Source organism: Odocoileus virginianus, chromosome 20, assembly GCF_023699985.2.
Source record: "Odocoileus virginianus isolate 20LAN1187 ecotype Illinois chromosome 20, Ovbor_1.2, whole genome shotgun sequence".
Classification (NCBI taxonomy): domain Eukaryota; kingdom Metazoa; phylum Chordata; class Mammalia; order Artiodactyla; family Cervidae; genus Odocoileus; species Odocoileus virginianus.
Window position 1 is genome coordinate 17,091,361 of NC_069693.1, and position 288,358 is coordinate 17,379,718.

A 288,358-nucleotide genomic window follows, 5' to 3' on the forward strand; every position below is an offset into this window, starting at 1 on the left:
GCCAGAGGCAAAGGAACCCATTAATGTGGACCACCTGGGCCAGCCCCGAGGGTGGAGAGCTGGATAAAGAGGATGTGGAAGGGCAAAAGAAGCAGGCTCGGCTCTCCAGGGAAGGGGAAGTGGGTCTCGTTTCTCAGCAGTGTTCTCTGATGGGTACAAAAAAGGGCCTTCATCTGCTTTGCCCATTCTGTTGCTTTTTATATTCCCCACAGAAGACAAAGACTCAGGTAGGGTCCTGCTCAGAGACAAACCGTGGTCACCCCCACACCCCAACTCCTTACACCCCAGCCTCAGAAGGGGGATCAGAAGTCACATGTTTAAAATCACAACCAGGCTCCATCCCCAAACTAGTTTGGGATTATCAAGGTCAGAGTGCATGGGAAGGAAAAACAGCAGATTTCTCTTTGAGTTAAAAGTTTTCAAAATACAAGCTACTCTTCTATGCATGTCGTTTTTGGAGACAAAGGGCAGTTGGAAAATTAGGAAGTAGCTTTTTATTTTTCCTTTTTCTTCTTTTTTTTCTTATTTGATGCTAGTGTCTTAAGAATCTGAATTTATATTAAAAATGTGAAAGTGCCAAACCTCAAAGCAAGTCCGTGGAGCCAAAATAAGTGGAATGGGAGTGGAGAAGAAACACAGAGGCGAGGCTGTGATGTGGCATGGCGCAGGAGGCCCTGTGGGCCTGCTCATCTGGAATTCTGCAGCGCGGGTTGTGTGGGATCACAACGCTTTCCGGCGCATGTTCATATCTTATTGCCACGGGTGAGATGGGAGGCCAGCAGCAGCATCCCACACATTCAAAAGACCTGCATTGCTGGTGGACGGCTTGGACCAGGTCTCTGTTGAGAAGTCCCAGTCTGAGGGAATGCTTTATTGCCCAGCAGTCCCCCTTTTATCTCCATAAAGTGGGGACCCCCCTCTTAGGGTCCTGCTAAGCACCTCCCTTTCTGGGGCAGTTTTTGTAGCTTGTTTTTCCACCATCTCTCTCCCTCTCTATATATAAATGTGTATCATGGTGATGTGTCCAGATCTAGGTTATTCATTTTAATTACTGAATATATTTCATCATATGACTATACTGCATTTTTTATTGGAATATAATTGCTTTATAATGTGTTAGTTTCTGCTGTACAATAACGTGGATCAGCCATGTGTATACATACATGTACTACATTTTATTTATCCATTGCTCAATTAATGAAAGTTTAGGATAGTCCTAGTTTGGAGCTAATAGACAATGCTGCAGGTAACACATTTTAGAATTTCCTTGTGCACCCAGCCTTGGGCACTCTGGGGAATGTAGCTAAAAGCAGAACTTGAAGCAGATGGGTTAGTGCATCTTCAACTTGCTGAGTTCTTGCCCAATTCACCTCGAAATTCTGCTGTGAAGGTACAGTCCCACAGGGAACACAGAACTGGTCACATTTCCAACATCCGTGCCAACAGCTGATATCATCAGATGACTGTTACATTTTGCCATTCTTATTTATGTTGCCCTATTTAATAGTAAGCTTGAATATCTTTTCACATATTTATGGACTTTCTTCTTTTTTTCTCACCTATGATTTGCCTGATGATATCCTGACTTGTTTCTATTAGATTATTCATATTTTTCTTATTTATAACAGCTTGCGAAATACTCTGGATATAATTTTCGTTGTTGCTGTTATAGGGGTTGTAAATATCTCCTCCAAGCTTGTGGACTGTGGGTTTTCTTTTGACTGGACTGTGGCTTTTTTTTGTTTATTTTGGTTTGGTTTTTAACATTGCTCGTGGTGTCTTTTGATGTGCAGAACTTTAAAATTTTAATGTGGTAAAAGTCTCTCTTTCTTTCGTGGTTTGTAATTTTTCTATTCTATTCAAAAAATCCTTGTCTAACCTCAATGACATAAAAATATTTTCCTATACTTTTTCTTAATTCAAATGGATTGAAGCCTAATTTACACACAATAAAATGCACCCATTTGAAGTGTAGTACCTGCCACATTTTGACAAATGTATACAACCATGTAACCCTGCCCCCCAAAGAAAATATAGAATGTTTACCTCATATGTGCCCAGACAAACTCCCTTCCTACTCTCCAACCCTAGGCAGTGACTCATCAACTTTCTGTCACTATAAATGAGCTTAACGTTTCCAGATCTCATATCAATAAAATATATGGCACATAGATAGACTTCTGGCTTCTCTTTGTGCAGCATCATGGTTTTGACTTTCATCCATGCTGTCACATGTACATCCTTTTCATTGCTGAGTAGTATTCCATTGTGTGGATATAATACAATTTATTTTTCCAGTAAATCTGTTATACATTTATTTCCAATAGGGCTATTATGAATAAAGCTGCTATGAACAGTTGTGTGCTAATATTTGTTATGCATATACATTTTACTGTTTCTTAGGTAAATATCTAGGTGTGGAATCACTGATTCACATATAAGTATATGTTTAACATTATGAAAACTGCTAGGCTATTTGCAAACAAACTGAACCATTTTACACTTCTGGAATATAAGAGAGTTCTAGTTGCTCCACCAAAACTTGGTGTGGTCAGTCTTTTTAATTGTACCGCATTTTAGTGGGTGTTTAGTGGTATCTTATTGTGGTCTTAATTGATATTTCCCTAATGATTAATAATGTTGAACATCTGTCCATATGTTTCTTGGCCTGTGAAATGTCTATTCATATCTTTTTCCCATTTTCATTTTGGGTTGTTTGTCTTATTGAATCATTTGTAGATATTATGAAGTCCTTTGTAAGACATGTGTTAAGAACATTTACTCTCCACTTATGTCTTGAATTTTTATTTTTTGACAGCGTCTTTCAGAAAGCAGAAGGTTTTTTTCATTTTGATAAAATCCAGTTTGTCAGAACTGTCTTTTATGAAAAGCAAATATGTCTTAGTCAACACATCTTTGCTTACCCCAAGCTCACAAAGATTTTCTCCTACATTTCCTACTGTAGATTTTATAATTTTATATTTTACATTTAGGTCTATTAATCTATTTCAAGTTAATTTTTATGTATGTTGTGAGATAAGGGTTGAGCTGACTTTTTTTCCCTACACATGTCCAATTGTTCTGGCACCATTTGCTGTAAAAACTGTCATTTTCCCAATCAAATGACTTTAGAACTTGTGTCCAAAATCAAAAAACTAAAAAAAAAAAAAAAAAAAAAAATCAAGTAAACCTTTAAGTGTGGGTCTATTTGTGGACCTCTGTTCTGATCTGTTTTTCAGAATCTATATCCAGTTATCTATACGTCTATCCTGACACCAACTGTCCTTTTTTAAAACATTATTTACTTGTTTATTTTTGGCTGTGCTGGGTCTTTGTAGCTACACAGGCTTTTATCTAGTTGGGGCAAGTGGGGGGATACTCTCCGGTTTGGTGCTTGGGCTTCTCATTGCAGTGGCTTCTCCTGTTGTGGTGCGTGGACTCTCGGTGCGTGAGCGCGGTAGTTGTAACACATGGGCTCAGTAGTTGTGGCTCTGGGCCTGGTTGCTCCACAGCACGTGGGATCCTCCCAGATGAGGGGTTGAACCCGTGTCTCTTGCACTGGCAGTCAGATTCTTCACCACTGAGTCACCAAGGAAACCCCGTGCTGTCTTGGTTACTATTGTTTTACCAAAAGTCTTGAAGTCAGTTAGCACAAGTCCTCCAAATTTTCTCTTCTTTTTTCACAATTGTTGTGGATGTTCTAGACCTTTACATTTCCATATAAATTTTAGAGTAAGCTTGTCCCATTCAACCCAAACATAAAAGCCCACTGACATTTTTAATTGGGATTATTTTGAATCTGTAGATCCACTTGGAAAGAACTGACATTTTTAACTATATTGAGTCTTCAATCAATGAATGTGGAATATTTCTCCACTTATTTAGGTCTTCTTTATCTCAAAAGTGTTTTGTAGGTTTAAATATAAAAGTCTTGAAAATCTATTGTTAAATTTGTTGTTCTTTAGGCTTCCCAGTGATTCAGTGGGTAAAGAATCCACCTGCAATGCAGGAGACACAGGAGATACGGGTTCAGTTCCTGGGTTGGGAAGATCCTCTGGAGAAGGGCATCACAACCTACTCCAGTATTCTTGGCTGGAGAATCCCGCAGTCAAAGCATCTCAAAGAGTCAGACACAACTGAGTGACTAAACACACAGGCACACACACACATACAGTCACTAAATTGTGTCCAACTCTTTGCAGCTTCATGAACTGTAGCCCACCAGGCTCCTCCGTCCCTGGGACTTCCCAGGCAAGAATACTGGAGTGGGTTGCCATTTCCTTCTGCCGGGGATCTTCCTGACTCAGGGATCGAACCTGAGTCCCTTGTAATGGCAAGTGGATTCTTTACCACTGAGTCACCAGAGAAGCCCCCATTGTTAAAATTAGTCCTATCTAATCTCATGGTTTTAGGTGCTATTGTAAATTTTTAAAAACTTAACTTTTCCATTGTTTGTTGCTAATATGCAAAAAAGCTGGGTCTTTAATACTGAACTGAACTCTGAGGCTTTACTAAATTCACTTATTATTTCTAGTAGGCTTTGGAACATTTCTTAGGATTTTTGTGTATGATATTATGTCATCTTTGAAGAAAAAAATTCTTCCTAAACAAGATGTCTGTGTTAAAATTTTCTTACCTTATTGCATAGACTAGGATACATTCAATACATTGTTAAATAGAAGTGGGGTGAGAGTGGAAATCTTGTTATTTCTGACCTCAGAGTGAAAACTTTCAGTGTGATGTTAGGTGTAGCCCAATAAAGAGATGCCCTTCATTGGGCTCAAGGTGTTCCCTTTCTAGTCCTTGTTTGCTGAGCTTTTTCTTTTTCATAAATGAATGATGAATTTTGTCAAAAGCTTCTTTTTGCATCTATTGAGATGGTCATATGAATTTTTCTCCTTTATTCCATTAATAAAATGAATTGCATTGATTTTTGAAATGTTAAACCAATCTAACATTCCTCAGGAAAACCACATTTGGTCATCTATTGTTGGAATTAATTTGCTTGTATTTTGTTGAAGACTTATACACCAGTGTTAATGAAGTATATCAGCCTGGAGTATTCTTGTCTTGTAATGTATGTGTTTGGTTTCATTCCTTTCAGTTCAGTTCAGTCGCTCAGTCATGTCCAACTCTTCATGGTCCCATGGACCACAGCACGCCAGGTCTCCCTGTCCATCACCAACTCCCAGAGTCTACTCAAACTCATCTCCATTGAGTCGGTGATACCATCCAACCATCTCATCTTCTGCCGTCCCCTTCTCATTCCACCTTCAATCTTTCCCATTATCAGGCTCTTTTCAAATGAGTCAGCTCTTCGCATCAGGTGACCAAAGTATTGGAGTTTCAGCTTCAACATCAGTCCTTCCAATGAACACTCAGGACTGATCTCCTTTAGGATGGGCTGGTTGGATCTCCTTGCAGTCCAAGGGACTCAAGAGTCTTCTCCAACACCACAGTTCAAAAGCATCAATTCTTCGGTAATCAACTTTCTTTATAGTCCAACTCTCACATCCATACATGACCACTGGAAAAACCATAGCTTTGACTAGACAGACCTTTGTTGTTAAAGTGATGTCTCTGCTTTTTAGTATGCTGTCTAGGTTGGTCATAACTTTCCTTCCAAGGAGTAAGCGTCTTTTAATTTCATGGCTGCATTATCAGGTTAATATTGGCTTCACAAAATGAGTTGGGAAGTGGTTCTTTTCTTCTGTATTTTCTGAAAAAAATTTATGTATCCTTATGAATGATTTCTTAAGTGTTTCACAGAAATCATCAGTGAAGCCACCTAGGCCCAGTAATTTTGTTCGTTTTAAAAGTTGTTGTTCTGTTGCTAATCATATCAGACTACAACTCCATGGACTGAAGAACACCAGGTTTCTCTGTTCTTCACTATCTCCTAAAATCTGCTCAAATTCATGTCCACTTAGTAGGTGACGCTATCAAACAATCTCATCCTCTGCTGCCTCCTTGTCCTTTTGCCTTCAATCTTTCCCAGCTTCAGGGTCTTTTCCAAAGAGTTGGCTTTTGCATAATATAGCCAAAGTATTGGAGCTTCAGCTTTAGCATCAGCCCTTCCAATGAATATTCAAAGTTGATTACCTTTAGGATTGACTGGTTTGATTTCTTTGCAGTCCAAGGGACTCTCAAGAGTCTTCTCCAGCACCAGAATTCACAAGCATCAGTTCTTCAGCGCTCAGCCTTCTTTATGCTTCGGCTCTCACATCCGTACATAACTATTGGAAAAACCATGAAAGTGAAAGTTTCTCAGTCATGTCTGACTCTTTGCGAGTCCATGGACTGGAGCCTGTCAGGCTCTTCTGTCCATGGAATTCTCCAGGCCAGAATACTGGAGTGCATAGCCATTCTCTTCTCCAGGGGATCTTCCCAACTCAGGAATTGAAACCAGGCTTCCCACATTGCAGGCAGATTTTTTACCACCCAAGCCACCATGGAGGCCCAAGAATACTGGAGTGAGTAGCCTATCCCTTCTCCAGGGGATCTTCCCGACCCAGGAATGGAACCGGGGTCTCCTGAATTGCAGGCAGATTCTTTACCAGCCGAGCTACCAGGGAAACCCCCATAGTTTTGACTCTATGGACCTTTGTCAGCAAAGTGACATCTCTGCTTTTTAGTATGCTATATAGATTTGGAGGACTATTTAGAATCTCTCTTTCTTACTGAGTCAGTTTTGTTTCTTTGTATCTTTTAAGGAGCTTGTCCAGTTATCTGCATCACCAAATTTATTGACATAAAGAAGTTTGTAATATTCCTCATTATTCTTTTAATGTTTGTATATTCTTTAGCATAACTTTTCTTTTGCATATGGTGTTGGTAATTATCTTCACTTGTTTTGTGATCAATTTAACCAGAAATTTTTAGGTCTTATTGATGTTTTAAAAACTCATGTTTTAATGTCATTGATTTTTCTCTATTGTTTTTCATCTTCAATTTGTTTATGTTTTATCTTATTTATATTATTTCCTATATTCTGGTTTCTTTTGGTTTGATTTGGTCTTCTTTTTCTAGTTTCTTAATATGGTATCATAGATCATTAACTTTAGACTTTTATTTTCTAAATACATGCATTGAAGGACCTTAGTTTTCAGCTAAGCACTATTTAACTACACTCAAGTCCACGGTAGCTGTGTACCAATAATTTAGTTTGTTTCATATAATTAGCTGTAATTTCTTCTTCTGTTGTTGTTCAGTTGCTAAGTTGTATGTGACTCTTTGCAACCCCATGAACAGCATGCCAGGCTTCCCTGTTCTTCACTGTCTCCCTGAGGTTGCTCAAACTCATGTCCATTGACTCAGTGATGTCATCCAACCATCTCATCCTCTGTCGTCCCCTTCTCCTCTTGCCCTGAATTCTTCCCAGCATCAGGGACTTTTCAAATGAGTCAGCTCATCAGGTGGCCAAAGTATTGGAGGCTCAGCTTCAGCACCAGTCCTTCCAATGAATATTCAGGGTTGATTTCCTTTACGATTGACTGGTTTTATCTCCTCGCTGTCCAAGGCTCCAACACCATAATTCAAAAGCATCAATTTTTTGACACTCAGCTTTCTTTCTGGTCCAACTCTCACATCTACACATGACTACTGAGAAAGTCATAGCTTGGCTATATGGACATTTGTAGGCAAAGTGATATCTCTATTTTTGAATATGCTGTCTTGGTTTGTCATAGCTATTAAAAGGAGCAAGCGTCTTTTAATTTTGTGATTGTAGTCACCGTCTGTGTTGATTTTGGAGTCCAAGAAAATGAACTCTGACACTGTTTCCACATATTCCCTGTCTGTTTGCCATGAAGTGATAGGACCAAATGCCATGATCTTCGGTTTTTGAATGTTAGTTTTCAGCCAGCTTTTTCACTCTCATCTTCATCAAGAGGCTCTTTAGTTCCTCTTCACGTTCTGCCATTAGGGTGGTGTCATCTGCATATCTGAGATTGTTGATATTTCTCCCCGCAATCTCGATTCCAGCTTGGGATTCATCCAGCCTAGCATTTCATATGATGTACTCTGCATATAAGTTAAATAAGCAGGGTGATTTCTTCTTTACTCATTGAGTATTTAAAACTGTATTATTTAATTTACAAATATTCAGGTATTTAATAGATATCTTATTGTTACTGATTTTTAATTTATTATTTCAATCCTTTTCAATTTATTTAGGCTTGTGTTATATATAACAGCCAATAGTCTGTTTTGGTGACTGATTAAAGTACACTTGAAATGAATATGTATTCTTCCCTTTTTAAGGGTAGTGTTCTATAAATGTTAGTTATAGCAAGATGGTTGATAATGTTCAATTTTCTATACTGCTTGATATTGTTCTACAGATCACTGAAACCATTTATTTTAAAAAGTTTTTTTCTTTCTGCTTAAATTTATTTCTATGCTTTCAAATTCTGTCTTCATGTTTGCTGGTTTTTATCTTCTTCAATGTCTATTCCGATATTAATCCCACCCAGTGAAATTTTCATTTTAGATGTTAATTTCTCATCTCTAGAAGTTCAATTTGGCTTTTCTCTTTATACATTCCATTAGTCACATTATAGTCCCTTTAAATCCTTCAACTTAAAAAATAGCTGATTAAATTTTTGCCTGATAATATTATCATCTCTATTATTTCTGGTATATTGTATTGCCTCATTTTTTTCATGGTTATAGGTCACATTTTCATATACCTAATAATTTTTATTGGATGCTAGACATTGTTTAGTGACTGGATTTTGTTGTCTTCCTTTTAAGAAAGTGAACTTTTATTTTGACAGCCAACCAAGTTACCTGTGGATCATTTGAAGCATTTTTTTTTTTTTTTAACATTTGTTATGTTGGGTCTAGAGTTGTCTTTCTGCTAGGCCTAGTTTGGCTCTAATACTGCACTGTGTTCCTTCTAGGGTATTTACTGAATGGCCTCTGTGTTCAATGAATTCTCTCCACTCTGCCTGTTAGAATTCTAACATCTTCCAGCTCTGCGTGAGCTCTGGGAATTTTCCCACTTATTCCTTCTTGATAACTGTTCTTTTCAGGCAGTTGCTCCTTATCCAGCCTCTTTGAGTCTCGTGTTATACATATAGTTTAATTGTAACTAAAGAATCAAGGGAATGCCTATACATATTTCTAGAGATTGTACTATACATAGCTCCTTTTTCTCTATTACGTCCTGTAAATTCCAGTCTCCTCCACTTCTCTTAACTCGGTCTCTGTATTCTCAATTGAATAGGAGTGCCTTGTTCTGTTTGAATAATTCCTTCCCCTGTGGCACAGTCCAGAAGGTGCCTCTAAGCAGAAAGCCAAAGTGATGATCAGAGCCACTTCATCTGTTTCCTTTCTCTCAGACATCACAGTCCTGCACTGCCTGTTGTTTGGTGTTAGATTTGGGGGATTCCCAAGTTGCTCAGGGGTAAAGAATCCGCCTGTTGACATGGGTCGGGAAGATTCCCTGGAGAAGGAAATGAAAACCCACTCTAGTTTCTTGCTGGGAAATCCCATGGACAGAAGAACTTGGCAGGCTCTGTCCATGGGGTCACAAGAGCCAGACGTGGCTTAGTGATGAAATAGCAGCAGCATATCAACTGTATCTCAATAAAACTGGATGAGAAAAAAATAGAAAAAAAGGTTGCTTTAAAAACAAAAAAGAAAATGGTGGATTTGTATATTTTGTCCAGTTTTCTAATTGTGGTATATGATGACCAGATGCAGAAATTTACCTATGTTATTTAAGTGTTTACATCTTGCTTTTCATATTTAGGACTTTATTTTCATATATACTGTGAAATGGTAGGGGGAGATGATTTTATTTTTTTCTTTGCGTAGTCAGTAGTCCCAACAATACTTATTGAGTAATTCCTTTGTCCACTCATTTTAAAGTCACCTCTCTCATATGTCAAGCTTCTATATTTGCATTCATCACTTCATTCTGTTTTGTTTCTTTGGTTCTCGCTGTATACTTTTTCAAATTGTTTTGGTCAAGCTAGGGCCTATGTCTTCCCATATAAATTTTAGAATAAGTTTGACTTCATCTACAAAAAATCTTGCTGAGAATTTGACAGAAGTTGCCTTAAACCTGTAGATCATTTTAGGGAGACTTCACATTTTTACTATGTTGTGTCTTCCAGTTAATGAACATAGTATGTCTCTTCAGGTATTTAGGTTTTTGATTTCTTTCATCAGCATTTTGTAATTTTCATCAAATAGACCTTTTACATATCTTGTTGGATTTATACCTAAGTATTTTATTTTATTTGGTACAATTTTAAATGCTATTGCATTCTTTATTTTAGTTTAACTTGTTCATGTGAGTATATAGAAATGCAACTGATTTTTGTGTGTTGATAGTGTCTGCTGCAACTGTACTGAACTCATTTATAAGCTCTAGGAGGTGTTTTTGTTTTTGTTGTTTTTCTGTAAATTTCTTGTGATTTTACTCATCAACAATATGTCATATGCAAATAAGAGAATGTTTTATTTGTTCCATTCCAATCTGTATGCTTTTAATTTCTTTCTCTGGGCTTCTGGTGACTCAGACAGTAAAGAATCTGCTTGCGATGCAGGAGACCTGGTTCGATCGCTAGGTCAGGAAGATCCTCTGGAGAAGGGAATGGCTACCCACTCCAGTGTTCTTGCCTGGAGAATTCCATGGAGAGAGGTGGGCTTTTAATTTTTTTTTTTTTTTTTTGTGCTTTTAATTTCTTTTTCTAGATTCTTGAGATGGGAGTGTAGATTTATTTGAGACTTTTACTTTTTTTCTAATGTAAGCATTTAATTCTATAAATTTCATTCTCATCACTTCTTTAGCTGCATCTCACAAATTTTGATATGTTGTATCTTCATTGTTTTCATTTTCACAAAGTGATATATTTTAAAAATTTCTTTTGAGGTTTCTTCTGTGATCCATGGACTGTTTAAAAATGAGTTGTTTAGTTTCAAAGCATCCTGAGATTTTCTTGTTGTCTTTCTGTTGTTGATTTCTAGTTTGATTCCCTTACGGTCAGAGAACACACTCTGTATGATTTCAGTTCTTTTACATCTGTTAAGATTTGTTTTATAACCCAGGATATGATCTATGTTGGCTGAGCCCACGTGCTCCAGAAAAATCCCATGGGCTACAAGTAAGACCTGACACAGCCAAAATTAATTGATTAATTAATTTTTAAAAAAAGATCTACTCTCTTAGCAATTTTAAAATATATAATACAATATTATTAATTGTAGTCACCATACTTTATATTACCTCTCCCAGGACTTATTTTTTTATAACTAGAAGCTTATATCTTTTGACTGCCTTCACCCATTTTCTCCACCCCCAAATTCCTGCCTCTGGCAACAACCAGTCTATTCTCTGTATCTGTGAGTTTAGTTTGCTTTTGTTTGTTTATAGCGGTTTTGGTTTTTAGATTCCACATATAAGTGAAACAGTATTTGTCTTTCTCTGACTTATTTCACTTAGCATAGTGCCCTCAAGTTTCATCCATATTGTTCCACAGGGCAAGATTTCATTCTTCTTATGGTTGGATAATATCCCATTGTATAAATATACCAAATATTCTGTATCCACTATCCATCAATGAACACTTATGTTGTTTCCATGTCTTGGCTAGTATATGAACATGGGTGCAATAAACATTTTTGGGACATATTTGAGTTAGTGCTTTCATTTTATGCAGATAAATATCCAGAGGTAGAATTGTTGGTTCATATGTTAGTTCTATTTTTAATGTTTTGAGGAGCCTCCATACTGTTTTCCATAGTGGCTGTACCACTTTACATCCAACCACCCACACACAACGGTTCCCTTTCTCCACATCCTTGTCAATATTTATTATCTCTCGTCTTTTTGATAATAGTCATTCTAACAGATATGAGGTGATATCTCATTATGGTTTTGATTTGCATTTCCCTGGTGATTAGTGATGTTAAGTACCTGTTGGCCATCTGTATGTCTTCTTTGGAAAAGCATCTGTTTAGATCCTCTGCCCATTTTTAAATTTTAAATATATATTGAATTTGCTATATATTTTGCATATTAACCCTTTATCAGATATATGATTTGCAAGTATTTTCTCCCATTTTGTAGGCTGCCTTTTCATTTTGTTGATGTTTTCTTTTGCCATGCAGAAGCTTTTTAGTTTGATATAGTCCCACTTGTTTATTTTTGCATTTGTTGCCTTTGCTTTTGGTGTCAAATCTGAAAATTCATTGCCAATTTTTAAAAAAATTAATGTTTGCATGATGTCTTTTCCATCCTTTTATTTTTAACCTCTCTCTGTTGTTATGTTTGAAGTGAGTTTTTCCTAGGCAGCATATCCTTGGGTTGTGCTTTTTTACATGCTCTGTCAATCTCTGTCTTTTAATTTGTGAATTTAGAGCATTCATTTTTAAAACACTTATTGATATGTTAGAGTTTAAGTCTGCCATTTTATTATTTGTTTTCTGTTTGTTGTCTCTGAGTCTCATTGCTCTTTTTTTTTCTTACCTTCCCATGGGCTATTTGAACATTTTTAGAGCTTCGTTTTGAACTCTTTATGATATGTTTGAGTATATCGCTTTGTATAGTTTTCTAAGCATTGCTCTAGGTATTACCGTATACATATATAACATCACAGTCTATTGGTGTCAGTATTTGACCTCTTCAAGTGAAGGGTAGAAGCCATACTTCTATTTAGATCCTTTTACCATCTCCACATTTTAAACATAATGGACTTGAGTTTCTTCTCTATATACTAGTTGGTGTTATAACCTTTTCTTCAACCACAAAATATGATCAAAGAGATTCATGAGGTGAAGGATAGTCTATTGTATTGACTTTTGTTTTTTACCCATTCCATTGTTTTTGTTTCTTTTCTGAATGATTCAGTCTTCTACTTTTATCATTTTCTTTCTGTTTGAAGAGCTTCCCGTAAGGATGGATCTGCAAGCAACACATTATCTTAGTTTTCCTTTATCTGAGAAGGACTTTCTTTTCTCTTATTCCTGAAAGAATAGTTTCACTGGTTAGAAGATTCATAGTTAATGGTTCTTCAGCACTTGAAAAGTGCTGTGCCACTTCCTCTGACCTCCGTGGTTCCAGAAGAGAAATTCATTGTTATTTAAATTGATCTTTCTTTACAGGTAATGTGTTGTTCCTCTCTGACTATTTTTATGATATTTTTTTCATCATTTTTAGTTTTCAGAGGTTTGATGAAGCTATATCTTGGTATAGATTTCTTCTAGAATTTCTTCTCATATTTTTCAGTTCCACATTCTTTTCTCTCCTTCTTGAACTTGAATCATGTGAATGTTACATCTTTTGTTATTGTCTCACAGAATTCTGAAGCTCTGTAAATTTTTAATCTGCTTTCTGTCTGTTTAGATTGAGTAAATTCTATTGATCTGTCTTCAAGTTCATAATTTCTATCCTCTGTCATCTCCATTTTACTATTGATTCCATCTAGCAAGTTTTTTTTCCCCAGTTGTATTTTTTAGTTTTATAATGTCCATTTGGTTGTCTTTTATTACAGTTAATTTTTGCTAAGATTTTTAAATTTGAAATTGATTCCTAGAGAGTTTGTGTTTATTGAAGAATTTTTATGACATGGCTTTAAAATTGTCAGGTGGTTCTGATATCTAATTCATCTAGTTATTGGAGTCAGTTTTCTCACTTAAACTGTTCTTTGGAGTAATGAGTGATTTTTCAGCTGTATCCTAGATACGTTTGTCTTTATGTTATGATGCTCTTGACTTCTGTATGCAGGTCAAGAAGCAACAGTTAGAACTGGACATGGAAAAACAGACTGGTTCCAAATAGGGAAAGGAGTACATCAAGGCTGTACATTGTCACCCTGCTTGTTTAACTTATATTCAGTGGGTGTGTGTGTGTGTGTGTGTGTGTGTGTGTGTACGTGTGCTTAGTTGCTTAGCTGTGTCTGACTCTTTGCAACCCCATGGACTGTAACCCACCAGGCTTCTCTGTCTATGGGGATTCTCCAGGCAAAAATAATGGAGTGGGTTGCCATGCCCTCCTCCAGGGGATCTTCCCAACCCAGGGATCAAACCCAGGTTTCCTGCATTGCAGGCAGATTCTTTACCATCCGAGCCAACCAGAGAAGCCCTATATACAGAGTATATCATGTGAAATGCCGGCTGGATGAAGCACAAACTGGAATCAAGATTGCTAGGAGAAATATCAATAACCTCAGATAGACAGATGACACCACCCTTATGGCAGAAGCTAAGAGGAACAAAAGATCCTCTTGATAAAAGTGAAAGGGGAGAGTGAAAAAGCTGGGTTAAAACTCAACATTCAAAAAACCAAGATCATGGCATCCTGTCCCATCACTTCATGGCAAATAGATGGGGAAACAATGGCAACAGTAATAGACTTTATTTTCTTGGGCTCCAAAATCACTGCAGATGGTGACTGCAGCCATGAAATTAAAAGACATTTGCGCCTTGGAAGAAAAGCTATGACCAACCTAGACAGCATTTTTAAAAAGCAGAGACATTACTTTGCCAGCAAAGGTCCGTCTAGTCAAAGCTATGGTTTTTCCAGTAGTCGTGTATGGATGTGAGAGTTGGACCATAAAGAAAGCTGAGTGCTGAAGGAGTGATGCTTTTGAACTATGGAGAAGACTCTTCAGAGTTCCTTGGACTGCAAGGAGATCCAACCAGTCAATCCTAAAGGAGATCAGTCCTGAATATTCATTGGAAGGACTGATGCTGAAGCTGAAGCTCCAATACTTTGGCCACCTGATAGGAAGAACTGACTGACTGGAAAAGACTCTGATGCTGGGAAAGATTGAAGGCAGGCAGAGAAGGGGACGACAGAGGATGAGATGGTTAGATGGCATTACTGACTCGATGGACATGAGTTTGAGTAAGCTCCAGGAGTTGGTGATGGACAGGGAAGCCTGGTGTACGGCAGTCCATGGAGTTGCAAAGAGTCAGACACGACTGAGTGACTGAACTGAACTGAACTCTTGACTTATTTAAATCTGTTTTAGCATATGGGTGCTGGTACATACATCATATGTAGATGTATATGTATACCAGAACCTACATGTATTAGTTACAGTGATGGTTTGCTTATAGAATCCGTTCAGTGTGATTCTGGTCTTCTAGCTTCATTCTTCTAGCACTGCTGGTATAACTGCTCAGTCTCTATTGATGTCATCTGTTGGTGCCATTCCCAAGGCTGCCTGGTATTGCTGCAACATCTTCTTCAGCTGGAGGGTTAGGGATGGGGGACAAAAGCTGCTGGGCCTGGATCTTTTTATGCCTCTAGCTGCTGCTGCCCCTGCAAGTTGACCAATTCACCAACCTCCAGTCTGGTTGTTCAACTTTTGCAGGTAGACCAGATCACCTGCCAGTGTCTCCATCACAGAGCAGGCACTGGGGCTCCCTGCTATGTCTGTTTGGGCCTTTTCTTTGTCCTTTGTCCAGAAAGAGCAGACTTTCCTTGTCTTTTTTTTTTTTTTTTTTTTAACATATATCAGTGGTTCTGAGTTGTAGTAATCTTTGACACCCACTCCTTGGTATATGTGAGATAAAAAAGAAAACTGGGGAAATTCACTGTGTTGTTCCTCAAGTCCTGAAGCCCCTAGCTAGTCCACCTTCTGCTTTCTGACTTTAAGAGTCTTTTAACCGTTGTCTGTTAAATAATTTCCAAGATATTTAGTTATCATTAGAGGGCAGTGTTTTAACACCTTTTCTTTACTCCACTGGTGAGGGAGGTCTTCTGGCCCTAGGTTTGTGGGGATGGTTGAATATACAACTGCTGAGATGGGCAAGTGAGATCCCCAGGTTTTTAATAGTCACATATAGTCATAGCCTGAGGGAGGACACCACATGCCATGTAGGGTCACATGGGGGTTGCACTTGGGAACAGAATGAACAAACAGGGGCTGTAGGAGGCAGGCCACATAGTGTCAAGAAGATGGGGTGCCCCCTGATTCCCACAGGAGAATGTGATTAACTTGTTTGAATAATTCCATGGACTGATAGAGTACTGAAACCTGATACTCAGCATACAAAGGGAACTGGGTCCCTTTGATAAAGAGGTTGTTTGGCTAGGGGATCTTATCTGTGGGAGCAGAGTGAGGAGGGAACATGTAGTTATGCCATTTGAGGGCCTCCTGATTTTAGCAGATGTCAAGACAGCACACCATATTGAGTCTTACTACATAGAAGCAGAAAAAAGTATCTTTTGCCAGAACTGGTACTCGAGTATTATTTTTAAACTTCCTAAGAATTGAAGTTTTATCAAATTGTATTCTGATCCAGGTTTGTTTTGATATTAAACCTGCTTTTCTCCAGACCTTCTATTAAAATTGTGGGTATCTTCTTGGCCATCAGCATGAATCCTGAGCACACCGAATACAGCTTGCAATGATTTGGGAAGTGTTATTTGGAACTTCCCTTCTGGTCCAGTGGTCAAGACTCTGTTCTCCCAATGTAGAGGGACCAGGTTCAGTCCCTGGTCAGGGAACTAGATCCCACATGCTGCAACTAGGAGTTTGCATGCTACAACTAAAGATCCCATGTGCCACAACTAACAGTCCTGTGTACCAGCACAGCCAAATAAATAAGTAAATAAATATATATATATATTTTAAGTGCTATTTTAGTTATGCTTTTAATTGAAAAGTAGCATAAACATATTATAAATACTTTGGGAAATATGGAAAAGGAAAAAACCTCTACAATCATATTGATTATCATTTTAGTGTAATTTCTAGTCTTTTTTTCCACCCCAAATTTAAAACTGTAAATATAGACCGCATAGAGTTTGTTCATCTGCTTTTTATGCCTGGAATTTTATCAGAGTTCTTCTATCTCTTTTTCTTTCCTTAACAATTCAAGAAAACCTTTATTAGGTGGGGCTGAACAAGGGAGGAAGCTGAGGTCATCCAAGGTACACTTGCATCCTGAGAGTTGAGCAGGACGTCTGCAGAGGAGAATGTTTCAGTGCACGATGAGGGTGTCAGAACCCATGCTGGATGAGGACATCTGTGCAAGGATGTGACCTAACACAGGTGGCAGAGCTGAAGGGGGATCTTCAGAAAGGCATCTGAGGATTTGGGAAGAGGGCAGTGACTGGACACTTGAAGCCTCTGGGATCTGTGTTTCTCATAGTTGGAAAAGGGAGAATACTAGATTGGAATTATTGGTAAGCACTCATAATTCTCTATATATATATAGAAGTATATGAAAGTGAAAGTGTTAGCCATTCAGTAGTGTCTGACTCTTTGCAACCCCATGGCCTGTAGCCTGCCAGGCTTCTCTATTCATGGAATTCTCCAGGCAAGAATACTGGAGTGGGTAGCCATTCCCTTCACCAGTGGATCTTCCTGAGCCAGGAATCGAACCCAGGTCTCCTGCATTGCAGGTGGATTCTTTACCATTTGAGCCCCCAGAGAAGCCCATGGAAATATAGAAATACGTAAAAAAGCATGGGATGTACACACACACTTACGTTCCCTGGTATTGTCCACTGAGAATGTCTGGGAGAAATGATACCCCAGTAGCAAAGAGTATGCTTAGCCCTATATCTTGGTTTCTAAATACTAGTCTCCATTGTAAAGAACTAGAGTTCCTTGCAGAAAGGGCACTCTAGGATCAGAGCAGGAAAAATACAAGATGACCTTGTTATGCCAGGAAGCATATTAAAAATAATGAGGACATGTCAAAAGAATATGAAAACATAAAGAATTTCCTACTGGACAAATTGGGGGTAATTGAAGCACCAAAGTAAATAAGGTAACAGATTATAACCCAATGAACAGAATAGAAGTGGATGACTATGAAGTCACTGATATAAGCAGATAAACAAATAGATGGAAAATTCCACAAAGAACCCAGTATTACATAATTTCAAAGTACTATTCATTACAAAGAGGAAAGGAGTAACTTAAAGGAGGAGAAACCTGGTAGACACCACCTTAATCTGATGATCAAAGCGATCATCTTCAGTAATGGGACAAATAGAAATCATGTACAACCTGATAGACGGCAATGAGCAAAACAAGAATACCCATCTGGGATAGTCTGGTCAAAAATGCATAACCTGAATCTTTTCTTTTTAAATTAAGGTAAAATTCAAGTAACATAAACATCACCACTTTAAAGCAAATGATCTGTGAAATTTAGTTCATTCGCAATGTTATGGAACTGCCACCTCCGTCTAGTTCAAAAATATGTTCATTAGTCAAAAACACACCCACAAAACAGCCTACTCATTAAGCAGTAACTCCCTATTACTACCTACCTCCAGCCCCTGGAAACCACTAACCTGCTTTCTGCCTCTATGAATTTACCTATTCTGGATATTGCATATAAATGGACTCATATAATATGTGACCTTCTGTGTCTGCCTTCTTTCACCTTAGATAATACTTTTGAAATTCATCCATGTAGCATATATCAACACCTTTTCGTGGCTGAATAGTATTCCATTGTATAGATATACCACCCTTTTATAAAAATTAACTTTTATTGAAATATGGGCTTCCCTGATAGCTAAGTTGGTAAAGAATCTGCCTGTAATGCAGGAGACCCTGGTTTGATTCCTGGGTCAGGAAGATCCCCTGGAGAAGGGATAGGCTACCCACTCCAGTATTCTTGGGCTTCCCTGTGGTTCAGCTGGTAAGGAATCCACCTGCAACACAGGAGACCTGGGTTTGATCCCTGGGTTGGGAAGATCTCCTGGAGAACGGAAAGGCTACCCACTTTAGTATTCTGGTCTGGAGAACTCCATGGCCTTTATAGTCCACGGGATTGCAAAGAGTCGGACATGACTGAGCCACTTTCACTTCACTTTATTAAAGTATAGTTGATTTACAATATTGTGTTAGTTTCTGCTTTACAGATAAGTAAATCTGTTATACATACACATACCCACTCTTTTAAGAATTCCTTTTGCATATAGATCATTACAGAATATTTAGTAGAATTCCCCGTGCTATACAGTAGGTTGTTACTAGTTATCTATTTTATATATAGTAGTATATATAGGTCAATCCCAATCTCCCAATTTATCCTTCTCCCTTTTCCCTGTTGGTAACCATAAGGTTCTTTTCTGTTTTGTGAATAGGTTCATTTACACCATTTTTCTTCACTTTCACTTTCACCTTCTGTTTCACACCACGTTTTTAAGATTCCACATATATATACCAGGGCTTTTCAAGTGATGGTAGTTGTAAAGAACCCACGTGCCAATGAAGGAGGTGTAAAGAGATGTGGGCTCAATCCCTGGGTCAGGAAGATCCCCTGGAGGAGGGCATGGCAACCCACTCCAGTATTCTTGCCTGGAGAATCCCTTGGACAGAGGAGCCTGGCAGGTTACAGTCCATAGGGTCGCAAAGAGTCAGACATGAGTGAAGCCACTTAGCACTGCACACATATATACCATCTTTTGTTTGTCTATTCAACCACTGCTGGACATTTGGGTTGTTTCTACTTGTCAGCTATTCTGAATGGTGCTGTGCAAGTATTTATTTGGCCATCTGTTTGTAATTCTTTTGAAGATGTACCTAAGAGCAGAATTGCTGGATCATATATCCTGCTCTTGTCATGAGAAAATATCAGTGAGCCAAAATTGAGGGACATTCTGTAAAATAACTGGCTTGTAATCAACAAAAATGTTAAAAATATGAAAGTTAGGGAAAGACAGGGGAAATTTCCCAGATGGAGGAACTAAAAACACATGGCCATGGCTGCTAAATGCAACACATGATTCTGGACTGGTTACCTTGCTATTAAGAAAGCTGTCAGAAGAGGTGGTGACCCAGTGGGGTCAGAGGGGTAGATGTTGGTAACGTATCAGTGTACTTGCCTGATATTTGAGATTGTTTGGTGGCTATATGAGAGGATGTCCCTGTTTGTGAAAAACACACATCAATGTTTGGGGGTGATGGAACATCATGTCAATGAGTTACTATGAAATGGCTCATCAAAAAAAAAAAATTAATAATAATTGTTTTACGTGGTGCTTGCAACTTCTCTGTGAACTTGGGATTGTTTCAAAATGAAAAACAATTTAAAATATCTGATACATTTTCCTTCAAGATTGTCCATATTTGTTTCCAATTTTCTCCTGTTCTGTCTAGAATATTCTCCATTTAGACTCTTGCCTCCTCATTCCACTTGATGGGGTGAGTACTGAAGTCATTGATGAGCTCCATGCTCCTGAATCTAGCAGCAAGCCCCAGGCTGGACCTCATACCTGCCTCACCAGTGGCATCTGGCAGGTTGATCTCATCTTCCTCATTCAGCCTCCTGGCCTTCCTCCCGCTTTGCCAGCTGCTCCTTCTCAGACTCCTCTGCTAATCCATTCTTATCTCTCCTAATGTTTAGACCTTGGGTGCCAAGTCTCAGTCCTGGGGCCTCTTCCCTATCCTTTCTCCCCTCACTCCCTTGGAGACCTCATCCAGTCTTTATCTACTACCTCTCAACTGATGATCCTCCAACTTCTGCCTGCAGCTTGTCCTCCTCCCGAGTTCCCCACTTGTGTGCCTGACCATCTGCCTGCTCACCATCTCCACTCATATGTCTAACAGGCATCTCAACTCAGCATGTCCGAACCTGAGCGCCCAACCTTCTGTATTTTACTCTCCCCCCAATAGTCTTCCTCATCTCAGTAAAATGCAACTCCATCCTTGCTTTGCTCAGGGCAGAAACTTGAAATCGCCCTAGACAGTTTAGTGTCTTTTATATCTCATATCCAAACAGATAGCAAATCACCTTGACTCTTCAAAGTGTATTCCAAAATCTTACCACCTCCACTGCTTCTACCCTGCTCCAAGCCACCTTCTCCACTCCTCCAGACTGTTACTGTAGCATCTAACTGGTCTCTCTTCCTCTCCCTTTGCCCGCTTCAGTCCATGTCATTCCTCTAATGACCATTCTGCAGTGAATGCTCATCTCAGTCTCTTAAAAGTCCAACTCCTAGTAATGGCCCACAGGCTACCTTAGGTTAGGATGCTCTAGAGGCTGGTGCTGAAACAAGAGCTTGAGTATAAGAGGTTCATTTGGAAGGTTCCCAGGAACAGAGAGAGAGAGAGAGAAATGGGAAAGTGAGACAGGAAAAGGAAGGATGCCAATACAAGGTGTGTTAATAAGTGAGTTATCGTTGTTGGCACCAGAGCTCCATGCTTCCGGGGACCTCTGGGAGGCTGCCTAGGGCATGCCTCACAAGTGTTAAGGCATTTGGATATTTTTTCACCAACTCCACATTGTCTGAGAGCTACTTCCAAGGATAATAATTCCCTGACATGCCTTGTTGTATTCCTGTGGCCAGAAAAGGCCCTCAGATAGAGAGCTGCGGGGCAGTAGGATGCCAGAGGGTCTGCATGCATCAGTGGGCAGTGCTGAGGGGATACAGGTGGGGCACTGGCAGCGCTTTCTTCAAAGGCCCTACATGATCTGACTTCTGTCCTATACCAAGTACCTCTGTGACCTCACCTCCTATCACTCCTTTACTTACTCCAGCCACACAAGCTTCCTTCTGGCTGTGTCTCAAACACATCATGCGTGATTTTACCAACCACAGGACCTTTGCACTTGCAGCCACCATGCCAAAGTGCTCTTCCACCAGATATCTGCATGTCTCCCACCTTACCTTCTTTAGGGGTTTTATCTAAATATTATCAGCTCAGCAAGGCTTCCTGGGAAAACAGATGGCACCCTCCAGTTAGAACAAGCTGAAGAGAGTTTAATAAAATACTATTACAAAAAGTGGACAGGGTTTGGAGAAACCAGAAATGGTAGTGAGTCACCCTGGGACTAATAAAGGCATCCATAGTTACCATCCCTAGGCTTGAAAGGGCAAGAAAAGGAAGATGTTCTTGGAGCTGGGTGGGCTGCATGAAAAGACTTCTAATAGGGGGTGAGGCCTTTGGATGAGGGATGCTGACCTCAGTTGTATTCTGCCCTCCAGTCTCCTGAAGGTGTTTCTCATCAGCCATGACCAAAAGAAAGGCAGAGGGTAAGAGAACCATGCTGTTCACAGATGTTAGCCCACCAGGAGCAGGGCGGGAATAGAGAGACAAATGGTAGATGTCCAGAACATTGGCTGAAATAGCAATACACACATAACTTCCTATACCTTTCTCTGCTTAAAATTTTCCCCTAAACTTAGCACCATCTAATCTATGATATGTTTTGCTTATTTATTTGTTTATTTTTATTGTGCATCTCCCTCTACTGGAGCATAAACTCCACAAGGTCAGGGATTTGCCTTCTTCGTTCACTGTTGAATGTCAGCAGCACCTGCACTGGGCTTCCCAAGTGGTGCTGGTGGTAAAGAACCTGCCTGCAATACAGGAGACACAAGAGATGCAGGTTTGGTCCCTGGGTTGGGAAGATCCCCTGGAGGAGGGCATGGCAACCCACTCTAGTATTCTTGCCTGGAGAATTCCATGGACAGAGGAGGCTGGCGGGCTACAGTCCATAGGGTTGCACAGAGTTGGACATGACTAAAGCAACTTAGCACACATATGCACAGCACCTACACTAGTGCTAGGCATATCGTTGAAAGAAAGTGAAAATGTTAGTCGCTCGGTCATGTCTGACTCTTTGTGACCCCATGGACTAAGCCCTGGAGGCTCCTCTGTCCATGGGATTCTCTAGGCAAGAATACTGGAGTGGGTAGTCATTCCCTTCTGCAGGGGGATCTTCCTGACCTAGGGATCAAACCTGGGTCTCCTGCATTGCAGTCAGATTCTTTACCATCTGAGCCACCAGGGAAGCCCATAGACATATAGTTGGTGCTCAATAAAAAGTTTCTGATTGGTTAAGGTTGCTACTTAGCTCTGGCAGACAGAGTAATGCCCCCAAATATGTCCACATCCTAAACCTAGGAATCTGTGAATGTATTAGGGTGTTGTGGCAAAGAACAAGTAAGGTTGCAAATAGAATTAAGGTTAATCAGTTGATCTTGAAATAGTGAGATTATCCTGGATTATCTGGGTGAAAGTGAAAGTCACTCAGTTGTGTCTGGCACTTTGCTACCCCATGGACTATACAGTCCGTGGAATTCTCCAGGCCAGAATACTGGAGTGGGTAGCCATTCCCTTCTCCAGGGGATCTTTCCAACCCAGGGACTGAACCCAGGTCTCGCACATTGCAGGCAGATTCTTTACCAGCTGAGCCATAAAGGAAGCCCATATTATCTGGGTGGGCCCAATGTAATCATGAGTCCATAAGAGTCAGAGTCAGAGATATTTAAAGATATTACACTGCTGGCTTTGAAGATGGAGGGGACCACGAGCTAAAGAATGTGGGCAGCCTCTAGAAACTGGAAAAGTCAAGGAAACATATTCTCCTCTAGAGCCACCAGTCAGCTCCACGGACACCTTGATTGTAGCCTGGCAAACCCATGTCAAAATTCTGATCTCTAGAACTGCATCACGATAAATTTATGTTTTAAAACACTAAGTTTGTGGTAATATGTAACAGCAGCAATATGAAGCTAACACAATAGCTGCTGCTTTCAGTGGCAGGAGTGTAGGTAGGCTCCAGGGCTGCTCCTCTGGCCCTCGTTAGTTGTAGGATCTCACACCTTTCCTTTTCTCTATAAATGAGACTTGATGGGTCCTTCATCCCAGGTGTGGTTGAAGGATTTGGTGAGTTAATGCGTGAAACACTCACGGCTCAGAGCCTGGCCTCTAGAAGCCCCTCTGCGTGAACCCAGGCCCTACAAGGGCCTGGCAGACTGGAGACAATAAGTATTTACAGGATAAATACATTTCATCAAATGATGTTCTATAATAGATGTCATCTTCTCTCTGTTTTTAGGACACAGTCCCCCATTTAAACACGTTTTTTATTGGAGTGTAATTGCTTTACAAAGTTGTGTTCATTTCTGCTGTATAGCAAAGTGAATCAGCCACACATACACATATGTCGCCTCCTTTGGGGATTTCCTCCCCATTTACATGACCATAGAGCATTGAGTAGAGTGCTCTGTGCTATATGGTAGGTTCTTATTAGTTATCTATTTTGTACATAGCATCAAGAGTATATATATGCCAGTCCCAATCTCCCAATTCATCCCACCACCCCTCTTTCCCCCTTGGTATCCATACATTTGTCCTCTATATCTGTGTCTCTATTTCTGCTTTGTAAATAAGATTGTCTATGGCCATACTACCCTGAATGTGCCCTGTCTTGTCTGATCTCTGAACCCCTATTTTCATTTTTACTATTGTAAATAAAATTTGAGAATCTTCGTACACAGCCCCCCCCCCCCCCACCCCTCCCGCCGAAATTTTAGCTTTCTACTTCTTCCAAACAAGAGTTCTAGTTGGCTGCAAGGCTGGTGCTCATCACACCAAGTGGGTGACTGCCTTCAGCGCAGAGTGGGCAGGTGACCACCCCCCAGGGACAGTGAGCCCGACGTGGTCAGCCCAGCTGGAGATGGCAGGTGGGGAGGGGAGAGAAGGCAGACAAGAGGCTGGGTCTGAAGGCACTTTGACAAATTCCATCCCTGGGCTGGGCTTCCGCTGGGCTCCTCCACTGGGGCATGGGAAGTCTGGGAGGCCAAGGGACTGGAGAGCCCCGAGAGTGAGTGATGGTACCACAGTCATCTGAGCCAAGGGAGCCTCTCCGTGATGCAAGAGAAGAGTCAGGGACCAACTCAGCAGCTCTAGGCGTTGCCGGCCAGGGTGAGCACATTCAAGCCAGCCTCCCTCCTGGTGCTCGTCCAGGACTGAGCTCTGAAGGCTGCACACCCACTGCCTGTGAGGAGGTGGGAGTTCCCCCAGATGTCTGGGGTGATGAGAGAGCCTGAGCTCTGAGAGCAGGGGACAGAGGGAGGGAAGGGCCAGCCTTCTGCAACGCCAGACCACTTCCACCCGCCACCTCTGTGCGGCTGACAGTGCCCCCCCAAAACCCCCAGAACCTGCGTCTGCAACCCAGAGAGGAGGAAAGGGGTGTGAAGTGAAGCCAGCAGGAGAACAAAGGAGGCTTTGCTGCAGAGGGAGGCACCTTCAACTGAGGCCTCCAGGGCCTGGGGAAGTGACTCACAGGGCCCCCGGGAGGGACCCACCCATGGGGGCTCTGTGGGCCTGAGAATGCAGCCCAGCTGCCCTCGGGCTGGGAAAGGGGGTGTCAGTCTCCTGCTTTGGTTGGGTGGGGCCTTCCCCAGAGTTCCCCCTACTGCCCTCCCTCAGGATCTGGTATGCATCCAGCCTAGGGGCTTTGGGGGCGGCCCTGTGCTCATTGGACACTGCCAGGCCCGGCTGTCGCCACTGCTTCAGCTCCTGCTACCTTGGCTGCAGGCACGGGCCCCTCTGCCCAAGCTTCACTCCCATTGGCCCAGCAGGGACCTGGGCTCCCCAGCTCTCGCCAGGGCCACACTGCTCCCCTGACGGAGCGAGGCCATCAGTGCCACGGCAATGCTGGCGTCTGACTCTGTCCCAGGCTCTCTGGATCCCTGCGATGAGAACTTGGACAGGCCTGGCAGCGCACTCCGGCTCCTCGGGCAGTTGCACAACCTCCACCGCCGCCCCCCGCCCCCCAATTATGCTCCTTATATTGTGTGGCAACCGGGCGAGAATTCCAGGGCCTTGTGCGTACTCGTACAAATCTGCTTGGTGTTGTTTGGCTGCAGGGAGAGGCGTGTCCCGTGAGCCCCGGGAAATGGGGGTGTGTTCGCGTCCAAGGGGGCGTGGCCCGCGTCCGGAGTGGGAGCAGCCGCCCCGCCCTGCTGGTGCAGACTGTTGGGCCCAGACCGCAGCTTCCGCGGGAGCCCTGGCCGGAGTCCAGGACACAGAGGGGGAAGCTCCGGTGACATTCTAGACATGGGCTTCGGGCAGCAAGCTTGGCTCCGAGCCGCTCAAGCCCGTGGCGGGTGGCACGCCTCCCACCCCGTCCAGCCAGGGTTGTGGGGACCCGTGTGTTCTCCTGGGGGCTGGGCGGGCATCCTTCCAGGCGCTTGGCTTGGGCGTCCTAGCGCTTCCCGGGCTCCGCCCCTGCTCTTTTAAGAATTTGTCGTGGTTTGTGATGGCTGTGTGAGAAGGTCCTGGGAGTCAGGGCCGGGGTGACCCAGCTGTTGTCATCCTAGAGCCACGACTCTGGGTCAAGGAGGAGGATTGTCCGGCTTGCTGTCAGGCCCGGAGACGGCTGTCAGGACTGGCTGTTGAGTGTAACGGAAACAAAGACGAAAATCCAAACGCAGCTGACCTCCGGCCCTCTCTTTTGTGTTCCTCCTGAGGGGTGTGCTGGCTTCAGTCCCTGATGTCTCATTAGAATTTCAAGGGCGCCTCCTTCACTACGGAGGTACCAGTCACTGGGGCTGGAGAGGTGCTTGACTCTACTTGCAAACCAAGGAATTTGGGGGTAATCTATGTTAGATGCTGTGACCAACTTGAAAACTGTCATATAGAAAGTTCTCTTCCAGATAAGCTTACAGATCCTCTAACAATTCTTGTGGATAAATAGATGTCTTCTCTTAGCCTTGTGGGCTGTCTTGTCCTCCAAGCACCTGCAGTGACTGGTACATGCTGACCTTCAGTCAGTGGCACTCATCGGGTGACCAGGAAGATAAAGATCTTTGCAGTGAGGACCCATTTGCTGACTGAGGTCCAAAGCTGCTGCAGCCACCTTAGTCCACTGTTCAAGTCAAAGTCACATGATCCCCAAATAGAACAAATACTGTCCCAGGACAACCTTCTACTGGGGGTGGGAGGGAGAGATTGGAAACATAGAGGGCTTCTTCCCTGTGAATAAACAACTACTTACAGGTAGCAGTGCCTGGATACATATCCCAGAAGTGGCTCCCACTCTCCCTGAGACTCTGAGGTTTGAAGAGCTCCCTGCGGATCACTCAGGTGCCTTGTTTTTCCAACTCTGGGGCTTGGGAGCAGAGAGCTGTCATCTGGCGTTCCCAAACAAGTTCAGCCAGGGAGCAGGGGGTACGGTTGGGGGGTTTTCCCAGAGGCTGGGCTCTCCTTGCATTAAAAGCTCTCAGAGCGGTGCCCCTGGACTTACGGAGGACGTGTGGCAGGGACAGGGGCAGGGGCTGTGAGATCCTATTCTGACCCTCAAACCTCACTGGGGTTGGGTTCCATCTGGGTCAATCTGTGGCTCCTGAGAGAATTTATTGCTAGCCTGACCCCTGGCAGGAAGCTACCCCTAGCTGCCACCCGTTCCTTTTTCTTTACCTCGGTCCACAAAGGGTTACCCCGTGAGCCTTTGTCTCCAGGTGGGGCAAGGTTTCTCTCTATATGGAGTCACCCACTTTGGGTGGAGAGAGGGTGAACAGAAAGGGGGCCAGCCAGGTCCTTATCACATCTGAGACAAGACCAGCATTATGTGCCTGTCTTAAGTTTGTGGCTGAAAACATCTGCCCACCCACCTTGAAGTCAACCGAAGTCAAACTACGGTTTGATGACCATCAATCTGTGACATCACAGTTCTTACAACATCCCTTGTCAACCCAGATGTCAGGCTCAAGCCCAGCACCTGTACTCTCTGACCAACAGCTGGCCCTCGAGCTTGGTCTAGAACTGCCCAGTGGCTTACGTCAAGTGATCTGCCTCAAACTGAAGATTCTCTGGCAGCGCCTGCATCTGTATGTCCCACCTTGTCATCCCCTTAGGGGAAACTCCGATCTTATGGGATCTACAGTGCCTTCCACTGCAGCTGACCTCTTGTGTCTGGGGAGTCAGGAGGGTAGGTAGGGCCCAGTGGGATGGGGCCATCTTAACAGACAGCGTTCTCCAGAGATCACAGGACTGCCTCCTGGATGGGGAGCAGGATAGCCCCCAATCCTGTGCTCTAATTTAGGCTCAGCTAAATTGGTCTTCCCTTGGTCAGGAGCCGTTTCTCACATCCTTGCTTCTCTCCCCGTTTGTCAGCTGGTTTGGTTTGATTTGGTTTATATACGTGAGTGCATGCCTGCTCCTTGTGTCCGACTCTTTGCAACCCCATGGACTGCAGCCTGCAAGGCTCCTCTGTCCATGGGATTTTCCAGGCAAGAATACTGGAGTGGGTTGTCCTTTCCTCCTCCAAGGGATCTTCCTAACCCAGTGATCTAATCTGAGTCTCCTCCATTGGCAAGCGAATTCTTTACCACTGAGGCACCTGGGAAGCCCCTGGTTAACACATGCTTGCTAAGTCACTTCAGTTGTGTCCGACTCTCTGCAACCCTATGGACTATTGCCCGTCAAACTCCTCTGTCTATGGGATTTTCCAGGCAAGAACACTGGGGCGGGTTGCCATTTCCTGCCCCCAGGGGATCTTCCCATCGAACCTGTGTCTCCTGCATTGGCAGGTGGATTCTTTACCACTGGCTACCTGGGAAACCCCTGGTTGACATATATACTCATGAGCAAGATGAATACAGTGTAAAAGGGCCCAACCCTCCACAGCAACTCTTTACCTAGACCAGGAAGGCTCAGTATGTGGGATCAGGGCTACTCAAGGTCCTTATTCAGTGGTCAAACCAAGTCCCAAGTGTGGGGGTAGTGGCTCCAGAGTAATCCATGCCAGAGTACCTTTTTATGGCTGCCTCGGTGGATCAGAAACAAAGCGCTAGAGCTGGGTGTATAATTTATAAAATATCCTTTATTTATTCTGTGGAACACAGTCAAGTGGGAGCTTTGAAAAAAAAAAAAAAAACTTAAAGATAATAGTGTTGTGACCTGGTTTTGAGCCCTATTGATCAGGACAGTGGCCAACATCTCCTGCTGTGGCTTTGACAAATTCTCTCCTGCACAAGCAGAGAGGTCTGGTGGGAAACGGGGAAGTGTTGGCACAGTCAGCTGTCCAGTTGCTTATAATCAAGAATAATTTATGAAGAGCAGAAGTAACATTTATACTGCTGGCCTGTAATCAAGAGACTACTTACAATATAGTGTATTCATTCCAGGAAGTATACAAATGTTTTTACTTATTGTTCATGGGGACCATCTTAGAATTTTAGCATGACTTTGAGAACACAGTATTTCTCTACAAATTTAGAAATTCCCTAGATTATATAAAATCAAACTTCCTGGTTTGACTTAATTAGTAAGGAAATAATTAAGAGTAATATCCAGTAAGGTAGTTACTTTTTTATGTGTTTTTTTTTTTTTTCTTTTAGCACAATGGTTTAATCAAAGATTGTTTGCTCGAAAATGTTAGGGGATCTCCATCAACGGGCAACTATGCTGGCTATCATACCAGAAAAATCCATAAACGCACGCGCCACTGAGCTGTTTTCACCAGACTTCCTTTTTAATAAACACAACACTTTCTCCTCCTCTCAGATGTGAACCTCAGAAGCCAAAATGCCCATGTGCCAACCGTAGGCATGTTGCTGAGCAAAGGATGGCAAGTCTGTCCAGCAAATTCACTGTATGGGGGGGATGGCAGCAGCTTTGTGGCCTCGGAGCAGCGGCTGTGCATGCCCTCCAGGCAGGGTGAGGTTGGTGGCCCCTACCAGCAGGGGAAAAGGCCCTCCATGCTCAGAACAGCAGGACTTGGAGGGAAAATACAAACAGGCTCGTTAAAAGTGGACGTCTTGTGAAGGCGTTCCAACTCCTCCCCGCCCCTCCCCCGCAACCCCGATCTAGGGGGACCTGCAGTCCCCCCTGCTGTCGCCAGCTGCATGTCCCCAGGCTGACCTGGGCCAGGGACTGCCACCTTCTCCTACTGCTCTGTGGCGCTCTAAAGAGGACGTCAACCCTCAACCAAAAAAACCAGAGGGAAAAATCACAAACACCGAAAACCGGGCTCAAAAACTCCCCCGGACGCCTCTGGTCTGCCTTCCCCCAGCTTGTACCTGGTTAGGGGCTGTGAATCAGAATTCAGAAACTGTGCTGCCCAGAGGGGACAGGTACAGCCGCGAGGAAACACCCCAAAGCAATCAATCACGCCAGCTCGGGACCCTTGTCCCTGCCCCTCCCCCAACTACCGCCGCCGGTTTTTCCTCCCTGGAACCCAAGGAATCTCATCCCCAAACCTCCCTGCTGGGGACGGAATGCTGGAATCTGGCTGCCCTCTTCGGCACAGGACGGAGCCTCAGTCTTTCGCTTTATAGCATCATTTATGGCATGAACTAGAAACATAATGTGTTTACACAAACACACGACAATTGTACATTAGCATCTTTACAATATTAAAGGAGTCATATACAAGTCTACGGGCATCGTACCAGGGGCGGGGCCGGCCGGGACGCCCCACCCGCCCAGCAGTTCTCTGCACTCTCCACCCCCTGGGGAAGAGTCATCTTGGGGAGGGGAGGGGAGGGGAAGTGTGACAAGACAGGGGGTATCCATCTTTGGGCCTGTCGTCTGGGAGGCAGCAGGTCTGCGAGGACTCTAGCGGGCAGTCCTCATTGGAATCTGGGGCCAAGAACCCAACGTCTGACTGTGTCTGGGCCTTACTGGCAGACTAGTGTAACCACAGTTTAATTAAAAATTCAGTATGCAGGTGAGTGTGGGAAAATCATAGTGGGGGACGGCTTCCTGAGCTGGGGACCCAGAGGATGCTGCTGACAGATGGGCTGCTTCACCGTGGGGCCCATTCCTGAGGTAAGGATGCAGTGTGGCCCCGGTGCTGATCCCGACGGGGAGTGACTTCTCTCGGAGCCCGTGTAGGCGCACACAGATGGAAACCAAAGCCCCCGGGCATGAGTAGGTCAAGTGACACTCAAGTGTGGCCTGTGCCCCAAGTGGCAGCAAAGACAGGGTCTCGAAAGGTCCCAGAGTGGTCCCTCCCCCATGCCCGTACCACCCTCCTCCCAGGGCCCCCCCCCCCGCCCGTGGGGGCCGTGTTTCAGCCCGGAGAGCACTGCCTTGGCTGCCCTCCATCCCTAGAGCAGGGACCAGGGGTCTCCAAGCCCCCTTCTGCAGGAACCCGGGCAGAGGGTCCCGCAGCTCTGCCACTGCCCCCCACGCGGACGTGCTGCCGCATCCCACTGATCTGAGCACCAGAAGAAGAAGCAAGGGTCCTTGTAGGCCTCTCTGACTTGTGCACTGACAGTTACTTCCGTCTTAAATACTGTAGAAAAATAAGCCATCTCTGACACAAGGAGACCCACTGGAGTCTGCCGCGTGGAGAAAGACCGCTCCTCTGGAGTGGACCGGGGCGGCCTCTGCTGACCCCGCCTCGGCACGTGCAGAGCCTCCAGGGTGCTGTACCAGGCTGGGAGCCGAGGGGCGCAGACGACTGGCGGCGGAGTTCCCACCTCGGCATCTTTGGGTCACATCCACGGTCCTCTGGTGGGCATGCCTCCAGCATCCCACGTTCTGATGTCATGACGCCCCGGGCCTTGGGGCTCCCCAGGCGGGCTCTGGACCCTCCGGCCCCACCCTCAGTCTCATGCCCACTGCTAAGCAGGCTTAGGCAGAACTCCCCAGTGCTGTTCCCAGGTCCCTGGGGGTGTCCCTAGGGCCAAGGGGCCTCAGGTAGACACTGAGGCAGGGCCTAGTCCAGGGGCTCCTGCTTTATTCGGACAGCAGTGGGGGTGGGCTGTGGTCGCCGCTCCTCACGGCAAAGCACATACTCGCTGAACTGGGAGGAGTCCACGCCCCCCCCGCAGGACGCAGCCACGCTGAAACCCCTCTGGAAGAGCCTCTCCAGGACCTGCCGGGGAAGAAACAGGGGTCAGCAAAGCCCAGTCGCAAGAGTCTGCTGGGCAGGTGGGCACTTGTCAGGGTGAGTTACCTTCTCCTGTTAAGATCTCGCTGACAGGGGTCTGGGCACAACCACCAGCGGGGCAGCCACAGAAGGGCCAGGGCCCCTTAAGAGACAAAACCTGGATGGGTGCCATCCTGCTACCCTCGGGGGTCCACAACCTTGACTGGGCCCCTCTCTCCCAGACACACGGTCCTGGGTCCCCCTCCCTCACTGAGGCCCCAGCAACAGAGACCCCGCCCCTGGCCTCGGGGCAGCCACCTGCTTCCCTGAGCTGGGAATCCCAGATGGTTTGAGGCCTGGGGCCTGATCAGCTCAAGGGAGCTCACGATGGAGAGGAGTTCTCTCCCATCTCTGCAGGTCTCCGTGTCCACGTGGGCCTATGCCTCTGTGAGAGGGAGGCCCAGTCACTGTGTCTGACACCTGTGTCCTGCAGCTAACTAGCAAGTTCTGAAGGACAGCCTACAGAGTTTTCCCTATCAAGTGCGCTCTGCCCCAACCAAGCCTGAAGCAGGAGTATGCTCTTGGGTCTGGAAGAACGGGTGGAAAATAGGCCCCAACTCCATCTGGGGCTTCCAGTCTCTTAGACCCATGTGGGGAAAACCAGTCTAGACACGCTCTGGGAAGCTGTGCCATGGGTGCTGGTGGCCCTAGGTCAGCCTGATGAGGAAGGGGGCTGGGGCTCCAAACCGCCCCCACTCTCAGCCTCTGACCTGCTGCTCCTACTGCCTGGGTTTAATTTGAATCCAAAGTCAGACTCTGGGTGTCAAATGAAGCACACTTTGTTGAAAATACTCTAGGCCATTTTTATAGAACATCCTTTTGGAAAAAAAAAAAAGCACAGATCAATTTTTTTAAGTCCATCCCCCAGGCGCCATCATTTAATTATGAGCGGGACATAAATTATGCATCGACACATTGTTGCCTTTTCTGTAAGATGGCACGGGAGGGCCGCGCCATCCCAGGGACCCGGCCTTCCCCCCCCCACCCCAATCTCCCTCTGCCGCCCGCCCCAGGGCTTCGGGGAGGCAGGCGGGGAAGAGACAGGGGCGGGCCGGCCCTCACCTGCACCGAGTTGAGCCGGCAGTAGCCGTTGAGCGGGAAGCGGATAACGTGCGTGGGGTCCTGGTTCCAACCAGCGTTGACTGAGTTGCACATGACGTCCCCGGTCTCGGGGAAGACCTCCTCGATGAGGGCCTTCTCGCCGCTGAGCGCGATCCGCTCGCCCAGGTCCGGCGTGACGCGCACCACCAGGCAGTCGCAGGCCCGGCTGCGGCGCCGCTGCTCCTGCTCCTGCTGCCAGCGCTCCAGCTCGCGCACCATGGGCTGCAGCTGGTAGTAGCGCGCCTCCTCGTACAGCAGGCTGAAGTCCTGCAGGCATGCGCATACGGTGGGGTGGGTGGGGGTCCGCCCTTCTTGCTCCAGAGCTCCGCGCCCCCGCCCGGGGGGATTGTGCCCCCACCCCCACTCCCAGCACAATGTGGTCTGGGATGGCTGTCCCCATTGTACAGATGGGGAAAGTGAGGCTTCAGTGACAGGGTTCCCCGCAAAACGTCTGGCCTCTGTCCAAGGGCAGTGGCTGGTATACACCTGACCCAGATCCCAGTAAGCCCTTCCATCCAGCCCCAAGCCACGAGAGCTGCTTCATGGGAAGCAGAGAGAAGTTTCTAGAAAAACCTAGAGGCTACACTAGAGGAGCCTGAGGCTGTGCGGATGGTTGGGGATCTGCTGCCTTCTCTGAGAGGACAGGCTGGGGTGGGCAAAGGGCAGCCCCGTCCTCCCTCCCTGGAGATGCTCACTCTCCTGCAGGGAGGTGACATGGACCTGCCTGGGTTGGATTTTCAGCAGCAGCATCATCTACAAGACCTTTTCTGAGCCTCAGTTTCTTCGTCTATAAAATGGATGTTATTATGCAGCTCAAAGAGTGGGTGAAGCTTAAAGGACATCAAGGTTGGTCCCTGCCTTCGCCAGCAGTGTGAGGAGGTGTCTGGGGGGTGCCCACCTCTCACGAGCAGCTCAACCCCAGGCTGGCAGGCTCACACCGACCTCCCCTCAAGGCCCTGACATTGGTCCCCTGCCCCCATCAAACACATGTCCACCCACACCCACTCCAGCCCTGAGTAGCTGAAGACCCATGACCAGACTACTCAGCTCAAGTCCCGCTGGTGAGCCTGAGGACTCCTGGGGGCAGACAAGGAAGCCCAATCCCAAAAGCTGAGCGCACACCGCTGGCCCTAAGTCCTTCCGCCTGCTGACTGACCCTAGCCTTCGGAGTCACCCCAGGCCTTCCATCAGTCAAGAACCTATCCTGTTGAGAACCACAAGAGTTCATCACAGCTTCATGCCGGGCCCCTGTTCTCATCCACTAGAGGTTTTAAATGATACCTGCAAACCAGCAACCCCCACATCCTTCCTCAAATCCCAGAATACCTCCCCCAGATGCCCCACCAGTTCTTCTACACAGGTGTGGGGTGCTTCAGCCTGTTCTACCCTGGGCCTCCACACATCCACTCAGGACTCAAGCTGCAGGTCAGGGGAACCCTCAAGAGCCCCCTGACCCCCACCGCCCACACCGTGGCTTTTTCTTCTTTTCCCCAAACGTGAATCTAATCTACCACTTTGTTCCACCTTCGCTGCCTCCACCTTCCTGCTCCTTCCACATCCTTCACACAATAGATCTGAGGGTCCTGCCCCTACACACCCTCCCTCTGCATTCAGGGTAAAAGGCAGAGAGTGCGAGGACTGGACACAATCTGCACCCTCTTCCTGCTCTTCCCCTCCCGGTTCATACAGCCCCAGACTGCCACTGTCTAGCTCCTTACCCTCGCCCCTCCTCACCCCCAAGGCCCTCACACCCTTCTGCCTCGGTTCCTCCATCATCACCCGGAGAAACACCCTTCCCTCCAAACCCACCCAGGCCAGATTCTCCGTGGTTCCCTCTCACAGTACTTCCTGCTTCCCTGCCCCTGTGGAATTTAAGTGGTTTTCTGTTCAACATCTATCATCCCATAAACTATAACCACTGTGAGGACAGGACCTATGTCTGCCTTGTCCCACTGCATTTTTAGCCTGAGTTCAGTTGCTGGCACCCAGAAACTGAATTAAATGAAGGATAAAACAGCCCTAGGACCATTGGGTCCTCTGGGTGCCGGAAGGAAGGAGGGACATTTGCTGGTTGGAGCTGGGGTAGCCCCAGCCTGGATTTTTCCTGCCTCTGGGATACCTGAGCCACTGAGGAGCCCAACCCTGGAGGCAGGACTCTCAGAACCAGGTCGGCTACTGCAGACAAGCTCATTCCAGGACGGGCGAGGTGGGGGGGACTTTTGTTTAAAGTTCTGCTTGGTTTGGATCAGGGTGTTCCCTCTGCCAAGTGCCAATAAGGACCAGCTTTGGGAACCTCTAACTCCTGTTAACTCCAGAACATGACGGTCCTTCAGCATACAACTGGGGTAAGCGCTTGCTGTCGCTGCTTAATTGTTGTTACACCCTGATAAATAAGCTAAAAATGTGAGAAAACAAAATTAGTTTAGAAAAACTGATTTAGCCCTCGGCTTCATCGTTTAAGTTTTTATGGTTGCCATGACAACCACGGGTCCGCTTCTTAAGTCACAGCGTCCCCTGTGTAATGCCACCGCACAGGCTGTGGCGGGGAGCCGCCGGCTGCGGACTTACCTTGAAGTCATCAGGAAGCAGCAGTTTGGACGTCCGCAGGAAGCTCAGGACGTAGCGGAAAATCTCCCCATCCCGGTCGATGAAATAGTGTTGCTTCAAACTGTCCAGGACAATGGGCTCAGTGCCATTGAAGAGGCGGCTTATTCTGGGAGAGATGGAAAGTGGGATGCGGGATGGAAGGGCTGGTCTGCTGCCCTGCCCCCAGCCCCCCCTTAGAGGCCACCCTGCTGGATGGGTGAGCGTCACTACGTGAGTGATTCTGGGACTACACCAGGCCTGAAAAGGACGTGTGCACACACCAGTGGCAGCCAGGACACCAGCATGGCAACCAGCGCACGCAAATGCCCCACCTACACTCACAAGCCATGGCCAGAGAGAGTCACACCCAGCTCCACACCCCTGCCCACTGACACAGGTGACAGGCCTGGAAAACTACAAGGAGACACAGACACTTCGTCGCATGCACACGAACCCTTGCCAGACAGACCCGCCCAGAAAACCCCCACCAACCATCAGATACCCCAGCCCGCAGTCACACGCCTGGTGAACACATGTAAACCAGCCAAGACACTCCTGGGTCACACGCCTCACCCAACCTGCATGAACAAGCATTGGACACAACACACCCAGCAACAGACACAGGGTCACACGGTCTCCTCCCTCGAAGCACACGGACCATAGGCAGAACCAGACACATCCTGGGGAGGGAGATATCGACAACACAGGTCCACCAGAGGGACAGCTACGGACACTCAACAAACTTACAAACGAACCACCCAAGGCTTCGGCTCAGGGAACCCTAGGGGATAACAGCGGCAGACCACACGGACAGCACATGTGGGTGCGGTCACAGGGCACAGACACCCACCGTCCAGTGTGGATGCACACAGAACACACACATGCACGGAAGTGTGCACACCTGCTACAGCCGTGTGCACACCAGTGAGGGGGGGACTGGGAGGGAGGCAGCTCCCAGCACCCCACCCTCTGAAGGGTGGTGGTTCTGATAGAAGCATAGGACCTGAAGGACACATGGGGAGCCCCATGCCTGGCTCCCTCCACTTCCGAGCGGAGGACCAGGCCTCCCCACTGCCCAGGGCGGCAGGCTCTGGTTTGGCTCACGTCCCCTGCAGACCCCAGGCCCCAGTGGGGAGGGTTAGGATCCCCTGAAGAGGGGTTAAGAGCTTGACTCGGGAATAGGAGGGAGGTCGGCAGGGTCTCCTCAGGGACACGACCTCGGCAGGCAGGCCGCACACACGTCCCCAGCTGGACTCAGCACAGCCTGGGAGAAGGGTGGCTGGATCCCAGCCCCAGGCCTTCCAGCTTAGTCTGTACAAGTCGAGGCTCAGCCCCCTCCCTCTCTACCTGCAGCAGCAAGGACCTCCAGCAAGGCTCCCGTCTCCCTCGGCAGCCCATCCCACCCTCCACTCCAAGTCACCGCTCCCAGGCTCTGTCCCACCGCCGCCACTGTGCGCCAGGGCAACGAGCTGGGTGGAAGCTGCGGGGTCACAGCACTCACAGCCTCTCTAGGGGCCTCCCACCACCACCGTCTGCTCTGCTGGCCTGGCACATCCATCGGCCAGGAGGGGGAGTGACTAACCCCTTTTCACTCTGGGGACATGGCCCAGTAGGGCCGTATGCAAGTCAAGGCTGCCTCATGGATGAGTGTGAGCGGGTCGGAACCCATGGGGAGGTGTGGAGCAGTCTGAGTCTGTGAAACCAGTGCTGTGGTCACCCAGATACAACTCATCTCAGACTTCCGAAAGCCATGGAGCCCTCTTGACCTGCCCAGGCCTGGTGACGACGACACTGGGGAACACTGCCCTGCCGGCAAGCTCTGCGGGCTCCCTGCCTATTCTAAGCATTAAACACCCCCAGACCTAACCTCAGCAGAGCATGGGCAGCCAGATATCAGAATGAAGGCCACCCAGCATGCCTGGAGACAGACGGGACGGAGTGAGGCTGTCAGGTGCCATGGGCAGTCATCAGTAGACGGCAGAGGGCCCCCACGTGGCAGTGGCAGGAAGACGAGAGAGCCACGCCTGCAGGTCAGCCTCCCCATGGAACGTTCTCCAGCCTTCCTGGTTGAGCTCAAGCATTCTGTGCAGCAAGCAACATTTCCAGGCCCTCAGTATTGCAAACCCCTCAGACCATCCTGGTGATCTAGGGGACTCCCAGTCCACCACATTCCAGGGCTGCCTGGGTTCTAGGTCATCTTAAGGGTCTGAGGCTAGAAGGCTCTCAGTCTGTCTTATCTTGGGACTGGCCGGTTCCAGCTCTTTCCATGGTTCAGCGTCTCTTCCCAGCCTAAGGCCTCTCACACCCTCAGGGTCTGAAGCTATCAAAGAGGCGTGCAGCTTGAGGGAAGGTTAGGACAGTCACCTCAAAGGCACCCACTGACACTTGTGAGGTCTTAAAGAGTCTGTTCCTACCCCGGGCCACCCTCCTAGGGAGGCTATAAGTTTGGGATACTGACTTCAGAAGGTGTATAAGGAATAAGCTGGCCAGTTCTGACCCCAGCTGATAGGGGTCACCTTCTTATTCTTCTTTTGTTTTTTTTTACATTTTGGCTCTATTTCCTGGATGTTTTGGGGGTTTTATTACTTCCTAGGTTCCTGGATATCTTCATTGGTGGCCTCCCACTGCCAGGATGGATGCCAGCATGGGGCTGTGATGCAGGAGCTAAGTGATGTCCAGCAAGCATGGAGGCAGACTCAGGAGTCCACTCCCAGTCCCAAGCAGCTGGGCTGGGCGGGTTCTGGGCAAGGGCCATCCTGGGCTGACCAGCACCCATGGGGGCTCCCTGCTATGCAGCTGCCCTGACCAACCAAGAACGAGAACCCAGGCCTAGCTCTGTGGGCACAGGGTCCGAAGGGGTGAAGGCACAAGCCCCCTTATCTCACAGCATTGCCCAGGGTGAGACTTGATGTCCAGAACGAGCCCCCTCCCCTGGTGACCTTAACATAATCCTCTATTTCCAGGTGACTTATACCTCAGTGACCCTGGGTGAGCCATTGATCATTATTTCCAGAATTAGTGAAAAACTGTTTTGTTTTGTTTAAATTTTAATATTCACTCAAAGAAGGAAGAGAGAGATCTGAAGGGCTCCGGCCAGCACAGCTGCCCAATGCACATGTCAGGCCTGGCTTGACCCACTGTCCTGACTGTCCTACAAGTCATACCACCTCCATGGCCTCTAGGCCAGAGCTTCCGTCTCAGGAGCAGCTCTCCTGCGAGCCTGGCCAGGCAGAGCCATCCAGGCAGAGCAGCAGATTTATCCTGAGGTCCAGCCCCGGGGGAAGAATGCAGACCACCACCCCCTCTGGGCCCATCCTGATGGCCCGAGGGTCCCACAGGTCATGGGGCCACTGAGGCAGCCTGGCCAGGGGCCCTGCCCCAAAGCAGGATGCTGGGGGTGGGGGGGGGGGGGGGGGAGGAGGGCTGGGAGGGGAGGACCACCCCCGCCTGCCAAGCTCCAGGCAGCAGCCAGGAGGCAGAATGAGGAGGCTGGTCCTGCCAGGCCGTGATTACTCCAGAAAGGCAAGTGTCTGATTTCAAGAAACACTCTTCAGAGAGGTGGTGGGCAAGGGTTTTATGCATGTCACTTGCAAATGTCGTCAGCTGATTAAGGGATGATCTATCTCAACGCGTGGATGCCGCAGAAGGCAAAATTGAAATGAAATAAGCAGAATCCATCTCCCATCCTAGACAGGGCCCTGCCGGTGAGCGCCAGGCCAACACAGCCGACGTGGCCTCCTGGCTGCTGCCCCCCATGGTCCCCAGGTTCACAAGTGCCCCAGGCCTAGCCTCTGTCTGTGGAGGGAGAGAGCTCCAACCACACCTGCACCCCACACCCCAAATTCTGAACCAGACGCTGCATCGGCCTCCAGCCGTCCCGCCTCCAGGGCGCCCCCCTGGCCTCCAGTGTGCTCTATGCAGCCACCTCCACACGCTGTGAATCCTTCCTCCATAAGCAACCACACCAGCGACAAGGCGGCTAGATCAGAAAGCTTCCCAGAGACATCCCTCGGCGTCTGGGGGATTAATTAACTCCTCTTTTTATTTTAAATGTCTAAAACAGAGGTGATGCCCACAGGCATGGCCCTCCTGCTGCCATCCCTTGGCAGTACCACCTTGCGGTACCCGGAGCAGGCGGTCCCGGGCTCAGCCAGCAGCACACAGCATCATCTCCCGGAGCTGCTCAGAGACCCATCCCACCTCTGGTCAGCCCTGCTGTTACATGCCAACGGGGAAACCTAGGAGAGAAATGCCCAACAGGCAAGAGCAGTGCCCGAGTCAGGAGTCAGGGGCGCCTGACTGGGCAGAGGGTAAAGCTCCCTGGTCAGAGATTCATCTGCTGATGGCGGTATGTGGCTCATGTTTGTCCATAGCTGTGGATATCCCCCGACACCCTGGAATTCTTAGCCAGTCACTGCCACCCACCCCCTCCCAACTCCAAAGGAGCCTGCTGCTAGCCCTAAGGGTCCAGCAGTGGCCACTCAAACAAAGATGACAAATCGCAGCCGCCCCCCACCCCATCCTTGCACTTATGCACTATCCCAGTCATTAAGACTTGGAAAGAGGATGAACTCCTCCCCCAAATGACTCCAAGAAGTATGCAGCATGGCTCACAACCAGTCTCCTGCAAAGGCCAGGCGTGAGTCGCACACAAGAGGAACCTGAAGGAACATAAGGTTCTCCAGCCAGCTGCTGGCCAGCTTCGGGTGGGGCTGGCTCTGAAAAGTGGCCTCTGCCAGTGGGTCAGGAGCTCCACCAGTGCCACCAGCTCAGGGTCACAAGTCCCTGTGCTGAGCAGCCGTGGGCAGGCGGGTCTGAGGGCGGGGGGACCCTGGGGAGCCCTGTGTGTCGGCTGGCAGCAGGCTTCACATGCTGCCTATGGCCACCGCAAGCCCCGGTGCCGTGAGGGGCTCGGCTCTTACCTGGAGTCTGGGTACTTGGTGAGTGTGGCCAGGCTGCTGGTGTACATGTGGCCGCCCACGTCGATGTGCACAGGCGCATTGGACTTCGTGAGCTGGGCTGGCAGCGGGATCCCCTGGGCGGCCAGGGGAGACACAGGCGACCGGGTAAGAGACAACCGAGACATGCTTCCTCCCTCCTGGAGATGGAAAAAAGGCACACGACAAGGGTTTCTCCACGACAGAGCTAGGCACTCCCTTGATTGCCAATGTGATCACAGATCTAATCAGATCACTTCTGCTTGTGCCTGATCACATATTCGCCTGACAAATTATGGCCACCACTGTAATTAAGTGTATTTGCATCATTTTCTTCAAAGTACCAGAGGGGAAAAAAAAGAAAGATGCTTATTAGCAATAAGAAATCAAGAAAAAAAAATTTTTTTCAAGGTGTCAGCCTCCAGGGGCATAAAACAAACTGCAAAATTCTAATTAAAGGTCGCAGGCTTATGTGTTAGATGTGAAATATCCCCTGACAAACGAATCACCAATTTGTGAATTGGGATTCAGGGGTTTTTGCAAGTTTGTCTCAGTAACGAGACACCTCTAAATTAGTGACTTCCTCAGCACCTAAGGCGTTGAGTTTTATACATGTAGTAAATTTCACATCAAATTAAGAGCATTTTTGTTTCGAGAAAATACATAATCGTACAGGCAGTCAACAGCCATCTCTTGAGCACCATGGCTGTGGCTGCGAGGAAGGGCAGCCAGTGAGCAGGTGCTCAGGAAGAGGGCATAAAGGGGGCGACCAGCCCCTGACCCAGCCCACCCTGCCAGCTCTCACCGCCGTGCCGGTGCTGCCGTGGGCGTGAAGCGAGGACCCGCTCGGCCGCTCCTTGCGGTGAGGCATCTAGGCTTCCATCGCTGCCCAGAACATCTGTGGGGAGCACCGACACGACCAAACACGACTTACTCCTCAGTGGTCCTGGGTGCCGCGTCTCCCAGTCAAAGATGCTTATGATCATCCTCTCTGAACATGCTTCCAAAGACCCCATGCCCTACCACACAGACGGCAACTAGCCTGTCCCCACACCCCAAGGCAAGCCTCTGGGCCATAGGAGATTACTTATACACACATGCACACACACACATTCACTCACACACGTGTTCTCAGGGCAGCTCCATGTCTGCTAATTCAGCTAATGACAGTACTGAAACATATGCTCACCATTATTGCCCCCAAAATGTTTCAGGACAAATCCGATTTGCTTGGTATTTTGGTTTCGAGCCACGTTACCAAGCGTGTCTCCTCTTGCTTCAGAGAGCACCCCTGGAACCACAGTTCAGAGAGGATCCCCCACCCTCCAGAGGCTGGGGAGCCCCCCCACCTCTTTAAATACAGTCTCTGCAGTGTTAAGATGCAGTCTGAGACTGGCTGGACCCAGAGAAGCCTCTTCCAGCAGAAGCCAGGGAAGAGCAAAAGTCAGAGAGGAAGCCACCGCTCCCCTGTGGCTCCTTAGAGAGGAAAACTTGTCTTTGTTTGCCCAGCCTGCACCTCTGCAGCTTCTCCCCAGCCCCCAGAAAGGTCTTGTCTGTGCCTAATATATTCCAGATCCCCTCGGGATCAAGCCCCCAGGCATTACAGAGATGGCCAGAAGGAGACAGCAGCTCAGCTAATGAACCCTCCTGCCTCTCCCCATAGTCACTCAGCCTGTGCCCCGGCCACCTGAAATGAGATTGTCCCACAGTCTCCAGAAGCTCCCTGAAGACACTCTGCAGACCCTACGCAGGAGGGCTGCAGAAGAGAGGTTTTAAGCAGACCTTCCACTGACCTGGGCCTGGGGAAGGTGGACACAGGGAATATCATCCCCTCCCTCCCCCACTGGCTTCCCCACACCTAAAGCTGTACTTGTCTCTTGCAGGTTTAACCCCATCCTCCCTCAAGGATTGACTTTGTGCCTTGAAATTCAACATCCAGTTTTCATACAAGGTCGAATGAGAATCAAAGCCTGCAAATTTCAGTCAGGTCACTCTCCTAGGATTTGTTCTACCCTCCTGTCCTGGCAAGTTCTCTGACAGGAAACGGGGGTGGGGGTTGCCATTAGCAGACAGCGATGTTTAATTTACAGCCGTCCAGGGTCGGCTGCTTTTGGCATTCCTGAGTTCCCTCAAGTTTCAAAAAAGAAAACCAGGTCACTTATCTCAAGTTCTGAGAAACCAAAACACATCTCAGGAATGGGTTCTCCTGCCCTGGGAGGCTCTGCTGGGGGGAGGAGTCAGAAGGAAAGCCTCACGGAGGATAAACTGTGCTGGAAGGAATTCCAATGGAAATGCTATCAAAGCGGCCAGCACAACGTTTGCCCTACTACCAGGACACTGCTCGGAAGTGACATTTAACACCAAGTACCCATCAAAAAGCTGCTCCATCCTGTTCTCACCCGGCCTCTTCTCCATCGCAAGCACAACCTGATGTTCACAGCAAACCAGACACTCACCATTGGAAGCCCCAGGCTGTACGCCTTGACGCGAACCTCCACTGCTCCCTCCGACAAACACATCTGTGCTGGACAAGGACCCTTTCCCCGACACCACTGCTGAGGTCAGAAGCACAAAGTGGGTGCAGGAAGAGACACAAGTTCATTCCGCCAGCACCCGCATCAAACCCACGACCCAGCCCCAGCGCTCCACGGCCCTCCCGAGGTCAGTCAAGACCGCCTGTTGCAGGGGCCTCGGCGGCACCGGGCTCCACGGCCCGGCCGGTTTCCAAACTGGCGGGGTAGGGACCCGCTTCTCCGAGCTGAGGCGGGAGCCCCGGTCCCACGCCCGCCCGCTGCCAAGCCCCGCCCGCCAGAGCAGAGGGAAGCGAGCAGAATGCCACGCTCATTTACACACAAAATGATTTTGTGCCCCATTGTGCTCGCAGTTGTTCAGCTCTCTGGGGGTGATTAAACTGGCTGAGCTGCGGCAGCTTGAGACGATTTCACTAAATCGCTTCTTCTTGAAGTCGCTTCTTTGCTAAGCTGTTATTTTAACCATAAAAGGTAAACAGAAGGCGCCTGCAGAACTCCCTTCAGCTCTGCGCCCAGGGCGCCAGCCCCGGGGCCAGAGAGCCGGGGGCCTGCCGACTTGTCCAGGAGGTGGGCCAGAAGGGAGGCAGGCGGGCCACCTGGCGTGCGCCTGCCCCGCCGCGGAGCCCGCCGGCCGGTGTGAACTTCGGGGCGGCCGGAGCCGGCTGGGCCCAGGCCGGCGGCGCCGCGGGGCTGGGGTGGCCGCGGAACCCAAACCGCCTGGCAGGACCGGGAGGGTGTGCGGCAGGGGCGGGGCGGAAGACGAAGTTAAATCAAGAGGCAGACACTTAGAGACCACAGATGGGAAGCTCGCCTAATTAAGGACGTAAAAGCGCTTTTGTTCTCAAAGTTTATTGTTGCCGGGATTTTAAAAAAAATTAATTGAAACTAATGCTGTTATTCACTCGTGCAGTTGAATTCCTCCATGCACATTTGAGACACGGAATGAAAACTTGAAGCTTATCTTTTTGCAGTCGGGGGTGGGGGGCAACAGGAGGACGGAAACGCGCTCCAGCTACGAGGGAGGGGGGAGGCATTTGCGAGTGTGAGCGGTGCCCGCGTCCAGGTCAGGGGCTACCGCCTGGCAGTCGGAATCCCGACACGGCGATCGCGTCTACGCGCGGCCCGCCTGGGGGCTCCAGACCCCCGCGCGCTTGGAACGACCACCAGCGCGCCAGCCCCTCCCGCTCCGTTTCGGACTCGCGGGTGGGCGTCAGAGGACGCACGTCCGTCCCGTTGGAGACTTTTCCTCGCTCTGATATGGACACCAAGCCGGGCCCAGTCAGCCCGAAGCCCCGGCTGCGTGAGCCGGGATCTGACCCCGGAAACTCGCCAGCCCTGCAGGGCGGTCGGCCCTGCACCGAGGCCCGAGTGCCGGGACCTGAGGAAACCCCCACCCCGCACCACCCCACCCCGCGCAGCAGGAAGCTCGCTGACCGCCCGCGAGGGGAGGGTCCACCCGGGGCGAGGGCCGGCCCACGTGGGCAATCCCCCCCTCCCGCGCCAGGCCTTTGTGCTGGGTGCCCCCTCGCCGTCGGCCCCCGCCGCCCTGCACCCGGACAAAGCAGCCGTCCCCGCCCAGGTCCGAATCCCGGCCCGGCGACTTTCCGGGTATCGCAACCACTTCGGGGACAGGGGTGCGCGTCGCTGAGCGGCGGCCGCCCGCGCGGTGCTTACCTCGGAGCCGGAGCGGCGGATCGGGCTCGGGCGCAGCCCCCGCCCCCCGCAGCCGCCGGTCTTGGGAGCCGGGCTCAGCCTCGCAGCCTGTGCTCGCTGCGCGGGTCGCTCCGGTCTCGTCCTGGAGTTACTTTCTCTCTCGCCCCCAACCCTCCCCCCACCCACCCCTCCCGTCCCGGCCCCCGCTTCGCGCGGCCCCTCGCGGCGCGGCGCGCCGGGGCCTCCCCTCCCCGCCCTCCCCTCGCCTCCTCCCCTTCTCGCGGCCGCCGCCGCCGCCTCCTCTTCGCGCCGCTCTCCGGCTGCCCTCCCGCCGCTCCCACCTCGTTTCCTCCCTCCTCTCTTCTCCAGCGGCCTTCTCCGATTGCTGGCGAGAAAACCAGCCCCCCACTTTAGCCCGTAGCCCGCGCCCCGTCTCGGCTGAGCCCGGACGCAAAGGGCAGCGTTCCGGCTCAAAATTAACCCAGCGCGGCGAGCGCGAGCGGGAGCGCGCGGCGACTCCTGGCTCGGGGCTCGGCTGTGCCGCGGGGCAGAGGATTAGAGTCGCAATTAGCTCCGCGCGCCCGCGCCTGCCGCGCTCGGCGACAAAAATGCGCCGTTTCCCTTCTTTTAGCCGGGCGAGCACCACCCGCCTCCCCCGGAGCCCGCGCCTTCCCGCCGGGGCCTCCGCCAGGACCCTCCCGGGAGCGGTGCGCCCAGGCCCCCGCGCCCTCCGCCGCCCAGCCCCCCGCCCCCCGCCGGCCAGCCACGCGGCGCCCAGGCCTCCTCCGGGCTCGGGAGGGGGCGGGGGAGAAGCTGATTTTAATCATTGTCATTTCATCTGATGTAATATTTCCCCGGGCGCTTTCAGCTGGGCATAAATTTTCGGCTCCCAAATAAGTAACACAGGGCACGTTTCTCACATTTCTTGACTCCTCGGTTACAAAGAGGAGAGCAGCCGCCGCCGCGGCGCCCGGGGGTAGGGGCGGGACTTGGGAAGAAAGTAGGCTGCGAGTCGGCCGGGGCAGGAGAGGAGCGGGGGGCCAGGGCCACCCCTCCCCCTCCCCGGCCGTCCTCCCTGGGTCCCGGCCCCGACTGCCCCTCTACCGGGGCGCCGCGCCACGCGTGACGTCTGCGGACGCGCGGTCTGCCACCGCCGGGGAGGGGAGCACGGGGGGCGCCCGGCCGGCCGCCCGCGGCCAGACGCGCCATTTCCTTTCCGCGCGCGGCGCGATGGAGACGTCTACCGCCAATACTCCTCGCGGCACCGAGGCCTGCGCTCCGGGAGTCCCCTCGGTCCCCGGGTCGGCTGCCCCTTCCTCCTTCTCTCCTACCTTCTCCTCCTCCCCTTCCTCTTTCTCCTGTTTCTCTTGCGCCCCGTCCGTACCCCCCCGCACCCCCACCTCCTCCTCCTCCTCCTGGACCATTTCCCGGCTCCTAGGAAACGGAGCGCGGAGCCTCCGGTGCAGTGCGCCCCGCCTGCACTGCGCCCCCGTCCGGCTCTCCCGGGACGCCCGGGCCAGAGCCAGGCTCGAGCTGGAGGACCGGTGCGCTTCGGCCCGGAGCGGCGCTGAGGCCCCCACCCCGAGCTCCAGCCGGATCTGGACGCCCTCTAGCGGCCTCACTCACTGGGGGAGCTCGGGGCGTCTCGGAACCCGGGCGGGGCCTGCCTGCGTTGACCAGGGGACCTCGCGCGTGGAAAGAGCCCTTGTAACTTCTCCACGCGGGAATATGCAGAAACTTCCCTCCAAGGGAAGGTTTTATTTATTTATTTTAGAGCTCGAACTACAGGAGAAGGGGGAAATTTTCTCATTAAAGTTACATCCCTGCAGTTAGTTCAATTACTTGATATATGCAGAAGATGTTGTAAATTTATAGATTTAAATAGCTTACAAAGATGCCGGAGGCCCCATCAGTTAATTTCCTTAATTTATGGATTTTTAGCTGCTCCTAGAACAGAAAGGGGCCGTGGAAGTAGGTCAGGGATCTGTGCAGCGGCTGCAGCGCGGCCCAGGGGCTGCCCACCCTGCTCCCCACGCCCTGGCGCCCCCCAGACTTTTGGCTCCCAGCTCGGGCCTGACAGTACCACTCTCGGCTCTCTATATCCGGGCCAGGCCCTGCAGGTCTGCTTTGCTCCCTGGTGACTGCCCTAGTCTCCAGGGCTGCTTAAGGCTAAGGAGCAGCAAAGCCCCCATCTACACCCTTCCCTACCGGCACTGAGGGTTGGACCCAAATAAGAAGTGAAGCAAGTATACAAATACTTGGACATCCAGGGTCCTCACTTCAGTGCTGGCTCGCATCACAAATGGAGAAGGGCATGTGTAGATAAAACAAACCTTTTCAGTCTTTGAGTGCTTAGGGGGATGGAGGAGGCATGAGGAAGAATGTTTCAGGCTCCCTTTTCAGGAACACCTGGGTGCAGGCTCAGTCATGCCCCACTCATCGCAACCCTGTGGACTGTAGACCGCCAGGCTCCTCTGTCCATGGGACTCTCCAGGCAAGAATACTGGAGTGAGTTGCCATTTCCTCCTCCAAGGGATGTTCCCCACCCAGGGGTCAAACCCCAGCCTCCTGCATCTCCTGCGTTGCTGGAGGATTCTTTACCGCTGAGCCATCCCAGAAGGCCCGTTGAAGAACACAGACCCACTGAAAAACCTGCTTGTCATGGGGCTGTCCCTGTGGCTCCCATCACCCCTCACCACTCTCCCCTCACCCCCAGGTGCCTGCTGGAGCCTCTTTGTTTTGTGTTCAATATGGATGAATATATACATATAAATTAATACTTAGAAGATGGGTATAAACTAAACTGTTTTAGGAAGCCACATGGCGGTGTGATTAGTATTGGTATTCATGATTTAACATTTCTTTTCCCACTAGATGAAGTTTCTAAGATTTGCAAGGTACATGTCAAGGACGGGTGTATAAATGGATTTTTATTTATTCACAACTCCAAGACTAATTGCTTCTCTTTGCCTCAAGGCCACAAGATTGGTTTTAATATGACACTTCAAAAGTATTCATGGAACTACAGAGATAGTAAGTGTCATTGTTTAAGAGACAAATCTCACTGTGGTACTGGTGACCCTGCAAAGAGGAGGTTCCATTTCATTTTAAATTCCTCGATGTTTTTTTAAGAGTTTCACTTTATACCAACTATATTAAAAATGCACAATTTAATCGAAATAAGAACTGACCATTTTGGAAGACCTTTCTTTCCTTAATATTGCTGGGAACTTTGTTTTCATATTCCTGAATCCTTTTATTAAAGAGCTGAACTTTATACGTGTCATTAAGAAGAGTAAGTTTGGGCCATAATTTATTCTCAAGTGTTTTAAAAGTTCCCGGCTAAATGTCAACCATCTTTTACATTGAGAGACTTGGACATGGGCTGTGATAGGCATTTAATGATCTGTGGTGTATAATGTAATGGTAAGGTTTTTTTTTTTAATTGAAGATGTATAATTAGAACTGAAAACATACTGAAACATCTTGTGAAATACATCTCGTTTCATTACTATAGTCCAAGAAATTGGATGTGAGTGATTGGATGAAATTGGATGTGAGTCTAATCAGAATGGAACTTGCTTTATCAGTAGATTTGACTAGCCCTTGAGCTCTTATGGTTTACATATTTTAAAAAGTGGGTTCAAACCTGAGCTTGCTTTGAGGTTGCTGTCCATGAGTTCACACAAAGCTGATGCAGGTCGGGCCCTGCATCTAGGTGCTGTGGATAAGACGGTCTCTGGACATTTCAAAGTGGTTTCCAGTGTAAGTTTGTATTTTGTTGCTGCTGTTTGCAGACTATATTCTAAGATGAAGACCTAAATAAGAAAACGAGGTCCCAGAGTCTGCTGAGCTCAACCTTTTCAGAAAATCCGTGACCAGATAGCAGATGAACAGGCTGTATGTAACACAGCTGCTGCTGTCTGAGAGGGGCAAGTGTGGGGTGAGGGGTATGGGGAGAAGCTGGGGTGTTGAGGCAAGGCTGTCTGCTTCCCCACCCCAGGCTCGCTGGGGTGAAAGCCAGACCCCTGTAGGTCTGTGCCCACCTCCAGGCTAGAATGGAGCCAGCCTGTCCCAGAGATCCCAGTGTGACATCTACTTGACCTCTGCCTCCACACCAGGAATCCCCCAGTCTTCTCTCTAGGACCCCAGTGAACCTGGAGAATAAAGGGGGTAGTGAAATGGGGGGTGGTTAGTGCTGCCCCCTGCAAACGGAGCTCCTGACCGTCAGCCAGTTGACCTGGTCCCTGGAGAGTTGCAGTTCGAACATGACTGAGAGATGGGAGGAATAAAACAGGACCACCCAGCTCTCGGGGTTCTGCCCAGTCCCCAACATCATGCTCTGAGGGACTTCTGCTGCTGATGGAGCGAAAGTAGAGCCTATCTGCAGGGGCTATCGACCATCTCCTCCTTCTTGCCTTCTGCCTGCAGCCTAGGTATGCTGCTCAAAGCCAAGCAAGCACCTGCCCTCCCCAGGAGCCAGCATCAGGGTGACAGTGAGACAAGACCAGGAATCCTACAACGGTGGCAGCTTGTGGATGACCTCTGGGGGATCAAAACCCCCCATTGATCAATATTCAGCGTCTGAACCTTCTTCCCAAGAGAAGTTTCACCATGTTTACCAGATTCTCAGAGTCTCTGTGAATTTGTGTGCAAGTAACAAAACCCTCTTGGAAGAAAAGTTATGACAAACCTAGACAGCAGATTAAAAAGCAGAGACATCACTTAGCTGACAAAGGTCCATCTAGTCAAAGCTATGGTTTTTCCAGTAGTCCATGTACTGGTGTGACAGTTGGACCATAAAGAAGACTGAGTGATGAAAAATTGATGCTTTCCAACTGTGGTGCTGGAGAAGACTCTTGAGAGTCCCTTGGACTGCAAGGAGGTCAATCAGTCCTAAAGGAAATCAACCCTGAATACTCATTGAAGGACTGATGCCGAAGCTGAAGCTCCAGTATTTTGGCCACCTGATGCGAAGAGCCAACTCACTGGAAAAGACCCTGATGCTGGGAAAGATTGAGGGCAGGAGGAAAAGGGGGTGACAGAGGATGACATAGTTGGATGGCATCACTGACTCAGTGAACATGAGTTTAAGCAAACTCTAGGAGATGGTGAAGGACAGGGAAGCATGGCATGCTGCAGTCCATGAGATCGCAAAGAGCTGGACATGACTTAGTGGCTGAACAACAAAACCCTCACAATGGCTTCGTGATAAGGAAAGTAGATTTTTTTGTGTGTGTAATGGCCAGTGGAGGCAGAGTGGCCCTGGAGTCCATTCGGAGGCTCAGCAGTGTCCAAGGACCCAGGCTCCCTGCTCTGCACACTTTCCCCTGCCATCCTCTGCACACTCTCCTATTCTTATGCCGTGTCCTCCCTGGTTTCAGAATAATGTAGTTCAATAATGTAGACCCTGAGCACAGTCAGGATCTGCCTGGGGAAAGGAGGCAAGGATGGGTTTTGTGTTGGGGACCCCAAAGGTGAAGAGCTGTTGACCAGAACCCTGAACCCAGAACCCTGTAGTTCAAAGCTTCCTGCACAGGGAACAGGGAAGTGCTCCTGAAACCGTTTGGTGGTGTTTCAGGGGCTCCGAAGAGCTCTAGTACCATAGTCCTTTATGTCACACCCTGGGAGCTTACTGAGCTACAGTTTTATAATCAAAGGAAAAGTGGGGAGGGAGAGAAGAATTTCTTTCCCCTTGAGTAGATATCATGCCTCCATCATCAGCTCCTCCTCCAGGTTGAGCAGAGGAGTTTTCTTGTCCCTGTATGTACAAGGTAAAAAAAGTGAAGTCGCTCAGTCATGTCCGACTCTGTGATCCCTTGGACTGTAGCCTACCAGGCTCCTCTGTCCATGGAATTTTCCAGGCAAGAGTACTGGAGTGGGTTGCCATTTCCTTCTCCAGGGAATCTTCCCAACCCAGGGATCGAACCCGGGTCTCCCACATTGCAGGCAGACGCTCTACCATCTGAGTCACCAGGGAAGCCTAGTGTACAAGCTAGGTCCACAACTTATCCTTTTAAGAGAGCATGTCCTAGGGATCATTAACTTACTGAGCTCGCTGGGCAGGATGTGGGTCTCATGCCAACATTGTTGTATTGTTTTGGGGGCACGTCTCATGCTTCTGTTGCCAGGTTTTGTTAAGCAAGCCTGGTTGGTTTTGTGGTTAAGTAAACCTGCTCTCCCGAGTAATCATTAACTTACAGGGGTCTCCGATATTTTTTCTGCTTAAAATCCCCTAATAGGATTAACTAATCTATTAATTAATCACCTATTTTGCCCCTTTACCCTGTCCCTATCAATCCAGTGGCCCTCATAGCTCTCTCTGGCACACCCCATTGGCCAATTTGCAAGCCAGTTCCAGGGAAAACATGAACCAATCAGGCTTAGCCCTGGCCTGCGGGGGAGCTGGGGGTGCTGCGTGGGGAGGAAGGTAGACCTTGAGCACAGCCAGGATCTGCCTGGGGAAAGGAGGCGAGGATGGGTTTTGTGTTGGGGACCCCAAAGGTGAAGAGCTGTTGACCAGAACCCTGAGCTGGAAGGAAGGGACAAGTATTAGTCTCTCAGTTGTGTCCGACTCTTTATAACCCCATGGACTGTAACCCGCCAGACTCCTTTGTCCATGGAATTCTCCAGGCAAGAATACTGGAGTTGGTAGCCTTTCCCTTGCCTAGGCATCAAACCCAGGTCGCCAGCATTACAGGCAGATTCTTTTACCATCTGAGCCGCCAGGGCAGACCCACCTGGAAGGAAGGCAGAGCCCCAAAGGGCATCTGCAGAGGCTGCCACACAGATGATGCTCCAGATCCTTTTAGAGTCCCAGGAGACAGCTGACCTGCCAAAATATGGCTGCCCCCAGGCCACTGGCCCCAGGCCCTCTGCCCTCCTCACCTCTGGCTTCGTCTCAGGTCTCTTTCTCTGGAGCTACATCAGTGAAGTCACGAGGTCCTCCCAGCAACCCCTCAAGGTTTGAAGACGGGGCTGTTCCTGTCAACAGCACCTGGTGTTCATCAGGGCACTTGACATGTGTGGCTCTCCCCATGACACACACAGAAAAGAATTCCAGAAATATGAGGCTATTGCAGGCATTGGGGGCCGGCGAGGCCCTCTCTAGGGTTCTGCAGGCCTCAGTCAGTATCAGGCTGGCCTGGACGCCTGGGAAACACCAAGTCCTGCCCGTAAATGACTCTATGTGGTGCCACACAGGCTCCAGGTGACCACCGGAGTGGCCCTGGGTCACAGGACCCCGGGGCCCTGCCCAGAAATTGACACGGGCCTCAGGGAAAAGTAGAGTTGAGACAGGGACACAGCCTTTGATCAGTCAGCAACCTGCCCAGGGCTCCTTCCTCCGGCCAAAGCTCGGTACACCGACCGTCTTCCTTGTCCCAGGCAATTCATTCTCCCGGGGCCTATTCTGTAGCAGCAGTCCCCAACCTTTTTGACACCAGGAACTGGTTTTGTGGAAGATCATTTTACCCTGGACGGGGAGCGGGGGGATGGTTTCAGGATGATTCAAGCACGTTCCGTTAATTGTGTACTTTAGTTCTATTATTACTACATCAGCCCTGCCTGGATCATCTAGCATCAGATCCCGAGGCTGGGGACTCCTGCTGCAGCGAGACAGTCTGTATATGGCAGGAACTTGGACTTCTGAGTGCAACTGGGTGACCTTCGGTCTCATCTCACGAAGTCCTGCAGCCACCCATGTAATGTGAGAACAGTAACGGTGCAAAGCTGCTGCCCTTGTTGGGAGATTTCAGCGTGACAGCTGACACAGAGAACTGGGCTCAGCCCAGTGTAAGCACCCTTGGAAGGATCGTGGTTGCTTGCTCTTCCAACTGACCTTCCAGAACCTCTGGTGGGGCTGTAGTTACACCCCCGGCTCCTACTCCAAGCACTGTTGGCCCAACACCTACCTACAGGAGACACATGATCTGGGGAAGGTGAGGGAGAGGGAGGCCCCTTGACTGCAAGATTTAGGGGTTAAAACCTCGTGATTGTATAATTAAGATAAGCGTGTATACATTAAAGGGGAGAATGTTAAGGTTGCCTAACATTTCAAGATAAAACTCCAGAGAAATTTCATGCTTGCTTTGGGCCATGCCCTCGGGGTGTGGGTAGGAAGTGTCCTTAGGCTCCTCGGAGCTTAGGGCGCTTGGGGGTGGGTTGGAATCCCAGGTTAGGACCCAGGGGGCAAAGAGGAGCCCCGGAGGGCATCGAGGGTCTGCTGATAAATTCTTCCCATTTTTCAAACTGTGAAACTCTTTACTGTCTTTTTAAAAGTATTTTTAAATTTGAAGAAAGACTACATGATCATTGTAAAACAAAACAAAATCAAAAACCATACACACAGTGAAATGTACAAAGGAGAAACAAAAATTGGTTTCTTCTTCCCAGGGAGCAATGAGTCAGTGATCTGGTGTTTGTTCAGCCAGCGGCCTTCCTCTTCTTGTTCACACAGCGCATATACACACACGCGCGCACACAGTCAAAGACACATGAGCGCAACCGTGGACACATATAGTTGCACAGACACATGCACATGGAAGTGGCAGACACAAAGGGAGATGCAACACACACACACACATGCACACACAGTGTTCACAAGTGCACAGAATCAGAGACATGTGTGCATGTGCTTCTGAGCACCTAGGCACACGTGCACACTGGTATGTGGTGTTTAAGCTGTGGCATCAAGCTCTTCATGCTAGCCTGCAGTCTGTCTTCCCCCCACTGTGCATTTCAGAATACAGAAAACCACCTAACAAATATCTACGTACCCACCACCTAGACATGACAAATAGTCACAGCTCCAATATTTGCTTCAGATCCCTTTTAAAAAATCAAATGAAAAGATACAGCCCAGTTTAGACCCCCTCCCTTCTTCCCCCCACCCTGTAATTGCACCCCCAAAGTTGCTACATCCCTGAGCACATTTTTATACTTTTTGCAACACATGAATGTATTCATAAACAATGATGAATTTTGTGTGTGTTTTGAACTTTCACGCAGGTGCCCCCTCTTGCACTGTGTTTTGGCCACTTACCTCTTCTCACATTCCCAGTAGGCCACCTCCCTTCTCACTTCTTTGATCTGTGGGGGGGCTGGGGGGCTCTGCCTCCTGCCCTGGTCCCTCCCTCAGCCAGCGCATCTGTGTGTTATGTGCCAGGGGTCCCCAAAGGCCTTTCCTGGTGGAACTGGGTCTTTGATGCTTTTGCTGAAAACTGTGGTTTCTGGCCACTGTGGTATCAGAGGGAAGGAACGGCCCCACCTCCCACTCCATCTCCCACCTCCCACCTCCACCTCCCAGCAGGCTGCTTTTGGAAGAGCTGTATGGGTGGGTGTGGTCCCCTCCTCCCCTGCTCCCTCCCTCCCTCTCCCTTCTTTCTGCCCTCTCCCTCCCCCATCCCTCATTCCCTTCCTTTCTGCCTCCTCTCCACCTTTCCCCCATCCTCCTCCTCCTTCTTTAGTCCCCCTCCCTTCTCCTCCCTCCGTCTCTCTCTCCACCTCTAGGCAATGCAAGCCTCTGGCTGGAAAGCTGGAAGGTCACCCAAGGAAGTGCAAAAAGAAAAGGCATCTTGCTATATCTCAAAATATTATCTCCCGACAAATTGTTACAGCTCTGTTTTTGCATTTAGGTCTCTTATCCTCTTAGAATTAACTTTTGTTTGTGGTTTGAGGTCAGGATCTAAAAAAGAATTTGTTTTTCAAAATGACTAGCCAGTCTTCCTGGTGAATCAACTAGTAAAAATTTTGTGTTAGGATTTTGACTGGGACTTGGGAGAATGAAGTTCTGATTTTTGCTTTCTTACAGAGGAATGTGGGATTACAGGTAAATTGTAAAAAGAAGAAAAAAATTGTTATTTTAGTAATTAAAGTTCCAAATTACGCCCCCCTTCAACACACATACCCACCACCACCACCACCATACCCACCCTTACAGTCTCATATTCCTCTTCCTAGAGAACCTCAGTTTGGTACATGATAGACTAAATTATTGATACTAGTTTTTCCCTGCCTTGCAGTGGCTTTCGACATCTATACCCTTGCCAGGGCATCATGCTTGGCAGAATGTACTCCTCCAATCCCCTGTCCTTCACTGAAGGGAAGTTAGCAGATGCTGCTTAGGCAGCAGAGGCTTGAAGTGTGTGAACTTGCCTCCTGATCGAGCTTCTGCCTTTGCAGGAGGAAGAAAATGCCCCAGGCTGCTGCCAACCTTCCAGGCTGAGCCCCAGAATGAAACACGTGGGGTGGGGCTGCACTAGCAACCACCAACTCATGGGCAATAAATGCTTATTGTTGTATGCCACTGAAATTGTGTTTCTTTGTCACACAGCAAAATCTGACTGATACAGACTATATCTGTGTGTGTGTGTGCACAATCCCAATCCAATCGGATTGGGAATGTATATATTATATATATACATGTGATACCTTTTATTCTATGATTTAGAATTGTGTAATATATATTTACTGTAGATATATATGCAGTATAAATAATATATAAAGTAATATATATTTATATGTAATTGTCTGTTTATTTATTACACATCTTGGCCCACCCTTAACATTGGCAGGGTTCAGAACAAGAGGATAAGAGGAGATCTACATAGTTTATGTCTCAATACTTGAAAGTGAAGGTCACTCAGTCATATCTGACTCTTTGCAATCCCATGGACTATACAGTCCATGGAATTCTCCAGGCCAGAATACTGGAGTGGGTAGCCTTTCCCTTCTCTAGGGGATCTTCCCAATCCAGCGATCAAATCCAGGTCTCCCGCATTGCAGGATTCTTTACCAGCTGAGCTACCAGGGAAGCCCAAGAATACTGGAGTGGGTAGCCAATCCCTTCTCCAGCGGATCTTCCCGACCCAGGAATCAAACTGGGGTTTCCTGCATTGCAGGCAGATTCTTTACCAACTGAGCTATAAAAGAAGCTCACAGTTGTTACATCAAAATACATTACATCCTCCAGTCTCAACAAATACACCTTTATAGTGATCTAGAAGGTGGGATTCTGTTTGGAATTCTCAGATTTCTTGGCGTGGTATGCTGGAATGTGGGGATGGGGGGTGAAGAGAACTGGTCCAGGCCAATCCTGTCCTCTCACTGCCCTGTTTCTACCCCCCACAGTGGGGGGACTTCATGTACATTGTATTCATACCCACCCTTCACATCCACGCTGTCCACAAGGCCCACAGATGACTGCCACTTGCTCACCTCTCAGACCTTGGGGTGCGCACATTTGTGGGTGCTGTTCACGCTCAGGACAGTGGACCTGAGGAAGAGGCCCTCTCAGGTCCTGGAGTGAGCTGAGGGCTGTTGGGGCAGGAAATTCCAGGGTTCCAGTTGCATCAGTACATACAGACCTTCTTCCCTGTTGACTATCCCATCTTTCTCTTGCACAGTTAATCTCTTCCTTTCAAAGGATGCTTTCCATTGGCCTTCACACACATTCATTATCTCCCACTAAGAAAAAGGAAACAAAACTGAACTCTTCCTCCCAGCCTCTTCCCTGCCTTGCTCTGCCTTCCTAGCTGATGGAATGGGAAGAGTGGTCTATACTTCCTGTCCCCTTCTCACCTTCCAGTCCCTCCCCGGTCAATTCCAGTCACCTTCTGGCGTTGATTTATTTCTTTTTATTGGAGTATACTTGATTTACCATGCTGTGTTAATTTCAGGTGTACACCAAAGAGAATCAGTTATATGTATACATATATCCACTCTTTTGGGCTTCCCTGGTAGCTCAACTGGTAAAGAATCCACCTACAATGCAAGAGACCCCACTTTGATTCCGGGGTTGGGAAGATCCCCTGGAGAAAGGATAGGCTACCCACTCCAGTATTCTTGGGCTTTCCTGGTGGCTCAGATGGTAAAGAATCTGCCTGCAATGTGGGAGACCAGGGTTCCATCCCTGGGTTTGGAAAATCCCCTGGAGGAGGGCATGACTACCCACTCCTGTATTCTTGCCTAGAGAATCCCCATGGACAGAGGAGCCTGGTGGGTCACAAAGAGTCAGTCATGATTGAGAACCTAACACTTTCACTTTTACTTTTTTTCATTATGTGTATGCCAATCCTAAATCTTCCAATTTATTCTTCTCCTGCTTTCCCTCTTGGTAACCATACATTTGTTTTCTACATCTGTGACTCTATTTCTGTTTTGTAAATAAGTTTATTTGTGCTATTTTTTTAAGATTCCACATATAAGTGATGTCACATGATGTTTGTCTTTCTCTGTCTGACTTCAATTAGTATGATCATCTCTAGGTTCATCCACGTCGCTGCAAATGGTGTTATTTCGTCCTTTTTTTTTATTGAGTAGTATTCCACTGTATATTTGTACCACATCTTCTTTATCCATTCCTCTGTTGAAGGACATTTAGGCTGCTTCCATGTCTTGGCTATTGTAAACAGTGCTTCAGTGAACACTGGGGTGCATGGATCCTTTTGGATTCTGCTTTTCTCTGGATGTAGGCCCAGGAGTGGGATCCTTTGGGCCTTTAATCCTTTAAGGCCACCACAGAGCCCTTTGTCAGGTCTTCCAGGACCCGCATCACCTCCATTTTTCAGTCCTCATGTCACTCTATCTCTCAGCAGTCTTCGGCTTGGCCAGCCACTTCTCTCCTGCTGAGCTAGGCTTTCAATAGCTCCCAGCTCGCTTCCTCTGTGAACACCCTCCCTGCCTCCTCTGAAGTTAGGTGAGGTCTGAACCTGTCAGGGGAAAATAAGTCAGACCAAATAGGAAACAAGAATACCAAAGAAAACCAAAAAAAGAACACCAAAGAATACCAAAAAAGAAAAAACCAAAGAAGTGGCGAAAGAAAGAGCCGCTGGGCCAGAAGCAGGACAAGAGGTGGAATCCCGGGGGACCAGGGTAAATGGGGCAGGACCCAGGGCCGGGAGGTGACTCCTGGGTGTGGGAGGAAGGCAGCCACGCTGTCTCCCTCTTCCCGCCTCCACCCCAGCTCCAACCCCGGCCTTTTCTTTTCATCCCTCTCCCCCAACACAGCAGCTGCGGCTCTGGTCACAAGATCGTGTTCCTGTGTCCCCTGAAAGTTCCCCATGCTTCCCCCTCTCCTTTTGGGTGGACCCTATTACAATAAATAAAAACAAAAACAGAAGAAAAAAACCCCACACACCCCTTCATGTGTGTTCCGCGTGGGCCACACGACGCCCCTTCCCTGCCCGGGCAGTTGTGGAGGCTGGTTTTGAGTTGGAGCTTCTATCATTCCCAGTTCCCAAGTGACCTTGGTGAGCAGAGTCCCTGCTGATTCACACTGGCCCCACAAAGTGAGGGAGAAATCAACGTTAGTCTTTTTTGGCCTTTGATTTTGTTAGGGAATGTTAGTTTCTGCAGCATAACCATCCCTGGACAGGCTGCTGCATTGACATCCCCAGAGCAAATTCTACACGTGTTTCTTTCCCCTCTTCCTCAGCCCACTGCTTTTCAGCTTTGTTTGCTGGCTCATCCACCCTATCTGGCCATTTCCCAGCCTCCTTCTCCTCTCCTCTTACACTTTCTCCCTCTCGAATCTCACTCACAGCAGTTCTGCCTGACAGTGACTCAGGCATTATACTTCCTTCCACCTACAGGTCCTGTTGCCCACCTGACGCCTCCCCAGGGATGTCTCAGAGGTTCCTCAGGCTCAACATGTCCTATCTCAGACTCATCTCCTTCGAACCTGGCCTCCTCCCACTGTCCCCATCTCACCCTGCCACTTATTCGTGCAAGATAGAACCTGGGAGTCATCCAGGAATTTCCTTCTCCATGATCCTCTTCTCCATTTCTTTCTTTCTTTTGTAACTAGTAGACCAGGTCAGCTTAAAAAAATTTTTTTTAATGAATTTATTTTTATTTTTGGATGTGTGGGGTTTTCAATGCTGAGCTCAGGCTTTCTCTAGTTGCGGTGATCGGGGGCTACTTTCTAGCTGTGGTGCTTGGACTCCTCATTGCCACGGGTTCTCTCCTGGAGCATCGGTGCTAGACGCGAGCTCTGTAGTTCCGGTATCCCCGGCATTGCAAGGCCGATTCTTGACCCCTGGACCACCAGGGAAGCCCTCTTGTCCACTTCTCATCTCCAGCCATCTCCAGGGTCTGTCAAACTACTCTTCGTACCCACCCACGTTTCTTCCCTCTGCACCCCCCACCACTCTGGTCCAGCCACCTTCTCATCTCATCTGGATCTCTCATCTGGATGCTCGCAGGACCATCCTTCTGGTCTCACAGCGTCAATTTCACCCTCACAATTTATTTTCCTCGTGGTAGCCAGAAGGATCTTTTCAAAAAGATTCTGCAACTAACTTCTGGCTTAAACCTTGCCAAGTTCCCCTCACACCACATCACTCTGATGATTTCTTGCTTCCCTCTTTTACTTAGAAGGACACTGTCCCCACCCAGATAATTCAGGAAAATCTCCCCATCTCAAAATCATTAATCACACCTTCAAAGTCCCTTTGGCTTAGTAAGGGAACATATTTAGGTTCTTGGAATTAGGACAAGGATGTCTTTGTGGGGAATGGTTGTTATTCGGCCAATCACACACGGGTAGACTCATGTTGACCTGCTGATTTTTTAAAATTAATTTTTATTGGAATATAGTTGCTTTACAGTGTTGTTAATTTCTGCTGTATGGCAAAGTGGGTCAGGTATCCATTTACATACCCCTCTTTGTTGGATTTCCTTCCCAGTTAAGTCACCACAGAGCATTGGGTAGAGTTCCCTGTGCTATAGAGCAGGTTCTCATTAGTTACCTACCTTATACATAGTATCAATAATGTATACATGTCAATCCCAATCTCCCAGTTCATCCCACCCCCCCTTCCACCTTGGGATCCTTACATTTGTTCTTTACATCTGTGTCTTTTCCTGCTTTGCAGATAAGATCATCTATACCATTTTTCTACATTGCACTTATATGCATTAATATACCATATTTATTTTTCTCTTTCTAACTTAACTCCCCTGTACAATAGTCCCTAGGTTCATTTAGGTCTCTGCAAATGGCATACTTTTGTACCTTTTTATGGCTGAGAAATATTCCATTGTGGGGGGTCCCCGGTGGCTCAGCGGTAAAGAATCTGCCTGCAATGCAGGAGACATGGGAGACGCTGATTTGATCCTTGGGTCAGGAAATCCCCTGGAGGAGGGCATGGCAACCTATGCCAGTATCCTTGCCTGGAGAATCCCATGGACAGAGGAACCTGGGAGTCTACAGTCCATGGGGTCGTAAAGAGTCAGACACGGCTGAAGCAACTGAACACACACACACAATATTCCCTTGTATATGTGTACCACATCTTCTTTATCCAGTCCTCTGTTGATAGACATTTGATCTATTATATCTACTCCTGATAAAATGAATCACTGCTCCTTTCAGGATGAAAGAGATCTAATGTGGTCAACTTGGATTTCTAGTGTCTTCAAGAAAGGACACAGTGTCTAGGACTTAGCTTTGGGCTCTGTTGCTGGAAGAGTGAACATTAGCAGCAGCAGCAGCTGGAGCAGCCCTTCTGAGTGAGAGCCCATCCTCTTGACCTCTTCAGAGCTCCATCTCTGCCCCTGGTGCCAGTAGGGGAGAGGTCAGGAGCTGGTTGATGTCACTTGGCCAAGTCATTCTGTCGACTTGGTTTTGGTTGTCTAGTGCCTCCTCCTTGAAGGATGCTCTCCAGTGATACAGATACACTGTATCTGTGTATCTGTGATACACTTTCTGCCAGATTTCATCCATGCGACAGCCCCGGACAGCGTAGCTTCTGTCTAATCATTCTCCTTCTCGTCCCCCCAATTTTTTTTTTTAATATTTATGGTGAGGTACGCTGTCTATTGGAGAAGGCCATGGCACCCCACTCCAGTCCTCTTGCCTGGAAAATCCCATGGACAGAGGAGCCTGGTAGGCTGCAGTCCATGGGGTCGCTATGAGTCAGACACGAGTGAGCGACTTCACTTTCATTTTTCACTTTTCACTTTCACTTTTCACTTTCAAGTATTGGAGAAGGAAATGGCAACCCACTCCAGTGTCCTTGCCTGGAGAATCCCAGGGACAGGGGAGCCTGGTGGGCTGCAGTCCATGGGGTTGCACAGAGTCGGACACGACTGAAGCGACTTAGCACGCTGTCTATACCAGGGCCCACAGTATGCCAGGAACTGCTTTTCAAACGATTTATAATTTTCCATATGACATGGCTTTGTGGCAGAACCTGAACAGTCTTCATCACAATTCTCTCCATGGGGCTTGCCAAAAACTGTACATGGTCTCATTCCCAGTGCTGATGCCTCCAACACCACTTTAACTGTGCTTGTACAGGCTCTTCCATTGCTTTATCAGATTGGCAGATTTAGGGAGATACAGGAAGTGATTTGACCATTGCATCTTAAGATCACGTGTGGACCCTCACCCTTCCATTTGCTGACACCGAGAGGGACCCTCTTGGTGGTACAGCCCGAGTCTGCACTTCTTGTGTCAGAGCCTGGACCTGCTGCAAAGTCCTTCCCATCTCTGGGCTGAATCAAAGCTGGCAGCTTTTCAGGTCTCCCAGTACGTGGTTTGGAGTAGTCCTACATGTGGACAGCACCTTCAGAACCCAAGGAATCCCACCAAGCATTACGCTTCCTTCTCTGGGGTGGAAGGTGCAAGGCACCACTATTTGTCCTTCACTTTTAAAAAAAAATTATTTATTTGGTTTTGCTAGGTCTCAGTCGCGGCACTCGGGATCTTTGATCCTCATTGCAGCGTGTGAACTCTTAGTTGTGGCATGAAGTGAAAGTGAAACCAAGTCTCTCAGTCATGTCCCACTCTTTGTGACTCCATGGACTATACAGTCCATGGAATTCTCCAGGCCAGAATACAGGCATGGATAGCCGTTCCCTTCTCCAGGGGATCTTCCCAACCCAGGGATCCAACCCAGGTCTCCCACATTGCAGGCAGATTCTTTACCAGCTGAGCCACCAGTGAAGCCCAAGAATACTGGAGCGGGTAGCCTATCCCTTCTCCAGGGGATCGTCTCGATCCAGGAATCAAACCTCCTGCATTGCAGGCGAATTCTTTACCTGCTGAGCTACCAGGGAAGCCCAGGCAAACTCTTACTTGCAGTATGTGGGATCTAGTTCCTTGACCAGGAATCGAACTCAGGCCCCCTGCATTGAGAGTGCAGAGTCTTAGCCACTGGACCACCAGGGAAGTCCTATTTGTCCTTTGCTTTGGTTGCCCCAGCATGTTGCAGATCACTACAGCTCCTGAAAGCTGTACTGGTGTGGCAGGTCCCTGAAACTTCACTGGGCTTACCCTCTCACCCTTTGGAGTGGGTGGATCCACAACATACTAGCTACTTCTTGTTCATTCATTCTGATGAGCACGAGGTTATTGATACAGCAGATCAATGCAATATTTTGCAAGGTAGGAGACCAGTTCAGATCTTTGGGGCCTATAATTGGACAGGGGCCTGAAGAGTGAATATAGTTCTGGGGTGAGATGGTGAAGGTATACTGCTAGCCATTCCAACTGAACACAAACTATTTTTTAAAGATTTATTTTGGCTGCACCAGGTCTTAGCTGCAGCATGTGGGATCTAGTTCCCTGACCAGAGATAGAACCCAGGCCTCCTGCATTGGGAACATGGAGTCTTAGGCTCTGGACCAGTAGAGAAGTGCCTGCAAACTGTTTGTGATCTTATTTTCTGTTAAGGATGGAACATAATACATTTGCCAGATCAATGGCCCAGTGCTACGGACTGAGGCCGTGATAATTTGCACTGGCGAGACTATCACATTTGTCACAGCAGCTGTGATTCTGACTAGAACTTGACTGAATTTGCACTGTCATCCTTCGAGATCTGTCTTGTTTATTCAGGGGCCAAACTGGTCAGTTCAACGGAACTGTAATGAGAACCATTACCCTTTGATCCTTGAGCTTTTAAAAGGGAGCTCCAATATCCAGTGCCAACCTCCCCCTCCCCCATTTGGGATGAGATATTGTGTGCTTTTCAAAATATTTTTTTAAGTTTTTATTTATTTGTTCTTGGCTGTGCTGGGTCTTTGTTCCTGCATGCAGGCTACTCTCTAGTTGAGGCGGGCGGACTTCTCCTTGCAGCGGCTTCTCTGGTTGCAGAGCATGGGCTGTGGGGCACACAGCCTTCAGGAGTTGTGTTCAGGGGCTCAGTTGCCCCATGGCATCTGGGATCTTAGTTCCCGGACCAGGAATTGAACCCACGTACCCTGCCTTTAAGGTAGAGTCTTAACCACTGGACCAGCAGAGAAGTCCTAGAGATAGTGTTGTGTTTTTTTTTTTTTTTAATTTACTGTCTTGGAAGGGAAAAGAAGACAGTTTCAGAGGCTTCCTCTTTGCCTACCCCACCACAAAAGCACTCACCCTGCAGGCCAAGGAATCAAAATGGGGGTTGTGACAATTACTGCCTCTAATTACACTTTGGGGAGTGGGGAAATGACCACTGCATGAATCTGTGGGCCCACTGGATCCACTGTAAGCCAGGCCTGGCCCAGTATTCCATCCATCACCTGGGCTGTATGGCCCCACCACGATACACCAGAGCTCCGTGTATCCTTATGAAGTCGGACTCTGTCTTATGTCCTGGGTTTATTCAGGTGGCCTCTTTCTGCGGGACACATTTGGAGGAGGACTGAGGTATGACCACTAGATTCACTTGCTTTGTGTTACCGGCTCATCCCACAGGCTCGATGTCTCCTTTAGTCAGTGGGTTCCGGATCTGAAAATTGACCTCCAGAAACTCGATGAGGAATCCTGACATTTTTGTTTCACTGGGAGGATTGCCCTTGGCCTCCTGACTGTCCATTCTTGATTTCTCTGATTGTACAGCTCGAGTAGGACATTTGTTGGCTGCCCATCTATTTTGCCTCCAGGGAATACCTTGTTCTCGAGGACTTGATATAGACCTGGTCCCCTGGGGCCACTCTGACCTGACCACTCATTAGAGTGATTGCATCTACCTCTCTGCGGATGGGTCGGTATCACCACCAGACCTCGATTGTTTGGGGCTCCCTTGCCCTCACTGCTGTTAGTGATCCTTGTGCCATGAGAACTGATCCCACCAGCAGCCGGGCCCACAGAGGCAAGCCGTCATCCACCGTCTCAGTGATGCTGGGCTCCTCGTAAGCACACATTCCCTCTGCAAGGGGAAGCGGTGTGTCCACCAGGCCCTCCAGACAAGTGTACTCCTCCACTGGTTTTCCCCGCCTTAGGGCTTTAGCATATCCACTCCAGCCCACCCACTTCGCAGAGCCCTTTAATTCCCCCTTCTACCACCTAACACAAAAATCCCGGCTGCCTCAACATACAGGCCCTGCCATTTTCTGCGCTGCTTCTTTCAACTTTTTAAAGAATATTTATTTATTTATTTGGCTGCACTGGGTCTTAGTTGTGGCATGTGAACTCTTAATTGTGGCATGTGGGGTCTAAGTTCCCTGACCAGGGACTGAACCCAGGTCCCCTGCATTGGGAGCTTGGAGTCTTAGCCACTGGCCCACCAGGGAAGTACCTTTCTGTGCTTCTAGCAGCATCTCTGCACCACCTCCATGGTCCTTGCTAGGGAATCTCGCATCCCAGGAAAGTGCGGTCACATCGGTAAGATTCCCCATCAGTCCAGCCTTCTGTGTCTCTCCCACATCTGACTTTGGATGCTACACCTTCAAAATCCAGACTCACCTGTGTTCCCTGGCTCCTGCCAGTGCCCATGGGCCATAGTTCCTTTCCTTCCTTATCAAGTCCAGCACCGCCTTGGCCCGGTCATCATGTGACTTGACACCCAATTACAGGTCTAGTGACCGGAAGGGGAGATAGAGGCAGATCCTGGAGGGGCTTCATAAAGTCACACAGAGCAGAGACCTCTGCATTTTTCCTCAAGGAATAGGGAAGTATTAACCCTTAATAGGGGCTTCCCAGGTGGTGCTACTGATAAAGAACCTGCCTGCCAATGCAGGAGACATAAGAGACAAGACTTCGATCCCTGGGTCAGAAAGACCCCCTGAAGGAGGGTTTGGCAACCCACTCCAGTATTCTTGCTTGAAGAATCCCAAGGACAGAGTAGCCAGGTGGGCTACAGTCCACGGGGTTGCTAAGAATTGGACACGACTCAAATGATTTAGCAGCAGCAGTGGTAGCCTTAATAGGAAAGAATGGGTTACTTCTGCAAGGCTCAAAGGGTTCAAGGCAATCGAGGGATTTCAGATTTGGGGTGCATCAGCTCAGACATCCCGTCTGAAATGTCAAGGGCCCATCCTCTCCCCATCAGAGCATGGTCTTGACACAGAGCTAAGTTCAGTTCAGTTCAGTTCAGTTCAGTCGCTGAGTCGTGTCTGACTCTTTGCGACCCCATGAATCACAGTGCGCCAGGCCTCCCTGTCCATCACTAACTCAAAGAGTTTACTCAAACTCAAGTCTGTCAAGTCGGTGATGCCATCCAGCCATCTCATCCTCTGTCGTCCCCTTCTCCTCCTGCTCGCAATCCCTCCCAGCATTAGGGTCTTTTCCAATGAGTCAACTCTTTGCATGAGGTGGCCAAAGTATTGGAGTTTCAGTTTCAGCATCCGTCCTTCCAATGAACACCCAGGACTGATCTCCTTTAGGATGGACTGGTTGGATCTCCTTGCAGTCCAAGGGACTTTCAAGAGTCTTCTCCAACACCACAGTTCAAAAGCATCAATTTTTCAGCGCTCAGCTTTCTTCACAGTCCAACTCTCACATCCATACATGACTACTGGAAAAACCATAGCCTTGACTAGACGGACCTTTGTTGGCAAAGTAATGTCTCTGCTTTTTAATATGCTGTCTAGATTGGTCATAACTTTCCTTCCAAGGAGTAAGCGTCTTTTAATTTCATGGCTGCAATCACCATCTGCAGTGATTTGGGAGCCCAAAAAAATAAAGTCTGGCACTGTTTCCACTGTTTCCCCATCTATTTCCCAGGAAGTGATGGGACCAGGTGCCATGGTCTTAGTTTTCAGAATGTTGAGCTTTAAGCCAACTTTTTCACTCTTCTCTTTCACTTTCATCAAGAGGCTTTTTAGTTCCTCTTCACTTTCTGCCATAAGGGTGGTGTTATCTGCATATCTGAGGTTATTGATATTTCTCCCGGCAATCTTGATTCCAGCTTGTGCTTCCTCCAGTCCAGCGTTTCTCATGATGTACTCTGCATATAAGTTAAATAAGCAGGGTAACAATATACAGCCTTGACGTACTCCTTTTCCTATTTGGAACATGTTGTTCCATGTCCAGTTCTAACTGTTGCTTCCTGACCTGAGCTAAGTTAGGTTGAGTTTAATCTTCTTTGGAAGTTGGTTGCTCTGAGATCCTCCTCTGTCCGCTCTCCCACCACAGGACTTGAGGACCTCCTTTCACACTTAGCTCTTAATTACTCTCAGCTTTTGGTTATCTTTTTTTTTTTTTTTAAGTGCTAGTCAGGTTGAGCCATAGCCACCTAATTCCACTTATTTTGCTATTTCTCAGGTATCCATCCAGATAGCTGCCCTCAGCATGGCATTTCACAGGTAAACTATCTCAATTCATCAAAGATGAATGTTCTAACAGTTGCATTGTCACCTTGTTGTAATCCACCTACTACTATCGCCAGGCAGGAGATGGGTGAATCTGCTTCCAAATCCCACCCCAGCACCTGCTTTCTCAGACTCCTCAGCCCTCGCTGCTGTAGGAAGGGTTCCCCAGCAAGTGGAACTTATTAGCACGCAAGAGGTTGATAAAGGAGAGTTCCCAGGATCCAGAAGTTGGGCTCCAATGCTGTGTCAGTTTCCTGTTGCTGTTATAACAAATTGCCACAGAGAGGCTTAGAGCAGCACAAGTTTATTACCTTACAGTTCCGGAGTTCAGAAGTTGAGAATGGGTCCGCAGGGCTGTGTTCCTTCTGTAGACTCCAGGAAGGAGGTGTTTCCTTGCCTTTTCCAGTGTCTGGAGGCTTTCTGCCTTCCTTGGTTCATGGCGTCTTCCTTCCATCATTCTGACCTCAGCTTCCATTGTTTCCCCTTCCTCCCTGACTCTGACCCTTCTGCTTCCTTTAAATTCTTCTTTAATTAAAAAAAAAACTATTTCTTTACTTATTTATTTGGCTGCAGTGGGTCTTAGTTGTGGCATGCCGGATCTTTAGTTGTGGCCTCTGAAGTCTTAGTGGCAGCATGTGGAATCTAGTTTTCAGATGAAGGATCGAACCTGGATTTCCTGCATTGGGAACTTGGAATCTTAGCCACTGGACCACCAGGGAAGCCCCTGCCTCCCTTCATAAGGGCACTTGTGATTACACTGTGCCCACCAGGATGAGCCAGGATCACCACCCCACCTCTTAATCCTTAATAATAGTGGAGAAAATCCTTTGGCCCTGTAAACTAGTGTATTCACAAGTTCTGGGGGTTAGGATGTGGACATCTTTGCGGGCTGTTGTTCAGACCAGGTAGGTGGAGCTTTGAGGCTGGATGGCCCTTCAGAATTGTATGAGGCCCAGAATTGTGCTGGGCCTTTCTATTTCCATGTCGATTAGACACTGGGTGTGCTGTGACCTTAAGCAAGCACCTGTCTTTAGCCTATGTGTGTGCCCGCTAAGTCCCTTCAGTTGTGTCTGACTCTTTTTGACCCCTGGGACTGTAGCCCACCAGGCTCCTCTGTCCATGGGGTTCTCCAGGCAAGAACACTGGAGTGGGTTGCCATTTCCTCCTCCAGGGGATCTTCCTGACTCAGGAATCAAACCCATTTCTCTTGTGTCTCCTGCAGCGGCAGGTGGGGGGGGTCTTCACCACTAGCGCTACCTGGGAAGCCCCTGTCTTTAGTCTAGACAATCCCATAAGAGCATTGTCTGCCAGCAGCACTGCTGACACGGGAGGCTCTGCCCTCCAGAAGGGCATCTGGGTGGCTCACCATGGCATCCACCACCGTGCCTTTTCCTCCTTCCCTCATTGGCCATGCAATCTTTTACCCCTGGACATTTGCACATGCTCTTTTCCTTCCTCTCCCTCTTGTCCCAATCTGGGTGCAATCACCACTTCCTCCAGGAAGCCTTCCCTGACTTCTCTACCCAGGTCGTCTGCACCACAGGCCTCTGGAGCGCAGGAAGAACACCTGCAGTGTTAACACTTCGCTAGCATCAGACTCCCCAGGTAGAGCGAGCTCTGTGAGTCAAGGACGGAGTTTGATTTTGTTCACTACAGTGTCCCCTTCACTGAGCACCGTGTGCCTCCCACAAGTGCTCAGAAGGCATTTGTTGAATGAGTGAATGAGGGGGAACTACTGCTTTCTTAATCAGGTGGATACATCAAAGTTGGCAGCAAGAGTGGATAGCACTTGTCTATTTCTCTACTGATGACTATTTAAGGCGTTTCCAGTGTTTTAATAGCTAGTTCACATCATGCTGCAGTGACCATTTCCTGCATATTCTTGTCTTCCTGCCTGGAGCTTCTGCAGGACAGATTTCTAGAGATGGAACTGCAGGGCCCATGAGAGTGTCCCTAGGACGGGGACTGGGTTTGGTCCCTCCCTGGGCAGCGGGCTCCCTGGCAAGTCCCCTGCCTGAGTTCCTACCGCAGCATAGAAGAAGCAGGGGAAGTGGATGCACGATGGGACGGGGATGCAGGAAACAGCCCCCAGGGGAGCAGAGGTGAGCACGCTAGAGAGCCTCGGTGGCACTCCGGGTCCCAGCTGCTGTGTGTGTGTGTGTGTGTGTGTGTGTGTGTGTGTGTGTGTGTGTGTCCATCGTCCTGGACCTCTCATCAGGTCCTCCTTCAACTGAAACTGCTGCCAATACATTTCTTATACTTGTTACCAAAAGGTCCCAGCTGTTGTAAGCTCTAATCACATCACTGTTGTCTGAATATGTAACTTTTATATTTTACATGCCTTCCTTGGGAACTGAGGGGTGTGCAAGTGTGTGTGTGTGAGACAGAGAGACAGACAGAGACTCAGAGGGATCTGTGAAACCTTTTATAAAAAATTTATTTATTTATATTATTTTTGGCTGTGCTGGGTCTTGGCTGTCGCACGGGCTTTTCTCTAGTTGTGACAAGCAGGGGCTACTCTAGCTGTGGCGTGCTGGCTTCTCATTGCGGAGGCTTTCCTTGTTGCAGAGCTCGGGTTCCAGGGCACGCGGGCTTCAGCAGTTGCAGCTCCCGGGCTCTAGGGCACTGGCTTAGTTCCTCTGTCATGTGGGGTCTTCCTAGATTAGGGATCGAACCAGTGGCTCTTGCATTGGTAGGCAGATTCTTTACCACTGAGCCACCAGGGAAGCCCTATGATAAACTTGTGTATATATCCCAGAGGCCTCTGAAAAGATGATGTATTCTCTGGGGTAAGTGGTGCAAAGTGACATTTATGCTATAAGCTTATCAGCGTTTCCTGAGGTTTGTGACAGGAGCTGGAGGCAGGCTGTTCCGGGAGAGTCTTTTGTGCACCTGCCCCACTGGCTCAGACAGTAAAGAATCCACCCACAGTGCAGGAGCCCTGGGTTCAATCCCTGTGGTGGGAAGATCCCCTTGAGGAGGAAATGGCAACCCACTCCAGTATTCTTGCCTGGAGAATCCCCATGGACAGAGGAGCCTGGCGGGCTACAGTTCATGGGGTGGCAAAGAGTCGGACACGACTGAGCGACCGCGTGCATACGTGCACACACCCACGCTCCCCATTGTGTTCCTATAAGGGCAGCAGAAGCTCTCTGACCCGACTGAGTGACTGAGGATCGATCCTTGTGGGGGATCCACAGCCCCGGTGTCATCCCACATGCTGGGCCCTGGTTTTTAGCAGGAGCACACGGGAGCCACCACCATGTGTCCCCAGCGCCTAGTACAGTGCCTGGCACATGTGACCGTTCGGGAAACCTGGTGTGGATGAGTGCCCATGGCCTCTCCTCTTGTGGACCCTTCTTTTACTTTTTTTTCTTTTTGGCCTCACTGTGAGGCACGTGGGATCCTAGTTCCCTGACCAGGGATTGAACCTGAGCCCCCTGAAGTGGAAGCACAAAGTCTTAACCACTGGGCAACCAGGTAAGTCCTTTTGTTAAAAAAAAAAAAAAGAAAAACTTAATTATTATTTTATTTTTTGGCCATGCCCTGCAGAAAGTGGGATCTTAGTTCCCCAATCAGGGATCAAAACTGCAACCCCTGAATTGGAAGATCAGAATCTTAATCACAGGGCCGCCAGGGAAGTCCCTTATGCATGGTTTTTTTTTTTAATTCATTTTTTTGACATAGAAAAGCTGTCGCATCTCCAGGTCTCAAAGCCCTTCTGTGGCTTCCCGTTGTTTCTAGCACAAAATCCAACCTCCTTATCATCACAAAGAGGCACTGCCCTCCCCACCCCGCACACAGGAGGCAAGCGCCCTGCGGGAACTCAAGTCCACTCTGCCTGGGGATGGGGGTGGGGGTGGGGATTCCTTGGAGGGATGTCCTTTGAGGCAGCCCTATGGGATGACACGCCTCTCAGCCCTTGGGCTCCAGAGGCCAGTCACTCCCCGCCCCAGGTCAGGGTCCTCAGCCCCACCCTGGGCCCTGCGACCTCACAGACCCCATTAGGCTGGCAGCCCTGGCTGCAAACCCACGGAAAGCCTGAGCCCTGAAAAATGATGGCGAACCTGGCCCTTGTGCCATTCATTCTCCTGTAACCCAGGCCTCCCCCAGGGTGGGTACGGGGCTGGGGGCCAAGGGCACCTGCTTGGTGGGAGTTGCAGATGGTGTCTCCAAGTGAAGTGCAAAGTGGAGATGAATGACTCCTGAGTTGTGGGCACTGGGTGTGTGAGGCCTGGGTTGAGCCAGGCAGGGCCTGGGGGCTTGGACCCCCAGCCATTCCCCCCACCCCTTCAAGGGGCAGGGCTGCGGGTTCTTCACCTTCACCCAGGTGCCCAGGATTTCCCAGAAACAGTTGCCTCAGCTTCATGCCTGAAACCTCAAACACAAATAATTTTCAATTTGCCTGGGAGTTTCAATAGCACAATCCAATGTTAAATAATAGATTAGATGCCTCAGGGAGAGAAACAGGATTTAAGCAGAAGAAATAAATAAAAGGAAAAGTAAAATTCAGCACATGGGCTTGGAGAGTAAGAATCCAGCTTTCCTTCCTGACCTACCTGCCTTCACTGCCCTGGTCCATCCTGCCTGGCTGGGTCATCTTTCCCGAGTCGGCCCAAACTGCCCTTCACCCACCTGGGTCTCCCCACCAGCAGGTCCCAGCCCCACTCCCAGGCTTTGTATCCCAAAGAGAGGCCCGACTCGCAGCCCAGGTGACACCACGTAGCCCGCAGTCAGGCTGACCCACACACAGCGGTTCCAGACACTCAGGCAGACACAGAGCGTCCCAGGTGACAGCAGGTGACAGGAATGACGTGATGGGGTTGGGTGCAGACACAGGCGTGGGATGAGGGTGTCATTGGACCAGGAGGAGGCTGAAGAAGGTCTGTCTATGAAACATGACTTGCTACAAGCTCTGTGCTCCCGGCCGCCTGCTTCCCTCCCCAGCCAGCTACACTCAGTCCTTGTCATCACAAGAAATCACACCATCTCCAAGGTCACAGATTCCCAGCACCCACCTTACTTCCTCTACAGACCCTCCCACCTTCCTCCTGCTGTCAGCCCTTCCTGCCCTCACAGTCCTCCTTGTCGAGCCCAGATCACTTGGGCCACTGTGTCTCTCTTCCTTCCCTTCTTTCCACCCCATGTGCCCAGCAGGAGTCTAGTTCTAACCTTTTTCTGCAGAAGCATGAGAACACGCTGGGGGATACCAGGGCCAGAATGCCAGGGTCTGCATCTTGGAACATCCTCCTCATAGCTGTGTGAGCTTGGGCAAATTACATAACCTCTCTGTATGTCAGTTTCCTCTTCTGTAAAAACTGGGAGGATAAATGACTATACCTACCTTTCAGGGTTGTGGTAACGATTACATAAGGCAATATATACGAAATGCTTAGAGCAGTCTCCAGTATAGCAGTAAAGCCAGAATTCTTAACATTGCTTCAGGGGCCGGGGAGGGAACGAAGCGGAATCCTGGTGGTCCAGTGGTTAAGATTCTATGCTTCCACTGCAGGGGGCATGGAGTCAGTCCCTAAGTGAGGAATTAAGATCCCACACGGAAAAAAAGATGAAGGCGCTCGACAAGAAGAGAAGTGCACGGATTCAGGATACACTTAGGGGACAGAGAGAATGACCTCCAGGGCCGATTGGGGATGGAAGGCTGATGAGAGGCCTGGGGAGGAAAGCTGGGAGAGATGGAGGTGCCCTGAGACAGCTGGCAGGGGTGCGGTCTGAGGTCTGAGGTCAGGGCTGGAGGTGCTGGTTTGGGAGTCCACCGGACAGTGGAGTGTGGCTGGCGAGTTGGTCCAGCAAACATGTAGATCGAGGGGTGTCTGTCGAATTCAGAACATGGGATAGCTGGAGACTCAGAAATGAGCCGTTTCTGTGGGTGGGGGGACTGGCAGGCAGACCACAGTGGGTTCAAGAGCAAAAGGCTTGAGGGGGTGTGAGGTGGCGGGACAAGTTTTGCAGAGAAGGAGCATGCAGAAATGGGGCCAGGGCTGGAGGGCTTCTTTGGTTTGGGGGCTAAGGCTTCTTTGATTTTGAAGACGGGGCCCTGCTGAAGCCTAACGAGCCAGCAGAGAGAGGGTGATGCCTCTGAGGAAGAGACAAGGGGCTGGGCTCCAAGAGGGATTGGAGGGTGGACCCTGGGCTCAATGCACTTGGAGCATCAATTTGACAGGAGACGTGAGGACATATCTGGTCCTACCCTTTCCTTTCACTGCAGTAAGAGGCACACTGTCAGTTCTGCACATTTCTGTGTGCGTGTGTGTGCACGTGCGCATGTGTGCCCATGTAGGCATGTGTGTATGTGTGCGCGCGCCCACGTGAACATGTGTGTGTGGTGTGGCTGAGGTCGCAGAAGGCTCGGGTCACCCTCACGCACAGTGGAGGACGAATGCTTGCAGGCCGTTGGTGGCCCTGAGAGGCTTGTGATGCTGAATGTACAGAGAGCCCAGTGAGTCCTCTCCTCTTGCCGCTGAGGGGGCAGGCTGCAGGGTTGGCCGCTTTGGGGTTTGCCAGGGGCAGGAGACAGAAGGAACAATGACCAAGGTGGGTCAGGGTGTGCCCCCAGTCTAAGCTTGCCAAAGAGGGGAGTGAAGCCAGCAGGACTGAAGGCAGCACCCCAGCTGACCCCTGACCCCTCTGTCCATGTGGACCCGTCTGCGCTCTTCAGGGCTTCCTGAAAGCTTACCGCCCCATAAACCCATGAGGGGCGCTGGGGATGTTTGGGGTCCTCTGGAGCTGGTGGGTTTGAGACTGACCTCCACGGTCTGCCTGGAGAGAGAGTTGGGGAAGCAGGGTCCCCGTGACCTCAAGGCTGGGAGGGGCAGCGGGCAGAAGACCAACACCGTCTCCGCTGCATCTGGGGCATGCTCTGGCCCGCAAGAGCTACACACAACCGGGGCTTTGCTGCCACCTCGTGGACCGGCCGGGGATGCGCAGGCCGCGGCTCAGGAGTGATGATTTAGCGCCCTCTGGTGGCCAAGTGCTGCCTCTGCCTGAGAAGGCGTGCGCCCTGCCGCGCCCCCTTCCCCGCCCGCTCCTTGAACTGCGCTGACGCAGAGCGGGGCGGGGCGGTGAGCGTGCACAAAAGCGGGGGCGCCCAGTCCTCTGGGTGGGGTTCCAGCACCAGGTGCGGCTGCTGTGCAGCTCTGGGCGGGGCTCCCTGCGCCTCAGTCTTTGCATCTATAAGGTAGAGGCGTGGTCAGGGCTGCCAGGAAGGGTGTAGCAAGCAGCGCGTGGGAGAGGCCAGCATCGCACCTGCCCATCAAGAGCGCTTCACTGATGCTGGCGCATCCTCGGGCCCCGCAGTTTGGAATTACTCACTGTGACCTCTGACCCCGTACCCTTGTTCTGGGCTTCAGGCGCTCTCAGGAGCAGCCCTCCAGCCTACTCTCTCCCCTCCCCTCTCCCCCCCCCTCTTCCGGAGGCCGACCCAGAGGTGAGTGAGGGGACCGAAGTTCCCACGTGGCCCCAGCTCCTGCAGACCCCTGGGCACTGTCTGCTGTCAGTTCACAGCTGAGTCTCCTGTGCAAAGGCAGCGTGAGAAGGCAGGGAGCAGCGCCGGCCTCACCGTCAGGCCCGACCATCCGGAGGAACCAAAGCTCAGGGCTCACAGGCCCTCTCCCTCGCCTGGGCCCCTGTAGACCTTGGAGGCCGCCCTCTCCAGCAAGAGGAGCTAAGGTTGACACACGCCGCCAGCTTCATCCAGGGTCATTGTACCCACCAGCAGGGGGGCCCAGAGATGGGGCAGGATGATTTCAGCCTTGCTCAGCCCCAGACCGTCCACCCCCAGGTCCTGGAGACCACCCTGGTCCATTCCTGGGGCCCTGTGCTAAGTGCTTAGTCGCTCAGCGGTGTCCGACTCTTTGCGACCCCAGGGACTATAGCCCACTAGGCACCTCTGTCCATGGGGATTCTCCAGGCAAGAATATTGCAGTGGGTTGCCATGCCTTCCTCCAGGGGATCTTCCCAACCCAGGGATTGAACCCAGGTCTCCTGCATTGCAGGCTGATTCTTTACCGTCTGAGCCACCAGGGGTCCTGGGGCCATGGGTCAACACTAATCATCCTGTCCCAGCTCTGGTCCCCCAGCACTGTGTGAGGTGGGGGACATACCAGGAGGAAATTCCCTTGGTTAGCCGTGGGTGCTCCCAGAGAGGAGAGGGCTGAGAGGATGGTGGGAGAGAGAGGAGACCACTTCCTGCCCTCAGGTCTCTCCTGGGGCTCCCATCCCCCACCAAGGGGACTCAGTCTGGGGATGAAATTGACAAGCCTTGCCTGGAAGGGGAGGGGATGCTGGACAACTGTCCCTCCATCCACTGCCTGCCCACCACTATCTGGATGGCCAGGGCCCATGGTGGCAGCAGACAGGAGGGTTTTGTCATGTCTGAGAGCCAGAGATGCCGCCTGGCTTGACCTGGCATCTCATCTCCCCAGGGATTGTGGGGCTCACGGGTCTCATGGGGACCCTAGGTTTGGGGGACATCTATTCTCTTTAGCCAGCTTCCCAGGTGGCACTAGTGATAAAGAACCGGCTTGCCAGTGCAGGAGATAGAAGAGATGTGGGTGCAATCCTTGGGTCAGGAAGATCCCCTGGAAGAGGGCATGACAACCCACTCCAGTATTCTGTCTTGCCTGGAGAATTCCACAGACAGAGGAGACTGGTGGGCTATAGCCATGGGGTCACAAAGAGTCAGACATGACTGAAGTGACTTAGCATACATGCATGCTCTTTAACACTCAGAGAGCTGGGCTCGCATCTGGGGAGGTCTTAGCCACTATCAGGACAAAGGCCTGGTAGGGGCTTCACTGTGGGCTGCCCCAGAAAGGGCCCATTTGGAGGACCAAGCCCGCAAGGGCACTGGGAGTTCAGTGGTTATTTTTCTAACTTGATGGACCTGCATGACCCCTGGGGGCAGCCTGTGGCCCTTTCTTGGGTCCCTGACCCAAACAGCCCCTTTCAGATTATACCCCACAAAGTGGTGAACAAAGGAGGACTGTCCACAGTACCCCCAACCCCTCAACACATATACAGGCTCACACGCGTGTACACACACTCTCACCCCAGACACAGATGCCCCTAAGACAGATCCCTGCCACATCACTCACAAATATACACATACACAGACTCGCATGCTACCCTCCTCCCCCAGGAACACACACACACACACACACACTTTCCTGTGTCAGCAGTTAAGTCCACTGTCTCCAAGCCCTAGGGCTAGATGAGGCTGGGCTTGGGGGCTGGAGCTGGGTCCAGGACCACCTCAGTGGATCCAGGGTGAGATCTCGGGGCTGGGCTTCTGGAGCTCGTGCTGGAGGCCATCAAATGGTGATCATGATCATCGCCTGGACTGTGCCCCCTGCCACTGCTGCCAGAGGAAAGACCCTCTTTGATGGACGGTTTGTGTGTGTGCGCGCATGCTCAGTCACTTGGGTCGTGTCCGACTCTTCAGTCATGTCCATGGACTGTAGCCCCCCCCAGGCTCCTCTGTCCATGGGGATTCTCCAGGCAAGAATACTGGAGTGGGTTTCCATGCCCTCCTCCAGGGGATTTTCTCAACCCAGGGATGGAACCCCAGTCTCCTGCATCTCCTGCATTGGCAGGCAGGTTCTTTACCACTAGTGCACCTGGGAAGCCTGTGTTGTGTGTGTACATCTGCCCAACCCAGGACTGGTTGTCTCTGTGAGATGACACAAGGTATCTTTTCCTACTTTCCAACACACACACACACAAACACACACACACACACACACACACACACACGCTCACACCATGGAAGGATGGCTCCCGGGGCAATCCTGATCGTCTCCAAGCGGCAGCACTGGGTGAAGACGCCCTGCAGGCTGCCCCAGCCTGGCTGCTGGGTCTCTCTTTGTTGAGCAGACCAGTGACTTTGTCACGTGCGTATGTACTAAGTCGCTTCAGTAGTGTCTGACTCTGTGCGACCCTATGGACTATAGCCTGTCAGGCTCCTCTGTCCATGGGATTCTCCAGGCAAGAATACTGGAGACACATTTGCCAAATGTGTCCTCGACCTGAGACACTGTTTCTACATGGTGAATTCTGCCTCACTTTGTGGGCACCACAGCCCAGAAGAGGCAGTTTCTGGGTCATGGTGAGCCAGGCCCTCCCTGCTTCCTCTCACATTGACCTGGCCCTGGCCTGGGTGTGGGTCAGCCTCTCAGCCTCTTCCTGCCTTCCACACCTTCGAGTCCCCCGGACCCTGACCCCAGCCTCCTCCCTGCCCCTGTGAATTCCTTCTGTCCCATGGCCCAGGTCGCTATCAGCTGCAACCCAAGGGGAGGTCTTGTGCTACTCAGCATTCTTGGATGCCTGTGGCCTGGAGCAGGCGGGGGCAGCCTCAACCCCTTTGTTCTACTACTTTTAAACTTTCTAGAGCCCCAAAAGAAAGATGGAGTAGCTCATGCCAGTGTGAGCCTGGCTGGGATCCAGTAGCTTGTTTCACCCTGAGGACCAACAGCATCCTGTCAGGGTTTGGGAGCTTCCCCCTTAGTACATGGGAACAGACAGAGCAATCTCCCGGGAGGGGTCCGCAGACAGGCTACAGAAAGACCCAGGAGGGCATGCGGCAGGCTGCTGGGGGACAGGCTGACAGAAAGATGAGACCCAAAGTGGCAAACAGACAGACAGACAGGGCCCTAGAAACTGCCAGGTGGTTCAGACGGTACAGCATCTGCCAGGCAGCACTTCCCATTAAAACAAGACCCCAAAACTGCCACGGTCGTGCCCACACTCAGCGCTCCAACACTTTCTCTGAGACATTTCAAGAGTCACCCTGGTTTTTGACAATTTCAGAACCATTTCTGCATGTGACAGTGTGAGTTTCTGGAGGAGGTGGTTCTTCCGCAGCTTCTCCCCTCCCTCCACCAGTACTGGTTCAAATAGAAGCAGGCAACCCTGGAGGCTTTGAGGTGGTTCTGTCAGGCGAATGAAGTCAGGGATCAAGGCCAGTGTTAGGGGGTCTGCAGATGACATCATTGGGCCAAAGCCCTGCTTATCCCAAGGTTCAGAAAGACAGAGACAGGACTTCCCTGGTTGTCCAGTGGTTAATTATCAGCTGGCCAATGCAGGGAACATGGACTCAATCCACAGTCTAGGAAGATTCCACGTGCCTCAGCGCATAACTTCTGAACCTGTGTCCTCTAGAGCCCAAGCTCCACAACAAGAAAGGTCACTGCAATGAGAAACCCTCCTACTGCAACTAGAGAAAGCTCGTGTGCAATAACAACGACCCAGCACAGCCAAAATAAAATAAAATAAAATAGAAAAGAGAGCCAGGGATGGCATCATTCTCACCTGGAAATGCCACACCCCCTGAGGCCCATGTGCAGTGTAGTATTGATCGCAGGGGCAACCCCAAAGGCCAGCTGGTCTACAGAGCTTGTCAGTGCTCTGGCAGTCCCCAGAAAGCCCCCACAAAGTGTACTGATAGGAGGACCTCCACGGGGACAGGTCTGTCTTCTTTCAGGAAGAAGTGTGCCGGTACTGAGATCTCAGGACCTCGTTGGTGGCGTCCTGGCCTTGGGAGCCCGGGTGGAGACGCAACTGCGGGCCCTGAACCGACACTGCTGGGGCCTCTGCTTCTTCTGCGCATGCCCTGGGCGGGGCCTGCAGGCGCCTGGCTCCCATCATCCTTCCGAGGGAGAAAGAGCCCCAGAAAGCCCCGGGGAAGGGTCCCTATGCTCCCACACCAACACATAAAGTATAGATGCCCCTGCTCTGGAAACCATGTGCTTTATTTCAAACCTCATTCCAAGGGAAACTCCCCCCTGGGTCGTAGAAAAGCTGCAAACCATGCGGTTTGGTTCAAGGCAATGCTAATAAGGGAAATCCCTTACCGCTGGGGCCCTCGTCCGCTGGGCCTCAGACTTCCCTGGTCATCCCTGGTCATCCTGACTCTTGGCGGAGCTGGGTGTGGGCAGCCGGGACTCTGGAGTGTCCAGCTCACCGCCCCCACCCCCCAGGATCTTCCTTATTTGAGGAGTATGGAAGGGGGTTATGGGACAAGGGCCAGGGTCTGGTCCAAGGCCTGGGCCTCTGTCCCCCCCGAAGGGCCTGCGCCACTCTCAGAGCCTCCTCAGAGCCCTGTTGCTCTGGGTACATCTCAGCTCCCAGGTGAGGACCCAAGGGGGAGTGGGATGCCCCTGCGGACCCGTGAGTGGGTGGGCTGGCCCCGCCCCTCAGTACAGGTCTGCAAAGGGCTTGGAGTAGTTGAACATCAGGTAGTCCATGTAGTAGAAGTCGTAGGTGCGCTGCCGCTGCAGGGTAGAAAGCTGGGCGAAGTACTGGTGGGTGATGCGGGCTGTCGTCCGCGCCTCCTCCGAGTGCCGGTCCTTGAACCTGGGGAAGGTCAGGTTCCGCGGCGCGCGGATGAGGCTCAGGAAGAAGTTGGCATCGTCCTCCATGCTCTCAAACTTGCCCACAAAGTCATAATCGATGAGGCAGGGGCTGCACAGTCGGCTGACATGGTCCCAGTGGATGTCCATGCCCACCGGCCGGTGCACGTCCAGCAGGTACTGCACGAACTCGGGGAACCGCACGCCGGAGCCCGTCCGCAGGGCCTCCCGAGAGGCGTTGGCCCGGTACCGGGCCAGGATGGCCTTGCCGAAGACGGGGTGATAGTAGCTGTTGGGGTGCTCGAACTTGTCGCGGAAGGCGGAGACCAGCCTCTCGAAGGGCTCCCGCACGAACAGCATCTTGGTGTAGGTGCTGAGGCGGTGGAGGATGCCCTGGCGGTCGAAGGTGTCCAGCCGCTTGAGGGCGCTGCCGTAGTGCACCGTGTTGTGCTGGATGTCGGTGGTGGACGAGGCCAGCCCGGCCAGCACCATGAGCACGCGCTTCCAGTTGGAGCAGCCTGCCTTGGGCACCTCGCAGTACAGCACGCGGTGGCGGTCCTCCACGAAGATGCGGGACACGTGGCGGGGCGTGACCGCCCTGCGGCTGCTGCTCGCGCGGTACTTGGCGCACGCCTCCCGCATCACCCGCTTGCGCTCCCGCTGGGTCTCGCGCAGGCTGGCCCAGCGGCCGTCCAGGGCCCCGGGGGCCGGCCGGACCAGCGTGCCGGCCGAGCTGTTGGCGCGGAGGGCCGCCGCAGCCGGCATTTTCTTGATGAGCAGCCGTCGGCGGCGCTGCCGGGGTCGCAGACGGGCCCCCACGTTTAGCTGAGCTTGAGGGTCCTGGGACACCCGCAGGCTCAGGCCCCGCGGGGCGCGGCTGGACAAGTCTCGGGCGACCCTCTCCGTGGCTGCCTTAAAGGGACCATCCTGAGAACTGCCTGGCGGGAGGTCCTGGGGCAAGAAGAGAGGTGGTTAGCAGCGTGGACAGATCGGCTGGGCACCAAGGCTCCCACGGCACCAGGCACTCGCCAAGGCCGGGGTCCCTGCCTCCTCTGTGGGCTGAGGTTTTTCTCAGATGAGGGCGAAGGGGACAGCCTGGCCCTGCAGGATGCGAGCCCATTGGTCTGAGCCCGCATCCCGCTCCCAGAGCGCCCTCTCCCCTCAAGGGCCGTGGTGTGTGTGCGGGGTCGGGGGAGTGGGGGTGTTATTTTGGCCACTAGATGGCGCAGGTCTCCCAGGAACAACCTCCTGGCGAGGAGGCGAAGGAGGAGCTGGTGGCCTGAAGGAACCAGGCTCAGATTTAACGCTTCTATTAGCACAGTCGGGAGCCGCCATCCACGGGAAAGGGAAATTCATGGGTCCAAGTTCCCCGGCTTTGTTCCCAAGGCTCCTGGGAAAGGCAGGACACATTTTTCTTTCCAAGAATGGATTTAATGTGGGCTCTGAATTTCTTCCCTGGCCTCCCCAACCTTCCCCAAGCTGTCCATGCTGAGATTTATCAAACTCTCAGAACTCACGTTGTGCGGCTGCTGTGGTCTGATGCTGAACTTTATTCCTAAAAAGCAAACAGAGAGGATAATATTGGCAATGGAAGTACCACGTGGACTCCTGTAAGCAGTGGGACCTGCCTATAGGTTCCTGACTGTGGGTGCCTGGGCTGGAGGGCACTTGGTGTGAGCGCTGTGAAAAAACAGTTCAGGGGGCCAGGAGGAGAGGCAAGGCAGGGTGCAAGTCCCCTCCACTTCCCTGACCCGCGTGGACAGTGGGGGTGCAGCAAACACGGTCCCACCGGCTCCCACCTGATGCATCTACGTCTGAGCATCCTACGTCCTAGTGTGACCTGGAGAGTCCAGAAGGTGCCCCACCCACTCATCTGCTCAATGGAGCAGCTGGGAACCTCACAGGCTGCCCCCACCTCACACTGTCATTAAGACACACTGAAGGCCCTTCGGGAAGATCTGTCCATCTTCTCTCTATGCCTCGGCTCTATGAATGTGGCACACTTGTGTCTGTACTTGGCACACAGGTCTGGGAGTGGAACACACTCATCCCCCTTGGACTGGGGCCTCCCCACTGGCTTTGGAAAGTTTCTTCACCTCAGCATCTGCTTTGCAATTTGGGCCACTAGTTGGTCCTGGAGCTCTAGGGTGAGCTGATCTCATTCTGCCCACCCTGGTTTCCTCCAAAGGGCTGAGGAGAACCCCACACAGTGACTGATTGCCCAGCAAGCCCTTGCTGGGGACTAGGGGGAGATGGAGAGAGATCGGCGCATCACTGGCCACACCCTGGATCATCCCCTATGCCCCCACCAAGGAGGGGCTTTGTCTGCACTGGGGCTGGGATCACTCAGGACGAGTAAGTTCTGGAGAGGCAAATCTTTGGCCAAGAAGAGAGGATTTGGCCCATTTGAAGGGAGGTCTTGGGAGGATGAGAGGATTTCCTTCAAGAAGGCAGTGCTATTTAGGAGTCTTGGCCTCTTTCGCCATCCCTACCAGGCCATGGAGGCATTGGGCTCTTCCTGCCCTTGTGCCATGTGAGTGGACGTGGCTTCACTGAGGCTTTGCCACAGGCACAGTCACAGTCAGAGCCAATGATCCTTTAAACAAGCGGAGAGCTCTGACTCCCAGCTGGCACAATGGGGCACTGTGTCCACCACACCTGGCTGAGTTCTGGGTGCTGCTGAGGGGGGGAGGGGAGGGGTTGTTCTGGAGACCCTTTCCCTGCTGTTTCTGGGAACTCTGCACAGGTCCAGTGTCTGGAGTCTAGCTGGCTCTCCGTCCCTGACTCAGGGACTCTGCCGATTCCTTGTGAGGTCCAGTTTTACAGGTTCAGCCCCTGCTATGACCCTGGCCTTATACTGCTCAGTCTGAGGATGGGCCCAGAATTCTTCATTCATCAGCAAGTGAAGGTGAAAGGATGTGAGGTTACCTCTGGGTTGGGAAACTTAAATTCCCTGAGCCTACCAGGACCTTTCCCAAGACCCCAAAGAGGTGGAAGTGAAGGCACAGCTTGTCACACTGCATCTTTCTTCTGCTGCAGCACTCTTCTTTGACCTCTTTGTCCAGGGGCTGACCCTTCCCTGGGAAAAGGGCAAAGGGTCTACACCTTTATGGGCATCCCCCAGCTTATGAGCATTGTGTGTGTGTGTGTGTGTGTGCATGGGTCAGCTCTGAAACAGGCCTTCTCGACTCTTCCATGGAGAGGGGAAAGCTCCATGTAGAACTGACTGCACCCCTCAGGAGGGTGGGGTGTGAGCAGTGGGTGTTTGACCTTTAGGCAGAAGCTTCTACAATTAAGCCCCTCACCAGGATCCCGCTGTCAGCCCACAGTCTCCTTCCCTTAGCTAGCCACCTCCCACCCCCGCTGCACTCTTTCTCATCTCTTCATGAGGCCTGTCCCCAGCATGAGCTTCCTAAGCTCATTTCCAGCTGATACGTGCGGGTTTCCTCCTGCAGCCGATGATCACAGATCCCTCCACCAGAAAGGCCCCTCTGCATACTCGGTTTGCCTCCACACTGCCGGGTTTCCTTAATTATTTTCTTCTGGTGACGGCAGCTGGCTCTGTGAAATCACCTCTCCTCCTCAGAGTCTCAGATATGGGAATTTACTCTGCTTGTCAATCCTGTCAGCTTGTCAAGGTGTGATGGTGCTTATTTATATTCCTTTTCTGGAGCAAATGAGTCATGCCAGATTTGGCCCAGAGTGGGGCTGAGAAGCCACTTACAGAAGGCATCTTGCCAGCAGGCAAAGTGAGACAAGGATGTGCTTACAGAGGTCACAGCCTCTACAGCTGTGACCTCCCACTGGCAGCATTCCCTCCACCTGGAGGGTGGTGGACTGTGAAACCTGACCCATTTTTACCTGTGCAGACTTCACAAGAGGGCCCCGAGCCTAAGGACTTTCCAAGGCTGGTCAGGCCAGAGTTCTGAGCGTAGACTGGCGATAAAGTCCTTGCTGACAGAGCCCAGGGCTGGGTGACCCTCCTGACTTCTTGGGCACTTTTCCCCAACAAAGCCAACCTGGCCGCAATTGCCCCCTTTGAAAAAAAGGATTATCTTGTGGAAAACCCAATAACAGATTTTATATGGAGCTTGAGTTTGCCACAAGCTGAATGGTCATGACCCTTAAACTTATGGCAGCTTGTCTGCAAAGACTGTGAGCCCATCCCATTTGGCCACTTTGGAATAAAGAAATTTAACAATGGAATGTAACAGAAATGGCCCCACTGGCCAGAGGCTAAGTGTCCCTACTTTCTCCATCAAGGAAGTAGCTTTATATGCACTGCTCAGATAAAGGTTGAAGCAAAGACCACCTGCAGCTCTGAGATGTGACAGCTGGGAGATGTCTTGGGCATCTTGAGGCTTGGGGAGGGCGGGGCGGTGCTCTGCGCATTCCCCAGAGGGCTGTATTTCAGGACCCTGGACAGCTCTGGGGCGCAAGCCCCAGAGCTGCCTCTACTGCACAACCAGGAAAGTATTGCCACCAGGGGCCCTGGAAGCCAGGCCATGGGGAATCTGGAGTGGGGTTTGGCCTCACTCTAAGACCACTTACCCCTGCCAAGCCTCCAAATAGGTGTACAACATAGATAAAAGCCACGGCCCCACCCTCTCTTCCGTCCACTGTCACCAGGCTGCCTCTCATCTCCTGTCCCCCACCCTCACTCTGGGACAGGAACCCCCAGGGCCAGTCATGTATGTGCTCTCCTTTCAGCGTCTGAGTTTCCCATCCTCTTCCTTCAGCATAATATTAACAACCTTTAAGGGAGCCCTATCCCCGCATACAGTAAGAAATAAACAGCCACTTTCTCTCTCTGGACAGAGGACATTCGCAGAGTGGTTGAAACACATGCAGTACGGTAAGAGTGAGCATCCGTGAGAATAAACAAGGCGTGAGTTATTGAGGCTGCCAACTGTGCTCCACACTGTGAGCTCTTCATTGGCTGGAGGTTTTCTTCTGAGCGTCTGGCTGAAAAAGCTTTCTGGTTACCTGCCAAGAGGAGGCAGAGGCTGATGTGACAGTGTGTGAGGCCAGTTTCCTATAATTAGGCCAGGCAGCCTGGACCTGAGGCAGAGCTGGGGAGGGGAGGTTTCAAGCATGTGGGGTGTTGGGGGGAGGGTCCCTTGCCCACCACTCTTCTCTGAATCACAAGAGGGAGACCTGCTGGGTTGCATTCAGAAGACTCAATCCTGGATGCCCAGGACCCAGTGGGGTAGGGGTTGGAAACCAGTCTTTCAGTCAGGTTGTGTAGACAGGTGACACTGATGTGGGTCCAAACAGAACCCAAGTACTTAGAAAGGGCTGCCTCATGAGCCCCAGGCAGGTCATTTGAGGAGAGTGATTGCTATTCTGGCTGCTCAAATTCTAGCCCTAGGCCCTGATGGGCAGTGGGGAGAGGGTCCTGCCACTCTAAAAACACTGCAACCTTGGGGAAAGCATGGCCATCCCAAAGGAGTCAGACCCACAAAGTGGAGGCAGAGATGGGAGAGAACTGGAGAGGCCACAGGGTATGAGTGGAAGTTTAAAGACCCTGCCCTGTCGGGAGTTTCAGACTCGTGGTCCTTGGATTCCCCAGAGGTTCTGCATTGAGCTGGGGTTCCCTGGCTCCTTTTCCACAGCCTGGCTCTTCTGATGGCTGAGCCTGCATGGTGGACATCCCCATGCCCACACGTCCACTTACGCTGCCCATCAGGCCAGAAAACTCTAGGGGTTTCAGGCTGGAGGGAGCCAGAAGGGACATTGAAGGCAAACCCCCCACTGCAGTTTGGTTCCCTCATGTGCGAGGCACAGCCTCCAGGCATCGGTCCCACCCCAGGTTCCCTGGCAGTTGCCTCTGGGGGGATGAGTGCTGTCACCTGCTCTGCTGTTTCCACATCCCACATAGAAAGAAGTAGACACCCACCATGTGTGCCAGGAGAAAGGCCTCCCTGCCCTGGGGCAGCTGCATAGCCGGCCAGTGTGCAGGACCTCACACAAGCAGTGATGAGCTACGAGGTGTGAAACTGGGATGCTGGGAGGAGAAAAACACAGCCAGGGCGCATGTACTACCTTCCCACTGGGGTCAGAGAAGAAACCCCGAGGGAGCTGCCAGGCTCTACTCCACAGGAAATCTGAAAGGTTTCTGAATCAGGGTTTCTCCTCCAGAGAAGCAACCAATAGGATATATATATATGTAAAATTTGTATATCATATAGCAGGGGGATTATTTTAAGGAATTGGCTCTTGTAATTGTGGGAGCTGGGTGAAATCTTCAGGGCAGGCCAACAGGCTAGAGATCCACGGAAGAGCTGATGGTGCAGCTCAGGTCTGAGGGCCGTCTGGAGGCAGAATTCCTGCCTTCTTTCCTCCTAAGGCCTTCAACTGATTAGATGAGGCCCACCCACACATGGAGGGTAATCTGCTTTACTTGAAGTCTATTTTTTTTTTAATTAATGAGAAGGATTGGGGGTGCTGTGCTAGGTCTCCGTTGCTGCACTCAGGCTTTCTCTAGTTGTAGTGAGCAGGCGTTATTCTTTGTACGGGCTTCTCATTGCAGTGGCTTCTCGTTGCAGAGCGTGGGCTGTAGGTGCATGGGCTTCAGTATTTGCAGCAAGCAGGCTCAGCAGTTGCTGCACGCCGGTCCTGGAGCACACGGACTTTAGTAATTGCAGTGTGTGGGCTCAGGAGTTACACTGCAGGGACTTGGTCACTCCATGGCATGTGGGATCTTCCCAGGTCAGGGATCAAATCTGTATCCCCTGCATTGGCAAGCAGACTCCTAACCCCTGGACCACTAGGGAAGTCCACTCGAAGTCCACTGATCTAAAGGTAATCACTTCTAAAAAATGCCCTCCCAGTAACATCTAGACTGGTGTCTGACCAACTATCTGGGCACCATAGCCTAGTCAAGTTGACAAATAAACTTAACCCTCCCAGGAGGTGTATTAATTTCCTAGGGCTGCTCTAACAGAGTATCACAAGGCTAGCTGGTTTAAAAATAACAAAAATTTATTCTCTCACAGTTCTGGAGGCCAGATGTCTGAAATGAAGGTGTCAGCAGGGCCCTGCTTCCTCTGAATGCTCAAGGGGAGCGTCATTCCTTGCCTTGTCTAGCTATCTGGCTGCCCCAGACATTCCTTGGCTGTGGCAATTTACATCCAATCTCTGCCTCCATCTTTTAAAGTCTTTATTGAATTTGTTACAATATTGCTTCTATGTTGTGGTCTTTTGGCCAGGAGGCATGTTGGATCTTATCTCTCCAACCAGGGACTGAACTCACATCCTCTGCATTGGAAGGCAAAGTCTTGACAATGGTACCACCAGGAATGGTAACCGTCTCCATCCTCACATGATTATTTTATGTACCTGTCTACTTGTCTCTTCTCCCTTGGTCATCCTGAATTTTTTGGTTGTTCAGTCATCATGTCTGACTCTGCGAGGCCTCCCTGTCCCTCACCATCTCCCAGTTTGCCCAAGTTCATGTCCATTGAATCAGTGATGCCATCCAACCATCTCATCCTCTGTTGCCCTCTTCTCCTTTTGCCTTCAGTTTTTCCCAGCATCAGGGTCTTTTCCAATCAAGTCAGCTGTTCACATCAGGTGGCCAAAGTACTGGACATTCTGAATTAGAGCCCACCCTAATGACGTCACCTTGATGATATCAGCAAAGACCCTATATATAATATGGTCACCTTCACAGGTGCTAGAGGTTGAGACTTCAACCTATTTGGCAGGAAGAGGGGCATTCAAATTCATAATTTGAATGGGGGAGGGGGGAGTGACTGCAGGGGGCTTTAAGAGCACTGGGCCAGAACAGCCTAGAGGAGGTGAGGAAACACTTTTGCTGCAGGATTGGGTGGTCCAATCAGTGACAAAGGATTGTGTTAGTTCTCTGTGTTCTTGGGACAAGGACTGTGTCAATGTCTGGCACCAGGCCTGGCACACAGCAGGAGCTTAATAAATGCTTGTGGAAAAGCTGATGTTGCCTGAACTGAGAGCTGGCCTTGGAGTGGGGGATGGGTTTTGGGCTTCTCCAGGGTTCTGGCTGGAGTCCACCAACCCCCAGCCGGGCTTCTCCAGCTCACCCCAGCAGCCTGGGAAGGGTCTGTGCATCTGGTGGCAGCTGCCAGCCAAGTGGCTGGATGTAGACACATGCTGTCCTGGCTGAGGGTCTGTCCACCCACCCAGGCTATGAGGGGTTTGGGGGTCTGGGTGGTCGGAGCAAGGACACACTCAGCTGGCTGCCTCCCACTGCCACCTGGGAGGCCCCTGGCTGGGCCTGCCTCTGGGCTCCCATGGTGGCTATTCCTCCTCTGACTCTTCCTACCAGCTCAGGCTCTGCCCTTTTGAGGGGCAAGCCCTCTCAAACCCCCACTGGCCTCTGCCTGCCTACTTATGAGCTGCTCTGTTCCTCTGGGCAGGTTGTTAATATATGCAGATTTGATGCAAAACGGAAGTTTAAACACTCTCAGCAATTAGAGGGCAGCTTGGACTCAGGGCACAGCATTCAGATGGAAGAAGCCTCACCAAAGGCCTTAAATTCTCACTTGTGTTCACTGGAACATTCAACTCATTAAATTCTCTGCTAGGGCCTCAGCACACAGCCCTGCCTCCTCTTCCACCCCCAGGGCCCAGGGCATGAAAATGGGGCTCCAGGAGGCAGGGGGTCCCAGACAAAGGTGCCGGCTGCTGCTGAAACTCAGACAGATGGCTCTGGGGTCAGAGCCTGAACCTTGGAGAAAGGTAGGAGTCAGGCCAAACATGCTCCCAGACAAGACACTGGGTGGCCCTGCAGGAAGCCAATGGGTGGGGGAGCTTCTTCAAGTTGTTCTGAGACAACCAAACTCACAGTGGGGTCCCACAGTGACCCCTGACCCTTGGCCCAGACTTGAGCAAGGGTTTCCTCTCCCTTAACTGAGAGACTGCACCCTGAGTCACAGCTTTTAACAAGGGGTCGGTATATTGGGCTTCCCTTGTGGCTCAGCTGGTAGAGAATCCACCTGCAATGCGGGAGACCTGGTTCAATCCCTGGGTTGAGAAGTTCCCCTGGAGAAGGGAAAGGCTACCCACTCCAGTATTCTGGCCTGGAGAATTCCATGGACTACAGTCCATGGGGTTGCAAGAGTTGGACATGGTTGAGCGACTTTCACTTTCAGTATATTTAAAGGGCTTCCCAGGTGGCTCAGTGGTAAAGAAACCTCCTGCCAATGCAGGAGACATCGATTTGATCCCTGGAGGAGGAAATGGCAACCCACTCCAGTATTCTTGCCTGGAAAATCCCTTGGACAGAGGAGCCTAGCGGGCTGCACTCCACAGGGTCGCAGAGTCTGACATGACTGAGCATGCACACATGAGTCAGTGTATGTAAAAAGAGGAAAAAAAGAAAATGAGAACACTGCTTGTGACCTTAACCTCCCTGAGCTTTAGTGTCCTCCTCTGGAAAACGGGATGAGAATACCCATCCTAGGGGTCTGCAAATGTGAAAATGAAGTGATGCTCGGTGCTGGCACAGAGACAGCTCCGAGGACGGAGGCCCCCAGCTCATGTTTTCCCATCACCCGGGCACCTTGGCAGTGCCTGGGTTTCCCTGAGCCCAGATCCTGCACCAGCGCAGGGGCTCTGGGACCTGCCTGCGCAGGAAGGAAGCGGAAATCTTCCCATCCTGGGCAGACGGGCACCTGACGGCTCTGACTGCACCTTGTCTTGTTGAGTGATTCCATCCCCTCGCCTCTGTGATGAGGATCCACGATTCAGCTGAGTCGTTCCCTGCCAGCTCAGCCTTGGCTGTGAATTCCCTTGGAGCTGTCAGTGTGGCACATCGGAGCTGCCTGTCCGTCAACCAGCCAGCCGGTTAGCTGGTCTGCAAAGCCCACAGCTGTGCCGCCGCTCCACTCCCACACATCTGCCCATCACTTGGTTGGGGGAAGGGGTGTCCCTGGGCATCCTCTGTGTGCCTGCCTATTCTCAGGGGAGGGGTCCTCAGCTCCCACTCTGAGGCTCTCCTCTGCCAGAGCCTGGGGTGACTCTATCGTGTTTGGGGTGTGCGTGTGGCCCCAGCACACACGCCACTGCACCACCAAGTGTGCACGTTGCATAGAGCAGGACTTGGTAGGTCTTGCGCTGTGTTACATGAGTGCCCCTGTGTGCTTCCTGCTGTGTGTTGTGGCCCATGCTGGGTGGGGAGGGTGTGTTCACACCCATGCACAGTTTCTGAGAGCATGTGGCACATGCTTTAGAGCAAGTCCTGCTTTTTTCTTCTTTTTACGTATTCAACACCCATGGGTTTGGAAGGATAAGCAAGAGTGAGTGAATGCTGCTGCAGATGAGAAAGAACCCAGTTCATGACACTCGCCAGCAAAGCCACAGCGGCCCCTGGCGGCCCCCGTCTCTGCCTCCCCCGCAGTACATGGCCTGGTGGCAGAACGCAGTCACACAGGCGGCCGCTATCTGTCCATTCGCTCCGCACCGAGCACTCATGTGCCAGGCAGTGTCTTAGGCACCGGTGGCAGTGTCTTGGTTGTGAACGATATCGTCATGGCTCTGCCCTCATGGAGTCTAGCGAGGAGGTGAGGCGTTGGACAGCAGCTTTCCATGTGTGATGGGGCAATTTAGGATGTGGCAGGTAGCACGTGGTGGGGGATGCCAGTAATCCCACGGCATCAGGTGAGGTCTCCCTCAGGTAGTGACAATTAATTGGCACCTGGCCTTCCTCAATGGCCCAGTGGGTAAAGAATCTGCCTGCAGTGTAGGAGACACAGGGAATGCAGGTTCGATCCCTGGGTCAGGACGATCCCCCTGAAGTAGGAAATGGCAACCCACTCCAGTATTCTTTCCTGGAGAATTCCATGGACAGAGGAGCCTGGTGGACTACAGTCCGTGGGGTTGCAAAGAATTGGATGTGACTGAGTGACTAAGTCCAAACGTGGGTAATGAGGGCATCCCTGGCAGACTCTGGTGACCTTGCACCATGACATCAGGGTTCATGGGAGGGTGTCAAGAAATGGCAGGTCCAAAGCTACAGAGGCCTTATGGTCCTGGCAAAGGCAAAGGTCCTTCTTTTCTCTCCTAAGGCCTGAGGGGAAGCCTAGAAGGGGTTTAAGCTGAGAGTTATTAATTTAAGGGTCATTCTGAGGTGAAGAGTTGAAGACAGGGCAGAAAGTCTGGTCAGCGAATGTTGCCATTGTCTGGGCGGAGATGTCTGAGGCCTGGACCCAGGTGAGGATGGCAGAGTGTGGAGGAAAAGGGCTCTTACCCACTGCTGGTCCAGTGGGTAAGATCTCACCCTCAAATGCAAGGGGTGCAGATTCGATTCCTGGCTGGGGAGCTAAGATCCCATATGCCTCATATCCAAAACCCCCCAAACCCCAAAAGACATAAAACAGAAGCAACATTGTGACATTCAATAAAGATGGTCCTTTAAAAAAAATCTTAAAGAAAGTGGAGAAAGATGTGAAGACTATTTCAGGAGGAAGAGGCAGCAGTGGACGTGCTGGTTAAGGTTTAATGGCTGGCTCCGGGGGTGGTGGAGTAGGGGTGGGGAGGAGCCTAATTGGTAGCGTTTGCTGATTTCCGTGGTGTAAACACCCCTACCATGGCAGATTCCAAGCTACAGGTGTGAATGTGGAGCTGGGACCTCATGGGCTGGTACCAGCTGGCTCCCTGCATCAGCAGGACCCAGTGACTGACCGGGGGCAGAGTCAGGGATGCTGGCTTCTGACTCAAGCAGTGGTGGATGCTGATGCCCCTTCCCGAGAAGGGAGGCAGATCCTCGCTGAGTCTGAGATGCCGATGGGTCTCCCAAGGGCAGACGTCCCTATCAGCATGACTGCCAGTGCACAGCCATCTGGGGTGCCCTGCTAAGGACCAGCGCAGCCACCACTGAGCCCCTGGGCAGCCCTTTGTAGGAACCTGACTCCCCCAGGGGGCCTGAGGTGCCTCCCTCACCGAGTGGCCCCTGTAGCAGGTGGGGGGACCACATCAAGGAAGCATCAGCTAGATGGATTTACAGCTGAAGGAGGGGGAAAAGGGGGGAGACAGGGCTAGCAGGTGTATGAGTGGGGGCGCATTTGTGGCTCTCGGGGTGTCAGTGTGGGACCAGCACTTTCCAAGGACAGAGAGCAGGGCTGAGGCAGCCAGTTACCTAAAGCCCTGGCAGTGAGCCTGGCCTGAGTCCTGTCTTTGTCCTGAGCCTGCGGGAAGCCACGGCTTCAGCTCTGAGTGGCCATGGCCAGGTTAAATGCATGGATGTTACGTTCTTTCTGTTTGGCTGTCAGGGCCCCTGGTGACTGCTCTCCAGGAAAGGGCCTAATTTGGCTTAAATATTGGTGAGTTTCCATTGGGGGTGACCAGAAAATAAACGTGAGGGAGTCATTCTGGAGCCTGAGGCTGCAGTAGCGCCACCGAGGGGCTGCCTGTTTGCAGGAAGAATGCCAACCACACCGACTGGCCCAGGCCTGTGACAGACGCTTCTTCACTGGAGCCAAGTCAGGTCATTGGAGGCCGCCAACGGGGCAGCCTCATTACCGCGGTGGCCCGACCGCAAGATAATGATCGGTCTGGCTCTGGCCAGCTTCTGGATGTGACGATCCGGCCGCCGCGTCAATTACTGAGCTGGTCTGTGACTGTCAGACCCGTCACAGCTGTTGCCTGCGATACCCTGAAAAGCCACAAAGCAAATCCTTCTAGCTGATGCTTCCTTGAAGTGTCCCCCACCCCCAATGCTGCAGGGGCTGCTCGGTGAGGGAGGCGCCCCAGGCCTCCCGGGGGAGTCCGGTTCCTACAAAGGGCTGCCCAGGGGCTCAGGGATGGAAGCACTGGTCCCCAGCAGGGCACCCCAGGTGGCCGTGCATGGCCACTGATCATGCCCAGAGGGGTCCCTGGCCTTGATCCCAGCACCACCCAGGCCCATCCTCTCTCCAGGGCCTCCTCCAGCCCAACCGAGACCCTAAAGGGGCAGCAGCATTTCAGAGGTCATCCTCTGTGTCCCCGAGCAGAATGGAGTTCCTGGTGGTTCACAGATGGCAAGGGCAGGCAGGGGGCCCTGGCAGTCAACCCAGGTGTTCTCTGCCATCGGTCTGGAGAGAGGCAGTTCACAGCTAACCCAAACGCCAAGGCAGGTCCTTGGAAGTGGAGTCGGTCCAGTCAAGGATTGGGCCACCAGCAGCTCAGGAAGTCTCTGACCCGAGAATTTGGTCAGCTCTTCTTCCCCGGCGGCTCAGATGGTAAAGAATCCACCTGCAATGCAGGAGACCCAGGTTTGATCCCTGGATTGGGAAGATCTCCTAGAGAAGGGAATGGATACCCACTCCAGTATCCTTGCCTAGAGAATCCCATGGACAGCTACAGCCCATGGGGTTGCAATGAGTCGGATATGAGTGAGTGACTAACACTTTCACTTTTAGGGATCCCCTGGTGGCTCAGACAGTAAAGTATCTGCCTGTAATGCAGGAGACCCAGGTTCGATCCCTGGGTCGGGAAGATCCCCTGGAGAAGAAAATGGCAACCACTCCAGTATTCTTGCCTGGAGAATTCCATGGACAGAGGAGACTGGTGGGCTACCGTCCATGGGGTTGCAGAGTCGGACACGACAGAGTGACTATCACTTTTCGAAGAGGTAAGGCATTAATACTGACCTTGGCAATGCCTGGCTGTGGAGATGCCCCTGGACATCTGGAGATGTCCAGATACCCCTGGACACCTGGCTAAAACCTACTTCCTCTCCCTTCTGGCTGGCCAGCCCTCGGCTCCTCCCAGCTCAGCGCCCAGAGGTCCAACCAGCAATGGACCACACTGGACTGACAAGGGGCTGATCACAGCAGCCCCAGGCCAACCTGGGGAGCACAGACATCTGATCCTTCTAGCATTTGGAGGGTGTCACCTTAACTCTAAGAGGCACCCTTTGCAGGGAACTCATGTCTGTGTTTGCCTGGGTGGGGCAGGGGCTGCCGGATTCCTGGCAGGCACTGTCTGAGATCCTTGAACATTCCCTTCAAGGCTCAGTTCTCTTAGCCTTGGCCTGCGAATCAGCAGCAAAGCCCTGGAAATTAGACCTGCCCACTTTGCAAAGAGAACACGGTCCCCATGTAATAGCCGCTCGAAGGGTGGCAAGGGTCACTGTGAACAGAGAGCTGAAGAAGATGTTCTGAGCTGTTTTTCTGCTTCCTTTGAAGTCCAACCAGCAGCTGCTCTCGGGACGACGAGCACAGATCACAAGCACAGACTCAGCCCCTCCTGGCTGTGTGCATTTCTTTCTGAATTAAGACTCCTGTCTGGATTGCCGGGCATGTGTTTTGGGCACCACTTTGCAGTCGAGAATGTGCAATTCCACAAAACAAAAGCAGCCCAACTCAGGCCTCCGTCCTTCCACATCTGTGTGCGGCAGCGAAGAGGGCCCACCCGTGTTAGCGTGTTTGCAGCCATCCTCTCTAGAATGAATGATTCGCTGGCTGAGTGAGAACGGCTCAGCCCACTGAGGCTTTTTCTGCAGGATTAAACGTCATTCCTTCTAATGACTTGATTTATGTCTGGAGGTTTACAGCTCCAAACAAAATATTGTGATGATGGCAATAAATCACACCAGGGATGTTTACAACGGTGACGAGCATGTTTTCTGTTTGTTAGGGAGGTGATAACAGAACGAGGGGCTGCTGTGTAACAGCATATGTGGGGCAGGGAGTGCCCGGAACACACAGGGCATCAGGCAGAGGGGCTCATGGATAGACGGGTATAAGGCTTTGAATGCCCAAGGCTTGTGTGGGAATCTGTGGCTGGAGTTGGCAGGGATTTTGGAAGAGCTGGAAACTCACAGCTGGAAACTCACCACCATGCTGGGTACTGGGGGAGGCTCATGGTTGGTGGGCAGCCTGAGAATATCATCTCCAGCTTTCAGCCACTGTCTGCCCTGCTGCACCCAGACTGAGACCAAGAGCCAGCTGAGGTCGGGGCCCAGGAATCCACCCTCTCCGATCGAGAAGATGAGCCAGCTGAGGTCAGGGCCCAGGAATCCATGCGCACTTCTGGAGGCTACAGTGTTCCCCTGTGCACCAAACAGCATCCGGAACACACTGGGGCCATTTTCCAGTCTGTGGCCCTGTCTTGGGTAAAAAGAGGACCTGGCTGGGCCAGGCTAGGATCACTTTGCAGGGCAGGGCTCCTGGGTGGAATGAGGGCTGATTCTACTGCAGACAGGTGCCTGGCTGGCATCTCTCACTCACAATCTGCAGACAGGGGATCTCCACACACCCTCTCCCACCCCCGCCCAACACACACTCTGGAGACCTGACCCTGCAGAACAGAGCTCAGAGAGACTGAAGTCAACCTCAAAGCTTAGATAGGACCCCAGCCTGGGCTCAGGAAGAATTCCACAGCCCTGCTTCCCCAGCTCCCATCCTCAGCTGAAGTCTTCTGTCAGAGACGCCATCCCCCATGCCTCCAGTGTCTGGGAATGGGGGCAGGGCAGAGGCTGGAGATGGCACAAAGGAGGGGAACACTCGGGCAGCCACAGAGCAACCTGGACCACTTCCAGCAGCCCAGCTGAGGCTCCCTTCTGGCCAGGAATCAGTGAGAGCACAAGCCTTTACGTTGGTAAAATGGATCCTGTCCCTGGCGTCAAACTGGGGGAAAGGTGATGGGAGGAGGCTGGACTGGGGTCAAGTTTCGGGGAGAGGTCTGCTCATCTCTCAGGCTTCCCTGGTGGTTCAGTGGTAAAGAATCCACCTGCCAATGCAAGAGATGCGGGTTCAATCCCTAGGTCAGGAAGATATCCTGGAAAAGGAAACGGCAACCCACTAATGGTATTCTTGCCTGGGAAATCCCATGGACAGAGAAGCCTGGAGGGCTACAATCCATGGGGTTGCAAAAGAATCAGATATGACTTAGCAACTAAACAACAACTGCTCCTCATTGCAAGGGAACACAGCAGCTCTTCTGGTCTATGCGCTCTCTTTCTAGGCAAAGAGACTGTTCTCAGAAGAGCCCAATGGCCTACAGTGCCACATCAAAGACTGTGTGCCATGGGAGGTCATGACAAGCAGTAACTCAGGGATGCTGAGTACTGGGGGAAAGTGATGTATGAGTGGGTATTGGCTCCAGCCGCTGCTCATGGCACATTTAACTGGGAGGTGTGGGTGGGGAAATCAGGGTGGGGGGAGGCTCATGTGGTACACACAGGATGTCTTCCACGTCAGATGTGATGCAGCACAGGTGACAGACAGGAGATGGCATGTGAGTGGCGCAGAGGATAGTGGCGGGATGAGCAGGGGATGGCATGTGGGTGGTGGTGGTGGATGGTGGGGAGATGGTTGGTGGATGGGGGACACGGATGGAACGTGGATAGTGGGTGAGTGGGTTGAGGTCCAGGGAAGGGATTTTTTTTAGAGAATTTATGAACTGGAGTATAGTTAATCCCCTGGAGAAGGGAATGGCTACCCACTTCAGTATTCTTGCCTGGAGAATTCCATGGACAGAGGAGCTCTATGGGCTACAATCCACGGGGTCGCAAAGAGCTGGACATGATTGAGTGACGAACACACACACAGCTGATTTACAATGTTGTGCTAGTTTCAGGTGTATAGCAAAGTGAGTCAGCTAAACACTACGTGTACTTGACGTTGAACCTCCAATGCTTTGGCCACCTGATGCGAAGAGACAGTTTATTGGAAAAGACCCTGATGCTGGGAAAGGTTGAAGGCAAAAGGAGAAGGGGCGGCAGAGAATGAGATGGTTGGATGGCCAGGCTGACTCAGTGGACATGAGTCTGAACAAGCTCTGGGAGATAGGGAAGGACAGGGTGTGCTGCAGTCCCTGGGTCACAAGGAGTCAGACACGATTTAGCATCTGAACAACAAATACACATACCCACTCTTTTTTAGATTCCTCTCCCATGCAGGTCACTACGGAGTGTTGAGCAGAGTTCCCTGTGCTGCACGGAAGGCCCTCATTACTTACCTATCGGATGTATAGCAGGGTGCACATGTCACTGAGGGAAAGGACTTGAGACGGAGGTGGGCGAGGACTGGATGGGCGGGAAGCTGGAGGCAGGACGGAGGGATGAGGAAGCTACAGAGACACAGGCAGGCGCCAGTCCAGCCCCACTGGCCAACGGCGCAGCCTGTGGCTGTGCCCTCCCCGTGGGCAAGATGGACAGAAAGCCCAGCCCCTGACCAATTTTGGCCTTCCTGATGCTCAGGAGGGGGCCAGGGTACAGCCGCATGGTAACCCAGGACCCCCTCTGACCCCCTTGGGTGCTGAGTGTACATCCTGGCTGCTTCAAAAGATGGCACGACCCTTTCCACCAAACGCCGAGAGCAATCTCCAGGATGTCGGGAGACAAAGCTTCTGTCCATCTTTGATGAAAACAAAGGCAAAAAAAAAAGTGTTGTCTGTTTTATAAAGTGTGGCAAATTTTGATAATGAAAACTTCAGAACATAGAAAACCGAAACCTTTCTAATTCCGGGCAACTAAGGGATAATGGTAACGTATTTCAACTTCAGAAGCAAGAAATAACCTTTTATCACCTAATTTAACAATGTTACTGGGAAAATATGTTAAGAGAATGTGAAAATGCTATTTAAATGATAAAATATGCTGTCTTGGATGGCAAGGATTCTAATTGCCATGCTCAGAGTCCAAACACACTTCCATGCCAGCTCCGACAGACACCGCTAATGACATGGTGTCCCTAACAAGGCACGGCAGAGGGGGGTCAGCGTCTCTCCTGGGATCCGCCAAAACCCGACAGCTGTCTCGAATCCGCGGCGCTCATCAAGAGCCCTGCCTTGTGAAGTATGAACCGGTTTTGTATTAATATTAATCGGCCAACACATTAATATTAATCAGTTAATATATACTTCCCATGACAACAAGAGATAAAGGAATCTTATTATGTGGGGGATCAGGGAACATGGAATTTATAAGTGGATTTCTTTGGGATGCATGGCATGAAGGAGCCTAAGCCTCTTAGGCATGTCGTCTCCGCAGAGAAAGGAACTGGGGCGCGCATGTGGAAATACATGAGCAGGAAGCACCCGGGGTGGGATGAATCCTCTCGGGGGCAGGGAGACGTCTCCTCTAGTTGGCGAGCAGGTTGGTGGGAACATGGTTGGGGGGAGGTGTGGGTGGCTCCCACATCCCTTCTTCTCCGAGGAAGAACCGTTCTTGGGGGGAGCAGCCTGCATAGCCCACAAGGAGAGAATACAGTGACAGCCCTCGACCCCCAGTCCTCCTGGTCCTGATGAAAGGGGACCGGCGTGCTTTTGGAATGACTTACCTGGGACCTGGCAGGTGCTGAGGACACAAGGGTGTCTAATGCACTTCTGCAGGGGAGGTTGTGCTGTTTTGCTTGAGGGTATGAGTCTCAGGTCACCTGTGTTGTTGGCATCCACACTGCTGTCCCTGTCTGTGGCAGAGCCAGGGGCCAGGCCAGCCCTGTCCGACTCCATGCCTTTGTTCTAACCATGAGGCAACACTGCCTGTCAGTGTCTGGGGACAGTGGGCTGGCCAGGCAGGGGCTCCCGGCAGGTCTCAGAGTCATCACTACTGGCCTCTCATGGATAGGATGAGTACTCGGGTTGCCCACTCTGGGGTTCCTGGGAAGCCCAGGCTGTTGGATGGTGGCATAGCCCTCTCCCACCAAGGACCGCCTTCCTGCACACTCGCCTGCAGACAGCTTCCAGAGGCAAAGGCACATCTGAGCACAATTAACATTTTAAGCACTAATTATTTTCCTTGGGTGTCTAAGTCTGAGGACCCTTCAATCTCAGTTTAATTGGAGAAAAATGGTCATCAGTTATTGAACAGCAGGAGGGCGGCTCCACGCTTCCCCAATACCGAGCCAAGCTGAGAATCATCCAAACATATGAGTCCCTGTGGGCGGGCCACAGGCGAGGGTGCGGTGGGCGGGCCTCGGGCACCCTGCCCTGCCCTCCCAGACATCTGCCAGGAAGGCTTTGGGGCCGAGTCAATCACTCGCCTTTTTGTCTTTTCCATTTTGCTCCACTTTCTGCAACAGCATCTGTTGCAAGAAAACCAACTGCAAGAGGAAATGGGATTCATTATTAAAAGGAGAGCTTATACTGTTCCCTTCACTCCCCCTAGCACTTGATGATAATCTGAGCTCATAATGAAATCCTCAGGCCCTCCCTGGTGAGGCTGGGAGGGCTGGGGGGTCGGCAGAGGATGCCCTGGCCTGCAGCTGAGTGACACAGTGACACTGGCCCGAACAGACACTGGCTGTTCAGTCTAGTGCCCACAGCTGCCTCTCCCCTCCCCTGGGGGTGGGCACCTGGTGTCCAGGGTCTCATGGGAGAACCATGAGGTTTTCGCGCACACACTTGTGGAAAACTGAAAGGAACGTTTTATTTTGCTTTGCCTATTTTTCCCCCTTTGATTCTCTCTGAGCAACCAATTAAAAGACTCATTAGTTCAGGAGCCCTGACAGGGAGCTGACAAGGTGGCCCCCAGAAGCCTGGCAGCTGGTGAATCGGGAGTGAAAGCACTCTTCTAGCAGAACCTCTGTAGACTGGATGGCCTGGCCCAAGGCTGTGCGGGGCGGGGGGCGGGTCCGGGACACAGTGGGGTGCTAAATCTGTGGCTTCTCGGAGGACAGGTCCTCAGGTTCAAGTAGCCCTGGGGGGAAATGCACAAGAGACTCTAAGGAGAAAGGGTCTGACTCAGTGCATGTCCTTGCTGGGGACCAGAGCCCCGGGTGAGGGCATCTAATTGTGTGTGCAGCTGGGAGAGCTGAGTTCAGCTGTGGCCATCCGTGGTCATGTGACAGGCCCCTGACCAAGAGCACATACTCCTACCCGCCCCCCCACTCCACTGGGTAACCTCCCCTAGTCACGCCCTGTGACCCCACTCAGTAATGACCCCACGCTGACACCTTCCTGCTCAGAATACCCTTCTCCGGCCCCATAGCACTCTCAGCTTCCATATCCCTGGCCTCTCCTCCTTGGGAAGGGATCTGACACAGAGCATCTGATGCACTGATGCAGGGTCTGGGTCTTTCCTGGCCTGACCCTGCTGGCCTGTCTCTGGGTGCCATGGCCCCTCAATCATGTCAGCTGCCTGGGATCACCCTTGACCCAGGCTCCGGCTTCACCGAGGCCCTCGGGCCTGCAGGACTCAGGCGATACAGCCTGTGGACAGCCTGTGGACAGACACACAGCAGGAGCCATCCGGAGATCTGAGTGCCTGATATGGCCCCTCCTCATCCGAGGTGGGGGCCTGCTGCTGTGCCCACTCTCTGCAGGGGGCCCCTGCCTCCCTTCCCTGGAGCTCTGATCCTAGAGGGGTGGGTCTCCCATCTCAGCAACATACCCACAGCACCCAGAGACCACCCTGGGGGCCACCCAGGGAAGACCTTGCTCTGCTCCCACACTGACCCTGCTGTCCTGGTCAGTGAAGATATTTGGCGATTCCAGGTACCCTTGTAGAAGCTCTGGACCCTTACAGAAGCCCACTAGGTTGGTGTCATTTTGACCCAACTGGACTGACGAAGAGACAGAGATGCACACACATGAAGCCACCCAAGGATGCACAGCTGGTCAGTGGCTGAGCCAGGATTTGAACCGAGTGGTCCTGGGCCCCCGGGTCAGCTCTCCTCCCCACCACTGCTTTCTCACGGAGTCGTTCCTGCCTGCAGTCAGGGTCCTGCTCAGTGCAGGACACAGGTTGCCTCGCTCCCTCTCCTCTGCACCTGGCCTCTCACCCGCACCAAACAGGGCCTCTCTCAGGGTCGACCCTGCGGCAGGGGAATTTTCCTTGCTAACCCCAGCCCTGGCCTCATCCAAAACAGCGTCTGGAACATCTCTGACGCCCGCAGGCATCTGTGTGCACCTGTGGGAAGTGAGCTTCCCAATCTGACGTCTTTCTTTAGACTCGCCTTGGCTCTCTGCCTGCCGTCCTGGCTCCCTCCACCTGGGCTGTGGTCCCTCTCTTCCTGCGGCACCAGCTTCCTGATGAATGAAGGTGGCCTGGCCCCGAAGGTCTGAGCTGTGAGAGTCCCCATCGAGCCTGGGAGCAGCAGTTCACTGGCCTGCAGACTCAGTTTCTCCATCTCTATAATGGGAAATCAGTGGCTTTGTGCGCACAGACAACTGTGTCTCCCAGAGGAAAGGGTGATGTGAACAATCTGGTGAGGGAGTGTGCAGACCGCTCCCCTCCCACCCCCCAGCTGTGTTCTGATGGTAGGAGCCCCTGGGTGCCCAGGTCTGGATCACAGCCCCCATCTTCCCCTCCCCAGCGGGGAGCACTGCCCAGGCTGCAAGCAGAAGTGGACCCCCGGGAAGGAGGGCTCTGGTGAAGGGAACCTGGGCTGCTGGAGGGGACAGTGCCCTAAGCTGCTCAGAGGTGCTGGCACCGGAATGCAGTGGGCACCGTGTGACTCGGGGAGCAAGCCCTCCTGCTGGAGGCTGTGGCTCCATCTTCTGCCTTGGCAGCTCCAGTATTCCATCTCCTCTCTCGGAAAATGGCTTGATAACGGTTACTGCAGGGAGGGTGGCAGGAGCTCATCCATGGGAGATGAAAAGCAGAGTGCCCAAGCCTATGAAGTGCCTGGGGCAAATTTAGATCCGAATGCTCAGTATCACAGGCTTCCCAGGTGGCGCTAGTGGTAAAGAACCCGTGTGCCAATGCAGGAGACGTAATAGACGCAGGTTCGATCTCTGGGTTGGGAAGATCCCCTGGAGGGGGGCATGGCAACCCACTCTAGTATTCTTGCCTGGAGAATCCCATGGACAGAGGAACCTGGTGGGCTACAGTGCACAGTGTTGCAGAGTTGGACATGACTGAAGTGACTTAGCACGCACGCTCAGTATCACACCGAGGGATGGCCTGGCTCTCACGGCCCCTCCAGGTCAAAAGAAGAACTGTTTTGGGTGAGGTGGGGGCAGATCCAGTCTCAGGCCTGAGGGCAGCCTTCCCCTTGGCTCCTGATGAGAGGTGGGTGCTGCACAGGGCAGTTCTGTCCCTTACTCATCTCCTCCTGCTGCCCATTCTGAGAGAAACGGGAATCTCCAGCCCCCGGACCACACTCAGAGCTTGTTAGGAGTGTAAAGTGTGCAACCACACCCAGGGGGTGGCTGCAGGGGGAGTCAAGAGCAGCCTTCAAGCTGCTTCTACTGGTCTTCACCAAAAAGCCATGCCCCGCAAGTGCAGGCGAAGACAAGTTCAAAGCTCAGAAGACGTCTTTAGAATTGCTTTTGTCGTGAAACATTTCATTTACTCAAAAGAAAATGTGTAGCATATAATGTACATGGTGTAAAGAAAAAGAACACAAACATCCAGGCATTCACCACCCAGCTTAAGAAACACAGCTTTATTAAACAGTATCACTATCACCCAGATTTCCTTGGCCCCTCTCCAACATCCCCATCCTGCCCAGCCAGGATGCCCACTGCACTGAACTTTGTGTTTATCATTCCCTTGCCTTTTAAAGGTCATTTTTCTTTTGCACGTGCTTATACTCCTAAGCGACTTGTTTATTTTTGCAAGGTAGCTTGGAACTGGCCATGGTGGGAGCAGTTACTCCATAGACATTGGACAATGTGACAGTGCTACACATCAGGGCTTGGTTAGTTTGTTCCCTGCCCCCAAAGCCCATTTACCAGTGTGTGCCTGGTTGTAGCCCACCTCCAGGAGGGAGACATCACCTTCTGGAAGAGGCTCCTGTCAGCTGAGGTCAAATCTCTGAATTAAGTGTGCAGCTGTGAGCCATTAGCAGTCCACACTCACGATGGCAGGTGACGAGTGCGTCACCGGGAAAGCAGAGTTGGGCGGGACAGCCACAGCATCAACCGCAAAGAGTTATAGCAAGATCCAGATGAGATGTGACCTCACAAATCTGTCCCCCTCGTTTTTTATTCTGTGGCTCACAGTATTTACAGGCCACTCCCTGGAGTCAAGCACATGCTTACCAGAGCTCTTCCCAACCTGAAATTATTTATGACTTGGCATTCAGGGAGGAAAAGCAATTTTCTCGAAATGTCTGATGTCATGATATATAGTCCATTTGACACGCATGTGGCCCAAGCCCATTGCTCTGCGGGTCTGCCCCTCAATTACTATTACCCTGAATTAGTAAGGAAAATTAATATTGCTTGGCAGGATACTAACTCAAATAGCATCCAAAAAAAATGCCTAGAGAATCTTCTAGAAAAATACATACCTTGGAAGAAATTACCAAATGCACTGGTTATTTGGCCAGAGCACCATTTCCCAGGGCTCTTTGGTTAAGTGATGCTGGAGTGAGGTCTGGGGACACACTCCTTTACTGTAAACACTAAGAACCATGTGCATACATGCTAAGTCGTGTTAATCATGTCTGACTCTGTGCAACCCCACGGACTGTAGCCCTCCAGGTTCCTCTAGCCATGGGATTCTCCAGGCAAGAATACTGGAGTGGGTTGCCAATGCCCTCCTCCAGGGGATCTTCCTGACCCAGGGATCGAACCCGAGTCTCTTGTTTCCTGCATTGGCAGGTGGTTTCTTTACCACTAGCACCACCTGCATTAATGGAGAAATAAATTGTGGCATATCCATACAATGGAATTTTACTGTCTGTAAAAAGAAACAAACTACACTATGGATGACGCTCACAGACCTCACGCTGAGCAAAGGAAGCCTTTCTGTATGTACTGCAGGATCTCAGATGAAATTCTACAATAGGCAAAACTAATCTCTAGTGTCAGAATAAGATGGGTGGCTACCCGAGGGATGGGGTGGAGGGAGTTGAGTGAGCAGGCATATAAAAGAATGTTCTGGAGGTGAAGGAAATGCTGTATATCTTGATTGGGAAGATGGTATACATTTGTCAGAACTAACTTACACAGTGTTTTCCTGTGTATAAATTATACTCCAATTAAACTGATAAAAAATTGTGTGAACACGTTTTAGAACTCTAAAGTGCCGTGTTAAATAACACTGCTATTTCCGCTTTACAGATATCATGCTCATATCTCAGAAACCAAATGGCAATTCCTGGAAGGAAAAGGCTTTTATAAAACTGAAAAAAAGAAGTGAATTCAATGACATTAGCAGGGACTTCCCTGGTAGTCCAGCGGCTAAGACTCCACGCTCCCAAAGCACAGGGCCCAGGTTTGCTCCCACAGACTGCAACTAAAGATCCCACGTGCTACAACTAAGACCGAATGCAGCCAAATAAATAAACAAAAGTAAGTATTAAAGTGTTTTTTTTTTTTTTAAATAACATTAGCCACAGTCACTTGTCAGTGATCCTTGGGTAAGCAAAGCAATTTGGAAAAAACTGCTCTCATAAAGGAAGCCTTTAGGCACATACAGGAGGGAGGAGCCAGGAGAGTGGGGGCTGGAAGTGTAAGAAGGCTGGGATCAGACAAGATCTGGGGGATGACTGGGTGCAGTGGCCACCATGGAAGCCCAGTGACACAGCTCACAGCCCAGTTACCCTCCAGAGACTGCCCTCGGCTGGGCTGCAGAAAGTCACCTCACCCAAGGTCACATCTCCCCTGGGGCTGTCTGCATCCAGTGACTGGCTGATGCAGACTGTGAAGGCTGCAGCCCCTTGCATGAATTCCAGGCCATCCCAGCTCCAAAGCTCCATGTGGGGATGGCTGACTACATCACAGTCTGACTTCTCCCCCTGCCCACTCTTGCTTCCCTCCCTTCCTCCACAGGTGTTGATCCAAGAGAACACCCTCCCCACATACTTCCTGCACTTCCTCAGAGTCTGCTCTGCAGGAATCTGACCGTTGGTGCCAGAGATCTCAGAAAGTAGATGCTAAGGTGAGGGGCAATGGAGTTGGTTGGCTCTTGCCTCTGTGGCAGGGTATCGACAGACTCTCACCTTCTGCAGTAAGAGGACCAGTCCTAGGACTTCACAGTAGGAGGAGCAGAGCTGCAGAGTAGGTTAATTCTCAGCAATGTCAAGCACCCGATGCAGAAGGAATGGGAATGGGAGAAATGGGGTGGGGATATCTAGATGGATGAATGTAAAGAGGAAAGGGACTATACTCCTGAGAGAGGTGAAGGACCCAGAAATATACATAGAACTTCATTATGAGGGTGTTAGGCGGGAAAGCAGAACATCAGGGTGAATAAGGAGGAACACTTTATACGGGAGCACTCTCCTGGGATACAGGATTGAGGAGTATGGCAACGACCCCAGATGCTGCTGCTAACACACTGCTAAGACGGCTCTTAGAAACACAGGGAAGGCTATGGTCCACACAAATGAAGCAGACAAGATAAAACTGCTGTGGCAGACAGTGCAAGAAGAGATCAAGAGGCTCACAAAGGTGATCATGCCGGGGTGATGAATGAAAGGCTGGAGAACTCACCACATGACTGTGCTTTGTAGGAGGATCTGGAGGGTGCTCCCCTGTCTAAAGCAATAAGAATGCACTGGTGAGAGGGACACCAGTATCAATGAGAAGCTCAGTAGTGGCTCTCCTATGTAGGACAGGACTGAATAAAGAGCTGTCATTAGAGATCAGGAGTCCCTGTTATCAAGGGGAGATGATAGGCTCATGAAATAATATTACAAAACCCACATGGCAGTGCTCAGCCATCATAAACAAATTCTAATGAGCAGCAATGTCAGGGCATCAACCAAGAGGAGCTGACCTGCAGAAAGCTATGAAGGTTAATAGAACATGGCGTCACAAGGGCAAGAAAGATGGGCAGCCATCAAGGGTATTGATGGACAACCAGGAGACTGAGGGTAGCTGTTTCAATAAAATGGCATGATCTCTGGACCAGTTTTCAAGTCCAGAACTCAATGACTGAAGAGAGGTTGGGTCCCCAAGAGGAAGAACCTCATATCATCATGGCAACTGTGCATAGCAGTCCTTTCTCAAAGTGACTGGCAACCATTTATTTGGATAAGTGCATGCTGCAGAGGTTGGGGGGGAAAACACCTAAATATGTCTAGATTTTCGTCTGAGTTGACATTTGTATCTAGGGACTTGGCTCTTGGGAACCGGACCTGTCATGTAGCCTTCCTGGCAGAGTGAGAGAATATAGGGACCAGGTAATAAATTTGTCAGCAAAGGTCCATATATTCAAAGCCATGGTTTTTCCAGTAGTCATGCATGGATGTGAGAGTTGGACCATAAAGAAGGCTGGGCACTGAAGAATTGATGCTTTCAAACTGTGGTGCTGGAGAAGACTCTTGAGAGCCCCTTGGACTGCAAGGAGATCAAACCAGTCAGTCTTAAAGGAAATCAACCTTGAATATTCATTGGAAAGACTGATGCTAAGGCTGAAGCTCCAATACTTTGGCCACCTAATGTGAAGAGCTAACTCACTGGAAAAGACCCTGATGCTGGGAAAGATTGAAGGCAAGAGGAGAAGGGAATGAAAGAGGATGAGATGGCTGGATGGCATCATTAACTCAATGGACATGAGTTTGAGAAACTCCAGGAGATAGTGAAGGACAGGGAAGCCTGGAGTGCTGCCATTCATGGGATCAAAAAAAAGTCAGACATGACTGAACAACTAAAGAACAACAATAAATGGCCCATATCTGCCTCGTTAGGTTCACAGACTCCCCCACTCCAATGGTCATTTTCCCCACCTCTGAATTTACAACTGAAATGAACACATGTGATAGTTGGCAGAGCCCCTATGTCCTGACCCATGGGATAAAAGCTACCATAGTAAGGAATGCCTAGGAAGCCTCTGTAATTTACTGTACCCCCTGAGCCAAGATATTAAGTCAAAGGTAATATTTAATTTTCCATTTTGCCATTTCTGGGGAAATGGCAGAGATTAGTGCTAACTTTAAAGACGTAAAAGATGCAGGAGTAGTCAAACCATCAAATTGCCATGTGATTCACTAGTCTAGTCCCTACAAATGACAAATGGATACTGGAGGATGACAGTAGATTGCTGCAGACTCTCAAGCTGTAGCCCCAATTGTAACCACTGTGTCAGGTGTGGTATCTTTGCTAGATTTACGTGGCCTCGGATACATGGTATATGACCATGGTTTGACAAATTGATTCTTTTCCATCCCTGTCAAAAAAGAGTATCAGAAACAGTTCACATTGACTTGGAATGGACAACAGTAGATGTTTAGTTTGCTCCAAAACTACTTTAACTCTCCTGTCCTCTGTCATAATATAGTCCCAATAAACTTCCTGCACATAAATCTCTGTCTCAGAGTCTGCTTTCCCAAGGAAGCAAGCATGCAAAAGCCAGAAATAGAAATACAGCTTTGCAATCAGAGGCCAAGCCCTGATTCAGGGCCTGGCAAGACTGAAGCCCTGGCAGAAGCCCCTGAGCAGAGTTGATTCAGACAGGATTATGTCCATAGCTGCAAGGACTAGTAACGTGACTAAAGCAAAAGGCCAGATTCTTTCTGGAATCTAAGCTGCACTAAGAAGCATAGCAACTAGCAATTAGGTGATTGAAACCAGGCTGAGACCAGGCACTAAGACATACCTGAAATGGGAACCTGTGGGGGCAACTCAGCCAACTGGAAGAAAGGAGGCTGTTTTCAGGACCACAGACAGCTCCCAATAGCTTTCCCACCCCCACCCCCACCCCCCGCAACAAGACAAAAACCAACACTCCAGGTTTTGACCCCAGGTTGTGTTCTGATCTCCCATTCCAGGAGTCCTTGGAAATGCACAGTGTGAAGTCTATCAAAAGACATCACTGTGGATAACCAGGTGAAGTCCTGGCCATTAGCACTATCAAGTGAAACGACTGCAACCGAGTCTCAACATCATGAACTTTTCAGAAAGCTCAGAAGCCAAGATGTACACATGATACCAGTGCTGGGGGATGATACAAAAATAAAGCATTTATCTCTAGAAGGGTTCAATGTCCAATGGGGAAGACAGGCAGGTGAACATGTAATGGCCTTTAGGGGTCCTTGAACCTCCGGAGATGGTAAGCTGGTAAACAGTATGTGTGAGTGTGTTGTGTGGGGTGTGTGTGTGTGGGTGGGGGTGGGTGGGTGAGAGAGACAGAGAGAACGGGAGAAGAGAGGAAAGGAGAGGAAGAGGAAGGCCCCCAAATGTTAGGATCCACTCCTCCAGTTGAAACTCCATGTTGTGCTTTAATCTCGAGAGTCTAAAAGTATGTCTTAGGCTGCTGGCCTCGGCCTGTTTCACAGTGACTCTCCTCTCCCTGGAAAGAGTGCTTCCACTAATTTTCTGAACTGACCTCATCCAGCAATGTCTCTGACCCAGACTCACTTTCAAACGGCCACACAGCCCACAGGCCACAGGGAAACCCCAAGTCTTCTTGCCTGATAGGTACTCAGATGTTGAACTTTAGTGTGGCACTTGGTTTTCATGACACAACTCTGCAAACATACCTGCAGCCTTGGGGGTCACTGGGGCTGTCCCCTTGCCTTCAGGGACTGGGAATTTCTGCTAAAGAACCCCTCAACCCATAGTGAGACTCTTGTAGAAAGCTGCGTGAGGTCTGCTTGATGACCTGGTTTGACTTTCTCTACTTAGGACTAGCTGCACAGGTCCAGCACAGCCTCATATTTGCATTTAATTCCAGGACAAATTGTAGGCATTTATTACAAATTGATTTAGAAAATATTTTAAAGCACAGATTTCTTTTAAAAGTTAGTATGGAAGGATTGATAAGGAATGTGACAAGGTCCCATTCTACTTCTGCTTCTTTCTGAGAGTTAACCTCCTCTAACTAGGCTGCACCTGACCCAAGCCGTGAGTGTGTGGCACCACTTGCCTGGCTTTTAGGCTTGTCTGGTTCTCTATGTGTGTGTGTTAGTCACTCAGTTGTGTCTGATCCTTTGAGACTCTAGGGACTCTAGTAGCCCTCCAGGCTCCTCTGTCCATGGGATTCTGCAAGCAAGAATACTGGAGTGCATAGCCATTGCTTTCTCCAGGGGATCTTCCCAGCCCAGGGATTGAACCTTCATCTCCTGTACTGCGGGCAGATTCTTTACCATCTGAGCTGCCAGGGAATGTTTATCAGCCCAAACCCCATAAGATCCCTTGATCTTCTCTTTCTGAGAGATGCCCAGAGCCTGGATGTCAGAGAAGAGAGCTGTCATTTTCAAACTATTACCTGAGCATTCAGGGAATATTAGAAGAGACAAATGTGTTTTGGTAAAAAAAAAAACAAAAACATAATGCCTGTGAATTCTTGGGAGTAGTGTTTTTGGGGCTGGTGGAATAAGCCTTGAATTGCATTTAACATACAAGCAGACACACAATTTCACGCCCATGCATTCATAAATGTAAGTACTCCTCGAGTTTCATGCTGTGATTTGCAGCAAAAAGTAAATGAATGACTTAATTCCTATTTATTAACTAGCCCTGAGCACACAGGATAAAACAACAGTGTTATCTGGGATGAATAAGTCCAGACACTGTGTGAAGTGTCTGAGGATAATCAGAGCCTCAGGGAAGGAAGACAACTGGTCAGCCAGTTCTGAGGAAGGGGAGGAAGGAAGGAGGGAAGGTTTTCTGCTTCTGTGGCTTCTGGGGGGATGGGTGAAGTTGGGGTGAGGGCAACCTTTCTCTGCTTGTTATCATTCTGTCTCGTGGGAATGGGAGAAGTGTCAGCTTGGGCTGGTAACAGCCATGACTGAGAGTGGGTTGAGGAACAGATTAGATGTTTGGAACACCTAAACGGAGACTCCTTCTAAAATCTCTATGAACTTACATTTCACTTTCTCCTTCTCTCTGCAGGTGGAAATGGAAAAAGGAAGGTCAAGACATGCCCCGTGACTTTAAGCGATAAATGAATTTCTGAAGGGGGCAGGCCTGGGTAGGGAGCTGTGTCTTGAATTTGGACACAGCCCACAGCAGGGAGTTCAGCTGGAAGGGCGGGAAGGCAAGAGTCTCACAGCCTTAATTAATCCTGGCAATTTCCTCTCCTCCCACTGTCCCCATCTCTGGCCAGGCAAGCATGTGTGCCCTTGTTAAAGAACTTGAGCCCCATCTTTCCAGATGTCCAAGAGAACTAATATTGACATCAGAATAAAAGCACACGGGTCTGTATTGGCTTTCTGACTCATTGGGTATCCATGACTCCCTGCATCTGACAGAACTGAAGTTTTGCAGTGATATGGGAAAGTGTTTCGTAAATTCCACTCAACTACAGCCTCCCTGGGTTGTGGCATTTTGCCAAAAACCCAGGGATGGAGACCTCAGAATGGCCACAGAGTCTTTACAAAGGTTGGCACTGGTCTTCCTGCCTCTGCAATCACGCCATCTCTCCAATTAATTTTAATGACTCAGGGAAGGGCAGGGATCAAATGTTGCCCAAATTTTCCAAACACACATTTTCAAGGCCATTTGAAGTGGCCAGTCCATGACCCCCATCCTCTCACACTGGCAGAGGGTGGCCAGGGAGGATGGGAGACACAGAGTCCCCAGATCAGCCCTGGGATGTTATGAGCAGGCTGAGATTATGATATATTTATCTAGCAGAATGTTCTCTAGCTACATGTCATATCCTCATCAAGAATGGGAAAAGGGTAATTGGATTTAAATGTCAAGATGTTCCCAGTGTAGGGTGGAAGGCACATATCTATTTTCTCAGCTACGCTGTTTTTTTTTGGTCTTATGATAATGAAAACTGCAACCACTTGTTGCTGAGGATGACAGGAGAAAATTCTCCAGGATTTGGAGCTAAATGCTGAGTCACAGCCCGGGGGCCAGGTGGGTGACTATCATATGCAGGAGTCATGCGACAGGTGGTCAGGGAGAGAGGGGAGAACCCAGCATCAGGCACGGGGACAGGGTGGGCAGAGGACAAGCTGGAGAAGACCCCGGGGGAGCCCCAGGGGAAGTAATGGCTGCAACACCCATTCTGGGAGGAGGGTGCGACAACCCAGACACTCCCTGAGGATGACTCCTTCTAGGAGTTCTGTTTGTGGCCTTTTCCTTGATTTTGTGAAGCTGACTGTAAGGACTTGACAGCAAGGGGAAGTGAATGGTCTCAGCTCTAATCCAGGCCACCCTTATCCCCAGTCACCAGGCAGTTGATTTCTACTGCAGGGGACAGTTCTGAATATATGTCCCACTGGCTCTGCACTTGGATGGAGAAGGACAGTGACACACCACACTTTCTTTCTTTCCTGTATGTTGGGGACAGGGCTGTGGGCTGTATCCTACAAGGCCACAGACCTCCAACTTCTGTGATGGAGGGAGGTGGGGGAGCGGGGTAGTGTGTCCACTGGTGCCAGACTACCTCTTCAGGAACAGGAGGGGAGTCTGGCCAGGACACTTCCCCAGCCCCAAGGACCTGGGACCTCTGCAGTGTCCCAGGCCCCCAAACTGTCCCCACACACTATCTGCCAAGTAGGTGGTTGCCCGGATTGTCCTGGCAGGCATGGACTGTGCATCTAGCCTGAGCTGAAGCAGGTCTCCCTAGGTGCCTCACGAGGGTCCTCGGGGATATCGATTCAGTTGTGTCTGACTCTTTGCAACCTTATGGACTGTAGGCCACCAGGCTCCTCTGTCCGGGAATCTCCAGGCAAGAACACTAGAGTAGGTTGCCATACCCTCCTCCAGGGGATCTTCCCAACCCAGGGATCGAGCCCCTGTGTCCTGTATTGGCAGGTGGATTCTTTACCTACTGAGTCACCCAGGAAGTGCCCTCCGGAGATGCAGTGCCTGGCTAAAGAAACAGCCAGGTGGGAGGGGAACTGGGTTAGCCCAGGGTCAGGTGGGGAGCCTTCTTATGTGCCAGCAGGAAGCACCACCCACCCCTTCTCTGGGAGGGCCCCTTGCGATCCTGCCTGCATCCAGGGTTGAGCCCCGGGTTAGACTAACACCTCCTCCCCTGACAACATCCAGGCTCCTAGTTGACAGAGGCAGTCTCCCCAGGAGTTGGGAGTGGAGTCCTGGAGGGCCCCTGGGGGTGGCAGGTAGGACCCCAGGGCGGTACTGAGTCTGGCTTAATCAGTTCCTGGCCAGCGCTTCACTGCCGGTTCCCCCAGAAGCACCTGGACTTTGAAGTTCTCTCTAATCCACCCTCCAGCCTCCTTTCCTGCCCTTCCGGGCCCAATTCTCAGTTCAGTAAGCATGACTGATAGGAATAGGAATGGGAGCAAGTCATTCAGCCTGAGGGCAGAGTTTGAACTGCTGCTAGGAACTTGGGGGCTTCCCTGCTGGCTCAGTGGTAAAGAATCTGCCTGCCAGTGCAGAGACATGGGTTCGATCCCTGAGTCAAGAAGATCCCCTGGAGAAGGAAATGGCAACCCACTGCAGTATTCTTGCTTGAACAGTCCCACGGACAGAGGAGCCTGGGGTGCTATGATCCATGGGGCCACAAAAGTCGGACACCACTGAGTGACTAAACAACAACAGCAACAGGAACTCCGAGGTGCATGGACTTAGGAAGAGATTCCAGAGACTGCCTCCACCCAGAAGGCCTCCAGGGCCATCTCCAGGCTGACAGTCCACACAGGGGAGCAAGGCTAGAGGCCCTTCCAGGAGAAGGCTGGGGCTCGGGTATCTGTCTGGTCACCATAAGTTCTCGGCTTGGTTCCTCAACAGGGAGCTGTCCTCCTTGTCAATGGTGGGATGACACCTTTGAAAAATGCCCCTGGTGGCTCAGACGGTGAAGAATCCGCCTGTAATGTAGGAGAGACCCGGGCTTGATCCCTGGGTCGGAAGATTCCCCTGGAGGAGGGAATGGCTACCCACTCCAGTATTCTTGCCTGGAGAATCCCACGGACAGAGGAGCCTGGCAGAGTACAGTCCATGGGGTTGCAAAGAGTCAGACACGGCTGTTTGGCTAACACACAAGGACGTGCAGGAGATATTTGATTCCATTCACAGGTGTGAGTGATCCAACTGGTGGAAGGCAGAGTCTGATTTTCTGTGGCCGATGTAGACAGAAGTGTGTGTGTGTGTGTGTGTGTGTGACAGAGAGAGAGTGAGAGAGAAAAGACAGACTAGGGCGGACCCCCCGGCCGTCTGTGGGCTGGGAACCAGGAGACGGGTCAGCTGGAGGTTGGCACTGCCCCCTCTCCCATCCGCGTTCTCACACTGCCAGGGGCGTATTCGGTGTCTTTCCCCATCAATCTGTGCGTTCTCTTCTCCAACCCACTCCTGCTTACCCCGCCTGTGAAGTGTTTGAAGCCTTGTCTGGAGGTGCCCCCCTCACCCCCTGCTGAGAAGCAAGGTGGCTTCTGTGGGAGGATGAGGGGGTGCGGGGGGGAACCTGAAGCTGACCCCGCCTCTCCTCTCTTCCATCTCTCCCCAGCCAGGCTGTGTCCAGGGATTGTCTTTGTTTCTGCCAATAGCTGGGATTTTTCTAACAGAAAGCCAGGTCTGACACTGCTCCCTGCCAGCAAGCACATGCCTTTGAAGGTTGCCTCCTCCCAGCCCGGGGCCACGGGCTTCTCCACCTGAAATTGACTATAGCCTCTAGCTTCTCTTGACTGAGGCACAGAGGACCCTGGGACAGAGACCCTGTTCACCCTCTGCTCAACTTGATGCAGGGAGCGGGGATGTTTGCTTTGGGGACCAACTGGGGCGGGGGGGATTGATGGTCGCCACTGGGGCGTCACCCCCAACTGTCCGTGCACAATCTTTACTCTCCCGTCCCCTGGGTAGGAAAGGACTCAGGGTAAGTCAGAGCTCCCAGGGAGGGGTGCTAGGCCTGATGGGAGGGGCAGGAAGCTGGGTCCCCACTCCCAGTGGGCTCTGGAGCTGCCTCTCCCGCCTGGCGCAGGTGCCCTCCCACCTCCTCTCTGCTCTGAGCTCCTGTAACGAGTGACACAGGAAGTGCATACCCCTTGGAGGTAGGAGCCTGGGGTCTGGCCTGGCCAGCCACCACCTCCTCCTCTTCCTCCCCACCCGACCCGAAGGCTGCAGCACCCCAAGTCATGTCATGGGGGCACACCCCAGCAGACACACCCCAGTGCTGTCTGCTCACAGAGGAAGGAGCCTGAACTTGGAGAACCCACAGACGGTCAACTGAAGTCTCTTCAGCAGGCGTGGATGTGCAGGGGGGCACCCAGATCCGTGCTGCTAGATGTCAGGAGTGCCACACACAGGAAGCCGCCACTCTGAGGTCACATGTTCTCTGGGAGCTGAAGCTAGAACCAGGGCTGATCTATCAAGCATACGCCATCTCGTGCAGAGGGTTGAGGATGGCATACAAGATACGACAGCATAAATTAAAAGAGGGACTGACAAAGGAAAAACAAGTGAGGGCTATAAATGGATCCTGAAGCAAAGCTGAAAGTTGCATTTCACAATGACATATTCACTTGGGGAAAAGCTGTGATATAATAAAGAATATAACTGGTCTTTGTCCTCAGGTTATTGGCAGAGAGCTTATAAAAATCCTTGGAATTGCCTGAGTGGTAGGGGTCTTTGTTATGCTAACGAGGGGACTCTTGCTGGCCCTCCTGAGAGCTTCAGGATGGGAGCTGGTCACCAGAAGAAGGGTCAACCATCTGCTTAGAGGACAGGAACTTTTCAGCCCCTGATGGAAGAGGGGTGGAGCCCTGGAGACAGTTTCACCCTTTGGTCAATGATTAACTGATCCTGCCTCCATTCAGAAACCTCAATAAAAACACTGGACACTGAGGATCAGGGGAACTCCTGGTTAAACACAGTGACATGCCGGGACGGTGAGATGCCCTGACTCCACGGGGAAGGACATGGAAGCTCTGGGTTCAGGACCTTCCCGTATGTGCTCTATGAGCACCCTTTATAATGAAACTGCAACTGTAAATATCCCACTTCCCTGGGTTCCGTGAGGCATTCTAACTAGTTATCAAACTTGAGGGGAATCATGGGACCTCTGAATTTGAGCAGGGTGGGTAGCCTGGGGACCCCACTTGTGGCTGGAGTCTGCACGAAGCTCAGCTGTATGGAGGACTGTGGCCTCCCCTTGTGAGGTCTGATGCCAACTCTTGAATTTTACAACCATACTGTAGCACCCACCCCACTCCTAGCTGCAGGAGAAACAGAACATGGGCATGACTTCCTAACTGCCAAAGCGGAATCAGGATTCTTGTCAACCTCATCCTTAGATTAAGGGCAGGCATGAGCTTCAGGGAGCTGTTTTCCAGACCCTCCAAAGAAAGAGACACCATCACAGGGAACACATCCAGCTTCAGGCTGGGCTCAGAGCCCAAAGCTCAGCGTGGTGGCAGACCTGGCCCGGCTTCAGCGTGTGGATGAAAGGCCCCCACACCTGCATCCCAATCTCTGCCACGTGATCAAGGGCTGAAATGTCTCTCCTGGTTCCCCCGAGGCTATGAGAGGCTTCAGGGGGGAATGGGGTCTGAGGCAGCCAGCAAGGAAAACAGAACAACCTCACACCTCTCCTCACACCTGCCCAGGCTCTTCTTGGGCAAACCAGAGTACTGGGCCACACTCTGGCCACACAGGGCCCCGGGCTCCAAGGGAAGAACTTGAACTTGTCTCCAATCATTGTGTGCAGACATCCAGACACATAAAGACACATCCCATGAGCTGAAGGTCATGAGCCGAGTCCCCCTGAAACTGAGTTCCCCTGCAAGTTTAGGATTAACCTCTCTATCCAAAACTTTATTCTTTTTCCTGTCCTGTGCCTGTTTTGCTCAGGATTAAGGTGCAGCAAAGAAAAGGGGGATCGAAGCTGAGCAAGACCCTGCAGGGCCCTCCTGGGTACAGAGGCCTTTCTGTGTCCCCTGTTTATGGTTCATAGAAAAAGGCTTCAGTCTCCACGGGCTTCCCTGAGTTTCAAAGAGCAGATTCAAGCAGTTACTATTTAGGGAAATGAGGGAAGGCAGAAACAAAGGAAGAACAATCAAGAGACAACAGTTTAGCAACAAAACAGAGTCCTAGTTCCTCCTCAAAGGATATGTGGTTGTTCTGCAGGAACTAAGACCCCCCACCCAGGTGGAGGGTGGTGACAACGTGCTGAGGACAGGTGTGTAGACCCCAGACTGGTTGGAGCCAGAGGTTGATGATTGGGATTCCTGAAACACTACTAACCATTCAGAAGAAAGTCATTCCCCCGGCAGCCCTCACCCCAAATGTTACCTTTAAAAACCTTATGGCCTGGGGCTTCCCTGAAAGTCCAGGGTTAAGACTCAGAGCTCCCAATGCAGGGGGCATGAATTTGATCCCTAGTTGGGGAACTAAGAACCCGCATGCTACATGTTGCAGCCCCCCAAATAAATAAACAAATGCATGCTAAGTCACTCCAGTCCTGTCTGACTCTTTGTGACCCCCCATGGACTGTAGCCCACCAGTCCCCTCTGTCCATGGGATTTCCCAGGCAAGAAGACCGAATTGGGTTGCCATTTTCCTCCTCCAGGGGATCTTCCCAACCTAGGGATCAAACCAGCACCTCTTTAAGTCTCTTGCATTGGCAGGTGGGTTCTTTACCACTAAAAAAGCCCAAATAAACAAATAAATAGTTTAAAAAAAAAACAAAAAACACCTTGTCATGCTCCAGCCAGCCAGGAGGATGGATTTGAGACAAGCCTATGTCTCACATCTCGGCTGGTGCTCACTCAATTAAGAAACACTCTGTGCTCCAAACTCTGATGGCTCGGTTTGTTTGGCTTCACTGTGTCAGATACACAAACCTGGGTTTGACAGCAAATGCCAGACCCTGGGAGGGGCGGCGGCAACAATGCTTTCGAATGAAGAAGAGGACAGGACTGCGTAGCCCCAGGCTGAGCTTCATCCCCTTATTATTTAATTCTTATTTAATTCTCCTAATGACCTTGTGAGGAAGCCTCTATGACTAGTCTTACGCCCAATTTACAAATAGGGAAACTAGTTGAAGGAAATGGCAACCCACTCCAGTATTCTTGCCTGGAGAATCCCATGGATGGAGGAGCCTGCTGGGCTACCTTAGTCCACGGGGTCGCCGCAAAGAGTCGGACACGACTGAGCAACTTCACTTTTCACTTTCAGTCTCAGAGAAGTGAAGTCTTCCTGCTTCATCCTTGTTCCACCCCAGCTGTTCCTCCGCACAGCGCCAGAGTGATCCTTTACAATGTGAATCAGAACATGTTATTTCCTTGTGAAAGCGTCTCAATCACATCCCACCTGTGGCCAGCCACCCCTGAGCTGGTACCCAAGGACAGCCCTGCCTGGTAACTTGCCCTGTGATCCCCTCTCCCTGCGTGTGGGAGGCCAGCCCCTAATCCACAACACGCAGGAGCCAGCTAATGTGATGCATGCTGGTTCTGAGGGTAAATTATAGAGACGCTGAGATGCCCCAACTGATTTGCCCTGTCCTGCTTCCTTGTTCTGAAAGAAGCCAGCTCCCAGGTTGTGAGTCATCCTGTGGAGACGCCCATGCAGCAAGGAACTGAGGGAGTTCTTGGGCCTGGGAGGAACGACTCCTCCCTAAAGCCATTTGGTTGAGCTTAGAAACAGATCTGAGTGAGTGAGTGAAGTCTCTCAGTCGTGTCGACTCTTTGCGAACCCATGGACTGTAGCCTACCAAGCTCCTTCGTCCATGGAATTTTCCAGGCAAGAGTATTGCCCTCAGTCAAACCTTCAGATGAGCCTGCCGCCCTGGCTGCACCTTGACTGTGGCCCATCTCCCTCTGAGCTCCCACTGGATCTCCCTCCAAGTTCCATCGGTGACTGAGGCCTGGAGCTCTTGGGATGCCCAAGAGGCAGGGCATTCTGGTACAAAACAAGGGTGGACCCATCTCATCTGCGTCTCATTCCTGCTCGACGCTAGCAGAGCAGGTCCCTGCATTTTGTCAGCACCTGGTCAGACGCTCTTCCTGCCTGTTCCCAGCCCCTCCCACAGGACAAGGTCTGGTCCACAGAGGGTGGGCTGAAAGTTGGACTAGAGCAGTCGGCACCATGGGTGTGAGCTTGCCTCCATCCTGAGGCCCACAGCTCCCTCAAGGGGTAAGCCTGCCTTAGGATGCATTCTTAGCCTGGGAAGCCCCAGCCCCTCTGGGCCCCAGCTCACAGTCTCCCAGGAGCTGGAAGGGGTGGGGCCTACCTCCCTCACTCCCCTGCTCCAGGCTTCCTCATAACTCTCTTCCCTGGGTTGTGAGTCTCTTGAGGACATGTCGGTTCAGTTCAGTTCAGTCGCTCAGTCATGTCTGACTCTTTGTGACCCCACGGACTGCAACACATCAGGCTTCTCTGTTTATCACCAACTCCCGGAGCTTGCTCAAACTCATGTCCATCGAGTTGATGATGCCATCCAACCATCTCATCATCTGTCGTCCCCTTCTCCTGCCTTCAAACTTCCTAGCATCAGGGTCTTTTCCAAAGAGTCAGTTCTTCACATCAGGTGGCCAAAGTATTGGAGCTTGAGTTTCAGCTTCAGCATCAGTCCTTCCAATGAACATTCAGGACTGATTTCCTTTAGGATGGACTGGTTTGATCTCCTTGCAGTCCAAATCTCAAGAGTCTTTTCCAACACCACAGCTCAAAAGCATCAGTTGATGCCTTTGAGGACAGGTGCACACCTTGATACCTGCAGCCAGCCCCAGCAAGGCCAGAGGACAGACCTGGATGAACCAAACCCAAGTATCGGGACATGCTGGAATCTCTCACCTGAGACTGCTGAAGCCCCTGGGACATGGTTACATGAAGTCCAGCCTGAACATGCCCATTTTCACCTGGCACCTGGAACTACTTTTCCATCCCCCTTCTTTGGATCTAGCAGCTACACTGAAGCACATCCATCATTGAGGGCTGTGCTGTGAAGTCCCGGGAAAAGCCAGGGGAAGAAGCAGATGCTACCCGGGAAGCTGAGGGGTACCACTACCCCTGCATAGGAGCCACCCCAAAGCAGCAGCTGCATATGACCAGATGGAGGACACAGACACCACCCCTCGCCCAGGCTGGAGTGGGGAGAGGATTCTGAACCAGATGGGACTGTTTATTATCCTGAATTTGTCTAAGAAACCATGGGTTGGGCAGAATATACCTGAAAGAGTAGCTAAGCAATCAGACACAAGGTGGACAGGAGTGGGTGGTCTGGAACTAAACAACTGAAATCTATTCTGGAGATAAAGTTCTGCCAGAATTTTTGTGGACTGCCACAAAGGTGGGGCTATGAACCTGCCATGCGGCTCAGGATGGCTGGAGCCCCCAGGGGCTGCTCATGGCAGGCCCACACTGGTGCCCATAGTCCTGCCCTTGACCCTCTGGGGACCACCCATCCATGACCCACCACAGATGGTAGAGCCTGGCTAGGTTCGGGGCTCAGGCAGGCAGTGGGGCCAGGGCAGCAGGACCCGACCCTGGAAGGGAAGCAAAAGGGAGGCACAGAGGTTTTTGCAAACAGCACATAGAAGCTGGCCTGGAATGCAGCCACCAGTCCGCTACAGCAGGAGACGTCCCCAGGGAGCAGATTCACTTGGCACCTGGTCACAGTAATTACTGCTGAACTTTAAAACCTAATGCAGCAAAACCGCAAATATTTAACATGTGGTCCTCCTCCCAGGGGGCATGCAGGGAACAGGAGCAAATGGCCAGCTTCACAACATGAACTCAGAATCTGTTCACACAACAGATTAATAAAGAAGCCAGCCGAGACAAGGGACCCCCCAGCAAACAGCAGCCCCACTCCCAGTGCTACCCCTTGGGCTGGGAGCAGGAGCCTGGCTGGTCGCAGACTCTTGGCTCCCCTGAGGGCCACATGTCACACACGTGCACAGACACTTGTGAGAATGGATGCACCTGCCCACAGGCTTGCAGCCCCCTCCCCATGCCCTGTCCTTGGGGGTCCTAGAGCCTGGACTCCTGCGGTGATGCTAAGAGCTGCTGCGAGAGCCTCCTGGGTTAGCGCGAGACTGTGGTCCAGGCCTGTCTTTCCATCCTAAGCTCTGCAGATGGAGGACCTCCAGGAGGGGATGCCCACAGTGCCAGGGCTCCCTGCTGGCAGGAACCCAGGTTCAGCCTTGGAGCCAGAACACACATGATTCTGAAGACAGCCGTGTGTCTGGCACCATGACCTGGGTACACCTGGGGAGTCGGACACACAGCTGTTGGCTCCCGTGTGATTCCGGACAAAGCGCGGCATCCCATCAGGCGCATGTACTGGGAGGGGGGCCCGTCAGGTCGGGAGCAATGCGGGAGTGCGGCCAGGCCCGTGGGGGCTGTGGGGAGGGAGCAGCGCTGAGGCTGGGCACACGGGAAGCCCCAACGTCATCTTTTCCTCTGGCTCCCTTGGCTCACAATCCTCAGCCCACGGCTCTCTTGCCCCTTGCCAGGGAAGCCCCTCCTTCGTGGCGTGGTGGTCGTGATGAAGATGCAAACCCACAGCCACCTTTGCTAAGTGTGGGGCTGGGCACTTTGTGAGGGGCAAAGAGTTGGTGGGTCTCTCCGCTCCCAGGAAAGGGACCCAGCTCCATCCTATTTCCCACCTAGCAGGTAGGTCCAGGGCCCAAGACCTTGGGCCGCCCCTAGGCTGATGTGTCACATTTAAATGGCCCAATGTCCAGGGTGGCCAGGCCTGTGTGACCCGGCTCTGTCCCCTGCCCTACCCAGAGCCCCACCTTGCACTTCCAGGGCACAGCATGGCTATCTCAAGAGAGCAGTGGCCCGAAGACCCTCTGCCCAGGTGCACAAAGGTCTCAGGGCAGAGCCAGGTCAATTCCAGTCCCCCGCTAACCACCCTCTTCCAGGTCCAGTGCCGTGCCCACACCCCCTGAGTAAGGACGCTCCTGCCCCATCCTGGCTGCTCCTCTCTGGGCTAGTGGGGGCAGGCGAAAGCCTCGAGGGGCCCCATTCCAAGCATCCCAAGTGGCAAGTCCAGCTGAACCCAGGCCCCCACCCAGTCCACCTGACCCGAGCCTCCCCAAAGGGTCAACCATGACCAGACGAGGGGACACAAGGGGACACTGGGCCCCGGGGTGAAGGGTCACCTGTGGCTGGATGCCCCAGCCTGGGTCTCCCCACCCTCCCTCCCATCTGACCCCGTCCCTGCCTTTCTAAGACCTCCCAGAGCCCCAGGTGAGGACCAGGTGGGAGGTGGGGGGTAGGAGGGGAAGAAAGAGCCACAGGAGAAACCCGACCTCCCACTTGGGTGGCATTCGGAACAAAGGAGGAAGGGAAGGAGGGAGGAGGCAGCGCTTTCTGCTAACGAGGACACCAAGGCCCCTTCGTGTACCAGAAGAGAGCGTTCAGAGCAGGGCATGCGCTGCCTCCAAGACCACCCCCGGGGACCAGCGGGGAGCCCGGGCTGGCGCAGTGACCAAGGGATGTGGCTGCTGGTTTTTAATTTTCACCTTTCACGAATTTCATTACTGAAAATTTCAGGTCTGAAGGGAAGGGTTAGGACTTCAGGCTCAGCTCTCAGAATGAGTGTCTGGAGGAGCCTGACAGCGGCCAGAGGATGCGCTCTGGGACGGGATGGCCCTGGGGTGCCTCTGGGACTATGGGGGGGGGGGTGGTCAGCCTGGAGCCAAAGGGAGATGATGCCTTTCCAAGCGCGGGACCCCCCAGCCCTGATCAAGGCTCTGTGACATGCAGAGCCACAGACCTGGAGACCCAGGTGTGACCCCTCAACCACTCAGCTCCTGACGCATCCACACAGTATGATTCACTTGCACATGCACGCTCATGGCCCTTGTGACTTCTGCCCCCACCCTCAGCATGTCACATGCACAGACGGCTCCCCAGAGCGAGGACACTCACTACCCACCCCCTCTCTCTATCCCCTGCTGGGTCCCTCCGCCAGGGAAGTGCCTTGGAGCAGCTCCAGCCTGGCCCCTAGCTGGGATCAGCCCAGCTGTAGCCGCTCTCTCTCTGGGCCCCCTGTAACAGCTCCAGGAGGAGGAGCTGGTGGAGATGGCCCAGGCCCCTCTCTGGCCCCCGCTCCAAAGCAGCCTCTGTGTGCAACCTGGTCCTTCCTGCTTTGCCATGCCTGCCTTGGGCAGCAGGCCCTCAGCAGACCCTCTGCGGCTCTGAGAGCTCCAAGGAGGGGAGAGGGGGGAAGGAGACTGGCATGGGGGTGGGGGAAGGGCAGGCTGGGCCATCCCTGGCAGACAGGGCTCACCCAGCTGCACCGCAGGTCTGGGCCTGCTTCTGCACGCGGTGGGGGAGGGGCGTCGTCCAGGCTGCAGACGCACACGTTAAGGTGTCTTCAATTATTCATGGGCACTTGGAAGAGCTGCCTGCCTGCTTCCGGCAAGCCGGCGGCTTCACGCAGAGAGCTGCTTGTGGCCCCTCTGGCTGGACCCCAGAGGGGCCCTGGGTGATTCCATCCAGGAAAGGAGGATCACTCAGGAGGACCAAGACCCCACAGGCTGTACCTGACTCCGCGGGGCAAGGGGGAGAGGGGCCGGCCCAACCCCCTCTCCCTTCTTCTGAGAGGCTGCAAGGGGTGAGGAGCCCCACACCAGGGCGCAGATACCACTTGTGTGTCAGGGTTCATCAGGCAGGGGGCAGGCGACAGAGCAGAAGATGGCCAGGGCCTGCCCAGGGAGTCTGGGGTAGGGTTTGGGTTTCATGGGGAGGAGCCTCAGGGCCTGGGTGGCTGGTAACCAGTGGAGCCTGGTCAAGGGCACGTGGCTGGAGGCCATGGTCGTGGAAAGCCTGAAACCAGAGCAGCTGCCCTCACCCAGGGCCTGCAGAGTGGCTGTCGTGGGCCCCCTCGAAGGGCTGGGGCACTGAGGGTACCCTTTAGGCTGTACCCGTTTCTGCCTGGGACATGAGGCCTACACCAGGGAGAGCACACACCCTGCTCCTCCCACCCAACCTCCCCGTTCCCATCCCACCAGCACCCACTGCACCCCCTCCCCACCCTCAGTCCCTGTAGTTGGGACAGAGTGACACACACACGTCAAGCAGGACCTGTGAATCCAGCTGCACCAGCACGCTTAGTCCATCCCTAGCCACAGGCATTGGCTCAGGAAGGTTCAGGTGATGACAAAGCCAGGGTGATGGTGGAGGCCTGGAGATGCCGTGGTCACCCCTTGGGGAGAGACTGCCTGGGAGGAAAGCCCTTAAAGGGAAACAGGTGAAGAAGGGGGAAGCTGGGTACTTATGACTAGGCTAGCACCTGAATACAGCCCCACCTGATGCCGTCCTTTCAACTGAGCAGTTCCCATCAGCCCAGGCCCCTTCTCCCTACAGATTCCCCTCCACTCCCTAGCACTTGCTTCCCCCAGCAGCCAAGGGGCAATGGGTAAGCACAGAGTTCCAGCCACCACTTCTCCCTTCCAGGCACCAGCTAATGGGGCAGTGACTGTGAGATGGCCCAGAGAAGCGCGCCCTTCAAGCTCCCTCTTCCAGAGGAGGACTCAGGGGACCTCAGGGGGCTGCAGCCTCTGGCGTACACACAGCAGCACCCTGATGATGTACACAGGGCCTGACATATGCACACATACTCACAGACACCAGTGCATGCACACACACACTCAGATATGCACACATACACACTCACACATACAGGTACACACATTCTCAAAGATGTTCACAGTCCTACGCACACCCCGAGGGCCAGGCACTTACTCTCCAGGCTGCTCACATGTGCAGATCTGTTCACACACACACAGGCACACGTGTGCTCATGAGCCCAGGGCGTGCTCACATTCCCACTAAGCCACATGGTCAGTGGGACTGCATGTTGGGAGTGGAAACGTGACCTGGGTGAGTGCCCTCAGCCTGCGGGGGAGGTGGGCAGAGTCTGACACCCCCCCCCTGGTCTCTAGCAGGTCTCAGAGCAGAGCCGTGGATCTGGGGAAGGGTGAACACCAGGTGAAAAATGATTAGCTGTCACTCGGCACTTGACTGATGCCGCTTGCTCTTGGCAAAGGGCTGACACGTTATTGATCCACTTAGTGTACTCATACCAGTAGCCCACAGCCCGAGCCAGGGCCAGCCAAAGAACGCGAGGTGCAGGGGAGACAAGGGCTGCGTAGGCGTGAGGGGTGGGGTGCTGGGCCAGTGGTTTACCCTGGGTGGGAAATGGTTGTTTCTCTCCAGGAGCCTCATCTCAGTAGACATGCCTCTTCAGGTTTGCGTCCCAGTTGTGAACATGTAGCCCAGGTTGGAGACGGAAGGGGTGGACCCCCAGAGATCAGAGGGAAACTTCATGACAAGACTACAGGAACCACTGAATTTGAGAAAATATCAGCATTTGCACCTTGTTCCTAAAGAAGTTGGAAAACAAGCTTCCTCTGTTTCCTGAATTTAGTCCACAGGAAGGACTATAGCTTCAGTTGATCAATTAGCCTTTACTGCCCTCCCTCAGACTTCCTTCTTATAGTACATTTACTTGTCCATCCCTCCATCAGTCTGTCTGTCCATCCATCCATTTATCCACCCATCAACCTACCAACCCACCCATCCAACCAACAGTTGATATGTCCATCTGTCTATCCAGTCGCTTGTCCACCCACCCACCACCTGTCCAACTATCCATAAGTGCTTCCTTCTTCCTTTCATCTGTCCATCTACCCATCCTTCTGTCCATTCAACAGACAGCTTATTAAGCACCTAGCTTGTGCTAAGATCAGCACCCACTGTGGTGATGAGAGGTGAGAAGGTGGCTGGAGGTGGACTGAGGCCTGAGGTGGAGGTGACTGAGTCCACCTGGAGGTGGACTGAGGCAGGAACAGACCTGGGCCCTGTCCTGAGGGTGCCCAGTCTGCAGACAGAGGACAGCAGAGAGAGGGGCGACTAGACGGCCGTGAGCTGACTCAGGGCGCCCTCTGCTGGAGGAAAGGCAAATGCACACCTCGAAAGCCAACAAGGGCTCTAGGGACCTTGAAATTGGGCTTCAGCGTGGGTCACAGGGCTCCCAGAAAGGGTTCCAGGGGACTGCCAATCTTCTTGTTGGGCCCTATCACCTCCCACAAGGTTTTCACTTGTGTGTATGTGGACTTTGGGTTCCTCTTGCTACCCACCCACTACATCTGGAACAAATGGCTTTGAGCCTGGGGATGTCCATAGGCACAGGCCGAGGACAGACAGACCATGTCTGGTCAGACCAGCTTCTGCCACCCTGGCTTGGGCTGGGTCCAAGCACTATTACTGCCTGTGTCCAGGCTGAGCCAGAGTACAGCAACAACAGGCAGGGCCATCCGTGTTGTGGGCTCCCCCATCCCTGGCCCAGCTCTCGGGCGAGGCTGACCCTGCAGGGGGAGAGGAATCGAGGGGTGTGCTTTAGGGCGGGAAGGTGGGCTCCTGCCCCTGGAAGCTCATGCACCGCACACCTCTGCCTGCCCAGCTCCCTGCCTGCTGCACCCTCACTGCTTTGGAGTGAAGGAGTCACCCAGCTCTCATCACGACGTGTGCTGTAGTCACCGTGGGAGCCCCAGAAGGCTAAATGGGGGGAAGGGGTGGCCACCCTGCAGCAGGCAAATGCCAGGTGTGGCCGCAAAGCTTCAGCTGTGCACGACTCTGGCTGGTGAAGAGCAGCTGATGGGACGGAATGTGGTGTGTGCGTGTGTGCGTGTATACGTGTTATGTGATCTGTGATATGGTCTGTGCGCGCGCCATGTGATGTATGTGTATGTGTCATACTATCTGTGACATGGACTCTGTGTGTGTGCACATGTGTATGTGTATGTGTCATACAGTCTGTGACATGGACTCTGTGTGTGCACATGTGGATGTGTTTATGTGTCATACAGTCTGTGACATGGACTCTGTGTGTGTGCACATGTGGATGTGTGTGTATGTGTCATACAGACTGTGACATGGACTCTGTGTGTGCACATGTGATGTGTGTGTATGTGTCATACAGTCTGTGACATGGACTCTGTGTGTGCACATGTGATGTGTGTGTATGTGTCATGGAGTCTGTGACATGGACTCTGTGTGTGCACATGTGGATGTGTGTGTATGTGTCATGGAGTCTGTGACATGGACTCTGTGTGTGCACATGTGGATGTGTGTGTATGTGTCATACAGTCTGTGACATGGACTCTGTGTGTGCACATGTGGATGTGTGTGTGTCATACAGTCTGTGACATGGACTCTGTGTGTGCACATGTGGATGTGTTTATGTGTCATACAGTCTGTGACATGGACTCTGTGTGTGTGCACATGTGGATGTGTGTGTATGTGTCATACAGTCTGTGACATGGACTCTGTGTGTGTGCACATGTGGATGTGTGTGTATGTGTCATACAGTCTGTGACATGGACTCTGTGTGTGTGCACATGTGGATGTGTGTGTGTGTGTCATACAGTCTGTGACATGGACTCTGTGTGTGCACATGTGATGTGTGTGTATGTGTCATGGAGTCTGTGACATGGACTCTGTGTGTGCACATGTGGATGTGTGTGTATGTGTCATACAGTCTGTGACATGGACTCTGTGTGTGCACATGTGATGTGTGTGTATGTGTCATGGAGTCTGTGACATGGACTCTGTGTGTGCACATGTGGATGTGTGTGTATGTGTCATGGGGTCTGTGACATGGACTCTGTGTGTGCACATGTGGATGTGTGTGTATGTGTCATACAATCTGTGACATGGACTCTGTGTGTGCACATGTGATGTGTGTGTATGTGTCATGGAGTCTGTGACATGGACTCTGTGTGTGCACATGTGAATGTGTGTGTATGTGTCATACAGTCTGTGACATGGACTCTGTGTGTGCACATGTGATGTGTGTGTATGTGTCATGGAGTCTGTGACATGGACTCTGTGTGTGCACATGTGGATGTGTGTGTATGTGTCATGGAGTCTGTGACATGGACTCTGTGTGTGCACATGTGGATGTGTATGGATGTGTCATACAGTCTGTGACATGGACTCTGTGTGCGTGCACATGTGGATGTGTGTGTATGTGTCATGGAGTCTGTGACATGGACTCTGTGTGTGCACATGTGGATGTGTGTGTATGTGTCATACAGTCTGTGACATGGACTCTGTGTGTGCACATGTGGATGTGTGTGTTATGTGTCATACAGTCTGTGACATGGACTCTGTGTGTGCACATGTGGATGTGTGTGGATGTGTCATACAGTCTGTGACATGGACTCTGTGTGTGCGCACATGTGGATGTGTGTGTATGTGTCATACAATCTGTGACATGGACTCTGTGTGTGTGCACATGTGGATGTGTGTGTATGTGTCATACAGTCTGTGACATGGACTCTCTGTGTGCACATGTGGATGTGTGTGTATGTGTCATACAGTCTGTGACATGGACTCTGTGTGTGTGCACATGTGGATGTGTGTGTATGTGTCATACAGTCTGTGACATGGACTCTGTGTGTGTGCACATGTGGATGTGTGTGTATGTGTCATACAGTCTGTGACATGGACTCTGTGTGTGCACATGTGATGTGTGTGTATGTGTCAGTCTGTGACATGGACTCTGTGTGTGTGCACATGTGGATGTGTGTGTATGTGTCATACAGTCTGTGACATGGACTCTGTGTGTGCACATGTGGATGTGTGTGTATGTGTCATACAGTCTGTGACATGGACTCTGTGTGTGCACATGTGGATGTGTGTGTATGTGTCAGTCTGTGACATGGACTCTGTGTGTGCACATGTGGATGTGTGTGTATGTGTCATGGAGTCTGTGACATGGACTCTGTGTGTGCACATGTGGATGTGTGTGTATGTGTCATACAGTCTGTGACATGGACTCTGTGTGTGCACATGTGGATGTGTGTGTATGTGTCATACAGTCTGTGACATGGACTCTGTGTGTGTGCACATGTGGATGTGTGTGGACCACACAGGGCCCACACAGCTCCTCTGTGGCTCTCCTGAGGTACGGGGAACCTTGGGTCCTTTCTCTCCTCTGCCAGGAAGGTCTGTCTGGGAGTCTTCACCACTCAGAGGGGAAACCCCCAACCTCTGTAGAAGACAGCCACTGAGACAGACAGCAAGGCTGCTGCACGTCCCAAATGCTACCTGTGGATTAATCAGTGCTGAAGCTCCCAAGCCGGGGAAGCTGGAGCCCAAGCGTCTCCATGTGGCCACCCGCCCCATCATCCAGTGGCTGACACCCTGAGTGTCCAGGGGCACTGTCACCACGGCCGGCGGCCTCCCTGGCTGGTTTGCAGGAGACGGTCACAAGCCATGTGAAGCCCGGCTTGCTGTGAATGGTTCTGGCCCCACTGCACAAGTTTCTTTATTTCTTGTAACCAAAGTAAATTGCTCCAGGGACTTTCCTGGTGGCCCAGTGGTTAAGAATCTGCCTTGCAATACAGGGGACAAGTGTTCAGTCTCTGGATGGGAAACGTAAGATCTCATATACCACAGGAAAACTAAGCCCAAGTGCCCCAGTTAGACAGTCCATGCGCCGCGATGAAAGATCCTGCATGAGGCCACGAAGATCCCGCATGCTGGAACTAAGACCCAAAACAGTCAAATAGATGATAAATAAATAATGTGAAAATAATAAAGTAAATTGCTCCAGCCCCATTCTGCTGAGGGAAGACTCAGGCCCAGCCATTTTTGGCCCCCTCTCTTCCTTTGAGGGTCTTGAGAAGCCCCCAGGCTTAGACAGTCTGGGGTATCCAGGAAGGCCCTCTGTCTTTTGGTTCTGCTTGACCACTGCAGGTAGGTGAAGGAACAACCCTCAGACTCTGTCCAGTCTCCCCAGATGTCCCTACAGTCCATCTCCCCAGACGTCCTTACAGATCCTGAATGCTGCAACTAAAGCGTAAATAAAGAAAAAAATTTTAACTAAAAATAAAAGACACCACCCCTCCCATTCCTTTTCCCGAGAACAGTTCCTCCATGAGCTCAGGCTTTCCGAAACAAACACCAGAAGTCGGGGGGTGTCTCCTGAGATATAAACACACTGCCCCCAAAGGACACACAGAAACCTCGGCAGGAAAAATCCAAACCAGGACTAAACACAGATGACTCTCACCAGGGATTATCTAGCAACTCGGCACCGCCTCTTCCTGCCTGCCCTGCAGGTCGCCCTCCCTCACAGACACAGCTCCCCACCGCCCCCACCCCACCCCGGGCCTGGGTCTCCCTGCAGGTCTGTCCTTACGCCCTGGGGACCGTACTCGCTCTGACTCAGCTTCTTCAGTCTTAGGCCCCTGCCTCCCGACCCATGCCCAGTCGACAGAAGGTATTTGCCTTCCATCAAAGAAGTGTAAACGGTTTTAAAAAACATTTTAGCAGCTTCAGCAACAGTTTGGAAAACATGTATTATTTTGGAAGTGTCAGACGCCCGCCCTGTCTCCGGCTGTAGAGTGTCACACCTGTGACATCACCAGGGGAAGAAGGGGCTGGCAGGCAAGGCGGTTCCAGGCCGTGGGAACCGAGCCTTGTGGTTCAGAGACCCCCTCACGTGCAGCAAGACCTGGAAACCTCCTTCCCTCTCTCGAGTAGCAACAGGGATTCAGGGTTCAAAGGGCAGCTCCACAGCCCCACTCGTAGCCTCAGTCCTATGCCACCCCCAAACCTCAGGTGTCTGTGTTTGGGAAACCACTGACCAAAACCGCCCACCCTGGCCAGGTACCACAGTAACCATTTGCATGAGTCATTTTACAACAGGAGGTCCTGGTAAGGAACATGGAACTAACAAGCCACCGCCAACCAGAAGAATTTGGGAAAGGTCAGAAGGAGACAGGAGACACCAGTGCATATGTCCTACCAACCTCCAAGAATCCTCACTGGCATCCGTATTGGCTGAGCAATGCGTGAGCCACCAGGAATGACCCTGAGTCAGAATGATTGGCCAGAAACAACCCGGAAACTAACCCCATCACCATGAAATGCGGGACTTTGAGCCACGTGGCAGAGCAGTCCCCCCCAGGGCCCCTTACCCTCCTGGTCTCCACCCCGGGCACCCCTTCCCAATAAAGTCTCTTGCTTTGTCAATACCCGAGTCTCTTGTCTAACACATTTCTGAACGTTAGACAAGAGCCCACTCTTGGGCCCTGGAAGCGGTCCCCCTGCCTGCAACAGCTGTAGCCCCTCCCCCCAAGTCAAAGAGGGCCTGAGAGCAGAGTCTATGCCTCTTCTGGGCCTCCCCACCCCCGATCCCTGCAGGCCAGGAGGCTTCTGGGTGGACAGTGGGTTGAACATACACATTCATCTCCTCATCCTCCCAAGATTCTAGAGGAATGACAGCCAAGGAATGAAACAGATAGAGGCCCCATGGGAGCAGAGACCTGCAAGGGGACAGCAGCAGATGACAGATTCTGACACGTATTTGGAACTTCAAAGTAGGATGGAGGGTTATAACAGATTCTTCAGGGTGACAGAGAGGCATAGCCAAGCTTATGGAAGTGCGTGTGGAGGGTTGATCTGCTTCCCAGAACCTGGAGAGGCTCAGGACTCAGGGCAGCTCAGCTGCCAGGACTGGTGTGTGGGCTTGAAAGCCCAGCAGCCAGGCAGACTGTCCCCTAAGCACCACCTGCATCCGGACCCTACCGAGCAGGAGATGGAAAATTTCCGCTCTGATGAAACTGCAAAGGGTCTGAGGGCTCCGGATTGGGAGGGGAGCAGGGCAGCTCGGAAATAAGAGGACTGACAGCACATACCAGGGGTCTCCCCCTCAGATTGGAGACTGCAAATCTGTTACCGATTAAGTTGTGTCCTCCCCAAATTCATAGGCTGAAGCCCTGACCCTCAGGACTACAGAATGTGACTGAAGACAGGGTCTTAAAAGAGGCAGTGAAGTTAACAGGAGGTCATGTGGGTGGGTTCTAATCCAATGTGGTTGGTGTCCTTCATACACTTCCTTGGAAGACTCCAGTTAGGTGGCTGACTCCTCCCCACATCTCATGAAGTAAAGCCCTGCCCCCAAACTTACATCAAATAATCAGGTGTTTGGCGACTTACTGTCAACTATGAACTGACATCTAAGGGTCATCAAGCATTTGAGAACCGCATCCAAATGACAGAGACCAAAAGAAGCAAACAGGTAAAGATGACCCCAGAGGAAACAGAAATAATTCACAAACTAGCCAGAAAACTGCAAACACCTTAAACATAAATCAATAGGGAGCTGGTTAAATAAATCAATGCTACATCTTTACAATGAATATCTTAAGGCCATTAAAAATGGTGAAAAGAATCTTCACATGTCTATATGGAAAAAGGTCCATCACGTAGCACTGCGTGCGTGCATGCTAAGTTGATCCAGTCGTGTCCAACTCTTTGCATCACTATGTACTGTAGCCTACCAGGCTCCTTTGTCCATGGGGATTCTCTAGGCAAGAATACTGGAGTGGGTTGCCATGCCTTCCTCCAGGGCATCTTCCTGACCCAGAGATGGAACCCAAGTTTCTTATGTCTCTGCATTGGCAAGCAGGTTCATTACCACTAGCGACACCTGGGAAGCCCTCATGTAACATCAGGTGAAAGAAAATAGATTACAGTGTGAAGAATGTGATTGTGTCTTTGCAAATTGCATGTATATAAGCAGAGCCTGGCAGAGGGTGGTAGGCAGGCTTGCAGTGTATATGTGTTGAGAATATCTTCTAAACAGAACCCATATGTGCTGATAAAAAAAAAAATCTCTATGGCTTTCTTGACCTCCAGGCTTGTCCAGTTATCTTTGGACCCACAGAGGCATTCCTGTTTGATCTAGAGGGCTGGAAACTCATACACCTGCCTAAAGAGGCCAGCACGAAGCCAGGCACACAGCAGACACTCAGGGACTGCTTACTGAATAAACAGACGGATGGGAGGATGGGTGGCTGGTTGGACATGATCACAGGATCCTGCAGGCAGCTAGATGACAAGCAAGGTCAGCAAATCCAGCAAAGAGGTGAGGAACGTCTTGGGCGCTGAGCTATCTGCCTGCTGAAGACCTGCACACCACCAGGGCTCCTGTCACCTCCCGCCTGAGCAGACAGCGATGCCCGGAAAAGGGGTTGAAACTGTTGAGTTGCCAAGGCAACCAGAAGCATGCTGGGATGCAGAGCTGACAGTCCCAGCAAGACTTATCTTCCATTTTCTAAATCACAGCCCTATCGGCACCACCTTAAGGTCTGTCTCTATCAGTTCCCAAGCCAGTCCTCTGGGTCTGCCTTCCCTCCCTGCCCCCAGTTCCAGGAGAAGCTGCAAGACTGAGGCCAAAACCTCTTGAGTTCCCCACCCCTGGGAATGGGAGTCCCAGCTCCCAAAGGGGCTCAGATCATGCAGGAGACAGGAGATGGGCCAGCCAGACGGTGGATTGGGAACGGCACGCCACTCATAGCACAGCCATGACTTGGACCAAACAGCAGTCCCGGGAGAGCCAGGAAAGGGAGGGCCAAGGGTGTAGGGTGAGCTAGTGACTTGTTTGAAGGCAGAGCTGGAGTTCTTTACTGGTGGGAGCAGAGGGGCAGCTCAGATGGCAACAGGGCAAACACGAAAACAGCAGAGCAAGCATCCCGGACAAGCCCTCTAGAGGGAAGTGGATAAGTGGGAGAAGGCGGCAGCCAGTGGCCTTGGTGCTGGGGTCAGGGGCCTGTGGAGGGTGGGGCTGACTGGCTCTGCAGGGAGGGTGCAGTGGGAGCCTGTGTTGGAGCGAGTGCTGTGTGTCAGCAGGCGGTGCCCTCCCCAATGGGCAAGGCTTCTCCGTGAAGCTGCAGCCGAAGTCTCAAGGCTTCAGGCAGCGTGAGCAGGCCCGGTGTCAGGATCTCACACCAGGCAGGATGGGGAAGGAGGGGCTGAAGGACGGGCATGGGGAGAGCAAAGGGCGGGCCATATCCAGCTGGGTCAGGTCTGGGTCTCCTCCAGAGGAGGAGAGTGAGAGGATGAAAGGGCTGTCAGGTTTCTGGAAGGACCCAAGCCTGGGCTCTGTCATCTGATGACAAACAGACGTTTGCCTGTGACCCCTGCTGAGGACCGGAAGCAGAGAGGTCTGTCCCTCTCTCTAAGGCTTGCTGGGCCACTGGTGTGCATGCTAAGTCACTGCAGTCATGTCTGACTCTCTGTGACTCTATGGACTGTAGCCTGCCAGGCTCCTCTCTCCATGGGATTCTCCAGGCAAGAGTACTGGAGTGGGTTGCCATGCCCTTCTCCAGGGGATCTTCCCCAGCCAGGGATTGAACCCATCTCACATCTCCTGCACTGGCAGGCAGCTTCTTTACCACTAGTGCCACCTGGGAAGCCCTTGCTGGGCCACTAAAGTCTCCTAAACCGGCATGTCTCAACCCCCAAGTGCATTCAAGCCTCCTGGGAAACTTATCAACATGCAGATTCTAATTCAGTAGATCTGGCAGCAGGCCCGAGAGTCTGCATCTTTAGGAAGCTCCCAGCATCTTTAGGAAGCTCCCAAGCTTTGTGGATGTTGCCGGTCCACAGCCATGCTTTCAGTCATGATTCCAGTTATGAACACTTGCTGTCAGTCATGCAGACTGGGCACCACCTAGACCTACAGAATCAGAATCTGCATTCTGACAGGTTGTCCAAGTGACCTGCAGTTATGTTAAGGTCTGAGAAACACTATTCTGACTCCAGTGGCTTTCAAAATTGTTTGCATAGTGGAGTTGCCTGGGGAGCTTGGAAAACTGCTGCTACCCCGGTCCCTTGCCCCCAGGAGATTTGGATTTGATTGGTCTTGGATGGGAAGGCTGGGGGTTGATGGGGGCAGCTTGGACATCTGATTTTTAACACTTCTGCAGAGTTTCCCAGGTAGTGCTAGTGGTAAGGAACCTTCCCGCCAATGCAGGAGACATGAGACTCGAATTCGATCGCTGGGTCAGGAAAATCGCCAGAGGAGGGCATGGCAACCCACTCCAGCGTTCTTGCCTGGAGAGGCACATGGACAGAGGAGCCTGGCGGGCTGCAGTCCACGGGGTCGCAAAGAGTCGGACACGACTGAGTGAGCACACAGGTGACTCTAACACGCAGCCCAGGCTGAGAACCTTTATTCTAAGTTGCAGCTGCCCCTTCAGGTGCCAGGTATGGAGGCTGGCCTGGAGGCTGCTCTCACCCAGCCTTGCACTCCTCAGCCAGGCTCTGTCTAGAATCCACAGCTCAAAACACCTGGCAGATTCAAAAACCCCAGTCCCAGGCTCTCCAGCAATAACAACTCGAAATGCTCGGGTTTTGCCTGCTAGCTACACGCCTCAAAGAATGGAGACCCTGGGAAGGGAAAGAGGGTGGGGAGGCAACTGCCTCAGCAGCACAACTGCCTAAACCCTGGTGGCCTTTGAGACGGTGCCTCAAAGGGCTCAGGTGGGAGCCTGCTGCTTCTTTACTTCTGCAATGTTACCTGCCGGTGGGGGCCAATCCCCGATCTTCTGCTTTGAGAGAAGACGCTGGAAGATGTGGCACTTTTCATAAAGCCCTGTGAACTGGGAGAAGCCACAAGTGGCAAGTGGAACCTCGTTTCAACCACCCGCTGAACTACACTGGTTCCTGAAATGGCAGTGAGCATGGCCCAGGCTCCAGACCCCCTGCGTGTATCAGGGATGAAGGGGTCTGTGTCAGGTGATGCTGGGCTACCGGTGGCAGGTAGGGGGAGTGAGTACCAGAAACCCCAGTGCTGGGCATAGGGCCTCCTTGTTGGACCCTGGCTGCGGTCCACGGGGTGAGGGCCACACAGGTTGGCCAGTCTCCCTCTATATAATCCTTTCTTCCTCTTTTTAGAAATATCTGTATGTTTATTTATCTGGCTGCCCTGGGTCTTAGTTGCGGCCTGAGGGATCTCCAGTCTTTGCTGTGGTGTGTGGGATCTTCAGTTGCAGCATGTGGGATCTAGTTCCCCGACCAGGGATCCAACCTGAGGTCTCAGCATTGGGAGCACGGAACCTGAGCCACTGAACCGCTCAGCAAGTCCCTACATCGCTTCCGAAGGAGTCACAAATGAGGCCTGGAGGCTATGGGTTTTTACAGTACGTGCCTATAAAACGGACGTGAGGATGGACAGGTGGTGGAGAGAGATGGATGTACAGACAGGCAGGGTAGAAGGGCAGAGGGTAACGAGCAGGAAGCAAGGAAGGTCCCAGCATCCGAGCCGGGTTGGGGGCAGTTCTGAGACTAGGGCAATAAGCCCCTTCTCCAGACCTTGGCTCAGGGCTGCCCCACTCAGGATGAGGTATCTCTACTCTCAGGCTCTTACGGGACAGTCTGCTGCTGAAGGCTAAGGCCTAAAATTAGGGCTCAATGCCACGTGCTGCCTGGTGAAACTGGGAGGGCCTCCAGTGGCCCAAGGCAAGCCCGCTCCCCACTCTGTTTCTACAGAGAATATCCTCTAGCCAAAAAAAAACACACCCACCTATCAAGGGGACCAGACAGTTTCTGCTTGCCCCGGGGAGCAGGTTTCCGTGCCCTGCCAGCCCGTGGAATTATCCAAACAAGCCGGGGACATCCTCTCATGAGAACTAGGGCCCACCTCACCCTCTTGATACTACTAGCCTGCCTCCCACGGCCCCTTCTTGTTCTTTCTCCCTGTGACCGGAGGCGTGTGGCATGTGGGGTCCTCCTCCCCCAGGCTGTGACTAGTCCATGGCTGTTGAGCTCATCTGTCTAGTGTTGAGGGTTCACCATCCCCATAACCATAGGCTGGGAATCCCCTTTTACTAAAGAGGTGAACAGGTGCTCAGCTCTAGGAGTGGGGCTACCCTGAGAGGGGCCAGGGCAGAGACTCGGAAGATATGCATTATATTTCCAGGACGGAGCTACATTGAAAGGTAAAGTCCAAAGTTTATTACCATCTCTATTTTGCTTTGTAACAAGATAAAGATCTCAGAACTTTCAAATCCAATTACTGGCCCCTATGCAAGCTTCCATGTCATTGCGGTTCCTAAACCCCTGCAAGATGAGTGTTTATTTTTACTATTATATTTTATTCTTTGGCTGCGCTGGGTCTTTGTTGCTGTGCACAAGCTTTCTCTGGTTTCGGCAAGGGCGGGGGGCTGCTCTCTAGTTGCAGTGTTCAGGCTTCTCATCGTGGTGGCTTCTCTTGTGGAGAACAGGCTCTAGGTGTTTGGGCTTCAGTAGTTGTGGCTTGTGGGCTAAAGAGTGTGGACCCAGTAATTGTGGTACATGGGCATGTGGGATCTTCCTGGACCAGGGACCGAAGCTGGCAGGCGGATTCTTAACCACTGGACCACCAGGGAAGTCCAAGTTTTTATTATCTTTTAAAGTAAATATTTATATTCAACTACATCACACACATGCTCAGTTGCTGAGTCATGTCTGACTCTCATGACCCCAGGGACTGTAGCCCCCCAGGCTCTTCTGTCCATTGGATTCTCCAGGCAAGAATACTGGAGTGGGTTGCCATTTCCTACTCCAGGGGATATTCCTGACCCAGGGATCAAACCTGCATCTCCTGCATTGCAGGCAGGTTCTTTACCACTGAGCCACCAGGGAAGGATCAACAAATAAATCAGTGGAAAAGAATTAAGACACCAGAAACAAATCCTTACACTTAAAGCCAATTTATTTTGACCAAAGCAGCAAGGCAAGTCAATGGGGGTAGGGAGGGGCAAGATAGCTTTCAATAAGCAGTGCTAGGACAACTGGATATCCACCTGCAAAAGATCGCTGTGTGTTAGTCGCTGAGTCTTATCTGACTCTTTGTGACCCTATGGGCTGTCAGACTCCTCTGTCCATGGGATTTTCCAGGCAAGAATACCGGAGTGGGTTGCCAGTTCCTTATCTAGGGGATCTTCCCGACCCAGGGATGGAACCCGCATCTCTTGCATCTCCCACGTTGCAGCAGGTTCTTTACTATCTGAGCCATCAGGGGGGTAAAAGACCATAATCTCACGTAAAACACAAAAATTAACTCAAGATGTATCACAGACATAGACAGAAGAGCTGAAACCAGGAAACTTTGAAAGGAAAGCATAGGTGGAAAATCTTTATGATTTTAAGCTAGGCAAAGATTTCTTACATACGACGCCAAAAGAATGATCCATAAAAGAAAAAAAAAAAGAGAGAAATGTACTTCTTCAAATTTAAAAACTTTTTGTACTTCAAAAGACACCATTTAGAAAATGAAAACACAAACCACAGATGGGAGAAATTATTTGCAAATCTAATAAGTACTTGTATCTACAAAACAAAATAACAACTCCATAAAAGACAAATAACTCCATTTAAAAGATGGGCAAAAGATCTGAATAGATATTTCACCAAAGAATATATTCAAATGACTGATAAGCACATGAGAATATGCTCAATAGCATCAGTCATTAGAGGAGGCAAATTAAACTTACAATGAGATACCCTCACACTCACTAGAATGCCTATAATGAAAAAGACAGATAATAACAAGTGTTGATGAGAATGTGGAGAAATTAGAACCCTCATACATTATTGGCAGGAATGTAAACAGTGTAGCCATTTTGGCAACAGTTTCTTTGAAAATTCAACATAAAGCTACTAAACAATCTAGCAATTCTACTCCTCAGTCTCTACCCAAGAGAAAGGAAAACATATGTTCACAGGAAGACTTGCATGTGAATGTTGATAGTGACATTATTCATAACAGATAAAAAGTATAAACATTCCAGGTGTCCATCGACTGGTGAGTGGATAAACCAAGAATCCATGGAACAGAATACTACTGAACGATAAAGAGGGATAACTACTTGATGCAGGCTCCGTGATGACAAGTGATCACAAACATGATGCTAAGTGAAACAAGCCAGATGTAAAAGACTACATATTGTATGATTACATTTATGAGCAAATCTATAAAGACAGAAAGTAGATTAGTAGTTGCCTGAGGCAATGGGGAGTGACTGCAAATGGCCTGAAAGAGCTGGGGAGGGGGCGGCGGCAATGAAAATACCCTAAAATTGGATTGTGGCGATTACAGAGCTCTGTAAATTTATTAAAAAATCACTGAAGTGTGCACTTAAAATAGATGAATTTTACGGCATGTAAATCATACCTGAATAAAGCTGTTTTGTGCAAAAGGCTCTAGCCTCAGGCCTGGTGGCAGGTGTCTCCTGGTGCTTGCTGCTTCTCGCTAATCCTTCTCACTTTCTGGTCCTGGGATTTCACTTTCCTTCTGGAGTTTCAAGGAAGTTGTAGGTTCTGTTTTACCCAGGGTGGGTGGGTGCATCAGCTCTGACAGCCGCACTCTGACAGCCGCACTACCGATTTTTGCTTTCTTGGGATTCTGGCATTTTCTGCTCCTTGAGGAGGGCTGTGTGTTCATCTCAGGAAAGCAAAGGGAAGAAACAAAAAACTGGCTTGGGGGAGGGATGGTCCAGCCTGGTGTGAGCTCCACCTGACTCCTGCTGTCAGATCTGGTTCCCTCAACCCCGCTCGAGGACACAGGACAGGTCAGGTGGGGATCACGCCACGACAGTGCCCTTCCTTCCTCTTTCTCTGATGAGCAGGGAGCCCCAGCATGGTCTCAGCCTCAGACCCTAATCTGGGGCCCTAAAGTGGAAGGAAGAGGCAGTTCTAGACATCACAGGACTCCTGGGACCAGTCTGGTTTGGAAAGAGGTGGGTGGACACCAGGAATTCCCCATCACCCTACCTTCTGGGGCTTACCAAGTGGCTCAGTGGAAAAGAATCCCCCTGCCAGTAGTTTCAAGAGACTCGAATTTGATCCCTGGGTTAGGCCTGGAGTAGGAAATGGCAACCCACTCCAGTAGTCTTTCCTGGAAAATTCCACGGACAGAGAAGCCTGGTGGGCTACAGTCCATGGGGCTTTCAAAGGGTCGGACACGACTGAGCATGCACATACCCACTACTTACTGTTGAGTTCCATGAGCACTGGGACCTCACGGTCCTATTCCCTGCAGATTCCCAGTGTCTGGCCATGCTGGGACTCAATAAATATTTCTAACATAAATGAACAAAAGTGGAAAAGCACCTCCTGCAGTAAGAACTCACCTCCTTCTAACCGGTGGCCCTCCTGCCCTCACTGACTGTCATCCCATCCCCGGGCAGGCGCAGGCCGGCTTACACTTTGCAAGCCCTGTATATTGTACGTGCCTGATGAGCAGACTTGGTTGAGCCCAGAAAATCCTTTAATTACTGCTGCTACTTCTGGCTGGGTTCTGGGAAGGAACTAATTCGAGCAGCAATCACTCAACCTGAAATATTATGAATGTAATTTCATTATTTGGTCTGCTCCGGTCGCAGGCAGGGGGTTACAATAACTGGTTTGCCGAGTTCCTGCTGGAATGGTAATTAATTTCTCACCCACTTCTGTGGTGACAACCTGCAGAAAACTCCTGCCCTGGTGCCCCAGTCACGTGCCCCAGCCCGGGCCCTGGTCGTGTGTGTCCCACGCTGCTTGTGGCAGATGTGACTGTCCGTGTGCACAACGAGCAGTCAGCCCCAGACTTCCATGGGAAATGTCCCCTATGTGAGCTGCGAGCCCAAGGCACACACACACATACCTCTCGGCTGTGCACATACACACTCCTGCACAGGGTCGTGAACGGAGTCAGACATGCACACCCATGCACAGAGGTCTCCGTCCTTCACCAGAAGGTCTATGAACAAACCAGAATATGTCTGCAATGCACAGGAAAGAAGTGCACCCCACTCATCAGCTTGGCAGTATCTGCAGGCACCCAGGCTGGCCCTCCAACACTGTGCGTCTCAGTTCTGAGTGGCAGTCAGTTGTCGTTCAGTCGCTAAGTCGTGTCCAACTCTTTGTGATCCCATAACTGCAGCACACTAGGCTTCCCTGTCCTTCACTACCTCCCGGAGTTTGCTCAAATTCATGCCCATCGAACCAGTGATGCCATCCAAGCATCATCCTCTGCCGCCCCCTTCTCTTCTTGCCCTCAGTCTTTCCCAGCATCAAGGTCTTTTCCAGTGAGTCGGGTCTTTGCATCCAAAGTATTGGAGCTTCAGCTTCAGCATCAGTCCTTCCAATGAATACTCAGGGTTGATTTCCTTTAAGATTGACTGGTTTGATCTGTGTCTTTGGGACCCAAACACCCAGGTTCTAGTTTAGGTACTCTTAGTTCCTCGTTGTGTAAAAGTGAAAGCGAAGTCGTGTCCGACTCTGAGACCCCATTGACTGTAGCCCACCAAGCTCCTTTGTCCATGGGATTTTCCTGGAAAGAATACTGGAGTGGGTTGCCATTTCCTTCTCCAGAGGATCTTCCTGACCCAGGGATCAAACCCGGGTCTCCTGCATTGTAGGCAGACACTTCACCGTCTGAGTCACCAGGAAAGTCTCCTCGTTGTGAAAACTTGTGCAGCTGACTCTGCCTCTCTGGGCCTCAGTTTCCCTCACTGTTGTGAGGCTTCAGAGTAAGAATATTTATAGAGCAGGTCAAGTGTAGTGCCTGGCACACAGCAGGCACCCAGCACTCATACCAACACACTGCTCACAGCACACTCCCAGGTGCCACCTCCCTGGATGCTACCGGGACTCTCAGGTGCCACTCACAGCCCCAAGGCCACTGCCCCTGACGTGGAGCCACTCCCTGACCCTTGACTCCCTGACACTTCTGCAGATCAATTGTCTTCTGGGTGTCCCACCCCAGGTGCCATGCCTGAATGGTGAAGGGTGATCTGGTGGGGTACCTGCCCCCAAAGCTGGGTAGGGGCCCCTTGGGCTCCCGGGAGCCACCATTGATCAGCAGACACCTGGAAAAGCTCTGAGACTGGCTTGAAGGGAATCTTGCCAGGGCTGGAAAGAGTTAATGAGATCCTTGTCCGCCAAGGAGACCTACCACCTCTCTGTCCTGGGGGTGGGTAGCACAAGGAAGGTGGGAGGGGGCAGGTCTCAGCCCCGAGGAGGTTAGGGTGGTGGACAGTTCCTCTCCTTCCAGCCCATCTGACCAACAGGAGGTGCCAAGTGTGACCAACTAACTCTGAAAACACTTTCTAAGATTTGAGCAGCCACTTATAAATCAGAAGAAATGACATAACTATATGTTACAGATGTCTTGCTTCCTTGAAAGAATAAAAAGGAAGATCTGGCTACCCTGGGCCCACATCCCACACAGAACTCTTGGCTGGAGCTGAGCAGCGGCCCTGCCCAAGAAGCCAGGAGCCATCTGGCCCCCCTCTCCCCCAACCCTACTCCCGGTGGTCTCCTTGGCAGCTCTGTGCGGGTACATTTTCTGATGGGCCTGGTAACCCCACACTAATTTTTACTGACATCCCCCCTCATCCCTTCCTCTTTCTTATCTCCCTCTGTCCTGGGCATGCCCAGACCCTGAGGGCAAGGGGTGGAAAGCACTCACAGATGCTTTAGCTTTTGGGGAGTTGGGGTGGGGATCCCAGACTCTTCCCAGGCTGCCTTTTCTTCCCAGGACCTATGCACATTGAGACATATGAGCAAAATGTGGTGAGGGGTTCACAGATGACCCCCTGGGTCCAACCCAGGTTGGGAACTGCCTGGACTGAGAGTCACTGGATGGGGACTGGACCCTTGACCTGTTTTAAAGAAAGAAAAATAGCACTAAGTTGTGTCTGACTCTTGTGACCCTATGGACTGTAGCCTGCCAGGTTCCTCTGTCCACAGGATTCTCCAGGCAAGAATACTGGAGTGGGTAGCCATTTCCTTCTCCAGGGGATCTTCCTGACCCAGGAATCGAACCCAGGTCTCCAGCATTGCAGGCAGATTCTTTACCAACTGAGCTACGTGGGACCTGCTTTGGGGCACCCAAGTTGGGGTGAGTGGGGAGCTTGGATGGGGCCAGCCTACTCTGTAGGTGGTCAGTCTTCAGGACTTTTGAGGAGGGCTGGGAAACACTGTGGCCAGGTTGTAGGGCTCGGGGAGAGGCAGCCTCCAGTTTCCTGCCTGCACCCCAGACCAGGAGCATGGGAAGATCCCCCTGGGCTCCTCACCTCTCTGTTGGGAGCCAATCAGCTGTGCAGGGGCATCGGAGCAGCAGCTGTTGAGGGCAGTGGAACCCATTTAAGTTCGGCTGTGTTCCCCCATATAAATAGAAAATTTTAAATGGGAGAATTGTTCACCAAGTTTTACCATGATCCAAGTTAAAACTGTCAGTTTCCCTGGTGGGTCAGATGGTAAAGAATCCACTTGCAATGTGGGAGATCCAAGTTTGATCCCTGGGTCGGGAAGATCCCCTAGTGAAGGGAATGGCAACCCACTCCAGTATTCTTGCCTGGGAAATCCCATGGACAGAGGAATCTGGTGGACTACAGTCCATGGGGCCTCAAAGCGTCAGACATGACTGAGTAAAATTTCTAGTTAAAACTGTAGAGCCACAAATCCTGAGGGATAAGCTTTATAATGGAAACATCAGCAGATACATAACAATGAGCTTCTGACTCAGATGAGATCTGCCTGAGTCCCCAGCTTCCTGCAAAGATTTTGGGAAGGACACCCATAGTGACCCTAAAGCCACATGAAAAATGTCACCATAAACGGAAAGGCAGTTTATGTATACAGCCACCTTGCAGGCAGTTGGGGCTCAGGAGAGAGCCCCCACAGAGCCTGGCCCGAGGTACTCAGGTCTCAGCCCACACACAGAGCATCCCTGATGGGCCCACTGCACCATGGACCCACGGAGGCTTCCAGAACCGTCCTTCAGCACTTCCGTTGTCATAACTACCACCGTGACCTTTTCCGGGTTGAAAAAAACAAAAAACCATAAGAGCCACCCGGTGTCATGGAGAAAGGCGACGATCATAGCAACAGCCCTTGTCCTTGGATCAGGTTCCGGCACAGAACCACCTCTGTGCTGCCCACGTTAGCAACCCAGGGCTTCTGGAAGGTCAGTGGGGCCTGGATAAGCATGTGCGAGCACCTGACCGGACCCTTCTCCATGCTGGCAGCAAAAGTCACTGTGTCCTGACCCCCTCTCCCCACAACCCCTCCCACCGCCCTGAGACTGCAGACCAAGTGGGGCTGAGCAGGGAACAAGCCAGGCACGAGGCCTCCCCTGGAGCCCTCTGCCTCGGGGACTGAGGTCTTGCCCTGCCCTCCTGCTCTTCCCGGCAGAGCTCCCGGGCTGAGCTGGTGGGGGGTGGGGGTGGGGGTTGGCTCTGATGGCAAGTCAGGTGACCCCACTGCCACTGAAGATGCCTGGTTGGTGAATGGGCACAGAGTGGGGGACGTGTGGGGTGCATGCCTCACTGCTGTCTGCCCAGGTGAGCTCACCGCGGCGTCCCAGACCCGGTGTACTTCTGGGGCATCTCACACACAGATCTGGAGCCCCCCTCCTCCTCCCTGGGTCCCTCCTATTCATTCTGGGTGGGGCAGATGGGAAAGGGGTCAAGCCACACCTGAGCCCCGCTCTGGGCCCACGGAATAGTGACTCACACTGCCAGGGAATAGAGCCTGATTCACCTCCCAGGTGGGGGTCTGGGGGCCGCGGAACAATCAGCTGCTGTGGAGACACAACCTGAAACCCGGGCTTCCGGGGGAGGCTTGAGCCTCGGAACCTCCAGTCCAGCTCAGGTCGCTCAGCCCTGTTCAGCTCCACCTGGACTGGGACACAAAGGGAGACCCAGTTTCCCAGCTGCACTGTAATTTCAGAAGGGGTCTTTGTGTGGGCTGTATTAACCAAGAAGCCAGAGAAGCCCTGGGCTTTGGGCAGGGAGTCAGGCTGCCAAAGAAATCTGCTGCGTGTCGGCAAGAAATGCCGTTTGAGAAGATGGCAGAAAGACATCAGAAAATGTAACAACTGCTGACCGTGCCATTAACGAGCGGCAATGGGCGAGGAGTGCAAAGTGAGCCTAGGAAGGCCTTTGCAAGCAGACAAAGCTGTGCTTGAATCTGGGTTCTGCCACTCTAGCTGTGGGACTTTGGGCAACTGACCTTACCTCTCTGAATCTAAGTTCAGGAAAATGATGCCTGCATCTCACTGGGTGAAGAGAGATAAAGCAAAGGCACCTGAGACAGTGCCTGGCGCCAATAAATGATAACTATTACTAGGTTTCAGGCACACTGAAGCTTAATTACATTGTCTCATTTAAAAAATTATCATCGTACATGAATGTAGAGCTCTGTGGTTTTCAAAGCCATCTTTGTCCATTACTTCATTAGAGCCTCACAGTGATCCTGTATTCTATTTTCAGCATTTTACTTTAGTTCCTTTAAAACATAAGTCTTCCTCTTATTGGATACGATTGTCCCAATTTTCTGTTCGGCTCTCCTTCTTAATTTCCCCACCCCGAGGAACCTTTAGCATAACAATGCTGGGACCATTTTCTATTAATATCAATTTTCAGATTATAGTGATAAGATGTCTGTTTCCTAATTTAATTAGGTGATTCCTGTATTTAGTTCCTACACACTCATTATTTTTCATTTAGCGTATTCTAAGTGCGCCAAAGAAAAAGTGAGGCTCTGGCTGGTAGACCTCCAGGGTGTCTTCTGCAGTGGGGAGGGAGGAACCCAGGAAACGGGGCCACATCAGAGGGGCAGATGCCAGGGGGCTGGGGGCTGGGGCAGTGTCTCAGGAGAGGGGATGTGCCAGGGCAGAGAAAGTCCTACTGCAGAGGGTGTCACGGTGGGCACCCCTGAGGGAGGGCTAGGGTCTTTCACAAAGCTCCCCCCAAAAACAGACTTCAAAGAGGTCTCCAAAACCGGCACCCCCAGGGCCCACCAGCTCCTCTGGGCTCCTGTGCCAACACTTGAAGGCCGTGTGATCTTCTTTTAAAAAAAAATTATTTATTCGGCTGTGTTGGGTCTTTAAGCATGAGGGATCTTGGTTGCATCATGCAAGATCTTTTGTTACAGTGGACTCTATAGTTGCCTCCTCCGTGCTCTAGAGCACTCGGGCTCAGTGGCTGTGGCTCGGCCTCAGTGGCTCCATGGCACGTGAGATCAGTTCCCTGACCTGGGACTGAACCATGTCCCCTGCACTGCAAGGCAGAGTCTTAACCACCGGACCACCAGCGGAGTCCCTTGAGGGCTATGTGTTTGGACACGTCCCCCTCCCTTCTCTGGCTCTCACTGTCTGATTGCTATGGAGGTCCCATGTCTGCCCCTCCATCAGTACTATTCTCTGCACAACTCCAGGGGGCGCCCTTCACACCATAGTTTAAATCAACTCTACCCTGGAATCAGCAGAGTACTGTGTGAGTGGCGCCCCCAAAGTGTGCAGGCCCTGCCTCAATGCTCCCACTGCATCAAGGCGGGGCTCAGCCATCATGCCATGGACTCTGGTCACCCTTGGTCCCCAACCCTCCAACTATCCACACTGACCCCACCAGTTTTCTTCCCTCTGCCAGCACAGTGATAGCTGGGCTGACCTTGCTCATCACCTGACCTGTGGCACCAGAAGGAACTCTCACTAAAGCCACTCGAGTTGAGGAAAGGGGGACAGGAAGCCCCAGGAAGGAGCTTGGAAGGAGTACTCCTACAAGCATACTGGCCCACAGTCCTGACTTTGAGAACCCAGTGCATTCTGTGTCACGGGGCAGGCCCTCCAGAGAACTGAAAACTCAGTTACCCAGCATTAATTTTTCTTTTGGTTTTGCGTGTGTGCGTGCTAAGTCACTTCAATTGCGTCTGACTTGTGCAACCTTATGGACACTAGCCTGCCAGGCTCCTCTGCCCATGGGATTCTCCAGGCAAGATTTCATTTCCTCCTGCAGGAGGTCTTCCCAACCCAGGGATTGAACCCATGACTCTGACATCTCCTGCATTGGCAGGCAGGTTCTTTACCACTAGTGCCACCTGCGAAGCCCTTCTTTTTGGTTTTACCTAGAAATAATTTCTCTTCGCGGTGGTCACAGAAAGGCGAGGCAAGGTAAGGCGGGTGAGGCAGCCTTTGTGAATCCCGGGCAGCATTTGGTGAAGAGTTTGAACACACATGCTTGCAGGTGCGTTGTTTAGAAACACTGGGTTCTGAGAGTCCCAGCCGTGCTGATTTTGCAATGATATATTGCCAGCTACTTAACAGGATGGATCACTGCAATTACATGTCACTTCTGATATTCACAGTCACAACAAGGAGGTGTCAGCTTTGCAAGGGTTGTAGGAAATATATATGATGTTCCGCAATGCCGTTAGGAAAGGGTTTTAGGAGACAGACTCAAGAGGATTCCAATAAAACCCACCTGCCTGGGCAAACCAGACGGCGCCATGGAAACTGGAGGGGCTGGTTCCCCTGGCCGGGGAGAGAGTGTGGGCATAGGCACCCAGGCTCCAGAGGCTGCCCATCCTCCAGCAGTGGAGAGGGGGCAGGACGGCCACACACTTCTGGTTGTTCCATCACCCTCACATGGGTGAGCTGTTGAGAGCGACTCAGCAGTTACTCCTATGGCCTTTGGCCTGGTGGCGTCTCAGGGTTCAAAGGGTCACACCTGATCAAAGGCAGTCGCTGTAGGAACAGGACAAACCCTCTGAGATTGTTCTGTAGCCTTCAGAGTTGCAGTAACCATGGAACCAACAGTGAGAGCCACACTTTCCCTGGCCAACAGAGTCCTGCTCCAGGAAACCAAAGGGGAAGTTGTGTCAATTTCTGAGCCAATTCTGGCTCTGTCAGTTTCTATGAGATATAGGGCACCATACTTAGCATCTGTCAATCCTAAAGGAAATCAACCCTGAATACTCATTGGGAGGACTGATGCTGAAGCTGAAGCTCCAATACTTTGGCCACCTGATGTGAAGAGCTGACTCCTTGGAAAAGATCCTGATGCTGGGAAAGACTGGCGGTAGGAGGAGAAGGGGGCGATAGAGGATAAGGTGGTTGGATGGCATCACTGACTCAATGGACATGAATTTGAGCAAGCTCAGGGAGATAGGGAAGGAGAGAGAAGCCTGGTGTGCTGAAATTCATGGGGTTGCAAAAAGTTGGACATGAGTGAGCGACTGAACAACAACACTTAACGTGAACTGTGGAGAGACACCCCGGGCGCTGAGTCTTGCCCAAGTCCACTTCACTGCTGGTGCTGGAGCTCAGCGTCTTGTCACCTCTTGTGCCCTGGAGAAGGCAATCAAGCAAGCCACAGCTCCCCTCCTCCAGGAAGCCCTCCTGACTCCTCCGGTCAGGACTCTGCCCTCGGGTGTGTGACAGTGAAGGAGTGAGTGTGTGACCTGTGTGAAAGGAGACGCAGTGGAGGAGTGGGGCAGGGTGGGAGCGTCTCTCGCCTGTTCCTATGAGTCTGCAACCCTGGGTGGAGGAGACACAGGGCAACTCCACACACCCTGCCTAGCATCTCAGAGGCCATCTGCCCAAAACAGAACACGTGGTCTCTACTCCCTTCCCCCAACCACTCCCTGTCTGGAGTGTCTCCCTTGATGGGTGGCACCCCAACTCCCCTCTATCAATGCCAGAAACCCTGAGCCAGGGTCACCTTGAAACCCTGACACTGCCCTCCTCAGCCTCCCATCCACGTGGTTGCCAACTCTGCCCCGACCCTATGATGCCCCTGGACCACCCTCTCCTGTCCCTGCCTGCCTGCCCCAGGCCTCACCCTCTCTTCTGTCCCCACTCCACCCCTCCCAGCCACTCTCCATGTGCCTGAGGTCTCTTCCTCTGCTCCTGTCCACAGCTTCAGGACATGCAGTCACCGGAGTGGGCTCTGACGGCTGCTGCACCCTCAGACTCCCCAGGGCTCCCCGACTGAGCCTGCAGCAAAGGCTTGCGCCCCTGTAACAGTCCAAGGGCTCACGGGAACCGGGGCCTGCCTGAGTCTTCAGCTGTGAGTCTGGGTCTTTAGGTCTCACGCCAGCCTGTGATGGAGCTCTTCCCATGCATATTTCTCATGTGTCCTTGATCCACACTCTGCTCTGGGCCCAGACAGGTTGGACTGAGTGAGCATCACTGGTCTTGAGAAGGCAAAGAGGTGCTGCGGGCAACGGTTGGCTCCCTACGGATGAATCCTGGCAGGGCTCATAACCTCTCTTACCTTAGGAGTCTTGTCTGTCAAATGGTGTAATGGTATTTTACTCAAGGGGTTCCAAAGGTATTAAATGGGCACTAAATACATGTCAAGTGTGTGTCTTGGTGCTGGACACACAGTGGGCAACTGGGAGCATTAGCCCCCATCAATGTTGTCTGTGTCCACTCTGTAAGTCTTGGGACCTCCTTTATTGTTAAGAATTACATGCATTAAAAGCTGAAGCTCCAATCCTTTGGCCATCTGATACAAAGAGCCGACTCACTGGAAAAGACTCTGATACTGGGAAAGACTGAAGGCAAAAGGAGAAGCAGGCAGCAGAGGATGAGATGGTTGGATGGCTGGATCACTGACTCAATGGACGTGAATTTGAGCCAACTCCAAAAGATAGTGAAGGATAGGGAAACCTGGTGTGCTGCAGTCCATGGGGTGGCAGAGAGTCATACAGGACTCAGTGACTGAACACACACACAAACATGTGAAGGGGGACTTCTCTGGTGCTCCAGTGGTTAAGACGCCACACTCCCAGGGGGCATGGGTTCGATCCCTGACCAGGTCAGGGAACTAAGAGCCTGCATGCTGGGTGGCACAGCCAAAGAGGAAAAATAAAACCACATAAAGGGCTTTGCACAAGACCTGGCATGTGGTAAACTTTTGTTATCTATTATTATCCCTGGATGCCCTGGAAGTAATACCCTGGGGCTGGTTATGGACTGAGTCATCAGAGACTGTCTGCACTCAGGGCCCCCTGGGCCATCCCTGTGGCTGCCTTTCTCCCTGAGCATCCCAGCACTGCCCTCAGTCCCTGGCATCCCCATCCACAGTTCCACGGCTTTGGGAAAGCAAACAGCCACTTCGCTAAAACGTGGGGGTGGCCTGCTTTAATAAAAATCCACTCTACAAAAACCAAGCATTAAAAAAAATAATAATCCACTCTACAAAAACCAAGCATTAAAAAAAAAAACTATCTCTAGTGTGCTAGCAATAGAATCTGTATCATAAGGTCACATTTTTGAAAACATATCAACAAATAAGCCAATCCATGCACTGTTCACTTTGGCTTCACGGGTCACTAACAATGTCTCACCTCACCCCATTAAAACAAAATCCATCCCACTTAAAAGAATGAAGAAGAAATGGTACAATTAGAACATCACAGGGGAGGGAGTTGGGGGAGAGATGAAGCCGGAGGCTGGGGTTAGCAGATGTAAGCTTTTACATGCAGAATGGATAAACAATGAGGTCCTACTGCACAGTACAAAGAACTATATTCAGGATCCTATGACAAACCGTAATGGAAAAGAAGATGCAACAAAAGAAGGTATATGTGTATATAGCTGAATCATTTTGCTGTAAAGCAAGAATTACTACAACATGGCAAATCAACTATACTTCAATTTAAACAATAAATTAAAAAGAGAATATTGACGTGTGCAGCCTCGATTGGATGGTCTAGGCCAGGGGGGCTCCAACCTCCGGGCCACTGACCAGTTTCAGTCTGTGGCCTGTTAGGAACCAGACTGTACAGCGGGAGGTGAGCGGCGGGAGACGGAGCAAACCTGCATCTGTATTTACAGCTGCTTCTCATCGCTGACATTACTGCCTGAGCTCCGCCTCCTGTCAGATCAGCGGGGCCCGAAGCATCGTGAAACCATCCCCCTGCCGCGGTCTGTGGAAACATTGTCTTCCGTGAAACTGGTCACTGATGTCACTGCGTAGGCAGAGCGCGTGCATGCTGAGTCACTCAGTCGTGTCTGACTCTCCGCCATTCCATGGACTGTGGCCCGCCAGGCTCCTCTGTCCATGGAGTTTTCCAGGAAAGAATACTGGAGAGGGGTGCCATTTCCTACTCCGGGAGATCTTCCAGATCCAGGAATCGAACCCACGTCTCTTGAGTCTCTGGCATTAGCAGGCGAATCCTTTACCACTGAGCCACTTAGGAAGCCACAGGGTCAGTGGCTAACCAATAGCTCAAAGCTGGGCAGATGTATTCCTCCCCACAGAAGAACACAGGGCCACATATGAATTCTTGCCAAAAAAGGGAAAACAAACCTACCTCTGATCAACTGCTAAATTTACTTAATTTACAGGGAGTACAAGGGGCGGAAGGCTGTGTTGCACTATACCAAACAGGCGCAATCAGCAAAAACCCCAACTGTGGGAGACTTACAGGACCTGTGACCCAGTTTCCTCCATAAATAGCAAGGGGGAAATAAAGGCAAGCAGGACATCTCAGAGACAGAGAGAGGCTTAAACGACTCGCCCACCAGTTGTAACGAGTGAGCCTTATCCAGATCCCGACAAAACAAATTGGAAATAAAGGTATTTATCACATTTGCGGGATGACTAGAAATGTGAACACTGGACATTTGATGAGATTAAACAATTGTTGAGTGTTAAAAAAAAGAGTTCTTATCTTTTAAACTAAGAAATACATTGAAATATATATGGCTTTATGGTTATGCAGGGAAGTGGGGGGGGGATAAATTGGAATTGACATATACACACTGCTATACATAAAACAGATAATTAATAAGGACCTACTGTGTAGCATAGGGAACTCTACTCAATACTCTGTGATGACTTACATGGGAAAAGAATCTAAGATAGAGTGGATGTAGCTATATGTATAACTCATTCACTTTGCTGTCCAGTAGAAACTAACACAACACTGTAAATCAACTATATGCCAATAAAAAATTTTTTTAAGAAGAAATACTTAGGGGACATCCCCGGTGGCACAATGGATAAGAATCCCCCCTGCCAATGGAGGGGACACAGGATCCCTGGTCCAGATGATTCCACATGCCGCGGAGCAACCAAGCCTGAGAGTCAAAACGACTGAAACCCAGGCTGCTCCAACACGTGCTCTGCCACAAGAGAAGTCCCCACACCACACCTGGAAAAAGCCTGCAAACAGCAACAAAGGCCCAGTGCAGCCAAACTAAACCAAGACATTTTTAAAAAAAGAAATATCTATGATTGAACTGATTGGCCCTAGTATATATACTTTGAAAAGAGAGAAGTGTATGGGGCTGTGGATGGGACCCTATTGAGGCTGTTGGGTGCTCAGGACATGGGGTTCACTGCACTATTCTAATCTACTTCTCTACGTGTCCAAAGCTCTCCATAATGCAAAGTTCTGCTCTGTGTTAAAACCTTTATGTAAAGACAGGCCACTCATAACACACACGTGGAGAGTGCCCTCTGCAACTCCAGAGCCAGCATGTTGGGATGTGCTATTCCCAGTTCTGATTGGCTGTCTTCCACTTTGGGAAGGGGCCAGAGTAATCTCCTGGGTCAAGATGTGACTTTCCGGAGGCCTCAGGGCCTGGCAATATTGGAGATACAAAAACAGTAGGATAGGTAGATTCTCTGATACCAAAGAACACCTAATCTTAGAACGAAGGTAGGTTAACTGGCAGTGATTTATGTTCCAAAAGGTTTGACCTAAAATACAGGAAACATTTTGGAAAATATCGCTTGGTTTACAAAAGTTGGCAATCCCATAGGATTGCATCTAATGCACAAAGCAGGTGAGATTTGCTGACTGGTCTCTGAGAAGTTCAGGTGCTTTTAAGAGCTGGTAACTGCATGGGAGAAATCTGAAGGACACACCAGCCCCAACGGACCACAAACAGCTAATGACTGTCTGCCTTTTCAAGCTTGTTTCTGCATCTTCACCTGACCACCCTCCCCCTCCCACCTTGGCCAATGCCACCAACAGCAGGTCCCAGACACTCCATTCCCAGGAAAGTTTCTGCTGCTGGAAAAAACCCCAGAAGAGCCTGTGGGGAATGTCCTCCATAGATGTCCCCACCGCCTTGCCCAATCTGGATGGCAAGGCAGCCTCCCACATCTCCCAGGACTGAAATTCTGACTTGTCCAGGACTCTTGGGGCCAAACCACCCATGCAGCTGGATACATACACTTTGTAAGCACTGGTTTCCAACAGATAAATGTAATCAAGGTTTATGTGCACAGAGAAGACAACAGGATGGGATTGTTTCACTTGAAAGATCAGAAGAAAATTGTAACTAATGTTGTGGAAAATTACTTTGATATTGCTTTCTTGGTACCGAATCACAATTAGGCTGCCGTGAGAAGTACAGGGGGAAGAATAAATGAATAGTAACAAATCAACACAAACAGCCTGTGTCAGGAACACTTTGCTCAGGGAGAGTAACGTAAGCATTACTTAAAGTTTTATGACTGTGTTTGAGGTGATTTACGTAGAACATACAGGTTCTATGTCCAGGTGGTCCGGCTCCATTTACAGCCAGAAGAAGGGAGCTCAAAACCCAAGCGTGCTCCCCACCTGGGTCTGCCAGTCCTCGCCACCCCCGGCTGCAGCAGGAGGCTCGCCTCCGCTTCCTGCCATCCAGTCTGCCAGTCTACCCACCCCAGAAACCCTCACTGTCCGCTGAGTCCCCACTCCACCAGTAATCGAGGTAATCCACACGTGTGTGCACCGCAATAGCTGTGCAAGGCCATGCCAGCTGGCAGGGACAGAAATCCACGACACAAGAGCCAAGGTCTCTGGGTTGTCAGCTGCTGCGGCATGGCAGGGCATGTGTCGCGGTCACCAGGCAGCGACCCCACTCAGGACTATCACACCGGTCCCCAGAAGACACCACGGATGGGCACGCGGCCCCATCCACACCACAGACACACTCGGTTCTTCTCTCCCAGGCTTGTCCCACAGAAAGCAGACACAGAACACAAGGACCCTCTGCCAACGTGTGCCCCATGCGCGCACACACACCAAGACGGTACAGTTATCCCCAAGCCGCGTCCGAGAGGCCTCTGTTGGGAGCTCGCTCCCGCTCATACAACACACAACTGCGGAGAACAACTGTGAGTGCTCTGGGCGGCACAGCCCGTGCATCTGGGCGCCGCTCACACAGTCGCCGGCCACTCTGGGGCCCACGTGAGGCTGCAAAGTCTCCACAGAGGGACCAGCTCAGTCACGGGTCTCTGCTTCCGCAGCTGGGAAGCAGCCAGACTCATCTTCGACAGCCACCTCCGTGGAGGGTCCGGCCCAAGCGTGAGTCAGCACCAGTGACTCACCACCGGCTCCAGGGGGTCTGCCCAGCGCTGGGCTGCCTCTCGCTGACGTTTAGGGATGAGCAAAGCGACTCTCCAGCCTCTCCCGCCAGGGCCTCCAACAGCAGCTGCCAGGCCCAGCTCTGGCCCCCTGCTCCTTCCACCTTTCCACGTGGCACCTACGGGCCCCCAGCCCGAGCTCAGGGTGGATGCAGGCTGCCCTGAGCATGTCAGCCGTGGCGGGCCCTGGGCCCTCCCCACTCGGGGCCAGGGACCCCCTAACACTGTGTCCCACACTCCTGGGCTGTGGGCTGTAGGCAGGGATGGTGCGGGGGATCCCTCTGCCTAACCCTCCAGCCTCCACGTCCCTTTCCTTCTGTCCATGTCCGGGAGCCCAGGGGTGTCCAGCCATCAAGGACCCTCCCCTAACAAGGCCTCTGGGACCTCTGTTATAAACACAGGTGCTTGGCCTGGCAACCTCATGTGATGCCAACGATTCCTGGCCTTGGCCCTCCAGGTCGGCCGTGCTCTCTGGGGCGCAGCCACGTCCCAGTCAGAGGGGCCCTGCCTGAGCGTCCCTCTCCACCTTCTGTCCACCCTGAGGCTCCGGGACCATCCTTCTTGCTCTCCCCTCACTGCCACCCCCACCTTTGAAAGTCCAGTGGACTGGGAGGCAGCAGGTGGGGAGGCCAGCAGGAGGCTCTTCAGCTTTACAAAGCCGGGAGGCACCGAGGCACCCCGACTTCCTCGCCCAGGCTGGAGAGGCTGAATCCGAGAGGTCCCCAGCACTGGGCAGAGAATCAGAGTCCCACTGGGGAGGCCTGTGCTCAGGGAGAAGTCACTTGTCCTCTGATATCCCAGACCATGTGGGAGAGGACCCGAGAGGTGGTGGGACTCTGAAATCTGAGTTTCACCAGAGGCAACGATCAGATGAGAGAGGGGCAGCCTGGCCATCCTTCCCAAGAGGAGTGCACGGGCCAGAGGTCAGAGGTCAGAGGCCAGAACCCTGTGGCTGGTGGCCTGACCGCAGATATAGTGCTCCCACACTGCGGCCGGTGACTGGAACCCCTGCCTTGGCCCTGGGGCAGCACGGAGGCCTGCAGCTCGGGCGGGATAGCCAGGTCAGGCAGGCGGCGGGGCCGAGCGCGAGGGCTCACCTGGCGCCTGGTGGGGGGCGAGCTCCGTGGGGTCCTGCAGGCTGATGAAGAGGAGGAGTCCTGCAGCTCCGAACAGCAGGATGGACGAGAACATGCAAGCCAGTCGCATCGTTCCTGCTCGCGGGGACATCCGGGGCTCGCTCCGGGGTCACCTCTTGGGTGTGGGAGGCGCGTTCTTCCCTCATTGTCCACACTGGGCGTCCATCAGGCCAGGTCTACGGAGCAGTGGGGGAGAAAGACGGCCCATCACTGAGGCCCAGGGTCCTGGCCACTGCTCGTGACCAAGTGGAGTCCCTGGACCCCTCCACCCTTACTCACATGTGTCCCTTTGACCTTCTCAAACCCAAGGAGGTAAAGGCTGGTCACCACCTGTGGCCGAGACACCAGCTTCCTGCCAGGGTCTCCTGTATCTGGACCTTTAGAAAAGCCACGGAGAGTGATACTCCCCAGCTCCCGCCCGGGGTGGGGGGACACCCTGGTGGGGACCCCTATCGCCCACAGCCAGAAGACAGTGGCCACCCCCTGCACTGTTCAGGCAGAAATCCGGGTCCCTGTGGCCCACAACTGGCCCAGCAGAAACAGAAGCTCTTGGGTCTGTCTCTGCCTTGGCTCCCATCTACAGGATGCTGGGGACAAGGGTCTCCATAGAACCAGCAGCTTTGAGAAGGCCCAGGCCCAGAGATGTCAGGGACTGAGTGACTCACCACTGCTCCAGCCAGACCTGTCCCTGCCCCTGACAGACGGAAGGATGAGCTGGGTGGAATCAAAGCCCTGCTGGATAGCTGCACCAACAGGGGCTGAAGTTCCAGCCAGGTCATGGTCATCCCAGCTCTCAAAGCTGTCTGGAGCTGAGATGGCATGGCCAGACCCATATCTGACAGATCCCAGGCTCAGAGGCTGTGTCCCTGCAGAGGGACACCTGCTGCTCCGGCCACTGCAGACCCAGGCCATGCCCAGGTTGCTTGCCCCCATCCTCATTCCCCTTGAAGTAGAAGAAACGCCTGCCAAATATCCCGATGCCAACTAGTGACATCACTTAGATCAGGCTATGGGTCAAGACGGGGGTACCCTGGGACTTCCCTGGTGGTCCAGTGGTTAGGATTTCGATCATCCACAGCAGGAGGCATGGGTTCAGTCCCTGGTCGGGAAAACTAGGGTCCCGTATGCCATGTGGCGTGGCTGAAAGAAAAAGATGACAGCCCCCCAAGGCCATCTGCCTAAAGGAAAGATGTAAGCTCCTGCAGTGGGGGTGGGCTGGGGATGTGGCAGGGTGGTTCGAGCAAGCTATCACTTTTTCCCCTTATCTTCACCTGATCCTACCTACCTGGGTCCAGGGACATCATCCTTTTTCCACCTAAGGAGTCCTTTGGGAACATGCCCCTGCCTGGCACAGGACAGTGCCCGAGGAACACTGAGGCCAGGTGGGCTGTCCCCAGTAACCCCTGAGACACAGCAGGATGCTGATCAGGCCCCAGACCAGATGTGCCACTCAGCACAAGGATGGTCCCTGCTTGGAGTCTCCTTGGCTTGACATTCTGAACAGAGAACCCATCTCTGACCCGGCACCTAGGTTCTGGGGGAGGAAACCCCAGGTTTTGTCCCTCTGTATCCAACCTGAAGGTGGGGCATGAGGCAGGAAGTGATAACCAGAGAAACCCCACCCTCCCTTGCCCAAACACACATGCCCAAGGACTAGACAGTTCTCAGCAAGGCTCTGAGGCTGAGAGTTAAATTGCAGGTTTGGGTTTCTCCCCTCCGCAGTCTCTGTAATTATTTTTTCACTCAGTTAACTTTAATTAACCTGCCCCAGGCCTCCATGCACGGGAACGCGCCTGAATGCCAGGCTCTCTGGGCTGTGCGAGCAGGAGTTTCCCACGACCTCCCAGCTTTCATGTTTCGGAGGCAGTGCTGACCGGGCGCTGTTTGTCTCTGGCATTGGCTCCAGGGTTCCAGCTGACCCTGACCTCCCTGCAACAGCCCCTCCCGCACCAGGCCCCCCCCAACACCCGCTGCAGAGAAAGGTGGCTGCTTCCTGCCAAACAGGGATACCCCGCCTCCAGCTTGCAGTGGGTGAAAATGGGCAACATGTCCCCAAAGGCTCAGACCCCAAAGCCCCTCAGGGCCTGCAGCCTCTTTCTCCATGGTGGCCCCAGATGGGACCATCCTGGGGACCTGGCTCAACATTCTGAAAGACGCAGGTGCAGGAGTGCAGGCCCCAGGCTCCAGGGAAGGACAAAGCCCACAGCACGCCCGATGGCCTGCGGTCTTCCAGGCCCCTCCCTCAGTGACGACAGGCCCTCTGTGCGGGACCCACAGGTTGATCCTATAAGCAAGGCTATGGCTATAAGGACACCCAGTTCATGCCGGCCAAGGTGTTAACATACTGCCTGCAGACGCACCAGCCTTCAGAGTGAGACACGAGGTCAGGAAACCAATCTGATCTAGGGTGAACCCCCAAATTAGGACATTTCTTAAGGTGGGGGAGAAGAAAGACGAGAGAAGGAAGGGAAGAAAGGATTGCAAGTTGATGGCCAGCAGACACAGTGGCCTGGTAAAGCAGCTAATAATGTGTTGCCCAATCTTGACCCAAAGACTATTTGATGAGAAAAAGGGACTCAAAGGCACATGTGATCATTATTGCACTGTTTGTATGGTGGCTGGCACTGCAGAAGTGACTAAAGAAGAGCTGGTCAGTTTCCTCTTCTTTCTAATCTGTCACACAGCCACCATTCAAGCCGGTACAGATTTCCGTCCTCCTCCAGCCACAACCTGTCCTCACTTGTTTCTGAACCAGCCCAAACCAAGCCCACCAACTGGAGCCGGCTTCCAGCAGCCCATGTGCCTGGAGCCAGGCTGAAGACCACATCCCTGACCCCAAATCTGGGGAGAAGAGAACACAGCCCCAGAACCTGCACTTTCATGGTGGCAGGAGCATCAACTGTTCAAGCATCTCAGTTTAGAGACTCTCCCCGTGTGAGCCCCCAAGAGAATATAAACACTCTCTCTACACCCAGAGCCATGCGTGGCTTCCCCTGCCCAGACTTAGCTTCTAAGCCTCAGACCCCAGCATCCACCCCTGCACTGGGCCTTTCTCCCAGGGCTGGCTCTCACTGGAGACCATCTGATTAGCTAACTCCCTGTTTTGTGCAAATAGGAATCAAAGGTTAGCCTGCCTCCTCTCCCGGGGGAATGGTTTGCAGTCTGACTGAGTCTTCAAGGCCCCAGGAGGGAAAGAACAACATCACAGAATCTGTAGGAAACTCCTTCCTTTAAAGGGAGCCAGGTGAGAGATCACCAACAGACCATCAGACACTCCAGACAGAGGGTACATCTGATCCCCTACAGTCCCCATGACAGTCCTAGTCTTCAAAGTCACCTGTTATTTTCAAGGCCACAGGGAGATGCTGTCCAACGGCTGTCTCCCTCTCCTGCAAGTTGAGCTGCTGCCTGGGGAGTCAAGGCTGGGGGTGGGCTGCCCAGGACCCCACAAACACATCCACAAGCCCCCACTCCCAGCGGGACGGGTATAGGCTCAGCACGCCCTGCATCACAGTCTGATAATAAGTGAAGAACCTTCTCCTACTTCCCTTCTAAGACAAGAAGAAAATTCAAATGATGGAATGGAAGGGGGAGGGGGGAGGCAAGAAAAATAAACAGCCCATTGAGATTTCAGAAGGTCCTGCCCGCCTCACAGTTCCTAGCGCTCCCAGCGGCTTCTCTCCCTGAGGCCCCGAATGGCGTCACCAATTTTTACAGGAAGAAAGAGAAATCCAATTAATCTTGTAAACACCTCCTGGGACACAGGGCAGGGCCAAGGATTTCTCCTATTTCCTTATTTATCTGATTTAAAATTTTGTCTCTAGAAAATTCACTTCAGGGCACAAGCAAGGACTTGGGAATTCAGCCAAAATGCACGCACCTCCAGTGGCGAAGGGCCGGCAGGCAGACGGACGGACGGACGGCTCCAAGGACACACTTGGCTGCGGATGCTCCAAGGCCCGGATACTCCCCCAAGTCACCCAGAGGACCCCCTCAGGCTGTGGAGACCCACCCCTGTGCCCCACTGGAGGCAGGAGGAGGCGTCCAGCCTCGTGCCAGTGGGTGCACCCACTGGGTGTGCGGGCCCCGGGCCCGGGAAAGTTCTCCGTCCAGTCGTTTCCTCCTCGAACCGGCAGGAGTGAACAATGACGTCCCTCCTGGCTGAGGGCTCCAAGAGAAGCTGCTCATCGGGAGAGAGGCTGCTATGGCAACTTGAGGAGAATGGAGCCAGGCATTGCCGTCACCTTGAATCCGGCACCAAGCATTCCGCTACGGCAGCAGAGGGGGCCACGCTTCCAGCTCTGCCCCTACCGAGGCCGGGGCTGGGGCTGACCCACTGGCTTCCCTCCTCAGCCTCCTGGCCTCGGTAACTCATTTATTCTTTGCTGAAACAAAGCGCACAGCCCAGTCCCCTGAGAACACCACCTCCATCTGTTTTGTCAGAGTTCTTTCCTGTGTTCGGCTCCTGCTTACTTCTGAGATGGGGTTCTTCTCGATTTCAGCTCATTAAAATCCTGCAGCTAATTAAAACTGCTCTAACGGCAGCGGCGGTGGCAGCCGCAAACTCTGGGACGAGTCCCTCCAGTTTTTATGCACAGGCATAAAGTTGCAATGCTCTGTGAGGATGACGGATGGCTGCAAAGGGCTCAAGACTCTGAGGCGGGGCTGCAGACGCCTGCCTCACCGCTGACACAGCGGAGCGCTGACCTGGGTTCTGAAATGGGCAGGGCCCAGCCTCGGCACACCCGGGCAGGCACGATTGCACCCCATTCCTGGGGGAAGCAATTTACTTGATAACCACTCCCTTGTTACAAAGCAGGGATTCCCTCCAATCTCCCATGCTGTCTGCAGGGAGAGAGAAAGGTGACCCTGAGGCGAAGGCCAAGGTACAAATCAGGTTCAAATAGCCCCAAACCTTGTCTCCACAGCCCCACTAGGAACACCAGAGCCCAGTTTCCCATCACTGCTCTTACAAAGAGGATGAAGGAAGGTGAAAACACACAGCCACAGCAGGAGGGTCCCGAGAGCCTGGCCAAGATGTCACAGGCTGCAGTGTCATCTTCGCTATTAGGAATAAACCACACTATGAGTATGATCTCTGTCCAGAACTTATATTTTTAGGGTACTTTATTACAGCAGAACAGGGTATGGAAAAATAAACCTACAGGTAAAAAAAACTAACTCCCTCCTCACCAGCTTGCAAGCAGTATCCTCAATCTTGTGAGCCCGGGTATCTCAGTTACAGCCCTTCCTCCACTATGTGGACAGCATTCTCATGCCTGTTTTGGACTCTTTGCTTATCTTTGTATTCCTAGCACTTAGCACAGTGCCTGGCACAGGTGATCAATAACCTTTGCCACATGTTGAATGAGTGTGAGTTAATAGAGGTGATTGGACCATCTGGAGAGAGACACTCCATGAACCTGGAATTTTAAAAAGGTCATTTCTGTTTCACGGAGCTGAGGGTCTGTTTTGATCAGGTCTGAGCTGGAATCAGGTTCAACGAGCAGTCTAATCCTATGACTGAAGAACAGACAAGGAACTGAGCTCCACCAGGGAACCCGATGGAAACTGACAGCTCCCAAACACCCCAGGCACACTCACCACCAGGATGCCACTTTTGGATCTTCATGTTTGTAGGACAGATTTCAAAACATGGGGTTTGAAGACTAATATATTTGTAGAGGTAAATGATGACTCTATTTCTACATGTTTGAGTATATTAGAATACACAACACAAACAAATATATGTCATTTAGACACTGTAAAATGGATGATTCTCAAACCTTTAAAATACAGTATGATGCTAGGGACCTCCCAAACAACACTATAGTTTGCATTGGTCAGTCAGTTCAGTCACTCAGTTGTGTACAACTCTTTGTGACCCCGTGGACTGCAGCATACCAGGCTTCCCTGTCTGTCACTAGCTCCTGGAGCTTTCTCAGACTCATGCCCACGAGTTGGTGATGTCATCCAGACATTTCATCTTCTGTTGCCCCCTTCTCCTCCTGTCTTCAATCTTTCCCAGCATCAGGGTCTTTTCTAAGGAGTCAGTTCTTTGCATCAGGTGGCCAAAGTATTGGAGTTTCACCTTCAACATCAGTCCTTCCAATGAATATTCAGGACTGATTTCCTTTATGACTGATTGGTTTGATCTCCTTGCAGTCCAAGGGACTCTCAAGAGTCTTCTCCAACACCATAGTTCAAAAGCATCAATTCTTCAGTGCTCAGATTTTTTTATGGTCCAATTCTCACATCCATACATGACTACTGGAAAAACCATAGCTTTGACTAGACGGACCTTTGTTGGCAAAGTAACATCTCTGCTTTTTAATATGCTGTCTATGTTGGTCATAGCTTTTCTTCCAAGGAGCAAGCATCTTTTAATTTCATGGCTGCAATCACCATCTACAGTGATTTTGGAGCCCAAGAAAATAAAGTTTTTCACTGTTTCCATTATTTCCCCATCTATCTACCATGAAGTGATGGGACCAGATGCCATGATCTTATTTTTCTGAATGTTGAGCTTTAGGCCAGCTTTTTCACTCTCCTCTTTCACTTTCATCAAGAGGCTCTTTAGTTTCTCTTCACTTTCTGCCATAAGGGTGGTGTTATCTGCATATCTGAGGTTATTGATATTTCTTCCAGCAATCTTGATTTCAGTATGTGCATTTTGAGTGATGTACTCTGCATATAAGTTAAATAAGCATGGGGACAATATACAGTCTTGATGGACTCCTTTCCCCATTTGGAACCAGTCTATTGTTCCATGTCCAGTTCTAACTGTTGCTTCTTGACCTGCATACAGATTTCTCAGGAGGCAGGTAAGGTGGTCTGGTATTCCCATCTCTTTCAGATTTTTCCACAGTTTGTTTTGATCCACACAGTCAAAGGCTTTGGCATAGTCAGTAAAGCAGAAGTAGATGTTTTTCTGTAATTCTCTTGCTTTTTCTATGATCCAACACATGTTGGCAATTTGATCTCTGGTTCCTCTGTCTTTTCTAAATCCAGCTTGAACATCTGGAAGTTCTTGGTTCACATACTATTGAAACCTATCTTGGAGAATTTTGAGCATTACTTTACTGGTGTGTGAGATGAGTGCAATTGTGCAGTAGTTTGAGCATTCTTTGGCATTACCTTTCTTTGGGATTGGAACGAAAACTGACCTATTCCAGTCCTGTGGCCACTACTGAGGTTTCCAAATTTGCTGGTATATTGAGTGCAGCACTTTCACAGCATCATCTTTTAGGACTTGAAATAGCTCAGCTGGAATTCCATCATCTCCACTAGCTTTGTTCGTAGTCATGCTTCCTAAGGCCCACTTGACCTTGCATTCCAGGATGTCTGGCTTAGGTGAGTGTTCACGTCATCATGGTTATCTGGGTCATGAAGATCTTTTTTGTATAGTTTTTCTGTGCATCTTTTTTTTTTTTTTTTACATGAGAACCTCATAAACAGTAGTTCGCATGGGTTGATCAAAAACCAGTGAAAGCAATTCATGGTAAAACATGAATGAACCTTGAGGAAATTATGCTATGTGAACAAGCCAGTCACAGTAGGACAAATACTGTATGATTCCTTATAGATAAACTCAGAGACAGGAAGTAGAATAGTGGTTACCAGGGACTGCAGGGGAGGCAGGAATGGATTTTCAGTTGGGGAAGATGAAAAAAGTTCTGGAGAAGTGTAGTGGTGATGACGGCACAACAATGTGAACACACTTAATGTCTTTGGACTTAAAAATGGTTAACATGGTCTATATTATATATATAAATAACAACAATATTAATTTTCCTTCAATCAAAAATCAATGAAAGCAAACTGAGCAGAAATCACTATCTTATCGTTTCACTCATCCTACAGGTGCAGGCCCAGGAGCTAAGAAGGACCAGAATTTTCAAGTCCATGCCTGTGTGAAACATGACCAGAATATACAGGAAATGGGTTTACAAACCCAGGCAGCCCCCTCCCCCAAACGTGGCCAGATGTCATGGGATGCAAGCAAGGTTCAGAGCAGGGAGCCCAGGTTCTGGGCCTGGCTGTCCCTCCAATTTAACTGTTGACCCTTAGGACTTGATTTGCCTAATCTTGGAATCAAGCTGCATCCAAAATATGCACTGTAGATGAGTTTCCAAGTTCCTTGCAGCTCTAGGGTGTGACTAACACATCTTGGAGCACAGAAAGACATCTTGTGAATTTTATGTGCATGAGCCACTTCCAGGCAGAGCAGGTGGCATCTGGTGAGGTATCCCTCACCCACACCTGCTGACTGTCCCTTGCCACAAATCTGGGTCAATGCTGAGTTTCTATGGACCAAAGCTGCCAAACTGTTTCCCTTCAAGACAATCTTATCCTTATTGTAAAGGACACAGGACCCTCATGCAAGTGTCAAACTGGAAAATATGTTCTCAGGATCTTTCTGTCCACAGTCATGATTCCCTGAGGCTTGCCTGGTTGAGGCGAGTCTCTCCTGGGTCCACTCTACTTAGGTGACCACTGCTCTATGTTTGAACCCATCAAGTCCAGCTGGGACAATGCCTCATTTAATGATAAAAATCATTTTAAGGCAGAAGTCTAAAAGTCTAAACAGGGCTAATGATTTAAGTCCCATCATATTCATGGTCACCGCTGTCATTTAAAAATCTTTAATTTTTAAAGAATGTAAAAGGGCAACATAAGGCATCCTTGTGGTGATAGAAACGCCCTCTATTTTGACTGTATCTATGTCAACATTCTTACTGGGATACTACACTGTAGTTTTACAAGACATTATTATTGGGGGAAAAAGGATAAAGGGCACACAGTATTTTCTCTGTATTACTTCTTACAACCATATGTTAATCTATAATTATTTCAAAATAAGAAGTGTAATTTAAAAAATCAAGCACTTGAAAGTTACTGGCCTTTCAGCTCATGCATAATGGAAGCCAAATTCTAATGTTGTGCATGTAAATAATAGATAACATTTTCATGGATCAGCGCCATCCTCTGTTGTACAAGAAACACTTTAAAGGTAAGGGAATATGCCTTTAACAGGAAAATTTGATGTGTTAGCAACTACTGGTTGATCTTTGTGCATTTTTCAACTGCAAATTGCACTTTAAAAATGCAAACAATTATTAATATTGATTTGGACTAAAACAATATTGAATTTCAATATATTTCCAGCTCTTTTATGAATTACCCTGTGGATACGTGGTGATTATGATAAAAGAGTATTTGCATGCTCAATTTCTTTTCAGCGAGGAACCTTGAAGAGGGCTGATGTGATCCATGGATAATGAACTTCACAGGGACAAGGCTGGCTCCAGAGTCCTCTGCCAGGTCCTCAAACTTAGCAGCTTGAAGGAACTTTCAGGGCCACATCCCCCTCTGGACTTTATCCAAAACAGTATTGCAGGGCACAGACTATGAACAACTGCTTTGCAAGGCCTGGAATGGGACTTAGCATCATTTTTTTTGTTTGTTTTAAAAAATTTATTTATGTTTAATTGAAGGATAATTGCTTTACAGTATTGTGTTGGTTTCTGCCAAACATCAACAGGAATCAGCCATAGGTGTACCTATGTTCCCTCCTTCTTGAACCTCCCTACCCATCCACTCCTCTAGGTTGTTACAGAGCCCTGGTTTGAGTTTCCTGAGTCATAGAGCAAATTTCCATTGGCTCTCTGTTTTATCCCAGCGGGGCCTGTCCTCAGCCTGTCGGGGCTTCCCTGGTAGCTCAGATGGTGAAGAATCTGCCTGCTAACGCAGGAGGCCCAGGTTCAATTCCTGGGTCGGGAAGATCCCTTGGAGAAGGGATAGGCTATCCACTCCAGTATTCTTGGGCTTTCCTGGTAACTCAGATGGTAAAGAATCTGCCTGTGATGCAGGAGACCTGAGTTTGATCCCTGGGTCAGGAAGGTCCCCTGGAGGAGGGCATGACAACCCACTCTAGTATTCTTGCCTGGAGAATCCCCACGGACAGAGGTGCTTGGTGGGCTACAATCCATGGGGTTGCAAAGAGTCAGATATGACTGAGAGATTAAGCACATCTATTTTACAAACATTAACATGTTTCCCTGTTACCCTCCTCATACATCCCACCCTCTCCTTCCCACCCCACTTCCCGTGTCCGTAAGTCTGTTTTCTATGTCTGTGTCTCCACTGCTGCACTGCAAACAAGTTCGTCAGTCCCGTCTTTCTGGATTCCATACATACGCGTTAGTATAAGATATTCATTCTTCTCTTTCTGGGTGTCACAGCTTTTAAGAGAAAAGGAAAAGACATTTGTCATGCTCTGTTAATGTTCCAGGCATTATGCTGGGTACTACATAAACATCCCATTTAGCTTTCACACAATAACCTCTCGAAGTGGAAATCTTTATCCCTGTTTGTCACAGGATTGGTTTTCTGTAAGGAGAGGTTGAGATAGAGTTTGGGGTGCAAGACGTTATCAAGGATCAATATCTACGAAGAGAAAAGGGAGGAAGGGGAAGTGAGTGGAAGGAGAAGTCGGTCAGGGACGCAGGTCCGACAAAGCCTGGATGGGAGCTCAGGAGTGGCTGTCGGCTGTCAGGGTGCCCAGCAGCTGGCAGAAATGGCTGTGCCTGTATGCTTCCATCTGATTTGGTAGCTGGATGCAGGGTGCCCGGGGAAGGGCATGACGTGGGATGAGGCAGTTTCCTGCAGATCCTTAGGGAGCTTACAGCTGACCCCTCTGTCCCATGAGTGGCCAGTAAGTCCTTCCTGGAAGGGGCTCGAGGAGGCATATCTCCAAGTCCTCTGCTCTGTTTTACAAATGATAAAATTAACACCCAGAGAGACTAAACATTGTCAAGGTTATACAGTAAATAAACCACCCTGGATCTCTTTGACTTGCTTCTTCCAAACAAAAGCGTAGATCAGACTGTCCTGACCTTCAGTTACTGAGACACGAGGGTTTGAAAGTCTCCTGAGGAACATGCAGAAAGTTTGACTGCGTAAGCAGATACCTTCATTTCACCTCTACTAACATCACTGCAACACACACATGTGCCTGTGCGCGCACACACACACACTTACTTTTTGGCAATTATCTCATTGCTAATGGTAGGCGGGAACATGGATTATTTGGGTTAAAAGTTCCCCTGACAGTACAGCCTGGAGAGCATCTCCCCTCCCAGCAGAGCTGTCGGATCTTGCCAAGAGCAGCAGACGATGTATGAAGCTGCGTGGCCCCCTTTTACTTTTAGAAAGCACTGAGCTGTTCACATTTTCCAGCTGCTCTGACATCCAACAGCCACAGCAGGGAAAATTACAGGGAGGAAAAAATTGCATATTTACTTCTCAAAATTGAGAGTTGGGGTATAATATGGACAGAAAGGAGTGTATGAGTAAACCCAGAATGCCCTGGCCCCTGGCAGGGTGCAGCCGCTGCCAAGTTGCAAATGGCAATCCACAGACTCCAGAGGAGGAGAGAATGGCAAGGAGGGCTGGCTTCCTTCCAGGGAATCCCTCTCCCTGTGCTGCCCCCAGAGGACTTGCCTTTGTGTTCCCAGCTGCCAAAAGTGCCTGGCACAGAGGACGTATTTGGGCAACGTGTGGCGAGTGATGAAAGGTTAGGAAGAGGAGGGAGGAAGGGAAGGAATGCTTGTACACTAGGGCCAGCTGAGTCCTTTAGAAGTTGAGGTCATGTGGAGCCTGGCAGGTGTGCCCTGGCTGTCCTGCGGGACCAGGCTGGCTTTTCTGAGCTGGCTCCAGAGCTGGCCACCACATTCTTGAGTTTTATTAATCCAGTATGACTGTCCCTGGATTTCTCAGAACAGGCTGGCTCCTTCCAACCTGAGGGCTCAAAGACTAAGAATATGGCAGTACAATCAAGTCTATTGATTCTGTCCTGATTGTTGTGTGGAGAAACGGGTCTCTCTCAGGTTCTCAGGAAGGGGCCAAGACTGTGAGTGACCTGGAAGTTCTAATGAGTGACTATGCATGAGGTAGGAGCCTGCCTTTCTTCATGAGCTTCTTTCTGCTTCACTTCTCCCTCCACTTGACTTCCCGTATTTCAAGTCTCCTCCCCCTCAATGCCTTCCCCCTCTTTCCTCACAGACTGCTGGAAAACCATAAAATTAGGACCAACCTCCACTCCTTTCCTTTCCCCCTACATCCAGCTGTAGACTTAGTCCCCTGCACCTGTCCTGTGTTTTCCAGCCTCTCGGGGTGGCTGATTCAGCACTGGGGTCATGGACAGCTCCCCATTGCATTTGCTGTCCTTCCCTGTTTAAAAACCATCTGAGCGCTCCCAGTTCCCCTATGGTCCAAGTATAAATGTCTCAGCATGTCCCACAAGGCCTGTGAGTACCGAGTCTCATATCTTACCATTTCCTGACAGCCCCCAGGCCAGGCAAGGCATCTGCCTTGTATGTTTTAAAGAGGCCCCGGGCTTTCCTCCAACACAAGTTAACAGTGAGAAGTTAGTGTAGAGAAAAGATCACTGGACTCCTAAGTGTCTGCTACTTAACATTAAATTTTCTCCCTGGGAGACTTTGGGCATCATCATTTTACATTTCTGAGCTTCAATTTTCTCAACCAGGAAGTCAGTCTCTGGGAGACTGACAGCATAAGCCTCTTTGTGAAGATTCCTGCTGTGACAGATGCTGTTCTGGGGTGGAGGAAAGAGGCCCAGGGCACGTGGAGTGGGCCGCTGGGTCCCTGTCCTTTCCCTGTGGGGCAGATGGTCGCCCTGGTTGACCTTGCCCCACTCTTCAAATCGTCCTGCTGACTTTTTTGCTTACCCTGGACAACCTACAAGGCAGGGGTGGGGGGTGGGGGTGGGTCTGGCTTTTGCTTCCCTGAGCCTGTAGCCTCTTTTCTGAAGTCTTGAGTCATGGATGTCCTCATCTTTCAGTCTCAAGGACCCAGGCAGGAAAGGGTTAAACCTTTACAATCCTGGACATGCCACACTCGCCAGGGTGGAATGGTGAGCAACACCCAGTGAACTGGGAATATCTGAAAGCAGACTGGTATCCACACAGGCCCCATGGTTTGCCCTGTACCACCCTGCAGATGAAGGGGCACTTGAGTCCTGCCTCTGTACAGGTTGCTAAAAACATGAAGACACAGGTGCAAATACATATTTTTATGATATGAGACTCAGACTGGCCAATCGATGGTCTTCAGGGAAGCTCTGCTTAAAGCAGCCCATTTCCTAAAACAGGCTTTCCTGATGGCTCAGATAGTAAAGAATCTGCCTGTAATGCAGGAGAACTGGGTTCTATCCCTGGGTTGGGAAGATCCCCTGAAGGAAGGTATGGCAACCCACTCCAGCCTTCTTGCCTAGAGAGTCCCATGGACAGAGGAGCCTGGTCAGCTACAGTCCATAGGGTCAAATAATCTTATGAAATTTCAACATGAAAATTCTTTTTTAAATGACCATTGGCAGTGGATCAAATATTCAGATTTTCCTGTTTGTAAACTTGGGATTTTTAACGTGAAATTTCCTGATTCTTCAATTGGCAAGCAATGTACATTTTAAAAATAGACTTGAGCCAATAAAAAACCCATATTCAAGTTGGATTTGGCCTGGGCTCCACTACTGCTGCCCATGCCATGAAAAGCAAAGCCTGGATTAAAGAAAAGCACCTGATCACTGGATAAAAATGATGCCTAACAGTTCAAGGAATTTTGTGCAAGATCAGCTAAGGGGAGAAAAAGCTTATGAGTCAGTCACATTGGAGCGAAGCTGCAGCAGCCCCACTGGTCAGGAGTGGCTTCCTACAGCTCTGTAACTGGATAGCACTCAGGCAGAAACAGGGGCTTCCAGCTCAGGGCATCTATCTCTGCCTGGAGGACAGTCACTGTGCTGGCACAGGGGAGTCATGACACAGGAACCCCGCCGAGTAGTGGCACACACACAGACTCACATTCAAATGTGCCTGTTCTGTATTGAATGGTGTCCCTCCCCCCCAATTCACAGGTTGAAGTCCTAATCCCCAGTACCTCAAAATATGACCTTATTTGAAAAGAAGGTCATTGCAATGGTAATGAATTAGAAAGAGGTCACACTGGAGGAGGGTGCACCTCTAATCTAACAGGACTGATGTTCTTGTAAAAAGGGGAAATATGGACACAGACATGCACATGAAGAGATACACTGAGAGGATAAAGGCAGAGATTCACAAGCCAAGGGGATGCCAAAGACTGCAGGCAATCCCCCAGAGGCCTGGAACAGACTCCTCACCATCCTCAAAGGGAACCACTTTGATCTCAGACGTTTGGACTCCAGAACTGAGACAGCATGTTTGGGTTGTTTAAGCACCCCCAGCCCATGGTATTCTGTTATGGCAACCTCAACAAAGGAATATGCCCCTGTGGTGGAAGGCTCAGCCCTCACCTACAGGGCAGCATCCTCGGTGGGAGAGGGAGGAGCTGGGGTGTTGCCAGGAGACCGGCTCTCGCCTGGTTCAGCGGTTGCCATCAATTGTGTGCAGTGTCAGGCTCAGCATTTGCCATGATCCCTGTGACAACCAACACATCTTTGGAGGTGAATAATAGAAAACCCCAGCTTGGTGGGAATCTCAAAGTCTCACGGTGTCACCAGGACTCGGGTCCTTCCTGGGGCTCTACTCCTCTACAAGCGCTGTAAGCGTCCCTGAGACACAGGTTTTATTCTCAGATGTCTCCTTCATGGTTGTATGATGGCTGAACCATGGTCCAGCTTGCAGCCATCCTCATTACAACAGGACAGAGAGAGTCCCACCCCCAACTGAACCCTGAGCTGATGACACCTCTGGGGCTGGGGGAATGCCCTCTGCTGGTGGATGCAGGCCTGGGCTTCCTGGAACCAGTGGAGGTGGAACTGCCCTCCCAGGAGGTGAGGGTGGGTTGAGTCCCTCCCAAACTCAAAGACTAGGGAACAAGAGGTGGGGGGACGGGTGACCTGGAACCGGCCACTGAGTTCACTGCACAGGTATCTCCTCTGCTCCATACAAAAGCTGTGTGAACAACTATACCCCCATTTTAATGACGAGGAAACAGAGAGGCCGAGTAACTTACCCAAGGCCACACTGCTAGGAACTGGGGGTCAGATTTGAATTCAGGGCTAAGTTCAAAGGACATGCTCTCCACCATTCCTCCTGCTGACCCTGGAATCAACCCTGCCCGTGACCAAGGAAGGCACATTCCAGACACACACCAGCACAGACCTGTATCAGTCGGGGGCGGGGGCAGAGGAAGGGGGGTGATCGGGGCTGCTCTGCTGCTCTCAGGAGCCCTCCGTAAGCCACACCCTGCCTGCAACACTGGCCCACTGGCTCCCAAGCAGACATTTTAGACACAGTGAGAGCTTGAGGGACCACAAGAGTGAGGAAGAGGGTCCTCGCTCATGCACGAATGCTTCTGTGACTACATGTGTGCCCACACATGTGTGAACAGGCAGATCTGTCTCTGTGACTCTGGCCTATGGATGGAGTGGGTGAAGGCCCATGTACGTGTGCCTGGATGAATATGCGCCTGAGTAGACACATGCGTGGATGTGTGTGCCAATGTGTGTGGGATCCAGAACCTCTCACCTCCCTGCCCTGTGGTCACCAGCTGGGAGCAGTCCAGCTGCAGCCCAGGCCGTTCCCAGCACCTGGACAATGACCTCAGCAGCCCTCACTCCCAGCTCAGCAGTGCTCCCCCACCCCGACCGCTGCCTGGGGTCAGGCGCCCTCCCTGGCAGAGGAGAGCAAGGCTCCCTTTTCTGCAGGGCCCAGAGGGAAAGCGGTGAGAGGCTGGGCTCGGGGGTGGGGGGGTGGGGAGCACTCAGGGGTGGCAGCCCAGCAGGACCATCTGCCATCTGTGGGGTGCCTCCCTCTCCCTCCTCCGTCCTCCTTCCGCCTCAGGGTGCATCACTCTGGCGACCCCTGGGAATTGGAAGCTAATTTTCCACGATCATTAGCAATGGAAAGACCTCAGGTTCTGCCTTTAATTAAAGTCAAACGTGGGGCTGAGGAGACACGCTGCATGCAGGCGTCCTCTTCTCACTTGTAAAAGCCATATGCAAATAATTAAGCCAGGCACGGAAGCCATAATTAAAAATTTCACAAACCCCCTCATTAGCTGAGCAGCCTGCATAGAGGAGTGGAACTGAGTCCCTCCCCCATGTCGGTGGCAGCTCCAACAGATGGTTAATTGGGGCTGGGGGGGGGGAGAGGAGGGCTGCACCTAGGTGACCGGGCACCTGGCAACGAGCTGACAGAGCTGCTGACCTCCCAGACCAGCAGTGATGACCTTTCACCTCTGTCAAGGAAGCTTCCAGGACCAGGGCTCCCAGAGTGATGTGGGTGAATCCAAACATCCATGCACCTATCCCAGGGCTAAGAGGACCACAACACAGGACCCTGGTTCCATATCTCACAGCCACTCTGGTTCGAGTCCTCGCGTGTGCAGCTAGAGACTAGAGATGGCTCCAGCTGGATCTCATCGAAGTCCCTCCCCTCAGCGTGTCCAAGAGGGTGGCGGGACCCTTGGATGGAGGCAGGCTCAGCAGACCACTTCTCTCTCCCAGCAACTGCATGTGCAATGGCCCTTAATCCCCCTCCATGCACACAGATGTCCCCAGGCCTGGGGGCCACTGTGCAGTGAATGATCTGTCTGAAGACAGAGGCCTCAGATAGGATACCCACCCCCATCCCCACAACATCTCAGAAGCACTCCATCAGCCCCAGTTTCAGCCAGCATCCGGAGAGCTGTGAGTGGCGTGACATGGTAACCTCGTGGTCCCAGTCATCCTCTGGCTCTCTCTCCCGCTCCAATCCCTGAGCCTCAGCCCCTGTGGACATCTGGTCCACCTTGTGTCCTGAAGTGACCCTGCCCAGCCGGTCATCGCAGGCATAATCTCCACGTGTTCTCTCATACTGCCAAATGAATATTCACTCGTCACGATCAACACCACTTGTTTTCTGCCCTGCCTGATTAATGGCACTCCTCTGAAGGAACTGTACTTTCCAGAGGCATTGGTCAACACCTGGGAAGCTGCCCATGGAGCGTGAGGACAGGATCTGTCCTCCTGGCTGTGACCAGCCCTCCTCACCGGTAGACCACCGGCCGTGGCCGTCAGAGTGTCTACACAGTTGGCTCTCAGAGACTGGCTCTCCTTTTGTGGATTTGGGAATCTTACGGGACCACAGGAAGTCACAGAGCCAAGATCTGAGTTCTGTCCCACTCAGGTCAATCTCAACCCAGAGGAGCCCCCATCCGAGCTTTTCACCAGATGCCTGAACTCAGCCCTTTTCACCTTCCCAGTGGCTCAGGAAACATCATTCCTCTTTCTGTCTCTCCTCTGGAGAACAGAGGGGACGCGAGTCCTTCTGTCAAGGGCCATCAGACACATCCCTTACCCCCTCAACATCCTGCTTCTGGAAGCTGGCCCAGTTCAGCCTTACTCTTGTTTCTCAGCTGTCCCCAACATGCTTTGATGGGCAGCTCTGCAAGTCAGCTCAGGGTCCCTTCAATTCGCCCACCCTCCAAGTCGAGCTGCCCTGATGATCAGAACCCCTGCCCCACCTTCTCCTTCTGGGAGAAGCCCCAGGCTTTTCTGGGGCCCCTGCTGCAGCGAGGGAGAACGAGCTGTTTCCTTATATGGGGTGAGGGTAGGGGTGGGTTCAGGGGTCTGCCAGAGGGGTGGCTTAGGTGGTTTCCCCACTCCTTTGGTGATGTTGTGTGCAGGTGCATGCACAGTACCCTGCTTTTGCTCCTGGATCTTCAGAGTGGCAGTTGGGTTTTTCGGTCTTCTAGTATCTTGCTGTTCATAATTTGCCCCAACTTCACAAGCACACAATTAGTTTTAGTCACTTATTGTTTCCTTGAATTTTGTTGCTCCAGGAGATATTTGGCCAGGTGCAACCACTGTAAGGGTCCCAGATCTCAGGTCCCAGCCTGTCTCACCTCCACATCCCCCAGTTACAAATGCATCTCCCTAAGAAGCTGAAGTTGAAGCTCCGATACTTTGGCCACCTGATACAAAGAGCCTGGTGCTCATTAGAAAAGACCCTGATGCTGGGAAAGAGTGAAGGAGGGAGGAGAAGGGGACGACAGAGGACGAGATAGTTGGATGGCATCACCAACTCAATGGACGGGACTTGGAACACGCTCTGGGAGATGGTGAAGGACAGGGAAACAAGGCATGCTACAGTCCACGGGGTCACACAGAGTCAGACACAACTTAGTCACTGAACAACAAGAAGAACCTGAACTTCTAGCCACTGACACAGGATGGTACACAGAAGTAATTCATTTGGATGGGGAAGGGGACAAGCCCACTAGTACAAACCATATATAAATCTGACTTTTTGACCCAGTTTGATTCTTGAAAATTCATTGTGAAACATTTCAGACAGACAAAAAATATATTAAAATAATAGAACAACCAGTATACTTACCCTCAACTTAAAGAATAATACAATTACCAATATTTGGAGCCTCTTTTGTATTCCTTCCCACTACTTAACCCCTCCCTTCCCTCTAGAGGTAACCACATATGTAATAAATACTAAATGAGCATCTACTATGTGCTTGGCACTGTTCTAGGCAACAGGGATCTACTGGTGAATAAAACAGACAAAGATCCTGCCCTTGTAGAATTACATTCCAATCAGGGCTTCCCTGGTAGCTCAGATGGTAAAGAATCTGCCTGCAATGCAGGAGACCTGGGTTCGATTCCTGGGTAGGGAAGATAGCCTGGAGAAGGAAATGGCAACCCACTCCAGTATTCTTGCCTGGAAAATCCCACGGAGGGGGGAGCCTGGTGGGATACAGTCCATGGGGTCTTAGAAGAGTCGGACATGACTGAGCGACTAACACACACAGACACATACACACACACACACACACACAGGAAAGAGATAGTGCTACCAAAATAATAAATTAGTAAATTACAAATAATACGAGAGCATGATAAATGCTATGGAGAAAAGTAAAATAGCAGGGTGAATGGAATAGGAGGGTTGGAGGCTAGAGGTAGTCTCAAGACCTAAGCATGTGAGTGGAGGTTTCATTGAGAAGTGGCATTTGAACCATGCGGATATCTAGGGAACAGCCTGTGCAAAGGCCCTGGGGTGGGAGCATTCTTGACACCCAGTGTGTTGGGAAAAGGGAACATAACAAAGGTGAAATAAGATAAGGTAAAAGAAGTAATAAAGGGCCAATCATGGACCATTGAGGGCTTCCCAGGTGGCACTAGTGGTAAAGAACATGCTTGCTAGTGCAGGAGACATAAGAGACACAGGTTCAATCCCTGGGTCAGGAAGATCCTCTGGAGGAGGGTATGGCAACCCACTACAGTACTTTTGTCTGGAGAATCCCATGGACAGAGGACCCTGGCAGGCTATTGCCCATAGAGTCGCAAAGAGTCAGACACGACTGAAGCGACTTAGCACACAGGGACCACTGAAAGGATGCTGGCCTTGACTCAATGAGCTGGGGAGAGAAGAAAGACATTATCTGACTTGATTTCAGCAGGACCCCTCTGGCCATGTAGGTAGGTAGGCAAGGGCAGAAACAAGCAACAGGCAATCATAATAATCCAGGTGAGAAATTTCAGCTGCAACATGAAAATCCATGTCTGCCATTCTCAGGAGAATTGGCACTTTTGGAAGACAGCTTTATTATGATGTTGAAAATTACGTTTTTTTACTTTGATGCTCGGATATCACTGTATGTCTCAGATCCACTTGCTGAGCTTTTCTCATGTAAGTATTCTGGATCCTGAAAAAAACTGTAAGCTACTCTTCACCTCAAGCCTGGCCCTCCCAGCTGGTTTTCATACCCAGCAGTGCAGGAAACTCAGCTGCCTGGTGTATGTGAGCAAAGTGGAAATGAGATAATGAGATGTACAGTGATGACTGAGAAGGCCCAGAGTGGCCAGGTTGCTTGGGTCCAAATCCCAGCTCCATCACTCATCAATTCTGTAGCCCCTGAGCAAGTGACTTAAGTTCCCCGTGCCTCAGTTTTCTCATCTGCAAAATGGGGGTAATAATGGTTGCCTCCCCAAATTGTTATAAGGACTAAATGGGCAATAAAGGTGATGCTCTTAGAGAAGGGCCTGGCACACAGAGAATGCTCATGTTAGTGGCTGCTTTGGGGAAGACAAACAGAGATCCCCAAAAGTGCTTCTTGCCAGGCAAATCCATCAACCTGGACCCAAAGAAACAACTCCTTCTAGCAAAGCCTGAATATCAGCAAGAAATGGGAGCTGTGGAAGCTTCCAACAGGGGTCTCTGAGAAATGTCTCAGGGACTAAGGCTATAGGCAGACCTACAGAAAAATGTGACGTTTCTGGAAAGGGCTTCCATGAAACTGGCCCTCGAGCACTTCATCAAGAAGGGAAAATGAGCAGCCATTCCAAGCACTACGCCTCTGCAGCCTGTGCTGGCCTTGGGCTACCTCTACCAGCACGTGTCACGGCGAGCAATGGGGTTGATATTTATTCTGAAGTTCTGTGTTTGCAAAACTATTTCAATCATGTCTGCTGACTGTGCTGAAAACTTCAGAATGATCAATTTCGTAAGTTCAATGCAGTTGGTCTTTTCCCTGATGATTAAGAATATAATACACTCAGTCGTTCAGTCTAGTCCGACTCTTTGCAACCCTCTGGACTGTAGCCCGCAAGGCTCCTCTGTCCACGGGATTTTCCAGGCAAGGATATTGGAGTGGGTTGCCACCTCCTCCTCCAGGGGATCTTCCCGACACAGGGATAGAACCCAGGTCTCCTGCATTGACTGGCAGATTCTTTAGCACTGAGTCACTTGGAAAGCCCTCAAATATGGTAACGTCTACCTGCAGCCCATTTATTCACCAAGCGCTTTTGACAATTTCAGTTCAGACCTAGAAAACCCAGTGGGCAATCCAAATTCTTTGACATGCAAATTTTCACAGAATTAAGGAAACAGCACGGTATCCAATGCATTGGGTAGGTGTTTCTGGTTGTTGTGAGGTGTTTTATTTTTTTATTTTTTTACAAAATTAATTATTTTGCTACAAGGTTGAAGTCTTCTTTAAAAATTGGCAAACGCTGAAACTTGGCAGAGAATGATGGAGTATATTCTGAAACTATTTATGAGGCTTTCCCTTGTATCCACACACAGACACACACAGACACACACACAGAGACACACACAGTCCTTTGCTTGAATTTGGCATTGCAAGAACACCCCTAATGGAAGTCTAATATTATTTTCCAATTCGGCTCATTTACTTCGAAGAAATCTGACTCCAGTTCAGAGACATCATCAATTCTATTGGTGGTCCCCAAGGCTTAGAAAAACAGCATTTCCTCTCAGATTGGCCCCTGAGCCATGGATCACACACACCTAGGTAGCTATGCATGGTTTCCTTTATCACCCATTCATCACAACTAATAGCCAAATAATAGATCCGACCTTTTGCAAAACTTTTAGCCTGCCACCCTTGTAATGGATTTCCTCCAGGCTAGGTTTTCAACTTCTTCACTAAGGCGAGGTCTGGCTGCCCTCAATGTAGATTTCATGGGAGTTTCTAAAAGGAGAGAATCTGTATCCTTGAAGTGTGCAAGAGTTTTGCACGGGTTGGTGACAAGACCCTGATAATGCTAGTTTCTTTCATGTGAAGCAGAGAATGACGTTTTGCAGGGAACAATTAGATCCATAGGCTTTAGAATAAATTTCATGTGATCTTGGCCCAGCATTTTAAGCTATGAGGGTGGTTTGGCATGACTGCCCAGAATTTGCCAATGCCTCAAGGAAGGTACACCTCATCTTTGCACTACAGATAAATCTACCCGTGATATAAACCTCATGCATCATTATCATTAGCTCTGCCCCAGAGAGAGCCAAAGAAAGCAAAACCTGATGCTCAATCTGATTTGTAGATGGCAGTGTGACCTCCAGGGCCAGCAGGCAGAGGGTGGTGGGGCAGGCCAGGCACCCATCCACACACAGGCTCCAAGAAGCAGGAATGAGACTGTGGGTTTGTTTTGCATAAAAAATGGTGAGCACAGTGCACTGTGGTGATGGAAATGATTTTACTTTGACTTCCAGCTTGTGTAGTGTTAGGACCAATTTCAAGTCTTGGAAAGGATAGAACTGAAGATGTAACAACCTCACAGTCCCTTTTTTCTGCTGCTCTTTAGTAAAAACAAAAATCAAAATTTTCCCCAAAGCATATCCTCACTGTAAAACAGAAAGTGCATATGTTTATGACGTGTAATGGGAACTAACACATGGGCCACATAAACACACAGTAACAGTCCACAATATACATAACACAGGTGTCAGAGAGCAAAAGCTCAGAATCTCTTTCACTCAAAATTCCAGACTCCCACCTGCCAGGAGAATTGAGAGAAGCTTTCCTTTCTATGGCTTGATTATGAAAACCTAATTTTATACTTTGAACCATCTCCACAAACACCTCTCCAATGACAAAATATCCTTTTTCAAGCCTTTCAAATCCTCTCTCCCTCCCCAGATACTGATACACCTGCTGGAGCTTCATCTACCTGTCCTTCTTCCTCCTATCCCCCTGGAAAATTACTACTGTCGACCCTCTGGGGAAGGTGGTGAAACAATACCACTTGTTTTTCCAAACCCTAATTGCTCAGAGACCTTCTTTCCCTCCCCCACAAAGCCACAGTGCCTCTTCCCATCTTGGTCAGGACCAAGCCCTAAATCCATCGCGCTGGAGGGTGGAGTTCCCCAAGGCTAAGTGTTCTCTTAGCCAGCAAAGGCTCTCACAAGGAAGGCAGGGGTAACCACCAAGGACCTACTGCATAGCACAAGCAACTCTGCTCAGGATTACATAACAACCTAAATGGGAAAGACCCTTGAGAGTCCTTTGGACTACAAGGAGATCAAACCAGTCAATTCTAAAGGAAATTGATCCTGAATATTCATTGGAAGGGCTCATGCTGAAGCTGAAGCTCCAATACTTTGGCCACCTGATGCAAAGAGCCAACTCACTGGAAAAGACCTTGATGCTGAGAAAGACTGAAGGCAAAAGGACAAGGGGGCGACAGAGAATGAGATGGTTGGATGGCATCACCAAATCAATGGACATGAACTTGAGGAAACTCTGGGAGATACTGGAGGACAGAAGATCCTCGCGTGTTGCAGTCCATGGGGTTGCAAAGAGTCAGAAATGACTTACTGACTGAATGAACATCAACAACAAGTGGGGAAAGAATTGGAAAAAGAATAGATATATGTATATGCATAATTGAATCACTTTGCTATACACCTGAAACTATCACAACATTGTTAATCAACTATACTCCAAAATAAAATGAAAAGTTTTTTTAAAAAGGGAGGCAGAGGCTTAAGCAGTATGCCTAGTATGGAAAACCCAGGGTCCCCAAGCTCTAAGCCTCTATCCCCTGGCAACAATCACTCAGACGTAATTTAGTTAATTCCCTTCCACATCTCAGCACTCATGGCAGCCTTCCCACATACAATAGCAGAGGGGGCAGTCAGGGGCATGGAGGGACCTCAGAATCATCCTTTCTCAAGCCGAGACAACTAAAAACCAAGTGTCACATTTGCTCTCTGACACATACAGGGTTATGGCCACTCTTGTTCTTCCCCTCAGGCCCTGTTGTTTTAAGATGATATGAGGTCACTCTAAAAATGGCCACTATTTCTCCGCCAACACAAAGGCATAAATCACTACATCTTTGGTGCTTTCTTCGTGGTATTGATTCTTCTGAGAACGAAGGCAGATGGTTCCGATATGGCATCATCTCATATTCCTCCAGCCTGATTTATAGATTTCCTTGTGCATTACCTGAACATAAACCAGTCTTGCATTATTTCTCACACGCTTGTCAAATTAAGGTAAGATATTCTTGTTGACCTTTAAACCTTAAAAAAAAAAATGTTAAATATGCCTGAGACATTTTCCGGCAAGCATAAAAATGAGCTGGGTCTTCAGATGCCAATTAAGAGGATGTAATTATGAAGGGGATCGTTGTCTGTGCTTTGGGTAATGATTTAATTTTAGTTTTAACGTGCTCATTCAATGGAGGAAAAGAAAATAAGCTGGTTACGAATAGTTTCGTGAAAGAGACAAGAACAATTTGGCACCATTTGTCCCTTAATTTACCAAAATGGGAAGGCGCTGGGAGAGCTTGGCACCCCAGCCTTCCAGAAGGAAAGGAACGCTTCTTGAAAGGTGCAGAGAGAAGCAGCAGTGGCAAGAACCAAAATAGAGACAAGGCGGCCGTTTGCTGTGATGTTATCAAACAGAGCCGGCACCAGCCTTCAGGCTGTGCGAGGGTGTGAATTGGATCTAACTTTCAGCAGGGGAGGAAATTCCGTTTGGGCGCTGTGTTAAGGCTTTCTCCTACGTTGTTTCTCCCTCTGCCCTTCCCACAATCAAGCCCAGAACCAGGAAAAGAGTCTCTGGGCAACATCCACACAAGGCTGGCTGTTGTCTGCCGGGACACAGACACAATGAACGCACCATTCACTCTTCCTCTACAAACTCCACTCTTCAAGGCTAAGTGATGTTGGCTGCACCTATGTGGTCTAGCCTCGGTATGTACAAACCTAGGAGTGCACACATGCATAGCCCATGAGGCTGACTTTGGCATGTTTGAGGTCCCTTTCAGAAAAATACCCACTCAATGAACTTTAATCATTTACGAAACTAGTATGAAGGTTAAAAGACAAAAGTAGTAAAAACAACTGTGACTACAACAATTAGTTGAGGGATACACCAGATAAAAAGATGTAAAATGTGACATCAGAACCATAAAACACGGGGAATGGGGGAGGAATAATGTTAAGCTTTGCAGTGGGATCAAACTTAAGTTGTTATCAACTTAAAATAGACCATTACAGCTATAAGTTGTTATGTGTAAGCCTCATGGTACACACAAAGCAAAAACTTATAGTAAATACGTAAAAGATAAAGAGAAAGGAATATGAGCATACCTCTAAAGAAAGTCATCAAATCACAAAGAAGGCAGGAGAAGATAGGAGCAGAGAAGCACTATAAAACAGCCAGAAAACAAAGAATAAGCACATAACTATCGATGATTACTTTAAATGTACATGAACTAACTTCTCCAATTAAAAGACATAGAGGGAATTCTCTGGAGGTCCAGAGGTTAAGACTCTGTGCTTCCAATGCAGGGGGTGAAGGTTTGATCCTTGGTCGGGAACTAAGATCCCACATAACATGTGGTGTGGCCAAAAAAAAAAAAAAAAAGACATAGAAAGGAGATAGATACAAGAACAGACTCATCTATATGCTGCCTACAAGAGACTCACTTTGGATGTAGGAATACATGTAGACTGAAAGTATAGGGTGGGAAAAGATAATCCATGCAAATGGAAACCAAAAGAAAGCTTGAATAGTTATATATCACACAAAACAGACTTTTAAACAAGGACTGTAATAAGAGACAAAGAAAGGTACTACAGATAAAGGGGTCAATCAAACAAGAAGATATAACATTTGTAAACATTAATGCACCCAACATAGGAGCAGCTAAATATATAAAGCAAATATTATCAGATGTGAAGAAAGAGATAGCAAGACAATAATAGTAGAGTACTTTAATACCCTATTTTTATCAATGAATAGATCATTCAGACAGAAAATTGATAAGGAAACATTGGCCTTAAAAGACATATTAGATAATACAGACTTTGCTAAGTATGTTTACAGAACATTTCATCCAAAAGTAACAGGTTACAAACTGTTCTCAAGTGCTTATGAAATATTTTCCAAGGTAGATTATATGTCAGCCACAAAATAAGTCTTAATAAAGTTAATAGGATTAAAACCATATCAAGCATCTTTTCTCACCATTATGTTATGAAAATAGAAATCAATTACATGAAGGAAACTGGAAAACTCACAAATATGTGGAGATTAAACAACATGCTACTGAACAACCAAAGGGTCGAAAAAAATCAAAAAAGAATTTTAAAAATACTTGAAACAAATGGAAATGGAGCATATCAAAATTTATGGGATTCCCAGAAGCAGTTCATGGCAATAAATGCCTACTCAAAAATAAAGAAAAATCTCAAATAAACAACCTAACTTCATACCTCAAGGAATTAGAGAAAGTACAAATGAAACCCAAAGTTAGTAGAAGGAAGGAAATAGAAAAGATTAGAGAAGAAACGAATGAAATATGGGACGTCCCTGGAGGTCAGGTGGTTAAGAATTCACCTTCAAATGCAGGGGACGTGGGTTCAATTCCTGGTCATGAAACTAAGTTCCCACATGCCACAGGGCAACTAAGTCCATGCTCCATAACTAGAGAGAAGCCTGCATATGGCAACTACCGAGCTCATGTACTCTGAAGCCCTCAAGCTGCAATGAAAGATGCTCCATGCCGCAACTAAGACCAGATGAAGACACAAACAAATATTTTTTTTAATTAATGAAACAGAGATTAAAAAGACAGTAGAAAAGATCAATGAAACTAAAAACTGGTTCTTTGGAAAGATAAACAAAATGGACAACCTTTAGCTAGATCTACCAAAAAAAAAAAAAACCACAGATGACTCAAATAAATAAAATCAGAAATGAAAGAGAAAACAATACAACTGATACCATAGAAATACAAAAGATCAGAAGAGACTACTATGAACAATTACACATCAACACATTTGAGGACCTAGAAAAAAACTGGTAAATTTCTAGAAATATACAACTTGTCAAGACTTAATCATGATGAAAGAGAAAATCTGAACAGATCTTCCCTGGTGGTTAAGAACCCGCCTGCCAATTCAGGGCACATGGGTTCGATTCCTGCTCTGGGAAGATTCTACATGCAGAGGGGCAACTGAGCCTGTGGGCCACAGCTACTGAGCCAGTGCTCCAGAGCCCACGTGCCACAGCTACTGACGCCCGTTCACTCTAAAGCTCATGCTCTGCAACAAAAGAAGACACCACAACAAGAAACCCACACCCCACAACTAGAGAGTGGCCCCCGCTGTCACAACTGGAGGAAGCCCATGGGCAGCAATGAAGACTCAGCACAGCCAAAAATTAAATTTATTAGCTAATTAAAAGAAAATCTGAGCAGACTAATTATTAGTAAGAACATCGAATCAGTAACCAAAAACCTCCTACCAAACAAGAGTCTAGGACAAGACAACACCCCTTCTGGTGAATTCTACCAAACATTCAAACAAGAATTAACACCAATCCTTCTGAAACTCTTCCAAAAGACAAAAGAGGAAGGAACTCTTCCAAATTCAAGGCTAACATCACTCTGATACAAAAACCAGACAAAGATACCACATGAAAAGAAAACTACAGACCCATAGCTCTGGTGAACACAGATGCAAAATTCCTCAGTGAAACATTACCATACCGAATTCCACAATACATTAAAAGAATCATATATCATGATCAAATGGGATTTATTCCAAGAATGCAAGGATGGTTCAATGCCTGCAAATCAGTGTAATAAACTACATTAAAAAATGGAAGATAAAAATCATTTGCTCATCTCAATAGACAAGTAAAAAGCATTTTACAAAATTCAACATCTATTTATTATTAAAAACTCTCAACAAAATGAGTATAGAGAGAACATACCTCAACATAATAAAGGCCATATATGACAAGCTCACAGCTAACATCATACTTTGTGGTGAAAAGCTGAGTTTTTCCTCTAAGATTAGGAAAAAGGCAAGGATGCCCACTCTCACTACTTTTATTCAACATAGTACTAGAAGTCCTAACCACAAAAAATAGGCAAGAAAAATTAATAAATAAATAAAAGGCATGCAAATTGGAAAGGAATAAGTAAAACAGTCACTATCTACAGATGACATATTATATATAGAAAACCCTAAAGACTCATCAAAAGCTGTCAGAACTAATAAACAGATCCAGTAAAGTTGCAGGGTACAAAATTAAAACATAAAAATCTGTTGCATTTCTGTTTCACCCTAGATAATATACATGTTTCAATGCTGTTCTCTTGAAACATCCCACTCTCGCCTTCTCCCAGAGTCCACAAGTCTGTTCTATACATCTGAGTCTCTTTTTCTGTTTTGCATATAGGGTTATCGTTACCATCTTTCTAAAGTCCATATATATGTGTTAGTATACTGTAATGGTCTTTATCTTTCTGGCTTACTTCTATATACTAAAAAGGGACTATTAAAAAGAGAAATTAGGAAAAACAATTCTACATAATTACATCAAAAATAGAATAAGTTAGTTTAACCAAACAGGTGAAAGACCTGTATACTGAAAACTTATACTGGTTAACATAAGAAATTGAAAAAGACATGAATAAATGGAAAGATATTCCATGTTCAAGGACTGAAAGAATTAATATTGTTAAAATACAACCCAAAGCAATCTACAGACTGAAGGCAATCCCTATCAAAATTCCAATGACATTTTTCACAGAAATAGCAAAATAATGCTAAAATTTATATAACACCATAAAAGACAACAAATAGCCAATTTGTTGAGTAACAATCTTAAGATACCTGGAGTAACAGGCAAATTTGGCCCTGGAGTATAAAATGAAGCAGGCCAAAGGTTAACAGAGTTTTGCCAAGAGAACTCACTGGTCAAAGCAAACACCCTCTTCCAGCAACACAAGAGACGACTCTACACATGGAAATCACCAGACGGTCAATACCGAAATCAGACTGATTATATTCTTTGCAGCCAAAGATGGAGATGCTCTATACAGTCAGCAAAAACAAGACCCGGAGCTGACTGTGGCTCAGATCATGAATTCCTTATTGCAAAATTCAGACTTAAATTGAGGAAAGTAGGGAAAACCACTAGACCATTCAGGTATGAGCTAAATCAAATACCTTACGATTATACAGTGGAAGTAACAAATAGATTCAAGGGATTAGATCTGATAGACAGAGTGTCTGAAGAACTATGGATGGAGGTTTGTGACAGTGTACAGGAGACAAGGATCAAGACCATCACCAAGAAAAAGAAACGGCAAAATGGTTCTCTGAGGAGGTCTCACAAAGAGCTGAGAAAAGAAGAGAAGCTAAAGGCAAAGGAGAAAAGAAAAGATATACCCATTTGAATGCAGAGTTCCAAAGAATAGCAAGGAGAGATAAGAAAGCCTTCCTCAGTGATCAATGCAAAGAAATAGAGGAAAACAACAGAATGGAAAGACTAGAGATCTCTTTCAGAAAATCAGAGATACCAAGGGAACATTTCATGCAAATATGGGCACAATAAAAGGACAGAAATAGCATGGACCTAACAGAAGCAGAAGATATTAAGATGAGGTGGCAAGAATACACAGAAGAACTATACAAAAAAGATCTTTATGATCCAGATAACCATGATGGTGTGATCACTCACCTAGAGCCAGACATCCTGGAATGTGAAGTCAAGTGGGCCTAAGGAAGCATCACTATGAACAAAGCTAGTGGAGGTGATGGAATTCCAGCTGAGTTATTTCAAATCCTAAAAGATACTGCTGCTAAAGTGCTGCACTCAATATGCCAGCAAATTTGGAAAACTCAGCAGTGGCCACAGGACTGTAAAAGGTCAGTTTTCATCCCAATCCCTAAGAAAGACAATGCCAAAGAATGTTCAAACTACCGTACAATTGCACTCATCTCACAAGCTAGGAAAGTAATGCTCAAAAGTCTCCAAGCCAGGCTTCAACAGTATGTGAACCATGAACTTCCAGATGTTCAAGCTGGATTTAGAAAAGCCAGAGGAACCAGAGATCAAACTGCCAACATGTGTTGGATCATAGAAAAAGTGAGATAATTCTAGGAAAACATCTACTTCTCCTTTATTGACTACTCCAAGCCTTTGACTGTGTGGATCACAATAAACTGTGGAAAATTCTGAAAGAGATGGGGATACCAGACCACCTGACCTATCTCCTGAGAAATTTATATGCAGGTCGAGAAGCAACAATTAGAACTGGACATGGAACAACAGACTGGTTCCAAATCGGCAAGGGAGTGTGTCAAGGTTTATATTTTCACCCTGCTTATTAAACATATATGCAGAGTACATCATGAGAAACGCTGGGCTGGAAGAAGCACAAGCTGGAATCAAGATTGCCAGGAGAAATATCAATAACCTCAGATATGCAGATGACACCATCCTTAAAAGTGAAGAACTAAAGAGCCTCTTGATGAAAGTGAAAGAGGAGAGTGAAAAAGTTGGTTTGAAACTCAACATTCATGGCTAACAAACACATGAAAAGATGCTCAACATTGCTTATTGTTAGAGAAATACAAATCAAAACTACAATGAGATATCACCTCACACCAGTTAGAATGACCCCCATCAAAAAGTCTACAAACAGTAAATGTTGGAGAAGGTGTGGAGAAAAGGGAACACTCTTGCACTATTGGTGGGAATGTAAATTGATACAGCCACTATGGAAGATGGTATGCAGATCCCTTAAAAAACTAGGAATAAAACCACCATATGACCCAGCAATCTCACTCCTAGGCATATACCCTGAGGAAACCAAAATTGAAAGAGAAACATGTATCACATTGTTTATTGCAGCACTATTTACAATAGCTAGAACATGGAAGCAAGCTAGATGTCCATTGACAGAAGTTGTGGTATATATACACAATGGAATATTACTCAGCCATAAAAAGGAATACATTTGAGTCAGTTCTAATGAGGTAGATGAACCTAGAACCTATTATACAGAGTGAAGTGAGTCAGAAAAAGAAAGATAAATACTGTATTCTAACACATATATACGGAATCTAGAAAAATGGTACTAAAGAACTTATTTACAGGGCAACAATGGAGAAACAGACATAGAGAACAGACTTGTGGACATGGGGAGAGGGGAGGAGAGGGTGAGATGTACAGAAAGAGTAACATAGAAATTTACATTACCATATATAAAATAAATAGCCAATGAGAATTTGCTGTATGGCTCTGGAAACTCAAACACGGGCTCTGTATCAACCTAGAGGGGTGGGGTGGGGAGGGAGATGGGAGGGAGTTTCAAAACAGAGGGGATATATGTACACCTATGGCTGATTCATGCTGAGGTTTGACAGAAAACAGCAAAATTCTGTAAAGCAATTATCCTTCAATTAAAAATAAATTAATTAAAAAAACTCAACATTCAGAAAGCCAAGATCATGGCATCCAGTACCATCACTTCATGGCAATAGATGGGGAGACAATGAAAACAGTGAGAGATTTTATTTTGGGGGGCTCCAAAATCACTGTAGATGGTGACTGCAGCCATGAAATTAAAAGACGTTCTTTGGAAGAAAAGCTCTAACCAACCCAGAGAGCATATTAAAAAGCAAAGACATTACTTTGTCAACAAAGGTACATCTAGTCAAAGCTATGGTTTTTCCAGTAGTCATGTGTGGATGTGAGAGTTGGACTATAAAGAAAACTGAGCACCAAAGAATTGATGCTTTTGAACTGTGGTGTTGGAGAAGACTCTTGAGAGTCCCTTGGACTGCAGGGAGATCAAACTAGTCAGTCGTAAAGGAAATCAGTCTTGAATATTCATTGGAAGGACTGATGCTGAAGCTAAAACTCCAATAGTTCGGCCACCTGATGTGAAGAACTGACTCATTGGAAAAGACCCTGATGCTGGGAAAGATTGAAGGTGGGAGGAGAAGGGGACGACAGAGGATGAGATGGTTGGATGGCATCACCAATTCAATGGACATGAGTTTGAGCAAGCTCCGGGAGTTGGTAATGGATAGGGAAGCCTGGCATGCCGTAGTCACCAGGGTTGCAAACAGACATGACTGAGAGACTGAACTGAACTGAATCCTAAGAAAGAACAAAGCTGGAAGCATCATGATCTCTGATTTCAAGTTATATTACAAAGCTATGGCATTTAAAACAGTATGGTGTTGGCATAGAAACAGACACATGGATCAATTGAACAGTATAGAGATACCAGAAATAAACCCATGCATACCTGGTCAATTAATTTATGACAAATGAGCTAAGAATATATAATATGGAAAAAAAAGTCTTATCAATAAATGCTGTAGAGAAAACCAGACATCACACGTTAAAAAAAATGAAACTGAACCACTATCTTACACCAAACACAAAAATTAACTCAAAATGGATTAAAGACTATAAGAGGTGAAATCATAAAACTAGAAGAAAACATAGTTTGTAAGCTCCTCAACATAGGCTTGGCGATGATATTTTGACTCTGACACCAAATGCCAAAGTAACAAAAACAAGTTCATAGATAAAAGTAATGGACTTGATGGTTGTCTGAGGTAGGGGGTGGGGGATAGGAGAAATAGTGAATTCTTCTGGGGGAAGTTATAAACTAATAAATTATTTGAACTAAAAGAGATGGAATTTTTAAAATACCCACTTAACAATCAACCTTGAATTAAATCTACCCCCAAAGCTCACTAAGATAACAAAAGGATCCCACTGATAATGCCCAGCTGCCTACTGGAGCCCTGTCCCCATCCTGTCTCCATATCTTGCATGTATGCACAGCAGCTGTCTCCACCCCTCTCCCCCGAAGGCCGAAATGCCCTAAACCCCTTCTCTCCTTGCATCAGGCTCTGAGTTCCATGGCCTGCCCAGCCAATCTCACCTTCCACTCCCTTCTTTTCTCTGCTGTGATAATTCTGCACTTTCCTGGGTAACCCTGTTCCCTCTTTCTTCAGGGCTTCCCTTGTGGCTCAGCTGGTAAAGAATCCGCCTGCAATGCAGGAGACCTGGGTTCAATCCCAGGGTTGGGAAGATCCCTTGGAGAAGGGAAAGGCTACCCCCTCCAGTATTCTGGCCTGGAGAATTCCATGGACTATACAGTCCATGGGGTCCCAAAGAGTTGGACACAACTGAGCGACTTTCACTTTCTCTTCCTTCCAGGACAGATGGCCTCTGTCTTTCTTCCTCTCATTACCTCGATCAACTTAACTACACGAAGGCCTGGAAAACACCAGGCAGACAGAACTCTCTTTATGAAGCCGGGAGGAGGGGATGCTGGGGTGTCCACCTGTCTGAGATTGCTTCCCAGACATGTTTATCTGCAGGCATCTGTATGTGTATGTGCATACACACACACATACGCATGCATGCATGCATGCACACACACACACATGCATGCATGCACGCACGCATGCACACACACACACACATGCATGAGTGCTCATTCAGTGTGAAAGGAAACACATACTTCCTAGTGGTTCCTTGTCCCCCCGGTCACACGGGGCATGAAGTGCTCAGTTCCAGACACAAGTGCTCCATCTCAAGCCATGTGTCTAATTCACATGGCCTACATAACTGAGCACTAATGCATCTTTCCTGTCCTGCAGCCCATGGTGCTCAACCTCAGCCCTGTGACCCAGAAGAAAACAGGGTAAGACAGAGGGGTTCCAATGCCCCAGTCAGAGGGCTGAGGCTGGTCCCAGGAGAGGCCTGGTTTTCAGCAACCAGCTTCAGGGAGGCCACTTGTCTCTTCCCAAACCTGACAATGTCACTCACCTGCCTCAATCTGACCCTGTCCACCACCTCCCCAGGGCTGGGCAGGCCACTCAGAACCCTGTTCAGGCAAACAAAGCTTACAGACTGCAACTGTGTGCAAGCTCAGGCCGCTCCCAGAGCAGCACAGGGTTGGAGAGCACTTCTCAGAAAGCTTGCTTCCCCAGAGAAGTCCTCACACTCCTTCCTGGGGCCTGGCAGCCAAGCCTCCCCTGGTCGAGCTGAAAGAAGCTGCAGGACAGTGCTTAAGAAAAACAATGGTTTTTCTTTTCCTTTTGGCTTTGCAGATCCTCAATTGTTTTTCAGTAAGATAGTTTTGACTGGATTTCTAAAATATTTCCATTTGCCTTTTTTCACTACTTTCACACCCACCTGTGTCTTAAGGATCGATTAAACCCTGCTATGTGCTACGTGCCAAGCCACTTCAGTCGTGTCCGACTCTTCAGGACCCTCTGTTACCCACCCAGCTCCTCTGTCCATGGGATTCTCCAGGCAAGAATACTGGAGTGGGCTGCCATGCCTCCTCCAGGGGATCTTCCCGACTCAGGGACCAAACCTGCATTTCCTGCGGCTCCTGCATTGCAGGTGGATTCTTTACTGCTGAGCTACAGGGAAGCCCAATTAAACCCCTAGGAGTCAGCCAACTATGGCCCACAGGTCAAAACCCACCAGCAATCTGTTTCTTTAAATAAAATTTTATCGGGACACAGCAATACTCATTCATTTTCATATCGTCTATGGCTACTTCATGTTCTGACTGCAGAGTTGAGTAGTTTCAGCAGAGACCTTTTGGCTCACAGAGCCTAAGATATTTGTTATCTGGCCTTTTAAGAAAAGGTTTGCTGACCTCTGACCTGAACTACACATATAATTCACTTATAAGTCATCAATCAAGTAACCTTTTGAGATGTCCAATAAATTGGGTAAGCCATTCAATGGGGCTTCCCAGATGGCAGTGGTAAAAAAATTCCCTGGCCAATGGAGGAAATGCAAGAGACATGGGTCGGAAAGATGCCCTGGAGTAGGAGATGGCAACTTACTCCAATAGTCTTGCCTGGAAAATTCCAAGTACAGAGGAGCCTGGCAAAGGGCTGCAAAGAATGGGATGCAACTGAGCATGCATGCACACACCACACCACACCACACATGCACACACACACACACACACACACACACGCCATTCAATACCATCACTCAAAGAAATGAAAATCCCAGAAGCTCAAGGTAAACCATATAGAATCCCACTTCTAAATCCATACATCTCTTAAAATGACACACATACACAGGAACATATTCTCATAGGAAAAAAACTTCAAACAATACAATTAAAGATCATTCTGAAAGCTCCCCAATCCTGGGATAATTGGGCACAATTCCTTCCAGACTTCTTTCTAGCTATGTATTTTTAATTATGTAAATACAGAATATACAGTTTAGGCTTTTTTGCATGCATATATTTTTTAGCCGTAAATGTACATAAGTACATACTGTTCACAGTCTGCTTTTTAACTTAACAATACGTTTTGGACATTTTTCCCAGACAGTACATACATGCTTTTTAACCATCTAGAAAAGTTGAAGATTGGGTGTTGCAGATTCTAATCTTAATGCACAGAAACATCTGGAGTGGCCACTGAACTTAGCATAACCAGCTCTCCTTCTTCCCAAGAAAGAGGAGCCAGTGTCCACAGGTCACGTCAGAAAGCAACCTTTCAGCTGATGCACTGCAGGGCCCTGGCACACACACACACCCCATCTATTTGAAGGCAACTCCCCACCCCTGAAAGCCCTGCTCCTCCTCCACAACTTGTGCCCCATCGAGGTGTCTTTGCATGACCCTCAGCCCTTCCCGGCAGAGTCCCTAAGATCCATGACTCCAAAAACACCGTTCAAAGGAGCTATTTGAAAGGAGAATCACTGTGAATTTAAATGACTTTCTCAGAAGCTTGACTTTTAAAAAAGGAAGATGAATCTGGCCCTTGCAAATAAAAAACAGATTGAGAAGCTGAGCTTCGTGGAGTGACTTAAACAGGCATCCAGAGCTGGCACCCACTGGGAACAGTGCAGCAAAGGCGGGCGTCAGGAACAGGCAGAGCCTGGAACTTGGCTCATAAGCACCTACCTCCTCCCACCTTTGAATGTCCTCTTCATTGCCCCCTGCCTTCATTATCACCCCTACCTTCACCTCTTCCCTTTATTCCACAAACCCTCACTGAGCACTGCACCCGCTATGTGCCAACCTGTATATACTGCCCTTGAAGAGTTCCCAGCGATTCCAAGACAGTTCTGATGCCAAGACGGTCCCAAAGCAAGGGACCAAGGCATGTGGCTCTGGTCTGGGAAACAGAAGAGCCCTGTGCCTAGGACATCAAGGTGAGAACTGAAGGAGGAGTGGGGCAAGTGAGGATGGTTGAGGGGTATGAACCTCTCCCAACAGATGCATGCGATTTTCCCTTTAAAAAAGATCCACTCTGGAGACTTCCCTGGTGGTTCAATGGCTAGAACTACATGCAGGGGGTCTGGGTTCAATCCCTGGTCAGGGAATGAGATCCCACATGCCACAACTAAGACTCAGCGTGGCCAAATAAGTAAATAAATATGAAAAAGAGATCCACTCCTGCTGACAGTGAACAGATCTGTGGGAGGGAGCTGCTCCGCTCATCTGCTCCATCTACCCAGGGGAAGCATGAGTGGTGCCGGGTAAACACTGGCCACAGGCACCGGGGACCCACACACACTGGGCAGGGGGTGTACAGACTGCAGAGAAGAGCACGGCTGGGAGGTGGGCACTGCCTCTCTCCTGAAGCTCCAGCCATGATGGTCCCGCCATGGACACACACGGGGCTCAACCTCACACACACATGGGGCTCAACCTCGGGTTGGGTCCCTCTTCCTTCATTGATTGGAATCAAGACCAGTCTGCCAGCTCCACACAGCTTCTGTGCCCTCGCGTGGGGGCTGGCGGTGCTGGAAAACTTCCTGCCATGAATGCCTGTATAGACCGACACTATTCACCTGGGGAGTCTGGGGCTAAGGAAGGAGGTCAAGCTGAGTAAGGAAAGAACATTCATGCCTAGAAAAGCAATTGTTGGAAGGAAGAGGGCTTCTGTGTTAAGGATGACAACAAACACCATTTGTCTAACTTCTTTCCTTCCAAACTTCCATTGAAAGGATCAAATAAATCTAGAAATGGGCAGGGTGGGAGTTTGAGCCTGTGTGCATGGAGGAAATTTGGTCAGTGCACAGGGCAGGGAAACAGACACGGACAGGAATTCCAGGCAGCCCAGTGCAGTGGGCAGCCTCTGGGAGGTCAGGGTGCCTGGAAGAGTCCAAGGACCACAAAGGAGGTCCAGGAAAGCTTCAGGGGGACGCCAAGGGTCAGCCCCATGGAGTGACCTCCACAGATGAGTACTGATACATCTCACAACATAGCTTCAGGGTCTATAAAGCAAATGATCAGGGAAAAGGAGACTTGACATTTCCCCAGTCGTAAAGGTTTTTAACACTTTTTAAATGATAAATTATGCAAACAAAATTAAGTGAGAATATTAAAGGCTTGACTAATAAAATCTGGCACTCCCTCTCACATCTTTGTGCTCAGCGAACAGAATGCAATTTTCTCAATCCCTCTCAGAATATTTAGAAATATGGGCTTATATTAGACTACAGAAAAAAATCTCAATAGAAGTCATTATTTTACTATGATGCAATAAAAATAGAATCTAACAAAAAAGAGAGAGGAAAACATGTTGGCTACAGCATTGCTTTTAATAGAAAAAAGTTCAAAAAATATAAATTTCCACTAGTAGAAGAATGTTTAATTAAATTTTGGTCCATCAAAACTCTAGAATCCTATGCAACTGCTGAAAAGAATCACCTCATTCATCTAATAGAGCTCCAGAAGAAGAGAATGGGGTGCTAGTAGAAAAAGCAATAAATTGAGGGAATATGACTGAGAATGTTTCCGATCAGAAGAAATTTGACTGTTTTTTGTCCTGAAAATGCTAAAATGCTAAAAATGCAATGCTAAAATCTGGGTAAAAATTTTTAAAAATTCACCCATCTTGGTAAAGCTCTAGAAAACCAGAAAGAAAAATCTTAAACTTTACCAGAATGAAAAGACAGATCATCTGCCAACATTTAGACCACAGCAGATACCTTAGGGGCTTCTCAGGTGGTGCTAGTGATAAAGAACCTGCCGATGCAGGAGACATAGAGATGCGAGTCTGGTCCCCGAGTTGGGAAGATCCCCTGGAGGAGGGCATGGCAACCCATTTAGTATTCTTGCCTGGAAAATCCTATGGACACAGGAGCCTGATGGGCTATGATCCATAGGGCCGCAAAGAATTAAACACCGCTGAAGTGACTTAGCACAGACATCTTAGCATCAAGAGATACTTAGAAGACAGTAGATGAATATAATTTTTTGTAGGTGTCATAGAGAAATAAAGGTCATTCTACTCAATTATTCAAGAATAAGGGCAAAATGAAGGCCTTTTCAGACACCCAAAGCTGCAGGTGTGCCAGCTAAAATAAAGAATTCTTTTTTTTAAAGAATTCTTAAAGGATACATTTCTTTAAGAAAAATGAACTCAGAATGAATAGGATTTAAAAAACAGGAACATGGTAAAATACGTTAGCAAATTTAACTATCAACTGTACATATTAAAAATACTATTTCTGTATTAAGGTAGCAAAAAATTCTCAACCATAACGAGGAAGATGGAAGGAGAAAGTGTTTGGTATGCAGTCCCTATGTGCAAATATGCTTGATTGTTTTGGAGGATGACAGAGATAATAACTTTAGACTTGCTAAAAAAATTTATAGTTAAATATGTATGTTAACGTTTTGAGGGTACTCAATTAAATGATAGAAAAAAAATCTATAGTTTTCAAATCAATAGAGAAAAAAAGAAAGGAAAAAGAAAATTGCATTGACTGGACAAGAAGTAAGAAAGGAATATAACAGAAGCCACAAATAAGGTGATAGAAATAAATCCAAAATATTAGTGATGACAATAAATATTAAGATTACATGTTAATTTGTTCTGTCATGTCCAACTCTTTGCGGCCCCATGGACTACTGTAACCCACCAGGCTCCTCTGTCCATGGAATTTTTCAGGCAAGAATACTGGAGCAGGTTTTGCCATTTCCTACTCCAGGGGATCTTCCCAAACCAGGGATTGAACCTACATCTCTTGCTTCTCATGCTCTGGCAGGCAGATTCTTTGTCACCAGTGCCACCTGGAAAGCCCTTAAGAGATTAAGCCCATCTAATATTGGGCGATGCTCACTATATGCCAAACTGTGGTATAAGCATTTTTACATATACTGGCTTATTTAATCCTACAAACAAGCCCATGAGCTAGGGACATTATAATCACATTTTACAGATGGGGTAACTGAAGCTGCAGGAGGTTAAAAAATGTGTACAAGTGCCCACTGCCGGTAGAGAGCAGAGCCAGGACGCAGACTTGCAAATGCAGAATTCCCAGCCCATACACTCCCTCACACACTCTGCCTTCAGAAACAAGGCTTATATACACAGAGGGCCTACTGCCAGCCAAGGAAAACCATGAATTGTGATGGCAAAATCCTTTTAAAAGCAACACAAAAAGGCTGGAAGTAAGTAGCTGGAAAGTGGAACGCCAGGAAGTACTAACCAAAGGAAAGATGACATGAGACATTTTATTTATTAAGTGAATTCAAGGCAAAAAAAAGAATTAATAGGGGTAAAGAGAGGCACAACACAAGAAGAAAAAGAACAATCTGAAAAAGAAGGTATAACAATTAGGAACTTGCAGGCATCTAACAACAGAACCTCAAAATACATAAAACAGAAAGTGGCAATCACAGGGAAAATGAACAAATCCACCATCACAGTGGGAGATTTTAACTGGTCTCACTCAGAAATGGAAAGATCAAACCAACAGAAAAAATTAGCACGTGTGTAGAAAATTTCAAAAGCACAGTTGCAAAACGGACTTTATATGTGTATATGTGCATATATGAAATATGCACATATAAACATATGTGTGTATTCTTATAGCCAGCAAATAGAGAAGATGTTCAAGAACATGTAAGCATTTATAAAAACTGACTGCATACTGAATACCAGATTACAATGTATTTTGAGGAACTACAGATCACATTCTCTGACCACAATGTACTTATATTTATTTTTTAATAATTAAGAAGTTTATTAATGTGTTTATTTTTGGCTGAGCTGGGTCTTTGTTACTGCATGTGGGCTTTCTCTAGTTGTGGCGAGTGGGGGCTACTCCTCATTGTGGCCAGTGGGCTGCTCATGGTGGAGGCTTCTCATTGCGAGTGTGGTGGGCTCAGCAGCTGTGACTCATGGGCTCTAAAGCACTGGCTCAGTTGTTGTGGCGCAAGGGCTTCGGTGCTCCACGGCATGTGGGATCTTCCCCGACCAGGGATCGAACGTGTGCCCCCTGCATTGGGAGGCGATTTCTTAACCACTGGACCACCAGGGAAGTCCCCGTACTTAAATTTAAAAATTAATGATAAACTACATACTTTAAGCATTCTAAGATTTACGTTTCCATATCATCTCTGAAACTATGATACATCTGACTATAGAGGGGATGTTAGAATTTAAATAGCAGTGATTTTTTTATCTTTCTTATTCTCTTATAAAATAATGGTGTACATTACAGTCAGCATCAGTTGAAATTTCACATAAACACAGGAGTTTTTAAAAATGTATGAGATATAGTATTATCTAACTAGAAATTAATAACAAAAAATAAAGAGTTTTAAGATACTCTCCTGAATACCTCTCTTATATCAAAGAGAAAATAAAAATAAGAACTTCAGACTATGAAAAATTATGATAATGACAATTTATGCACATCAAAACTTATGGAATGTAGCCAGAATAGTACTCAGCGGAAATCTTTTATCACTTTAAATGTTTTATTCTTAAAGAAAAAAGGTAATAAGTGACCTGGACATTCAACTTAAAATTAGAAAATGAACAAGATAATAAACCTTAAAAGAGGATTAAAGATGAAAGAAGAAACTACAGATCTTTCAGAGTTCAATAGCAGGATGAAAAAATTCAATAACTGTTTCTTAGGAAAGGTCAATAAAATATATAAATCTCTGGTAAGTCTAATCAAAAAAGAAAGAGAGAAAAACATTAATGAGAAAGAGATATAACCAGAGATGCAAAAAAAAAGCCTATTAAAATATAAGAATACCAAGTGGAATTCCATGCTAATAAATTTTAAAATCTTGATTAAATGTATGATAGTCTAGGGAAGCCGAAGTTACACACTCTGATTTAAGAAGTAGAAAAGCTGAACAGAAAATAAGTGTTGAAAACAATCATTCCCACCCCCAGAGGCGTTGTCCTCAGACAGATTTCACTGGAAAATTTCAAACCTTCAAGGAACAGAAATTTTCTATGCTATTTAAAATGTTCCGGAGGATAAAGAAAGGAGAGAAACTTCCTAATTAATTTTATGAATAACACATAACCCTGGCACCAAAACCTGCCAAAGATGAAACAAAAATAAAATCGTAGACTAATCTTGCTTGTCACTCTAGATGTAAAAATCCTAAATAAAAGATCATGGCAGACACACAGCCCCCACCATCACCACCCCTAGTTCCAAATGCATGAAAGTGCTGGATAAAATATAATATCAAATAATTAAATACCTAATCGGGCTTAAAGGAAAAAAGGGAAATCTTTGGAGGCAAAAAATGAAGAGATGTGAAAACTGGAGCGAAAAGCCATCAGCTGGTGCCCAGAAGCCCAGAACGGCAGATGGCAGACCCCAGAGGCCAGAGCTACGGTGTTAGTGTCCACAGGGGCAGGAGATCCAGCCTGGCTCTCATCCCTCAATAAGAGGGGCTGCAACTGAGCTCCTGCTCTAGAGGGGATCTCGCCTCAGTGAAATGGGGGCTGGAACACTCAACCTCTGTCTGGGGAAATACAAAAGATCTTAGAGCGAAGCAGTTTCCAGAGAGAAAGGCAATCCCAACCCTGTACTATGGCCATGAAGTCCAAATTTACACCATATGTGTGGTGCTGGAGTCCCAGCATGCAGCAGTAATGGGGAAAATGAGTCCCAACTGATGCATTCATGGAGCTCTCAGCAGAAACAATTTTGAAATGTCCTAAAGCAATGTTTTTACAACCCAGGAGCCACAAAGCTACCATTAAAAAAAAAAAAAAAAGAAAAGAAATCACCCATCTTAAATTAGCTTGGATAATTTTTGCTTCCCTAGAATATCATACAGAAATTATAATCTGCTCAAGGAAATGACTCACCATGAGGGAAAATCAGCAGATAAACAAACAGAAGGACTAGCACACCATGAATACAACAAGAAGAAACCCAAAAAGATAATATGTTTGAAATTATTAAGTGAGTAATAGAAAGACTAAAAATAATGAAAGAACAAAAACTACAAAAACAAGCATGCAGACTTAAAAGGTCTCCAGAGAATTTCTAGAAAAAAAAAATGATTGAAATTAAAAACACAGTACAAGAGTTTAATAACAGATTAATTACTAAACCAGAAGATGTAGTGGTCCAAGATATAAATCTGACATTATCACCCAAAATGCATACACAGAAAGGACAAGACAGAGGTTACAAGCAAGCGAACAAATGAGACAGTCCCAGATAATACTAACAATCATGGCAACTCTGGCAAAAATGCATCCCCAGGCAGTGAAACAAAGTCAGATCCTTCTAGAAAACTTACAGGAATGATCTTGAGACAAACACATTAGTGTCAGTGTAGGGTCTCTGAAGCATTCCAGGGAACTCTAATAACTAAGACTTACATAGAAATGACCATCTTCCAGGAGCTATTTTAAGTATTTTATATATAAAAACTCATTTATTATCGCAAGAACCTAAGAGTTTGGCAGTGAGAAAACCGATAGAGTATTCTCCTCCACTATTATGCCCTGAAGTAGAGTCAGATCCATGTAGCTATCTGCAGAGTCCATGTTCTTAACCTACATGCTATACTGTTCCTGTATATGAGGTAGCATTTCAAAGGCTGACATCAAGAATAAAGGAAAAGAACTATTGGAAGAGATGATGTCTGAAAATGTTTCAGAACTTAAGAAAGTTATCAGATTGAATAAATGTTTCAACTTCCCAGCAGGAGAAATAAAATTATCTATGTAGATATATCTGAATGAAGCTGAGGAAAATCAAAACAAAGAGAAAAATCACAAAAACAACTAGAGATAAAGACATTATCCACAAAGGACTGACAGAATAACTCCCAGCTTCTATGAGGAATAGTGGAGACAAAAAAGCAATAGACTAAGTCTTCAAATATCTTTACAACCCAGATAATTACAATGATGTGATAACTCACCTAGAGCCAGACATCCTGGAATGTGAAGTATTTGGGCCTTAGAAAGCATCACTACGAACAAAGCTAGTGGAGGTGATAGAATTCCAGTTGAGCTACTTCAAATACTACAAGATGATGCTGTGAAAGTGCTGCACTCAGAATGCCAGCAAATTTGGAAAACTCAGCAGTGGTTACAGGACTGGAAAAGGTCAGTTTTCATTCTAATCCCAAAGAAAGACAATGCCAAAAAATGTTTAAACTACCGCACAATTGTACTCATCTCACACGAAATTCTCCAAGCCAGGCCTCAACAGTATGTGAACCGTGAACTTCCAGATGTTCAATCTGGTTTTTAGAAAAGTCAGAGGGACCAGAGATCAAATTGCCAACATCTACTGGATCATCGAAAAAGCAAGAGAGTTCCAGAAAAACATCTATTTCGGCTTTATTTTCTATGCCAAAGCCTTTGACTGTGTGAATCACAACAAACTGGAAAATTCTGAAAGAGATGGCAATACCAGACCACCTGACCTGCCTCTTGAGAAATCTGTATGCAGGTCAGGAGGCAACAGTTAGAACTGGACATGAAACAACAGACTGGTTCCAAACAGGAAAAGGAGTACATCAAGGCTGTATATTGTCACCCTGCTTATTTAACTTATATGCAGAGTACATCATGAGAAATGCTGGGCTGGATGCAGCACAAGCTGGAATCAAGATTGCTGGGAGAAATATCAATAACCTCAGATATGCAGATGACACCACCCTTATGGAATAAAGCGAAGAACTAAACAGTCTCTGGATGAAAGTGAAAGAGGAGAGTGAAAAAGTTGGCTTAAAGCTCAACATTCAGAAAACTAAGATCATGGCATCTGGTCCCATCACTTCATGGCAAATAGATGGGGAGACAGTGGAAACAGTGGCAGACTTTATTTTGGGGGGCTCTAAAATCACTGCAGATGGTGACTGCAGCCATGAAATTAAAAGATGTTTGCTCCTTGGAAGAAAAGTTATGACCAACCTGAAGTGAAGTGAAGTGAAGTGAAGTGAAGTCGCTCACGACTGAGTGTCTGACTCTTTGAGACTCCATGGACTGTAGCTCACCAGGCTCCTCCATCCATGGAATTTTCCAGGCAAGAGTACTGGAGTGGGTTGCCATTTCCTTCTCCAGGGGATCTTCCTGACCCAAGGATTGAACCCGGGTCTCCCACACTGCAGGCAGACGCTTTATCGTCTGAGCCACAAGGGAAGCCCATGACCAACCCAGACATATTAAAAAGCAGAGATATTACTTGGTCAACAAAGGTTTGTCTAGTCAAGGCTATGATTTTTCCTTCCAGTCAAGGCTATGGTTTTCCCAGTTGTCATGTATGGATGTGAGAGTTGGACTATAAAGAAAGCTGAGCACAGAAGAATTGATGCTTTTGAACTGTGGTGATGGAGAAGACTCTTGAGAGTCCCTTGGACTGCAAGGAGATCTAACCAGTCCATTCTAAAGGAGGTCAGTCCTGGGTGTTCATTGGAAGGACTGATGTTGAAGCTGAAACTGCAACACTTAGGCCACCTGATGCGAAGAGCTGACTCATTGGAAAAGACCCTGCTGCTGGGAAAGATTGAGGGCAGGAGGCAAAGGGGACGACAGAGGATGAGATGGTTGGATGGCATCACTGACTCAGTGGACATGAGTTTGGGTAAACTCTGGGAGTTGGTGATGGACAAGGAGACGTGGCGTGCTGAGGTCCATGGAGTCACAAAGAGTCAGACATGACTGAGCAACTGAATTGAACTGAACTGAACTGAAAGTCTTCAAAGAGCTAAAGGAATATAACTATCATCCCAGAATTGTATACTATGATTAACCCTTAAGGGCAAGATCATATTTCAATAAACAAAGCCCCCAGAGAGTCTTTGGTCTTCCACACAGGTCTTTCCTGAAAGGACTACTGAAGAGTTACGAGGTTAGAAATGGAAGCTGGGACCTTCCTGGCTGTCCAGTGGTTAAGACTTTGCCTTCCAATGCAGTGTGATCCCTGGTCAGGGAACTAGGATTCACATGCTGCGTGGCCAAGCAAACCACAAAAACATAGACCAGAAGCAGTATTGTAACACACTCAATAAAGAATTTAAAAATGGTCCACATCAAAAAAATCTTAAAAAAAGAGAGAGAGAAAGAAAGAAATGGACCCAGAGAGAAGGAATAGATGAAATAATCAAAGGTGAGCAAAAAGTTGGTAAACATTTGTAAATTCAGATAATCACTAACTGTAAATAAACAACAGTAGCAATGATTTTAAAATTGGGGAGTTTATTAACTATATAGTGCTAACTAGACAAAAGGTATGGGATGAGAAAATAATCAAAATTAAAGTGTTCTACAATCATTGTACTGCTTTGGAAAAAAGAAGAAATTTTTATTTAATTCATACTCTGTTAAGCCAAGTATTCATACTGAAAAATTGAAGGTTATCATTGAAAGAATGAAAAATAGAATATATATATATATATATAAAACTTTAAAATATATACCTTTAAAATATAAATATAACTTTAAAATCAGTAAAGGAAGCAAAAAAGAAAATATGATTTATCTTTTAGAAAGCAGAGAAGATTTTTTAAAAAGAAACAATGAAAAAGCAAGGAATGTAGAAAACACAAAATAAAACAGAGAAAAGAATGCAAATACACCAGTAACCACACACACACACACACACACACACACACACACACACACACACAGAGATTAATCTTGCTATGAGAAACTCTTCCAAAACACGATTCAGAAATGTTAACAATAAAGAGAAATTACAAAGCTACACCATCTAAAAGATAACAAAAATTGTCATTTAGCCATGAAATTAAAAGACACTTACTCCTTGGAAGGAAAGTTATGACCAACCTAGACAGCATATAAAGCAGAGACATTACTTTGTCAACAAAGGTCTGTCTAGTCAAGGCTATGGTTTTTCTAGTGGTCATGTATGGATGTGAGAGTTGGACTATAAAGAAAGCTGAGCACAGAAGAATTGATGCTTTTGAACTGTGGTGTTGGAGAAGACTCTTGAGAGTGCCTTGGATTGCGAGGAGATCCAATCAGTCCATGCTAAAGGAGATCAGTCCTGGGTGTTCATTGGAAGGACTGATGTTGAAGCTGAAACTCCAATACTTTGGCCACCTGATTCAAAGAGCTGACTCATTGGAAAAGACCCCGATGCTGGGAAAGGTTGAGGGCAGGAGGAGAAGGGGACGACAGAGGATGAGATGGTTGGATGGCATCACCCACTCGATGGAGATGGGTTTGGGTGGACTCCGGGAGTTGGTGATAGACAGGGAGGCCTGGCATACTGTGGTTCACGGGGTCGCAAAGAGTCGGACATGACTGAGCAACTGAACTGAACTGAACTGAACTGAACAATATTAATATAATATTGGTAATATAAGGTAAAATAAAATCTAAGGCAAAAAAGCTTCAATGGGGATTTTAAAAGTTCTTATATAGAGAAAACGGGAATAATTCACTAGGAAGATATAACAATCTTGAACCCGTATGCACCTAATAATAATAATATAATTTTCTTTTAAATATAGAGTAAAATTTGATAAGATTACAAAGAAAAATCAACAAATTGATAACCATAATAGGAGATTTTAATACATCTCATCCTGAAATTGATAAATTAAGCAACCAAAAACTTAAAGATACAGGAGATACAAACAATACAATCAACAAAACTGAGCTAAAGAATTGTATATATATAGATAGATAGATAAAGGAATTCTGCACCTAACAGAGGGTGTCTATTATTTCAAACATAATAGAACAAGAAATGACCATATACTAAGAAACAAGGCAATTCTCAACTAAAATTAAAGAATCAATAACATGCAAACCACTATTTCTGGCGATAATGCAGCAAAATTGGAAAGCAGGAAAGAAAAATATGCCCTTGAAATGCTTAAGAGTCTAAATAATTCATGAGTCAAGGAAACACAAAGGAAATTATAAAACTTCTGGCTACTGAACAAGCAGTATAATAAAATAATTATGTACCCCAATAAATTAAGATTAATCCAGAAATGTATTATAGAGTGGTTCAATATTAGAATATCTATTAATATAATTTATTTATTTTTCCTCCCAGTTAGGTTGCCCTCCGAGATTCGAAAACTTCCCTCAGACCTGCGCCAGTGAGAGGGTTTCCTGGTGTTTGGAAACTTCCTCTATTACGGCTTCCTTCCCGGGACGGCTGTCCGTCCCTAACTCTTTTGTCTCTCTTTGTATCTTTTATATTTTGTCCTACCTCCTTTCGAAGACAATGGGCCGCTTTTCTGGGCGCCTGATGTCCTCTGCTAGCGATCAGAAATTGTTTTGTGCAGTTTGCTCAGCGTTCAAATGTTCTTTCGATGAATTTGTAGGGGAGAAAGTGGTCTCCCCGTCCTATTCCTCCACCATCTTAGCTCCTCCCCCAGCTATTAATATAATTTATTGCATCACTAGGTCAAAGGATAAAAATCATGTTTATATACATAGACTAAATACATTTGCAGGGGAGGAGGAAAAAGATTACATATGTTGCTTTCAGTCACTAAGTTGTGTCTGACTCTCTGTGACCCCATGGGCTGCAGCGTGCCAGTCTCCCCTGTCCTTCACTATCTCCCAGAGTTTGCTCAAACTCCTGTCTGAGAGTCAGAAAGATAGGATACTTTGTTTTCTTAAGTTATGACATTCTTATCCCATAGACAGCATCATGATTAACAATGAAACATTAAAGTCAGGAATAGAACCAGGGAAGCCAGCTATTATTTAATATTGTCCTGAGAAGACTTGCCAATTTAATTACAAAGGAAAATTAAATTAAAAATATACACAAATAAAAAATAAAAAGGAGCAAATCTTCATGACCTTGAGGTAGGCAAGGCATTTTTACATACAATACCAAAGCACCGCAAAAAAAGAAAAAAATTTAAAAAACTGGACTTCATAAAAGTTAAAAACTTTTGTGCTAAAAATGACACTATCAAGAAACTGATAAGATAACCCAACAGAATGGGATAAAATATTTGCAAATTATATATCTGATAAGGAACTTGTATCCAGAATATATTAACACAAAGAAATCTTACAATTTGATAGTTAGAAAATTAATTTATAGACAAAAGATCTGAATAGACATTTTCTGAGCACATGCTGAGTTGCTTCAGTCCAACTCTGTGCGACTCTGTGTGACTCTGTGCGATCCTATGGAGTGCAGCCTGCCGGGCTCCTCTGTCCATGGGATTCTCCAGGCAAGAATACTGGAGTGCGTTCTTATGCCCTCCTCCAGGGGATCTTCCCAATCCAGGGATCGAAACTGTGTCTCTTATGTCTACCTGCACTGGCAGGCAGGTTTTTTATTACTAGCACCACCTGGGAAGTCCAGACATTTTCCAAGGATGTACAAATGACCAATGATCATGTAAAAAGATGCTCAAAATCATTAACCATAACAGAAATGCAAATAAAAACTACAATGAAATCAAATACTAAATGCAAATCAAATACTACTTCATACTCACTAGGATGACTAAAATCTAAAGGACAGACAATAATAAATATGCAAGAAAGTGGAAAAATGAGAATACCCATACATACCTGCTGGGAACATGAAATGGTACAGCCATTTTGGAAAGCAGTCTGGCAGTTTCTCAAAAGGCAAAGCATACAGTTACCTAAGGACCCAGGATTTCCACTCCTCTGCATATGCCCCAAAGAGATGAAAACACACACAATCACACACACACACAAAGAAATTTGTCCCATAATGTGTACACAGCAACTTTATTAATCATAGCCAAAAGGTAGAAACAACCCCAATTCCATCAACTAATAAAAGGATAAAATAATATATGCAGTACATACATCACAATGGAACATTATTCAGCCATAAAAAGCATGAAGGGCCACAATATGAATGAACCTTTAAGTCATTATGTTAAGTGAAAAAAAGAAAAAGACCACATATTATACGACTCAATTTCTATGTCCAGAATAGGCAAACTTAATAGAGACAGAGAAACCTATATGCAGGTCAGGAAGCAACAGTTAGAACTGGACATGGAACAACAGACTGGTTCCAAATAGGAAAAGGAATACGTCAAGGCTGTATATTGTCACCCTGCTTATTTAACTTATATGCAGAGTACATCATGAGGAACGCTGGGCTGGAAGAAGCACAAGCTGGAATCAAGATTGCTGGGAGAAATATCAATAACCTCAGATATGCAGATGACACCACCCTTATGGCAGAAAGTGAAGAGGAACTAAAAAGCCTCTTGATGAAAGTGAAAGAGGAGAGTGAAAAAGTTGGCTTAGTTTCATTCTTTTACAGGTGGTTGACCAGTTTTCCCAGCACCACTTGTTAAAGAGGTTGTCTTTTTTCCATTGTATATCCTTGCCTCCTTTGTCGAAGATAAGGTGACCATAGGTTCGTGGATTTATCTCTGGGCTTTCTATTCTGTTCCATTGATCTATATTTCTGTCTTTGTGCCAGTACCATACTGTCTTGACGACTGTGGCTTTGTAGTATAGTCTGAAGTCAGGCAGGTTGATTCCTCCAGTTCCATTCTTCTTTCTCAAGATTACTTTGGCTATTCGAGGTTTTTTGTATTTCCATACAAATTGTGAAATTATTTGTTCTAGTTCTGTGAAAAATATCGTTGGTAGTTTGATAGGGATTGCATTGAATCTATAGATTGCTTTGGGTAGTATAGCCATTTTGACAATATTGATTCTTCCAATCCATGAACATGGTATATTTCTCCACCTGTTTGTGTCCTCTTTGATTTCTTTCATCAGTGTTTTATAGTTTTCTATGTATAGGTCTTTTGTTTCTTTAGGTAGATATACTCCTAAGTATTTTATTCTTTTTGTTGCAATGGTGAATGGTATTGTTTCCTTAATTTCTCTTTCTGTTTTCTCATTGTTAGTGTATAGGAATGCAAGAGATTTCTGTGTGTTAATTTTATATCCTACAACTTTACTGTATTCGTTGATTAGCTCTAGTAATTTTCTGGTAGAGTCTTTAGGGTTTTCTATGTAGAGGATCATGTCATCTGCAAACAGAGAGAGTTTCACTTCTTCTTTTCCTATCTGGATTCCTTTTACTTCTTTTCCTGCCCTGATTGCTGTGGCCAACACTTCCAAAACTATGTTGAATAGTAGTGGTGAGAGTGGGAACCCTTGTCTTGTTCCTGATTTCAGGGGAAATGCTTTCAATTTTTCACCATTGAGGGTGATGCTTGCTGTGGGTTTGTCATATATAACTTTTATTCTAACACCATACACAAAAATAAACTCAAAATGGATTAAAGATCTAAATGTAAGACCAGAAACTATAAAACTCCTAGAGGAGAACATAGGCAAAACACTCTCCGACATAAATCAGAGCAGGATCCTCTATGACCCATATCCCAGAATTTTAGAAACAAAAGCAAAAATAAACAAATGGGACCTAATGAAACTTAAAAGCTTTTGCACAACAAAGGAAACTATAAGCAAGGTGAAAAGACAGCCCTCAGATTGGGAGGAAAATAATAGCAAACGAAGCAACAGACAAAGGATTAATCTCAAAAATATACAAGCAACTCCTCCAGCTCAACTCCAGAAAAATAAATGACCCAATCAAAAAATGGGCCAAAGAACTAAACAGACATTTCTCCAAGGAAGACATACAGATGGCACAAAAACACATGAAAAGATGCTCAACATCACTCATTATCAGAGAAATGCAAATCAAAACCACAATGAGGTACCATTACACGCCAGTCAGGATGGCTGCTATCCAAAAGTCTACAAGCAATAAATGTTGGAGAGGGTGTGGAGAAAAGGGAACCCTCTTACACTGTTGGTGGGAATGCAAATTAGTACAGCCACTATGGAAAACAGTGTGGAGATTTCTTAAAAAGCTGGAAATTGAACTGCCATATGACCCAGCAATCCCACTTCTGGGCATACACACCAAGGAAACCAGATCTGAAAGAGACACGTGCACCCCAATGTTCATCGCAGCACTGTTTATAATAGCCAGGACATGGAAGCAACCTAGATGCCCATCAGCAGACGAATGGATGAGGAAGCTGTGGGACATATACACCATGGAATATTACTCAGCCATTAAAAAGAATTCATTTGAATCAGTTCTAATGAGATGGATGAAACTGGAGCCCATTATATAGAGTGAAGTAAGCCAAAAAGATAAAGACCATTACAGTATACTAACACACATATATGGAATTTAGAAAGATGGTAATGATAACCCTATATGCAAAACAGAAAAAGAGACTCAGATGTATAGAACAGACTTGTGGACTCTGGGAGAAGGCGAGGGTGAGATGTTTCAAGAGGACAGCATCAAAACATGTATATTATCTAGGGTGAAACAGATCACCAGCCCAGGTTGGGTGCATGAGACAAGTGCTTGGGCCTGATGCACTGGGAAGACCCAGAGGGATCGGGTGGAGAGGGAGGTGGGAGGGGGGAACGGGATGGGGAATACATGTAAATCCATGGCTAATTCATTTCAATGTATGACAAAAACCACTGCAATGATGTAAAGTAATTAGCCTCCAACTTATAAAAATAAATGGGGAAAAAAAAAAGTTGGCTTAGAGCTCAACATTCAGAAAACTAAGATCACGGCATCTGGTCCCATCACTTCATGGCAAATAGATGGGGAGACAGTGGAAACAGTGGCAGACTTTATTTTTTTGGGCTCTAAAATCACTGCAGATGGTGACTGCAGCCATGAAATTAAAAGACGCTTGCTCCTTGGAAGAAAAGCTATGACCAACCTAGACAGCATATTAAAAAGCAGAGACATTACTTTGTCAACAAAGGTCCGTCTAGTCAAGGCTATGGTTTTTCTAGTGGTCATGTATGGATATGAGAGTTGGACTATAAAGAAAGCTGAGCACAGAAGAATTGATGCTTTTGAACTGTGGTGATGGAGAAGACTCTTGAGAGTGCCTTGGATTGCGAGGAGATCCAACCAGTCCATCCTAAAGGAGATCAGTCCTGGGTGTTCATTGGAAGGACTGATGTTGAAGCTGAAACTGCAATACTTAGGCCACCTGATGCGAAGAGCTGACTCATTTGAAAAGACCCTGATGCTGGGAAAGATTGAGGGCAGGAGGAGAAGGGGACGACAGAGGATGAGATGGTTGGATGGCATCACCGACTTGATGGAGATGGGTTTGGGTGGACTCTGGGAGTTGGTGATAGACAGGGAGGCCTGGTGTGCTACGATTCATGGGGTCACAAAGAGTCAGACACGACTCAGCGACTGAACTGAACTGAACTGATAGAGACAGAAAATAGATTAGTGATTCCATAGGACTTGGGAGGTATAAATAAGGAGTGACTCCTCATATATACAGAGTTTCTTTTGGGGGTGATGGAAATGTTACTGATGGTTGTACAATGATGTGGACATCGTGAAAACTATTAAATTGTACACTTTAAATGGGTGAATAGTATGGTATGTAATTATAGATCAATAAAGTTGTGTGGGGGGGGGGATGTAGAGAGAGCAAGACAGGGAAGGAGACAGAGAACCTCCAGATTTCAATCACCATATCGGCACCCGCTCTTCTGTCTTCTCAGCCTTCTCTATCCTTTGCCAGAGGTTAGGTGTCTCTGCTCTGAGGATCAATGCCTCCACTTTCAGCAACTTCAATGCTCTCTTAACGTTCTCAGGAACTTCACATCAGCAGCTCTCCCCTCTCCCACCTGCATCTTATTGGATCATTCCCATCGACATAATAATATCCTGTTATCTCTCCCAATGAAATACCAAACAACAACAAAAAACCTCTTCTCTTTCCCCTTCCCATTTCTTTGCTCTCTTTCACAGCAAAACCTGAGTGCCATGTTCACAATCTCATCTCTTGCCATTGTCTCATAGACCCACTTAAATCAGAATGTTGTTTCCCCCACTTCACTGAAGCCACTCTTGCCAAGGCACATAGTGGATCCACCGGTCAATCCTTGATCCTCATCCTACCTGACCTGCCGCCAACATCTGACACAGGTACCATATGCTCCTCCATGAAGTACCTTCTTTACTTGGCTCCTAGGACATGATGAAGGTGAAAGAGGAGAGTGAAAAAGCTGGGTTAAAACTCAACATTCAAAAAACTAGGATCATGGCATCTGGTCCCATCACTTCATGGCAAATAGATGGGGAAACAATGGAAACAGTGATAGACTTTTAATTTCCCTGGGCTTTAAAATCACAGCAGATGGTGACTGCAGCCATGAAATTACAAGACACTTGCTCCTTGGAAGAAAAGCTATGACCAACCTAGACAGCATATTAAAAAGCAGACACATTACTTGGCCAACAAAGGTCCATCTAGTTCAAGCTATGGTTTTTCCAGTAGTCATGTATGGATGTGAGAGTTGGACCATAAAAAAAACTGAGTGCCAAAGAATTGATGCTTTTGAACTGGACAAGACTCTTGAGGGTCCCTTGGACTGCGGGGAGATCAAACCAGTCAATCGCAAAGGAAATCAGTCCTGAATATTCATTGGAAGGACTGATGCTGAAGCTGAAGCCCCAATACTTTGGCCACCTGATGTGAAGAGTCGACTCATTAGAAAAGACCCTGATGCTGGGAAAGATTGAAGGCAGGAGGAGAAGGGGGTGACAGAGGATGAGATGGTTGGATGGCATCACCGACTCAATGAACATGAGTTTGAGCAAGCTCCGCAAGATGGTGAAGAACAGTGAAGTCTGGCGTGCTGCGGTCCATGGGGTAGCAAAGAGCTGGACACAACTGAGCAACTTAATCACAACAAGGACACAGCACTCTCCTGCATTCTTCCTACATCACCAGTCACTTCCTGGTCTCTTCGGTTTGTCCCTTCTCATTTCCCTAACTTTTTCATGTTTGAATATTCTTGGTCTCAGTCTTTGGTCCTCTTTTCTTCTCTATCTGCACTCACTCCTTTGCCGACCTCAGTCGGTCTTATGGCTTCAAAAGGCACATGCTGATGACTGCCAAATTTATATGGCAAGCTCCCACCACTCTCTGTAACTCCAGACTCGTATCTAACCAAATATCCAACATCTGCAGTGGGATGTGTGTTGGACATCTCAAACACCGTGTGCCCTTAACTCAATCCCCTCCAACACCAGTTCTTCCCTCTACCTTTCCCATCTCAACTGTGGGTAACTCCATCTTTCAAGCTGCTCAGAAAAAAACTTTTCCTCACACCCCATCTATTAATAATCCATAAGGAAATCCTGTAAGCTATCTTCAAAATCTCTGGAATCTGACCCATTCTCTCCATGTCAGGCTACTATCTTGGCCCAGACCACCACCTCTCACTGCAACAGCCTGCCAGCTCTCTTTGCCCTTCATCTTGCAGCAAGAAAAGAATGATCCTCTCAAAACTTGATCATGGCACACTCCCCTGTTCAAAAATCCACAAATGCTCCCACCTCACATGGAGTAAAGTCAGATTCCTTTATCCTGTCCTGTGCAACCTGAATCATCGACTATCTCCCCATCCATCCTCCCTCCCGTGGCTCATTCCCAGCTGCCTACCCCTCCGTCTCTCCACCTCTTTGCTGTTCCTCACTCCTGCCTAAAGACCCTTCACTAAGTGCCCCTCTGCCTAGAAAATCTTTGCCTGGATCAGGATTACTCAGTCTCGGCACCAACAACACTTGGCGCCAGACAGTTCTTTGTTTTGGGGGCTGCTCTGTGCCTTGTAGGATGTGAAACAGTATCCCTCGCCTGTACCCACTAGATACCAATAGCACCTCCCAAGATGTTGCCAAATTCCCCAGGGGGAGCATAATCACCCCAGGTTAGGAACCACTGTCCTGGATCACCTGCCTGGCCTATGTCCTCCTTCCCCCCAAATCTCACCTTTGAGGCCCACACTGACCCACCCATTCCCTCCTCCCCCACCCCCAGCTCCAATCCACTTTTTCCTGCCTGGCTCTTCAAAGCAACTCTCATCATGGCTTCATGGGGGATTGGGATCTTCCTCTCTTTTGTTTCCTGATGGGTCCCCAGTGCCTGACACACAATTGGTTTCAATACATATTTGTTGAGTAAATGAATCAGAAGACTCAATATGGTAAAACATAATAAATAAAGTAAAAGGTCAATTTATCTGCAACCTTCTCCTAAATTTATCTATAAGTGAAACACAGTCCAAATACAAATTTCTATTCAATAGTATTTGAAATTTGACCCAATATATCTAACAGTGTACCAAAATGAATAAAAATGTGATACCACACAAGCACAAGAGGAGACTTGCCCTCTAAGGTATTACAAATGTATTTCTAAGCTACAATCATTAAAATAGTGGATTCTGGTTCTAGAATAGACAGACAAAAACAGAAGAGTCCCAAAACAGCCCAGTAAACACAAGAATTAACCAAATGATGAAGCTGGCATTTTAAAAAAGCAAGCAAAGAGTGAGTGCTCAATAAATAATGCTGAGATGGTTGGCTGGCCATTTTGCACCTGCAGTATATGCATGTGATGTGGAAATAAATATAGAAGTAGTAATACACGACAGGGAAATAGCTCAAAGAGTCCTAGGGAGTTGCCTCTGGGGAGCAGGGCTGGAAGAGGTGGGGAGGGATGAAGCAGGAGACTGCTGGATATATTATACGCCTTTTATTCTTATGCTTTTAAAATGACACATACATATTACCTTGATGTAAATACAAGTTATTTCAAAAAAACAATAGGCATGCCCCTCTTTAACCTGTCACATTGACAAAAATTTTAAAAAATAAAGATTTGCTGGTATGAAAAAAGGCACACTCTTGCACCTCTGAGTCTTTCTGTAAGGTGATCTGTCAGGAAGTATTAAAAGTCTTAAAAGTGGGCATACCCTTTGAGCCAACAATTCCACTTCTAGAAATTTATCCTGAAATGACACAAAGGAATACTAACAAGAACATTCACATCAACGTTCTTTAAAACTGAAAGACAAAAATGAAAACCCCCCAATATGCCCAACTGGGAATGGTTTATATAAATTATGATAAATTCATAGGAAGGAACCCCGTGCGGGTGTCAAAAGCAGGATGAAAAGAGATCCATTACCAGGAAAAGCCATTCATGATGTATAAAGTGATTAAACAGGTTATGTGCAGTGGGCATAAAAATTATTGCATTTTTTAGAAAATGAGTATGACTTATGAGTTTATGTACATAAAGTGATTTAAATAGAAGATTCTCCCACTCTGTGACGATGGATGGGAACCCCAGATACAGAGGGTAGTTTGGGCAATGAGACTTTTCTTCTTTTTTGTTCTTCAGGCATTTCTGCAGGGAATTGCTAAAATTTGTGAAGGTGAAGGCAGAAAGGGTCAGGTGAGGTCCCTCGGATATGGGTGGAGGGATCTGCCCAGGTCTCTCTGCTACCCATTCATCCACCAAACCCTACGTTGAGTGGTCTAATTGGCCAGGCTGGACTTGCCAGGATCCAGCTGCTCTTGGGGTCCAGCCACCAGCTTGATGCTTGCAGCCCCAGCAGTGATGACCCCCTTCCAGCAGGTTGTGGATGGGAGATGTTCCAGGACAGAAGCCACATCTGGGCAGGTCACAGCTGCCTGCAGCCCAACAGTTCTTCAGCATGGCCTGCAGTCTTGGTAGTGACTGTCCCTTTCCAGGGCTGTGGCCCTTACTCTCCAGCGGGAGAACTGATCACCTTGTCAATGAAGCTCTGGGCTCCAAATTCCTCCAGCTCAGAAGCCAAATGCAGCTCGTGGGCATATTGTTTGGGCACGTAAGACTTTGATTTTTAAATTCTGAATTAGTCTCCAGATCTTTGAAAGGGAAAGATTTCATGTAAAAAGCTACCCATTGTTGAATATTCAAATATCTGGCTACCCTGAACCAGTTACTGTGATGGCAGCTGGATCTGAGCTCCCCTCTACTCTTCCGAAGAGACAAGTGTCCCCAGGCACCTCAAACTGCACCACCTCCTTTCCAGGAGGCCCGACTGCACTGGGGGGCTGAATTTTTCACCCAGCTGGAAAATTCCACGTCTGGGCTACGTCGTGCTCTCTCCCCACTTTACCAGGCCCTCCTTCCTCTTACCATTGGTTGTGGGAACCAGTGCCCACATCCCAGGGCCCTCAGCCCCTGCTCTGATCTGCTCCTTTGGGACAGTGGGGGTTCTGCTGCAGAAAATCTCTCCAAGTTTGCCCCCTATCCAAAGCAGCTCAGATCCGGGGGAGTCCTTTGACCCTGCTGCTGCTCAAACCCTCCTCAGGGAGACCTGGACTAAGGTCAAGTCCTGGTCCCTGCCTCACCCCGGCCCTGGGCTTAAGAAGGGAACACAGCAGTAAGAAGGATGCTGATCCTTCGGGACTCTGATGCCAGCAGAACAGACTCACCGGGCAGACAGTTGGTTTAGGAAAACCAAAATCCCCAAGAGCTTAGTTTCCTGGAAACTCTGAGGTTTATTGGGAAGGGCTCTTGGTAGAGGCCCCTGTGAGGAAATGAGGAGGGCAGAAGTGGGCAGATGGAGAAACAGACCTCAGTGCCTCACAACTCAGGCCTGAACCGGCCCGACAGGGCATTCTGGAGTGGGGATGGATGGACACAGCCAGTCATCAGATGCAGATGGGGTGTAACCTTGGGTGATTTTTTAAAAATATTTATTTATTTGGCTGTGCCAGGTCTTAGTTGTGACACTAGATCATTAGTTGTGGCATGCGGAATCCAGTTGCTTGACCAGGGAGTGAACCTGGGCCCCCTGCATTGAGAGCGTGAAGTCTTAGCCACTGGACCACCAGGGAAGTCTTGTGAGGGCAATTATTTGGTGAGGAGGGATGCTGCTGGGAGCATCAGCTGCAGATATTCCCAGCAGCCCCCACGGTAGTGTCTGGAAGAGCATCACTTGGGAATGGTCAGAGAAGTGTCCTAGAGGGGCACTGCCAGCCTGAGTGCTAGAGGCAGCCTCCCTGGAAGGGGCGGGAGTTGGGGGGTGTGAGGGCTGCTCTGAGAGAGACTCCTCTCTCTCAGGCAAAGCCTTCTATGGAGAGCTAGAGACACAAGAAGAGAGTGCACTGAAAATTCAGTCACATCCCGGCATTTATTTGAAACACAACATTAATTCTGACTGTCATTAGAGTCTATTTCAATTTTGTAATAACATAAAAAGTTAAGAGTCTAATTTATTCATACAAATCTTGTTAGCATCCAATTTCCACATAATGTAACATATTCCTTAAAAAGCTGACAAAGCAGGAGAAATTAAAAACGAGGGGAAAAAAAGATATCCATGGGCACTCGCTGTCACAAAGCCAAAGGTGAGGGGGAGAGCAGAATGGCTCCAGAAAGGGCTGGAAGAATTGGAACAGGAACCGGTGGGCCATGGAGGGGCAGCTGTGTTGCCTGAAGGATCTGGGGTCATCACATCCCAGGCTGCCCCCCAGATGCTGTGGAGGGGGCGGGGGGCTCATCTTCACTACCTGCACAGCTCCCCATCCCAGCAAGTCTCCCTGCCCTTCCAGCTCCACAGACAGCTCCCCGGCACTTTCCTCAGCAAATCCACTCTCCCGAGAGCCCGTAACTCCTCTTAATTACACGTCTGCAGTGTTTGCATTAGATAGCTGTCACCCTGTAATTTACCCATACATGGATTTTAATTGTACATTAATCTTTCCTACACGCCACTCCCTTGCTAGAATCTGTAACAGCAGCACTTTGGGCCATTTTGTTTATTCCTTAACCAAAAATAGCTGATGAATGTAATTGCAGACTGTCCCTCTTCTTATTTTCCAGGATTACCTGCTGTGTGCTGGGGAGAGACTCCTGTCACCTGCAGGCTGCCTTTACACACAATATTGGACTGTTTCGCGGCTGACATAAATCTCAGAGGAAAGGTCAGCAGCAACAAGCAATCTTCCAATCACCTGCCACACGCTCCCTGAGAGCCTCAGCTCCGACTCAATGGGTGCTGAGAGCGCTCACTTGGCTTAGGGACATTATCTCAAGAAAGGATGACAAGAGAGGGCAACGTGTCAACATAAGGAATCTGCAGCTCAGAGGTTCCAAGGTCACTCGGAGAACCAGGTCAGAGAACTATAACTTACAAAGCCCTGGATGGCTGCCAGGGCCCCAGGAAGCTACATTTAGCGTAGATTCTCCCAGCAGCAGGAGGAAGGTTTAACTCCCTTTCCAATGGGATCTGAATGGAATTTGTTATAGGAACATTGTGATTAAAATATCACCAATTGGTTTTTCATGACAACTCTACAGTAGATTGCAATTGTGATGGGTTTTTTGTGTGTGTGTGTGTATGTGTGTATGTGGCAGGGTGGGGGGTGGCTGTTGTATTCTCCAGCTGGCCGAGGTGGCAGGAGGAGAGCCCCATACAATATTTATGAAATCCAGATGAAGCCCTACACTGGCAGTGAGCTGATATCATAACACAGATTTCAAAACTGCCTTGACATTTGCCCAAGATCAAATCTCTCCTTTTGAAGCCCCATGAGGCTCTGTGCCAACAGTGTATGCCCACTTGCCCCCTCCAGCAACCTTCTCCATTTAAGCCCTGTAATTAACACTAGATGGGAGGAATCGAGGGATTGGAGGGGTACAGACTAGACTAATATCAGTGGAAGTCCGATTTTCCTTTGGGAAAACAGACTCTGTGGTTTTCAGCAACGAAAGACAGGAGTTTTGATAAATTTTACTGTTAAACACTTTTCGACATGCAAAACAAAGCACCAAACTGCAATGATCTCCTTGCTGAAGAGGCTGTGACAGCATATTTGCGTGAAGAGAGATGGGCAGAGAGGATCCATCACACATCAGTCCAGGAAACAAAAATGAAAGTGTGAAATGTATTTTCCTCAGGGCCACAGATCTCGTTTGGTGGCTCAGTGGTAAAGAATTCACCTGCCAATGAAGGAGACTCAGGTTCGATCCCTTGGTTGGGAAGATCCCCTGGAGAAGGGAATGGCAACCCACACCAGTATTCTTGCCTGGGAAATCCCATGGACCGAGGAGCCTGGAAGGCTACAGTCCATGGGGTCACAAACAGTTGGACACAACTGAGCGATTAAAACAACAAACAACAACACAGATCTCATTTAATTGCAACCTTTGATTTGTTTCAGGAGACCCCCTTGGGAAGAATGTCACCAGCCTTCCCAGGACCTGGGTAATAAGTCATTTCCAAAGTGGTTCCTCAGGGCATCCTCCACCCAAAGAGCTCCCTCTTCTATCACCACCCAGTACCTGCGGCTTTTACAGACAAAAAGGACCCGGGAGTGGTGAAATACTGCATGAAATGCTGCATGGGAAACACTGCATGAAATATTGTATGAGATTCAGGCCTAAGGTCCTCAGAGATTGTTTACGAGTAAAAGGGGAGGGCGATTTAGTTGGGTTTTGATAAACACTTCATATAGCACATCCTAAGAGAAGCAGAATCCTTGTCAAGCATGCATCTTTATGAGCTGTCCGCCTATAAACCTTGCACGAAAGGTCCATGCTTAATGTTGGTTTGGCAGTAAATTGGCGCGATGCATGGGTCTGCTGCATCAAATTAGCATCAACCCATAAAACGTTACTGAACGATTCCTCAAATCTGCCAAGTCTTCAAATCAATTTGGAGAAAGCGTCAAAGGTTTTTTTTTTTTTAACTTTGATAAACTTTTCATATTAGTTATCACAGAAGAATATAAACCTTTCTAATCTGTCTTTTCACACAAAAAAGGTGTTGTTTTTCCCAAACTGCTTTTAGCTCTTCCATCTTTGCACACCCGCCTCCACATTGCATAAACAATATGTGTCATGGATTCTTTGTTGCCCTATTTTAAAGCGATTGGTATTTAGCTCACACTGTCCCTGCCCCACAATCCTGGAGAAAATTTCTTCTGGCACCAGGATAAAGTTCTCACCCCTGGCCTTTGATATGCAGTCCCATGTCTCCTCTGGGAAGCCTTCTATAATTCTCCAGTGAGCTCTGATCATTGCTCTATGAGGCTCATGTCAACTAGACCAGAGTTTCCTGGGGGCTCAACACACTTCTTTCCCTGAGGACATCACGTTTTGGACCCTCAGGGGTGGGGCTCACAGTGGGTGATTCTTGAGGAGTCATCTCCCCCTCCCCATCTCTGAGGGCCAGTCCATGTCCCCCCTTCTATAGAGCCCCTTCTGGCAGATGCTCTGGCTAGAATCCCCTGCCCTCACTCTCCAGCCCCAGAGATCTCGAACCCCCAGTCGCCTCCCCATGGGTTGCATCAGAGTTGTATGTGAATCTCTCTCTGGAGGCAATGGATGGGTCCCCAGACCAAACAAGAACAGAACCTGGATCTGAACCTGGGTCTGACTCAGAGCTCTCATTCCCCACCGGCCGTGCTGCTCTCCAAATAAAATGATGTCACACTTGAGGAGAAAAAGACCAAGCCACCCCCAAAGAAAGGAGGCTCTATCATGGTCCCCATCAAAATGTGATGGGGCAGGAGCAGATGAGGTGATAGACATGGCGCTTTCACCTTCACGTCACCGGAGGGCATGTCCTCTGCACCCTTTTCATGTCATCTGTGAGAAGCTGGTGTTGAAAAGCTGAGGAGGCACCTTGGAGGGGGGATGGAGTCTTGCTTTCTACAGAGGGACCCAATGACAGATAAGCCCATCAGGGACGAGGAGCCCAGAGGTGCTTCTAAACAGCCAGTGCCTGGAGCCCTAGGGGTGAGCATGGCTGCTGGAGGGGTTCTTTGAGAGCAGCGGTCACCAACTTTTCTGGCACCAGGGGCCGATTTTCTGGAAGACAATTTTTCCATGGACTGGGTGATGGGGGAGGGTGGGAATGGTTCAGGTGGTAATGTGGGTGATGGGGAGAGATGGGGAGCAGCAGATGAAGCTTCCCTTGCCCGCCACTGACCTCCTGTGGGAGGCCTGGCTCCTAAAAGGTCAATACAGGTTGGGTACCCCAGAGTTAAGAAGATTGGAGCACCAGGATGGGACACCCTCCAGGGCTGGAGAACTCACCTTCCAGAGCCCTCCCTATAGCAGCCCAGGCTTCCAACAAGCCCTGTCCAGTCATCTGGGGTGGGAGAGGACAGGAGCCAATGGGCCACGCTCTGTTGCCTGGCCCTTCATTCAGGGGGTGTTCACGGGTCCCACTCTGCACCGCGACTGTCCTAGGCGCTGAGACACAGCTGTGCACACACCACACGGGGTGGTCTCAATGCTCCTGGGATTTGTGAAGGGAAAGAAAGACAAGCCCCAGAGAGTGTGACAGACCCTGGGAATTCATCCAGTGATTCTGGGACAGGTGCCCAGGTCCCCAGCTTCATCCAGAGAAACACCTGTCTACCTGTTGCCTAACAATGTGGCGGATTTACACCTGCTTGGCAGAGGGAATCACCAGCACCCTAGATATTTAAGACACTTCATGTTTTAGAGGTGGAAATGAATTTTCAAATTTGTTCAAGAATGTTTTCAACTTCAATGCATCTCTGGCCAAAAAAAAAAAAGTATTAGTTGTCTGGGGAATAAAATGAAAACCACAGTGTGATACCTCTACGTACTCATGGAAGAGCTAAAATGAAAGAAACTGACAACAGAAAGTGTGGGAGAGGAAGTGGAACAGCTGCTACTCTCATATGCGCCTGGTATGCGTCAGGGGAATTAGTACAACCACTGTAGAAAACTGTTGGCCATCACCTACGGGATGAACATGGGCATATTCTGAGACTCAGCAATTCTCTTCCAGGTACATGCTTACTAAAATGTGTACCTACGCCCAAGAGATACACGCAAGAAGATCCATAGCAGCACTGTCCATAAGCCCCAAACTCTGAACAACCCAAATGTCAATCAACAGGAGAACCAATAAAGAAACTGGGATGTCTTCACACAATGGGATCCTATACAGTAACAAGAACAAACAAACCGGGACTCTCCTGGTGGTCCAGTGGTTAGGATTCCACCTTCCAATGCAGGGACACAGGCTTGATCCCTGGTCAGGGAACTAAGATCCAACATGCCACAGGGCAAGTAAGCCCAAGTGCCATAACTAGAGAGTCCACGAGCTACAAAGAAGAGCCCGTGCTCCACGACAAAGACCCAGAGAGGCCAAAAAGAAAAGGAAAACAGAAAAGAACAAGCTACAACTATTTACAGCAACGTGGGGAACTCTCACAAACATGATGGTAAGCCAGACACAAAGGTCCGCAGACTTACGACTCCACTTCTGTCAAGTTTAAAAACAAAGAAAACAGTAGTCACCCGTGCTGGAGGGGAAGCGTCTGGAAGGGGTCACAGGGACGCTGCCATGTTCTGATCCCCACTCTGGTGCAGGGCACACAGGTCTGTTTTGTTTGCAGATATTCACTGCATCATATACCACAATCTGTGCGCATTTCAGAGTGCGTACTGCATTTAGAACAAAAAAGTTTTCAAAAGGGATCCCACCTACACTGCCGGTGGGAATGTAAATTGGTGCTACCATTATGGAAAACAGTGTGGAGGTTCGTCAAAAAACTAAAAATAGAGTTGCCATACGATCCAGCAGTCCCACTCCCAGGCATATATCCGGAGAACACTCTAATTCAAAGAGATACACGCACCCCCACATTCACAGCAAAACTATTCACAATAGCCAAGACATGGAAATAACATAACATCCGTCAACAGATGAATGGATAAGAAGATGTGGTGCATACATACAATGGAATATTACTCAGCCACAAAAAAGAATGAAATAATGCCATTTGCAGCAACACGGATGGACCTGGAGATCATCGTACCAGGCAAAGTAAATCACAAAGAGAAAGACAAATACCACATGATATCACTGACATGTGGAATCTAAAACATGATGCAAGTGAACTTATCTATGAAACAGAAACAGACTCAAAGATACAGAGAACAGACTAATGGCTGCCAAGAGGGGTTTTGGGGAGGGAAGGACTGGGAGTGTGGTGTCAACAGATGGAAAATATTATATGTAAGATAGATAAACAACAAGATACTACTGTACAGCACAGGAAACTATATTCAATATTCTGGGATAAATGTATTGGAAAATAATATGAAAAAGAATATATATTAATATTTACATGTATAACTGAACCACTGCTGTACAGATGAAATTGACACAACATTGGAAATCAATGAAACTTCAATAAATTCTTTTTTTAGAAGATTTCAAATGTCCTGCATGCAGGACAAGGAAGAGGCATCCATAGGAGACAGCTGAGAGAGGGGACACCAGTCAGTAGGGCCACATGCGACCCTAAGCCTTCGTCACATCACTAGACATCCCTTGATTGCCAGGTTTCCTTGCTCCTGAGACGGACAAGGACTGAACCTTGGCTAAAAGACCAAACACAGGAGTTTATGAAGATGACGAAGTAACAGCAGTTGCCGTTTACTGTGGGCGGGTTGTCTATTAGGCACAACAGCTCTAGGAGGTGTATTCTATTGTCACCTCCATTTCACTGGTGAGGAAACGGAGTCCCCAGTCCATAGAGCAACCACGTGGTGAGGCTGGGCCTTGAACCCAGGCATTCTGACTCCAGGTGCTGGCTTGAGTCACAACCCCAAGCCAGCAGCAGTGGGGTGGTGGCGGGGAGCGAGGGGGTGGAGCTGGTTGCCATGGCTGTCCATTGACACTTTAATTCATGGCAGAGGGAATTGAGAAGCGTTAAATAATAGGCAGAGATTGTGTTTTCCCAGGGATGAATGGTCATGAAATTAAATTTGCAGATGTGCCAACCCTCAGGAGGTGAAATGCTATCAGTGGAGACAGAGGCCCGGAGTCTAAGCAGGAGATGGCAAGACGGACCCAGCCTGAAGCAATGCGGTTCACCATGCACACAGCCTGAAGCAATGAGGTTCACCACGCACACCGAGGCAGTGTTGCTGTTCCGCTGTTGAGTCATGTCTGATTCTTCGTGACCCCATGAACTCAGCAGGCCAGGATTCCCTGTTCCTCACCATCTCCCGGAGATTACTTAAACTCACGTCCATTGAGTCGATGATGCCATCCAACTATCTAGTCCTCTGTCACCCCCTTCTCCTCCTGCCTTCAATCTTTCTCAGCATCTCCAGGCCGACATGACTCGGGAGTGACTGCTGTGCAGGATGTCGAGGTGGCTGTGCCCACGGACAGCAGGTGGCCCCTGCACTGTGCCAGCAGCAGGCTCAGTCCCCAAGCACAGGGACAGGAGAGGGGCACCTGGCTGAGAGCACCATATGGCAGCGGGTCACCACGTTCCATGTGCCCACCACCCCCAGTCCTGCGCCAGCCCCACCAGAGATCCAAGTAAGACACGGGAGACTGAGGGAGCCATTGAGAAAAGCCCCTTGGAAGGAAGGCTCAAATTGGACCTAGATGTATATGAGGGAGGGCTTCCCAGGTGGCGCTGGTGGTAAAGAACTCGCTTGCCAATGCAGGAGACATAAGGGACGCAGGTTCAATCCCTCGGTCAAGAAGATCCCCTGGAGGAGGGCATGGCAACCTACTCTAGTATTCTTACCTGGAGAATCCCATGGGCAGAGGAGCCTGGCGGGCTACAGTCCTTTGGGTCACAAAGAGTCACACACGACTGAAGTGATTTAGCATGAACGCATGTATATAAGGGAAAGGATAAAAAGAATATTCCTGGTGAACGAGGCAGAAGGAATCCCCAAAAGGCTGGCTGCATCATCCACTGTTTCCACTTGCGTAGACAAATGGTTTACATCATGAACTGGGTTCAACATCCGGTTATAGACAGACTGCGTTGTACCTTGGGCTTAATCACCCCAGCTCTGGGAGATGGAGCCTGACGGTCAGGGGCTTGTGTGAGGGGAAGCTGGGCTGAGCTGAGCTCGGCCACAGGGAAGCCCCTGAAGCCAGAGAGAGTTTTAGAGTTTGTACAAAGACTCCACAGAAAGTGGGGCAGGCATGGACTAAATGGAAGATTCCAGGACTCATGCCCTTGACTCAGTGTAGGCAGACTGCCTGGACCACGCACCGGCTCGGCTGGTGTAGACAGAGTATTTGCAGCACACAAGGGTTTCGCCAGTGTAGACAGACTGCAGGGTTAGGCTCACTCTGCCCGCCATCACTGACCACCTTCTCCATGCCGAGCTCGTCTCAGCCAAGACACCAGGGAGACCAGGATTTACACCAAGCCCTGCTGCGTTCGCTCGGCTTCCCCCAGACCTGGCAGGAGGTGTGGCATGGGGCAGGACAACCGTCAGTGTTCGCTGGGGGCCTGGATGCTCCCTGCGGGGCAGGAGAAGCAGAGCCCTCACGTCTCAGGGCTGGAGGAGGGTCCTGGTGCCCACAGGCTGGGACAGATGGGACTTGTCCAGGGAGATGAGTCAGCCCCCCAAGAAGAGGCAGCCTCAGAAGTGGGGACGACTAGTCTGCCAAGTATGAGTCAACGTGAGCCCGGGCTAGGGTCTGCTGGTGGGCATGCTCTCCTGGGTCACCTTTCCACTCACAAGACTGACAAGCACAAGGGCATGACCTGTGGTCCGCGGTGGCAAGGCAGCGGGGGGGGGGGGGTGGGGGGGTGGGGGGTGGGGGGGTGGTGGCAGCCAGAATAGAAAGGAAGGCTGATCTGATGAGGCCGCACTCCAGGCAAAGAGCCCAAGGGCTGGAAGAATCAGACCCAGAGAGGCCTGGGGCCCGTGGAGTAGACCTGTGCCTCCGAGCATCCTCTCCTGGGCTCTCACTGCCCCCATCCCAGAGCCCGGCCCGCCAGGGAGGAGCTGGCTCAGGGCCAGGCAGAGTGAGGACAAGGTGACTGCGACCCAGGCTGTTGCCTGCAGCTCAGCACGGCCGCTCGGCTCAGGGCCCAAAGCCAGCAGCGTGGGAACAACGGGAAGCGGGGTGACTCACAGACCTGCTTCCCCCACCCGCGTTCTGGAAGACAGAGCCAGGGGGACCCAGCCGAGGTCTGCAGGGAAGCCAGGGGCCTGAGCCGAGCTCAGCCAGCCATGGGGAGCTCACTGACATTGGAGGGGGTTTAGGAGCTTGAGGCCATGGGCAGAGCCCGTCGCAGAGGGTGCGGGCAGGCAAGGAAAGGAGAGAGAACCAAGGGAGGGCCCAGGAGAGGAGCTTTTTCTCGGGCAGGTGCCCACCAGCTACCGGCCAGACTCAAGAGGGTGGCAGCTTCAGGACCTACCGAAGATGAAACCTCTGGCCAGCAGGGGGCCATGAGGAGGGTGTCCGATCAACTGTCCTCATGAGAGCACTGACCCTGCGCTATCACCTGTTGCGCGCCCACCATGAGCCAGGCCTAAGTGGTGAACACCTGGGGGAAGGCAGCAGAAGACCCAAGGGCTCAGGGGTTGGCTGGGGGGGTGGGGGGTGAGACAGGTGGGCAGGCGCTCAGAGGCAGGGCCACACAAGTGGCAGCCTGACCTGCCAGCCCTGGGGGATCAAACCCAACGAGAGTGGAGGAGCACGTGGAACATTTTGGTCTGAGGGGCCCTGCTTCAGGGTGCTGACATCTTCCAGCCGTGGTCCTGACCCTCCCACGTCCCCTCATCTTCTCTGCTCTGCACTGAACCGGGCCCCAGTAGATTCAGGTCCACCGTCCCTCTGGAGGACCACAGCTGTCTCCCGCCAGGATTACTGCGGCCCCCTCCTCGCTGGGCTCCCTGCTCTGCAGCAGTCCCAGGTCCCTCCCTGGCCTTGGAGGCTCTTTACAGTCAGGACTCTGCCTGTGTCTCCAGCCCCATCTCCCCCTCTTTCACCCTGCTGGCCACGTGGGCCCTCCCACCGCTCCTGGTCAGGGTTCCATCTCTCTCACTCATTCACATTTTGTACTGAAAAGCTCCCTCCATGCTTAGTTCCAGCTCTTCTTTCAGAGCTCAGTGGGAGAGTCACCTCCTCCAGGAAGTCCTCCAGGGCCCTCAGTCTAGGTCAGATTACTCTATCGTAAATTTCTGTCTCGCAACCACATAGACATTTCCTCTACACGTTCATCAGGGCCTAGAATCACACATGCGTTGGTAACCTGTTTAGTAATGGGGCTGTCTGGCACAGCATGAATCGGTGCATGATGAGCAGATCATGACGGAGTTTTTGTCCCACCAGATGACAAAACCTGCGAGAGGAGGGACCACTCTTGGTTTGGCCTTCCCCAGAGCCTGATCCAACAACAGACACCAAATACAAGCTTATGTTTGGTCACTGAATGGAGGGGGACAAGGAGTCTGATGCTGGGAGCATTCTTTAGCTTTAGGTTTCAATGTTAAGAGTTCTAATTTAGGTCAAATAAATGTCACTGACCAGGCCCAGCTCTGGCCTTGGGATGGCAGGGACAGGGTGTCTTGCTCTCAGTCACCAATAGCAAGAAGTACCGATTTCCCAGAAATGCGTGACCTTCAACGTGGGGAGTGGAAATGCTGGGACCCAGGCCCCCCTGCCTGCAGACACTCTCTTGACTTTCCCAAAGGTGGCTTTCACGATGGAATTTTGCTTCTTGCTGTCAACCCACCTGGATGCACACAGGCTGCTTCATCCTGCCGGTGGCTGAGGATGCATCTGTGGCCAGCAGGTGCAGGCTAGAGCACCAGATCACAAATGACAGGTAGTTTTGTACAGGGTAAAAGTCACAACTTTTTCCCACGGCCAATTTGTAAGTCTCATCTTCTGCCGCCGTGATTTACCGACCGCGGGGTCACACATCCTCCAGCCGGAAGGAAATGAGACGGCGTCTCCTGTGTCCTCTGCTACCTGAGCTAATGCGGCTCTGTCCTCTGGCTGCCTGAACTCAAGGGTTTCCTCTGCCTTTGGGCAGCCTTTTCCCAGGAGGGAGGGAACACAGCTGCTCTGGCGTCAGACAAGCTTTGGCGGTGGCTCCAAAGACAGTGCCAGGGAGCCTACAGTCACCACGCTGTTAGCACCCTGTCGCCTGTCCCCAGCAAACATCCCCAGGCTCCCAGATACTGTGGCCACATACACGTCCAGACAGTCATTCTTGATTGCTTTTTCATGTCTCGTCCCGTGTCACAGTCACATTGATCTCCTTGGGCCAGCACTACATAAATCTCCTGTTTATAACTCATTACCTTCTGATTAACTGAAAGGCTGGGTACTTGTTTCACAGAGTTTACTGACTCTAATTGCCATAGTTATTCATGAAAGAGCTACCATAATCCTTTGTCCACTTTCTTGCCCATATGCTCCCTCCAAGCTCCATGTTTCTCCCACATGGTTGCCACACATGGGTAAACCAGGGAGGTGTGGAAGGTATGGCTAAGACAGGTGTCTGAGACTCTAGGCCAGGCAGCAGGCAACAGATTGGGCACCACACCTTCCCCCATCATTCCCCCAAAGACCCCAGTGCCTATTGCAAGTGCCTTCAACCAGATGCATCAGCTAGCAATGAATAAAACTCCCATCTCTTTTTTCGGCACAACCACAAATAGCCTATCCGGCCACCACTGACACCAGAGTGATGAGCAGAGAAGCAGCCTGCACGGCATTTCCAATCAGGAGAATCTGATGTTCCTCCTTCAGAAGGTAAATTCTGAGATGAGCCCACCAGGCATATTTTCCCAACAACCATAAGGAAAAAAAAAAAAAGTAGTTACTGAACTTTCTCAGACTTATTAGCTTTCATAAACAGAGATTTGAATAAATGTTTAAAAAATGAAATTCCCTTGATACTCTGTAATCAGTAAATGTTCATTATGGAAACACAGCAAATATGCATGAAATTTCCCAAGTGATATTCTGGCTACAAGATTAAAAAGGCATCTCCAACTGCAGGCTGAGTTACAGAGCATACTCCTCCGGTCACCATTCAGGACAACTCTGCGAAGCCCAAGAGGTCAGACAAGGCTGTTTCTTTCCTAGTAGAAACAGGGAAAATCAGAAGATGCTCCCTTTTGCCTGCTCAGGCAATTTGGAAGTGAGCCCCTCCCCCCACTGATTGATTGATGTCTCTCTATAAATAATTAATCCTTGACCTTGCTTTAAGAAAGCCTTCACTTTTTAATTTGGGGTCTTTTTAAAAATCAATACTGGGGGAACATAATTCACTCTCGCGGAGTCTGATTCCAGGTAAATAAATAAATATGCTGTGCCTTCCCTCTGTCCCAGGGTGAAAGGGCCAGACAATGGATGGGGTCAGGCTTTGCGGGGGCTTTTTTTCTATTCAACTGCTACTGGAGTATCGATCATCCTATGAGGCTCAATTCTCTTCAGAGTCTGAATGTTATTCCTCCTTTGGGTCACTTCACAGAGGCAAGTCTGACCAAGTCTTTGGAATGTGCTTCATGCTGGCCAAGGGCGCCCCACAACATGTCCTGCCATATGCAGTGGGCTGTCTGGATTAAAACAGGGCCTCCTCCAGGGGCCAGAATGTCACCCTTCCTGGTGGCCTGTCTGCCTTGCTTTTGGGACAGGAGCAGAGGGTGCCTAGGAGAGGCTATGGCAGCTGGGAAATTTTAAAGAGGGCTCTGCCATTCTTGCCTGGAGGCTGCACTGTTCTAGGGCTGGACTTAGGGAAAGTTCTCCACCCCATGGGCAAGGGTCAAGGTGAACTCAGATCTGAGGGATCAGCGGAAGGAAGGGGTCTTGGTAGTGCAGCTTGTAAGCAGTCCAGGGATGGGAAAGGGGCTTGTCTGCCCCTAACCCCTCCTGCAACCACCACTCCTCCCACACTGGTCCCTTCATGCACTGGCCTCTCCTTCAGGCTCCGCTGCCAGGCCAGACTGCGGCCAAGCAGACAGGGGGCCCGGCCCGCTTCACTTAGCAGAGCCAATCACGGCCCAGGCTCCAGCTGGGAGGGGGCCCAAGGACCAGGGTCCACCACACTATCGGAGACCGCTAAGGGACAAGGAATCCCAGGGTTGGCCCCTACTTTTCAGCTAGGACAACAGCCGGGCAGCGAGTGCCCACAGCCCAGGGCGCTGGGTGGTTGCTGCCAGCTCCAGGTCGGGGTCGCAGGGCCTGGAGCCCTAAATGTACCGCCAAAGTTAGGGGAAGAGACAGGGGTCACCTGCGACACAAGCGCCAGCACTGGCACAACTAAATCCCGCGAACGCGCCTCGGCCGGGCGGGGACGGCCTCGGGCGAGGCCAGAGCCGGTCGCAGAACTAGAAGCCAGCAGCCGGAGCTGCAGCCGCCTCCGGAGCTCGGCTGGGTCCCGCGGCAAAGCGGCTCCTTTCACCGCCCACTCCCGGGCTCCCGCACTACTGCACGCCTGGACACGCGCACGCACACACCTTCACAGGATCACTGACGCACACACACTCCCCTTGAGTACAAAACAGGCTGGTGCCCCGGAGAGTCGCGGGGTGAGAATGCGCGCAAATGGAACGCGAGGGCACCTTCCGCCGTAGCGTAGGAAGCCAAGAAGGTAGCCTCTAACTCCTCCCTCGGGCCTCCCCGTCACAACCTGTCCCCGAGTCCCCGTCCCCAGCGCGCGGGAAAGCTCGGGGCGCCCCCGGGCTCCCGCACGGCTCTCTCCGGGGCCGACGCTGCCTCCCCGCGCCCAGCATCCAGGGCGAAGAAGAGGAGCGGAGGATCCGCAGGGACCGAGTTGAGCCCGCGGGGTGACAGTTCACAGACGCGCGGCGAAAGCAAAATCCAAGGAGCAAAAGTCTAATTAAAGTTCCCGCTACTGGAGCCAATCCCCAAAGTGCGGCCAGACTGGAACCCCGCGCGCTCTATCCCCGCCCGCGGCTTGGAACTCTTACCGCGCCGTTTCTCCGGGCTTCTCGGGGCTGGGGCGCAGTGCAGTCCCGGGGGACCCTTCGGGGCGCCGCTCCCGGCGGGAGCTGGCACAGGGCGGGGACGGGGTGGGGCACTTACCTGGCGCAGTCGGCGATTTCGGGGCCGCGGGAGGCTCCAGCCCCGGCGCGGTCCTCCACTGCGAATCCTCCGTTCCGGGGCGCCCGGGCTGCAGGACCTCCGCCCCGGCTCGGGCCCGGCGTCTCCTCCTGCTCCGAGCGAAGCCCCGTGCGGTCGGCGAGGCGACAGGCGCGGGGCCGGCCACCGGAGCGCGCAGAAGAGGGAGAGGGCACGGCGGCGTGTTCCTCCTCTGTCCCCGGCTCCGGTCCGCCCCCCTCCCGCCTCCCGCCGCCGTCGTCTCCTCTCCTCACAGCGGCGCTGGATCCGGTTCTCGCACCAGGAAGGCTCCCAGCGAAGTGCGAGCGGAGCCTCCGGCGAGGCTGGAAATAGCGCCGCGCCCGCCCGGCGCCCCGCCCCCGGCCTGGGCCCCGCCCCGCGGTGGTGGCGGCCGCGGCGGTGGCCGGGTCTGGAGGGGATCACACCTCAATCGCCTCTTCCCTCCTGGGAGCTCACGGGCGCCGCGCCCACGCGCGCTCTCCGACTCCCGCGGCCCCACGGGCGGCGAAGCTGGGAGGGAGACGCCGCTGGGCGCGGTCCGGCGGCCCCGGGGGTGGGGGTGGGGGTGGGGATGCCCCGGGCGGCGCCGGTCTCCCAGCCTCCCCCTGAGCCGGACTCTGGGCGGCCACTTGGCTCCAGACCGCGGCCGGAGCGCTGCCTCTGCCTCGCTGGGTCGCACGCCGGCGCGGACCCTGGAAGAGGACAAGGCGTCACCAGAGCGGGCCGTGACCGCAGCTGGGCAGGAGGGCGCGCCTAGGACCCGACGTTGCGGGGACGCCGGGGCGGCGGAACGCAGAGGCTAGGTCCGAGGATAGTGAGAGGTTTCTGGGCTACAACCTCGGTGGCTTTCAGTCGAGGTCTTGGGCAGCCTCGAGCGCTGTGTCCGCATGGATCCCCAAATTCCTGGGGCTCTGGATTCAGCTGAAAGTGCCCCAGGCTTTCCCTTGAAGGCTATCTCCTTGAAGTCCCTGTTGTGTCAGGGCGTAGGGGTCAGCCTGGGTCCACCAACGCCTCTGCCTACACACCCTACAATAACAAGTGGACACATGACATATCCATAGCCACACAACCCCGGCGCAGAGCAGGGAGGCAGAGGGAGTCGGTGGGGCTTCTGATTCTTGTCCTTGTTCTTTAGGAGAAGCGGCAGCCCCCACCTGCAGGGGGCAAGCAGGTGCCAGGAGGGAAAGCAGGCTGGCTTTCACAGAAACTGTATGAAACTGTAAATCAGTCACCTCTTCATCTTGAAGGGATGACCAGTATTTTCAGAAACCTTTAGGAAAATCAAGTGAAGGATGTTCACCCTCCTCTCATGTTACCTGCTGATAGGCTACCTTGATCTCCCTTAGTTCCTGCAACAACGAAGCAGGCGTTATTCCTGTTTTATAGAGGAGGAAACTGAGGTACAAGTTTGGCCCCAATGTCAGGGAAAGCAAGGCCGTTCAGTCACTCAGTCATGTCTGACTCTTTGCAACCCCATAGACTATAGCACACCAGGCCTGCCTGTCCGTCACCAACTCCTGTAGCTTGCTCAAACTCATGTCCATCAGGGTCTTTTCCAATGAATCAATTCTTCGCATCAGATGGCCAAAGTATTGGAGCTTCAGCTTCAGCATCAGTCCTTCCAAAGAATAGTCAGGACTGATTTCCTTTAGGATTGACTGGTTTGATCTCCTTGCAGTCCAAGGAGAGCAGGACAGTAGCGTCTTTATCCATCCCATAAGCAAAAGCTATCGGAACAGAGCAAGAGGGAAGATGGCAAGGAGGAGGGCTGTGGTTGTTGGTGAAGTGAGCAGAAAGCTACTTGCCCGAGGAGGAGCCGAGTGCACTGCCCCATCCCAGCCCCTGTGCCCTTCCTGCCTACACCTCCAGTCGCCTCTCACCGCCTGGTGAGAGGTCCTGGCTGTGCAGCTGGGCTGGTTGCTGAAGAAGCCTGGTGGTCAAGGGAACTTCTTCAGTGCCATGCACACTCACTCAGACACACACACACACACACACACACACACACACACACACAAACTGGGCAGTGGGGAAAGGATGCAGAGCGGAGTTTCTGTCCCCTGACCCCAGTCCTGCAGCCAGGAAGAGGCTCTGGACCACAAGTGTTTCCACTGGATGAGTCTACACAAGCTCTGCCTCCACAGGACATGTCTGCACAGAGTTTTCCCTGGGCCAGGCCAGGCGTGAGTGTGGCTGGTCAGGCTGTCTCGGCTGCCCTGTGCATCTATGCACAGTGATCCAACTGGGAAGGACGGTTTTTCCATTAGCTTTTCCCACTGTACTTATTAGCACTTATTTGCATCTAATATTCAGGCAGACCCGCCAAGAATCAACAATGCTGCATTCCTTTGATATACGCTACACGTTCAGTTTTGCACTCAGACTTCTTTCTGGTTTCTAAAGGCCCTCAGGAAAATCCCCAAAGGGGGACTGCCATCCCGGGCACCAATGTACACTGAGTTATCCTCCTCGGGATTTGCCCCGGACTGCATGCCCTTTTTTGAAAGTCAGGCTCGGCCTCTGCAGCAAGGAAGGTGGAGAGATGCTGCAAAGCCGGCATGGAGCCCTGTGCGCACTTAGGGTTCTTGATATGTGTGTCTCCACTGAAAGATCAGTGGCAAACTGGTCCCTTTGCATCTCAACTAAGGGAAAAGGACATATGCACTAGATGGCCTCCTGAGTCCACATCCCAGGCCCCAGGAGAGAAAACAAAGGCTCGGGAGGTCCTCTGTTGCCACCAAAGGTGTGGGTGCAGGAGGGGGCCTGTGCAGGTTTGGCTGAGGGCATCGGGCAAACCAACTTTCCCCTGCTGGGCCCCAGACCATTCCCTAGAGCAGCAGAGATACTTATGGCCTTGGGGCGGGGAGCTGAAGGCAGCACAGTGGGGGATGCACTTTGTGTTTGATGCAGGGCATGCAAGCCCACTGATAGGACTGAATCCTTAGTCCTAAATTCATTCTGTTGCAATGAGAATCAACAGGGCACCGTTCTTGGGAGGCAGAGGGAAGCCATCTGGAATGGCAGGTCTAGGAGTACCCATCTCCGTTATCCTGTGGGAGAAAGATGAGAATGATGGGATGGACCGGGGGCCTGTCTCAGCTCTCCAATGACTGGCTGGGTGGCCTTGAGTGCATCTCCTAGCCCTTCCCTGAAGCTCTGATACTTTTGGCCAGCTGCTGCAAAGAGCCAACTCATTGGGAAAGACTGAGAAAGATGAGAGAGGGAGGAGAAGGGGGCGACAGAGGATGAGAAGGTTGGATGGCATCACCGACTCAGTGGACATGAGTGTGAGCAAACTCATGGAGATAGTGAAGGACAATCACCGACTCAGTGGACATGAGTGTGAGCAAACTCGTGGAGATAGTGAAGGACAGGGTAGCCTGGGGCACTGCAGTCCATGGTGTCTCAAAGAGTCAGACATGACTTATCAACTGAACAACAACAACCCTTCCCAGTCTGTCTCTTCATTAGCAAAATGAACAATAGACGCCACCCTGCTGTAGGGCAGCAGGGTTTCACAGATGAGGTGAAGGATGGGAAAGCGTTTTGGAAAATGGAATCCATGGCTGGCCTACTCTGAATCACACTTAGAGCAGCTACCTTAGGGCTTCGGTGTCCAGCATCTGGCCCTAATGTCATTGTTGGTGGTGGTTTGTTGCCAAGTCACTTTTGCAACCCCATGGACTATAGCCCACCAGGTTCCTCTGTCCATGGAATTTCCCAGGCAAGAATACTAGAGTAGGTTGCTATTTTCTTCTTCAGGGGATCTTCCCGGCCCAGGGATGGATCCTGTGTCTCCTGCTTTGGCAGATGGATTCTTTACCACTGAGCCACCAGGGAAGCTCTACGCTGGTCTCTAAAATATCTGACCCCAGCGTTTCCCAAAGTCAGTTCAACACACCTCTGACATGCTGATTTGAGCACCATTTAGATGAGAGACTCTCTCTTGGGGACCTCGCTGCTTCCCAGCGGCTCTGAGATGGTGGCCAAGCCTCCTCCCAACCTCACCGCCCCATTTGAACAGTGAGGGGGGTGCAGCTCAGGCTCTTGAGGCCCCTCCAGGCCCAAGCTGTGATTCCACAGTTCCTAAAATTTCCTCACCTGGAAGGGAGACCCAGGGATTCCTTTGGCTACCTGGGATCTTGTCAGATGAATGCTCCTTCCCTGCCCTTTCCCTCCACTTCCCATGACCTTTCTCCTTTTCTGTCCCCTCTTTGGTTTCTGAGGAGCTGGAAGAAATGGGTTGCTGTGTTTCCTTCTATGTTGAGTGGCCTGAAATTCCCTGAATGTCAGAGTGCCTGTGTGAAAGTGGGCTGCATTAGCAATGTTGTTGGGGTTCCAGGCACCCACACATCTCAGATACCTGCTATAATTTCTCAAACCTCACCATCATAAGAACAGTTTCTTTGTAAGATTTTTTTTTTTTTTTTGGCTGCACTGAGTCTTAGGTGCCCGATGTGGGCTCTTAGTTGCAAGTTGCAGGAGCTAATTCCCTGCCCAGGGATCAGACCCAGACTCCTCTGCATTGGGAGCTTGGAGACTTAACGGCTGGACCACCAGGGAAGTAACATACAGTTCCTTTTTAAAGAGCAAGTTTCTGGGTCAGACTAATGTGACACCAGTGTTTGTCGCTAACACAATGAGAGTGGGGGAACAGAAAAGGTGTGCTGAGTACAACACAGCAGAAACTGACTGTGGTTAACTTAAGTAACAAAGGAGGGCTTCTTGAAAGGACATTGCGGGTCTCAGAGCAGCGGCAGAGCCTAGCATCTGGGAAGGAAGAGGGCAGCTACCAGGGCAGAGGGTTAGAGGACCCTTGGAGTCTCCAGGGAGGGATACCCGGCTTTCCATCTAATATCCATACATCCGCAGATAGATTTTTGTTGACTCTAGAGTCCAAGAAGGAGCCAGATCCAAGTCCACGTCCAGCCCATCCGTGCAAACTGGGCTCAGAGCCAGCCTGGTTTCTCTGTTGAGGTCTTGCCAATTTCAAGTTCATTCTGGTGCTTCTTAATTAAAAAAAAAAAAACCACTATGGAGCTAGTCTGCTGCTGGTCACTCCTTGAGTTCCCTCGAATCTTTAAGCCCCACCATCCTCTGATGGTCTACGTATGGTGGAGAGGGGACATCGTTGAAGAGGGTGATTAACTGCAGGAGAGGATCCAATAGACCCTGAATATAAATGGTGGGGATTTTTCTTCATACTTTGGGGTGAAAAGTATAAAATTCTAGACTATTTATGTGTCATAACTCATAAATGCAATTTAATTTGGACCAAACAAATTCAGCCTTCACATCATGTGGGCTGAGTTGAAATTTACTTGTTTGGTGTCAAAGTCAACGGGAATGGGGTGGTAGGGAGCACGTCTCCCCTACCTTGGAAGATAAACGGGCCTTGACTTTTCTTGCCACCGCAGTGTTTCTGTGCATCTATCTGTATCCAGATACAAATGAGCTCATTATGAGAAGTTCTCCCTACTCAATCGAGGTCACTTGGCTGACCTTCTTTTTGGGGGCTATGTGCTGTTAGTCATTAACTGAGGTGACTATTAAAATGAGGAATTACTGCATGACATAAATAAATGGCACTTCTTTTTAAACACTCACTGAATGGGAGAGCTTGCTGATTCTCTAGAACTCCTGGCTTCGCCCAGACTGGCATGACTCAACTTCCTTTCTCGTGCCTACCGGTGGCTCCCCGGAGTAGAGTGGCTGTAGGTTACTCAGCTCATGCAGGGCTCTGTGGGATCTGAGAGAGGCAGTGGGGTCTCTGAGGGCAGAATTTCATCTCTAGCATCATCAGCCTCTGTGCCCTAACCACAAAAGTCATGGGTCACTTCATCTCTTTCCATTATGTGGTGAGGAAGTGGGGCTTAAGTATTATCTGAGTTCCTGAGATAGCTAAAGGCGTTTTTTTTTTAAAGGATGCAAACTTGAATGCTATTCTAAATTTAATGCTTAGTATTAAGAACTGGGTTTGGAGATTTTTGAAAAGAAAGGATCGCTTTGAACTGAACAAAATATTTCCACGGGAACACTCTAGAAATATTTATCAGATGCCACTGGGAGCATGCTGTTGGGAAAGGAGGTACACCCTGAGACTTCCCTGATTTGGGGGGAGGGGGATCATCAGAAGATGAGCTTAGAAATGTGACACAAAGAGGACACTCAAGTGGTGATTTCTTAGCCAGACTAAAAAAACTACCTTCTCGAAGAGCTATAGGTCTGAGCCCACAGTGCTGGAAGGCAAGCTGGTCACTAAGCTATTACAATGTGTGCTTGTCTGAGGACAGGCACTCTCAGAATCTCGCAGATGCAGTGCGTTAGTCTCCAGGTTTTCTCAGGCCCTTCTGGCAAAGGCAACGTGTGCCTGAAACCATGTGGGAGGCCACAGCGGAGATGGAAGAACAGCAGCAGGTTCTCTCCAAGCAGTCCTTCTTCTCCAAGCAGTCCTGAGCAAGTGGCATTTTTGAGTGTACCAGGAGTCTGCACAGCACCTGGCAGAACGCATCTCTCAACCGGGACTGAAAACAAAAGCCTGGTGAATGATGCATGCGAGGAAACAGATCAGAAGCCCATCAATCAGGCAGCACCCTGCCCCCTCCCAGAGCGACCTCCGGGGCAGCAGATCAGAAATGCCTGTCCCTACACCAGCACCCAAACCTACAGTCTCTGCCATCCACTCCTCTGTACGAAGATGCTGCCACAGGAAACAGCTAGGTTAACGGTGGGAATCACCTGAACCTTTCTCCTACAGGTGAAGGAGAAACAGAAAAGCCTGAGAAAGTTTGATTCCTGAGCCCCTCCAAAGGTTTTCCAAGCCTGGCGTGTCATGGAGAGCCAGCCAACCACCCAGGAGACTCCCCTCCCAGCCTTGTGAAGCCATCCCCCAGAGCACAGAGCATGCCAAGGTCACCAAGCTTTGGAAGCAGATGACCTGATGAAGCCTCCCAGGACTCCTGGGTGCAGAGGTGTTCTGCAGTTTAACCCTTTTGGGTACCTCGTGAAATTAAACCCTGTCACTGATGATAGAAGGCAGCTGTGGCAGAAACTGAGAAAAGCAACTGCCATTTCATCGCCAAGTTCTCCCAGAGCCAAGGAGACTCCATCCTGCAGGCAGAGCCCGAGATGTTCTGGAGTTCAGAGCGCTGCCCAGTGGCGTCCTGTCAGTAGCTATGGAAACAGCAAGCTGGATGCCTCCCTATCGGCTTTTGTGCCAGAGACATCTTGCTGTCAGTAGTGTTTCAAGTTGGCTTTCAAAAAACAAGACAACCCAAATATCCTCTTTTGACACCACGCAAAGGGCCCTGTGGCATGGAGGCAGTCCTGCAGGTCCCAGCATGGTGCCTGTCACACTCTGTCCCTCATCCCTGTCCTCAGACAGAGCTTCCTGGCTGCCTGTTCTTAGCTGTGATGTCTTAGGATCAAATAAGTCCATCTTTTGTGCTTGTTCCAGCCTTGGTGTCTTGGTCCCAAGATTTAGGGCAGAGGGGTGGGGGCAGGTGGGACATAACCCTGGTTAGAGGTGTGCTGAGATGATGAACCAGCTGGAGGCAAGCCCAAGGGTGAAGCCCAGCCCCTACTATGGTTTCTAGCTTCCTGCCTTTAGGCACAGACTGCCCAGCCCCACCTTCTTTGGGAACTGCTAGGGGCAGGATGGGGGAGGCAAAGAGAAGAGCAGCTCACAGTCAAGCAAGAAGGCAGATCATGATGGAGCCATGAGACAGATGGTTGAGTCATCTTTCCAGGGCATCAGGGAAGGACTAAGTGGAGGAGGTAGCATTTGACCTGATCTAATCTCATCTGGCCTGTTTTTACTCATAAGACTTACAGCCACAGAGAATCAGGGGGACTATAATTCAATGTATATTAATATTTTGTTAAACATGAAGAATACCAGAACAAATAGAGACAGCTAATGGCAAGTTACTCTATAATATGGAGAGCTCAACCTGGTCCTCTGTGATAACCTAGAGGGGTGGGGTGGGGTGGGAGATGTGAGGGAGTTTCAAGAGGGAGGGAACATATGTATACCTATGGCTGATTTATGTTGATGTATGGCAGAAAGCCACACAATATTGTAAACCAATTATCCTCCAATTAAAAATAAATAAAAAAGAATACCCTGGCATCGACAGATAAAGGACTCTCATTTCCATGCCCAGAAAAAGGGTAGACTCTACAATTAGAAGGTGGGATTGCTGAATTCTGGAAAACATGGGTAACACTTAGAAATGACAATGTCTAGGGGAAACAATCAGAGCCTTTTGAGGGAGTAAAGAGGGTATAGACAAGGCAAGACAAGCATTTTATTTGCACAGAATAGAAGATGTCTCATCAAAGGCGATTAAAAAATATGAAGCCTGCATCATTCCATTTTCTAAAATCATAAGCAGGTTGTACCACATGAGAGATGTTTGAAACAGGGAAGGTCACTGAGGCACAGTTTAATCTCTGTCTTGGGTTATGGTCCCCCAAAGGCAGACCCAAGACAAGTATTTGGGCTCAGGAAATTTATTTGAGTGTGACCTCAGGAAGCCTAAGGCAGACCAACAACCTTTGATGGCACCAGGGAAAGCTCTAGAGAGAGAAGAGAGATACAGGAGCTTAAGGTTGAAAACACCTTGTGGATTGAACTCAGATGGGCTGAGGGGATCAATAGGGTTTGCTACAATGTCATTATCAGCACAAGACACTCTACACAAATTACTGTTTACATAGCTTTTCTCCTCTGGTTCGGTCGTGATAAAGCATGCCTTGGTGGTGTTAAAGTACCAATATTAAAAGTTCTCCCTGTGGTATTTTTGAGAAGATGGCAGCAGTATAATTTTGAATCCCCGAATGAAAACAGCCAGGGCTTCCCAGGTGGCTCAGTGGTAAAGAATCCACCTGCCAGTGCAGGAGACGCAGGTTTGATCCGTCCATTGGGATGATCCCCTGGAGAAGAAAATGGCAGCCCGCTCCAGTATTCTTGCCTGAGAAATCCCATGGACAAAGGAGCCTGGTGGGCTACACAGGCCACGGAGTGGCAAATGAGTCTGACACAACTTAGCAACTAAGCAGCAACAGTGAAAACAGACAGACCAACTAGATAGTTAGACTGAAAACCAGTGGGAAAGGTTCTCAATAAAACTAGGGGGCAATGGGACTCCCCTGGAGGTCCAGTGGTTAGGACTCTGTGCTGCCACTGCCAGGAGTGTGGGGTTCCATCCTTGTCGGGGAAACTAAAGAGCCTGCAAGTCATGCAGCATGGATGAACACATAAAAACAAACTAACTAAAAACCTAGTGCACAATGTATCCCCACAAACATTAGAATAACTAGCAAAAGGAAGAAAGAGGGTGCTTGTCATGCCTGAGAGCAGGAGAATCTCCACCTGAAACACCCAGCAGGTATTCACTGGGCAGCATAGGGATCCAGTTTTAGAACAGTAGCTGAAGCTCGGAGGGGTTCTGTCCCCTCCAACATCAGGTAAAGTGCAAAAGGCATGAGATAAGAAGATTTAAAGGGGATGGAGCATCCTGAAATTTTCCAGCCAGTCTTCCTTCCAGGAGGAGACACTGCTGAAAGAGGAATCAGAACTGAATAGAGCAGGGACAAAAGAGGGGCAGGAAACAGAAGATCCAGATAAAAGTGGAGACATGTTTATAAGAGCAAAGAATGCTGGAAATCAAACTGCAGGATCTTTTAACTGCATGAAATGAAAGAGGGAGCTTTGTGAAGTTAGAAAAGCTATCTTGAACTAAACTTCTTCCTAAATGCTAAGAAAAATTAATTTCATCTTTATAGAAATGAGCACAAGAGAAGAAACAAGGTCATACTTCACACAAAGTAAAAAAAGAGAGAGAATAAGGAATAAAATATCATTCCTTCAGACAATTAAAAGCATACAGAAAGACTTATCTACAAAACAAATCGGAAGCTATAACCTACTATTTCCAAAAAGAAAGCTGTAAGAAATTAAGGAAATGGTATAACAAACAACATAAATCAGAAATTTAAAAAACTCAGAAATGAAATGACAAACTCAGGAAGGAATTTGACTTAAAAAACATTTCAGAAATTAAGACTAAACTGGAAAGCACACTGGAGTAAATAAACATGACAGATAATTGCACTAGAAGAAATAAGAGATTGGGAAAATGGAAAATATTAAAAATCCAAAAGAAATGAACATGATACAAAGGAGTCAAGGGAAAGTGACAAATATTGAAGCTAGATAAAGATGACAATGTACAGAGAATAGAAGTCCCTGAAGAAAAAACAAAAGTAGTGATCAGAACAAATTTAATATTCAAGGAAAACTTTCAGGGAAAAGTAAGGGTTGCCATATGACCCAGCAATCCCACTACTGGGCATATACTCTGAGAAAACCATAATTCGAAAAGACACATGTACCCCAATGTTTACTGAAGCACAATTTACATTAGCCGGGACATGGAAGCAACTCAGATGTCCAATGACAGATGGATAGATAAAGAAGATGAGGTACATATGTACGATGGAATATTACTCAGACATGAAAAAGAACCAAACTGGGTCATTTGTAGAGATGTGGATGGACTAGAGCCTATCACAGAATGAAGTAAGTCAGAAGGAGAAAAGCAAATATCGTATATTGATGCATATGTGTGGAATCTAAAAAAAAATGGTACAGATGAACCTATTTGCAGGGCAGGAATAGAGATGCAGACCTAAGAGAATGGACATGTAGACACAGGCTTTGGGGAAGGGGAGTGCGGGGTGAATTGAGAGATGAGGATCGACAATATACACTATAATGTGTAAAATAAATAGCTAGCGGGCAACTACTGTATATCTCAGGGAGCTTATCTTGGTGCTCTGAGATGACCCAGATGGGTGGGATGGGGGTGGGGGTGGGAGGGAGACCCAGGAGGGAGGGGGTATATGTATATATATATATAGATGATTCACTTAGTTGTAAAGCAGAAACCAATACAAAATTGTAAAGCAACTATACTCCAATTTAAAAAAAGGAAATAAGAAAGGGTTGAAACTACACATTGAAGGTGCATATCATGCTCTTCAGAATATCAACCCAGAATGACCAATGTCAGGATATCATTTTTAGTAAAATAATGAGGCTTTGAAGAAAAATAAAATTCCTTTGAGTAAGCAAAAATAGCAAATGACTTGTAAGGGGCAGAAAATTGGCTTATTGTCAACTTTTTGACTGTGACACATGTCACAAGAAAATAGAGGACTTTACTGAAGACATTCAAGAAAATAAATTGTGAACCAAGGATCTAGGGAAACTGACTTTCAAGTATAAAGGGTACAAACTCTTACCAGGGTACAAAAATTCAGGGACTATTGACCCCTTCCTGGGTAACCTACCAGAGAACCATCCGGACTAGAGAAACATCAACATAAAGAGGTGAACATTAGCACTAACTATTTGATTGTTTATGAAATTAACTAAACAAGGATTAAAAATGAAAGCGTATAGTGTATGTAATGGCTATACATTATGATAATATAGACATATAACAGCTATTTATTGGGCTTCCCAGGTGGCATAGTGGTAAAAAAAAAAAAAAAATGAACCTGCCAATGAAGGAGACACAGGAGACACGGATCGATCCCTGGGTTGGGAGGATCTCCTGGAGGAGGAAATGGCAACTTATTCCAGCATTCTTGCCTGAAAAATCCTATGGAGAGAAGCCTAGTGGGCTATAGTCCATGGGGTCACGAGGAGTCACACACAGCTGAGAGCACACACACGTAGCTATTTATTAATGGGAGGAATAAGAGAATGGGGAAAGAATATGGAAACAACTTTTAAAATATTTTAAATTTATAATAATTTTATTGTACTTAGGCTTAATAGAAGTCAAATAAGATCTTGTTATATCTGTTACAAATTTGTCAGCAAAATTATAACTCGGTGTGATAAAATTCTTTTATGTTTAATTGAGATATAGTTAATTTACAGTGTTGTTTTAGTTTCAAGTGTAGAGCAAAGTGATTCAGTTACACGTATAATATATGTAGAAATATATATATATTCTTTTTTAGATTGTTCTCCATTATAGGTTATTACAAGATATTGAATAGAGTTCCCTATGCTATACAGTAGGTCCTTGTTGTTTACCAAGTTTTAATGCAGTAGTGTGTATATCTTAATCCCAAACTCGTAATTTATCCCTCCTCCCCCAGATTTCCTCTTGGTAACTGTAAGATTGATTTCTATGTCCATGAGTCTATTTCTGTTTTGTAAATAAGTTCATTTGTATCATTTTTAAAATTCCACATGTAAATGATATCATATGGTATTTGTCTTTCTCTGTCTGACTACGTCACTTAATATGATAATTGTTAGGTCCATCTAGGTTGCTGCAAATGGCATTAATCCATTCTTTTTTATGGCTGAGTAATGTTCCATTGTCCATATGCATCACATCTTCTTTTCCCAGTCATCTATTGATAGACATTTAGGTTGCTTCTATGTGTTGGCTAATGTGAACAGTGCTCCTGTGAACATTAGGGTGCATGTATTTTTTCAAATTAGCATTTTCTCCAGATACATGCCTAGGAGTGAGATTACAGGATCATATGGTAACTCTATTTTTAGTATTTTTTAAGGAATCCCTATACTGCTTTCCACAGTGGCTGCACCAATTTACATTCCCACCAACGGTGTAGGCAAGTTCTTTTTCTCCACACCCTCTCTAGCATTCATCATTTGTAGACTTTTTAGTGATGGCCATTCTGACTGGTGTGAGGTGATGCTTCATTGGATCATGAATAATTTTTAATAATGATGTTGATTGAGGCAGTATTCATGTTTTACACTGAGACTTTTGTGCATGTCATATGAGACAAAGAAAATAAGTAATAGTTGGATATTCTAAGTCTGTCATCTCCTGTGCTCTTGAGAATTATGATTCTTGGGAGAGAGAAAGGAATTCAGGTATAAGAAAAAAGAGTTTGACTAAATACTCAAGAATTCTCAAATTAAATTGGAAGAATCAGTACACGCTTGTGAGGCATTGTAATCTTTTTTTTTAATTAATAGAATTAGTTTTTAAGAACTGTTTTAGGTTCACAGAAAAATTGACTAGGAGGTACATAGAGTTCCCCTCTACCTGCTCCCATTGCAGAATACAGCCTGCCTTGCCATCAACCTTCAGTGTCAGCGTGGTGTCTTTATAACAATCAGCCAACATTGACCAACCGCAACCAAAGTCCATTGTTTACATTAGTGTTCAGTATGTAACATACCATACATTTGTATGGTATGTTCTGTGGATTTTGAAAAATGTACAGTGACGTGTATCCACCATTATATCAATAGTATCATACAGAATATTTTCACCGCCCTAAAAATCAGAATCATATAGATGTAGACTTTTCAAATTGGCTTCCCTCATTTAGCAATATGTGTTTAAGTTTCTTTCATGCCTCTTTGTGGCTTGATAGCTCATTCTTTTTATTTCTTTGTATACTTTGGATAACAATCCTCTATCAGATTTTACAATATTTTCTCCCAGCCTATGGTATATCTTTCATTTTCTCGACATTTTATGTTTTTATTAAAAAGATAGATAGATAGAACTCCATATCTAGAGATAACATGGAGACTTGCAGTATTAAAAGATCATGTCAAAAGGACATGGAAACCATCTGTAAGAGGCTCCCAGGGGCCAAATACGGAACCATTTGAGCTTCAATAAAGATTATAATTGTAATGAATTGAAATCCATCAAATGTATTTAAACCTTTAATGCATAAAGCTACTTAAAACATAGTCACCTTCAGAAGAGAAAGAACAAATTTATTCTCTCAAAAACTGATAAATAAAGGGCAAGAATCAAACATTTATCCTGCCTTTAATATGTAAACTGTACCACTGCATAGCCAAACAGTGCATGAGTGGAAGCACTCAAGTTAATATATGAAAGAGAAAGGATAGAATTAGTAATACCACCATTTTAAAGCCCCAGTGAATGAACAGAGCTAGGTATTGTGCAGCAACAGCTGTTAGCCACACAGAAGGAGAGGCAAACTGACATTATGTGTCTCCTGATGAAATAACACAACACCACCTATGGTCTCACCAAAAGAACTGAACCGAGTCTGGTCCAACCTCTGGATTCAGCTGCCAATTTGCAGGAAATACAGAGGAACACCTTGAACTCCACCAAGAGTATCAATCAGCAGAATCCAGGCAGTGGGCAACTGTGGGCCAAAAGGCCAGATTCTTCAACAGATAAATTGTAAAGAACAGAAAGGGATGGAGGAGGAAACCCTGTCAATTAAGAGACTCAAAAGAGAGATGGGATTTTGAAAGATGGCAAGACTACAGCGCCCGTGTAGGAAGGCACTTGGGTGATAAAACTGTCAAGAAAGACAAGAGACCAGATTCCTATCAGAGTACAGAGGGGGGGTCACTTCTATAGGGAGGATGGTAGCTGAGATTGAAAGCAGGGACATGACGGGCATCTGTGAACATTCCGGTGAAGTTCTATTTCTTGATCTGGGTGGTGGTTGTTGTAATAAATCTTTGAGGTATACATTTGTTGGGCTTATTTTCCTGTTTTATTTTACAATGAAAATATTTCTTTTAAAAAGTCCTCCTCATCCCCAGTTTTATCCTCAAGACTGTGACTGTGACTGGTTTCCTAATATGATGTCTTAGGGCTTTGGCTCCAGAGTAAGGATGCTGGGTGTCTAATTAGAAGGACTCGACAACCCACCAGAATATAAACTCCAGAAGGCCAGAGAGCATGCCTGTCGTGTTCACTGCCATAGTCCCAGCTGCACCTGACATGTAGAAGGTGCTCAATAAATATGCATTGAATTAATATACGACAGAAGCTGGACTCAGAGGTTTCACTTTGTTGGGATGAAATATCTAATGTAATTGGCCATAGAGAAGATAACTGTGACCCCACCATGAAAAGGCCTGTCTCTTCTTGTTTCTGAGTCAGTCGTATCCACATCTCTGAGGTCAGGTTCTGGCCCACCATTGGATACCACCCACCCTGGTCACTCAGATGGTAAAGACTCCACCAGCAATGCAGGAGACTTGGGTTCCATCCCTGAGTTGGAAAGATGCCTTGGAGAAGGGACTGGCAACCCACTCCAGTATTCTTGCCTGGAGAATCCCATGGACAGATGAACTTGGTGGGTTACAGTCCATGGGGTTGCAGAGTCAGACACAACTGAGAGACTGAACAGCAATGATGATGACCTGGGCAGAAATGGTACCACTCATGATGGCATCTCCCGTACTTGGCTTTGGAAAAGATGAGCAGGTGGTTTGTGGGGCAGAAGGGAGTTTCCTCCCACCTGGAGTTTGTTTGCAGTTCTCTTCCCAGAGCACAAATACTATCTGCCCTTCCGCACACACCTCCGCCCTCCTCCCAGCTTTCCAAGAGATGAGTTCTAGAAATCCCAGGGACTCTGATTCCCTACAGTCAGATCTCTGGGTCACCTATTCCAGAGAGTCACTGGCTGAGACATCCCAGTGCAGGGAGCTGATGATTCCTTCCACGTCGTCATCCTTGGAAGCTCAGGCTCAGAGTGAATAAGACAAGCCTGGACCTCCCCTCACAGAGCTTATCACTTGGCTAGCAGACATTAAGACCTCCATGCCTCGAAATTTCCAGGAGAGGATATAGGTTCCCTTGCCTAATAAAAAGCAGAAGAAAAATAGATTAAATCATATTTCTCTCAGGTAACCCTCTTCTCCACCAGTTAAGTACAGTAAACCTATTTTAAGAGCATCACTCAGGAGGCATAAACTTTATTTCACTGCATCGTATAATCCCCTGTAATAGAAAACCAGTAATGAGGATGCCAGCGGCAGGTGCAAGAGGCAGTTTTACATCAATAGAAAATTCAATTCTAATTAATCTCTTCACAGCCAACATAATTGAGTCTTCACAGGGACCACCTAGACTCACCCCACCCCACTCCCACTGTTCCCTTCCACGGGCCTGTCTCCCCCAATGCTGTGCTGGAATTTGCCTGGAAACAAAGGGAGAAACAAGGCTGATACCATCTCCAGCGATGTGGGTTTGCAGAGCAGTCTCTTTATTTCCATCACCGAGTTATTACTGACATCCAAGGCTCCAAGCAGTCTCAGAGGTCTTCCCCGGGTATGTAAATAGCATCCTGCTTTGTTATTTATTTCTTAGCTCTCTTCTTCCCTCCCCTGCCCCCGGGGTTGTTTTCCGGTTCTGTTTTTTTTTTTTTTCCCTAAGACATCACAAGGGTCACATCTCTCTCTGCTATCACAGTGCTCTCCACTTTTGCAGCACAAGAAAGAATTATGAGCGGGTGAGTGCCTGTGTCCTACGCTCGGGTGTATGTCTTGTCGGCCTCCCCATCCTCCCTGGTTGAGGCCATAATTTGTGCATGGGTGACAGCCAGTTTAAAATCCATTCCTGTGAAGCTATAAGAAAATGCACAGGATTCATAAACTCCCGATATTGCCTCATCTGATCTATCTCCTTCATTGCTTTCTTCTCCCGATGTTAAACTGTGATCGGCCTTGGCATGGAGCGAAGTTGCATCAGCCTCATGTTTCAGACCAGCTCTGTTAATTAAAATGCTCCCTCTATGCCCATTTCCAATAGGCTCTCCTCCCAGGAAATGTGAGCGTACAGAAAAAGCCCAGATCAGACTTGGATTGGATCTTCACGCCCACTGTGAGCAACAAGCCAAGCAGAGATGGGTGGGGGCACTGCTCGAAAGCTACGGTCTGGCACAGAAAGAGGATGCTGCAACTTCAGAGCCCTCCTTCTTTTAAAAAAAGATTTATTTCTTTGGATGCGTTGGCATGTGGAATCTTTCCTTGCGGCTGCAGGCTTCTCTCTAGTTGAGCTTCTCTCTAGTTGCAGCATGCAGGCTCCATAGCATGCGAGCTCAATAGTTTTACCATGCAGGCACAACTTAGTTGCCCTGTGGCACGTGGGATCTTAGTTCCCCACCCAGGAATCGAACCTGTGTGCCCTGCACTAGAAGGGGTATTCTTAACCATTGGACTACCAGGGAAGTCCCTCAGAGCCTGAAGAACCCTTGAAGCAGGGTTCATGGTCCCTGAAATCAGAACAGGCAGTTGCCAGGGTGAGTGATCTCCCACCTTATTTGGAGTCTGGGGTTTGCTTTGGATGCCTTGGAAAACTCTGTACCCTCTATTGCTAAAGGTAGATCTGTGTTTCTGCCTCACCCAGGTGACGAGTTGGCCCTGCCAGACGAGGTTGTGAACATCATCGGGTGTGGGTGGAGTGGTCCTGCCCACTCAGGAGCCCATCACCTTCATCACCACCTGATACCCATTTGCCAACGACCAAAGTCCCCAGCCCAGAATCCAGGGCTGGGCTTGGGCAGAACATCAGGGTCCATCTCCTGCGGCCCATCATCCTTGTACCTTGGGGTCCCAGAAGCTAGGGACAGGCACTGCTTTCATGCTTGTGCCAATAAAGACAGTGAGGGCAGCAAAAAGCCCAGAGGACCAGAGCAAGGCTTGGGAATGGAGTCCAGACAGACTTCTCAGCACTAGGCTTCAGGCTCAGTGGTACAGTTTGGGGTCAAAGGACCAGAGGGCTCTCTGTCAAGACTCCCCCTGTATTGATTTCCCTCGAGGACTTTGAGGTGCCCTGCTTTCTGTGGATAAACACCCATCTTTAAACACACGCTCACTTCCCAAACTCCTCACAGGGCCAGCCTCCGTTCACCTGCTTCCCTCCCTGTCCCCCAGGGGTCACCTCTCCTCCCTTACCTGCTTGCTGCCCACCTGTTCCTTATTGCCCTGCTGCTGTGGGCGCTGAGCTGGCTTCTTCCCTCCAGTCTTCAGGTCTGAGATCATCCTCTGGCTGCCTCTTGCTCTTCTTCTGCTCTGATGGCTGGATGGAGAAGATAGGAAAGAGGTCTGAATGACCACCCTGGGGATGCTGGGAGGAGTGGGGAGGTGTTGGCCCCACAGTGAGTCACCATCTCCCAGGCCTGCTCCCCATTCTCATATCACACCCTTGAGGTCCAGCCATCCCCATTAACCTAGAAATGCTCACTGAAGCCCCAGACTGTTATGGGGCTGAACTAATCAAGGTCAGATAATGGAGGAGGTGGGTGGGGAAGCCTTGACCACGGGGGGAAAGTTACCACCGCTTTCTGATGTTTTAGATATTACACTGAAGCCTGAGGTCAAAACCCTTTGAGGCCTGAAATCTTGAGTTTCTATGGATTGCTATTTAGGTGACATTCAACAACAAAAACAAAGCCCACAAAATCCTGTCTCCACGTGGAAGTATAACTGAGGGTGATACTTCTGGAGGGTGAGACAGGGAGGGCACAGAGCCTGCCCTTAGGGAGGGCCATCAGCTTGGTCCTGCCACACTCGAACCTCTTCAGGAGAAAGAGCAAACCTCCCCATGCTGCACAGGGCCCCAGGACTTTAGGATCTAACCCTAATCTCAGCGGAGACTAGATGTCGTTCTTTACAGGAGGCTCCAGCTGACACTCCTACACGGCCCCTACCCTCACCGCCCCTCCTCTGATGACTCATGAGGTCTTAACTGATCACTGTTTCTGAGCCTCATATCCCCGTGGTCCTTCCTCCACTAGGCTTCTGAAATACAACCTGGTCATGCCAGTCTGATGTCTACCACTTGTCAAGTCAAATCCACAGTCTCCACCCTGGAAATTTGAGACCAACTTCTCCTTGCTTTGCACCTTTCTCTAGATATGTCACTGCTTTCCTCCTGCCTGAGATGACTGGATGGCATCACTGACTCGATAGACATGAGTTTGAGCAAGCTCCGGGAGTTGGTGATGGACAGGGAAGCCTGGCATGCTGCAGTCCATGGGGTTGCAAACAGTCAGACACCACTGAGTGATTGAACCTGAACTGATATTCCTATTCATACTGTTCTGCTGGAATGCCTGCCCTGCCACCCACTGCCACTTTGTACCCTCTTGTGCCTGCTACTGCCTCTTATTCAATATTGTTCTGAGAGTCTTAGCCTGTGCAATAAGTCAAGAAAAAATATAGATATGTATAATGATGCAAAAAAGAAGGTAACTACTTGAAGATTCTGTGTTTTTCAAAAAAAAAAAAATGAAAAAACTGTAAGAACATCAACAACAAAAAAAGAACTGAGATCCATAGTTTCCCTATATACAAATAGTAACTTGTTAAATATAGTGAAAAAGTCCCATTTACCATGGCAACAAAATATATGAAATATCCAGGGATAAACCAAAAAAAATGCAATAACTATACCAGAAAAATCTATAAAACTGTTCTGTGAGATATAAAATAAGAGCTTAATAAATGAAGAGCCATGTTATGGCATAGGAAGACTTTGTAATAAAAGTATTTCAGTTTTCCCTAAATTAATCTATAAATGTAACTTCAATAAAAAATCCCAGCAGGATTTAAGGAGAAGAACATGATAAAATTCAATTGGAAGAATTCCAAATGACCAGGAAGACCTAAGACCTGTTTTTTAAAGAGAAACAATGAAGGAAAACTTGGCTTATTGGCTATTGAAACAGAATATGAAGGGATGTGCCTTAAAAATAAAAATAAACAAAACAACAGGACAAAGAAGGGGATCCCCCAAAGGGATCCTCACATATGCAGACATTTGGGATTACTAAGAATAAAAGCAGATACTTAATGAATGCTTCCCTTGTGTTGGGCCCTGTTCTAGGTACTTTACACGTGTTGATTCATTTAATCTTGACAACAGCTCTGTCAGGTTGGTTCCTGTTACTATCCCAAATTACAAATGAGGAAACCAAAACAAAAGAGTTTGAATACCCTGCCCAAGGGCACGCACCATTACGTGGTCAGAGTGACAAAGTTGGTGTAAAAAGCATGGTCTATAAATACATGTCAATGGGATAAAAGGAAGAAAATGGAGTTAGATTCCTACCTCAAACCAGGTACAAAATTGGATTCCAGATATGGGAAAGATTTCAATGTAAGAAGAATCAAGGGTACTAGATGCTCATAGCATCACTAGTCACAATCTCCAAAAGGTGGAGACAACCCAAATGTTCACCAGCTGATGAATGATGAACAAAATGTAGCATGACCATGCCGTGGTATATTATTCATCCATGGAAAGGAATGAAGGATTAATACATGCTACAATGTTAAGTAAACCTTGAAAACATTACCCTGAATGAAAGAAGCCAGGCACAAAAGGCTACATGTTGAGTGATTTCATTTAAATGAAACACCCGGAACAGGTAAGTCTGCACAGGGAACTCTACCCAGTACTCTTTAATGACCTATGGTGCTTGTGCTCAGTCATGTCCGACTCTGCATCCACACAGACAGTAGCCCGCAGGCTCCCGTGTCCATGGAATTTCCCAGGCAAGAATACTGGAGCCGATTGCCATTTCCTACTCCAGGGGATCTTCCTGACACAGGGACTGAACCCTTGTCTCTTATGTCTCCTGCATTGGCAGGCAGATTCTTTACCACTAGTGCCACCTGGGAAGCTTGTAATGACTTTTATGGGAAAAGAATCTAAAAAAGAGTGGGTATAGGTATACGTATAACTGATTCATTTTGCTGTACAACAGAAACCAATACAACATTGTAGATCAACAATACTCCAATAAAAATTAATTAAAACATACATAAAGACAAATCAGAATAGGTAAATCTACAGAGATAGAAAGCAGTGGTTTCCAGGGGCTGAGAGTAAGTTAGGGGAGGTTTGGGAGTGACTCCTCAATGAGAAGGTGTTTTTCTTTTAGGGTGATGAAAATGCCTTGTAACTAGATGGAGGTGGTTCCCCAACATTGTGAATATACTAAGTGCCATTGAACTGTAGACTTTAAGATGATTAGTGGTTGATTTTATCTTAGGTGAATTTTACCTTAAAATAGCACAAGAATACACTGCAGAAGAATGAGTTTAAGACCTTGCGGTCGAGCGTTACTGTACTGGCCTCCACTGAATCACATCTTCCTCTGTCCCTCTGCAGTGTGATTTTGGTGTTCTTTCCATCAAGTGTTAATCACTCAGTCATGTCCAACTCTTTGCCACCCTATGGACTGTAGCCCGCCAGACTCCTCTGTCCATGGGATTCTCCAGGCAGGAATATTGGAGAGGGTTGCCATTTCCTTCTCCAGGGGATCTTCCCAACCCAGGGATCAAACCCAGGTCTCCTGCATTACAGGCAGATTCTTTATGGTTTAAGCCCCCAGGGAAGCCCTATTTCATCAGGAGGTGGAACCTATCTCCCCACCTCTTGAAGCTTAGGCTGGCCTTGTAACTTTCAATGTAGTATGGGGAGGTGACACTGAGACAAGTCTGGATCCCCTGCTGTAAGAGATATTACAGTTTCTGCTTTACCCTCTCATGCCACGAAGAAGGCCAGGCTAGCTTCTTGGAGCAGGAGACGGCATGTGTTGGAGAAATGAAAGCACCCTAGCCAAAAGCCGAAACCAACTGCAGCTTCAGCCATGTGAGTGATCTCAGGTGAGATCAGCAGAAAAACCACCCAACTGCCATCCGGAGAATCATAAGAGAACGGTTAATGTTTAAAACCCCTATGCTTTGGACTGGAGTGTTGAGCAGCAATAGATAACTGATACATTTGGAGGAAGGAAGGCTTTGTTCTTTGTGTAGAGGTGAAAGAAAAGATAGTGACGAAATAAAAAATTCACATTTTTAGGCAAGGCAGGAAAAGTTAAACATAAAGCCTTCCCTCCGCACTTTAGCCTCCTCCCTGCTTTCCTGTGTGCTTTGTGCATCGTGTGTTAGGCAGACCTCCCCCACAGCAGAAATACCTGCTCAGTCTATGTGTTAACCAGACCTCCCCCACGGCAGAAATACCTGCTCAGGCTTAAAGATCAGTGTTTCTTCTTCTGGCACCAATCACGTAATTCCTTAGGAGATAACTTTCCTTGTCAATCCTATAAGGGGTCGCGATGACCCACCACTCATCTTGTATGTGCAGGCATCTTTGCTGAACTTTATGTGCAGTGCCAATATATCATTTCCCTTAAAGATAGAGATTGGGCAGAACAGATTAGTCAGAGGATCTGGAGGGATGCTGGGTCACACCTAATGAAAGTCCTTAGCTGAAATATTTAATTATGACCTTACTAATGCTACTAGCTATATACTTGCCTTCCACTAATTATACAACATTTCTGGCATTACCGAATAGTGTGACGGAGCTTCAGATAAAATGAATGATGACTAGGTGACTTGATTGGTCAAAAATATATTGGGACTTCCCTGGTGGTCCAGTGGTTAAGAATTTGCCTTGCAATGCAGAGGATGTGCACTCGATCCCTGGTTGAGGAACTAAGATCCCACATGCTATGGAGCAGCTAGGCCTGTGAGTCACAACTACTGAGCCCACACAGACAGCACTACTAGAGAGTCTGTGTCCTGCAGCAAAAGATCCCATGTGATACAACGAAGATCTGATGCAGTCGAGTTAAAAAACGTTTTAAAAATATATTGTATTTTGATCAGTGGTTCTAGGGCGTTCCCTGGTGGCTTAATTGTTAGGATTCCAGGCTTTCAACTGCCATGGCCCGGGATTCAATCCCTGGTCAAGGAACAGAGATCCCACAAGCTGCATGGCGTGGCCAAAAAACAAAACAAACAAATGTATAAATATATTTCTATAAGATCGTTGATTGTAATAGTACAAATTCTACATATGGGAAGGAGCAACAAGAGGGAGCCATTTCCAGGACCCTAACAGACTAGTAAGACAGGTGGTCCAGAGGCCTTTGGTTACTGTTAATAGGGCCTAGTCCAGTAATAGCACATTGAGTGTTCCATCAACAAAATCCTCACCTGACCTAAGAATGAGCTTTCCTACATGCTCCATGGGACAAATTGGCCACACAACACCTCCCAAACTGTGGTTGTAATTAAAACCAAAAAGGGACTGTAACATAAAGAATGTTGCCCACCAGCCAGTTCCACAAGAATCAAATCATTAGCCACTGCAGTCGCTGACCTAAAATACACCCAGAAAGGAATTCAGAATAAAGATCAGGATGAGACACTGGGAACCTCTGGAAAATGGATGGAAATGGCCCTGGGATATTTTCAGGAGAAGATAGTGTGAACCTAATTTCTGGCATCTTTCTGTACTTAGAAAAGCACTAAAACCACTAACTAAGGGGTCTGTTCTGCATTTCTAGTAGCAACCTTCTATGAAGATGCGTGCTTGATGGCATGTACTCCTTTGCCAAAATCACATATATACTGGCCTCTTTGAAACATTACTCAGAACTCTCTGAGAGACTGTCTCCCAGGTTATAATCCTCAGATTGGCATGAGTAAAGTTTTTCATTTCTTTCTTAGATTGACTATTTATTAATTTTTTGTGGACAATAGAAATAGGACAAATTTGACTGGGTAAAAAATGTAAAACTTCCATACAGCAAAGTCCAGACAAAACACCGCTAAAAACTGGTGCTTATCCTGAGGGTATATCAAAATCACCTGGGGAATTTCTCAATGTGCACGTGTCAGTCACATTCCAAGGAAACAGCACAGACTCTCCAGGGTTTAGAGTGCATACATGTGGCCTTAGGTCATGGTTAGAGCAAGGACCCTGTAAATAGGCAATGGCTTGAATCCTACTGGCTGGTTGTGTGCCCTTGGACAAAATGTATCTCCACCTATAAAACTGGTACAATAATATTATGTGCCTCGTAGGGTTATTGTTGTGTGGGTTACAAGTTCACACATGTGAATCAATTAGAACAGCGCCTGTCACATGTGTTAGTGTTAGTCACTCAGTTGTGTCTGATTCTTTGCAACCCCATGGACTGTAGCCCACCAGGCTCCTCTGTTCATGAAATTCTCCAGGCAAGAATACTGGAATGGGTTTCTCCAAGGGAGCTTACGGACCTAGGGATCAAACTCAGGTTTTCCTCACTGTGGGCAGATTACCTTCTGAGCCGCCTGGGAAGCCCTGCCTTTCATATAGAAAATACTTAATAAATGTAGTTAGCATGTAAATACTGAAAAATTCTCCAAGTGATTCCCATGCATCCACTCACCAAACCAGAAAACAAAATTTGACTGGAGTATGTGTATGTGGGCAGAGATTTGCAACATATTATGATGGGCAAAGGGCTTCCCTGGTGGCTCAAATGGTAAGGAATCTGCCTGCAATGCAGGAGACCTGAGTTCAATCCCTGGGTTGGGAAGATTCCTTGGAGGAGAACATGGCAACCCACTTCAGTATTCTTGCTTGGAGAATCCCTATGGACAGAGGAGCCTGGCGGGCTACAGTCCCTGGGGTCGCAAAGAGTCAGACACGACTGAGCGACTAAGCACACAGCATGATGGGCCAAAGGTCATTATCCTCAACCTACAGAGAGCTCTGAATAATCAATAAGAGAAACATGTAAAAACAAATACAGTCAGTGTCAAAAGAAATGTAAATACATGACAAACATTAAAAGACATTCAACTTTAACGGTCATCAGAAATCTACATGAACCCAATATGTTTCTGGACTTTCATATTTGCAAAATGAAAAAGGATAATCACCAATATCGATGAGCATGGGGGAAAACAGGAACTTTTATACTCTGTTAGGCAGATTCTGAATTGTTACCATCTTTCTGAGACCAACATAGCAGGAATGGATGCACAATTGTAATGTGATCCATTTCTTGGTTTATCATAAGGAAATCATCAAATGGAGATTCATAAAATAAAGATACAAAGCTATTTTCAGAGCAAAGTAAATATGGCAGGACCTAGGACCTAGTTTTGCAGATGGGCTCCCCTACTGGCTCAGATGGCAAAGAATCTGCCTGCAGAAGATCCGGGTTCGATCCCTGGGTTGGGAAGATCCCATGGAGAAGGGAACGGCTACCCACTCCAGCTTTCTAATCTGGGGAATTCCACGGACAGAGAAGCCTGGCAGGCTACTGTCCATGGGGTCAAAAGGAGTTGGACATAGCTGACAGTCTAACATTTTCAGTTTTGTAGATACATATACAGAGGCTGTCACTAACCACTGTCCTGGCTGTTGGGTAGGGGGTTGGTGGTGGGTTTAATATTAGGAAGCCCAGCAGGGACTGCAGATCCTAGGGAATTCATATCAGCCTCATTATACCCAAAGCTGACGATTTCATCTCCATCTGTCTGATTACTGAATTTTATTTTTCAGTTGGTTCGAAACCTGATAGGAAGAGAAAGGTATTGTTTATTGCTCACCTCAAATGCCAGCAAACCCTTCATCTTCTCTCATTTTTTCACAATAGGCCTGATTTGATGAGCCATTAAGTCCATCATTTAGCAACCAAAACTTGGTTGCCCTTTCTTTCCTCAAGGGCAGAAAGGGTTTAATATGCAAACCTTCCTGCAGGAGAGATGAAATATTTGCATTCTGTCTTTCCAATGCAACAAAAAGAGAAAAAAGATCAAAGAACTTGGCTTCTTTAATAAAGCAGGCTGAGCATGCAGAGTCTGCTACCACATATATGTAAAATTTATTATAAATAACTGAGAAAAAAGACTGGAGGGATGTGTATCCAAGTGGAGGTGGGGAAGGAGAGCTGAACAAGTTAATTGGATAGATGAAATCAAGGATGTTTCCTGGTTTCTTAAATTCAGTGACCTTTCTGTAATTATATATTTCTCTTGAAATAGAGAAGCAATCTTTCAGAACTTTCCTTGTGGTCCAGTGGCTGACTGTGCTCCCAATGCAGGGAGCTTGGGCTCCATTCTTGATCAGGAAACTAGATCCCACATGCCACAACCAAGACTTGGAGTAGTCAAATAAATTAAAAAATATTTAAAAAAACAACCTTTTTATGCTATTGTATTTTTGTATACCTTTCAGAGATGTCTCCCCAATGCAAAACCATCTCTAATCCCAGCCCCTTATTTTGATAGTGTTGGTGGGTAACTAGCAGCTGTTTTGAGCAATGTACTTAAATGCTCTCAACTCCCAACCCTGCCTCCATTCTGGATGGAGGGCTGAAGCAAGGGTGGATAGTGTGGACAGGGAATGTTCCCTGCCATCCAAGTAAAGCATGTTGCCCATCATTCCAGTTCTACAAGGGTCAAAACATTAGTCACTACAGCTGCTGTGCCTCAAAGTACATCCTGAGGGGGTTCAGGATGAGGAAAAACAGGGTACAGTCCCTACATAGTTAAGATGTTGTTGTGTTGTTCAGCTGCTAAGTCATGTCCAACTCTTTGCAACCCCATGAACTGCAGCACAACAGGCTTCCTTATCCTTCACTACCTCCAGGAGTTTGCCCAAATTCATGGTCACTGAGTTGGTGATGCTATCTAACCATCTCCTCCTCTGCTGCCCTCTTTTACCTTCAGTCTTTTCCAGCATCAGGATCTTTTCTAATAAGTCGGTTCTTTGCATCAGGTGGCCAAAGTACTGGAGCTTCAGCTTCAGCATCAGTCCTTCCAATGAATATTCAGGGTTGATTTCCTTTAGGATGGACTGGTTTGATCTCCTTGCAGTTCAAGAGACTCTCAAGAGTCTTCTCTAGAGCTACAATTCGAAAGCATCAATTCTTGGGCTCTCAGCCTTCTTTATCGTCCAACTCTCACATCAGTACATGACTAATGGAAAAACCATAGCCTTGACTCACGGACATTTGTCAGCAAAGTGATGTCTTAGCTTTTAAATGCACTGTCTAGGTTTGTCTTAGATTTTCTTCCAAGGAGCAAACGTCTTTTAATTTCATGGCTGCAGTCACCATTTGCAGTGATTTTGGAGCCCAAGAATATAAAATCTGTTTCTGCTTCTACTTTTCCCTTCTATTTGCCATGAAGTTATGGGACCAGATGCCGTGATCTTAGATTTTTGAATGTTAAGATGTACACCTAAGGAATAATTTCAATGAGCCCAGGCTCTTGCATTTTCCAATAAATAGACAATCATTAACCTGAGATGCTTGTTTTCTGCGCTTTCCAGAAATCTTTTGATGTTTGATTACTTTTTTTTTCCCAGCCAAAAAACTCCTATACATCCTGGCTCCTCCCTTACCTCTCGAAAGCAGTTCCTCAGAGCTCTCTGAGAAGCTGTCTCTGGGGCTGTAGTCCTCAGTAAGTTCCCCAAATAAAGCATAACTCACAATTTTTACATTATGCATTTTTGTTCAGCTGACAGCAGTTACCAAGTGGGGCGAGTCGAGATCTTCTGACTAGGAATTTGAAATCAGGCTGAGAAAGTCAGTCCTTCCGGGTGGCTAAACCTGTAACCTACACAACCAGGAATGCTGGCAGCCGTATTGTTATCCATTCCAGGCTCTGCGTGGTGGACCTTCATGAGGTACCTATTCAGAGGTTCTACAGCCTTTAAAAACCCATATTTTTAAAGCTTATTCATTAAGGAGTAGTTGCTTTACACTGTTGTGTTTATGCCGTACAATGAAGTGGATCAGCAATATGTATGCATATATCCCCTCCCTTTTGGATTCCCACCCCCTGGCCCACACACCTAGGTCATCACAGATCACAGAGCACCAAACTGAGATCCCTGCACTTTACTGCAGGTTCCCACTAGCTATCTTACACATGATGAAGGTGAAAGTCACTCAAAGAGTCACTCAAAGTTGGACTCAAAGAGTCCAACTCTTTGCAAACCCATAGACTATACAGTCCATGGAATTCTTCAGGTCAGAACACTGGAGTGGGTAGCCTTTCCCTTCTCCAGGGGATCTTCCCATCCCAGGGATCAAACCCAGGTCTCCCACATCACAGGCGGATTCTTTACCAGCTGAGCTATAAGGGCAGCCCAAGAATACTGGAATGGGCAGCCTCTCCCTTCTCCAGCAGATCTTCCCGACTCAGGAATTGAACCAGGGTCTCCTGCATTGCAGGGGGATTCTTTACCAACTGAGCTATAGTGTATATATTATCAATCCCAGTCTCCCAACTCATCTTCCCCTTCCCTCCCTCTGTGTCCGCACGTCCATTTTCTACATCTGCCTATCTATAAAAATGAATAAATAAAATAAGCTGTGTGTTAGTCACTCAGTCATGTCTGACTGTTTGCGATCCTATGGACTGTAACCCACCAGGCTCCTCTGTCCACGGAATTCTCCAGGCAAAAATACTGGAGTGAGTAGCCATTTCCTCCTCCAGGGGATCTTCCCTACCCAGGAATCAAACCCTCATCTCCTTCATTGCAGGCAGATTCTTTATCATCTGAGTCACCAGGGAAGAATAGTTTGTAAAACAGTAAAATTTATTCATTTATTAATTTTATTGCTATGTTATTTAATATATTTTATTGATTTTTAGTTCTATTAAATCTCACCCCTTGAGTCCATCTTTTAATAGTCTGTGTGACAAACTAGGAGCGTCACATAAAACCAACTGTAAGCAAAATATGATGTCATCTCAATTAAAGAAAAGTAAACAAACAGGTTTTTCTATTTCTATACCAACCAACCTATTCTAGCTGGATGGTATAATCGGCAGAGTATTAACAGACATCGAGCTTGGTACCAGAAGTGGAGTTACAAGAAGACAGTCCTTGAAAGGCAATGAGCTGTCTGAGGCAGGATGGGAGAGAGGAAGACCACAGTGAGGAATCCCATCCAACACTGAGAAACCTCTCAACTGAGACAAATGCTGGAGAAGTAATTGCGATGCTTGTTGGCTCTGGTTACCAGGATTAAGGGCTACAGAGGATCCTCCACAGCTAGATGGCTTAAGTTTTCACAGGAGACGTATTTCCAGGAGGAAAAAAATGTCTGGCCAACAGGGACTTGGGATTCTTAGTCCCTCGAGAAATTCACAATTCTTTGCTCAGGCTCTAGCTGGAGGTAAGCCATCAAGGTGGTCAGCCCCTGCCGGAATCTGCCCCAGGGCTCCTCCCTGGAAGATCCCCACAGAACACTGGCCTGGGAACTCCCCTCATGACCAGCAGACCCTGGGGTGGCTGATGGCCAGGGAAGCAAGTCACTGAAGAAGTGTGGAACACAAGAATCCACAGATTCCTTCTGGGCAGGAAGAAATGGTGTCTGTTGTGGAATGGCAAGACGTCTCTGTTCAGAAGGTTCTTAACATATTCCAATCCTATAAATGAAACTCACCGCAGTTCATAGGACGTGTTTTTACTGGGCCTAGGGTGGTACCACACACAGATGGAGTCGTCAAGTGACCTGCCCCCTGTAAAAAGAAGATGAGCTCTGAAGAAGAGGAGCCTCATGACTGCCTGGGGTGGGGGTTGGGGGACAGGGGCAGGTGGGTTTTAGGCCCCCTGCCTTTGGGAGGAAGTCCTCTGATCTAGGACGGGGACAGAGGGGCAGGGAGGAGAGACTGTTCTGTTATTACATTCCTAGATCCAGGCCTCTCAACACTGGCTGACCTCCTGGCCTTGGGTTCCATGGGTAACTACTGCATCCTTCAAAATATGTGTTCCCTTATGGGCTTCCTAGGTGGCCCAGGTGATAAGGAATCTGCCTGCAAAGCAGGAGACCCAGGTTCAACCCCTGGGCTGGGAAGATCCCATGGAGAAGGGAATGGCAACCCACTCTAGTGTTCTTGCCTGGAAAATTCCATGGACAGAGAAGCCTGGTGGGCTACAGTCCATGGGGTCACAAAGAGTCAGTCATGACTGAGCAACTAACACTTTCACTTTGCTTTCACATGCTCAAGTTAGCTTCAGTTGTGTTTTGTTACCTGCAACTGATAGCCTTGAATTTTTAAAATTAATTTGTTTTTTACTAAAAAGACAATAACTGAACATGCTAAAAAATTCATATAGGTCAAAGGGTAGTCAATTAAAAAAGTAGGTCTCCCTTCCACTCCAGACCCCTGTCCTTTTTTCTAGAGGCAATAAACATTAACAATTTACAGAAAGAGTTTCTATAAACCCTTTCAGGAACTGTTCATGCATATAGAAGCACTTGTATACAGTTCTTTAAACAAATAAGAGTTTAATGTATACACTCTTCTGAACTTTGATTTTTGTTCTTTTATTTTTTAACTTAATGATATAGATCATTTCATACACTAACTCATTTTTTAAAAAAACATTTTACTCATTAGTTTTTAATTTAAAAATCACCTAAATTATTAAGTAGTGTGATGATAGTTAACCCTTTATGAAAAGTATTAAATTAGTTTCCTTCTGTATGCGTGCGTGCATGCTAAGTCGCTTAGTCGTGAAATCTTATGGACTGTGGCCCACCAGGCTCCTCTGTCCATGGGATTCTCAAGGCAAGAACACTGGAGTGGGTTGCCCTGTCTTCCTCCAGGGGATCTTCCTGAAACACGGATTGAGCCCACATCTCTTATGTCTCCTGCATTGGCAAGCAGGTTCTTTACCAGTAGCGCCACCTGGGAAGCCTCTTCCTTCTGTATACCATGCACCAAAATTAATTCCAAGTGGATTAAAGATCTAATTATAACAATTGGAACTCTAAAAAGTAACAGAAGGAAACGTGGGTGGGTGATCTTCACATGGTGTATCTTTTTTTTTTTTTTCCCCTTTCCCATGGTGGATCTTGAGTAGGAAAAAGTCCTCCCAGGTCTGATGTGGAAACTACAAAATCCAAGGCCCAAAGACTCAAGTGAGCCTGTGGGTTCTCCCTAGACTCTTTTTCTCCTATAAGGAAAGAGTGTCTTGGAAAGGGCTCCCCAAAAGCAGACCCACGATGAACACCCACGTGGTTTACTAAGGAGTGGTCTTTCCTACTCCTGCAGCTGTCAGTCACTGATTAACGGCTGCCCGAGGGACACCACCTCCCTGTGCCTCTGGGCAGAGCAGCTCCTGTAACCCAGGGAGGTCCCGAGAAGTTGCAAGCGCAGCTCATAGAATCAGGGCACACATGCCCCAGTGTGGGGATCCAAGAAGCTGAAGGAGAAGCATCAGCCGTGTTCACTGCAGAGGGGGTCTTTCACAGAGATGGAAGCTGGGGAGGCGTTCAGGGATCAATTCAATGCCGCGGTCAGCTGGAGGCCAAGGTGTGAAGTTACAACTCTGAGCTTGTGGTGAAAATCCCAAGAGGATGGGAGCCCGGGGCCCTCATACCCACAACCAGCTGGCCCCAAGCCCAAAGGCGTCTTTGGGGCAGGAGGTTTACGCTGTGGGTTTCCCTGTAAGGATGTGAGAAGTGCAGGAGTAGACAGAGAGGGAAGCCGACCACAGTGGAGTTACAGCCAAGGCCCAGGCCAGTTCCACGAGAGCTCTAGAGCTGGGGCAGCCCTTCCAAGTTGCCTCCTAATTGAGGCAAAGACCAGGCCCTGACATCATTGGAGGCAGGATCACCCTGGGGAGGCATAACCTTGGGAGAGGTGCTCACTGGCTGCCAAGGTCATTCCTATTGAAAGACACAGTGAAATTACTAGCAGCCGAGGGGTGGCAGCCCCAGTCCTGGAGGGGGGCCTGGGTGGCATCCCACAGAGACTTCTCCACCTGAAGATGGGGAAGCCTCCTCTCCTGGAGACTCCCAGCTGCTGTGACACTCCAAGGAGCCGGGCTGAGGACGAGACCAGGGAGTTGCAGATCCGAGGCCATCAGGATGGACTGACCCTCAGGGAGATCCCCTTGGTGGAGCCCTGGGGGGTGTGGGAAGTGGGTGGGGGACCTTGTGTTCCCTGGCAGAGTTGCCACTGGGAGACATCTCAGAGAAGATGTTCTCAAAAACCTGGCGAGAGGGAACACTAAGGGTCAAGGGTGAAACGCTGGCATGGAGGCTGCTCCAGCTTGGCCACCACTCTCCCTAAGCTTTGCTGTAGGAAGGGGCATGGTCTGATGGGGTGGTCAGCAGGCCAGAGCAGGGCGGACTTCAGTGAATTCCCTGCCCCTCTCTAGGCAGAGAGGCCATGGGCAGCTTTACCTTCAAGAAAAGGGCTCCCATGGGCTTCCTAGGTGGTGCTAGTGGTAAAGAACCCACCTGCCAATGCAGGAGACGTTAGAGACTCAGGTTCGATCCCTGGATTGGGAAGATTCCTTGGAGGAGGGCAGGCAACCCACTCCATTATACTTGCCTGGAGAATCCCATGGACAGAGGAGCCTGGCTGGCTACAGTCCATGGGGCCACAAGGATTCGGACATGAATGAAATGACGGAGTGTGAAGGGCTTCCACGGAGGGTGGCGGTGTTGCAGGGTATGACGTGGCCAGGAACCTACTATTTTGCTTTCCAGCTGCTGGATCAGAAACACCAAGAGAAGTGCCAGGAATGACTGGGCCTGGCCTGGCTTGGAAAGAAGGGCTGCCTTGAGGCTGCCACCCTCCCATCCCAGTCACCTCAACTGCTGTTGCTTTTAAACAGATTATCCTGAGAAGGAGAAGCGGAAGAGGGGTGTGGGCAGCAAGGCAGCCTAGGGCCATGGGCAGGAGCTGGACAAACGATATCCCCTTCGCAGATGAGGTTACAGCCAAGGGCAGTTCCTGGGAGCCCAGAGAAGTGGTGATGGAAAAAGCAGGCCGGGACAGGGCAGGGTGTGGTCACCCAGGGAGGGTGTGGACCCCTGCACAGCTCGGGTCCAGCCGAGGGTGGGGTGGGCCCTGAGGGCAGCCTGGACTGCTGCCATTCCCCTTGCAGCCCAGTGCTGGGCGGGAGTCGGGGTCTCAGGAGGATTTGGCTTTGGGTCTGGTTGCCAGGATACAGCACAGCCCTGCCTAAGCATCCCTGGAAAGCTTGTTTCCCTGAACCACCCCCGACCAGGGCCGGAGCAGAAGGGCCGAGCCTCATTACTGGCTGAACAGACGGTTCTCAGCAAATTGTCCTCAGCAGACAGGGACGTGTGGGCAGCTCAGTCCCACGGGGAGGTCTGGGGAAGTTCCAGGCACTTGGCGCTGAGAAGAGAGGGGTTCGTGCGCCCCCACACCGGGGGCAGCCAGGCTCTTAGCTGGAGGGGCTGTCAGCCAGCTCAACCCCGGTGCCCCCTCTTTGGTCTCCCAGGACTGTTGCCAGGACTCTGTGCCCCTGCCCTGACTGGATGCCCCACTCCTTGGCAGCCCCCCCACTCCAGAGCTTGTGAGGGGCCAGGCACCAGGAGCCAAACATTATGGATTATGCCCCAAACCAGTTAGGACAACTAACAACTCAGGCCAGAGCTTGCTCACACTGGTATTGATCGAGGCCCTGCAGTGGTGCGGAGGCCAGCAAGAACCAGGCTCACTTGTGCAAGATTTTCTGCCTCGCAGACACTGAAGGTTTTCATCAGCACAGTACATCTCAGGACAGTGTGTTTCACGCCTTCTCCCACCCCCGCCCCCGCCCCACCGCCCTGTACTTGGCGGGAATGTAGAAGTGGCACCTCAGGCAGTAAGAGCTGGTACATTTGGGGTGCAAGCCCAGGTCCCAAGCCAAACAGGGTTCCCTGGACTTAGGAGCTGGGGCAGGGGGCTTTCTGAGAAATGGAAGGAAACAGCCTCATTGCAACCAGCTCAGGAGAGCATTAGTGACCCTGCTCAGTGGAAAGACAGGGAGGGCAAAACACCGGCCCATATGTCCCAGGTTTCTGATGATGGCTGCAAGACAGACTTGCTCCAGGGAAAATGTTCAAGGTGTGGATGAGACAGTACTATGGCATTTCATCCTCAGTGGCTCCCAGCCCCCATTTGGAATGTGGTTCCTGGCGGCTGGGTTTTCTGGAAGCAGACCCTGGTGAGGAGGGGATGGGTGCGGTGTTGGTGGGGCAAAGATTCTTCCTAAAGAGAAGACCGTTTCCAGTGTACTTCAGGGCCTCGTTTAGGGACGTCTGGACAGGTGGAGCAGGCTGTGTCCGCTCATCTGGGGGGTGGGAGAGGTGGGGAGGTGGGGCAGACAGATCCTAAAGGAGCCAAGAGCCCTAAGATGTGGCTTCCAGAGGATGGGTCCCAGGAACATGATGCTCACGGAGGTGGGTGAACATCTGAGGGAATGCAGGCCCATCAAGCCCAAGAAAGGGCTCTAGCAGTCCAGGGCGTGCTGGCCTCTGTCCCCTTCTATGGTTCAGGACCTCGTCCTCTGGAATCCAAAGGGAAGGGCTGGAGGGGAGGCCGATGTGGCCAGGCCAGCAGTCACTGAAGTGGCCTCTATGCACACTCTATCTGGGATGCTCCAGCACTGGAAGTTTGTCCTTGTCCTGGTAGCTGGACGTGTCCGTTGCATCCTCCACTGCCCTCTTCATGCAGCCCCCCAGAGCAGAGTGGAGAGGACCATTTAAATATGGGTCATGTGAGTGTACTCTTGCCTGGAAAACCCCATGGACGGAGGAGCCTGGTAGGCTGCAGTCCACGGGGTCACTAAGAGTGGGACACGATTGAGCGACTTCACTTTCACTTTTCACTTTCATGCATTGGAGAAGGAAATGGCAACCCACTCCAGTGTTCTTGCCTGGAGAGTCCCAGGGACAGGGGAGCCTGGTGGGCAGCCGTCCATGGGGTCGCACAGAGTCGGACACGACTGAAGCGACTTAGCAGAAGCAGCAGCAGCCTGGTCCTCAGGAGCCCTACTAGCCCCCCCTGCAGGAGAAGCGGGACCTGCAGCTTCACCAGTGGGCCAGCCCCCTGGGAGGGCCAGAGGGCCGCCAGCCAGGCAGCACCTCTCTGAACCTCTGTATAGACCATGTCCTCAGGGAGCCCAGGGGTCCTGGCCATCACACAAAGAGGGAGTGGACTCGAGGTGCCCATCCAGGGCTGCCAGGGAGATGGAGAAAAATGCAGATGCGCCGCCTTCCACGAGCTTAGAACTCTGCTTCAGGGAGACAGAGGAAGCTTCTTCAAACTGGGGTCCTGGGCCCAACGTGCGAAGGAGACCCTCTCTACAGGAGCAGCAGGGGGATCCAGAATCCTGACTCAGCTGTTCTGGGTGAGTGAGGCACCAGCCCTTACACTCAAACACTTGACCACGGGCTTCCCACCAGAAGCCTACAGAGTGAGCTATTTGGGATCACCAGAACAGAAATCTGTGCATCAGTACATTCATTATTCATCTTAGTGTTCTGCTAAGGTACACGGTGGCCAGACCACATGGCACATCTCCCCGCACAAAGGCACACAGGCTGTGTGCCTTGTTGGCTGTCAGGAAAGAGCTTCGTTACCATCACATCCACAGACCACTGTGAGTCGGTCACAACCCACAGCTGCTGTTTTTCTTCACTTATCAAGGTGGGGGGTGGGTATCATGTGCTGTGGAGGGAAAAATTGCTACTTGAAACCTGTACTCTCTTCTGGGAAGAAAGAGCCTAGTGAGGGAAAGGTGATCATCCCAGGGCCTCCACTGTTCTTCTCAGAGGGTCTGCTCTTTGTTCTGCCCAAGTGACCCTCAGGTGTGTGTGTGTGTGTGTGTGTGTGTGTGTGTACACTTATGCCATGGTGGGCCAGGAGCCAGCTGCAGGAAGAAGAGTTGGGAATCCTGGGAAGAGCCACCCCTGGGATGGAGGCGAGAGTCAGGGACCAGAAGCCAGGAGCCCAGGCCTGAGATGGACACAAGGTGTGTCTAATGAGCAGCCCCTCCTCCCAGGTCCACAAGCTTGCAGATCTCAGCTTGCCTTCTTAGTTGATTTGGAGGGGTTGGGGAATGTGGGCCGTGATGACCGAATCCCAGCGGCATGATCCAGAGCAGAGGATAAGAGTTCAGCAGAAGCAGCAGCTGGAGCCAGAAGCAACATGAGAATATAATTCACCCCCACTCTCAGGCTCAGCTTTGCAGAGAAATCTCAGGAGAATTCTTAGACTTCCTGTCGCATGTGAAATATTATTTAGATCATAAGGGGCATCTGGGTTTATATTTGTTAGGTTTTAATATTGTTTTGGTTAATTTTTTCATGTTGTTATTAAAGCAATGCAGGCACATAGTTCAAAAAGTCAAATATGACCAGAAGATTTATATAAGGAAAAATACTTCCTTATCTCCCAATCTTGTTCCCAGAGTCAACACTTTTACCTTCTGGACATGCTCCCTCAGATATTCACCTTCATGTTTCCAGTCCTCATTCACAACCATAGCCGCCTCTTCATTCAGTGACTTCTGTTGTTCTGCTTTGATCTCCTGCCTCGGAAATGAGCCCCTACTTTCCTACTTCTCCTCCACTAGCCCCCATCACACTTCTGGTTACAGTTACGGGCAGTGTTTATGTTATTATGACCATGCAGATATTGCCTATCGTCTTTTTAAATTTTTCAAAATGTACCTGGCTGTGGCAGGTCTTAGTTGCATCACATGGTATCTTTTAGTTGTGTCATGTGAACTCTTAGTTGTGGCAAATAGGACCTAGTTCCCTGGCCAGAGATGGAACCTGGGTCCCCCGAACTGGGAGCTCGGAGTCTTAGCCACTGGACTGCTAGAGAAGTCCCTTGTCTATTGTTGAGTCAAAAGTATATCATCAGCTCATCTCCTTTCTTATCCAACCTTGTTTTTTTTCCCCTGTAGAGTTGTTAATTGCTTCTTTTTATTTGCCTGGTTATCAACATATATATCACTAATTTTTTTCCTGTGTTTTGAAATCTCTGCCACAGTCTATTAATAGTAATTTTTGATACATAAAAAGTGAAAGTGAAAGTCACTCAGTTGTGTCTGACTCTTTGTGGCCCCATGGACTGAAGTCCACCAGGCTCCTCCGTCCGTGGAACTCTCCAGGCCAGAATACTGAAGTGGGTAGCTGTTCCCTTCTCCAGGGGATCTTCCCAACCCAGGGACTGAACCCAGGTCTCCGGCATTGCAGGCAGATTCTTCTGAGCCACCAAGGAAGCCCTGGTGATAGTAGAGTTTCCCTGCTGGGAAATAGTATTTCGATAGTAGCATTTTGATACATGCTATTATCACAATTCCTGAAGGACACACCAGGAAATTGCATGAACATACAAAAGGCCCAAGGAATATCCTAAATTTTTGAGAGAAATCACTGATAGTCAACATTTGTTAGCTGTCACAACCTACTAGCATAAGGCAGTTTACTGTTTAAATGTTACTGTGAACTACATTTCTTCAACTGATGTCACATTTTTGCAAAGCTGGGTTTTCAGCATTTACTGTGATAATATGCAAGTACTGGAAAACTATCAATGTGTAGCAGAAAATTAGGGTGGAGGTGTATAATCAAATTCAAAAGTTTGAGCAGCTACGCAGTGTTCAACAGGTACACACGTCTCATTAGGAAGTACTTGTGATTATTAAAGAATGAAAGTCAAATATTTTCACTTCAGTTTATGTGTACTGGTTTTTCAAAAGGCTACTAGGTTGTTAAGACATGAATATTGATCAAGTTGTTCAGATCTAACTATTTAATAGGCAGAACAGTTAGGTATTTCTTTTAAACTAGGAGTATCAAGAAAAATTTACCAAGACAAGGACATCATTAACCCAAAAAAATCTGGGAACCTCTGCTCTAACACATTCTGTCTCACTCCTGAGGATGCATTTCATGAAATGTTCTCCTTCTTTTTCCAATCTGCTGTAAAGCAATCACTCTAGAAGCAGCTTTCACTCTTTTCCCAATCAAACCTAGATTCCTTAAAATCTAGGAATAGAACTACCATATGACCCAACAAGGGCTTCCCCGGTGGCACTAGTGGTAAAGAACCTGCCTGCCAGTGCAAGAGATGTAAGAGATGCAGGTTGATCCCTGGGTCGGGAAGATTCCCTGGAGGACGGCATGGCAATCCACTCCGGTATTCTTGCCTGGAGAATCCCACGGACAGAGCAGCCCGGTGGGCTACAGTCCACAGGGTTGCACACTCATGCATACATGACCCAACAATCCCACTACTGGGTATGAACCCTGAGAAAATCATAACTGAAAGAGATGCATGTATCCCAGTGTTCATTGTGGCAGCACTTTTTATAATAGCCAGGACAGGGAAGCAACCTAGATGTCCACCAACAGACGAATGGAGAAGGCAGTGGCACCCCACTCCAGTACTCTTGCCTGGAAAATCCCATGGATGGAGGAGCCTGGTAGGCTGCAGTCCATGGGGTCGCTAAGAGTTGGACACGACTGAGCGACTTCACTTTCACTTTTCACTTTCATGTCTTGCAGAAGGAAATGGCAACCCACTCCAGTGTTCTTGCCTGAAGAATCTCAGGGATGGGGGAGCCTGGTGGGCTGCCGTCTATGGGGTCACACAGAGTCAGACACGACTGAAGCGACTTAACAGCAGCTTGTGTGTGACCAGTTGGTTCTCTCTTATTGCTTTCAAAAATTCTCTCTTTATCTTTGGTTTCAGCAATTTGTATATAAATAGGTATAGCTCTCTTTGAGTTTATCCTACGTGGAGTTACTTAAACTTTCTGGATGTTTGTATGATGTCTTTCATCACATTTGAGACATTTTCACCATTATTTATTCAAATATTTTATTACCTCTCTCTCTCTTCTTCTGTAATTCTTATGATGCATATGTTCTTATATTGATGGTATTCCATAGGTTCCTCAGTCTGTTCATTTTCCTTCATTCTTTTTTCTTTCTGCTCCTCAGAGTGAATAATTTCAATTGTCTTATCTTCAAGTTTGCTGATCCTTTCTTCTGCCTATTCAAATCTTCTGTTGAACCCCTCCTGTGAGATTTTATTTCAGAATTACTGTATTTTCAGCTTGAAATTTTCTATTTGATTCCTATTTATAGCCTCTCTTTATTGAAATTCTTATTTTTAAGACATGATTTTCCATATTTCCTTTAGTTCTTTGTTCATGGTTTCCTTTAGTTCATTGAATATATTAAAGACAGTTGACTTCATGTCTTTGACTAATAATTCCTATGTTTGGTCTTCTTCAGGGATAGTTTCTATCAAACTTTTTTATCCTGTGAATAGGCATCACTTCCCTGCTTATTTTGTTAATTTTGTTGTAGCTGTTGATAACCAGACATTCTGAATATTATATTGTGGTAATTCTGGTATTCAGATTCTCCGTATTCAGATTCTCCCACTCTTCAGGAATTGCTGACTTTTGCATATTGAGGGCTGGGACCATCTAATTTTTAAATTTTTTTTCTAAACTATTTATGCAAAGTGTATATTCTTTACTGTGTATGATCACTGAAATTTCTATTCCATAGTCTCTGTGATTATTCAGTGACTCGACAAAGATTCTCTTAAGTGTCTGGGAGAGGGAGTGCCGGATTCTTTAAATTCCCTCATGGTGGGGAGGATGCTTTAGTTCATGGGGCTTCAGACAATGACTGGCCTCTGTGCCAGCCCCTCAGTGATTGAAAACAGTGTTCAGCAATCAAAATACATGACTTTGTTTTTGGAGGAAAAGGTTCTGATTGCCCACTCTGACACCAGCAAGTCATAACAGGGGCTGCCATCCCCATGACTGCCCGCCAAGGAGCTGGTGGCTGGAGAATGGTCAATACTCTGTAAAATGTGAGAATTTATCAAAATTGAGGATTTCCAGATGTACAAGCTGGATTTAGAAAAGGCAGAGGAAACAGAGATCAAATTGCCAACATCAGTTGGGTCATAGAAAAAGCAAGAGAATTTCCGAAAAACATATGCTTCTGCTTCACTGACTATACTAAAGCCTTTGACTGTTTGGATCACAACAAACTGTTGAAAATTCTTAAAGAGACGGGAATACCAGACCACCTGACCTGCCTCCTGAGAAACCTGTATGCAGGTCAAGAAGCAACAGTTAGAACTGGGCATGGGAACAACAGACTGGCTCCAAATTGGGAAAGGAGTACATAAAGGCTGTATATTGTTACCCTGCTTATTTAACTTATATGTAGAGTACATCAGGTGAAATGCCAGTTGGATGCAGCATAAGCTGGAACAAGATTGCTGGGAGAAATAGCAGAAATCACAGATACGCAGATGATACCAACCAAATGATAGAAAGTGAAGAGGAACTAAAGAGCCTCTTGATGAAGGTGAAAGAGGAGAGTGAAAAAGCTGGCTTAAACCTCAACATTCAGAAAACTAAGATCATGGCATCTGGTCCCATCACTTCATAGAAATAGATGGGGAAACAATGGAAACAGTAACAGACTTTATTTTGGGGGGCTCCAAAATCACTACAGACAGTGATTGCAGCCATGAAATTAAGACATTTGCTTCTTGGAAATAAATTCATGACAAACCTAGACAGCATATTAAAAAGCAGAGACATTCTTTGCTGACAAAGGTACATCTAGTCAAAGTTATGGTTTTTCCAGTAGTCATGTGCAGATGTGAGAGTTGGAACATAAAGAAGTCTGAGTGCTAAAGAATTGGTGCTTTAGAACTGTGGTGCTGGAGAAAACTGTTGAGTTGAGAATCCTTGGACTCAAGATCAAAACCAGTCAATCCAAAAGGCAATCAGCCCTAAGTATTTATTGGAAGGACTGATGCTGAAGCTGAAGCTCTAATACTTTGGCCACTGGATGTGAAGAACCAACTCTTTGGAAACGACCCTGATGCTGGGAAAGATTGAGGGCAGGAGGAAAAGGGGACGACAGAGGATGAGATGGTTGGATGGCATCACTGACTCAATGGACATGAGTTTGAATAAACTGCAGGCGATAGTAAAGGTCAGGGAAGTCTGGTGTGCTGCGGTCCATGCGGTTGCAAAGAGTCAGATACAACTGAGCAAGTGAACAATAACAACCACCACCAAAATTTACCAGACTCTTCATCAAGCTCTCCCCTGGAAACTATATGTTCAATCAGATTTCAGAGTTCCAAAATGATTGCTTCAGACCACTCCAACTGACTCAACAGTTGTTTGGATGGAGGAACAGATTCCTGTGGCTTTCTACCCTACAATCTTCAATGACACTACCCACCCCTCCCTGTTTTTAATCACCTTAACCCCTCATCCCCAGCTTCTAGAACTCACCCCTCCACTATTACGCCTGGGCATTCTATGGCTAATGGGCTCATGCTCACCAATGCCCTGCTCCAGTGTACCTCCAGTGATATTACTTGCTCTGCTCAATCAGAATGCACTCCTCCCTCTACTTTCTGCCCTCCAAAATTTATTGAAACCCCTTCACTGCTACTCTTCCCTCATTTGTCTTTGTCCTTGTTGGTTCATATCTTTTAAAATTGCTTTACTTTCATGGTGGCAGAGTTGGGACGGGGAAGAGAAGATGCCTGAGGTCAAGCCACTGTTTTATGTTGTTTTTTTTAATATTTATTTATTTAGGTGACTGCATCAGGTCTCAGTTGTGGCACATGGGATCTTTCATTGCAGTGCACAGGCCTCTTTCTAGTTGTGGCATGTGGGCTCCAGAGTACTTGGGGCTCAGTAGTTGCAACACATGGACTCTCTAGTTGTGATGCATGGGCTCAAGAGCTCAGGAATTCAGTAGTTGTGGCCCTACTGCATGTGGGATCTCAGTTCCCCAACTAGGGATCTAACCCTCATCTCCTGCATTGGAAAGCAAGTGCTTAACCCCTGGACCACTAGGGAAGTCCCAAGCTGCTGGTTTTTAATAGGAACTCACTCCAGGTTTGGCTACTGCTAAACCCCTTGTTCCAGTGCAAGGAAGTACTGTTACTATTTGACTGCCATTGTGTCCCTTTGTGTATTGACTATCATGGTTGGAAGAAATGGTGGAACAGGAAGTTTACAAGGGTTTGTCCACCAAGTAATGGCAAGATAGTCAACCCTGGGTTGCACTTAGGGAAAGATGGGTCAAAGTGGGGATTCCTGGGAATATTACAGGAGGGGATGCCGAATCTTAAGCATGCCAGTATACAGTCTTGCTGAATTCCAAAACAGCCTGCTACTGTGCCTTTGTTCTGAGTCTAATCTGCCCTTGAACTGAATTCATGAATAACAGGCACCTCTGATGCTATTCATATATCTATAAATATTTAGTTGAGAAAAAAACTCAATTTGAACATACCTACCAAATTTGTTCATAAACATATCCATCAGCAAAAGTTCATTCAAGCAGAATAAGCAGGGCTTCCCTGGTGGCTCAGATGGCAAAGAATCTGCCCGCAATGTGGGAGACCCGGGTTCAATCCCTGGCTACCAACTCTAGTATTCTTGCCTGGAGAAATCCATGGGTGGAGGAGCCTGGTGGGCTATGTATAGTCCACGGGATCACAAAGAGTTGTACACAACTGAGTGAACAATAACACTTTCACTTTCACTGATGCTAGGAGGGTGCCTGAGTCTTTACGGTTTAAGAGGAGTAAGAGGCCTCTCCTTTGAGCAGGGCTCAGGCCCCCACACACTTGCCCATATCTAACTGCAAACAGGTAGCAATATCCTCACAGGCTAAAAGAATACACATCCTTTTTCTGTTCTTTGGTGTTTAATATTGAATTTCAGCCCCTCTCAAGATCACAGCTGCTGTCAGAGGACCTACAGGAAAATCCGTTTTTATTGAAGCTGAAAAGGTCAATTTTTTTGGACGTCTCCATGGTGAAACTAATAAATGCAGCACGCTCAGACCCTGTGTGATATTTAGGCTCTCCAGCTGGAATGACCATTGGGAACAAACACCTGAGATTTTGATTATGTTTCTCATCTTTCTGGGCAACATTTGTTGCAGAGGAGACCAGTTGGTTTCTACCTGGGTCACGGGGTAGGTGTGCAGTCAGGGACTTGGCAGCCCTGCTCGGTGTCGTTCAGCTTAGGCTGGACATGTTTTTAGTGGGCCTTCCTGGCTCAGGAAAGCAGGATACCCATTCGATCTAAAATGTGGCCCAATACTTATGTGGCTTCTGCTTCAGTTCAGTTCAGTTCAGTCACTCAGTTGTGCCCGACTCTGCGATTTCATGGGCGGCAGCATACCAGGCCCCCCATCCATCACCAACTCCTGGAGTCTACCCAAACCCATGTCCATCGAGTCGGTGATGCCATTCAACCATCTCATCCTCTGTTGTCCCCTTCTCCTCCCGCCTTCAAACTTTCCCAGCATCAGGGTCTTTTCAAATGAGTCAGTTCTTCGAATCAGGTGGCTGAAGTATGGGAGTTTCAGCTTCAACATCAGCCCTTCCAGTGAATCTTCAGGACTGATCTCCTTTAGGATGGACTGGTTGGGTCTCCTTGCAGTCCAAGGGACTCTAAAGAGTCTTCTCCAACACCACAGTTCAAAAGCATCAATTCTTTGGTCCTCAGCTTTCTTTATAGTCCAACTCTCACATCCATACATGACTACTGGAAAAACCATAGCCTTGACTAGATGGACCTTTGTTGGCAAAGTAATGTCTATGCTTTTTAATATGCTGTCTAGGTTGGTCATAGCTTTTCTTCCAAGGAGTAAGTGTCTTTTAATTTCATGGCTACAGTCACCATCTGCAGTGATTTTGGAGCCCCCCAAAATAAAGTCTGCCACTGTTTCCCCTGTTTCCCCATCTATTTGCCATGAAGTAATGGGACCCGATGCCATGACCTTAGTTTTCTGAATGTTGAGCTTTAAGCCAACTTTTTCACTCTCCTCTTTCACTTTCATCAAGAGGCTCTTTAGTTCTTCACTTTCTGCCATCAGGGTGGTGTCATCTGCATATCTGAGGTTATTGATATTTCTCCCGGCAATCTTGATTCTAGTTTGTGCTTCATCCAACCCAGCGTTTCTCATGACGTACTCTGCATTAAATAAGCTGGGTGACAATATACAGCCTTGACTGTACTCCTTTTCTTGTTTGGAGCCAGTCTGTTGCTCCATGTCCAGTTCTAACTGTTGCTTCTTGACCTGCATACAGATTTCTCAAGAGGCAGGTGAGGTGCTCTGGTATTCCCATCTCCTCCAGAATTTTCCACAATTTATTGTGATCCATACAGTCAAAGGCTTTGGCATAGTCAATAAAGCAGAAATATATGTTTTTCTGGAACTCTCTTGCTTTTTTGATGATCCAGCGGATGTTGGCAATTTGATCTCTTGTTCCTCTACCTTTTCTAAAACCAGCTTGAACATCTGGTAGTTCACAGTTCACGTATTGTTGAAGCCTGGCTTGGAGAATTTTGAGCATTACTTTACTAGTGTGTGAGATGAGTGCAATTGTGCAGTAGTTTGAGCATTCTTTAGTATTGCCTTTCTTTGGGATAGGAATGGAAACTGACCTTTTCCAGTCCTATGGCCACTGCTGAGTTTTTAAAATTTGCTGGCATATTGAGTGCAGCACTTTCACAGTATTATTTTTTAGCTTCTGCTGATTGGGGCTTATCTTACTGATTGGCCTGAATTTGCAAGCGGATAGGTCTCTCCCCTCTGTCTATCTCAACCCCACTTGAAAATAGGAACCACCCTTCTGGGAAAACTTGTGGGCATTGCCAGCCTCTGATTCCCTAAGGACCCTCCTACTCTCTGGGGCAGCTGAGCAGCCACGGACTGTAGCCTGCCAGGCTCCTCTGTCCATGGAAGTCTCCAGGCAAGAGTACTGGAGTGGGTTGCCATTCCCTTCTCCAGGAAATCTTCCTGTTCCAGGGATTGAACCTGGGTCTCCTGCATTGCAGGTGGATTCTTCACTGTCTGAGCCACCAGGAAAGCCCTAGTATATCTCACCTGGGATTAATGAGATGATGGACCCAGAGCAGGGGCAGGGAGGGGTTATCCAGAAAGCAGGCAAAGAGACTGAAAGTGCAAGATAAGGCTCCACTCAAGAAGGCCAGGGTGGTAGGGGTGAAGGGAGAAAATGTATGGCCAGATTGGTGCTGGTGTCTTTGTGGGTACTTACTCTTCGTGAATCCAGGAGATTAGATCATTTCTCCAGCTCTCGCTCTTTCTTTAAAATATTGATTTGCTTCTTTGGCTGTGTCAGGTCCTAGTTGCAGCACACAGAACCTTTCACTGTGGCGCGTTGACTCTCTGGTTGTGGTGTATGGGCTCTGGAGTGCAGGGCTCATTAGCTGAGCCACGTGGGCTTCATTGCTCTGCAACATGTGGGATCTTAGTTCCCGGAACAGGGATTGAACTTTTGTCCCCTGCATTGCAAGGCAGTTTCTTAATCACTGGAGCACCAGGGAAGTCCCACCAGCTCTCTTTTGATGCTCATTTGCTTTGCTTGGTATGAAGTGAACCATTTCAACCTACAGATCTACATCTGTGCATCTTCCGATCAGCAAGCTTTCCCTCTATTTAATATTGGTATGTTTTTTCTTTTCTGCTCACTGTGTTCTGTGTTTCATCAAATCCCTTACTCTTTCTGGATTTTCAATACCCTGTCTCCAAAGGTGTTGTCTTCTCGGATTACCTCCAATTTCCCTTGTTCTTTTTCTCCCCTACATCCTGAAAAAGCCTCTTAAACTCACTCTCCGTGTTACTGAGTCAGTTGTCCACAGGCTCTCTCCTGACTTTTCCTGTCTCTGATGCCTTTTAAAAGTCTGCTGCAGGAACTGAGAGCCAATTATATAGAGTGAAGTAAGTCAGAAAGAGAACAAAAGTAGCCTATGTTAATGCATGTATATGGAATCTAGGGGCTTCCCAGGCGGCTCTAGTAATAAAGAACCCATCTGCTAGTGCAGGAGACATACGAGATGTGGGTTCCATCCCTGGGTCGGGACGATCTCCTGGAGGAGGGCGTGGCAACCCCCTGGAGAAACCCATGGACAGAGGGGCCCCGAGGGCTACAGTCCATTGGGTTGCAAAGAGTTGGACACAATTGAGGCAACTTAGCATGCATGCACACATGAAATCTAGAAAGATGGTACCGATGAACCTATTTGCTGGGCGGCAATGGAGACACAGATATAGAGAACAAACTTAGGGACCTGGCAGGTTGGGGGAAGGAGAGGGTGGGACAGATGGAGAGAGTAGCATGGAAACAGATACACTACCATATATAAAGTGATAGCCAGTGGGAATTTGCAGTTTGACTTAGGGAACTCAAACCAGGGCTCTGTAACAACCTAGAGGGGTGGGGTGGGGAGGGAGGTGGGAGGGAGGTTCGGGAGGGAGGGGGCATATGGGCACCTATGGCCTATTCATGTTGATGTATGGCAGAAAGCCACACAATATTGTAAAGCAATTATCCTTCAGTTAAAAATTAACTAATTAAATAAAATTTAAAAGACAAAAGAAGTCTACTGTTGTGCTGTTTGTGTCCTTTGATAGCTTGCCCAACTTTCAGCCCCATTTTGATTATAGTTTGTTATCATTCTTTCTCTATCTCTTGGTTTTCAGAGTCAGTATTTTCATTTTGAAAAAAGAAATCTTCATCTGTTTCTCATAATAAGTATCTTTAAAATTCATGTTTTTTAATCTTCCTTGATAGTATGAAAAATATGATTTTCTGTTCTGTTCGCCTTTTCTTCAGGTGCTTGCTGTATGGCGGAGTTCACTCTCACACCTGGATTTCTACCTGCCAGTTTGGGCGTGCTCCATCTTGTGAGTGTGGTGTATCCCTTGTGCTCAGGGCAGGGTCCCTGAGGGCCGACTGAGCCCACTGCAGGGGTGACGGGACAGTTGGAGGAGAGCCTTGACCACAGAGTTCTGCCTGGTGCGAAGACTCAGGCTTTCTAGGCTCAGCACAGTCTCCTCTTGGCTGGTGGCCCCTGGGGACAAAAAGGACTCATGGCTCTTGTGTACCCCTCCAAGTTAGAGGGTTCAGGAAGGAGTTCTCCCACACTCGTGGATGGCCAGGTCAGAGAAACCTTTGAGCACCCCAGGGCTGCTTCTTCGTGCAGTCTGGACTGTGCTCATGGCCCTGCGGCTGGGGCCTCTGAAGGCCTTTGAGACATGGTGGGCATGGGCCCCCACTGCACCCATGAGTGTGCTCGTGGCATGCCTCACCTGGAGAGGAAAGAATGTGTGTGATGCTTCATCATCATCTCCATTACTTACTTTTCTGACACAGCGCTTTTTTTTTTAATGGATTTTTAAAAAGATTTTTTGATATGGACCATTTTTAGTCTTTATTGAATTTGTTACAATATTGTTTCTGTTCTATGTTTTGGTTTTTTGGCTGCGAGGCATGTGGGATCTCAGTTTCCCAAGAAGGGATCGAACCTGCATGCCCTGCATTGGAAGACAAAGTCTTAACCACTGGACCACCAGGGAAGTCCCATCACCACACTTCTTTTCGCTTCCTACCATACCCAGGAAAGAGGGCTGTGGGTCTACATCAAGCCACAACCTCACCCTGGTCTCAGCTGCCCAGCCCCTGGCAGAAACTCCTTGAAGCCTGTAAAATGTGGCTGCTGCTTTCCTTGAGTCTCAGCAGGACTTTCCTGACTTTTCCTGATTTTTGTTCTCTCTTTTGCATGTTTTCATTTCAGGGAGGGAATGCTGAGGCCATTCCCTTACTTGCCCTTCACACATCTCATGCCGAAGATGTGGTCTAGATGCTTTTTAACCACACATGTCAATGGCTAAAGAATTTAATGAATCATCATTACTGCAGTGAAACTTTCCTAAGGGACAAAGAAATTTGTTTTGTAATGAGGTGGATGGTATGTCTCTGGGAAAAGGTGGAGATAAAGAAAGCTCCACTTCTTTATCTGAAGACAGGAAAATAACAGCAACCTACCTCTGGTTCTATGACTTGAATTAATTAAGACAATCAATATCTGTGAAGCACTTAGAAGAGGGCCTGGCATGTGGAGGTGATCAATAAGTGGTGCTTAGGCCTTATTTATTATAATCAAAATCGTCACTCTGACTCCTGTTCCAACACAACCTCCGTGGGTTAAATCACTATGTTATGCCAAAATCACATTCTGTGTTTACGTGATGTGTGGTGTGTGTCTTCAGAATACAGATGGCCTGAGGTTGGGATTATCTTCTTACCTCAAATTCAAGCTTTTACTAAAGAACATCAGTGGATAAGTATACCTCTTTCAAAGGGAAATAAAAGACCACTGTGCTGTTTAAGTTTATTTCCTAATCTTGTCCCAGACTCATCTAGGGATAATAAATTATATACACACACACCCACATTATACACACACCTGGATAAACACACATATACATGTGTATGTATTTTTTATATTTTTATGAAAAATATGTGTATGTATACATAAATATATATGCATATGCACATGCATACATTATATTAAAATATATGTAGGTATATATTAACTTGTTATACATGCACATATGCACATGCAAGCATGTGTGCTAAGTCGCTTCAGTTCTGTCCAACTCTCTGCGACTTTATGGATTGCAGCCCATCATGCTCCTCTGTCCAAGGGATTCTCCAGGCAAGAATAATGGAGTGGGTCGCCCTGCCCTCCTCCAGGGGTCTTTGGACCCAAGGATCGAAACTGTGTCTCTTATGTCTCCTGCATTGGCAGACGGGTTCTTTACCACTAGCATTACCTGGGAAGCCCTCAGTGGTCCATGATCGGCCCATATACACATACACACACAATAATGACTTTGAGGGACTAATTTATACCTAATTTTGTAGCCCTTTACAATCATATTGAATGTAATTTAGGCTCTTCTTTGGGGCCCAGAGTCAGGCCCTTCTTCCCTCAGAGCCTCTGAATCCTGGAATGCAAGCCCAGAGTTCCACCCTTTTCCTGAAATTCAAAATAAAGGACTTTTCTTTCTTCCTCTCAGAGCAAGATTAACAAATGCAGACAACTCTGCCAACAAGGATGTGTGGCCTGGGCCTGAGATCAAAGAAAAACCTTGTGCATGAACTGATACCACAGCCACTGCCCCGGGATATTTCCCCATCTCTAGACCCTGAGACGGAAAGTCTCAGGACCCTGAGGTCTTGGTCCAGCCCTGCTGTCTGGCTGGAGTGGCAGGAGAGGAGGACTGCATGGAGGAGGTGGTGTTGTGGGCTCAGCTAACCTCGGTGCAGGTCACAGGCAGCTACATAACCTCCCTGAGCTTTGGTTTCCTGGTCCGGGAGCTAAGCTCACAGCACCCATCATGCGTAAAGAGGGCACCTGTGGGGAGAAGTGCTCTGCAGATGGACCCCCTCTGTTAGTCCTGCCCAGGCACTTACCTCCCCCTTTGCCTCTGGTCCAGCTGCCTGACAGCTGTCACCCTTGTGTCTCTCCGACTCCCCTCCCAAATACCACCTGCCCCACTAGGCTGCTGCGTCACAGCCTGACTGTTGTCACCAAAGTGGCAGATTCCACGCAATCACCAAATCCCTTACACCCTCCAGTTCCCAGCCCCTCCCCCTCCTTCAGCTTGAAGGAAGGAAGTAAAACAGGGCCGCCCAAGGGAGAGTCCTTAAACCTGGTGATGACCCTGAACCTGGAGGCTCTGCCATCAGCTAATCGCCAATAAGACTTTAAGAAGAGAACAGGCCTCCAGGGCAGTCAGTGAGTTCCCATCCCACTGCGACCTGGAGGTGGGGTGCTGGGGGACGCCTTGCACCCCACCCACTGGGCAGGCTCTCCAGCACTTAGCGCAGTCTGTTCCCTGCACAGCACTGAGGCTGGCAGGTCAGAGGGCCAGCACTGGGGTGTGGGGGAAGGGGAAGGCATGTACCCCGTCCCTCCCCTACCCCCACCCTCCTTGGATGCAACTTTGGGTAACTCCGTGATCAACAAAGGGCTTCCCTGCTGGCTCAGACAGTAAAGAATCTGCCTGCAATGCAGGAGACCTGGGTTCTATCCCTGGGTCAGAAAGATTCCTTGAGAAGGGAGTGGCAACCCACTCCAGTTTTCTTGCCTGGAGAATACCAGGAACAGAGGAGGGCTGGCGGGCCACAGGGACTGGTGGGCTACAGTCCGAGGGCTGGAGGGCTGGAGGGCTGACAGGGACTGGCGGGCTACAGTCCAAGGGCTGGAGGGCTACAGTCCAAGGGTTCTCAAAGAGTTGGACATGACAGACCAGAGTCCCTGGATCAGGAAACAGATTGTGAGCACACACAAATACAGGCACCAATATGCTTATCTATGTGCACATGCACTTGTGTGTACACACCCTGCACACACAGCAGGACCACACACACCCGTGTGCACATACACAAACACACAGGCATCTGGGGACCTTTCCTGTCCATGGGGCCACTGAGGCTGCCCCTGGGCACCTGTCTTTAGATGCTCTCTCACCCCTCCACAGCCTCCCAAGCCTGGCCTAAGTAGTCCCAGGAGGCCGTGCTGCTATTTCATTTTCCATTTTCTTCTTCTCACCAAGGAGGCCTCAGCAACACGAGCTGCCCAAGGATATGAGCAGTGTGCAGAGCCGCACGAGATTCATTTGAGAAGCTTCAGCGGTGGTGGTGGTGTCAGACTGTGTCAAATCCACGGTGTCAGACTTTATTTAAAAAAAAAAAGCAACTGTCTGGTCTAGACATGGATCCTCTGATGGACACTCGTGCACACATGCACACACACACATTTACACACACAAATCCTCAATGGCACACAGGAGCACACTCAGAAGCTCGCATGCTCGCACGTGAGAGATTCACACACCAACACATGTGCATGGGCTTACACAGATGCAAGCACCCCATACACAGTTTCACTCATGCACCCTGCATGGCACAGACACACGCAAGTGCGGGCGTGCACACACATACACACCGAGTGACAAGCACACAGATACGCACCTGCACACGAACCAGGCTGCTTGCACACACATACCGGCTCTGGTTTGGGATTCCTTCTCTGTCTTCCTCCGCCCTCTCATTCCAGGATGGGATCCTTGGCTGAGACACACTAACCCAGTTGACCTCCAAAAGAAGGTGTTAGTTGTCACATATATATGGAATTTAGAAAGATGGTAATGATAACTCTATATGCAAAACAGAAAAAGAGACTCAGATGTATAGAACAGACTTGTGGACTCTGTGGGAGAAGGCGAGTATGGGATGTTTCAAGAGAACAGCATCGAAACATGTATATCTAGGGTGAAACAGATCACCAGCCCAGGTTGGATGCATGAGACAAGTGCTCGGGCCTGGTGCACTGGGAAGACCCAGAGGGATGGGGCGGAGAGGGAGGTGGGAGGGGGGACCGGGATGGGGAATACATGTAAATCCATGGCTAATTCATTTCAATGTATGACAAAAACCACTGCAATGTTGTTAAGTAATTAGCCTCCAACTAATAAAAATAAATGGGAAAAAAAAAAAAAGAAGGTGTTAGTTGTTCCGTTGTATCAGACTCTTTGCAAGCCCATGGACTGTAACCTGTAGCCCTCTAGGCGCCGCTGTCCGTGGGATTCTCCTGGCAAGAATACTGGAGTGGGTAGCCTTTCCTTTCTCCAGGGGATCTTCCTGATCCAGGGATCAGACTTGGGTCTCCTGCATTGCAGGCAGATTCTTTACTGTCTGAGCCACAGGGAACACTTGACCTCCAAGAGAAGGGAACAGAAAACACCGGTTCTGCCTTCTAACTACTTTTCACACACACTGGCCCTCTGTTAGGGAAATTAAAATGGAGGCAGTTTTGTTCAGGCTTCAGAGCAGGAGAGCAAGCCTCTAACCTGCTTCTGATCCGCCTGGACACTGCCTGGACTCCGTGCCTGCCTACAAGCACAACAATCGTTCCTAGCAAGTTAGGTGGCACTTTAGATAAGAAAGGAAGTGGGTCTTAGAATTCTTGAGCCATTGGAGGTCTAAGAAGTTCAACCCCCAGGGGTCTAAGAAGTTCACTCACAAGGTGAAACAAACAGCATTGTAAAAGTTAAAGAGAAACCAGAGCTGCAGTTTTCCATTCAAACTGATAGTGATATCTGTTTGCCGCATGGGATTTTAAGAGGGAGCCCCCCAAACTGCAATTTGAAGTCTTGTCTGTAGAGTAGGCGCACTGCTTGGGACCCTTTCCCGATATGGGCTCCACATAGCTGTTATTGTGGGACTTCCTAGTGCTGTTCAAGTCTGGATGTAGGTGTCCGCTCAATTTGGTGATGTATACACTGTTACTTCTACCGTTTCTTTTCTTTTTTATGATCCTATAATTGAAACTAAGTCAAATCATCTTCCATAAAAAAATTGATGTTGACTATTTGTGTGTAACAAGTAGATTCTTTTGTTAATGAATGCTTCTCACCTAAAACAAAAGTTTACTTTTGGCCAAACACCCTAACTCCCCACCCCCTCCCCCATTGGAGCCATCTCCAGGTCACTCTGAACCCCAGCTCTGAGCCGCAGAAGTGCTCCCAGGAACAAGCCCAGGCACCTTAGCCTGATGCCTGCCTCACCCCAAATTGCCCCTCTAGTGGACACCCCCCACTCCCCAACTCCCATCCTCCAGGGACTCCACGTCCTCCTCCCTCCCCAGATCTCAAGGCAGTGAGTGGGTGCCTGCTTCAGATTCGGACGTACCCCTCCAGGTTGGCTTGGATGGCCCATTTTCTGATGCCCCTGCCCCCACCAGGCAGAGCCGGGCCCTTGTCCTCTGGTGTCCCTAAGCTGGGCATCCATATCTCCATGACTGTCCTGCTCACACTGTCATGGAGCTTGGCTCCGTGCTCTCTGCCATACTCGAGGAATCCCTTTTGGAAGCGCGGGCTCCATCTTCCTTGTCTGAATGTGCCAAGAGCCTGGCTGACGGCAAATCCTCAATAAATGTATGTTGGCAGAATGAAGCAACAAATGAAGGCACCAAGGATGCAAAGTTGAAGTCAGTTCTGCTCTGTGTGGAGACAGGGACCTGGGCTAGCTGCAGAACCCTCCCTCTCTGCTCTACTGTTTGGAGTTCAGCTGTGTGCCCAGGGGGAAGGATCTGCAGGGAAAACTCAGCGAGGGAAGTGCCATCTCCCAGGTTAATCCATCTCCAAATGCCCGCCTTCCCCAGGAAACTCCATTCTCTAAGTGAAAGGGGAAGTAGAATCAGATGGTCTGTGTTCAGACCTGTATGAATCCAGATCCTTGACCCAGAACTTTGTATTATCACCCAGCTGTGGCTCAGATGAGATTTCTAGTCACAAAGAGCACGGATACATCGGTCACCCTGAAGGGAAATGTTGCTCCACAGTAGAGGACAGATATTCCCTGGTGGTGGCTCCAACGGAAGGAGGTCAGTCTGTCCCCACTTCCATAGGCTGAACCTGTGCCCAGCGGACACCTGCAAATGACTAACTTCTGTCAAAGCCCAACGTCCGGACGTCGTCTTCTTTTTTGTTCTTTGGCTGTGCCCTGCCTCGTGTGGAATCTTAGTTCCCTGACCAGGGATCAAAACTACATCCCTTGCATTACAAGTATGGATTTTTAACCACTGGACCACAGGGAAGTCCCATAACATCTTATCCTCACATGCCCCGGTGAAGTCAAGCTCCCTTTCCTTCACTCGTTCCCCTGCTGCTTCTGCCAAATCATTCAGTCGTGTCCAACTCTTAGTGATCCCATGGACTGTAGCCCGCCAGGCTTCTCTGTCGATGGGATTCTCCAGGCAAGAATACTGGAGTGGGTTGCCATTTCCTCCTCCAGGGGCTCTTTCCGACGCAGGGATTGAACCTGCATTTCCTGCATTGCATGAGGATTCTTTTCCTCTGAGCCACTAGGTAAGCCCTCCCACTCTCCCCTAAGTAAGGTCATCTCACCCTGATCTTAGCTGAGGTTTTTGCCTTTTTAAAGACACTACAGATATTTTGGTTCTTGAGTTTCCACATTTATCATTAAAACAATTATCAGCTAAAAATGCCCTGTTCCCAAAAACAATGCAATCAGACAGCAGGAGCAGTATTTGAAGTTATAAATAACATCCTTTCTCCCTGCTACTTGTTTGCGGCGCTATATAAATCTTTAGGTGTGCGAGTTTCATCATTACTAATGTTCTTTAAAATGTAATAAAACTTTTCTCATTAAAAAAGCCAGCCAATCAAAACAAGCACCTCACAGACCAACGCTGCAGTATTTGCATTGCAGAACAACTGTAATTTTATTCATGGGTTGGCATAGCCGCAGCCCATCAGTAATTAAACGTGGAACAGCTGTCACTCTGCGGCATCCAAGGCAGACAGGATGGGATAATGAGCCCCTGTCCCTGGGCTCCATGCAGGGGACAGACATGGGAAGAGAGGGCTGTGCAGCGAGGGGCTGGTGTGGGCAGGGGCTGGGGTGTGCTGGATCGCTGGGTTGGGCTCAGGGCTTTCCCCAAGCTCACCCATTCCAGGCTCCCCTCCTTGACTCTGCAGGAAGAAGGGCTTAGAGAGATAGTTGAGGGCATGCTTGCATTTGCACAGACCTCGGGGCTCCTGGTGGAGATGGGCTGGGGTGGGAGACACTTCTAGCTTCTACCCTATAACTTCTGTGCTGTTTGAAATAGGTTAACAGGCCAGCAGGGGATGACTTTTGTAATTGACAGAGGTGATTTTTAAAAAGGTGCCAAGTGGTGAGAGCACAGGAAGGGAGGGGACTCTGGATTTCCCAGAGGCTTGGAGGGCTGGGGCCTAAGTCTCTAAGCCAGAAAGGGCATCTGCAACCTTCTGACCCAATGCCCCCATTTTGCAGATGAGGACGACTGAGGGGTGGAAAGGCACAGAAGTTTGGGGCACCTCAAGTCACTGGTAGAGCCCAGTGCAGGACTAGAGGTCTGCAGGCCTGGATTCTAGACACCCACAGTGGAACCCAGAGCAGCTCTGCCTCCCTCTGGGTCTCCATTTCCTCCTCTGAACAAGGAGTGGAATGCGGGGGTGGGCCTTTAGGGCTGTCAGCAAAGATATCCTGGGAGCAGAGTCTGCCTGGGGCCCTTTTTGGGATGGACTTATTCATTTCTCATGGGGGCCAAAAAGGGGAGCCAGGGGTGGTAGTACAGTTTACTGTCTGTCTGTCCCTCTAGGAGCCCCACCCTTATACTTCTTCAACTAGTAGTCTGCACCCTGGCTTCTCTGAAGGTCTCCCTCCCCGCCCCCCCACCCTTCCAGGGACTTCCAGGCTGTATGTGTCACCCACCCTCAGTCGCAGGGGACATGGATGATCTCTGCCAAAGCCCCCTGAGTAGCTCACATCAGGGGTCTAAAAGCATGACCCACACTCCTGCAGACCGAGCTCCTTCTCACCACCAGATGCCTGCTGACCATCCTGACCCAGGCCTCCTGCTGCTCTGGAGACCAAGGGAAGAGGGCCTTCCTCGATGAGGGGTTCTTGGCCTGTCCAGTCCCCAGGGCACGCTTGTCTTTCTTGATGGTCACCACACTGGAGTCCGGGAAGCACTGAGCAGATTAACTGGCTAGACTGTGGCAGGAGACACAAGGCCATCCCTTCCAAAGTCTAGCCCGCCACCCCGGCTGCACTGGGGTGGAGAGGAGAGGTCTTCTGGGCGTGGACGGGCAGGTGCTGACTGCGGTCTGAGATCAGACACACTCTTGCCCTGTGTCCACAGTGACAAGAGTGGGCAGAGAGGACCCTACTCGGTGCCTTGGGTGGGGCATTATCTGTCGTGGGTGTGCAGACGGTGATGGGAAGTGTCCATGGGTCCACCTGCCTGGATGGTGGCTTGTGGGAGCTGGTGGGGTGTGATCCAGAGGGAAGGGAAGGTGGCCGAGAATCCCTTAGGCCACTACTGTGGGGGGATAATTGCCAGGTCATTGCTGGGGGAGAGAGGGGTGTACTCATTGCCCAGCTGCGCCTTCTAGAACCCAAAGAAAGGGAGGCCTATAACCCAGACCCAGGGGCAGAATGTGCCTCCATCAGACTCACACTGAGTCCTGGAGTCATGTCTGGGCACCTCCCTGTGGCTGCAAAGATTTTGGGTCCTGCTGGGCCTGGTGTCAGCTGTACCTTCATGTCTGGGCCTGTGACGGTGGCTGGATTTTCATACCCATCTGAACGACCTGAGGGCTGATGACAGAAAAGAATGTTTGAAGTCAGGGACCTCTGATGAGGCTCCGGGGGGTGGGTGGAGGGAATGCCCCACTGGGTGGGTGGGGCCCAGTGGGGCCCATGTTCACAAGGACCAGTGAATGCTGGATGCTACCTACCCTGGAGGCCAGAGGACTAGGAGGACGTGGTCTGGTCATCCAGGTGGAGGGTTCTCCTGGGCTGATATCCCACATACCTGAGGTTTTTGGCTACTGCAGAGGTGCACAGAGAGGCCCCTGCCCAGCCTCTGGTATAGACAGAAAAAGCGAGTGAAAAAGAACTGAAAACAGGCTCACACAGATACCTATACACCAGTGTTTACAGCAGTATTCTTCACAATAGCCAACAGGTGGGAATAGCCCACATGCCCATCAACAGGTAAATGGATAAAGAAAATATGGTATATGCATATGATGGAATATTATTCAGCCATAAATAGGAATGAAGTACTTATACACACTACAACATGGATGGACCTTGAAAACAGTATACTAAGTGAAATAAGCTAGACACAAAAGAAAAAATATTGTACAATTGCACTTATATGAGGTTCCTAGGATAGACAAATTGGAGAAGGCAATGGCACCCCACTCCTGTACTCTTGCCTGGAAAATCCCATGGACGGAGGAGCCTGGTAGGTTGCAGTCCATCGGGTCGCTAAGAGTCAGACATGACTGAATGACCTCACTTTCACTTTTCACTTTCACACATTGGAGAAGGAAATGGCAACCTACTCCAGTGTTCTTGCCTTAAGAATCCCAGGGATGGGGGAGCCTGGTGGGCTGCCGTCTATGGGGTCGCACAGGGTTGGACACAACTGAAGTGACTTAGCAGCAGCAGCAGGATAGACAAATTAGTAGAAACAAAATAGAATAGTGGTTACCAGGTGCTGGGGGAAAGGAGATGAGGAGCTGTTATACAATGTAGAGTTTCCACTTGGGATGATGAGACTGTTCTGGAAACAAATAGTGGTGATGGTGGCACAACATGGTGAATGTAACACTGAGTGCCACTGAATCGTACCCTTAAAAATGGTTGAAATGGGGAAAATGGTTAAAATGACACATTTTATGTTATGTGTGAAAGTGAAACTGTCACAATATGAAGTGAGAAAGGGAAAGTGTTAGTCGCTCAGTCGTGTCTGACTCTTTGGGACCCTATGGACTGTAGCCCACCAGGCTCCTCTCTCTATGGAATTCTCCAGGCCAGAATACTGGAGTGGGTAGCTGTGCCCTTCTCCAGGAGGCCTTTTCGACCCAGGGATCAGAGACCCAGATCTCCTACACTGCAAGTGGATTCTTCACCATCTGAGCCACCAGGGAATTTTACTGCAATTAAATCAGTCAGAAACTATATCTAGAAGGAAAAAAAAAAGGAAAAGCAAGGGCTCTGAGGCATGGGAGAGTATATGTGTGTGCAGTATTGTGTACCGGTGTGAGTGTGTGTCCACTGAACCAGGCAATCTGGAGAGCCAGGAGCCCCAGGAGCCAGCTGGATGTTCTGGCCCCAGCATCTCTCTTGGTCCTTCCTTTCTGAGCTGTGGACCCATTGGGTAAGCCCCGGGAATGGAGAGTATCGCGTCTCCTAACCCACCCCAGGTAGACACTGAGGCTTTCCCTGCAGCTCCCACTGCCATTTAGGACTGAGACAGGGCCTGAATCCAGCAAGGAGAGAAGGCTTCCTTGGGGCAGGGTGTTTAGGCCCCCACTGCCTGTTAGCAACTTGGGCAGATGTGGCTTCCTGGGGCAGAAGGCTGCTTTAGGAGAGAACACTTGCTCAGAGCAGGTGGCAGGGGTTCACACCTACTTTTGGCCAGAGTGGCTGATGGTGCTGCGGGGCTGGTGGGCACTCAGACTTGCTGGGTTCTCAATGCAGGGCCTGCAGTCTTTGCGATGTGGAGGGAATGCTGAGGTCCATCCGCTCAGCTGAGACTCAGAAGATGCTGAGGAGGAATGGGGAGAGGTTGCCAAGCAGGTGCCTCCTGTGACCCAGCGCCCCGGGCTGAGCTCCACCAGTTGTGTTAGACGCCCCCAGGAGGGGCCCTGATGGAGAAGGGGAGTGTGCCCTCCACACCAGGAGAAAGCTGCTCCTACCACCCACGAACCTCCCAGTAAGACCCCAGGCCCCTCCTGGGCTGCAAAGTCTTCTTCTAGACCATCCCTGCTCTCTCTTCTCACATAAGTTATTTTCTATTTTTTTTCCCCATCTATGAACAGGCATGTTGTATTATGTAACATAACTTGAGTCTTCCTGACTACTGACTGCCCATTTATCACTGGCAACGATTTACTGTTTGACAATGGGAAATAATGATATTCACCTGACCAGTGTTCTCTTAAAGTCATCTCTGGGACAATAATGGGGCCCAATTACATTTTTTTCTTTCAGTCACTTCTGATAGATAACATATTGGGAGAAACAAAAATATCTGAAATATATATTAAAAAATTGGTAAACAAGCAAGCATCTGTGTTCCACGCCGCTCCTGACAACTGCCACAGCCTCTGATCAGGGGGGCGCTGTGGTTGGTGCTGTGTAAGCTCTTCCCTCTGCGTCCTTGCAACACACCCGAGAGATGGGTGCTACTGCCCTCCGCCTTCATAGAAGTTACATCAGCTATAATTCTTTAGATCCTAGTGACTAAAGCCTGGCTCAAATAGGCTTAAACAAAAGTGGGATGTGCTGGCTCCTGCCTCCTAACGACTGGGAACAGCCCTAGCTCTAGGGCTCCGAATGGACACATGCTTGGCCCTGAACCAACCCCAGTGGCTGGGGAGTGTGACACTCTGACTGGTCACTCCAGAGTTGGCATCGCCAATTCAATGAACTAGGGCAAACTTCAGGAGATGGTGAGGGAAGCCTGGCGTGCTGCAGTCCATGGGGTCATGAAGAGTTAGACGCAACTTGGCAACTGAACAACAAGAGTTGGTAGGGGTCATCAGCTGATCCAGAAACAGGACAATGAAGAGTGGGGAGTCCCCAGAGAAGAATGAGTGACCAGAAGGCAGATGACTGGCTGGGTGGCAAAGCCCACCACGAAAGCCAGAGGTGAACTAAGGTTTGGGAAGCTCCAGAAAGCCCCACTTCTCCAATTTCCTAAGGTGTTCTGGGGTCACTGGGCTGGCATTTGTTGTTGTTGCCGTCTAACTGCTAAGTCCTACCTGACTCTTTTCTGACTGCATGGACTGTAGCTGACCAGGCTTGTCTCTCTACGGGGATTCTCCAGGCAAGAATACTGGAGTGGGTTGCTATGCCCTCCTCCAGGGGATCTTCCCAACCCAGGGATCAAACCCATGTGTCCTGCATTGGCAGGCGGATTCTTTACCACTGAGCCACCAGGGAAGCCCCTAGATCTTTACTATTTGGCCCCTGACTGTGACCCAGGCCTTGGGGACCTGTTTCTGTCAGCATCTCTTCTGCTCTCTATTCAGGGACGTGCAGGATGCTGGGGCGGGACAGCGTCGTCTAGCACAGGCTGTCCAAGCCAAGGCCCCGGGGAGTCCCATCGAATTGTCACTGCAGTTACATAACTTAAGTATATGAGATGTCATTATTTTTTTAAATATACCAATAAAATTGTCTCTGATTATTTTAGTCACAATACAAATAGCCTCAATTAGAGCAGAAATAGGGCATGGGTTTATGGCTCCCATGAATCTGAGAGCAACCTCAGTTCTGAGACAAGAAAGCCATAAGTTCCTGCCTGCCCCTGCCATGAATCCTGCAGCAAAATGTTCCCAATTCCAGCGTGGGCTCTGCAGGCCGGGAGGAGTGGGGATGGAGGGTACCTGGGTCACTTTTTCAAGGCCTGGACTCCCACTGCTGGACCAAGACAGGGAAGGTCTTCAGCCCTGAAGGAAGGCTGCACGCCAGGCAGAGGACACTGGTCTAATTTACGGGTCCACATCCCCACCCAGCAGCCCGATTGTCTGTCCCTCTGTTACTGGACTAGCCCCACTTTGGACCTCACTCCCAGGCTCTCCTAGGCCTTCAGCTCTGTTCTGGTCCTCCCAGCCCTCCCAGCCAGCCTGACTCCCAGCTTCCCTTTTACAAGAGAGCAATTTCCGCCTGCTGCCTCCAAAGGCAGCCCTGTTGGAGAGGCCCAGGCCTTGAGATCCGGCCAACCCCTCTGCACCTCCACCCCTCCACACACACATTACAGATGGAGAATCTGAGACGGAGAATCAAGGGGAAGGATGGTCCAGGGTCACACAGCAAAAGAAGCGGCTGACCAGGGAGCCTCAACGCTCTGCCCCCATCCTGGGAGCCACAGGAGAGGCCAGGATAGAGGTGGGCAGCCAGCCCTTGGCCTGAAGCCTCAGGGTCCTCCCCACCCTGTTCTCCTCTGTCCCTCTCCTCTGAGAATCAGCACGGCCACGAGACCCTGGAAAGCCCAGCCCAGCCCCTTCTACCCGGTCAAGATGGAGGAGACCTCATCACACAGCCATCGTCACAGACGGAGACTGTGAGCTGGGCTCAGCCATGGAGCCCCAGCCCTGGGTGTACCGCCTGTCCCCTCAGGAGACTCTCACCCTCGTATTGCAGATTCAGTACATATAGTGGGAGACCTCATCTGACCGGAGCCACCCACCCAGGGAACAGCATCAAGGACTGCGGACACGGGGCCGGCGCACTCCCGTCCCACGGCGACACTGGTGTGTGTGGCCCTGCGGCTTCTGCAGGGCCGCGGCAAGGAAGGAGTGTCTGATGCGTGGGGAGAACCGTGCCCCTCAGCCCCGCCCCGCCTGCTCTGTCTGATGAACTTGAGCCTCTTCCTCTCAAATGTCTATGAAAATGTGTTGGGGATTTTTAAAATTGGAAATCGTAGTAGGAACACAGATGAATCTGGAGAGAACTGAGATTGTCACAAAGCAAGTTTTCCCATCCCAGAAAGGATCGAGGATCATTTCTCTCTAACCAGGCGTGTCTGTTTGTCCTTTTAGTGTTTCAGGATTTTCTTCATCTGGGCCTTGTGTGTTTCCTGTTCAGTTTATATACTTTGTGGCTTTATTGATGTTGTGAATGAGGCTCTTTCCCCCACCCCCCCCCACCCCCCCTCCACCCCCGTCCCACTTCATTTCCCAGGCAGCTATTCCCTGGTACTAGGAGACCTATGGTTTTCCTCCATGTACCCTCCCTCAGTCCACTTTTCCAGGCTTTCTCCGTGGATCAAATTGTTGTGCAATTAACATTCTTGGATCTCTTCAGTAAACATAAACATATTGTCTGCCAATAATGAGAATGTTGTCTTCCTTTCTGATTTGGGGGTTTTGTTTTCTTTCCATTTTCAATTTTATTGTGTTGGTGAAATACCCTTGTTTATATACACGACTATGTATAAAATGGATAACTAATGAGAACCAACTGTATAGCACAGGGAACTCTACCCAGTTCTCTGCGGTAACCTCAATGGGCAGGAAATACCAAAAAGAGGGAATATATGCAAACATAGAGCTGGTGGCTCAGATGATGAAGAATCTGCTTGCAATGTGGGAGACTCAGGATCAGTCCCTGGGTCGGGAAGATCCCCTGGAGAAGGGCATGGCAATCCATTCCAGTGTTCTTGCCTGGAGAATCCCATGGACAGAGAAGCCTGGCAGGCTACAGGCTATGGAGTCTCAAAGAGTTGGACATAACCGAGCAACTAACACTTCCGCTTTCTTCACTTTTCACAGCTGATTCACTTTGCTGTGTACACCAGAAACTAACACAACGTCATGAAGCGGCTATGCTACACTCACTACCCCCCAAAAACCTCATGGATAAAGGGCTAGCCTCCAACTCCTCAGTGAGGCCCTGGAGATGAACCCTCAAGAGCCCTGTCAGCGTTGCCCGGGGCTGCCCTTTTCAGCACATCAACAGTTTCAAATGCCTTCCCTTCCCCCAGGCTGTCCCTTTCTTCTCAGGGTTCTCCAGGGTCAGGCTGGGAGTGTGTGTGTGTGTGTGTGACTCAGTCGTGTTTGACTCTTTGCGGTTCCTTGGACTGTAGCCTGCCAGGCTCCTCCATCCATGAAATTCTCCAGGCAAGAATACTGGAGTGGGTTGCCATGCCCTCCTCCAGGGGATCTTCCTGAGCAAGGGATCAAACTCTAGTCTCCTGCATTGCAGGCGGACTCTTTACCCTCTGAGCCACCAGGGAAGCCCCAGGCTGGAGGTAGAGGTGGCCAATCCTTCCAGCCCCTTGTGCTGGAGACTCCAAGGGAGAATTTCCTGGCTTTTCCCCACGTGTGCCTCTTCTTGAGGACCCGTGGGCCCTGGGCACCACGGTGCTGACCACAGGGATGAACATCTTTCCTAACTTAAGACCAATCTGCGTATCTCCTAACAAGAGCTGGCAGGCCGGGGGGCTTCATGATCCTAGCCATAGAACCATGGTCCCTCCTACCAACTGTGCTGTCTGATCCTCCATCCAACACGTGTTACTGGGCACTCATTGCTGGCCACACCCAGCACTGTGACTAGCAGTCCAGGGGAGACCAGATAAGGATGGGGGAGGAGGCTCGCCCACCGCATAATGAGATTGGCTGGGTACATGGTTCAAGAATGGTGGGGAGGAGAAAAAAAGAATGGTGGGGGAAGCTGTTGGGCTCGAAGGTGAGAGAAGCCCCTCCTGCTGCTGGCGTGTAGGCTCAATAGTTGCAGTTTCTGGGCTCTAGAGCCCTGCAGCGTGTGGGATCTGCCCGGATCAGGGATTGAACCTGTGTCTCCTGCATTGAAAGGTAGATTCTTAACTACTGAGCCACCAGGGAAGCCCCAAAGGCATTTTGATTTGACTAGTTAGAAATCCGAGACAAAGTCAGGTGGTTTGGTTCCCACCACACTAAGGGATGGGAAAAAATGACAACCCCGGCTTTGGCTTAGCTCTGGCCTCCAGAGGTCAGGGGAGGATACACCACAAGGGCCGTTGTCTGCTCAGATAAACCTTCATCATGGAATTGCATCATATACTAGTGGTATTAAAAGGAAAAGTGTGCAACTATTAATTAGGGTAAGAAAAATTAAGGTGACCCAGATTGCAATGGTAGCAGCATCCACATTTTAGCAGCTGCTGGCAGGACGTCTCTCCTCTCTCAAAGTCCTGCACTTTCTCTAGGAAGTCCTTGGTACTCAGCCAGCCATGCCCTGGCAACCATGCCCTGGACTCAGGCCTGGCCAAGTGGATCTTCTTTCCTGGGAAACAGAGGTGATAAAGCTGAGTGCCCTGTTCACAACCAGCCCCAGGGTAGGAGGAGCCTGGAACTCTGGCCCCCAGGCCTTTGGGCCACCCTGATTTTGCTCTGCCCCCTCTTTGATCCAAGGACCACCTTCATGGTATTGGTGTGGGGCTGTCCAGCTCCCATTCCCCCGTCTAGGGGTCTTGATTCCCCCTGTGTTCTCAGCCTGAATGGCTGGAGCTGTGCCCTACATGGAACCAGCTTGTGACCCAGGACCCAAACCCATCAGAATGCTGTTCCTCTGTGATGTGTCCTGTGCTGTGCATGTGACTCTGGCCACATGGTCAGACACCATTAGAACTAACCCTGGGGTTTTCGTCTGAGCCACTGGGATGCAGTGCCTACCGTATCGCAATGGATCTACACCTGGACGGATGTGAGAAACTATCAGACCACCACCCGGAGCCTATGAATGTCCTCAGTGGGGTCAACCAGAGCCCAGAATCTATATTCCGGTGACAGTGGCTGAATCCGGCCCCGCCTGAGGCTACTCTGCCCAGGACAGGGTCTGCTCAGCTCATAGTGGACTGGGTGTCCTGCCCCTTGCCACCCCAAGAGACCTCCCCATGCCCAGCATCCTTCCAGCAACCCCTTGCTCCACTTCTCTGGCTTAAGTTAGCCCAAAGGGGTTTCAGCTGCTGGGCAGAGAACCCAGCCCCAGAGGACAGCTTTGTTCAAGTTTACAAGAATGGGGAGACCCTAGGACCTCCCTGTGGTCCAGTATCTAAGACTCCATGCTCCCAATGCAGGGGGCTGGGGTTCAGTCCTTGGTCAGGGAACCGGATTTCTCATGCCTCAGCTAAGAGTCCACATGCCTCTACTAAGACCTGGTGCAGTCAAATAAGTAAATGAACAAAAATATTAAAAAAAAAAAAAAAGAATGGGGAGACCTAGCTCTAAGAAAGCCCTCGAGCTGGCCCCAGTACTGGGACAGATAAACCCAGTGTTGTCTTTTGAGAGAATTCCTCCTAAGACAGACCCTGGGATGGGCCTCAATATCACCTGGGGTACAAGATACTTTGCCCTGGGGCAAAGTGTCTTGAGCTGGACCTTGGTGGCACTTGGAATGGGGGCAAGCATGCTGGTGTGGGACACCCAGGGGCCAAGGGCCCGAGGCAAGACTAAATGAGGAGGCCTGGGTCCTGAGGCCTGGGCTGTGTGGAGGTGGGTGCAGTCCAGCAAGCAGACCAGAGAGTCTGGGTTTGACACCCAGGAAATAGGACATCATGGCGGTATGATTTACTCCAAATGGGTGATCATTGATTTAGGACTCCTGACAGGTGTGCTATTCTGAAACTTGACAGAGAGAAACATTAAGTCCAGGAGTCCCCATTCTGCATGGAGCAATCCCATTTCTCTACGCCTGGTCAATTCTACAGCCAAAGCATTTTTGTCCCCTGGAGGGAGTCAGGATGGATTTGAATTAACCGGGAAGTTCTTTGACTGCTATTTTAAAACTTCTCTCTGCTACCTGGCCTGACATAATAATTACCTGCCTGTGATTTATCTCCGGCAGATTATGAGCGATGATAGGGTTTGGGGTGATAATTGAGTGTGTCCAACACCTCACCTCCTCCCTCGTCATTCAAGCTGAAACAGCGCTGGTTTTCTCTCTGGGCTGCTTGTGTTCGCTACCACCTTGCCAAGAGTGGGTTACAGAAGGAGGTGGGCATTTTGCAGTGAGTCCTGTCAGCTCACATAGCACCCTGCTATGCTCAGTCAGACTCGGTGGGGGTCTGTCCAGCTTGATCTTGGGCCAGCATCTTGTAAGTCACCCCTTAGCTGGAGATCCACAGCCCAGATGCTAAGCCACATCTCTGCTCTCACCTTCTCCCAATATTTCCTGGGTTCCTACTGTGTGTCTGACACTGTTCTGGGGACACCTCAGTGAACCAAATGGAAAGATCCCTGACCTCAGGGAGTGGGAGGGAGCATGAGGGTCAGGGCCACACAGACATGTAATCAATCAACAGGAAGAGAACTTCAGAGTTAGATGCGCTAAAGAGGAAAT

At 49.0% G+C, this 288,358-nt stretch overlaps 2 protein-coding genes across 5 annotated transcripts; both read right to left on the reverse strand.

Annotated features, from left to right (window-relative positions):
- Positions 1-29,994: 29,994 nt before the first annotated feature.
- On the reverse strand, positions 29,995-44,583 carry KCTD15 (potassium channel tetramerization domain containing 15). 3 transcript variants are annotated; one of them, XM_020899264.2, is made up of 7 exons: positions 44,438-44,583; positions 42,689-42,784; positions 41,038-41,130; positions 40,218-40,393; positions 35,278-35,422; positions 32,671-32,976; positions 29,995-31,554 (listed from the first exon to the last, which is right to left on the reverse strand). In XM_020899264.2, exons 3-7 carry the CDS (start codon positions 41,101-41,103, stop codon positions 31,396-31,398), a joined length of 852 nt encoding a protein of 283 aa, XP_020754923.1. In that variant the 5' UTR covers positions 41,104-41,130; positions 42,689-42,784; positions 44,438-44,583; the 3' UTR covers positions 29,995-31,395. The 3 variants fall into 3 exon arrangements, with proteins under 3 accessions (XP_020754923.1, XP_020754924.1, XP_070307093.1); XM_020899265.2 differs by having other exon boundaries at positions 42,689-42,787; XM_070450992.1 differs by lacking the exon at positions 29,995-31,554 and adding an exon at positions 32,387-32,424 and having other exon boundaries at positions 42,689-42,787.
- Positions 44,584-77,682: 33,099 nt separating this feature from the next.
- CHST8 (carbohydrate sulfotransferase 8) lies at positions 77,683-224,312 on the reverse strand. Of its 2 annotated transcripts, none has more exons than XM_020899192.2 (4): positions 223,603-224,312; positions 151,991-152,205; positions 79,821-79,858; positions 77,683-79,254 (listed from the first exon to the last, which is right to left on the reverse strand). In XM_020899192.2, exons 2-4 carry the CDS (start codon positions 152,118-152,120, stop codon positions 78,148-78,150), a joined length of 1,275 nt encoding a protein of 424 aa, XP_020754851.2. In that variant the 5' UTR covers positions 152,121-152,205; positions 223,603-224,312; the 3' UTR covers positions 77,683-78,147. The 2 variants fall into 2 exon arrangements, with proteins under 2 accessions (XP_020754851.2, XP_020754852.2); XM_020899193.2 differs by lacking the exon at positions 223,603-224,312 and adding an exon at positions 155,910-156,575.
- Positions 224,313-288,358: the final 64,046 nt, after the last annotated feature.

Coding starts and splice junctions, on each gene's coding strand:
- KCTD15 (XM_020899264.2), bottom strand. CDS start 41,103: ATGCCTCACCGCAAGGAGCGGCCGAGCGGGTCCTCGCTTCACGCCCAC. Junction 40,394..41,037: donor ACGGCAGCACCGGCACGGCG/GTGAGAGCTGGC, acceptor TTCCATCTCCAG/GAGGGAGGAAGCATGTCTCG. Junction 31,555..32,670: donor GCCGGCTCAACTCGGTGCAG/GTGAGGGCCGGC, acceptor CTTCCCCGGCAG/GTCCTGGAGAGGCTCTTCCA.
- CHST8 (XM_020899192.2), bottom strand. CDS start 152,120: ATGTCCCCGCGAGCAGGAACGATGCGACTGGCTTGCATGTTCTCGTCC. Junction 79,859..151,990: donor CGCCCCCCACCAGGCGCCAG/GTGAGCCCTCGC, acceptor TTTGCTTTTTAG/GAATAAAGTTCAGCATCAGA. Junction 79,255..79,820: donor GACCACAGCAGCCGCACAAC/GTGAGTTCTGAG, acceptor TTCTTGCCCCAG/GACCTCCCGCCAGGCAGTTC.